Below are 241,694 nucleotides of genomic sequence, written 5' to 3' on the forward strand. Positions count from 1 at the left end.
TAATCTGTTTTAATTATACAAGGTAATAATGCAATACAATATATACATTACCATACAATATAAAATAATATACGTAATGTAAGGAGTACTCCTGCCCTGGTTCACGTGCCACTTAGATCCTTCAGTCTTGGCAGCGCGAAAAGAAAGAGCGAACCTAAGGCCGAACAGGCTTTCATACCAAAACAAACAGGAATTCTCAAAGCCTGCAGGATGCGCATCATTAATTTAAGAAGAATTTAACCATTATATCTGGGGAAAATGTCCCTCGCAATTTGCAAAGCCTATCAATGGTTTAACCAAGAAAAACACTCAAAGGGGTAATCTTTTCACTCAAAACAGAACTCACAAGTAATTCTGCATCTTCCCTCTTCAAAAATAGCCTAAAAACACCATTTTGATAAAAGGGTAAAAGTGAAAGAAAAAGACTATTGCGCTAATCTACTTTTAAGAAAAAGGGAACATTGTTTCAGGAATCTATAAAAAACCTCTCTATATTTAAGAGGAAAAATGTACTTTTTGTTCCTTCAACTATTAACACACAGGAATGTATAAACCCACATATATATTAGGGATAACATGATACAATACACCTCCTATATATGGGTGACATTAAAATGAATATACCAAAAATATGCTGCATCACTTCTTCTGCATAATACCTTACATCAATTTCCACAATTCCCCCTTTTGCACTCTTTTAAAAGAGAGCAACTTACACAAGGCACTTGAAACATAACTATTGTCATTCCTCTCCACTGTGTTCGTCTCTCAACATTATATTTAGAGCCCTTTAAACATTTGGAAACAGCCCATCATAACAATTTCTTATGACAGTGGAGAGGGAGACCAAAACATGTCAAAAAACTGCGTCCTTGTCTGCTGAGTCTCCATACTCGTCCTCTCCCTCCGAGACATAGGCCAACAGCCGCATTTGATACGGAGGGGGAGAAGCAGCTTTTCCCTCAATGGTGGAACTGATTAGTCTGACACATAATGAGCGGATGCACGGCACACAACAACACCCACATGTTATTAAAATGGCCAAAAAAGTAGCTACAGAAATAAAAAGAGACATTATTAAACCCTTCCATTGACCAAACATTTTAGTAAACCACTCTTCAAGGGGATTGTGTATCCCTGATTGCTCATGCATAGTTTTAGATAGGATACGAAGACCTTCTAAGGTTCTCGTCACGGAACCGTCCGGCGCCGTGTTGTTGGGAATAAACGTACAGCACATATCCTTGAACATTGAGCAAACACCCCCTTTCTCCGCCAGAAGCATATCCAGCGCCATCCTATTCTGCACAGCCATAAGGGACGTTGGACCTAATTGTTCAGCCAGGCCTTCTACCGCGTCCCTAGTGAGATTAGCCAATCGGAGTATGTTGTAATGGACATAGTTGATCCTTTCTACATTTTTGACAGGGGTAACGGGGAAGATGGCAGAGATAACTGGAAAACTTTCAAACCCTGCAGCTATTTGGTCAGCTAGTTTGTATTCATTAGGGACCCCTCGTGGAACTCCTATGGAATCGATAAAGGTGGGAGAATTGAGGGATAAATCAAACGTGTCTCTGGTGTCCCTTCTAGCCAGTACATGTAGGGAGGTTTTAGGGTCCGTGGGCACCAGTTTTTTCCCTAGCAACATTAGGGGTGCATGGATACGGACCATAGCACACAATCCTACAGATAATTCGGGGATACGGGTGTACAGGCGGTGGCCCCCACAATAATAGTAGAGACCAGCCCTGGCCCAATGTCCTATACTAGTGCTAGACACGGTGTGGTTACACCAATCCGTAGGGATATTTCCTAGGTCAAAACGTGGAGATTTTTGGACCATGGTGAAACAGGTGTACCCACCGGCGCCTCTGCTAGCCGTGAATAGGCCTGTCCTAGTACCATTATCAATTGGAGGGAAAACCTTGGCCAGGGTGGTGCAGTTAGGAGGACTAGCCATCTTGATCAGCTGTAACATACAGTTGTAACCCCAGGTATCTGTGAGAAACAAGGGCGCAGGGTCAGTGACTAATTGCGGGCGGGCCGTGGCACAGGCTAGGCAATCCCCTGCCATTTGTTCTTGGGCTGTCCGAGCAACCCATTTTAACCATAAATTGTCATCTGTGTATCTTGTGGCCATTTGGATGACGTCTAGAGGTTGAAGTTGGCTATAATCCCCCGTACATTTATCTGTGCATGTGATTTTAGACAGGTATTTAACCTTAGGTCCTGCCTGAGGAAGGTTTTGCTTTACCTTTGGTTTAACTTTAATTTCGAAGAGGCCTTGTGGCGAACCCCTTCCTGCATGTACTGCGAGGACATAAAGTCCAGCGTCGGAGAGCATGACATTCTTTAGCGTTATGAGTACCGGATTACAAAACCTGCCGGAGCACGGAACGCCTGAGTTTCTCCTAACTACTTTCATTCTATATTTGAGGGATCTAACAATTTCCGCCGATCGGTAAGGTGGCATGTATCCCCAGCAGTGTTGGGTGTAACGCGTTACAAAAGTAACGGAGTTACAGTAATATATTACTTTTTGCTGTAACGAAGTAATGTAACGCATTACTAATGAAATGTGGGTAATATATTACCCGTTACAATGCTCAGTAACGCAGTTACAACACATTTTAACCCGAAATTAAATGGTGTTTTGTTTTTTAAGAATGTACTAACATAGCGAGACATTCCGACACCAGACAAATTGTGCGGGTAGATTAGTAAACCTGGTGTTTACTCTTCAGGCTCGCGCCGGGATCTTCGGGCAGTTGAATGATATGCAGTGCACCCTCTATTCAAAAAATAGAACGGAGCGAAAAATACTAACAACAAATTGTGTCAGGTGCGCGTGACCTGCTCCGCTGCGCGTGCATCATTTCCAAAGCGCTTCCACAGCAGTGACACACATCTGTGGATAATCATTTATACGAAAATGGTTAAAGCAACCATCACTAAACGCCAGCAACACTGCATCTACTGCAGACCGTAGCAACAGGTCAGATGGGGACATCACGTTACCTTCCGTTGTGGACACTAGCTTACTCCCGCCTGACTCGCCACCCTCAACCCCGGAGCAGCACTCTTCGTTACCCGAAACTACGCCGCCCCTCTGCGGCCCGCAGGTGCCAGCCGGGATACCACGGCAAAACAGAGCCTGCCCAGGTATATCTAAACAAGTACCCGCCTGTACAGTGGGGTTAGGTGGTCATTTTGCAGCTCGTGGTATACAAATAGACAAGGGCAAGAATATGTGAAAATAGTGCCATATTCTGCCATGCCTGTAGAAATGTTAGGTCAAAAATAATGCATACAATAGCACAGATGCCTTCACCACGAATGGCTACAAAACTATCTCATATCCCAAGCTTATCAACAAGCTAATGTTGCAGCTGAAATGTTCTCCAGGTCACAAAGTCAACCTCACATGATGATGTGATACCAGTTTTCAAGGACAGTAAATGTTCTCTTCCCAGAGTATATGATGGGACCAAGGTGATGTTTAGTAGGCTACATGGTTTTAATAATACTTTTGCTTTTCAATGTTTGCCATTTCAAACCATGAGCTGGTTCAAATAATATTTGCCTTGATTTACAATATGTTCTCATTTGTTTTATCAGTACAGTTTTGAAGCTTTTGTGCTTTTCTTTGCCATAGTCCACTTTGGACTCTATGAAATATTTCAGGATTGCACTAAAAGTGCACTCACTTGAAATGTTCTCACTTGCTTGGTTTCAAAACATAACAAATGCCATAATCTGTTCATTGGGGACCATCAATGCTATTTTTCATTGCTGTTGCCGGTCACTATTGCTCATGTAAACCTACTACTGCTGTAATCTCAGATTCACCCGGACTCATTTTGTTCTGGAACCGGGCCTGTATGGCCATATGCTAAACACACTACAGAGCCCATTCCGTGTCCTGTTAGTGTTTACTTCCTCTCCGCCTTCTTCTGGTGATTTACCTGACGTCCAGCGCTCCGTCTTTTAACCTCTTTTCCTTTCTCTTTCTTGATCCTCCTTAGCAACCTTCATTATAGTCCTTGACACTGGTCTGTACTGCTGGATTAACAACGTGTCACATGTTAAGAATTTACAATCAGAATCGAGTATTCAACTAAGCCGTGTAATACAAGTTGTTAGTCGCCTTAAGGGCCTACCCAGTTGTTATGCTATACCACATCGCCCTTCACTGGATGTATAATGAGCTGCACTAAACTACATTTTAGCATTTAAAATACCTAGCCATTCTTTTGCGGTTATTTTGGTGAAAGTAACTAGAAAAGTAACTAAAGTAGTGTAACTCATTACATTTCAGAGACAGTAATTTTGTAATGTAACTTATTACTTTCAAAAGAGAGTAATAAGTAATATGTAATATATTACATTTTGGAAGTAACTTGCCCAACACTGATCCCCAGTCATCAAGACCCGAATTTACTATGACACCGGCCCAGGACTCGCAGGAGCAACCGTAGGTGTATTTAACGAACACATGAGGATTGCCTTTGATTCTAACTGTACGGCCTTGGTAAACGTAAGGACTGCCTTTGACCTTATCTTGGATGCTTCTATTACATACCGCTGGGGCTAAGCAGATGTATTTGGCTAGGTTGGAATAGGTCCTGGCGAGGTTTCCGCAGGGGGCAATTTTGCACAGGTCGATTTGTATTATTCCATCACTACCTTCTTGTAAAGAGAAGATTTGTTTAGGAGACATGGTGGTAACTACTACCTCATATTTGGCCCGTTTGACTCTAGTTACGGACTCATCTGGCGGGGGAGTGGAGTCTGGGTGGTCAATGGAATCACATAAGATTAAAATAATGACAACAGTCACAGTAGAAAACAGGACTAAACCTGTGAAACATTTCCAGTTCTCATACATGGTTATGCTGTTAGCTCCAACTCTTCTAGTGTCAGTAAAAAACGTCTATGCTAACGTATGGTATCAAAACCCAAGTTATCAAGAGTGCTGTGGACCAAGGGGTCATTCAACCGTGACTTTTTTTAAGGGTTACAATGTACATACAGTAGGGCGGACAAATAGACTACTATTCCCAATAGTAGGTTTCCTGATAACAGGTTATCAGGAAATTCAGGGCTCTTTCAGACCTTTTTTATTAATCTCTGAAATGTTCTGGTCTCTGTGTCAGCCTTACATGACGTCATCAAAACGTAAAAAAATCCCTTAAATATGGGTTAATAAAAGGTCCCTCAAAAAATTGGTTAATAAAAGGTTCCTCAAAAAATGGGATATTGAAACAAAAGTTCCTCAAAAAATGGGATATAAGAACAAACTCCACACCGGCTATATCCACCTGTTTCAGCGGAGAGTGGAGTGCCGTCCTGGCTTGCCGTGTCTTTGTCCCCCCGATCCGCTGACGGCGGCTTCTGGGCTGCCTGCTAGAGAGATGTCTTCCTCCTCCTCCGGCTCGCTGATGGCGGCTTCCGGGTCGATGCTGGATAGATGTCTTCCCGATCCTCCTTCTCCGGCCCGATGATGATGCCTACCGGGTCGACTGCTGGATAGATGTCCTCCCGATCCTCCTTCTCCGGCCCGCTGATGATGCCCTACCGGGTCGACTGCCTTGACGAGGGCCAGGTCTGTCCTGATGTCGTCTAGGGTCCTCGCAGGTGTTTTCCCCGACCGCACACTGGCTCCAGTGGTACCAGTTGTCCCCCTTTCCTTCTAGGCGGACGGCATGGGATGTCCTCTGGGTCACTCGGTCGGGGCTGGAAAACCTGGGGTTGAGCCACTTAGGCCTGATGACTTTCAGCCAGACGAACTCTGCTGTGTTGGCCTCGTGCTTCTCGGGTCCCCCTTTGGCGTCCGTAACCTGTGTGGAGAAACCTGATACCAAGCCCCTAAGTTGCCGGTAGTATGGTTTTGAACACATGACCTCTACTTCCTTTCCTACGCTCAAGGCTCCTGGGCCCGGGAATTGGTGGCCATGTGTCAGCTCAAATGGGGAGAAACCTGTCCCTCTGCTCATGGAGCTTCTGATTGACATGAGGGCTAGAGGCAAGGCCTCCAGCCAGTTCATGCCTGTCTCCTCACATGCTTTGCTGAGTTTCTGTTTGATGTTCTGGTTCATTCTTTCTACCTTTCCCTGTGACTGTGGATGGTAGACTGCTCCAAAACTGTGTCTTAGTCCTAAGGACTGTTCTACTGTGCGTAAGTCATGGTTCTTGAAATGGCTGCCATTGTCTGACCTCACTTTCCTAGGAAACCCATGTAGTGGAATGTAATGTGTGACTAGGAATTTGATCACTGAGTCTGCATCCTCTCTCCTGCATGGCACAGCTTCTGGCCAACCTGTGTATGCATCTACCACAACTAGTAAGTACCTGAACCCTCTTACTTTGTCAATCATGTCAGTGTAGTCAATGATGATTTCTTCTCCTGCCATCTTAGGTAAAGGGCACTTTCCCTGGTGTGGTTTTACTGTGGCTCTGATGTTATGGGTTAGGCAAATTACACATTCTTCTAGGTAATTAGCTATCCTGTCAGGTAGGTATGGGTGCCACCAGTGAGTCAGGTGTCTGCTCATCTGAGTTTTACTGCAATGTGTTGGGCCGTGTGCTTCTTTAAGCATTGATCTTATCCATCCTGGGGGTATCACTGGTCTCCCATCTGGGGAGTACCATGTCCCATCTTTGTTGGTAGCTCCTCTGTCTAACCATACTGTTTTATCCTGAGGAGACCCTGCTGCTTGAGCTTCTTTGAGAGTATCATCTGTTACTGCAGGCAGTAAGTCAGCAGATTTTGAGACCAGCATTTGAAACTGGGGTATATACCCTGCTTTGGCTTTAGCTGCTTTGTCTGCTGCATTGTTACCCCAAGACAAATAGTTGTCTGCCGTGCTGTGACCTTTACACTTGAGTAAAGCTAGCTTGTTTGGCAACATTACTGCTTCTGCAAGCCTCCTGATGTCTTTCTCGTGTTTGATGGGGGTATTAGTGGATGTTACAAATCCTGTTCTCATCCACTGGCGCCACTGGCGCATTTCCACATGTATGACACCATGAACATATGCTGAGTCAGTATAGATGTTTACATCTTTTCCTTTTGATAGCTCTAATGCTGCAATGACTCCCACCACTTCTGCCAACTGTGCTGAGACTTTCCCTGTTACTTTTCCTGCTGCTCTTTCCTCAAACTGTCCCTCTGCTGTTTGACCCACCACTGCGTAGGCCGCTTGGAGCCCGTCGGTGGGGTGTCTGAAACAACAGCCGCCTGTGAACAGGTTTTCTGCATGTGGCATAGGCTCGTCTCTGAGATCTATTCTTAGCTTCACATCCTGGATGATTCTTTCCTCACACCTATGGGGTTCTCCGCTGCCAATGGTGTCTGCGCTGTTAACTCCTTCATGTGTGTAGGTGATGTGTGCTTGTGTCAGAGTTTTCTCTAACCTGGTCTGTCTTGTGGAAGTTATTGTGAATGCACTTGAGTTCACAAAAGAGACAATGCTATGTGTTGTCAGTACTGTCAATGGGTGTCTCATCACAATGTGTGAAATCTTGTTTAAGATACGTGCTGTACCTGCTGCATGTCTCGTGCATGGAGGTTCTCTGTTCTCCACTCTGTCCAGGGTGATACTAATGTACATCAGTATTGACCTACATCCCCCCTTTTTCTGAAATAGAATCCCATTTACTGTGTTTTCACTTTCAGAAACATCAAGGAAAAAGGGTAATGCATAGGATGCAGAGGCGAGAGAGGTGACCTGGGACATGGATTGTTTGAGAGAAATGAACGCAGCTTCTGCAGCTTGTGTCCAGTTCAGTGTGGCAGTGAGATTGCGCATGCCTTTCTCATTGATCAGTTTTCTGAGTTCAGCTGTTCTTGGGTTATACTCTGGGATGTAGTGTCTGCTGTAGCCTGTGAGACGCAGAAAAGATAGCATGTTTTTGACTGTCTTGGGTTTGGGGTGATGTAATATGCTTTCTTGATGTGCTGCTGACATGCCTGTACCTGCTGGAGAGATAACTCTGCCCAAAAATGTCACCTCTTTACGGGTGCATTGTAGCTTTTTCTTTGAGACCTTGAACCCTGTTGCGTGGAGGCGAACCAGTAGGTTCCTGGTGGCCTCTAGACAGGAGACTGCGGAGGGTGCAGCAATGAGAAGGTCATCTACATACTGGATCAACACCACCCCCTCTGGCAATGGAACGCCATCTAGCTGTTGCCTGAGTATTTTGTTAAATATTCCTGGAGACAAACTGAAGCCTTGGGGTAGTCTAGTGCAGTGGTTCCCAAATGTAATGTAACGTAATCTGCGCGACTACATCTCCACCTGCAGTGCTGCATAAACATGGCTGAGTCAGCGATAACTCTCGAGGGGTGGACGTATGCCCATTATTTTGAGTTCATCCGAAGAATAGACAGGAATGTGACGGTGCGGTGCAAACTGTGTCCAGGCCAGCAGCTGTTATCCACTGCTGTAAACACCACGTCAAACCTCAACAAGCACCTGCAAAGAACACATGCTAAGGTGGAGCTACCGCACACGCTATGTGTTTGTTTATATCACAGTCTGTTCTTCTTCTCTGTCTTCCGGTTGTTGCCTGTTTTGAATGACGAATACACACTACCGCCGCCTGCTGGTAAGGAGAGTTATTGCCACTCACGCATGCGCAGTTCGTACGTGCTCGGCTGAAGTCTTTGCGGTGTCTGGTTCCAGTGCAACACATGGCCAACACGCAGGAGAACACGCCGACGCAACAGAGTGAGCAGAGATAGACTGCGCAAAATATACAGATAGCAGGAGACAGAGAACAGCCATGGTCAGATAGGAAAACATTCAGGATGGAAACTGAACTAAAGAGAACATTTGAAACGTTAGCAGTCTGCGTGATCTGCCTGCAGGGAGGGGCGGGCCGGCCCTGCGAGTAAAGTAACGAGTTACTTTATGTAAAGAGTAACGAAGTAGTGTAATACTTAAGTAATATGTAATATATTACTTTTTTTTAGTAACGACTCTGCTGAAATGTTACATTTATAATTTGTAGTTCAGGACCATGGACAATGCAGCTTCCTTGCATTGACAGTTATCTGTGCTGAATTTCCTTTGTCTCATTTTTAATGTTGTGACCTGTCTGGTTTAAATGAGTGTGTTGCTGCTTTGATGAAGCCTAATTTGATAACGTTTCAAATTCATTTCTGAAATATTTCGTTACTAAATATTTCATGAGTAATATAGTTGTCTTTGTTACATTTTATTTGGCATTTGTAAATAATTATGCACATTTACAGATATTTTACATATGAGTGATAACACGTGTTATCAGGGCTATTTTGCACAATAGGTGTGCCTTGAGATTTTGACTTGTCCTTTGGTGTGCCTTGGGCACAAAAAGTTTGGGAACCACTGGTCTAGTGTACTGTAGTTCCCCCCCCCCCCCCCCCATTGTAAATAAAAAAATAGGTCTCATACTCTCTGCTAGAGATATGCAGAAGAAAGCATTGGCCAGGTCAATACAAGTGAACCATGTATGTTCAGGTGAGATATTACAGATAGCTGTGTATGGGTTAGGCACTGGTACCAGCGCTGTAGTGGTGATAGCATTAATGGTCCTCAAATCATGAGCCATTCTGTACTCCCCGCTTGGTTTTGCTACCGGAAGTATTGGAGTGTTCCACTCGCTTTTTGAGGATTCCAACACCCCCGCTCTCTTTAGTCCCTCAACTGCCTTGCTGATACCCCCTTTGGCCTGTGGTTTAACAGGGTACTGTGATAGATTTATATGTATAGAGCTGCTCACCCCAAATGTTATTGGTGCAGCCTTTGAGCAGAAACCTACGTCATGAGAGTCAGATGACCACAGGTCAGGCGGGAGGTCACGCAACATGTCATCAGTGAATGAATGGTCAGTCTTCTCTCTACCATGATGTCTATCCACTTCGTGTCTCTCCATGAAGATGCATTCTTGAGTGCACATTTTTAGAGCATAACATGATGCAATACACATCATGGAACATTGTTTCAGGAATCTATAAAAAACCTCTCTATATTTAAGAGGAAAAATGTACTGTTTGTTCCTTCAACTATTAACACACAGGAATGTATAAACCCACACATATATTAGGGATAACATGATGCAATACACCTCCTATATATGGGTGACATTAAAATGAATATACCAAAAATATGCTGCATCACTTCTTCTGCATAATACCTTACATCAGTCCGGACATACCAAACTGACACCAAAGAACCAAGCCCGCCTTAACCTGCCATCAGGCCCTGGGATTTGTAGTCCCCCTATTTAAACAACAAATCAAAGTAATTTATAGCCTCGGCAGGCTCCCCACCCACACACACACACACACACACACACACACACACACACACACACACACACACACACACACACACACACACACACACACACACACACACACACACACACACACTAAAGTAAGTTGTTGTGTTTGAGTACCAATACAGCACACACACAATGCAGTCAATGAAGGCAGCAGAGAAATATGCAAGTTTCTGTTCTGTACCTCCGTCTTCAAGTTCAGCTTTGCCTCCACTGTGCCAGTTTGCCCTCTGGCTATTGTATTACTGGATGTGGTTGCAAAAGATTTGGAGCCAATGAATGGCAAATTGTCAGAATGCTGACAGAAGTTTCTTGTGCCACAATCAAGGCCTGCAGAAGAAGCAATAATGCTGCGTGTGATCTGCAGCTCTGCATTCTGGACGTTTGTTTTGAAATAAAACGATGAAGTTTTATTGTGTTTGCCTTGGTTCCGCTATCTTTCCTTGTGATGCTGTATAACAGATCTACTGTACTGCATGCATTTTCCCTTTTAGCTGTTTCTTGTTTTGTTGCGATCATTACAGCTCTTCAGGAAACGTATGTTAGTGAACCTCACACTGAATCTTCCCTATTCATCTGAAGGTGTGGCGGGCATCATAATCATCCCTTTCTATTGTGGAGAACTACCCTCTGGCTTAATGGCGTCAGTTCACCAACACTCCCTTATAGTAGCTTTGGTAGAACAAGGTAATTTTGTCTGCACAGTATGTGAATAGGGAGTAGTAGAAATGCAGATATAGTCAGCACCACACCTTGAATATAAGAATTTAATGTAGGACTCACTATCGAGAAGCCAGCCTTAACTTGAAGAACATGGTTTTACCAGTTTAACTAAAGCAAGATCCACATACAGTAGATGACATATTACAAGGAAAAATATTATATTATTGCTCAAAAGCCATTTGAGAACATGAATGGATCATTTTACTGTATTTACCTCAGTTTAACCAATACAAAATAACTTTTTGTTTTAAGTTTTGATTGATTTGTTTTTTACACAAATGTACAGCAACGATATTATTTCACATCTTACAAACAAAATAAAAAAGATCACATTTTAGGGTTAGGATATGTTTGAGAAGATACTTCTCCATGGATTGGCAAAGAAAGGCCTCACCATATTTTTGAAGTTCCTGGAAGAGCCTTTCAATGTATATTGGATTTTTTCGAGCTGTAAATTACTGGAAATGTATTTTATCCCCAAAAAAGGCACTTTTGGTGTCTACCATCTCGAAAGTGTTGGACGGCTAGCCAGTAGAGTTACAAAAGCTATCAGATCTGCTTGGAGCCTAGGTAAAAGTAACTGAGGGAGGCCAGCATTAATGGCATTAGGCTTGAGAAGTTTCCCTGTTTTAAAAATTGCAGTCAAGTAGTGGTGCAGAGATGTACATGACCAAAACATATTTGTATTTCTTGCAGGTTATTCAAAAAATAGAGGATTTAAGCTGGTTTAACCTTGTATATGTTGCATGTTACAACATGTCGTACTCTTTTGTAGATGCTGTCAGCTATGTTAAATGGTTCAACCTTTAGTGCATTGCTAGGAGACTTATGCAGATAAGAAAACTGACATTTAGAAGCTAACCCCTACCTACAGAAAGGAAATGTCAAGAACCACCACAAATCAATGGTACTCTACAATGAATAATTGGGAGAATGACAGCTCCTCTCTTGAGTGTTTTGTGAGTGTTTTGCTTGGTTTATTTTAGCAAATGTCATCGGTACTCAGATGACACCAAATGAATGCACCAAGACCACTCAAAACAACTACACTTGCATCATGCTCAGACCGTCAATGCAAAACAGTGCAAACGTTCATTTTGAATTGTAGTTACGTCTATTGGTTCAAACTTACAAGAAATGAAGAAAAAAAAGAGTTTGCCTTTTGCCTAACTTGCCCCGTCTCTCTAGGCAGACGATTGGTCAACAACATCCAATAAACATGCATCGTGTGTATCATGTGAACCTTTTCACGTCATTGTTTTCTACAATAAAATTCCTTATAACGACCCAAAGCAGTTCTTAATTAAAGACAGTACCCGGGCTAACTTTGGATAGAAAGACCGACAGAACAACTATTAGTCACACAGCTAATCCATATTCAGTGCCAATGGAATTGACTTAAACAAACTCTCAACTATTAACTGTCAGCAACAATTTAAATCAAGATTTGGAAGTATTTTATTAGAATTACTTCAACTAACCAAAAATGGATGTACCTAGAATAATAGAAAGAAAGAAAAGGATTCCTTTTGCTTACTTGTTGTTTCAGTTTTTAGTCATTTTTTTTGCTTTACCTTTAAAAAAAGATATATATTTAAATATATTTAATTATAATTAGGATATATAATTATCCTAATTGATTTCAAAATAGTATGAGAAATTAAACTGTGTGTAGGTAAATATATGTATATGTATATCTATAATTGTTTTATTTTTGTGTGTACTGTTTTTTTCTTGTTTCATCCTGAAACTGGATTACTAACGGGAGGGCATGCTTTCTGCCTCTTTTACAAATTGTGTTTGTTTTTCGGTCTCATACATTTTCTATACTGATGTTGAATTAGTAGAATACATTTAAAAAATGAGAGCCCAGTGTGCTCTGATTGGTTAGCTGGCTGGCTTTGTTGTGATTGGTCAACCTCAGACATTGGACATGTCTGGAAAATGTATCACCCTAACATCTCACAATGTGTTGGAGTGCAGACCAATAGAGGCACAAGTGTTACAAAGTGATGTCATTGTTTTACGGAAGTAATCAAATGAGTCCAATCCAGGTGTTTCAGGCAGGGGGGGTTGATTAGACTTTACAGACCATTCACAAAAAGCTATATAACACAATACAGGAAAGGGAAAACGCCACAAAGCAAAATAGGGCCTTCTTAATTATTCTCTGTACTCTTTTTAACTATGACATCAGCGTTTATTTTGTTGAAAAGTGTAACTGGGGTCGCAAATTAGCCTTGGACAGAAACCCTAAATGCAGCACACCTGTGTCAATAAATCGCAACATGCTACAATGTATTTTGTATTGTCCGGGACAAATAAATTAACTGTTTTACAAATATCTGTGTATTGGAAGGATCGGATGAGATGAAGATGAAAAGTGAAAATATCGGTTTTTTGTTTTTCTAATCTCGATTTCCCTTCTCTCCAGAAGCCAACATTGCACCACACAATGCATACACTAGGGCGACACTCACCGACAGCCAGACATTGGTCGATGGCAGACTGTCGGGTTGGTGTGTCAGCGCTTCTAGTGCTCTAGTTGGCCCCAAAAGATAAAGCACGAGTAGTAGTTCGGTAATGTGTTGAGTTTGGTACCTGTTATAGTTACAAATTGAGCAATTTACAAGGTACTGGATGTGAATAAAGCTATTTAAACAGACAAGTTTGCTAAACAATTTGTCAGTTTCTGACATCTCACTCAATATATATATATATATACATTATGTTTGGTCACCCACTAACATTAGCTGATCTGTCATCTGTGAGTTAAATCTGGTCACACCCACATTATAACATCATATATGCACATCAAAGAAACCTTTACACACTGCACTGTTGGTTGTCACGTTTCTCCTCACAGGTGGCTTTATTGTGGATGGCCCTTCATTAATGCACCTCCCATGCCTCTGTTTTGGAAATAGGGAGTTGCTCGAAGCTATTAAACTGTAAAATGATAAGTGTGGAGTACATCTAAAGAAAGCATATACAGCAAAACATGATAAACTTTAATAACAATATATGAGCAATTTTACCAAGAGGTTGTTCGTCTTAAAAACACTTTAAAAGTAAATCTGGTCATGACTTTAGGAGATGACATTGTTTTTCTCCAATGTACCTCAATGGGCTTGACACCCCTTACTTGACCACATGTATACAGTAGGTGTGGCATAATAGATTGACTAAATAGATTATTGTCCTGGCAACAAAATACTCTTTTTTACATGTTTACCACAGCACAATACTGGAGGTTGCTGTCAAGTACGATTCCAGATACAGTGAAGTATCAAATTACCTCATCATAAAATACAATGTATAATGCGCTGTCCTTGTTAGCATTTGAAAATGGCAATAATTGCTCCTCCGAAAATTGTATTCTCATTTAATTATTGTTCTCAGCAGCTCCTTGCCAAGTTTCAGCCGAGTATACTCCCATACCAAGGTTGGTTCTCACAGAGAAAATAAGCTTGTGAACATTCCACAACGTGCGCCGACTCGAACGCCGAAATGTCATTTCATGTGAGATCAAATGCAATCCTGTACCAGATGTGTGGGTGCCACTGCCTTTAAGAAAAGGTTTGAAGGTTAAACTAATAAGCAAAGGTCTCCGGGTAAAAAATAATGATAGGTGAAGACTTTGAGTTTCCTTAAAAAGGTTAAAAATGTCATAGGGTGAGGCCCTCATTATCTGTTATTGTTTTTGCAGAAGGGATTGTTTCCTACTGTATATAATGACCATAGATGTTCCATAGCTGTAACCACAGTTTTTTCATTTATTTATTTATCACATATTATTATTCACTTTTACACCGTATACTTAGTGTTACAGTACATAAGTCATGTAGAACTGTGTTAACATGACAGTTGTACGGAAACTATGGAATAGTTAGCTATGAAAAAGTGATTTCCCTGTAAGCAAAAATGTTCAATTGTATACCAACCTGTAGGTCCTACTTTTTGATTAATTAATCAATTTCATATGTTTGTGCCTTTTTAGCTTCCTGAGGCAATTTAAAACAAATAATTTGACATAACTTATTCGACTAACTAAAGGCCCGGACACACCAAGCCGATTTCAGCCGTCCATAGATGCCTGTCCGCCGATGAGCGTCCTGTCGCCCTACTCAGATTGGTGTGTCCCGCACCGTTGTGTCTTTTCGGCCGTGCCGTCACCTTCCGCTCCCGATTGAACATGTTGAATCGGGAGCGGAGGCTGTCGGCAAAAGGCATCACTCTGATTGGCTGTTCAGTTTAGCGAATCAGTGCATGAGAAGCGAAACGGAAGTGAGGTACGCAAACAAACGATTAAGAAGGCACACACGGCTATTATTTTTCATTTTGTGAAATAGTCTGTGAAACAGTCTGTGATGGACGAGAGTGAAAATGGAACGCACACGCTATTTGCTGTTTGTATATATCACGCAGTCTGTTCTTCTTCTCTTGGTGTATCACGCAGTCTGTCTTCCGGTTACCTCTTTTGAATGACGAATACACACTACCGCCGCCTGCTGGTAAGGAGAGTTATTGCCACTTGGCCGTCGGCTGAAGTCTTTGCGGTGTGTTCCAGTGTGATTTTTTGGCCAAGACGCTGGAGAAGTGAGGCGACACAACAGTCGGGTCTGACGGGACGTGTTCTTTCAGGGCCGCCTTAATGCACGGGCTGACCTGGGCTGAAGCCCAGGGGCCTACAGAGATCGGGGGCCTATCATGAGCTAATAAAATAAATAAATAATTAAAATCTTTTTTTTTCTTTTTTCGGGTGTTTTATTTTAATTTTAAATAAACAAAGTCTTGGCTTGAATATGAAACTTTTATTTCCAAAATCATACAATAAATACATTTTTGAAGCTTGTAAAGGGAAGAAGACAGCTCTCCCTCGCCACTCTGCTGTTCCACAGCGCTGCCCCCTTCCCTCCGCTGAAATTATGAATGTAAGGCGTATAGTAAGGCAAGGCAAGTTTATTTATATAGCACTTTTCAACACAAGGCAATTCAAAGTGCTTTTCAAAAAATGAAAGACATTAAGAAAATGGCATTTAAAATCAGTCATTAAAAAGAAAAGCTAATAAAAGAAACATTAAAAGAAAAAATACATGGATAAAAGTTACAGTGCAGTCTAAGATGTGAATAGTTCAATTAAAAGCAGCGACAAAAAGAAAAGTCTTCAGCCTGGATTTAAAAGTAGTCAGAGTTGCAGCGGACCTGCAGGTTTCTGGGAGTTTGTTCCAGATATTTGGAGCATAATAACTGAACGCTGCTTTACCATGTTTAGTTCTGACTCTGGGGACAGAAAGCTGACCAGTCCCTGAAGACCTGAGAGATCTGGATGGTTCATAATTTAGCAGTAGGTCAGAAATGTATTTTGGGCCTAAACAATTCAAAGCTTTATAAACCAGCAGCAGTATTTTGAAATCTATTCTTTGACACACAGGAAGCCAGTGTAAAGACTTCAGAACAGGAGTGATGTGATCCACTTTCTTAGTGTTAGTGAGGACTCGAGCAGCAGCTCGACCAAAAACCATTACCTCAGTTTTATCTTTGTTTAATTGGAGAAAGTTCTGATACATCCAGTCATTGATTTGTTCATTGCACTTACTCAGTGTTTGAATTGGAGCATAGTCTCCTGGTGAAATTGTTACGTAAATGTGTGTGTCATCTGCATAGCTATGGTAACTTATTTTGTTGTTCTTCATTATCTGAGCCAGTGGGAGCATGTAGACGTTAAAGAGAAGAGGCCCCAAGATGGAGCCTTGAGGTACCCCACATGTCATATTTGTCAACTCAGATGTGTATTTACCTATAGACACAAAGTTGTTTCTGTCCTTTAAGTAGGATTCAAACCAATTAAGAACTGTTTCCGAAAGTCCCACCCAGTTTTCCAGTCGGTCTAGTAATATGTTGTGGTCAACAGTGTCAAACGCAGCACTGAGATCTAATAATACTAACACTGAAGTTCTGCCACTGTCTGTGTTTAAGTGAATGTCATTGAAGACCTTTACAAAAGCAGTCTCAGTGCTGTGGTTTGGACGAAAGCCTGACTGGAACACATCAAAACAGTTATTTAAATGCAAGAAATTACTCAACTGTTGAAAAACAACTTTTTCAATGATTTTACCTAGAAATGGGAGGTTTGATATGGGCCTGTAATTGTTTATTACTGAAGCATCTAGATTATTCTTTTTTAAGAGCGGTTAAATGACTGCAGTTTTCAGGGCCTGTGTAAAAATACCTGAGTGAAGAGATTTGTTTACTATATGAAGTAGATCTGAGGCCATGCAAGGCAAAACATCTTTGAAAAATCCTGTTGGAATAATATCAAGGCAGCAGGAGGAGGATTTCATAAATTGTATAATGTCCTCTAGGTTTTTATCATTAATCTGATGTAATTGTGTCATGGTGTTTGAATTGATTTTAAGTGGACACAGAGACAACACATTTGCTGTACCTGATGCAGAGGCACTGACTGCTTGTCTGATTTTCTGAATTTTGTCAGTGAAAAAGGAGGCAAAATCATTGCATGCCCTGGTTGATAGAAATTCAGAGGCTACTCACACTGGGGGGTTAGTTAGTCTGTCGACGGTAGCAAACAAGGCACGTGCGTTGTTTTTGGTAATGATGTCAGAGAAGAACGATTGTCGTGCGTTTTTCAATTCCAAATTATAAAGGCCAAATCTCTCTTTGTAGATTTCAAAGTGAACCTGGAGATTTGTTTTTCGCCACCTGCGTTCAGCTTATCGACATTCTCTTTTTTCTGTTTTCACGGTCATAGCCTTTCTCCATGGAGATATTTTCTTGCCAGACAGACACTTCCTTTACTTTAGTTGGAGCAATGGCATCTATAATATTTTTTTACAACGTTGAAGCTTGTGACGACATAATTACAAGCGGAGAACGGAGTAACTTGACGTCACAGCAGGTATAACAACAGCCGGTGTTTCTCGTGAGTGTTTTCCCCGGGAAACAAACACAATACACACAAATGCAAAAATACACAAACACACACACATATACACACACACACTCGCGAGTGACCAGTAATCCAAACGAAAATATCTTCCCTCCATTTTGATAATTTGCTCCGCTAATCAATCAGATCGATGGATTCCAGAGATTTTTCTCAAAAATTATGACTCCGTAACAGTCAGTGGGCACCACTTAACAGCCAATCAGAATGAGAATATGTTTCACTTGTGACTTATTCAAATTGCAAGTGATTGAGTGACAGATGAAGGTTGTTTAGGAGAAAATGTCGGAGAAGAAAAATGTTGAGAGTGGCGCTCGGAAAAGGAAACCTAACACTGATGTCAATTGAGCATGACATTCTTCGTGAGATGGATTTTAAGAACATCATAAAGAATTTTTCGGAAGCACTGATAAAGAGGTAAGGCAATGCTGCACTATTCATTGATTCCCAGTAGCCTGCTGGTTTAAGTGTGTTGTGCATCGTTTTACATAACTAGGTGTGTGTTAATCCACCAGAGATAATGATCATTCTCATCTACTGATACCTGGCATTGAGGCCATAATATGTTGCTGTTCATGGTGTTCAATTAGGTGTGTGTGTGTGTGTGTGTGTGTGTGTGTGTGTGTGTGTGTGTGTGTGTGTGTGTGTGTGTGTGTGTGTGTGTGTGTGTGTGTGTGTGTGTGTGTGTGTGTGTGTGTGTGTGTGTGTGTGTGTGTGTGTGTGTGTGTGTGTGTGTGTGTGTGTGTGTGTGTGTGTGTGTGTGTGTGTGTGTGTGTGTGTGTGTGGAGCCTGCCGAGGCTATAAATTACTTTGATCTGTTGTTTAAATAGGGGGCCTACAAATCCCAGGGCCTGATGGCAGGTTAAGGCGGGCTTGGTTCTTTGGTGTCAGTTTGGTGTGTCCGGACCTTAACATTCATTATGCCAAAAAACATAAGATAACTTATTTTTCCAAACCACTGTAAATACAGAACTAAATCCCAGACCAAATGCACACTAAAGGGTCTTTGAACTTGTTTCTCTAAATTATTGTGATGTTATGTTAAATGTTTGTATTTCTTGTATTGTCTTAATATTTGTCCTTGTTAATGTTGCAAATGGAAGCAAGTCCAATTTCAGACTTGATCTGACCATTAAAGTAATATCGTATCTTAAATCGTATAACTTTGTACCTAACTAATGCAAATTACAGCGAAAAACGTATCAAGCTTACTTATTTTCAACCCACACCCTTAAACAAAGCCATTTGAAATACAGTTATTTTACCATTATTTTGTTATAACTTACGTTCTTAACTAACACTAATTATGCCAATACAATTAAAAAGCTTACTTGTGTTTAGGGTTAACCCCAAACACCAATATGTTTGATATACTTGCTGCATACACTTAAACCTATTGGATGTTGTTTCAAAAGACACAAGGTACACAACCTGCATTTACTGCAAGTTTCCTGTTTATTTTGAAAAGACACTGCATGTAACAATTAGAAGCTGATGTGCCATCCATGATGTGCACAAAAGCACATGTTGGAGCAACACGTTCTCACTCCCAACCTGTCACATATTGACGGACGGTCAGGGCCCCTCCCAGTTATTACGGACAGGGTACCCCTTGGAATTCAGTTTTCAACGGGCAGGGCGTCCCATTGACTTGCATAGAGCTCCCTGAACGTTGGTAATAGACAACCCAGTCTCATGGCATTTCGTGTTCACCAACACGATTTTTAATCTATTGATTCGTGTTCACCAACACGATTTTCCCCTTTTTTTCGTGTTGCACAGCACGATTTTAAAAGCAATGTATTTCTACTGGTAATATGTTTCGTGACTGCAGCACGTCTTTTTCTCCGGTCGGGTCGTGGAAGACCGGAAGCTGTGTGGTTCATAAAAACATGTTCTTACTCAATATCAAGCCACAATTATTGTTTTTACTTCTTTATTTTAATTGAATAATGTAGGACTTTTGTTGCCGTCAGTTATGGGGAGAATAGGGGCTCAGAATACTGAAATCTGTATTGTTTCATTGTTTTTTCCTTCTAATTTTGTATTCTTTTCTAAACCACACACTGTTATTTACTCAACAATAACACAGGCGTGTGGCGCTGTGGATAGAGCGTTGGTGTTGGGGTCACAGGTTCAAACCCCACTGCAGTCAGCATGTCGTTGTGTCCCTGGGCAAAACACTTCACCCCAAATTGCTCCTGTGGGGATTGCCCACAGTATTGAGTATGTAAGTCGCTTTGCATAAAAGCGTCTAACAAAGAACATGTAACATAATTATCCTTGTGTTTATTTATTTGTTTGATTCATAAACACAAGTTGGAGTCCGTCAGGACCGAGGGTCGGAGCAGCTCATAGTAGTTGCTTTAGAGAATTGTTCGTAATTGTAAGTATTCTCTCCGCTTCGCTTGACAAACCCTGTGATAGTCCTCAAGCTCTGTGATTGGATGTTTGAGTGTGCGCAGAGGGTTACGCCGAGCGTCGAACAACACTTTGAAATGGGATGGAACCACGGCAGACTGTCCAAAAATGGATTTGAACGGGTCCACCGCGTCCCCCCTCCCCCACCCCGTCCCCAGAACTACACATGCTGGCTATTGTGTGTTTTGCAACATGCTCTATGGCACGTCTCTAGTGGGAATTGTAGTTTTAAAAGACGTTTTTGTATTTCCCATAATAAGAAGTTGCCAGTATTAAACTGTGTACATCCCTGGAGATTTAGGGGATAGGAAACACTCACATTTAAAACATATAATTCATAAATGGGTGAAAATTGCTTGTGCCCATAATGGGCAGCATTAATATATACCCACATGCCAGCTAAGGTCAGAAGAGCTTTATTTAACAGCTGGTCTGTGACCCCTCCTGTTGTTAATTGATAAGCCTGAAACATGCACTTGTCAAGGTTCAGAGGCAAATATGGCATAGCCATCGATCATCTTACATTACATTACATTGCATTTAGCTGACGCTTTTATCCAAATAAGTGCGTTCGACCAACAAGATACAAACTTGAAGAAAACAGAATATATAAGTACATCAGGTTTCATAGAGCTAAAACATTTCAAGTGCTACTCAACTGGCATTAGATAAGCCAGTCTTTTATTAGTATATAAGTGCTTTGTTAGTAATTATATCGCTCGAAGTGGAGTCGAAAGAGATAAGATATACTTTATGGATCCTAAGTTGGAAACCTTTGCGTTACATCAGCATGTGTAACAGTTGTAAATATGCAGTGGTGTTTATTTGTAAATCATTTAGTATAATCACACAAATTCTGTGTTTTATATTTAATAATTCTGTGTTCTTTATTTATTGATTGTTCAATACAGTACCTGACAAGGTCGGAGATGAAAAACCTGGGTCGCAGGTTCCTCAAAAGTGCATCACAAGACATCTATCAATATGTGTGTATACCTCCACCATTAAACTCGCATTCTGCATATTTCTTATACTATCTACATACATCTTATAAGAGTATAATACGTAATATTGTAATGTAATGTAATATTTAATAAAGCCAAACCGTGTATTACAATGCTATTATGTGATGACCTTCAAAGACAAAAGCAAGCAAACTCAGAATAAAGTATTATTTAATTTTTTTTAAATGTTTTCGGATTTCACATCAACAGGAAGTCCGGTTAACTATAATGTCCGTGCGCAACAATACCCCAACCCATAGATCCGTGGGTGAATAATAATCACCACATTACACACATCCCTTCACATTTAAATTTAAATTGACATTAAAGTATTTCGTGAGGCCTTCTAAAATGTTTTTAAATATAATTAGGGTTGTAGTTGAAGAGTTTGTAAATTATTGCGTTGCGCAATCGCACAACGGCACGTCCATTAATTCCACAACCACACACATGGATTAACATCGATTTAATACATTAATGTAGCCTTTGTTTCTGCTAAAAGAGGTGTCGACCAGCTGGAGCAACAAGAACATCGGCGAAATCGAGTGTGACTATTAAAAAATAAATTATTATTATATTAATATTGACAATAACAACCGACCGTCGGGGTAGCATTTGCCGGGGAGCGTTCTCATGGCGTCTATTATCAACGCTATGGGAGGTCTATGAAGGTCTATGGGACGCTCTGCCCGTTGAAAACTGACTTCCAAGGGGTACCCTGTCCGTAATAGAGTGACGGGGAGGGGCCCTGACCGTCCGTCAATACCTCATTCACACCAGCAACACACCAACAGCTTTTCAGGTTCAGAACCGGTTCTTCGGTTTAGCTCCGGCTCTTTTCACACTGCCCAGAGTCCGACTGCTGCGTCATCGTTTGCGTCATGACGTAACCGTTTGCGTGCCTGCTTCATAAAGCCAAACTGCGCGGAAACCCCTCACAGCTCACACTGACAACAACAACCGATTGTGCTCCAGCTTCCTCTGTATCTCTTCGGAAGACCAGATTCCCAGCAGGTCGCTGGTCTCTTCAGTGGACCACTGCTGCTTGTTAAGTTTCTCCATCGTTGTGTACAAACTGGATAAAATGCGGGCTTTTTGTTGTTGTTCAGGAGTGTTGTGCATTTCATGGACAAAACGTAGAAGCCTATGTTGCACAATCAATTCATGCTTTAGATGGATTTGTGTCAAGGCAATACATTAACAGTTGGAAACTCACCTCCCAATTAACTGAAACAAACCAGGCCTGCTTACACTCACTGACACATGCAGCATGGCACGTAGTTGTTGCTCATCACTGTGACTGTTGAAAGTGATGGCTACTAATCGTGTTGGGCAGTGCCTTTACTTTGTAATAACCACTTAGCTATGGCCTGAGACCAAATGTGTCCTCACCAGGTTGGTCTCACTTATCATTGAGGCCTATCAGGTCTGAATCATTGCAGTAGACAATCCTTTCCGCCCATAATCAAGTAGATTTAGTGGCACAGTCTTACCATGCATAAAACCATGCATAACTTACAGAATTTAACCTATTTTATGGCATGCATTTCCCCCATATTTAGCTAATGCAAAGATGCAGATAAATTGAGTTTGTATGTAGTTCTTGGATGGAAGAATGTTGGAAGTGAGAGTGAAGTACTGACTTTGGGGGTGTGACTCAGTTTTGCCCTACAGCTTATTTGTTAAAATGCTAGTACAGTGCAGTCACTGGGAAGCCAACACCTACATCAGAGTTGTTGAGATGGGTTTCAACAGGTATCAACAATCCACATCTCTCAAAAAAAAGAAAAAAGAAAGGCTTGTCTCCCTGAACTCTCTAACTTTATTTTAGCTGCAAGCTGAGAATAATGCAAAGATCCAATTTGAAAATGACATTTTTTAAAGATGAAATGACTACAAAGGTGTAATATAAGTTCATAATAAGTAGTGACTTCAACTAAACCTAGGTTATCAGTGCTATTGAAGATACAGTAGGCCATTGCCCCCAAGCACCTTCAAACTGCAGGCACGAATGCATAGAGTACAAATAACTCTAGGATTCAAAATGTGGGATAGTTCTTTAACCATTTATCGTTAAATCACTTTATGACTCCCCTGATTAGTGCATTTGTGAGTAAAAGAGCATTCTGTTTTAGACATTTTTCCTACAGTAGCGTAATGTGTAGCCATCGAGTTCTGTGCAGATGGTAAGTACCTTGCAGCCTGCAGGGAAGCTCCTGCAAAACCAGTTTCCTCTTCAGGGTAATGAAGACCTTTACTCTACTGAATGCTACTAATTCATCTAAAACCTTTACCATGGTATAAGAAGGTGAATGATAACCCCAAACCAACGAACAAAATCCTGACCCCATTATTTATCTTGACTTGAGTTTAGCTTTTCTTTCTTTGAAGTTGAGTTTGACTTTTTACTGTATCCAAGATTACCTGCTTTTATGTCCTATGTTCTGTTCTCTGCTGAAGATATTCCATCTCCATCTTTAACATTTGGAGTTATCCTGCTTGATATGTATGTGAAAGAATATGACATAAAGCAACTATTTTTGAGTATTGAAAGATGTGTCTACTTGTATGAACTAGTACCTCTATTATCTCACCGATTGTTTGTAATTTGGGTGAACTGACCCTTTAATCGTGCAGTAAGGCTAAGACATTCCGTCACTCAGCCCATAGCTTTGAGTTTTATTTTTCCCGGTTTATCTGATATTTCTGCACTCCCAATTTCAAGCAGTGTGTAAGTAAACCTTTCATATCTTTAGGAATCTATGAATAAATGTACATTTACATGTATTTGTATTTAAATGCATGCATTCACACATATGCACAGCAACCAAATATTCACATGTTATATATCTTGCAAGATGAAGAAAATGGTGGATAAGTGAGTGTAGGCCCCATCTGCTGACTCCTTCAACTCTCACCACGCTCCAGGCCAATCAAATAAACAGTCTTTGCAAAACATGTCTGTTCTTCCCTCTCACCCCTGCCTCTGATGCCATTCCTCTGCGAACACCTGGGTGTGTCCTGCCACGATCGTTTCACAGGGGTGGCGCTGTTACCTGTCTGACCTGCCTCCCTGCCCGAAAGTGCACCTTTCAGGATCCATGTAATTGGAGGAGGTTTGAGGGGGAGGTGCAGAGGAGGTGGAGCTCACTGGAACCTCCTCCAGAGTCAAAGGAAGATATAAACCCACCACGGACAGAGAGAAGACACTTCGAGGTACTTGACTCTCCTCTTAGTGCTCCACTGCTCTGTCAAACCTAACTTTCTGCTCCTTTTCTCTGTGAACCCTTTCCTCTCAGAGAACACAATGTCGACCAGAGTTGTCAAAACCCAGAGAACCAGCAGCGTGAGAACTGCTGGAGGTGGAGGAAGCTTTGGAAGTGGAGGAAGCTTTGGGGTTGCAAGTGGAGGAAGCAGCTATGGAGGTGGAAGGAGCTTTGGTGGAGGAGGAGGCCAAAGAAGCTTTTCCTCAAAATCTGTCTCATATCCTTCTCGAGGACAAATCTCTAGCTCATATCAATCATCCCTGTTTGGTAGTGGTGGTGGTGGTGGTAGTGGTGGTGGATATGGTGGTGGTGCTGGTGCTGGATTTGGTGGTGGCGGTGGATTTGGTGGTGGAGGTTATGGTGCTGGCGGCGGTGGTGGTGGTGGTGGTGGTGGTGCATACGGCATCTTATTCGGTCAAGGCGGTGGTGGTGGTTTCCCTGGTGCAGGTTGTGCGAGCATCACAGCCGTCACATGCAACACGCAACTGCTGGCACCCGTTAACATTGCCATTGACCCCAACATCAGCACCGTCCGCACCCACGAGAAAGAGCAGATCAAGACCCTGAACAACCGCTTCGCCAACTTCATTGACAAGGTGAGCCCTCTTCTACTTTAAGTTTATGTCCTACAACAGTGTTTTTGATATGTTTGAAGCCCTACGTTGGCTGAATAATAGATATTTATGTAGTTTAAGAAAGGTACATGAAATAATGGGAAAAGATGTGGGATGCACTGCATAGTTCATGTTCAGTTTGTGCAAGCGTAAATGGCTCTGCACACTTTCTCTAAGGGGCCACCTGGGCTCATTGAATATTACACAGCAAGTCATGCAAAACTGCTGTGTGGGCACCTTTCATTTCAAACAGAATGCAATACTGTGCATCAGCTGACCTTTGCACTTACACTGAAAGCAGATCATTGCTCCTTTCATTTGCTTTACACAATAATTGGCCCTTTGCCACCTGTCGCTGTGTGGACTGCGTCACAGGAAACACCAGGGAGTTCATATCCAATGACTGGTGTCTCTACGCATGAGGGAAAGAAGGGATCAGGTTATCACCTATTCCCATGGCAGCAAGGACTCTCAAACTCTGAGTGGTGCTGCAGAAATGGGACCCCATCTTAAGTAATTGAAATGCATTGCATACAAATGTCTTTGCATTTCCAAAAGACAAGGGGTGAGACTATTGTTGAGTGTTTTACTTCACCAACTTTCATGCATCATTGAAAGACTTGCATAGAAGACGAGAATGTTTCTGTTAGAGATCATACATAACAAGGGAGCCACACCCAGCAGGAGAAAATGCTCCAACCACACCCCATTTGTCTTTACTATTTATCGATTCAGAAAAATACTGTTCAGTTAAAAACTCAATCTACTAATAAGTAATACATTATTGTGTTTTGGATTAGATATTTTGTATAAAATGAAATATCTAAAGCACTCAATGGATGTGACAGTTAATAGCCTTCGTGCATGATGGATTTATTACTTAGGGCTGTGGCAGACAAGTTCACTCAGAGAAAGTATGCATCCTGGAGGCGAGGGTGTGGGCGTTTGAGGGGAGGGGCTGGTTTGAGGTGTGGCACGGTACACCTCACCTGATCTTCAAAAAAAAATGAAGCCCTACAGGCACACGTACACTCCCAAAACTGTAGAGATGGGCTCCACCTACTGAAGGCTTTTTAAAACCGGATTGCAGAGAACTGTACTCTGTGCCTCGCATGCATTGTTCTGCCTAATAGGGACAGGCTTTTAAACATGTTTTCCAAGGTCATGACAGATTTTCTAAATCTATGACCTCATTTGTGCAGTTCTACTACACTGCACGTCTCAAACTTCCCTGCCCTGGTTGGGCATTATAGTAAGGGAGCTGCTAGCATGGGTACATACAAGGTTTTTTGTTTGGGGAAAGTCACACACAGGTGTGGCCCGAGGGATCACCTGAGGGAAGTAAAACAAAGAAGAAAAACACATTTATTATCTTGGAGAGGGCATGCCAAATCATGCAGAGAAGCAACAGTAAATGAAGTCTACTACTTCTATGTAGTTAAATTAATATATGTGCATTATCCCCAGGGTTTCCTGTAATATTGTTGTATTAACTACATAATCGTACTACCATGTTTCTTGCAGAGTGGATCTAACCTAAAAATTATTTTATCTTTTAGGTCCGCTTCTTGGAGCAGCAGAACAAAGTTCTGGAGACCAAATGGAGCCTGCTGCAGGATCAGACCACCACCCGCTCAAACATCGACGCCATGTTCGAGGCCTACATCGCCAACCTGCGCAGACAGCTCGACGGGCTCGGCAACGAGAAGATGAAGCTGGAGGGAGAGCTGAGGAACATGCAGGGCCTGGTTGAGGACTTCAAGAACAAGTGAGAAAAAGCCCAGCACAACAAACCATCCCTGAATGTGACAGTTAACCTACAGTTGTTGAAGTCCACAAGTCTTTTTACCATCACCAAATTCTTTCCCACTTTCTTTGTCAGATATGAAGATGAAATCAACAAGCGTGCAGGTGTGGAGAATGAGTTTGTGCTCCTGAAGAAGGTGAGGGTCGATTAAGTTCCATCATATCTTGGAATGCATTTCATTTCTTATCTACTGATCTAAACTCATCTGTGATGCATCATCAGTAATATTCAACATTTAAAGCCAACAATGCAATCAGCTTTACATTATCCAGCACTCTTTTTCAGAAATCGCCTAATCTAGTTGAAATGAATTGTTGCTCTCAACTTGAAATGACCAATAGAGACGATCTTCTTCTCCTCTAACAGGATGTAGATGGCGCCTACATGAACAAGGTTGAGCTGGAGGCCAAGGTTGACTCCCTTCAGGATGAGATCAACTTCCTCAGAGCTGTCTTTGAGGCGGTAAGCAAAATGAACCACAGCATAGCCCCGTCATGTTGGCTTATATCTGTCATTAATATTATGAAAAACTCGCTAATGTACTTAACATTAATGGTAAAGATGCAGAATACAAACCAACATTGTACCCTTTTAACTCTCCTACTTTTTATATATGACAAATATATCTTGTGCAGGAACTCAATGAGCTCCAGGGGCAGATCAAGGACACTTCAGTCATTGTGGAGATGAACAACTCCCGCAGCCTAGACATGGATTCCATTGTGGCTGAAGTCAAGGCTCAGTATGAGGAAATCGCCAACAAAAGCAAGCAGGATGCTGAATGCTGGTACCAGCAGAAGGTACGTAGAGAGAGAATGGCATTTCAACAACATCTCCAGTTAGAGAAAATGTTGAATACTTCATAACAATATATTTGTTTGTCCTATGCCTTCAGTACGAGGAGATCCAGAGCAGTGCAGGCAATGCCGGAGAAGACCTTCGCAACACCAAGAGTGAGATTGCTGAGCTCAACCGCATGATTAGCCGCCTCCAGAACGAGATTGAGTCAGTCAAGGGACAGGTAAGCTCTCAAATAAATATATTAAAGTTTGGTAAAAGCATTTTGAATGGAGACATAAATGTCTGAGGCTTCTACTAACTTTCCAACTTCTCAGCGTTCCAACCTGGAGGCCCAGATCACCGAGGCTGAGGAGCGCGGTGAGATGGCAGTGAAGGACGCCAAGGCCCGCATCAGGGACCTTGAGGATGCCCTGCAGAGAGCCAAACAGGACATGGCCCGCCAGGTCCGCGAGTACCAGGAGCTCATGAACGTCAAACTGGCCCTGGATATTGAGATCGCCACCTACAGGAAGCTTCTGGAAGGAGAGGAAAGCAGGTAAAAACTTAGCTATTTAGGATTCACACAATGTTTCATCTTCTGAAAATGTTCGACTATATGCTGGGAGCAGCTCAAGTTGCTAATTTGTGTTCTTCTTTGCAGAGTTGCGAGTGGGGGCGCATCTGCAACTATCCACATCCAATCTACATCATCAGGTATGCATCAACACATGTTTCAATACAAGTAATTTCCTAAACAGTTCATGAAAATATAAGAGGTAGAATTGAGAAGATATTTGGTAAAGCTATCATAGCCACTTAGTTTGGATGATAAGTTTGTATGGCAATTCAAATTCCAACCATCTCATCTGAAAACATCTTCTTATTATCATTTTCAGGAGGTGGAGGAGGCGGCGGCAGCTTTGTCGGCTATAGCGGCGGTGGCGGCGGTGGCGGTGGCGGCGGTGGCGGCGGTGGCGGCGGCGGCTTTGGTGCCGGCGGCGGCGGCAGCAGCTATGGCATAAGCAGCTATGGCGGCGGCCTAAGCAGCAGCTATGGCGTTGGCGGCGGCGGCGGCGGCGGCGGCGGCGGCGGCGGCGGCCGCAGCAGCTATGGCGGCGGCAGCAGCGGCGGCAGCATGACTATGAAATCGTCAAGCAGCAGCACCAGACAGAGTTACCGTTAAAAACAGCAGATGTCATTCCCTCCATACTTCTTTCTCATTTATTTCTCCTCCTCTTGTGCCTTCTCTCTGACACTCAGTCATAAAACGTACTTAACCCCATTCAACTCTCTTTCTCACAAACATTTGACCATTCTAATTTCCCAGATCCGTGTAGTGGTTCAGCTCTCTCTGACTTTAGTTATTGTGTCCCTGCTCTCTCTTTGGCACCTACTACCTACAGAGATTACTTCAGGATACAAGTCGAGATAGAGAAATGATTAGAGCAAATACTGAGAGCAGCAGAAATGTGAGTCAGTCCTCTCTTCCTTTGATCAGTCAGCCCGGCTGGCTTTTGGTTGCTAGATTTGCTGTCAGGCAGACAAGAGGATACTTGTAGTGTCATGACACAGTTTCCTTACAAGGCAACAATCATTGCACACAAAATGCAAAGAGCAGCTTTGAGACTTGTACAGAAGGGAGGTGCGGATGTCCATGCACACATGAACCTCTACTCTCTAACGTCTTCTCTGTTGTCTCACATCCTTCATTTTGATGTGCATTTTAAAATCATCAAAAGCAGCCACATATAACACTCTCATAATTTCCTTTTATGATTCTCTGGTGTTTGGATCCTGTGTCACTTTCTTGTGAAAACAAGAATTATTGTGAATCTGTACCACCGAACATCTGCAATAAATCTGATTTCATACCCATCATGGCAGTTTTTATTCCTTTTTATTGATGTTTACATTTTCTGTGTAACATTTACGGTATGCAAATAATTTGGGATTGTATTATTCACACCTTTATCAGATTCAGCTTTGTTGGTTAACATATACAAGGAATTGTATTCATTTATTGTTGCAGAAACAGTAATAAACCCATACAAAGGGAAAGAAGAAAAAATATAATATTAAACAATAATACATAAATAAAATATAAAAACACACACATATATATATATACTATTAAATAAAGAAGAAATATTAGTTTAGAGTGCAAATATGCTTGAATGAATATTAAATGACTAATATAATCGGTTGCTTCATACGCAAACTTTAGAGTCCCAAAAGTGGTGATAACAAAAACCATAAAATAGACACAGTTGAAACACAGAGAGATCAAATCGAATAAGGTTTTGTTACCTGTCAAATCCGATAAAAGGCAAAATACACCCCACCGCCCCAGAAAAAGTCAGCACACATTTTCCTATTTCACAGATTGTTTTTACCTTGGTCTACCAACATGCTGTACAATAAAATAACATGGAAGCTCGCAATACAATTGTTGTAAAACAGGATTATTTTCTTAAAAAAAGAAATACTTTAACACTTAAGTATTCAGTCATGAGGTTAGAGTCAGTGGTTGTGGCAGCGGGGTGTGGTTAGAGCGGGGTGTGGTTATAGCTGATCTCTCACTAAATAAAAGCATGCTGGTTCTGTTCTCTCTTCTTCACATGTAGTCATTTATACTAGTTAAGGAGGCTCTGTTATGATTGTTGGGGTTTAGTGTGTCATATAGATTGTTGTGCATGTAAATGGTGTGTACACTGAACAGTTTCTTCCGCTCTGCTACCGGTCTCATTAACAAGGCCTGGGACCCCCACTGACACTTGCCTTTAGCCACTCTATAGACTGCACAACCCAGTCTCACGGCATTTAATGTAATAGTCACAAAATTAATTGAATCTATTGATTCCTGTTCACCAACACGATTTTCCCATTTTTTTCGTGTCACACAACGATTTATTTAGTTTAATTTTTTTTATTTAACCAGATAAAAGCATTGAGATAAAATCTAATTGTCAATGCTGACCTGGTCAAGAAGGCAGCAACGTTACACATAACACATTAAACATAAAATACAGAGAACACAACTAAGAAAACAAAAGACGAAAAAGCAGATTTGGGACAGTAAGGTATACACTACTTATTACTGCAAGAGCAGCTAGTGGTAAGGACTTCAGACAAATTCAATTTAAAACAGGCTATCGAGACAAGTGCCCTCAGTTTGAGGCGTGATTGAAGGTCATTCCAAGACCAAGGACCATCATAAAAAAGACTCCTTTTTCCAGCCTCAGTCCACGCAGCAGGAACCTGGACCCGTATCCAGGCACTGGATTTGAGGTTGTAAGAGTCACAAACTGGAGCAAATCTGGCACATATGTACAGTGGAAGCTTACCTAAAATGGCTTTATACATTAATAATAAACAATGCTGCATCCTACGCATACTAAGTGAGGACCATCCATTTAGGCTATACAGTTTGCAATGATGAGTCCGATAGGGTGCATTTGATATATAACGCAATGCAGCATGGTGGGTCCCTGCTTTTAAAAGCAATGTATTTCTATTGGTAGTATGTTTCGTGCCTGCAACACGTCTTTTTGTCCCGTTGGGTCTTTGAAGACCAGAAGCTGTGTGGTTCATAAAAACGTGTTCTTACTCAATATCAAGCCACGATTATTGTTTTTATTTTAAATTGTATATTGTCTGACTTTTTTTGCCATCTGCGAGGAAAATAAATGGGGCTCCGACCCTCAGAATACTGAAATCTGTATTTTTTAAATCTTTTTTTCCTTTTAATTTGTTATTATTTGGTGCAGGCAGGCACGAAACATACTACAGATACAAATACATTGCTTCTAAAATGGTTCTGTGTCAGAATACTGAAATCTGTATTTTTTGTAATATTTTTTTCCTTCTAATTTGTTATTATTTACATTCCTTTTAAAATCGTTCTGTGTGAACACGAATCAATAGATTAATTTCGTGACTATATAACACGAAATGCCGTGAGACTGGGTTGGACTATGCGTTACACTAATGCAAATTAAACAATATCTTGTTTTTATTTATTTCATTTAAGTATCGCCTGTTCTGCACAACCCTCCAAATATTTAGCACATTTGTACACAAGCAAATATTTTATTTTATTATTCCAAGACAGTACTTTGTAATATTATACTGTAACTGCACATAATTGTTTGGTGCAGATTTCATGTAATACATTTTCCGTACCTTAAAATTATGATAGTTTCAATTGTTTTTAATAAAAAATTGTTGTTTTATTTCTTACTTTTTATATTCTTTAACTGAGTTTAAGTATGCACCATATACACCAAGAGTGTAACAGTGTGTAGACCTAGACCGTTTTGACATTTTTAAATAATATGAATTAATACAAGCATGCTAAAAGAACGTATCTGTTTGCACAGTTTTATTAACAAAGTGATGAGGTCACTCATCAAAGTCAGTTACTGCATGGGGGAGTGTGTGTGCAGGGTGGGGGGGGGGGCATCTGTCATCGTTCAGAGTTCAACCAGGGGTGGATTTCAAGTTACTTATTTTTCATTTCCTCGCTCCTCGGTCCTAGGTATCACCCGGAAATAGATTTTTCTGTGCCATCTTGAAGGTTTCCCATTTCTCTAATTCCCCTCCTCGACTCTTGTCCTCGTGTCTTAGTCCCGCCCACAAGAGATGCGAGCGGAGGAGTCGAGGAGGGGAACCGAGGAGAGAGGAGTGGAAGCAGCAGGCGTTTAGAGAAATGAGAAATCCTCTCCTCTGAGCGGTCATTTTAAAGAGACTTCAGAGGAAAGGACATCCCATTGCTCTTAAAACTCATTTCCCTGCTTCTTATCCCTTCTCGTGGTTTCCCACGCAAGTGTGGGACGCAGGGATGGAAGTTAAGAGAAGTGAGAAGCCGCTCAGGGCAGATGGGAAGAAGCTCTTCCTCAACCTGCTCAAAGATTGTTGGTCAACCCTGGCTCATCCTAATAACCTAGTGAGGCTGTCCAACAACATCATCTCTGACCAAATCCATGTTCTGAACAGTGAATATGAACTTCTACCATCTAATCGGAGATACAGGGTCCCACGATTCAATGAGGTCAGACTGAAACACTCCTTTGTGCATCAGTCAATCCTCACAGTAAACACAGAGCTAAATCCCAGATCAAATGCACGCCAAAGGCTCATGAAAATGTTTTCTCTCAGTGATTGTGATGTTATGTTAAATGTTCGTTGTTTGTGTTTCATGTATTGTGTCTGGATATGTGTCTATGTTGGTGTTGGACATGGAGCTGCTGTGATGCAAGTCAAATTTCAGACTTGATCATATCGTAACCTGCTGGTCCTGGAGCGCAGGCTCCTGTGGCGCCTCCCAGAGGGCAGGAAAGCACACTGTGGGGGGGGTGAGAAGTGTCCCTGCTGATGCAGCACGCCTTTCGGCAGACTTTTTCTGTGTGATGGATTGTGTTGATAGCAGGCAGAGGAGGACCAGTGATGTGCTGGGCTGTTTTCACAAGCCTCTGCAGAGATTTCCGGTCTGCGGCAGTGCAGTTGCCGTACCAGACCGTGATGCAGATAGTGAGGAAGACAGGCACCTCTCACTCGCACTCTGCTCTTCCGCAGCGCCGCTCCCTCTCGCTGAAATTATGAATGTATGTAAGGCGTATAGTAATCGTAGGTAACACGGCAGGGTCTGGGACTGTTACTTTGATTTGCAATATTTATACAACAAATCGATATGTGTATGTATTTACATCAATATGTTTTAAAAAATAAAATCGAATTTGCTAATATTAAGTGATAATATTAGGATTAGTGTGAACAACTAGTTTACATGTTACTAACAGTGCCTTGTTAAAGAGCCTGTTGCTGTTTATTTATAGCTTTGAATTCTTTCAAACCAATATTATCTTCTTAAACTTGTATGGTAGTCAGGAGCATCACTTTCTAATGTTTATTGATACATTTAGAGGGAGGGGATCTAAAGTAATGCTTTAAAATTCAGATTGGATTCATTTCTACCATTTTCTTAAATTCATGGTAGTTTCAGTAATCCCATGGTAATTGAGGACACAAGTTATCTACATGACTAATGTCATCTTTATGGCTTTCAGAAAGGACAGGAGACCGACAGGTGACTATCAAAGGACTAGCAGCAGCAGCAGCAGCACTAGCAGCATATGATGATAATGATGATGTTAAATGTGTTGTTTTAGGAACATCCATTGCAAATACATGGAATTCAATAAACATTGAATAGCATATCATGCAGTTTGTCGGTGCCTTTTCCTCCGTGTTTTCCTGGTTTGCTGTGCTGCCTCCTAGTAGCCACCATGGTTTGCTGTGCTGCCTGGGGATGCTCAAATCGCTCAGAGAAAGGAGTACGAATGTACGGCTTCCCCACTGACACAGAGCGGAGGAAAAAATGGCTGGCTCAAGTCAGCAGGAGCAATTTCACGACCAACAGCAACAAAATATGTGATGTAATTATATACAAACACTGCATTTGCACTTTTTCACAAAACGAAAACCACACCATTGGGAAAGCTTAATGTTTTGTTTAATACAAAAAAACAGGGAAAGGCTTGAAAAACACTGAGAGTTGAGACTCAGGGTGCAGGGTGAGGGTCTCAGTGCAGGCATTCAGGCTCCATTGAATCCCCCTCTGGTTCTTGTGCTGAAAGAGGGAGTAACAGACAGGAGAAAGGGTTATACACACACAGCACACCTATTGGATGGGAAATGCCTTGGGGAGATAAGGTGTTTACTTATATAAAACAGTAGTATTAAACTTACCTTGTGTTTTCACTCTCACTTAAAGAGCCTGTGACACGGTTTTCCCCCATCATCCAAACCCATCAATTTGAGTACATATTGTCCCATTGAAAACCATTACTGAACTGATTTTGGATATTTGTACTTTGATAACCATTAATCTGCCTTCAATGTTGACAATTTTCTGGATCTTCTCGCCGATTCTTCAAGTCCCGCCAAATGATGGGTGATGTCATTGCGGGCACAGCGCTCCAGCTGCACCGTCCAGGATCCCAGCATCTGCATGTAAACCTTTATATATATACAGTCAGATGTAAACGCACGACGGCGCACACAGCAGCAAGCTCAGACAGCGATGACAGGTTAATGTTGAACGTGTCTGAGAGCTCATATGAGGCTGAAGGATCGGTTTATGTTGTATCTGTTAGAAGTTTAGGAATGAGGTGCGTCAATATGGGCGATCATACGGTCATGTAGCCAGTGGTGGACTGGGACTAAAAATCATCCCGGGACTCTCGACCGGCCCACTTCGGTACCGCTAGTAAATTGTCAACGGGGGGAGTGGGGGATGTCAGGGTGCTGTAGATAGTAAATGTAAATATGTAAATATTTGTGTCACTGCATCCTGGTAAAATACAAATATAATGTATAATGTCTGTGTCTTTGACATTAGCGCTGCTCGCCACCTGTGCCCTGTACTACGAAGCCAGTTCAACAGACCCTGGATATGTTTGAGTAACAAACAAACTAACAACAACAAACTAACAAACGAGATATCGCTAAGCGGTCCTACGACGCTGGTTATCAACTCGGTAAATCAAGCCAGGGTTTCTCTCTCCAGCTGAGAGCGCGTTCACGTCTAAGACACGAGTGGATCTGACTTTAATTACATTTGTCTCGAGTGTTTCGTCAACATAATGTGTTAAATAATACTTCTGCATCCAGTCTGTGACACTGTGAGTGTTGCACGGCCAGATGAGGCTGGAGAAGCTGACTCAGATAAGGAAAAATGATATATTATGATATTATATGATCGATGATCTGATTGATGATGTAATATGAATGATAAGTGCGACACGTCGGTGTCTTCTCTGCATGGCAGTTTAAACTGTATTTTCTTTATCCTGTAATATGACTTGAGAGATTTAAACTCCGCACACTGAGTTGATCTATTTTCTATAGACGCCGGAGGCGTCAGGTAAAATAAGTTATTTAGCCTTCTCAAACCTGAGCCTCACGCGCCGCCTATGGGGGATGTGCTAGTTACTTATCCGACCGGCCCACTTCGGTACCGGCCCATCGGGATTCGTCCCGATGGCCAGTCCGCCACTGCACCCAGCCCACGTAAATTGTCAACGGGGGGAGCCTCGCTGCGGGGAAACGGTGGACCTAGTGTCCCGATCGGAGTGGGAATAATAATAATAATCCGTGCATTTTATCCATTAATTTCCCCAACATTGTGGTAAAAAAAACACACGTTTAATCCATGTTGTTGGTGTACTACAACTACAAAAAGCATCGGTTTGTTTTCTCATCAGGAAATGCAGACCGGCTCAAACAAACGATTTTTAATCATCATCCTCACTCATCATTTAATGTATCATATGTTCGCCGAATTGACATGAAAGCACTAATAAATGTAGTTTCATCCACTTGAGTTTACAACCACAAAAATAATCGATTTGTTTTTATATCACATCCGACGGGAGGAAATTCAGTAGCTCTCACTCCCGATTTTTAATCCTAATGTAATCATCATCTTCACCACGATCATTTATGTTTATGTCGCCGAATTGACATGAAAGCACTGACAAATATGAATATACTGTAGTCAACTTCATTAAAACGTTATTAACGTGCCTAATCTCAGTAATTCACCATTTCTACGCATGACAACACACTTTGTCCGTGTTTGGCTCTCGAAGCGTTCCCGCATTGACGTCACTTCCGGCTTCCCCCAAAACTTCAAAATGAGTCAAGGAATTTCCCCGCGATGTTCGAAATTATTGATATTTAACGGAACGGTATCGCTTTTTCTTTTTTAAACTGACGGTTCGAGATTACTAGTAGCCCAATATTTCATTGCACAACAGTTGTTGGGATGGTGTCACAGGCTCTTTAAGTCCCTCTCCCTTTGCCATCAATCCAGAATCAGCTGAGCTGCAACATTATACAGACAGGTAATAATCAAGAGAATCACAAGGACACAATATGGCTCTGCTAAAAACACTCACTCTTACACGCACCAAAGTTATATTTATCTAATATTTAACTCCCTCCACCCCCCCGCATACAATCCCGTTTAGAAGCCCCTCTTCTCTAATTCAACATGTTGGACGAAATGACATTAAGAGAACGGAATTTACAATTAAAAGGCTGTTCAACGTGTGTTGCTAACTTGCTTCGGTATGCTAGCTTAATCTGTTATCTGTAAACGTTCCCTAAATCTACTAATTTAGGGATAATCCACTGACATCCTTTAATACACATGTTCATTTGAATCAGATGTACTGATAATATCCGCAATATAAATCTTTAAACTTCTTCTTACCTTTAAAAGTCCGTCACGAACGGTCTATTATGCTGCAACTCCACAGCTCTGCCAGCCTTGGCGCTAACTTCCGGGGAACGATTGAGAGGCTCCACGATCCGCCATTGCTGTAAAAAAGTGGTCCATTGGAGTGAACGGAGATGTCGTAACTCTTCTATTAAATGGCTCTGACAACAGCCAGTGTTTCTTGTGAGTGTTTTCCCCGAGAAACAAACACAATACACACAAATGCAAAAATACACAAACACACACACACGTATACACACACAGACACTTGGGAGCTTCCCCCAGACCAGTAATCCAAACGAAAATATTTTTGGATCAATCAATCAATCAGATTGATGGATTCCAGAGAGGAGGAAACTTTGAAGGCCTTTTTCTCAAAATGATGACTCGATGACAGTCATTATATGATGTGACATATTTTGCTTAATATTTGGAGTACAAAAACAATCCTGATATCATTAGAAATCTAGGAATCTCCTCTTGTATACAACTCAAAATGTGCCTTCGGGTCAATGCGACTGATTTCGATAGAGCAAGTCACAAATGTAGTTGGTCGCACAACACAGCCCTGCAGCAATTGTAGTTTTGTTTTAGCTCTGAGCCTAGGATTAGCCGAAAAGAGTCCGGGAAGCCTATTTACAAGTTAACAGCGTTTAATAAAACAATGATACGATCAGATCTCTCTCTCTCTCTCTCTCTCTCTCTCTCTCTCTCTCTCTCTCTCTCTCTCTCTCTCTCTCTCTCTCTCTCTCTCTCTCTCTCTCTCTCTCTCTGTAATAATATTACTTTTTGATTGTCTCCAGTAAGTGATTAATAATATTGATTTTATTTCTTACACTTTCCAATAGAGTTTAAATGCACCTTTGACAAATTGTTGCCTATTCTTTGAGTAGCTATTTCCGAATAATATCCTGTAGTATAGGGGTGGCCAACCAGTCAGAAGTTAAGAGCCAATCATTTGACAGTGTTACTGCAAAGTGCCACATCATACACACAGTTACAAATGCCTGTCCTCCCCCACCTCTCTCTCTCTCTCTCTCTCTCTCTCTCTCTCTCTCTCTCTCTCTCTCTCTCTCTCTCTCTCTCTCTCTCTCTCTCTCCTTCACTCTTTTGCTCTCAGCCTTTCTGTGTGCACCCTCACTCTCTTCCCATGTGAGCCTCTCTATCTCTCAAACATACACAATAAAAAAAAGAAATGTACAATAATTAAGACACACTCAAATACAGACCCTCCCATAGAAACACAGAGACCCTCCCAGAGAGACAAACAAACCTCTGCTCAGCCAGATGTCTTGTACATTTCACACTCCATGATATTGACAGAAATTGACTTAAAGGTCACCTATTATGCAAAATCCACTTGTCATGCGTCTTCTACATCAACATGTGTCCCCTCTTCTTCATGTCTCTTCATCAACATGTATGTCCCCTCTGTGTAAAGAGATTCTGAAAGTTTCAGGAACCAAGATTCTCTCTCTTTTTGTCCTGATCCATTTCTATAAAAACCTGTCTGAAAATGAGCCGATCAGATTTTGGCCACTTTATGATGTCATAACGATGTTTTATATATATATATATATTTGTACTCACATTTATATACAATTTACTTTTCATCAACACATACATGTATTTTCACTCTGACTTATATGTACACCTCCACACATATAGGTATTCTTCACTCTCACAAAAATAAGTCACATGCCAATTTCAATGGGAGAAAAATATATTTATGAAAACAATAAGTCAAATCTGTATTCCTATTTGTTGCGGTTATTGAATACAATTACATATTCATTATGTTGCTTCCCAACCCTGCCACTGTGCTCCACGTCCCGCCCCGCCCCGTCTGACAATACAGAAAGCGGCGAGATGCATTTCCTTAGGAATCAATTTAGAACATAAACTAACATTTCTAAACAATACCGATAGAATCGTCATTTTGGAACCGGTACCGAACCAGAACCGGACTTCGGTACCCGACCCGAGCTGTGAGTAACGTTATTAGTAACGTGCTGTGAGCCTGTCCTCTGCCGCTCAAGGGACGATGACAGGGATGTGACAGTTTCAGGGGATGACAACATCTTCCATAAAACCCCATTGCTTGTTGCAGTACACGCGACTCGTCTCCCTCTATTGATCTGGATCCGAAGTTCTGAACATGAGCCCGCTCGACCTTCTGACTCTGAAGTTCTGAACCAATCACAGCGAGATAATGACCTGGCTTCCGTTTCTACCATACTCCTTCCGTTTCCACTATACTTTCTCTCACACATTCTCTTGCATACATATATGGTCTTCAGACATGCATAGGCCTATGTTATTTAAATTATTAAATGTAAACATTAAAGGAATGGTATGCTCATGACACTCATTTTTAAATAATTATCATCCGATAAAACAGACCAGTCTCTGCCAGTCTTTTTTTTTTTTTTTTTAATCCGATGACATTATCAGTGATTTTAAACTGATTATATACCGAAATAACATCAACACTGTGGGCGCCGCCATTTTCCGGACGTGACGTAAACCATGCGTTTGGTTTTCGAAGACACGTTGATCTCCATGTTATTTACTATAGTTTCTCTCTTCAAATATGCCTCACTGTATCGCGAAATATTGCCACAATTCTGATAGGAACAATCCACGGAATGCTCGGTTCCATCTGTTGCCAAAAGGTAAGCGGAAGAAGTATGTTCGGAGGCAGTGGCTAGCGAAATGTGGCCGGCCCGAACCGAAAGATTCACAGGCTCATGTATGCAGCGAACATTTCAAATTTCCGGACGACTACTCTGAGAGTATGATAAAACATAACATGGGATTTATGGAACAACCATTACTTAATGGAGATGCAGTACCATCGGTCTTTCTGGTGTCATCACCGACCAGGACACCAGTTCGGCCAGTTGAGAAATCGCCCTCTGCAAGTGTGAAGTGACGGAGGAGCAGAAGTAGTGCTCGGAGTAAGGTATGTTATAGCGCATTTCCATTGCAGCGGCTAGCCCCGTTTTAAGGTCCTTTAGCGTCCAGGCCAGGACAGTTTTTGGTGGCCTTTCCATATAGCGTAGTACCGGCTAGTGTGTATTTTCCCCCAGTTTTTTCCGGCCCCATAAAATCGTGATTCTATGGCCAGGGACAACGAAGCTGAGTATGCTAAACTAGAGAGGGAATCGCTAGCAAGGGTGGTACTACATGCATACATATAGTATCTTATATCATCTTCCTATTATACACACATGCATTTCCAAACATCTGGACTACCTATGTTGCAAATGTATTATCTTTTCAATGTACACACGGCATCTATTGCACGTCTGTCCGTCCTGGGAGAGGGATCCCTCCTCTGTTGCTCTCCCTGAGGTTTCTCCCATGTTCCCTTTAAACTGTGGGTTTTCTTCGGAAGTTTTTCCTTGTACGATGTGAGGGTCTAAGGACAGAGGGTGTCGTATTTTCATACTGATATGTATGGCTGAATTCCCCCATTCAATCTCTTCACATTGGTCAAAACTTCTTCCTCTGCTGACGAGTCCGAACTCAAATATCCCGCCATGTTTCCGTGTGTTGACAAAGTGAACGCATGGATGACGTCACGACCATCACGTGACTACTGAAAATGGCAAAAATGGCGGCGGCCAGACGGAATATACAGGTTTTGATAAAAAAGAGCTATAAAATCATTATTTACCGGGGAATATCGCTGATTTCTTCAGGGTATGGTTTAAACATAATGTTTCACTAAATACTGAAGTTTTGATTAATTATCTAATGAGTGGACCATTCCTTTAAATGAATGTGCATGAGAGCAAAATGTATAAATATGTGCGTTAAAATATATAAATATGTTCCAGGGAACTCACCAAGTGTCAGAAAACACAACCCTCTCTATTTTCCTCCTTCGCCAAATCTCTAAAAAAGGGGCTGCAACGGATCTTTCATTTCATTTCATTTCAAACCTTTATTTATTCAGATTGGTCCCATTGAGATCATAGATCTCTTTTTCAAGGGAGACCTGCAGCATATAGATTCCACATGAAACATAAAACAATAAAGGACATTATACATTATATTTACAGGATACATAGTTATAGACATTTACAAGTGCCCATTGTATCAGCAAGCATTTCATTTACCCTAGCTTTAAAAACATGCAGAGGAATGAGATTGCTCAGTTTCAATTCTTGCTGAAGATTGTTCCAAGCAAGTGGAGCTGCGCACATAAAAGCTGTCTTACCGAAGACAGTCCTTGCTCTTGGCACATCTAACAAGACTACATCATGTGACCTCAGACAATAGCTGCTTGCAACTCTCTGTGTTATCAGAGAGCAGATATAATACGGGAGTTTACCCAACAAAGCTTTATAGATAAACGTGTACCAATGACTGAGCCTCCGTAAAGAGAGTGATGGTAAACCTGCCTTGGCATACAGGGTACAGTGATGTGTAAGCGCTTTACAATTTGTGACAAATCTCAGAGCACTGTGATACGCAGCATCCAATTTGCTCAGGTAATTGGCAGGTGCATTCATATACAACAAATCCCCATAGTCCAGCACAGGTAAAAAGGTCACAGTGACTAGCCTTTTCCTGGCCTCAAGCGAGAAACAGGACTTGTTTCTGAAAAAGAAACCTAGCCTAACCCTCAGTTTTTTAAGCAGGTTATTGACATGAAGTTTAAAAGAGAGACAATCATCAAGCCAGATACCAAGGTATTTGTAACAGGCAACAACTTCAAGTTGTGTTCCTTGCGTAGTTACAATATCTAAAACAGGCTCTGGTGTCTTTTTAGCTTTTGAAAAGAGCATTACCTTGGTTTTATCCACATTTAAAAGAAGCTTTAGTTCAGAGAGCTGAGTCTGAATAGTGTTAAAAACAGCCTGTAATTTAACACCAGCCTCCTGAATGGAGGGACCTGCACAATACATCACAGTATCATCCGCATACAAATGTAAAGTAGCTTCATCCACATTATCACCTACACTATTAATATATATGGAGAATAAAAGTGGTCCTAAAACAGAACCTTGTGGTACACCATTAGAAATGTTTAACCATTCAGAAGACAGTCCATCAAAATGAACACATTGGGACCTTTCAGAGAGGTAGTTCACAAACCACCCCACTGCAAGGCTGTATAGGCCAATACTGAGTAGCCTCTGCTTTAAAATGCGATGTCAACGGTGTCAAACGCTTTGGAAAGGTCAATAAACAGAGCTGCACAACTCTGCTTATTATCTAAAATAGTAGTAATGTCATTTACCACTTTCATCGTGGCAGTGATGGTGCTGTGTTTCTTTCTGAATCCTGACTGATGTTTAGACAGGATATTATTTATACATAAAAACTCCTTTACTTGTTCACTCACTAAGCGTTCAAGAACCTTAGCCAGAACTGACAATTTAGAGATTGGCCTATAGTTATTTAAAATAGTTGCCTCCCCTCCTTTCAGTAAAGGCAAGACATAAGCAGACTTCCATACTTTTTGAATTGTGTTCGTGCTGAGGGAGAGGTTAAAAAGAGAAGTAAGAGGTGGAGCAATAAAATCTGCAGCTATCTTTAAAAAGAAAGGTTCTACGTTGTCCGGGCCAGCCGGTTTCCTAGGATCTAACTTGGATAATGCTTCATGAACAATACCAACAGTTAAAGGAGTAAAACTGAAAGGGTTTTCCAGACCACATTGTTCAGAGTCAAGGATTGGAGCGTTCACAGGAGCCACACAGCCAAACAGAGAGCCACAAGACACAAAATGCTCATTAAAGCAATTTAGCATAGTAGCCCTGTCTGATATAATGCCAGATGCTGTGGTAAGGCACGGAGGTAGCTCATTTGGGATATCACCAGTGGAAATCGATTTTATGGCTTTCCAAAATTTCCTAGGGTTATTCATGTTTTCTGTGGTAACTGACAAATAGTACTTTGATTTAGCACTTTTTATTTAAGATGTGAAGCTATTTCTTAGCTGCCTAAAACGTAGCCATTCTACCTCTGAGCCTGATTTCCTAGCCTTAGCCCAAGCATTATTTCTCTCATGAAGGAGACTGGACAGCTCAGCAGAAAACCAGGGATTGTTTCGTCCCTTCACTCTAAATTTACGCAGAGGTGCATGTCTATCTATAATTTTCATAAAACCAAGATAAAAATAAGACCATGCAGTTTCTACATCAGCACACACATTGATTCTACCCCAATCAAAATCCAACAGATCATGCACAAAACCCTGCTCCACAAAGTGTTTTTTGTCTCTCTTTGTGATTACACGTGGTTTAACCTTTTGGACCTTATGGCGCATTTCCACTGCAACGGGGTAGCCCCGTTTAAGCGTCCCTAAGCGTCCTCGCTCAGGCCTCGGGCTGCCTCGCTGGCCGGCCGAGGCCGTGGCGCATTTCCATTACAGTTTAGGACCTGGGGTAGCAACGCAGTGTAGGCGGGGCGATCAGCTTTTTGGTCGGAGCGACGCTGGGTAAAACTGCAGTGGCGTCATCTTCAATGCGACACAACTCACACACAACAATGGAGGATGTGGAAGCGATCGTTTACTTGTTTCTTGGTGTGTGGCTTGTTATCACAGCAAGAAGGAAAGTGATCACAGCAAGCATTGTATTGTATTCATTGTATTGAACATAAATAAATCCTTTTTTTTCATATACATGTGTTTGTCAAATGTTTTAAACAAATATTATCTGAATTGAATATTTGAAATTCAAGCACCAGTAAGTACTGCCCCATAATAACATTTGAGGAAATATCAGATCATGAAAAGAAAATCTTTCTAATCAATTAAGCAAATATCAAAGCTAACTATAAACATAAATACTAAAGTGTAAAACACGGCAACACTATATTCATAAATGCAAGTGTAAAATAGTGTGGACAATTGTAAACATGGATGGAGGCTAAAGTATCCACAACATAAAATAATATATTAAATATAACCTCAATCTTTCTTCTAGACATGTTAAAAGCAACAAGAGATAAGATAAGTCAAAGAAGTACTTTATTGATGGGAGTATAAAAATACAAATGTTGTATCAAAAAGGCATGCCATTAAACAATACAAATAAAAAATGTAAAACTGTATTGCAGCCAGCATAAATATACATGGAATTGTAAATATAAAATGAACATTTTAAAGAAAATAAATTAACATGGAAGTACAAATGTTGCATTTAAAAATTAACTAGATACAAAATATATAATATGTACAATAACTATTAAGGTTTTTTGAAGTATCAGGGAAGAGACGGGCCACGTCGGCTGCCCAGTCATGGTGCCGTTCCTGCTGGGCCCGATCCTCTCCTCCTCGTTTCCTCTTGCCTGGGTGACAATAAGATAATAATTAGCAATAAGGAAAAAACACAGGACAGGTACAGGTCACACAAGGATATAAGAATAACATGTATAAACAGAACAACAGTAAGGTGAACTAAAGAAAGTTCTGGCCCTAGATGTGACAATGATTGTGAAAGTGAATTACATTATGTCCAGCCTGTTGATAATGAATATATGTATATGATAGGATGTCACACACAACTGTACTAGCTGCTTACTAGCTAAGACTTTACTTGTAACAGAGCATTTCCACACAGTGGTATAGCTTATTTTAATTACTGACGATGGATGATCCAAGGTTTAAAAAAACAAAACACAATTCCAGTCGCTTTGCCATTTCTATTTCTTACCTAGAACCACACGCTGCGGTGTCGTGATGGCACTCGGTGTTGGTGGTTGAGTTGGTGTCGATTCTTCGGCTGGGGTCCGTTCTGGATTCAATGACGATGTGGACGGAACACTGCCATCACCCATTGTTCGGGAATGTTCCTCCTCACGAGTCCCAATGTAATCATCTAGAACAGCAAAATGATTTGCAGTACCTTGCAGGGACTCCAGTAAAGCCGTTGCCGTTTTCCCTACATCGCAGGAAAGTTCTCGAAAATCCGCGTTCGGACATCTGTGCAGAGACATCCTGGAACACTTTCACATTTCGCGTTGTTCCGTCGAGCTCCCGCTGGATTTTATCATCCCCAATGAGATTTAGGAACGTCGTCACCTCCTCGGTCGACCACGGTGTGCTTTTCTTCGACGTTGCCATTTTTGTAGCTCCTCCGTTTACAAAATGCTGCAAGCTTGCTTCTTGATATATATGTGACGCGAGGGATGATCTCGCGCGCGATCTTGTGACGATTCTCTCTGACCAATCAGCAGTCGAGTGTTGACGTCACAGCCCTGGCCTGGTCTGATAGAACCACGATGGGGCCGGAAAAAGAGGGAAAAAGTACCCGCTAGCCGGTACTAGGCTATATGGAAATGCCACCAAAAACTGGCCTGGCCGCTTGAGGACGGTTCAGGACGCTTAAACGGGGCTACCCGCTGCAGTGGAAATGCGCCATTAGTGTCCCTAATTGTGGCTACAACACAGTGGTCACTCACATCATTAGCAAATACTCCCACAGATGAGTATTTATGTGGAACATTTGTTAAAATTAGATCAATTAAGGAGGATTTATTTGGGGACTTAATATTTGGGCGAGTAGGACTGTCTATAATCTGGGTAAAATTCAATGAGGTACACAGGTTTTTAAAATCCTCTGACACAGAAGTTAACCAGTCCCAATTAAAATCACCAAGCAGCACTATTTCCTTGTAGGAAAGTTGCGATAACAGTTTTGCCAAAGACGATAAAGAGTCCTTGACAGCCGAAGGAGCCCTGTAGCAGCCCACCACCATGAGCTGTTGACCATTTGTTACCTCAATATTCACGGCTAAAAATTCTAGTTGTTTACTAACAGATTTGGAAACCATATTAGTTACACAAAACTTATTTTTCACATAATTGGCAACGCCACCACCTTTTTTAGGCCGGTCAGTACGATATACACTGTAACCATTTATGTAAATGTCAGAGGCCAAAATGGATTTATCTAGCCACGTTTCTGATAAGACAATGACATCAGCATCAGTCGAACTCGCCCAAATACGGACAAAATCTAATTTAGGTAACAGACTACGCACATTTAAATGAATTAAACCTAGCCCAGATCTAGATATAAAATCAGCAGGAGTAGCTATTTGACTAATACTGCTCGGTGGACCTGGATTTGGCTGTACATTTCCTGATAGTAACAACAATAAAAATACCAAGCACCTTTTCCTCTTAATCAACACACATACATTGTCAGCTGATCTAGAGTCACCAGCAAACTTCGCGAAAGTGAGATTAGAGTTTACAAAACAATTCTGAAGGACCATCGTGGCAGGCATGTGAGAAAGACAAACATTTTCCGAAATGAATGTCCGCGACAGTGTAACCAGCAATTGTTTGTGCAACACCTCCGAAACTGTACAGGGGATGTCCACTGCGGGCGGCAGAACATACCCGAATCCATTAGATTGTTCAGGACGACTAGCGATCTTCTCCTTGTCCAGCACAGCCAAGAAAAGGCACAGCAGAAACACGACACCCGCCATTCTCCCAGTCCAGCACAACAGTAACCACGCTTTTCCCGGAGCAAGGTGGAACCAGGCCTCAGCTATAGTAGCACAGCAGAGTAGAGAAGGTAATCCCACCGCGTTACACCGGCTATTTAATCCACTTTACATCTCCGCCGGTAGCACAGGCGCGGAGAGGAGCAGCGATACGCGGTGTGAGGAGCGGCGAGAAGGGCGGCGAGAGGAGAGCCGGGACCACACTTCCGACTCTTTATCTCTGCAAGAGTTGCTCCCTCTCGTGCTAAATCCACTCGGCGGGCAAAAGTAGGATCCCAGAAGTGATTCGCCCAGTGTGGAGTGGCTCCTGAAACCCTTCCCGATGAGCCTTTAGTGGAACTCGGGTCCGCTGTGGTGGATGAGGTTGAACGTGGCTCACATCCGGAACTCAGCAAAGGTGGATCACGTCTCAGCGCTGACGGCGTGTAACCTGTTCCTCAGGTGAGCAGCGAGCAGCTGTGAACGAGCAGAGAGCAGCTGTGAACGAGCAGCGAGCAGATCTGAAAAAAACGGATCCAGATTCCAATACTTTTCTACGTCACAAAGAAGTGCTCCGCTTATTGGTCAACTCTCCACCTATCAGGGGAATGAGCCACGGCCACGTGCATTGCCAAACCTCTCATTCGCATATGGGCTATCGGCAGGCTAAATAATCAACACCCCAGTCACATCTGTGTTTTTGCCTGCTCTTGCCAGGATGTCTAAGCCAGTTAAACGTTGTGCTGTTGTTGGCTGCAAGACTCGGGACAGGGGACTGCATGCAATGCCATCAGTGGAAAAATAAATGAATCTGTGGCTAGACTTCATTTACAAGGGACATGTGCCAGAAGACCACGGAAGATTTCTGTTTGTGTGTTCCAAACATTTTACCACGGACATGTTTATTAACTTCTCTCAAGTCCAACACGGATATGCCTCCAAACTAATGCTAAACCCGGGATCAATACCAACCATCCGGGACCAGGCCAGTGAGGACACATCCAATTTTGAAGCTGTAAGTTTTTATTTAGCGGTGTTTTTCCTGATAAAGCTATCTCTAGCTTGTAGCATGTAGCATGTAGCTTCGCCGTATCAATGTCGCCTCAAACCCAAATAGTAATCGGTTAGGTGTTTATATATTTTTGTAGCATTTTATTTTGTACGCTCCGCAGTCTTTGCTTTGTCATTTGAATTATCAGGCATTTGCTAACATGTTCAGACATACTGCCGTAATGGCGATCTGTGTGAAGGCTGTAAAGCCACGCCCTAGGCGATAACACAAGTATTTATTCTCCTATTTATTAGTATTTTGTATCCTCTACAATCATATTGAGTAAGTTATAATAACAAACGTAATCTTCTGTAGGCAAGTGCCGTTTTTTCCAGCGTTATATGTAAACGCTTTTGTGATTGTAGTCTGTAAGAACGATCAGATATCATCGATCTGTAAGCTAAGCTACACTACGCTACGCTAATGAGACATGCCGTGTTTTGCAGCGTTATATGTAAAAGCTTTTGTGTGTTTACTTGTTTGCGCACATGAATATAAATGGGGGTGTGTTAGGATACAACACTGTGTATGTATGCGAGGGGGGGGACACACCACGAGTAAAACTGAGCTAAAGCCCCGTCGGTCTGTTGTTGTTGACAAGGCCTTACCTCTAGCAACAGGCTAATTAGTGGCTAGCACTCATTACAGTCAGTCTACTGAGCTCGGCCCCTCTCCAACACATCACCTGCATTGAGTCAGAAACACAGCATGCACGTTACGGTTCAAAACTAACTCAGATTGGGAAAGGCTAAGCAAAGAGCTTTGCTAAATAGAGAGCTTTGCTAAATAGAGAGTTTTGCTAAATAGAGAGTTTTAGCCCCATCTTTTGGGATTTCAGACTATATTTATCCAAATAGTATTTTCTCATCCTGAATACTAAGTTGAGATGATTTTGTTCTAACTATGTGTTCTTCTTTACAGGCCAGCACCTCACATACTTACTAATTAGTGACAATTTGTACATCCTTTGCTATTATTTACTTTTTTTTTTATCATGGCGGAAATGAAAGACTGTACCTGGCAGCCCTGCACTACAATGAAAACGCTGAGCGTGGACAAGCCACTACATCCACTGGAAACCCTCTGTATAAACTGCAGTTCCCAAAGGCCAGGAAGGGAGAATGCAGAGCAAAACCAGTAAAGACTGACCCCACATTACTAATCTAAACCACATTTTTTGTTGTGCTTTTTTTACCATTGCACAGCCCAACGTGGCCAACTTGATGGACCTCATCTTCGACCAAGTCTTTGTGGACCCTGCACCATTATGAGCGACCTGACAGGGAGGAGGTCATCGCCGGGTATGCTACACGGTTCAATTTGGCTGCTGTCTGAACCCAACATCGACATTTCACAGATCAGGAAACTCCCTGCGTATCCTGAGGACAACGCAGGCCGGAATCACCACTCTGATCCTGCGTCCAAGGAAGCCCCAGCACCAGCTCACAAAGCTTCTGTAAAAATATTTAGTGTCATTTATACAAAATACAAGTAGGCTACATTTAGTTTTTTTGTATGGGTTTTTTTAACCGTTGATTTTGACAATAAAGTTCCGAGGTGATATCAAAATGTGTCGTGATTATTCATGTTTGGATGGGTAAAGAATATTCTGATTTCAAAAGCATAAGGTTGTGTGTGTGTGGACCTTTTTGTCATACACATGGGTGTGTTATGCCATTGCTGTGTAGTATATAATAGTACAATGACAGAATGAAAGATTGCATAAAGCCATATACACCAGTATTTATTTCCATGAACAATATTAGCATTCGTTTTACAATTTCAGTCAAAACAAACAAACCGCTCACTGCTCTATTTGTCTCAACTGTAGTCCACCATGTTCAGCTCTGTAAATATGCAACGCATTCTGCAGGGAGAACACATTTAGGCACACAGGCTCCAATCCAGGATGGTCCACCATACAGGTTACAGAGTCCTCAAGTTACTGCATCCGTCTTGACACATTGTGATAAACATATATTGAATGACATGTGAAAAATGTATTTAAACAGACAACTTAGTAAAGCTGTCAAAAATGTTACCTGTGGTATCTCCATGCAGCACACATTCTCCGTTCAGAAGGCATCGTGGCGCAATTTGCACAAAGAAGTCAATAACTGAGCTTTTAAAAACACATGAAACTACACACATTGCTGACAACTGAGGTGTTGTTGGAGTTATACTTTTTATCATCCTAAGTTATTCAACTTTCCAACGGTTGTTGCAGGATGTTGGAAGAAAAGGACTGTAAACTATTAAACGCAATGAGGCCATTGTATATATGCTGAAAATATGAATGTCTCCCTTTATAAATATATATATATATATATCGCTGTTTTTGCGTTACAAACTGTACACATTGCATTCTTGCTAATTAGCCAAAATATGAACGGAATAAGGAGCAAGCATCGTAACAGAGTAAAATAAATAGGGACAACAGCTTGTCAGCTAACCATTCAGAAACGTCCTGCTGCAACCGAGATTTTTGCACCTCAACCAAAATCTCCGCTGCTTCAGGGTCAGTTTCTGGATCAAATTGATAGTATGCTTGAACACATGCATTGCTCTGAGATGACATGTTTATTCCACACTCGTAATCACAGCAAGCATGGTAACGTGACTCTCGCTGGCTCATGCCTGCTCTTCTGCAGGGGGGCGTGGTCAGCTGCTGCTCAGAATTTTCAAAGTTTTTAAAGCTTGGAATAAAGCGAAAATGAGCGAAACGAGGCATGTCTAAAAAATGATCTGTTTGGTATTTTGAAAAATAAAATGTATAAATATACCTTATATAGGTATGGTCATACACTATATCATTTAAATATAGCATGATAGGTCTCCTTTAACTTCATCCTCTTAAAATGAGTTTTACTATGATATGATGCTGCCCTCTAGTGATGGAGGATTGTATGACACTGTTTGCCTTTTTTTGTTTAGTTTTTACCAGTATCCATCTTTGATTTATTGAAATCGATCCAATTAGTCATTTGAACATAATTGAATAACAACAACAACGTGTGTCATGTTATACCATGTTTTATTTGCAAAAAAAATTGTGAACTCCAACAATAAACAAACAGCATCTTTTTAAAGAAATTGCACTATTATACCCTTTAGTATGGAGCACGAGAACGTACAGAAGGAGACATGGATAATAACTGTCCTTGTGAAGCCAGATACAATGCAACCAAGGGTATTTTTTTATTATAAGACAGGGTTATCTTTCTATCATAAAATAGTAGATTTTCCGCATAGACTTTCTGTTTATTATTGTCTTGTACAGGTCACCATACCATCAGGGCCATTGCAGGTGAAAATAAAACAAGATGGAGGTTTTACCCAAGAAAAAACGAGAAGTTTATAATACAGGCCCGATTCACAGTTCTGTCCTGTCAACGTTCAGATGCTTATGGTAATATGTTCATTTGAGGCCAAAACAACCAGTATCTCAGTGTTGCAACCCTGATTGCATGAGGAGGGCTCACGTTTTTTCACTGGAGGCCTATATATGTGATTTTCTTCTCAAAATCTACAACTTTAATTGTCATAAAATAAAAAGGTGTTTTTTCTTTGAAACAAACCATTTAATAATAATAATAATGCATTACATTTTTTATTAGAGCGCTTTTACAGGTGCTCAAAGCGCTTTACAAGTACACATTACACATATTAGACATGTAAGAGTCATTACTGCGGACATTACCCACAGGAGCAAATGCGGACACAACGGCCTGACGCAGTGGCGGCCGAGGCGGGTTAGTCTCAGAAGTCCTCCATGGCTCAGTAAGGTATTTATTCTTGACCTACAATTACTATTTTGCACTGTTGTACCACCATACCAAGTAAAGCTGCCCTTCAATTAAACACATTTAAATGTGTAATGCCTATCAGATGTTTCAGACAATATCTGAATATTCTTTTATATTTGTTTCTCAGTGTTTGACAATGTTGTTGACCATTCAGTTTGTGTCTGTATTAAAATCAACACTTGATGGCGCCAGCACATCGAAGCTTCCTACATGGCCGTCTTACTGGGGTTTTCAGGGTCAAATGTCATGATCTCCATGTGGATAAGACCTGATTGAATACAAAAATAAAACAGAATTAGACATTTCCCATGAAAGCACTTAAGGTTATTTGTATTGTAAGTGAATATAGTAGAGCAGGACGGACTCCTAAAACATTGAAATAAGTTAGAATGAAAGCACATCCGGTTCCTTTATCTTAAAGTCAATTATCTTTTGATTGTTTTTTGGTAAGGCTTCTGAAATAAGGTTTGTGGTTAACACAAGCTTAAGAGATTTAAAATGTTTGATCTATGACATAAATGACATCAGCTAATACCCTATGATTGTATGAGGCTATCATGTGGTACAAATGATGGTTGCTAACAAGTGGCTACATTTCATCACCCTAAACATTAGATGCCTTTAGCTTAGCGGTGGGGATACACAGCCATGATGCTGTGATGTAGTTAGTTCATAGTTTTAGTAGTTCAAATGCTGTCAAAGTGGTGTTCATATGTGGAGATTACCCTGCTGAACAAACCCTGTTAGTATCATAAATGAATATTTGCCTCAAAGCTTATTTTCTGCAATATTTCAAATCCAATGAACAAATCCCATTGGCTTTTTTGTCAAGGGCCCTTGCAATGCTAACTTCCAGGTCTGCTTATAAAAAACGTAATTACTGCACCACTTTATTGGCAATAAATTAATGATTGCACTTTTACAACACATAATGCCCATTTTCAGAATAGGCATTGTGTGTATTCAGAACTTACTCTTCCACTCCCCAACGGCGAGCTCCAGGCTCTCAAAGGAGTCGTCATAGGGGTCAGAGTCCGGCTCGCTCTCTGGCTCATGGTATTCAGCCAGGAAAGGGTGCCCAAGGCCCTGCTTGGCTGTCAGCCTGGTCTCTGGGTCCAGTATGAACATGCCCTCCAGAATGTCTACAGCTGGAAGCATCAACAAATAAAAACACATCAATACTCCATGACATTCTTTTCATTTACTTAAACGTTACAGTAACTAACATTTCTGTCATTTTTACTCTAACATATTTGTAACTTGATTATTTTCATATTCTATTTGTTATAAACATAAAGCAAATCCTGCTATATAGGCTACAATATTTTTTCAGACACGATGGTCGAGAACAGGTTCCAAAGACCGGCATAGCGGTATTGTGTATTTCAAGATGAGAAAAATGCAATGAATCTCAGTTTAAAGTCAATGAGCAGAAGCGCTTTAGCACACCATTTCCCTCCATTGATGGAAACACTTCCTTGAAGATTTTCTTCTTCTGCGGAGGTAGACCCTGCACATACGACTGCGCCTGGAAAACAGTTAAGAGCGATTACATTTTATTCCCAAGCATGAGCTAACAACAGAGACAAGAAATGGACACAAAATGACACGTGTAATTTCCACTGTGAAATGCCTCTATGCCTGCATTCTATATATGGAAGCTACCATGTGCTTATGTGCATTGGATAACGTACATCTTCACTCTGCATCTTCTGGACCAGGGAGGAGTCCGGTGTCCCTGTCAGCCGGAGGATCTTCTTCAGCTGATCAATACCTGAACAGGCTGCTTCAGGAAGAATGTACAACATAAAATGCATTTCTGCAAGTCTTTCAATCTGAAAACGTGATATAGCGAACTGAATTACAAAATAAAGAAGCAGCTATATTTTATAATATTTGATTGGGTATTATTTGTGTATACTTTTCATGCAGTTAGGATTGATAGGCTCATTTTTAATAAGATATATCATTAAAGGGGTGCTTCAGTGACTTAGTTCTGCACTTTAACAAAGTTGGGTGGAAAATAGTCCGAATTTAAGTTATCCTGTCTTTTACTCAATAGTATGGGACGAGCTCCAAGAGCAGTGCCTTTGCATAGATCAACCAAAAGCCTTGTTTTATTTGAACCTGTGTTATATCCTTGTTTTTGAAACTTCACACCTCCAGATTGTGATGAAGCAAAGTAACTTTGCCTGAGGTGAGATAGCCCTGTTGCTAAAATAAGCAACAGTACTTTTTCAAGTAGGCTACTGGCCAATTTTGAGATTGTGTGTATTATTTTTATTCCATAACATGTTTTCTTTCAGGCTTTTGGAAGGAAAACGTACAAAATACACATTTAAGTGTTTATTTTACTATAGTTTGTCTATTTGTGTCTGTAGATTTCTCCTAAATTCACCAAAAGTTAGCATTCTAACGTAACATAAAGTACCGCGACCGCTGTGTGCACCATGTCAATAGAGATATCGCTGGAAAGCTACGTCTCTCCTGCACAATCTCATCGGATCCAAATATGGTCATTTCCTTTGTATCAGCAACCAATCGTGAAAGCACAAAGGGGTCTTCTGACCAAGAAACGAAATCTCATTGGCTGGTGTCAATTTCTGACAACGTGATTCGTTCAGATGCGTCACGTGATGTGCTAAAACACTTCCTGGTTAGCTTTCCGCTAGAAATCTCAAAATGGCAAAAGAACGGCAAAAAAAAACGTTCACAGAGAAGACGACAACAATTGTCACTTGCACGAAGCAAGGTTATACAAAAAACAAATGACCCCGAACATGAAATACCTTCACGGAGTGCGTCGAGGAAAGAACAGGAGGGTTCAGCTAGCGCCTCACTGCAATCTTTAAAGGTCGTTTTCTCAAAATGAGTTTTTTCTCCTCCTCTGAGTTCGAAATGTCAACTTCAGTAGCACATAGAGACACCAAACCTTCCAGTTATATTCCTATCAATACTATGAAGGCTTTTACTGAAGGGTTTGTTCATATATCATTCATAGCCTGAATTATACAACATTGTATACCTAAAAAGATGGTGAAAATTGATATTTTAGGGCTGTTGACAGTATTTTCTGATTTATGGAGTGATAAAAAGAGATATCCAATATCCCTTCTGTAAAAGCCTTATATATTAATATGACTACAAAATGAAACAAGAATTTTGAACCTGGCTTTATCCAAAGTTCAGATTTCGATTCCTGAAATGTGTTAAAATATGTGCATATTTTATGAGATAATGGTTATTTTGCATATTTAAACATGCTATTTCAGAAAACTTGTAATACAAAAAACAATTGCCTTATTGTAAGTAATTAACTGGAGAAATGTCTAGCTGATACTTTTAAGTTAAAACAATTACCCTATTCACCTGGGGTGTCTCGCCTTAAATTAGGAAACTGCCTAAACGCAGCAGAAATAGTTATAGTCACATGCTGGCCCTGTGTCTTTGCTTCTCTGTGATTGCCGCTCTGATCAGGGTCACCTGTCCCTAATCACCCTATGTTTATTTAGTCTGTGCTGCCTCCTTTGTCTCTGCCAGTTGTTATGTCTGTTCACTGTTAGCAGCACAGGTGTTCCAGTGGTATTTTCTAGTGTTTTCTATGAGTTTGCCCCTTAATAGCCAAGTTTTTCTGTTGTTACTTTCTTCTGTCTCCTTTTTTGATAGTTAACAGAAAACATTTTGTTCTTTATTTAGGTAGAGCTTATTTAAACCTCTTTTGTCTGTGGTTGCACATTTGAGTCCATTCCCACCTGGTGCCAGAGTGATACTGTAATAACAGTACTTGTTACAATAAACCGAAGTGTGTAAATGATATGGAACACTCCAAAATCTCACAATGCTGCATCGGTTTATTGAAGTGTTTGAGGGCTATTGCAGGCTGGAGAGGGAGGGAACATTCATAGTAAAAATACACTTGTTTCTGGATTAAAGTTATGAAATTATGATTTTAAAAAAGTGGATATTCTCAGAGATCAAAGTGCTAAACATCAAAAGTTATCGGAGATTAGAATAGCCATAAATTAGCTTAACAAATTCCCTAACAAGTCTTCTTTGTACATTTTTGAGTTTCTTGTCAAAATATGTCTCCAGTTCCTACAGTGTATATATATTATATATATATATATATATATATATATATATTATATTATATATATATATATATATATTGGCCACCACATGCTGTCTTCAGTTGTTCAAAATATTCTATTAAAAATGCCAGTTGCAGTGTGGGTTTCTGACTGCTATTACTGAACATACACAGCCTTATTGCAACACAGTGATCTGAGTGTGTGAGGATACTGTCGTGTCCGGGGAAAAGCACCTGGCCAGTGATCATCTCCGCCAGGATACAGGCGGCCGACCACACGTCCACTGTGGGAGAGAGCATTTCAATAATGAAAATGTAATCATTTGCATTAGCGTACTGCAATATTCAGTTCTATTTTTTTACAAACTGAAAGGTAATGTTGTTACCTGTTTGACTGTAGTGCATCCAGTTGAATATGACCTCGGGTGCTCTGTACCAACGTGTCACTACATAACCAGTCATTTCACTCTCTGCCTGTCTTGCAAGTCCAAAGTCCAGGATCTGAGGATAGTGACACTTGGATTAACCATTGAATCTATTTCCTCTTCACTTTTTCGCAAGTACAAAAATAAAAGTTACAAATCCTGAAGATCTGATTTAAGGCCGCAACTCATCATCATCTTACATTCTGATATGCAACTTTTTTTTGCTTACCTTTAATTCACAGTTCTCATTCACAGCAAGGTTACCAGGCTTCAGATCCTAAAATCCAACACATGAGATTTCTTATTTGCATAAAGTCTATTGTGAAATAGTAAACACACTTTGTAATAGGTCACAATATACTCAATTGCTGTTTTCATTTGATAAAAAAGACTGATACCAATCTTCTGTATGATAGTTATCAAGCAACAGTCGGCCTAGCTTAGCCTTTAAAGTAAAAAGAAGGGGAAATGGTTTAGTCCCTGTGTTAAAGGAACCTATAAAACAAACCATATATGTAATCCATTGCACTACGCCTGAATAAGGCTACATTGAGTAAGTAGTGGGTCATTCTGGGAAATATCTTTGAATATGAATCTTAATTTATCCATCTAATATCTTTTGTAAAGGAACACACACAATTCAGACCTCGAACTGGACCAACACAAAAACCAGAACTTTGACATTTAAATGTATGAACTATTTCATTAGATGTATAACTTAATTAAACACTAATGTTGTAATGAGTGGGACACAATCTCTACAATAAGTGTTGTATACAAAAAAAGAATAAAAACCAACCCGGTGGACGATGCCTGCAGAATGAATATACTGTAAAGAAAGAGAACACAGATGTTAGAATAAACAACACAAATGGACATTCTTCACTCTGACAAAGTGTAGCAAGCAGGCTCGCTAAATGCCATGGTATTGACTTTAAAAATACACATAGTCTCCACCCGCAGCCCACTGTGACGGCTCTGTTTTGTGTACTTTACAGCCCTTGGAGTAAATCTAGGCTCTTCAGCACACTTAAAGCACACAGATAAGAAAGGGAAACAATCTCAGAACGAGAGACGTCTGCAGCTTAATTCAAAGACAAAGAGGCATTTGGGAGAAGTTAGTCTTGGTTTCCAGTTCAAAGCGTGCTTTCCTTTCCTTTTCCATCGAGCACTCTTGGTTACACATTGACAAGTGGTGAGTGGAGAAGCATAAATAAGGGTGAAGCAGACTGTGAGTAAAGTGAACACATTGTACTTAAAATGCCAGCAAGACATGCGACCTTCATTTATCCAAACTCATATTTGCCCTATAAATCTACTCCAACATGGCATAATGATTATGGGAATTTCTGTAGTGACTTTTTATTATACTTTACTTATATACTCCCCCTCCCGTAATGAACATTAGTATAAAGAAACATTTTTCACACCGTCTTTGTGGAGTAGTGAGCATAAGACTGAACACAAATTAGGCTAGGATTTTAATGCACATGTACATTACACTGATTTCCCCTGCATAACACGCTGCGAATTACATTGACATAATACATATACTATACTGGGTTTTCTTCTGAAGTTTTTCCTTGTACGATGTGAGGGTCTAAGGACAGAGGGTGTCGTATTGTCATACTGATATTCTGTACACACTGTGAAGACCACTGAGACAAATGTAACATTTGTGATATTGGGCTATATAAATAAACATTGATTGATTGATTGATACATACAGTAGCATATTTACAAATCAAGCAGGTGCTGAGCAACATTGCATTATATACGAGTTTGCCCACGTATAGTTTGTGGAAAGCCAATATTAACTCTTCTTTTATCTCTGCTTTGGTCTCCACCAACTCTTGAGGGAAATAGCTACATATATAGCTGCTAAATGCTCCACTATGTTCCAACGCTAGTTTGTTACTGGTTCTGGTCGCTGATTGGTGCTGAGCAGGGAGTGTATGGTACGTTTTCAGAGGTTTCTGTTGAAAATATCTGACTGTGAAGACCTTGAAACAGTGAGGTTTTGGGACGTAAAATGAAAAAGATGATCGGAAAGACGCAAAAATGCTCTCTAGAGCTGGGGAAGTGCGGAGAGTGTTATTCACTGCGAATGAATAATTTCAGATTACACACATGATCCACTGTTAATACAAAACGTTGGATTAGCTCAGGACTAAGTAATATTATCTCATTTAATTTGTTGACCTTTTTGTTGTACATATTTGTAAATTGCTTAATCGTGTCCTACATCCACTGATATTGCACTTCGCTTCATTTATTAAAAGGAGTGAATGCCTTATTTACAAAAAGTTCCAGTTTTTTTAATCAAAAGTTTCTCAACATGTGGAGGAGAAGGGGTTTAGTAGTGTCACCAAGAGTTAGCATTTCTGCTTTCTGAAGCTGCCGCTGACCTCGTGTTGACCTCCAGCACACACTGGGCTTGTTTGCAGTGACATGTGAAGTTTGAGACCCTGCTCTGACCTAAAGAATTACACTAAGAATTGTTGTGATTTCATTAGTTTGAAATTCATTTCAACTTCATTTCTACATTGAGAGCAGGTCATTTCCAAGGGTTCTGCCATAGTTCACTGCTATGTTTCTACAGTATCCCAGAACAGACACAACAAATATAATATAAATCACTGATCCTATATTTCCACTGTATTTTTTTATACATATTTGTCTCACTTTTATGTGATTAACAGGAAAAATGTGCCTGCCAAGTACATTTAAGAAGGCAACAGCAACATTAATGAACAAAACATATCACTTTTAACAAAATCTCCAAAGAAATGCAAATACTTTATTTCTAAACATTTAAAGGTGGGGTATGTAATTTATTTCAGATACACTTTTTGTTATATTCCATGGAATGCTCTTAACATCCCGACAATGAATATCTTAAGTGCTTTGACAATAAATACATAAACAAATGTCATCTGTGGAAGCCGTGGTACTGTAAAAAGCACGACCAATCATCTGAGCCGGCCCGGCTAAAATAACTGGATGGCCTACCTGCCGGTCAGCCTTACATCTGTGCACAAACTGATCTCGTGCCCTCATTGGTCATGTGCGCGTTCGTGTGTGTTGGAGGAGGGGCTCTGTAAGGAAGTCTGAAGGAAGAGGCAGATCTTTTTCGGCTGCGTAATTTCAAATTCTAGCGCACTCGAGCTGGTTTCTCCAAAATTACATACCCCACCTTTAAGAATACAGCTTGGAAAAATGGTTAAGCATGTTAAGAAAATGACTTATTCTTAAGATAGCCCCATATGACATTATTTAAAGCGATTCTTAATGTTGAATAAACGTAAAAATAAATAAAAAATGGGCCTGTTGAGAATGCGTGTACGTCATTGACCCATATGTGTAACATTCAAGTGAGAAAAGTAATAATCACTTACCTTGAGTCCTCTGAGCAGCTGGTAGAACAGGTATGTGATGATGCGATCAGTTAATCTCCGCTTCTTCATTATGTGGCCCAGATCCTGGGCTACTAACGGCATGACCATATAACTACAGAGAGAAGAAGAAAAGTTAAAGGTCCTTACACACCAAACTGACACCAAAGAACACCAAAGAACACCAAAGAACACCAAAGAACACGTCCCGACGGAACGTCACCTCACGTCTCCTGCGTCTTGGCCATGTTTCGCACTGGAACACACCACAAATACCTCATTCACACCAACGCAACTCCGGTTCAAGCTCCGTGCTAGAGCTTTTCAGGTTCAGAACCGGTTCTTCGGTTTAGCTCTGGCTCTTTTCACACCGCCCAGAGTCCGACTGGTGCTGCGTCATTGCGTCACCGTTTGCGTGCCTGCTTCATAAAGCCAAACCGCGCGGATGAAATCAGTTGCATTAATTTCTTATGGCTCTATCTGCAGCTTTTCCGGAGTCATTTCTGTGGTTTAGTTATATTCTTATAAAAAAGTGTACTCGTGTCAATAAAGGTTTTTTTAAAACACAACTGCTTCCGAGGTCGGTCTTATTTCTTAAGGTGGACTGAACCATGAGTGTGGAGTAACATTGTATCTTTCTTTTAAATGAACTGTAACATTCACCCAGGTATGTAACAGCTGTTCTCAAATGAACAAGTGAAGTAAAGTTTAATATTTATAGTTTTATAGATTTATAATGAGAGGTGATCAACGTGAATGCTCAGGTTCCACCTTAACACGCAGACACGTTGCTTCACCATGAGCAGAAACCTTTATATATACAGTCTATGGCAGAAACACTGAAACTCTGAAACTCTTGTTAAGTTTCTCCATCGTTGTGTACAAACTGGATAAAACGTGGGCTTCTTGTTGTTGTTCAGGAGTTGATCCCGTCCCTGCCCCTGCCTCCGCCTCGACGTAAGCGTGACGTATGCGGTGCTTTTGCTCTGGCCAGACAATTTTTTGGTGCTTGAAACGAACCGGATTCTGGAGCTAAGAGGCTGCTCCGCTGCGGTGTGAAGAGGAAAACCCGGTGCTTTTCAAGCTCCAGCTCCGAACCGGCCCTGAAACACCATTGGTGTGAATGAGGTAAAAGACTTCAGCCAACGGCCAAGTTGCACGTACGAACTGCGCATGGGGTAGTGTGTATTCGTCATTCAAAAGACGCAACAACCGGAAGACAGACTGCGTGATACACCGAGAGAAGAAGAACAGACTACGTGATACAGTATAAACAAACAACAAATTGCGTGTGCGTTCCATTTTCACTCTACAGCGAGAAGCTCATGGGGCTTTCCCGAACCTGTGTGGAGAGCTGGAGTTAAAGCAAATCTCAGATTTGCCTTCTTATTAGTTTGTTTGGGTCCCTCACTTCCGTTTCGCTTCTCATGCACTGATTCACTAAGCTGAACAGCCAATCAGAGTGATTTCTTTGGCTGACGGCCTTTAGGCGACAGCCTCCTGATTCAACATGTTGAATCGGCGGCGGAAGGTGTCGGCAAGGCTGAACAGACACAACGGTGCGGGACACACCAAGACACACCAATCTGAGTAGGGCGACACGACGTTCATCGATGGCCAGACATCTATCGACGATAGATGTCGGGCTGTCGATGAGCGTCGTGTCAGGACTTAAGAGAAACGGAAGGCATAGAAAGATAAAATCAACAAATATAGGTACAAGAGGGCAGCTGTCTTACACAGACACAGTTCAATTATAATTTCTGAATAATTGTTTTAAAACAAATTGAAGCGATGTTAAGCATTCTTTTGAACAGACAAAATCCTTTCCCTTATTATAATTGGTGAATGTGTCACTGATACAGATCTGACGGAATTCAACAAAGCATGACTGACAGTTAACTGACTCAGTCAGTCATGCATGTCTGTTACACTATGTAAGAGCACTCACACATATCGTACTTTTACATCTTCAATTGAAGTGTAGGAGCCATGAAACGTGTATAGTAAGGCGTTTTGTTTTAATATAAGATATTTGATTGATCACTATTGATTGGTTGGCTTGGGTCAAATGGATATGAGCGGCACTCATTATAATCCTGTTCACCTGAGTGAGGTGTGTGTGTGTGTGTGTGTGTGTGTGTGTGTGTGTGTGTGTGTGTGTGTGTGTGTGTGTGTGTGTGTGTGTGTGTGTGTGTGTGTGTGTGTGTGTGTGTGTGTGTGTGTGTGTGTGTGTGTGTGTGTGTGTGTGTGTGTGTGTGTGTGTGTGTGTGTGTGTGTGTGTGTGTGTGTGTGTGTGTGTGTGTGTGTGTGAGAGAGGGTGACACAGGGCCGTTGTACTTTTTGTTGACCGCAAGATTTATGATTGCTTTGATCATTATTATTACAATGTCTGATCACTGCGCTTTTTTCAATTACAATTCAACAGAGTTTTGATCTCAGCAAGTACTCTTTTTTAACGTGTCATACAATAACAAACAGGCCCGGCCTCAGCCTCTCAGCGACTTTGTTTGTTTCCTGCTGTCGCTATATGAAGCATAGGACATTTATAACAAGCTTTGACAGAACCAATGGATTTAAAAAACGTCTAATGGCTTCTTGTGGTGTCATTTTTATGACTCTTGACACACTTTTCTCACAATGTTGTAAATTATTTCAGACCGTGATCATTTCTCATCTGAGGTTATACCAAGCAGTTTTGTCTCATGTTCTTGCGATCATTGGAGGGAGGGGGGGGTTCAATTCAACGTGACCGAGCATGGACCCTGCCTGTGGTCCCCCTCCAAAAGAATAAATCTATGACAATGCTATTTATTTATTTTATGTAAGTGTTGCAGCAAACACTGTGCTGTAACCTTGTCACAATCTGTCTGTGTTTTGTTTTGGCTTGTCTTTTTCTGTCTTTGGTTTCCTGTTTTATTTTTGAAAAGTGTTCACCCCCTGTCTTGCCTGTTGCTTTCTGTCTGTGTTCCCTCCTGTCTGATTACCCGATTGTGTTCACCTTGTGCCCCTGTGTTTTCTCCTCCCTCCTCACCTGTCTCTTGTTTCTTTGATTAGTCTTGTGTGTATTTAAGTTCTGGTTTGTCTGTCTGTCATTGTTAGTTCCTTGTTTGTCTTGACTGTGTTCACGGGGAAGAGTTATGTTTGTTTTCTAGTTTACCTTGAAATAAAGGAAGATTCTGTGAAATCTGCTTTTGGGTCCTGTCTGCTTCGCTCTACCCTGACAAACCTGGGTCAAAGTCAACAGGGATGTTTTTTTTCTCAGTAATGTAGTTTAATAAATTGAAACTAAGTTACTGAAACAAGTTTTGTGACAAAAACAAATACCAACAAACAGAAGGAAATAAAAAAAACAATGTTGGCTGTATAAATAATTACTACCCCAAACTGCTTTAATGTTTTGTATCTTGGGCCTAAGTAACTACATAAAGGTAATTACATTAAAATTGTAACTAAGTCATTGACACAAACTCAGTTAGTAAATCAAACACCAATAATGGTATTTTATGTTGTTTTTATGCACTACGACTTTATACTGAACTAAAAAAGTTATGAACACTGGCCCCTCTTATTATACAACTGGCCCCATCACGGCCCCCCCCAAGTAAAATGAGTCTAGAACCACCACTGCTCATTGCTATGGTGAGGAAATACAGCCGCACAAACCAACCACAGCAAACATGAACAAGCTTGCTATCACACATCCTCACTTGAACTCTTCACACTTGCACCCACTTGCACACAGGGTCTCGACAAGCTGCGACAACGAGTAAAAGTATGCCGTTCCTGAATCCAGACTCACAAGGTTTGGAACTTTTCTGGTGTGGAGTCGGGTGTGAAGACGTTGAGGAGGCAGATCACCTTTAAGAGAAAAACAGTTAGGACGTTAATATACACGTCCAGTTATACACATGTAGGAAACGCTTACACACTTTTGCGAAGAGGTCAATGCAATGAAGTGTTTTCATAATGGTTTAAGTGTCATGTTTACAGCACTGACGTTGCTGTGGCTCCTTCAACTCTCTTTCTAAGTATCACAGTCTTTTCTGTCCAATGTCACATCATTTTCTATGTAAGATGTATGGGCCAATTTTTAAATGGCAGTCCTTCTATTGATTTTAAATCCAACACAGAAACTAACAACACAGGATATAAAATGCATTGAAAGTCTTAACTTGTCTTTCTATGACAAAGTAAACACACACTGTAAAATATTACCATGATTTCACAATATTTAGCTGTAATATTTTACAATAAATTACTGTTTTACCACTGTACAGTCTTTGCCTGTGATGTTCACAATATAATACTGTAATTTGAATTTCACAGTGAAATCAATGAAGGCACAGTTAATTACTGTGAATGTACAGGATACATGATTACCAGGATTTCCCAACATGTTACTGTATTATTTCACAGTACAATACTGTATTCAGACCATCCTCTGTGATAACACAACCAATGAAGTGATTTTCTTGCTTTTATCGCTCTTGCTTGGCTTTAAATACTAATTAATTAATTTGGTGCAGGTTTTACTTAAATTGAAAGGGGCACCGCTGCATGTGCCTTAAAATAAACTATGCAACATATAAATCTATGTAAAATTGAAATTGTTGTCTTGGCTTATTGTTTTCAGGTGCTTCCTGGGCATTAATCCTGAGACGGGCTCGAAAGTCAAAAAGAGGCATGGCAATTTAAACCCCCATGTCAGCACATTCTTCAGAATATTGTTGACTTCAAGTGGATGTCTGTGTAGACATGTGTTAAGTACTCCCCTCCTTGTTTTCTTTTCTGTCCCCCTGCTGCGCAGGTGCACCTGGTCTGCCCCTGGCTCCGCCTCTGCCCAGGTGTTCCAAATTCCACTCAGCCGTGTATATATAAAGAGAAGCTGGAGGAGAAGGATGTCTCGCCTATCCTAACGCCGGGAGACACTCTCCTTACCTCTTTGCCATTTTGAGCTGTAGGCCATATTTTTGCAGATGTGTTTATGTTTAGCCTGGAGGACTTGGTAGTCCAGTTTTCGCAGCTTTACTTTGTTTCCCATAGGGTTTATAATTGATGTCTGGTTAGGGGGGGAAGCTCTGGATCCTACGGCCCGTGGTGTGGCTGGCTCGGGTTCCCTCCTTCTGTTTGTTCCTTTTGGCCAGTCCTCCAGACCTCTTTTTGTTTCCCGTTTCGCTTGTGTGAGCAAACTGCTGATTATCAATAAATGCTCGTTACCAAGTACCGGTTATTGCGTGTATTCTTTCATGTTGCGGGTCTCAGCACGAGCCACTACCGCGGAGTAGAGGTTGGGGCCGTAACATGTCCAAGACACTGTGAAATGTACTTTGCACTTCAATGGAGTAATACAAAGTTAAAATGGGCATTTTCTTTGTTTTTCTTTGTTGATTGAGCTGATTGAATTGTGTAGTAAAATTCAATTCAATTCAAAACCTTTATTTATCCAGGTAAAATCCCATTGAGATCAATGATCTCTTTTTCAAGGGAGACCTGCAGCAGTAGGTTCCACAAGAAGACATACAAACATAAACAACAGAACAATAAAAGGACATCATACAGCAAAATGTACAGGGATTACAATTTACATATTTAACCACATGTACAGGTACCAACAGCATCTGATTTTGTAGCATCCAACCGAGCTTTAAAAACATGTAGTGGTACTAGCTTGGTAATTTTCCATTCTTTTTGCAGACTGTTCCATGTTAGTGGAGCTGCACATCTAAAAGCTTTCTTCCCTAAGACAGTCCTAGCACTTGGCGCATTTAATAAAACCACAGCATGCGATCTCAGGCAATAAGTACTTTCAATTCGCAGAGAGATCAGGGAGCAGATATAAGATGGTAGTTTATCCAACATGGCTTTGTAAATGAAAAAGTACCAGTGACTGAGCCTCCGTACAGTTAGTGAAGGCAGACCTGCCTTGGTATACAGGGTACAGTGATGCGTAAGTGCTTTACAATTTGTCAAAAATCTCAGTGCACTGTGATACGCAGCATCTAACTTGCTCAGGTAATGGGCAGGTGCATTCATATATAACAAATCACCATAGTCCAGCACAGGTAAAAAGGTCACAGTGACTAGCCTTTTCCTGGCCTCAAGCGAGAAACAGGACTTGTTTCTGTAAAAGAAACCTAGCCTAACCCTCAGCTTTTTAAGCAGGTTATTTACATGAAATTTAAAAGTGAGACAATCATCAAGCCAGATACCCAGGTATTTGTAACAGGTAACCAGTTCAAGTTGTATTCCTTGCGTAGTTACAATATCCAAAACAGTCTCCCGTGTATTTTTAGCTTTAGCTTTAGAAAAGAGCATTACCTTGGTTTTCTCAACATTTAAAAGAAGCTTAAGCTCAGGGAGCTGAGCCTGAATAATGTTAAAAACAGCCTGTACTTTAACAACAGCCTCGTTAATCGAGGGACCTGCACAGTACATAACGGTATCGTCTGCATAAAAATGTAAGGTTGCTCCTTCGACATTTTCACCTAAACTATTAATATAGATAGAGAATAATAGCGGACCTAAAACTGAACCTCGTGGTACACCATTAGTGATGTTTAACCACTCAGAAGACAGCCCATCAAACTGAACACATTGGGACCTTTCAGAGAGGTAGTTCACAAACCACCCCACTGCATGGCTGGATATGCCAATACTGACCAGCCTCTGCTTCAAAATGCGATGATCGACGGTATCAAAAGCTTTGGATAGGTCAACAAATAGAGCTGCACAACTCTGCTTATTATCTAAAATACTCGTAATATCATTTACCACTTTTATTGTAGCAGTGATGGTGCTATGTTGCTGATAAAAGTGTGAAAATACAAGTAATTACTGTAATGTATGTACAGCAAGGTACCATAATACCACAGCTCTGTACTGCTATATCACAGTAATTCCAGGGGCATGGCAATGGTAAACTCACAGTATTTAGTTGTACTTTTATTCTAATTTACTGTAAAATATCTACAGTACATTACTGTGAAATATTTACAGTCAATTACTGTGAAATATTTACAGTCAATTACTGTGAAATCCATGCAACTAGTAGCCAGTAATTTACTGTAATTTTACAGCCAAACATTTTACAGTGCAACTTTTACTAGAAGGGGACTCTGAAAGGGTGATATTTTGCCATTTCCAAATGTGTCCAAATATTAATGGGTTCCCCCTTGGTACACCAATCGCGCCAGTCGTTTTTCCACAACCCTGCTGACATACAGATAAAGAAACCAAAACCAATAGCATATCCTCTTTGGCGGAGGTAAAACTCATGAACTCTTATACTATAAAGGCACTAGGATGAAGGCAGAACTGATGGTGGTATGATAGAGCAGAAATAATGGTCTTTCCCCATTAATTGAGTTCCATACAGATTTGTAATGGGTTCCTTCTTAGCCAATTTTGTAAATATACCAAGTTCCGAAAAAATCTGGCAAGTAGTTTGTTCTTGATCCTGTTGACAAACATATAAAGAAATCAAATCAATTACATAACCTCTTTGGTGGTGGTAAAAGAGTTGAAACTCATTTAATTTGTTGACTTCCAAAAACCTGCCGAGTAAAGTAAGGTTTTCAGCAAAAACACTGAATCATGAGGGTTCCAATGAAACACAACACTACCAGCTGTTCAGGGAGGACTGGTGAGATCTGTATGGGCTCTTCTTGTTGAGTGGTCAAGAAAGTTTGCTTATCCTCAAAATCAACTAATCTCATTAAGGTTGACCTTTTCTGAGTGAGTAGAACTAAACAAACACGCTTAGATAACAAGTCATGGTATGACAGTGAGTCTCTTGCCATTGGCCGGCTGTTATACCAGATTGTATCCTATATGAATTAAGAGACACTTACAGTAAGACAAAAACCATGTACTGGTCAATGAGAGCGCAAAAAACAGAAAAACATTATCTTAATTTATTTTTACAAACATTGTCTATTTTCATTTGTAGTTTTTTATTAAATACACCAAAAATGTGATTAAATATAACCTTATTTGTATATAAGCAATAATAATAATAATACAAAAAATCTCTTAATGTATGTTTTTCAACTGGCTCAGTTTTATGGTGAGATCAATCAGTTGTTTATTTTTACCCATTATGTGTTTTTTACCTGCACTATGATCAGAAACATACACCAAAACTTACGCCATTCCTACTTAAATTCTAAATGTTTTTACAGAGGTTGAGATAAGAACAATATTCATTAAAAGTTCATCCAAAAAGAAGATACAGTACAGTATGCAAATTCCCTTGGTAACAACTTTTGACTCTAAAAAAAGTCAATGCAATTTAGAACATTATTATTTAAAGAATGCCTCATTTGCATATTTAATCATAGACTTTTATAAACAAATCAAATAAATTGTCTTAAAGGTCCCCTAGTATACTGTTTTTTTATCAATATATTATACTGTAGGTCTCAGATATATACAAAACATGTCTCTGAAGTGTTTGGCTCCAAACACTTCAGAGACACGCCCCTCTGAGAGATATTTGGTTACAAAGAACACAATTCGTTCACACTTCGGTACTTTTCCCACAAAGGTTCATGCGAACTTAGTTCATGCGAACTCTTTAGTTCGCATGAACTAAATACAGATCGCGTTCACACCAGAAAAAGTCCCTGGGGGTGGATTCATAGACATATAAAGAGTAGACGCCGCATTGGCTGCTGGAGCGCAAGAAATACGGCCGCCATCTTGGACCGGTCATCCTACAGACATTCTACCCATAGACAGCAGAGGTTTCAAGATGCCAGAGCACTGTGCAGCATATTGCTGTGCAAATCGGCGGACGATTGCGAACAGGGGTCGGGGGATTACTTTTCACAAGTAAGATTCAACATTATAATTGGTTGTATTTTGTAAATAGAATATTATTGTACTGTATTGATGTCCGCCAGCGAAATCGTAGCCAGCAAACATTATGTTCATGGCCAACTGAGACTTTATAAATCGCTGCTGTAACAAGTGAATTTCCCCGTTGTGGGATGAATACAGTAAAATCTAATCTAATCTATCTAGGAAGAAGAAGGAAGAAAATAAGCTTGACCTCCTTCTTAAAATGTTTTTGTGTTGACTCTCAAATCTCCCGTTTTTATTTTGAAGGTTTCCCAAAGACAAAGATATGAGAAAGAAGTGGGAAGTTGCTTTGAGGAGGGAAGGGTTCACTGCAAGCGAGTCATCCGTGATTTGCAGTGAGCATTGTAAGCAGGACGAGTTTGACAGGACAGGACAGATTGTCCGACTCAGAGATGGTGTTATTCCCTCCATCTTCAGCTTCCCGGTTCACCTCCAAAGAGTAGGTGTATCATCATACGGTTATTAGCATTCATAAATGTAAATATTCTATTATCAATAACAGGGCTGTGTGTGTGTGTGTGTGTGTGTGTGTGTGTGTGTGTGTGTGTGTGTGTGTGTGTGTGTGTGTGTGTGTGTGTGTGTGTGTGTGTGTGTGTGTGTGTGTGTGTGTGTGTGTGTGTGTGTGTGTGTGTGTGTGTGTGTGTGTGTGTGTGTGTGTGTGTGTGTGTGGCAGGACTACGTCTCCTTCCAGAAAAGCTGAAGAGAGCCTGTCTGTGGCCCCTCAGGACGACCCAGAAGCCTCACACTCACAACCTCAGCCTAATGCAACCTGATCTCACCAGAATGCGTGACTCCACCACGACTCCTTAACACCACAATGCGTGGTGGAGTCACGAACTTTGTTACATTTGCGTGTCGGCACCACGCAAACAACCCCAATGTAAAGTGAATGAGGCTCCTTTGTCGTGGTGCACACACGCATTTCTACAACGTGCATTGTGTGTAATGCAACTGTTAATTTTATTAAATTAGTTTGTTTTTAAGGAAGGCCAGAGCTTCAGCTGTGTGTAGATTGTTCCCTTTAGTTAACGTTATTTAAAAGATAATGATCATGTCTTGTATTACGAGCGTCCATTCCCATTGGATAACGGAGAATTTTACACCCGGAAGTAAGTAGCCTATTCTCCTTACTGTCGATTGATTTTACAGTGATATCTGCACTACTCATCGACTAAAAAACACCAAATTGTCCTTGTTAATTACACAACATTGATTGGTTTGAATTGTGTGCAATGCTTTTGTATTTTCCCCCTTCGATTCGGAGAAACAAAGATTTTTTCGGAGTTTTTGGACGGCAGAAGACACTACACTACCCAGAATCCTCAGCTATCGTTTGGGACTACAGCATGAACCCCGTGATCAGTCCTCAAGTTCTTTGATTGGTTGACCTCCAACTGCATTCCAAATGAAAAAAAACGTTTCGTAAAAGAGAAATCATACTTTATTCAGCAGTGCTTGCTTTACTCTTTGATAGTCATCACATGAATGCATTGTAATAAATGGTTTGGCTGCATTAAATATTACACATCTGTCTTAGTTATTTATTTATCTACAGAGATCGGGCATCAGAATACACCGGAAACTATTCTTTTACTGTTCTGTTTTAATTTCACAATAAAGTTAGTAGTAATATTTTGTTTTGATATTATTGTTTTTTATTAACTACTAGACGACTGGGTCATGTTAAGACCATCTTTTTTTGGTTGCTATGGGTTTTTTCCATCGCTTTTGTGTTACAAATATCAAAACAATAACAAAATAATATTCGTCGTAAACTAAACCGGAAACAGCAGTATATTTTATTTTGTTAACACTGTAAACTTGACAGCCTTTTAACCCAAACCACCTACTGGTTAAAGCACGTTATTACACGTTTAGAGTAATTGCAATGCAGGAAGATTGTGTTGCTTTTAAAATGCCTTTTTCTTAATGTCTTTCATTTTTGTAACGCACTTTTGAATGTGTTATATTTTATGAAAACATTCAAATATTAAGAGTACATACAAAATAGTGGGAAAGTAGAAGGTCAATTATATAAATATAGAATAGAAAATATCAAGAAGATACTCAAATGATATCTAGAGTAAAACAGTTTAGTGCCTGATAGGAGGATGTGCTAACTAATAAGGCTTTAATTAAAGAAATGTGCAGAATACGACAGTGTAAGGGTGGAAGTATACACACATTGATAGATGTCTTGTAATGCACTGTTGATGAACCTGTGACCCAAGTTGTTCATTCATTGCATAACTACACTGTTGTGTATATGATATGTCAATAAACCTTAGAAAATCTTGACATCTTGAAAGGGATGTGCAAAATAGCAATTATATACAGTCTTTAATGAACTATTAGAGATTAACGAGTAATGAATATGCTTTAAACGGATCTGCAGATAAATATTTAGTCTTCTCAAGCAACCAACTATCAAATATCTCGCCTGATTGTTGGCACTTGACAATCACCTTCACTGAATTTCATTCAGGTGTAACTAAAGTCTGATTTAAGGGTTGTTTATATTTCACATCATTAATCCAAATCTGTAAAGTAACTAAAATAAATGTAGTGGATTAAAAATACCAGGTTAACCTTAAAGAAAGCCCTCAGGATTATAAAAGACCACCATCACCCCAGCCACAAACGGTTCTGTCTGCTGCAGTCTGGCAGGCGGTACCACATCATCCGGACTAAAACCACCAGACACAGAGACAGCTTCATCCCACAGGCCAGAAGACTATTAAACACCTGAACTTAGAAATAACATTCATCTGGCTGCTACTTAGAAATTATTTATCTAATATATCATATTCCAATCACTTGTATATAGACTCTTATTGCACTATTTCACTATTTTTTCTGTGCATCTGTTTTATTGCGTAGCACTGTTGGAGGAGCCTGTGACCTAAGGGGGGGAGGGGGGTAGGACACGTTCGATTCCTGTTTTGAATAGTGTGCCGTCGATGGGTTTCATTCCATTTCAAAGTCCTTTTGGACGCTCTGTGTAAACGTCGCGCATCTAATCACAGAGGTTGAGGACTGATCACGGGGTTTGTCAAGCTAAGCACATGGTGTAGTCCCAAACGATAGCTGAGGATTCTGGGTAGTGTAGTGTCTTCTGCCGTCCAAAAACTCCGAAAATATATTTGTTTCTCCGAATCGAAGGGGGAAAATACAAAAGCATTGTACACAATTCAAACCAATCAATGTTGTGTAATTAACAAGGACAATTTGGTGTTTTTTAGTCGATGAGTAGTGCAGATATCACTGTAAAATCAATCGACAGTAAGGAGAATAGGCTACTTACTTCCGGGTGTAAAATTCTCCGTTATCCAATGGGAATGGACGCTCGTAATACAATACAGGGGACATGATCATTATCTTTTAAATAACGTTAACTGAAGGGAACTTCAGTCAATCTATTTGACACAGCTGAAGCTCTGGCCTTCCTTAAAAACGAACTAATTTAATAAAAATAACAGTTGCATTACACACAATGCACGTTGTAGAAATGCGTGTGTGCACCACGACAAAGGAGCCTCATTCACTTTACATTGGGGTTGTTTGCGTGGTGCCGACACGCAAATGTAACAAAGTTCGTGACTCCACCACGCATTGTGGTGTTAAGGAGTCGTGGTGGAGTCACGCATTCTGGTGAGATCAGGTTGGCCTAATGATGTGAGTATTTCTATTTTCAACATCATTCATAATGGTCCTAGACAAAGTCAAATCTCTCTTGTTTGCTGCCACTCATATTAAACACACTCACAAATAAACACATACACACACAATTGAAGACATGTTGAACATGCATTCCTGACACACACACGCATGATGCTGGCAGTGGCTTTGACAGGTGATGACTATAAGAAAGAATGTGGGCCATACTCTAGTTGTGTCAAAGTGTTGTGTGTGAAGTGAAACATCACTCAAACCATGTTCATCCCTCTTTCTACTGGGATCATAGCTATGTCTCGCCTGCTTCTCCGACTGCTCTTAAGGCCAGACTCAATGAAGCTTTAGCAAGAGTGGAGAGTCTCGAGCGAGAGAGGAAGAATGCCATGGCTAGAGAAAAGAGGGCAGAGACCACAGTGAGGACTCTTTTGGGGGATTTGAGGGAAAAGAACCTCATTAATGAAGAACTCAAAGAGGCTTGATTTCTACTCAGGTAAAATGAAATTAGCACTTTGAAATTCATGTACATCTTACTCTTACACTCTTTATTAAACTCCTTTGTTATTATATGAAGGGGACTTATTAATTTTTTCTCATACAATTTCAGATCTTCAAATAGACTTGAAGGCAAAGCAGGGCCATGAGTACTCCAAGGACCACAGAGAATGTGCCCTCACACTCCATCTACATGGTCCAAAGGCATACAAATACCTCAGAGACTACAACAAAAAGGTAGTCTTAATGTTGTTCAATTTCATTTTTGGAAATTACGGTTGCAAGTACGTTAAATAGCTACTTCTCAATTTTTTTACAGGTGGCTGTGTTCGGTGGATGGCAAGCCTGGCCTGAACAAGATTATGCTGGAGAGAAGATGCCAGGACGACCAGGCTAAATATGGATGTGTTTCACTCATGTTGGATGACATGGCCATCAGAAAACATGTGCAATATAATCCACATAACCAGTCAATGTCTGCTTTTGTAGACATGGGTGATGGAAACAATGAGACCGATGCTGCTACTGAGGCTCTTGTGTTCATGGTGGTTGGCCTACACGGACATTGGAAGGCTCCCATTGCATATTACCTGAAGTCTTTGTCACCTGAAACACAAAGGGTCCTAATCTAAATCTAAAATCTAATCTAATCTATCTAGGAAGAAGAAGGAAGAAAATAAGCTTGACCTCCTTCTTAAAATGTTTTTGTGTTGACTCTCAAATCTCCCGTTTTTATTTTGATGGTTTCCCAAAGACAAAGATATGAGAAAGAGGTTCTCAGTCATGCTTTGGAGGAGCCGCATGCACGGGGCATTCGGGTGTCATGAGCAACTTTGTGTAAATATGGTTTGGGCGGGGTGGTGTCATGTTCTTGTGTTTAACTTGAACATTTACATTTTTTATATAGATGTAGAAGTACATTTTCATTTTTTATGACATAGATATTCATTTTTACTGATATATAACTTCTGTCTATGTATAATGTATTATTGTTTCTTCATTTTTCAACTTATTAAAATAGCTGAGTATAGGCCTACACAATATGCTTCTCTATCATATATAGACCATTAGTGTTTTTTTATGTGTGTGTGTGTGTATATATTATATATCGTGTGTCTTTTGCAAAATACCTATCATACATAACATAGGCTATCAAATACCAGAATATTCTATTGCTGTTAAGCCTACTATGAATATTAAAATACGCCGAATCATGTGTCCGGTATCATGCCTACATATATGACGTTTGCAGAAAACCCCCCCCCCGTGAAAATCAGTTTTGTATTCAGCGAGTTATGATTGATAAAATGCGCTGACACTTCATTGCGCCTGCCAGACAGATTACACTGAGTGGAGCGGGTGACCGGTCCAAGATGGCGGCCCCACGGCTCGTCAGCGCCAATAGGCAGTAGCGGTCGATGCGGCGTCTACTCTTTATATGTCTATGGGTGGATTAGGCAAATGAAGCCGCTGACGTCACTTCTTCTTCTTCTGCTTTGGGTTTACTGGCAGGCCGCAACCCACTTCACGGCGTATACTGCCGCCCAAGTCCCCGGCCGGAAGTCCCCGGAGTTGGGGACTGGCTTCAGTAGAAGCTGCTGGGAGTCCCAGCAGCTTCTACTGAAGCCTTCCGAGTAAATCGCCAGAACGCCGACACCTCCTCATCTCCACCGCTCCCATGTTTTATTTTGTGTTGCCATAAGTTAGTCTCTCTGCGTTTCTGCGCTGGGCTAATGCTAATAATGCTAATGCGAGGATAATAAAATGGCGGCTTCACAAAACTTTTTGGGAGTTTTACGGGGCGTGGTTTGCAATCCGCCCAGCCAATCAGGAATATAGCTCTTTTCTCAAAAAAGAGCCGCTCAAGGGGTAAAAAGGTTCGCATGAACTACTTTTAGTACCGGCTCTTTTTGGTGTGAACGCGATCATGAACTAAGTTAGCATGAACCTTTGTGGGAAAAGTACCGCAGTGTGAACGCGGCTCCTGGTGCTCTAGGAGGAGATTCAGGTGATAAGGTGTGGGGGGGGGGGTACCTTGGTTGGTGATTGGCTAATGGTTACACAAGCCAAACAATCGTTTTGACATCACAAAGTGGCCAAAATCTGATCAGCTCATTTTCAGACAGGTTTTTATATAAATGGATCAGGACAAAAAGAGAGAGAATCTTTTTTCCTGAAACTTTCAGAATCTCTTTACACAGAGAGGACATACATGTTTAAAATACATGAAAAAGTGGATTCTGCATAATAGGTGACCATTTAACTAATTGACTGGGAAAAGCTGCATGGTGATATTCTTATTCTAAGCCTATTCACGTGTAGGTCCTTCTTCAGTTGTTGATGTTACTGTGACCACCCTCTTAAAAGATCCCACATCCCTGTTTTTGTGAAGTTCCTACATTTTCGTGCTGAATGTGTCGCAGCAGCCTGAGCTCCCTGTAGGCTCGCTGGGCGTGGATCAGGGACTGGAACGGTCGGTACAGCTTCTTGATGGCCACCTTCTCCTTGGTCTTCTGGTCAAGGGCAGAACTGATGTGGAATTAAATACAGAGTAAGAATACACAGTGTGAGAAACATAATCTAGGGCTGCATATATCCACTATTGGAATTGTATATTCTTTGATTGATTGCAATTCATCGATTGTTTCGTCTTCAAATGACATAAAACATTGCTGAATGCCCCTCATGGTCTGACATAATCCAAAATGACCTTACCCTACGTTTGCCCTACGTTTGGAAACATATAAACAGAAAAGGATCAGGAAGTATTTCACATTTTTCTTATTGCTAAATGCAAAGGTCAAACAAGTACTTTTACTTAAGTAAAAGTAAAAGTATAAAAGTGTAGGAATACTCTGTTACAAGTACAATTCCTGCAATCAAAATGTTACTCAAATAAAAGTACAAAAGTATTCTCAGTGTTCTCAAAGCTGGTAAAGGTGCAGCTAGTTTGAATGACTTTGTATACTGCAGGGTAGCTTGAGAATTTACTCCAGGTGGAACTAAAGTCTGATTTAACACTTGATTAGATTTCATCATTCATCCACATCTGTGAAGTAACTAAAGGGATTAATGTAGTGGAGAGAAAGTTCAGAACTTGGGTAAATGTACTTAGTTACTCTACACCACTGGCGTTGAAGGATCACCACTGGCTTTGAAGGATCACCACTGGCTTTGAAGGATAGGAATGATCATTTCAGTAACAGTGTCATACTGTTAAAGTAATTTTTTTTTTAAACAGCAAACCATTTTTTTCCTCATTTGAAATAGTCTAATTGTATTGGAACATTGCAGGTACCCTGTAAACGAGGTTGTGTGTTATTTATTTAAGTAATAAATACGTAGATACAATTCGATTTGTGTTGAGAAACAGTTATTTTTGTAATGAGATAAAAACATTATGTTTATTTCCTTAAAAGAGAAAAATATTGTTTTGATTTAACGTGAAGAACTGAAATCAATACAAATACTTCAACAAGAAAAATATAATTTGTGCCAAGTCTTATACATTTCCATGTGCACAATATTTATTGTTTGATGCAGGGTATTTGTTTCCAGGCTCAACAAGCAATACAATATAGATGTTAAACATTCAACTTAACTAATTTTTTTAATTGGTTGAACAACAGTTTAAAACACTAAGAATGATTTGTTATGGGGTTTTTGAAGTTTATATTTATCCTGGAGATGCTATCAGACATGTTATTGGAACTTTTAAAACAATGTTTGTAGTTCTTATAGAAAAATAAACTAAGTAATATCTCCAACTTGAAAATTGGGCCCCATATAATATATTTGGTATATAATTGCCAAACAAGATACTATCAGTAATCACGTCTTGTCTGTCAGTGGCTTATCATTAGATAGTCCTGTGTCTGTGGTATCTTGGATTCCTTCAGGAGATTCCATGTCGTATCGGACGACCTGCATTGACTTGCTGCCTCGCCTCAGGCGGACAATAGTGCTTCTGTTAGCAGATGTCAGAGAAATGTCTCGGCCTCTTGCAGCTCAGTCTGTGATCGGAATGCAGACTTAGGATTTACACGAAGAAAATCACTTGCAATGGCAAACATTTAAATACTGATAGTGCCAGCAACCACGCACCGTTCACCATTTACTAATACACTTTCAACCCACTTCTTCAGGCTTTGCTTTTTTCAGTTCAATTCTCCGCCCATGACATCTGCCTAACATTCTTACTGTTTTCTGTTTTACAGTTTTTGTATTTTCTCCCCAAAAAAAATGAATTGCATCTAGTGTTTTTGTATATTCTTGCTGTAATGAGTACTTACATAAACGCTTAATTAAGTGTATTATTATTATTATTATTATTATAATAATTATTATTATTATATATATATGTATTTGTAATGCCTTAGGCATTAATGGGACCTTTAAGAACATACGACATGATAAGCATGTAGTATTATTGGAGTAAAATATACAAATATATATATCAACTGACATTTACTGTGCGGCACCTTCCTCGTCAATGCAGCCGAGGTGGCGCACCCATCCCGGGGTAAACTCACCACACTGTCCCGTAAGCTCCGGAGCCGATCGACCGCAGCGAGGTGTATTTGTCCGGGACGTCCCACGTGGTTTTCTGGACCTCCAGTCTGTGATAGCCGGTTCTGACGGGGGAGTCCTTCCCTGGAGACTCCATGGTGCTTGTTCCTTTTGACAGTCAGTCGGGATTTAAATCACAAGACGTTTGTACAGATCTGGAGTTTCAACCCCACAGGTGAGCCTTGCAGGAAAGGTAAGAGCAGAACAGGGAAACGCCCCCATTCCTGCACAACAACCTGTCACGTGGTTAGCTGTCATTCCCAACAGTGTGTGTCAAAAACATGTTGAAACACTGAGAATTACAACATTATTAGGAATCAGAAGGCAACCGAAACCAGATTTGTATTATATTGTATTTTTTAACATGACCTTTTATTTTATTTATTACTATTATTTTCTTTCTTTTTCTCTTTCTTTCTTTCTTTCTTTCACTATTTCTTTCTTTTTGCATTTTGTAATATTTATTTAGCTTTTTGTTTAAACGTTGTATGTGTAGCTCTGTTCCCATGGTGTCGACTTTGTATGTGTATATAATTAATAATGTTCATACACTTTATATTTTCTTGAATACAAAAAAAGGGCCTGCTAAAGGATTTGAGATCCACTATGTGTTAAATATGTGTGTGGGAATTACAGCCTAAAAAAATCAAGCAATATTTAAAATATTATATTTTTTCTCTGATTTTATCAAAACCTTCTTTGTAGAAAAGTATTTAATGGTGACTCTTTCTTTTTATCAAAAACTGGGCAGGCATTTGATAATGGTGACCACAAATCAGAGGTGGTAAAAGTACGAAGAATATGACTTATACATTATGTAAATATTAGTAAAAGTTGTGCATTCAAAACTGTACTGTAGAAGTGAAAAAGTATTAGCATCAACATATATGTTGAGGAATAAACGTAAGAAAGTACTCACTATGCAGAATAGCCCATTTAAGCACCAACTATTTAAAAATTACCTATTATAACTATTAATGCATTTATGTGTTCATCATTTGAATTTTGCATTTGGTAAAGGTGGGGTTTCATTTAACCCTCCTATTGTCTTCGTGTGATCCATGTGGGGTGATGGGCACATAAGAGCGGGAAATGTGTCAAATTGTTCTGTGTGTGTGTGTGTGCAGGTGTGATTAACAAGGGGGGGATGGGCACGTGTGTGTGTGTGTGTGTGTGTGTGTGTGTGTGTGTGTGTGTGTGTGTGTGTGTGCGTGTGTGTGTGTGTGTGTGTGTGTGTGTGTGTGTGTGTGTGTGTGTGTGTGTGTGTGTGTGTGTGTGTGTGTGTGTGTGTGTGTGTGTGTGTGTGTGTGTGTAGGTGGGTGTTTGTGTGTTTTATCTGATCCGGATGGTTACTAATTCCTTTTCTTTATGGGACCGGGAACACCATCGCTGTTACAAAGTTGACTAAATCATCCAAAATTCAATGAAAGTGGTGATCTGCAATTTTTTCTATGTTCAAATGTCTAATGTGAAGGATATTATAAAGCCTTAATGCAATCGAATGTAAAACAAAAAAGTTATTATTGATGAAAGTAGTAAATCGGTCAGATTTGACCCGACGACAGGAGGGTGAAGTACAGTACTTGAGTAAATGTTGATTACAATGTTGCATTTCACTCTAATGGGTCCGACTAGAATGACGAATAACGTTAGTTCCGCTTATTCCGTCATTCAATAAATCGTGTAATAAATCATACATTTTTCATTTTTAGGGGGCCACAGGTGGGTCAGAGGTCAGTGTTAGGGGGCACTGCCCCCTCCTAGAACCGCCCCTGCTCCCATACAATGTTATATCTACATATCAGACTGTGGGATTGTCCACCCCTGACTGGCATGAGGATATACCCATTAGCACAAAAACAGAGGTCAGAATGAAGCTAACTAATACAGAACTGAAATACTGAAATACAGAACCCTGCATATTATGGGAATAATATAGTAGACTGGCATTTATATTGAGTTACACTAAACTATACTGGTGTACCTAATAAAGTAGCTAGTGGGTGTGTAGTAAAGGTAGGTATAAATGAATACCCGGGCTGTTTTCACGTTTTTTTGTTGTTTAATTAATTTGTAAAATATATGTTTTTTATCCTTGTCTCTTTAAACTGTAAACATATATGTACTTGCATTGACCAGCAGAGGGCAGCCTCAAGTCATTCTGCTAAACTAGACAAGGAGGAGAGTCCCCAGTCTGAAGTCATTGTTCATTTTCATCTCCAAGGATTTCAAAGCTGAAGTAAGTCAGTGAAATACAACAAAAATAACATATATTTGTATCTGTTTGCCACATAAGTAAACAATGACTATCAATGGGACATGGCTTCAGTTAAAACAGCATGTAGTGTGCTGTATGGAATTAAATTAGTATGTTCTCTGATTTGGTTGTTAAAAAAACATCATGATCATCAGAATTTGACATCTGGTCAATCATACACACCCATCCACACTGGGAGGGGAACACAGACTTATCAGAAATACTATCAAACGGTATCCATTGTTTATTATGTGTATAGTTGAAGAACACTTTACACTGTGACCACCATAACAGAGTTATGTATTATAATGAGTTGTAATAGCGTCAACGTCTCCACAATGAATCCCGAGTAGACCTACCACCTAGAAACTGGAGCAGCACACTGTCTGAACCGGTCACACAGAGGACAGTCAAGCCAGCAGATGTAACGGAACACGTCTGAGCAGCATTTTCAAAAATAAAAGTTGGGTTACATGTTTGAGTCATAAAGGTGCAGTGATAATAATAACACTTAATTATCCAGTGGTGGATAGCAACAAAGTGCATGCATTTAAGTACTGTACATAAGTACATTTTTGAAGTACTTGGGTATTACATTAGTATGGTTAGGCTATACATGCAATACAACAAAAGGGGAACCAAAAATAAGGAACAAAGACACAAAATAAACCTGATACTGTGCCAACAGTGCCATGATCTGCTTCTTGAAAAAGATAGGAGAAAAAAAGGTGCTATCATGGTCTTCTTTCGGAGGGGGGCCAGTGCCACAGGGGGGGATGTGGACACCACTTACAAATACACAGCCTAATTGTTTACCGTTTCAGGTGCGACATTGTTTGTTGTTTTATTTTGAAGCCAGCACCCTCGCACTTCCTGTCCCACCCTGTCTGACTCTGTGTGTCTTGGCGCGGCTGTCCACTGCTCTCTGTTGTTGAAGCTTCTCAGAAGGAAATAATTTTCTGTCCTGAGCGAGAGTGAAAGGTACTGAGGGGAGAGCACAGCACACTTTCTGGACCCGGAGTTTGTTTGTACTTTTAGAGAAGTTACTCCCCCCGTACATTTCCGCCGGGTTTTAAGGGAAAACCAACAAAATCGTGAGGTAAGGAGCTGGAACCCATCATATACTTGTAAGCGTGGATGCTAGGCTCTGTTTGAATCAACATCATGGACGGCTGATTCGCACACTTCATTGACCTTACAGGTAAGTTCGAGTCAGTACATTTATTAAGAGGATAAGGTCAAACAGAAATAAGCGTGAATAAAAGTTGTTACTTGTTGGGTAAAATACTTTTCTTAAGTTAAACAAGACCCTTAAATTGCCTACCCTACTTAGGCTTTCTACCACCAGCGAAAATGGTATTCGACTAACTTTTCATTCATTAAAACGTCGAATATTAGACAAACGTAGTTCTGTAAACGTGAGTTTTCCACAAAGAATCCTGCAAAAGTAACATTTTAAATCTTGCTTTTACTTTAGTGCTCATTTATTTTTTTGGAATAGGTAATTTAACACATTGAAAATGACTAATAAATCAATGAAATATCGACTAAAACAGATTATTCGTTTTAATATACTATGAAGTCGCCCCCTTGTGTGATGCATGTTGTTACATTCAATATCAAATTGTATTTCATATCACAAAGTGTTAATTGATTTTTTGAAGGTCTGAAATGGCAGATCTTTTTTTTTTATTATAATTGTGTAGGTGGGTGCAGGACATTTGCATACACTTGCTTTGTTTTTACAGCCAAACATCAGACACACTCAGACTCGACTGCTCCCGACAATGGGCATACAGTAGCAACTGACTACAGAGAGCACTGGTCTCACACACACCATGCACACACGCTTTTGTCAGCTGATGTCGGAATGTGTGTGTGAGCCAAATGTCAAATGCCTTGTTCACCTGCTAGCATTCTGCTGGACACACACAGCTGACTGTTTATCGCTTGATGTTGGAAACAAGTGATCTGCTTTGACATTGTTTATTGAACTTGGCATTAGAGTTCAGTCAGTGGCTTTTAGATATGTGATTGTTCTCAGGGATCTCTGTCATTGATGGCTGGTGATGATGGACAAGGATGAATTTGTCCCTCTTTTGTCTTGCTTTTAATGATACACTCCGAGCCTTTCCAGTTACACCTCACCCCTAGACTTTGCGGTGATGTGCCTTTGTGACGTGCAACAACATTAACATTAACCTTTCTGTTGGTCGCTTGTTAGCAGATCCTTCACGCGATGGCAGAGCGAACAGGTACAGGCAGGGCCAATAGTGATAGCCCTAGAGTTTAAATCTACTACCCACAAATAAACATATGGACATGGGTTGCTATTTTAAAAAAAAAATGGTAAATGTATTTAGGAACCTATTCATGTGATTTTAAGTGGGGGTGGGCCTCAAATCCTCTAGGGGGGTCCGGGAGCATGCTCCCCGGTAAGATTTTTTTAAGTTAAATGCATCAATGTGGTGCACTCTGAGGGGAAAATAAAGAGACTAGATCTATGGGAATTAGTGGTGCACGATAATTATCGGTCCGATATTAGGAATTATGACGTCATTCCGATAAACCCGATAAAAGTATTAATAGCCCCGATAATATACAATATATTTTTTGGGTAAAAAAAAAGAAAAAAATATTGCGGTGTGGGTGGATTAGGATGAGGGGCGCTTGTTTTTCACTCTGCTACTCCCGTTTTGCCAGTACTGTGGTATTAGTGGTTTAGGAAGAGGGGAGTTTTTCACAAATCCAGCGCTCCCTAACTCATGCCTGGCTGTGACGTAAATGGTGTGCGGCCGTGAAGCCACGACAGTAAACAAACATGTCGTCGGTAGTATGGGACTATTTCAAAGTTCCAGAGTTAGATAGTTCGCTTGCTATTTGTATTAACAAATGCAATGCAGAAGTTCCACGAGGAGGGAAAAAGGCAACGAGCTATAATACTTCCAACCTGATTAGTCACCTGAAACATCGCTATCGCTACGATGGTGTGTTAAAAGCGTACGAAGACGCCTGCGCTGCTAAACTAGCGGCGAATCCAAAGCCAGCTGCAAAGGCACCGGGGCTTTTACCTATCGACGAGGCTTTTGAAAAAGGCAAGAAGTTGGCCAGAGACGACCCCAGGGCTAAAACGATCTCTAACTTCATCATAGAAATGATGGCGCTTGACGACCAGCCCTTCTCCCTCGTCGAAGATAAAGGATTCAGTCGGCTAGTTCATCATTTAACCAGGTGTGCAAAAACTACAGGTACATTTAATATATATATTTATATTATTATCGGTATCGTTCTTGAGAAGCAGGAAGTTATCGGTATCGGTATCGGTTTCAAAAAACCAATATCGTGCATCCCTAATGGGAACACCTATGAAACAGATATATACATTTCAATAATCATAATTACATGGCCATAACCAATAACATCCCATTTCCAATATGAAAAAAACACTGACACTTGTTTATTTATTTATTTTTGTTTCATTTATAGTTGTGAGTGTGTCTGTGCTCCTGAATCAGCCTCTCCCCCTGCTCCTCTTTGAGGCAGCAGCAAACACTAGTTTTAGCTCTCAACAAGTTTTAAAAGTGTATCTTACCTTTTTTCACCTAGTTAACTTTTTATTTTGTATTCATGCATATTTTACTAATCACTACCCTCTCAAATGGAAATATGTGTTTACATAAATGGTGACCAAACTGTTTGAGACCCACTGAGAACTTAGACTAAGTTAACTATCTAAACACTCAGAGTCCTTTACCTCATCTGAGCTGAGGTTATCCCGAGCTTGAATGACACACAGAGACCAATCAAGGGCTTTGATTTATGATCTGTATGACAGTGGCCATGTCGGCAGGCCACATCATGTAGACAGCCAGTCACCCTGTGTGAGGCAGACCACATCATGTAGACAGCCAGTCACCCTGTGGGAGGCAGTGTTGTAGTCAAGTCACCAATTCACGAGTCCATGTCACTCTCGAGTCACCACTCTTCGAGTCCGAGTCACCAAGGGAGAGTCGTAGTCGAGTCCAAGTCTGAGTCACCCAAGGAGTGTCCGAGTCGAGTCAGTCATCATTACCTGTGTTCGAGTCCAAGTCCGAGTCACCTAAGGAGTGTCCAAGTCAAGTCAGAGTCACAAGTCTTCATGTATTAACCTTTGTGGATATATGTGTTGCAATGTAGCTGCTCCTCTACATTGCTTTTATCCTGTCATGTTATACTAATCTGTCTATTGTACTACTGTGAAGCGAGTTTGGCTACAATTCTTGTAATAGGTGCTATACAAATATAAAGCTTATTACTAATATTAATATTATTATTGTAAATTACCTTTTAATATGTCCAACTATATTTAAAATGAGTTAACTGTTGAAGTGATTATATGTGTATGTCAATATTTTCCTATGGTAAAGTTTTCGTTTTGCACTTTTATTTTGATAGTAATAAGATCGGGACTCTTATTTTGAAGGAACTTTTACCGGTTAAATCAGTTTACTGATAAACATTAAGCCCCAGAAAGCACATGGCTACTTAAGCATGCAAAATGATGTCATTCTGCATGTTTAGTAGCCATGTGCTTTCGTGTTATGGCTGAATCTTTATTTATTGATTAGATCACGTTACTCTGATGATAGTGTTCAACACAGCCTATATGTCTGAACTCGATCCTTAGAGTAATGTGTTACGGAGCCTTCTCTTCAATCTTGTTTCCACATAACATAACAAGCATTTTGCGCTACTCTTTTCCAATGTGGAAGCAGAATGTGTGAAAGCATACAGCATGATGCGGTGTGTGTCCTAGACATGTTTAGACTGGAACAGCGGGGGCCAGTACGTGAACTCGCCTCACAGGTGCACAAGCCAGGATAGAGGACATCAGACTCCAGAGAAAACTTGCTCGAGTCCAAGTCGGAGCGTCAATGTACAAGTCGAGTCCAAGTCATCGTGGGGGGGAAATATTCACGAGTCCGAGTCGCGTCAATCAGTGCGCGAGTCCGAGTCGAGTCCCGAAAATCGGCACGCGAGTCCGAGTCGAGTCCCGAAAATCGGCACTCGAGTCCGACTCAAGTATGAGTCCAGGACTCGAATACTCCATCTCTGGTGTGAGGCATGCCACTTAAAGGAATGGTATGCTCATGACACTCATTTTTAAAAAATTATCATCCGATAAAACAGACCAGTCTCTGCCAGTCTCTCTCTTTTTTTTTTTAATCCGATGACATTATCAGTGATTTTAAACTGATTATATACCGAAATAACATCAACACTGTGGGCGCCGCCATTTCCCGGACGTGACGTAATCCATGCGTTTGGTTTTCGAAGACACGTTGATCTCCATGTTATTTACTGTAGTTTCTCTCTTCAAATATGCCTCACTGTATCGCGAAATATTGCCACAATTCTGATAGGAACAATCCACGGAATGCTCGGTTCCATCTGTTGCCAAAAGGTAAGCATAAGAAGTACATTCGGAGGCAGTGGCTAGCGAAATGTGGCCGGCCCGAACCGAGAGATTTACAGGCTCATGTATGCAGCGAACATTTCACATTTCCGGACGACTACTCTGAGAGTATGATCAAACATAACATGGGATTTAAAGAACAACTATTACTCAATGGAGATGCAGTACCATCGGTCTTTCTGGTGTCATCACCGACCAGGACACCAGTTCGGCCAGTTGAGAAATCGCCCTCTGCAAGTGTGAAGCGACGGTATGTTATAAGGTATGTTATAGCGCATTTCCATTGCAGCGGCTAGCCCCGTTTTAACGTCCAGGCCAGGACAGTTTTTGGTGGCCTTTCCATATAGCGTAGTACCGGCTAGTGTGTATTTCCCCCCAGTTTTTCCGGCCCCATAAAATCGTGATTCTATGGCCAGGGACAACGAAGCTGAGTATGCTAAACTAGAGAGGGAATCGCTAGCAAGGGTGGTACTACATGCATACATATAGTATCTTATATCATCTTCCTATTATACACACATGCATTTCCAAACATTTGGACTACCTATTTGCGAATGTATTATCTTTTCAATTTACACACGGCATCTATTGCACGTCTGTCCGTCCTGGGAGAGGGATCCCTCCTCTGTTGCTCTCCCTGAGGTTTCTCCCATGTTCCCTTTAAACTGTGGGTTTTCTTCGGAAGTTGTTCCTTGTACGATGTGAGGGTCTTAGGACAGAGGGTGTCGTATTGTCATACTGATATGTATGGCTGAATTCCCCCATCCAATCTCTTCACATTGGTCAAAACTTGTTCCTCTGCTGTCGAGTCCGAACTGAAATATTCCACCATGTTTCCGTGTGTTGACAAAGTGAACGCATGGATGACGTCACGACCATCACGTGACTACTGAAAATGGCAAACATGGCGGCGGCCAGACGGAATATACAGGTCTTGATAAAAAAGAGCTATAAAATCATTATTTACCGGGGAATATCGCTGATTTCTTCAGGGTATGGTTTAAACATAACGTTTCACTAAATACTGAAGTTTTGATTAATTATCTAATGAGTGGACCATTCCTTTAACAGTCCAGGCCATCGGGAAACCCCCCGGTCCTACCGATGGCCAGTCCGGGACTGGGTATAGGAGGCGTAGAGCGAGGGATCATTGTCCACAAGTAAATCGATCGCAGATGGCGTCGTGGTCACGGATGAAAAAAATAAATAATTATTAAACAAATTATTAAAAAAAAAAAACCTAAATGGGTCGCGAAATATGCTTGGGCGGCCGTTAATATACCTGGGCGGCCCGCCCAAGTATAGTCTATGAGTGGGAAACCCTGGTAGGTGTGTGATTTTCTTTCGCCTTTTTTTTAAGAATGTCAAAAAAACTAAGCAAAGACATTTTCAGTACTTGGCTAGCTACCTTTCTTTTTAGCATGTGTTGCCAGCTAAAATAATTTTGCTTTACTGATACAGTGACGTTACATAGCACACCCCTATGAACAATAACTGACCCGGTAATGAAAGGTACAAGAATAAGTATTTAATTTAATTGTTTTTTAAATGTATTAAACTTGTTTTGTTATATTTACCCACTGACTGGGGCTTAAAGGAGAAGTATAAAGTGTTGTTTTAACATCATGCATATGTTAAACTACTATCATAAGGTGATGTTTTTGGTTCATTTTCTTAGTTCATTGCGTTGTTTGTCAGCAGGAGGACAGAAAAACTGCTTGCCTGATTTTCATGAAACTTGGTGGAAGTGTATACTGTAGTACTGGCTAGGGATGCTCCAATCGCAATTTTGGGGCCGATCGCCGGAATCAGTAGCGGCAGATACCGATCGTCGATCCGATCGAGTGGGCGGGGGCTATGGGGATCTTCCATTTAAAGTGATGTTTAAAACTCAGTTAATGGGGCTCATTCACTGGAGCTTCCACAAACAACAATCAACTTAATTATTACATTCAAATAAAGTACATTATTCAAGTTTACATTCACTTTGGATAATAACACGGGAGAAATGAGCGGAAGCGCTCTCTTTTCCTCTCTCCCCCTCTCTCCCTCTCCTGACAGCCTGTCAGTATCGTCTCATGCAGCTCACTGATCCAGTAATGAGTAGGGCTGTGCATCTTCACTGGTCTCACGATTCGATTCGATTACGATTATCCTGTCTTCGATTCGGTTCGATATCCCGGTGCATCACGGTGCATCACGATTCATACCAATGCGTTGCATCCTCAATTTTCTATATTACTGCACATGGCTTATTTTTCATCAATGCATACTGCATGTATGTAAATACATATGAACTCTCTTTTTATTATTTAGAAAGTGCTTCAGAAATCAATTACATAAATGTCTTGACATTAATTTATAAACCAAAATAAATGAATTGTATAGGTCTAGCCTCCGTGTGTGAAGTTGTTCCATTCTCAATGTCCTGAATGTGGCATCACACACAGGACTTGAGTCTGAACACAGCAGACAACAGGAGTATTTACAACAGCATATACAAACAAAAATACTGCATGTGGGTGCACACTTACATTCTCTGTCTTACTGTTACATAAATCCCATGAATGTATGAGATTAAATTAGCTTCATTATATCTCAGTGATTAAGTGAATAACAACGTTTCTATCGGGTCACTATCAGCCTGTCACTCATTATTTTCAGGGAGGGGGCGGGGCTTGGAGTAACGGAGAGGAGACGGTGATCGCGGAAGCTTTTTTCCTCCTGCCTTCACAAACTTTACACACGTATATATCGTCTGCAAATTGCTAGAGGACATTCATACTTTGCAATCCAAGACTTAATTAAATCCACCAAAAACCTGACATGATTGTAACGCGATTATTTTTGAAAAACATAAATCCCTCCCTGTGTCTCTGAGCCGCAGCGACATGCACGGAGTGATTCAGAGCGGGTCCTGCTGTTGTCGGTTCTGGACTGGTGTTCTTGTGTTGGTGGATAAAGCAGACTGCTCCGTGTTGCTGTGCCGCTGTCACGTATGTTCCCTGATCTCTGAGTCACCGACCGATTTGATATTAAAGTGACAGAAAAAACGTTATAGTAAAGCCGCGGCCGGAAAATCAGGAAGCAACGTTACTACTCTATAACCGATTATCTTCCGTCACTGCATCGAGACCGAATCGTCCACGTCCGCATCGCAATGCATCGTAGAAACGATTATTTTCAACACCCCTAGTAATGAGTGACCCGACAGTGAAGAATACATATATTTATATAATAACTAGTTTAGCTAGTTCCAGAGGTAGATAAAATAGCTAAGTGTGTAAGGTCTAACTCTTAGTGTGTGTTTTCCGCTCACCGGTCCGTCACAGCGGGCAGAGCTGCAGGATTTCTGCTTCACAGTTCACACACGTTGCATACCGCTATTTTGTCATTTTCGGACACCTTAAAATACTGCCAGACTGGTGAAGCCATTTTGGCGAGCTTGTTTTGCCGCGCACAGAGAAAAGTGTCATGTATTTTACGTCATCATTTTACATCATGCGATCGGCATTTTTAGAGAGCACCGACCGATCGGCAGAGAGTGAGTATCGGCGGAGATCTATCGGCGGCCGATCGATCGGAGTATCCCTACTGGCCAAGATAGAACCCATTAATGTTTGGAGCGTATCGAATTACATTCTGTATACAAGCATTATTTCTATACTTATGGAAAAGGCCATGCAAGCCTTTGTTGTCCGTTGATGTCTTCAGTAATATGTTTGACTTGTCTGGTAACCTTTTACAACATCAGTCAGTTTTGGGGTTCCATGTGAGCCAAAGATAATCTGCTTGTAAAGCCAAAACAACATTGCAGGGCCGTTGCCATCACTGCGTGCAGCGCTATTGAAATCAAACTATGGGCTGATTATTCTCATTAAGGGGCACGCAGGAAGTGGTTAGGTCTACTATCCGGACCTCGATCCTCTCAAACATACGCAGAGGGTGAATGGGTCGAAGGCCACTTCAGCTGCAGCTGGTCATTGAAAAGCGATGCTCTGCAGCTGAAACCACTATTTTCCAGCACTGTCTGTGAATCATAAAAAGTGAGACTGCTGGGCAAGTATGCGGCGAGGACAGGGTGATGTGATTTACGGGCGCCAAGTGTCGGTACACCGTAGGTTTAGTAGTTTGCTTCTCCACAGCGTGAGAAATGGAAATGAGTGGGAACATTAAAGGTAAAGGGAGTGTTTATGCTTTTGAAATCAGACGCCAAGTGAACCCTCCTCAGCATTCTTTCTAATCTCTTCGTCTCAGGTGTCACGTAGGTTGTTAGATATATTTTTTTGTATTTTGTCAAACTAAAATTTCGTCACCTGGGTGATGCATTGTCAGGATGATGGGATACGATGAGTGTCCAATACACTTGTCAAATTATGCAGATTGGTCCATTTCAGAATAATATATATGATATGTTTTATGATGATTGATCATTAAAGTGTTCTCAAAGCTGGTAAAGGTGCAGCTAGTTTGAATGACTTTGTATACTGCAAGGTAGCTTGACTGTAGCTGTGATTAAAGTCTTATTTAAGTGTTTATTATATTTCACATTATTATTCCAAATCTGTAAAGTAAAGGTACAAAATAAATGTAGTGGAGTATCAGTACACGATTTATCACTGAATTGTAGTGGAGTAGAAGTACAACGTAGCAAAACATGGAAATACTCAAGTTAAGTACAAGTATCTCAAAATTGTACAGTACTTGAGTAAATGTATTTAGTGATGTACCACCTCTGGATTTTATAAGCTTACGATAAGGCATCTTGAACAGAATAATGGAGTGTATAATAAGCCATGTGGATCTTAAGTCTGTTGTGCATGCCAACATTTTGATGATAGAAGTATTTTGGGCGTTCCCCATATCGGCTACTGCAACAGCTGGTGGACCCTCATGGTACATTCTTCTGCGTGTGTGTGTTTGAGTTTAAATGGGGTGTGGGAGTGGAGATTGTGCAGAGAACACTTGCTGGGGCACCACTGAAGCCACAGGCATCCTTGGGAAGATAAGGGAAAATGAACGGCATTGTGCAAGCCCTAAACCCATATTTCCCTCTGCTCAGCACACAACTTTCTTTTTTTCATACACAGACATACTAGAAAATACTTCACAAAAGGTTGACCCTAGTTAAGATATGCAGGCTATCTGCTTGGTAGATTGGATCCGAGGCCTACAAAAGCCCTCGAGGGAGTTTGGCTGATGGGTAAATTGGCAGCTTAATAAATACTTCTTTTCATTAGCAACAAGCGTCTATCCAATGTACTTAAAAGGAAATCCCCTGATTCCTCTCATCCTTCTTACCATACACACTCTTAGACAGAGGTGAGGAGGAAGGAGACTGTTTTATCAAGAAAAGCAGATTTATCATGACACATATGTCCTCATAAGAGCAGATGCTTGCCCGGGTGAAGACCTTTTGAATCCACTCACTCGTAAAAGTTTACTTTCTCGTTGGGCAAAGTCACTTGGAAAACATTGTTGTCAAGCTGTAATCAAGTTGTGGTCTTTTTTCGGGATATGTATAATTCGTGAATTGGATATGATCCGCTTAATTTACACACAATCACCAGACCCTTGTTTAAAACCTGGCAAATCAAGTGTGTTGGAATGAATGAATGTTGATTAGAAATGACCTTTTCAGGGTTGACTGATTTGGAGTTAATTTGTATATTTTGACTGATATTGGATAAGGGAACTTTTATTAACATTTTCATTGAAATGAATATTAATTAGGGATAATTGTTAAGATTCAAAATTGATATGTTTGTTCTTGGGATTTGTTTGGGAAAATAGAATCTCTCGTCCCTCACACATTTGGTGAGATCAGAAATGAGTGACTCCTGATTGGTCTATGTATTTTTTTTTGGAGTTGACTTACCAGTAACAAGGACACATTTAGGATCTGTTCTATAATTGGGAATTTGCCTTTCTTAGCCCATTTCTGAACACTGAGACATTGATAATGCTAAACAGTTATGCATGACAACTTCACTTGAGAAAAGACACATTTCAAATACAAACACGCAGTTACATAATAAAGTGTTTAAACTCAAACAGAATGATTTGAAAATGAGCAACATCCCAAATGTCAATGAAACCATTTACTGTAATTCAGCAAAATTAGCCAATTATGATAAGTAAGCATCTATTACTGTATTTCAGTAATGACATCCTTCTTTGGAAAGTACTCACGCCATATTAAATCCAGAGGGTGTGGTTCTTTATTGTTGCGAGGCAGCTCTCAGCCAGGGACAGTTGTGTACCACCAGCCCCTTTCCCCTTACCCAGCTCCCAGGAGGGCCCAGCCTGGAGACACAACCTTACACCCCAGCTGCTTTTACTTCACTGCCTCAGGCCATGTTAACTAAAGCATCAGAATATATATGTTCCTTTTGTGTATTCAGTAAGGTAAGTCTTTGCAACATCTAAATAACTGGAATACAATCTCGAGCTTGGTTATTTGGATAATGCAATGTTTAATTTGAGTTGTTTCACACAATGATTGACCATTTTATCAGATGTTATTTTTCAACACAAGTTCAATTAATTTATCCCTGTATGGGGACCTTAACGCTTGTGTGCACTATATTACTTAGCTGGTTATTTACATCAACTAGTTGTGTGCAATTCAGTTTTTTAGGACAAATTCCGACTGCAGAATGGAGCTTTGTCTCTTATCTGGATTCAACTACTCGGGGTAATTCCACAAATGCTTCACAAAAACAATATCACTGATAACCCTGCATTCACTGCTGGTGACTATGGGCTGATTCAGACAACCCTCGCCCCTAAAAATGGCCCTAAAAAGTGGCTAATTATGACCCATATTTATGTTTAGTGTCAGGATCCGACCTCTGGTGGACGTAAAAAAGATGATGGACAGAATGTAGGACATTTGATGACGAAATATAAAAAGGGACAAATGACGCATAAGGAGGATGGATGGATGAGTAAAACGTATATTAGCCAAAAACTAGATCTCTTCGTACATCCAACCAAGTAGTTTGGGTTTATTTACAAGGTTAACCAATAACCACGTTTTACAAACTGCAGTTTCACAACCGTTTCCGGAGTCCTTTGCAAACAACCTATACTGCCCTCAAAGTATGAAGACACGTTGGGCTCATTGATTGATACACTTACACCAAATTAACAAACATTTATTAATTGGAATGAGGGGTTCCCGTTCTGTCTGTTCCCCTTCTGTCTACATTTGAGCCCCTGACTGCCAGACAGTTCCATATGTGGGCCCAGTTGCCTGTAGCCAGAAACATAAACCCACTTCACCCTAAGCTGTTGCCCCTGACTCCCAGCAGCAGGCCTCTGGACAGTTGCCTTTTGACCCAGTACAGCTATGCTACCGATCTGCCCGACTCACAGGTGGAGCATTCCCTTTCTTGAAGAAATGCCTCTGCATTTGTCTGAGGGTTTTTTCTGGTGTGAGTTGCGGCTTTGGTGGTACTGGCAACTGTCACTTAAAGGAATGGTATGCTCATGACACTCATTTTAAAAAAATTATCATCCGATAAAACAGACCAGTCTCTGCCAGTCTCTCTCTCTTTTTTTTTTTAATCCGATGACATTATCAGTGATTTTAAACTGATTATATACCGAAATAACATCAACACTGTGGGCGCCGCCATTTCCCGGACGTGACGTAATCCATGCGTTTGGTTTTCGAAGACACGTTGATCTCCATGTTATTTACTGTAGTTTCTCTCTTCAAATATGCCTCACTGTATCGCGAAATATTGCCATAATTCGGATAGGAACAATCCACGGAATGCTCGGTTCCATCTGTTGCCAAAAGGTAAGCGTAAGAAGTACATTCGGAGGCAGTGGCTAGCGAAATGTGGCCGGCCCGAACCGAGAGATTTACAGGCTCATGTATGCAGCGAACATTTCACATTTCCGGACGACTACTCTGAGAGTATGATCAAACATAACATGGGATTTAAAGAACAACCATTACTCAATTGAGATGCAGTACCATCGGTCTTTCTGGTGTCATCACCGACCAGGACACCAGTTCGGCCAGTAGAGAAATCGCCCTATGCAAGTGTGAAGCGACGGAGGAGCAGAAGTAGTGCTCGGAGTAAGAATAAGGTATGTTATAGCGCATTTCCATTGCAGCGGCTAGCCCCGTTTTAACGTCCAGGCCAGGACAGTTTTTGGTGGCCTTTCCATATAGCGTAGTACCGACTAGTGTGTATTTCCCCCCAAATTTTTCCGGCCCCATAAAATCGTGATTCTATGGCCAGGGACAACGAAGCTGAGTATGCTAAACTAGAGAGGGAATCGCTAGCAAGGGTGGTACTACATGCATACATATAGTATCTTATATCATCTTCCCATTATACACACATGCATTTTCAAACATTTGGACTACCTATGTTGCAAATGTATTATCTTTTCAATTTATACACGGCATCTATTGCACGTCTGTCCGTCCTGGGAGAGGGATCCCTCCTCTGTTGCTCTCCCTGAGGTTTCTCCCATGTTCCCTTTAAACTGTGGGTTTTCTTCGGAAGTTTTTCCTTGTACGATGTGAGGGTCTTAGGACAGAGGGTGTCGTATTGTCATACTGATATGTATGGCTGAATTCCCCCATCCAATCTCTTCACATTGGTCAAAACTTGTTCCTCTGCTGACGAGTCCGAACTGAAATACTCCACCATGTTTCCGTGTGTTGACAAAGTGAACGCATGGATGACGTCACGACCATCACGTGACTACTGAAAATGGCAAACATGGCGGCGGCCAGACGGAATATACAGGTCTTGATAAAAAAGAGCTATAAAATCATTATTTACCGGGGAATATCGCTGATTTCTTCAGGGTATGGTTTAAACATAACGTTTCACTAAATACTGAAGTTTTGATTCATTATCTAATGAGTGGACCATTCCTTTAAAGGGATAGTGGAAATTGAACCCCAAATAGTTTCGTTTTAACTTATATACAAGCATAATTACGTACCAAAACAATCACACCTGATTAAAAAAATATAATTGCCTTACGCATGTTAGAAGCACTTTATTGCAGCTTCCCCGAACTTTTTTAGAAACGAAATGATCGATTCAGCCAAACCGGAAGTGAGGAAAACTCAGGAAGACGAAACAATAACAAACCATGGCGTCTATGCAGAATGAACGTGGAAGGGCAAATATACCAGACAAAGAAGAAGGATTGTACGAGGTATCCAGTGATGATGGCGAGTCAGAAACATCCTCTCGGCTTTCCTGCGAAAATGTAGTTTTAGGAACTGAATCTGAATCCGGTTCAGTAAGCGACGATGGTGAGAATATTGAGCCAGACGATGGACCATTACGTCCTTATTTGTTCGAGCCCGAGGTGATGGAGTTAGTTCACGGCATGGGCAATGGCGAGGATGACCAGGACCAGGCGCCAGATGATGCACCCCTACGCACAAATAATCTTGACTGGTAGGTCCCTAAGCATAGCTCACGCTAGGCGCTATATTATATATTGCAAAAGTTGGCATGCATGCACTGTAGGCCTATGGCTATGCCCGAGGATGACTGCATGTAGGGTACATTTCATAACATACCAGGGTCAGGTTCACATAAATTATCTTGTCACATTTATTATTGTATATGTAACAGCCTTATGGGCATTAATTACATGAATACATTTAAATGAATTGTATACTAGCATGATATACAGCTAGAGCCAATCGGTCTTTTGACGTAGTATGGTCCTAATCCTAGGCTAGCCAGGCTGCCTGTCAAGTGTAGGCTGTACTCACAGTATTGTTAGTCTATCATGTCTATATGATGACTGTAGTGTACACATTCGACACTGTGTACCGGATTATCGGATGACGAGGCCTCCGGTCGCCTAATCGACAGGCAATAAATGGCGTTGTACACAATGGTACAGGCTAATGATGCATTAAATCAGCCAGAAAACATAATAGAATACTCGTGCCTCGTCCAATGTTTGTGCCCGTCTTCCTTTGTTTTCGTCATCACCCGAAGATTCCCGAAGTATTTCGTTTCATTGAGAGGGCGTGGTCGGGAGCAGTAAAATTGAAAATAAAATGAAATTAGGCGCATGAAATAAAAAAAAATTGTTTATTATGCTTATTTTTTAATAAAAATACATAAGTTAAACCCAAAATTCGCGGATTTCCGCTATCCCTTTAATGCCCTGAAATGTAATCCTGAAAGTTACACCCCCACTGGCTTTTGATAGGTTGCATTGTTAGTTTTCAAGATGGGCTTGAATTAACTGCTTCTGTTAGCAAGGAATCACCAGTAGTCAATGAATTGATCAATATAATTTGCACTTGTCAAGATAACATTGTGGGAATTGATTGATCAAACAAACCTGATTCAACTGCTGCACCATGCTGTCAATCGAGCTAATGGATTTTGGGATTTACCTGTTTGTAGACGAGGTCTAGAGGCTACCGCTAAGTCAGCTTTCTCCTTCTATTGTCTGTAGGGGCTTACTATTGTATGGGGGGGCTCATCCTCAGGTTTATCAGCAGTGAAGCGGAGTGTCAGATTAGATCTTGGTAGACAGTGGATGGGTTATATATCGCCCTAGGGCCTAGCCTATTCAAGAAAAAGGGATATTTTCCTGGAGAGCCACATCTTTCTGCGACTCTTGAGAAGCCCATTGATTAGCTGCATACCATGTGGTTTACTTGTCTGTTTTAAACAATCACTAATATAAATAAGGGTTTTCCATGACTATTTGAATTTTACAGCTGAATTAAATATTTACTGAGCCCTAATTTTTTACAGTTTTGTTGAATTATTCCTGTGAATTCAACATTCAATACCTGTTGTTATATATTTGTATATATTTCTCATGGAGAACCCAAAAAGATATTAAGGTTTACTCTTTTACCTCCGGTGTAGGATGCTTTCATATCCTACACTTATGGAATCAATCTGCTATGCTTCTTTCCCGCCTCTTTTTGGTTTCTTGTAATTTAAGCAGATTCGCAAAGTATTCACACTTGGGAATCAGCTCACTCTGTAGTTCCGACTTTTATGTTCTGATGTAAGTGAAAGTAAAATCCTCTTAAGTCTCCCACTGTTTAATAAAAGGCTAAGGCAATGTAATAAGGTTGAAGATTAAACCATAATGCCACAAGAGCCAGTCTGCCTGCCACCCAGTATGAAGTCGGCAGATAAAGCTGGCCACTGGTGTACTTAAAAGCCTTGTGAGTAAACCCATGTGTGGGTATTGTTTTCCTCTTAATTAATCGGCATGCTGTTATCTGCATATCAGACTGTATGCAAGAACTGGTACTTAATATCTCAAGGAAAAAACATATTTGGTCTGTTAATAGGTGATACAACCTAAGAAGAGAATACTGATATTGCCCTAATGCATTGACATCACTTTAAATGTCTCCACTTGTAGTCATTTTGGACTGTCAAAGTCTGATATTCAACGGCCTAACTTCACAGATCAAAGTTCACCACTTTGCCTGGATTTATGTGGCAACTGAAAACAAATCTACCACGCCAATTTCATTGATATGATTGATTTTGAAGCAATGCTGATTTCAAGGCCTTTAACATTGTTTCGGATACAATTACGACCCAGAATACATTTTACGTATCCTACAATGCAAACTGAAAACCCACCGGTGTCCTTTTTTACCTTGGCCATTAAATAAAAAAAATAAAATAGTGCCTACATAGTTTAGCCCATTTTAATCTGATGCACCAGCACCTACAATAGCTTGGCTTATTTGTAGGCAATATATATCTGCACTTTTTTCTTGTGTTTTTGAATTTGGTTTAATTTATGGTAATTGCACAAAAATGTCAACTAAATAAAATGTAATGTTAAATGATTGCTCGACGGGAAAAGCTGATCTTATTCTCTGTGACATTTTTACAGAAAGTTGGTATTGAACCTAAAAAGTGGCTTTAAATGACCTTTTCCTTCAAACTGACAGATACATGCTTTTCTGCTGAATTATTCCAAGCCTTTGTGTGGCTGCTCACTTACTGTTTTATTAGATCGGGAGAGGAGATGGCTACTGTTCTGAACAAACTCTATAATTTAGTAAAGGACCTTGGCCCTTAGGCAGAGAAAAACCATGATTCTATGCGTTTGCTCCAAATTCAGCAGCTGCAGCAGCATGAGGAGGAAATCATTTAGATGGTTTGTTTGACCGGTTTGAACATGGCAGTCAGTAAGTCTGCCTCATTTCTTTGATCCAGTTGGCAGTGAACCACAATGAAAACATGCAGGCTTATTAACGTGAAGCCACGATTATTGACATGAGTAACCTAGAATCCCTGGGGAAATTGTTCTCGTGCTGGGTTTTCAGTATACACTCCTTTTTGACTTGGCTGTTTCTGGAATTGTTTAGCGTCCAATGCCAGTTCACCAGGTTTATTTTAAGAAACACTAAACAACAATTGTGTGTCTCACTTAGGGGTGGGCGATATTGAAAAATATATTATCACGATAGACAATATATATCACGATACAGGTCATACTGGTCAATATCACCTTGCTATTGGTGATACGTTTTTCATTCAATGCAGAACTACACCATAGTTGTGTAGGCCTATATGATATGTCAATAAACCTTAGAAAATCTTGAAATCTTGAAAGGGATGTGCAAAATAGTCATTATATACAGTCTTTAATTAACTATTAGTAGAGCATAACGAGTAATGAATATACTTTATAGGGATCCTATTAAAGGTGGGGTAGGTAAGTTTGAGAAACCGGCTCGAGATACACTTTTTGTTATATTCCATGGAATGCTCTTAACATCCCGATACCAATGAATATCTTAAGTGCTTTGACAAAAAATCCATAAAAAAATGTCATCTGTGGAACCCGTAATACTGTAAAAAGTACAAGCCTGGCTAAACGGATTGGATTGCCGCCCTGTCTGTCAGCCTTCCATCTCGTGCCCTCATTGGGCGTGCCGTCATTGGGCGGCAGCCACTTTCACCAGTCTGCTGACATCATGTGCGCGTTCATGTGTGTTGGAGGAGGTGCTCTGTAAGGAAGTCTGAAGGAAGGGGCGGATTATTTTCGGCTGTGTACTTTCCAATTGTAGTGCACTCGAGCTGGTTTCTGAAACTTACCTACCCCACCTTTAATATCTAATAATAAAAATAATGAAATTCAATAACATGCTTTAACCACAAGGTGTCCCTTTTTATATCAGCTGTTCACCTTTTATGGTGTAAATACAGCCTATCTACCAATTGGATCAAATATAAAAGTCAGCCGAATTAGTGTTGATACTGCAAGGAGACGTATTGTGTGAAAAGAAATGTAAGGTGTTGTTTAATGGCTGATATATTTATGATCCACGTCACGTTTTCAGTTCCTCATGTTTGTCTAGAAGTCTTCTCATCAGGGCTCTATAAATACAGAACTACGGCAGATATGTAATATTTAATGCAGCCGAACCGTGTATTACAATGCCGTTATGTGATGACTTTCAAAGAGAAAAGTAAGCACACTCGGAATAAAGTATTATTATTTTTTTTTTTAAATGTTTTCGGTCTGTTTCCGGTATTTGTTAATGACGATGTGCTGTGAGATGTGAGACTGGAATTGCACAGGGGAAATTAACGTAGGCTATCTTTAGATGCGGATTTTGTTAAACTAATATGTTTGCGCTGTGGACCAACACTATACATTGACGGGGAAGGGGGTAGCAATAAAGATAACGCCATTAAACAGTTACACAACATAACAGAAATAATATCGATAGCAGCGTCTCTAGCAACCACCTTGGTAACAATGAAAATGTTCTATGGACGCAATTTCCTGATGTAATCTTCGTAATAACTAGCAAACTAAAGATCATGTACATCCACTGCACACATAATCTGAAATAACAACTCATATTTCTCGCATCAAATGACATCAAAACGCATTTTAATGGCCAAACTAACTTTAAAATAGGCATTTTCCACGGAGAATAAAACGAAGTTCGGCCATGTTTTTTTTTTCTGCAGGGAGAAATTTGAAGATCACGTGACATAGACGCCAGCCATTGGAATGAATGGTGAAAAAAAACGGGGTTTGTCAAACAGAGCACATGGTGTAGTCCAAATGATAGCTGGGGATTCTCGGTAGTGTAGTGTCTTCTGCCATCCTTTACTCCGAAAAAATATTTGTTTCTCCGAATCGAAGGGGAAAAATACAAAAGCATTGCACACAATTTAAACCAATCAATGTTGTGTAATTAACAAGGATAATCTGGTGTTTTTTAGTCGATGAGTAGTGCAGATATCACTGTAAAATCAATCGACAGTAAGGGGAATACTTACTTCCGGGTGTACAATTCTCCGTTATCCAATGGGAATGGACGCTCACATTGCCTTTTAAGGGCAGCCGACACAAACGAATGCCGTGCTTCCATGAGCGTCACATCCCGCCGCAGATGGAATACGTTGCAATCAGTTGAAAGCTATTTGCGTCCCTTTATGAAGCTGAAGGAGCCTAGGAGCGTCACAACTGCACGCCATGGGACCCTGACCAAACGTCGCTCCTGGACGATTATGGAGTGAGAGTGTGTTGGCTAACCCTAACCCTAGCCGGACAGGGGATCGTGTCCGTCTCTGTGGCTTCAGGCTTGATCGCCGTTCAAATGACGGTACGTCCACACAGCAGCTTTTCAAAAATCTTGGAGCTGGGCGTGTCTGACAGCTTGGGGATTTTTTGCGAGCAATGCGACCAACAACCAATCACATGAATCTCCCGCCCCCGACATACAAAGCAAAAAACCCCGGGGATTTTATGTGAGCAATATATATATATATATATATATAAACTCCCCAAACAGGCGAAAATCTACCAGTTTCACCCACTGTCTCCGCCACCTCCCTCCATGCCTGGTTCCTCTGGTTTGTATCCCGTTAATAGTTCTGGTCGTAAAGAACCGGGTGATTTGCTACTAGTGCTGCGTACCTGGACTCACATTCAGGTTCAGGTCCGGACTCAAGTCCAGAGGTTCAGGTTCAGGTCCGGACTTATAAGTCCGGACCTGAACCCATGGCTTGTGTCAAGTTGTGTGAGTAACTAAAGTGAACTTATTGTGAGCTAATTATCAATTGAAAATTAACTCATAATCAACTCAAATTCAAACTCATCAGGTTTATTGTGCTCCCTTGCAACTTGTGTCTACATTTCTCTACAAAGTACAAATGTGCCACTTAGTCTACAAATGACTTATGACAGCAACTACAGTGAACTACTACAAAGTTCAAACATTTATTTCATTTACCAAACTAAAGTAACCAAACAGTCCCTGAGCTGACTGAGCCTAAATCCCTAAAACGTTGCTGAAAGGTAGAGTGTAGAGTAGACTATACGCATCACACTGTTACACACCTAATATACAGTATAGGCTACACTCTAGTGACTGTACAGTCAGAGTGTACTGTACTGTCTGTGCACCATGTATTTTCTACAACTCTACAATACATACTGTTAGAAATTAAAATCAATGTTGATATGGCGTAATTTTGAATTAAAAACACTAATTTAAATCACTTTTATTCTGAAAAAACCGAAAGTTCACACTATTAACTTAAAACTTTTATTCTGAAAATTCTTCACTTCCGGTTAGCATTAGCATGTGGCGAAATTCTACGTTTTCAAACCGTAAATCGAAGGTGAAATGACATGTGATGTTGTACACTGAGCACACTGGGATTAGCACTCATTTATTGACGCTGAATAACGTTTATCAGGGAATGTTTAAATAACCACAGACACCAGAATATACGTAAGTGCTAGTTTTTTTGCGAGTCCAAGTACCGGTTCCTGACGTTCCGGTTTTAACCGGACTTGAACCGAAACTTTTTACAAGTCCAGTACCGGTTCGGCGTACCGGTACGCAGCACTATTTGCTACCGTAATTTCTCGTTTGGAATATGAGGAAATGAACTGCGGTCTGGTTCTCCCTGCTTACACGCGGTTTGATTGGCTAGCGCTTCTACTGTCAGATTTGCATAAACGTGTTTGATTGGTTGGCGCTTCCAGCTCAGCTTCAAAAGTTGAACATTGCTCAACTTTTGAATCCTGGAGATCCTGGACATCCTGGAAATCTTCGCTTCGCTCCCCCACAATGCAGTTCGGGGAAAAGCGAGGCAAAGTGACGTCATCCCCATTCAAAGTCAATGGGCAGAGAAGCGTTGGAAGCGGTGGAAGTTTCTTCTGAAGCTGCTGTGTGGACGTACCGTGACAGTTTTAATGATCTCAATGGGAATGGTTAGCGTTTCATATGCACGCAAATAAAATAAAAATATAAGCCAACAGAATCAACCAAGACAATACATGAAGTGCAATACTGTCTGAATCCTGACTAGACAGCTTTAGAGCATGTCTTTCACATCATTTTTTTTTTTTATAGTTTTTTTTTCAATTTTTTTTTTTTATCACGATGGATACGATGTATCTAAAAAATCATATCGTGGAGACCTAATATCTTCACGACGATATATATCGTCATATTGCCCACCCCTAGTCTCACTCTACGAAGAATCATTCGTTATAAAGAAATGAAGCGAAAACAAGTTTAAAGTTGGGTACTTGGAGAGCACAGACCTTCCCCAAGGATGTTTGCATTAGCATTAGTCTAACCGGTCCAACATTTAATGAGTTCTTCCGTCGCCCAACCCACCCTTCCACCGAGTTTAATGAAAATTGGACCAGTTATTTTTTCGTTATCCTGCTGATAAATGGACACACCAAACAACAAACAGTCATCTGATTTTAGATACATAACCGTTTGCAGTCATCAGTGATACAACAATTGTTTTCCATTAATAGTTTTTAAAAGCCCCGAAAATCACCAGTGGTTTACACTTTGAGAACCTGTTAATGCATTGGTACTAAGCTCATTCAACTTTCAATAACATATGCATTAGGTCTGGGAGGAATTTCCCGTTAAGAGAAATTAAGATATTAATGCTCAGTGCTTTGTTTAGATTTTACGGATGTAACAGAAGGAGTGGTCCAGCAGTCGTTGGGGGTGTTAACCAAACACAGTACAGTGTGTCTGGGTGCAGAAGGGGAGTATAGATTTTCACGGTGGTTACAGCACAGCTGACCACACAGTGAGAGAACAGAAGGGAACGACAAACACAGTAACCAGATATGTACAGTCCTGAATGTGTGACAGCTTGGCATTTTTCTTGTCTTTTTGGTAACACTTTTACACAAATTAATCATCAACTAGTTGTTAATTAACATGCATATTAGCAGTATATTGGCTCTTTATTAGTCATTATAAAACACTAATTAATGCCTTATTCTGCATGACCATATTCTACAAGTAATAAGCCATTAGTTGAGAGTTTCTCCTCAACTAATGGCCAACTAATTAACCCTCTAATTAGTGCTTATTTATTGCAAGTAAGGAAGTAGTTGTACATGAGTTTTGGTCTTAATATGAGCTCAATATGCTCAATATATGCCTAATAAGGCAGTAGTACCACAAGAATAGTAATTCTACCATAATAACACTTATTAACAAGACATTAAATTATAAGTCTTAATTGTGTCTAAATAATTCAAAATGAGGTATTTATATCTAAGAATATGTGTTGGAGTATTGACAGTTCAGCTACCAATAGCAAGGTGATATTGACCTGTATGTTTCACATTTATATATGTAAAATTTGTACTGAAGGTTAGTAGGGGTGCAACAACTAATCGACTTAATCTATTAAAATCAATTACCAAATTAGTTGCCAACTAATTCAGTCGTCGATTCGTTGGTGACGTCATCACATGTGTTTTACGCGCCGTTAAGCTCCAACGTTATTGGTCTTTTTATCGGTACTGGAGACATTTAAAAAATATATGTCATGTATTATTGCTACAAAAACATTATATCGCAGTCTTAGTGTCGCCAACTCGTTTCTAACATGCAAAAAGACAAACAAATGCGTGTAGTCCAAACGATAGCTGGGGATTCTGGGTAGTGTAGTGTCTTCTGCCAACCTTTACAAATAAAAATATTTGTTTCTCCGAATCGAAGGGGAAAAATATAAAAGCATTGCACACAATTTAAACCAATCAATGTTGTGTAATTAACAAGGATAATCTGGTGTTTTTTAGTCGATGAGTAGTGCAGATATCACTGTAAAATCAATCGACAGTAAGAGGAATACTTACTTCCGGGTGTACAATTCTCCGTTATCCAATGGGAATGGACGCTCACATTGCCTTTAAGGGCAGCCGACACAGCCGAATGCCGAATGATCAGGTTAATCCCGCCCCCCGCCTCCGACGTAAGCCTGAAGTTCTTGGTTCTTGTCGGGAAGCCGAGTGGGGTCAGCTAAGCACCGGTTTTCGGTGCTTAGAGCCAGCTCCTATGCGGTGGAAACTCTAAGAACCAGAGCTAAATCAGGCTGTAGTCCGGAACTGGCCCTGGAACCGGTTTGGTGGAAAAGGGGCATCACTCTACCATCGGGGTGCAACAACTAATCGACTTAATCGATTAAAATCAATTACCAAATTAGTTGCCAACTAATTCAGTCGTTGATTCGTTGGCGACGTCATCACATGTGTTTTACGCGCCGTTAAGCTCCAACGTTATTGGTCTTTTTATCGGTACTGGAGACATTTAAAAAATATATGTCATGTATTATTGCTACAAAAACATTATATCGCAGTCTTAGTGTCGCCAACTCGTTTCTAACATGCAAAAAGACAAACAAATGCGTCTATGATGTATTTTCGATCAGACGAGATCTCTCTCCCCCGTCTGTGTGCGAGGGGGCCGGCAGTTTACACACACGCAGCTGCTACATGCAGCAACACACAATGCGGAGATGGCAGAGAGAACGCGCTCCGAGTTGTGGTTAAACTTTACCCGTCTTGATGTGGTCAATGCTCGTTGCCAAAAGTGCAATAAGAGTTTAGCATGTAAGGGCGGTAACATGAGCAATTTGTCTAAACATTTAGCAAAAGTGCACCACATTCAGACGGAGGAATGCACCGGGTTTGACTGTCTTTCTAGTAGCTCTGTAGTCCACCATCCACGAGTAACGTTTCCACGTCAGGTATTATGTATGCTTGCAGCAACACACAGAGTTAACTACATTATACAAACATGGGTTAATGAATAGAGGCAACTGAGTTATTTATTTTGTTAAAGTTTCAGCTATTATGTTTATAGTTCTGTCATCAGATTATTTAATACGATTTGTTAAAACACTGTTGTTTCTTTTGATGTGAAATATTATTTATTTAATTTAAATAAAAAGCAATGTTAATTTTGTTCAAAATGTGTTTAGTTAATTTAATAATATATGTATTTTTGAATCAAGTATTCATCTTTATTGTCTTCATTGTTAGTTTCCACATGCCTAAAACAACCTCAAGCTAAATCTAAAAGTTGATGGCTAAACGAGAGCATTTGAGAAATTGTGCAAGGCATACAGTAATAGTCCGAATAGTCGATTAATAGTTTCATTAATCGATAGATTTATCAATTATCAAATTAGTCGTTTGTTGCAGCCCTAAAGGTTAGACAGGAAACCGGGTACAGGAAGTAGGAGAAAGTGAACTGAACTAGCATGGCAGTAGACATCAATGAGTAGACTGCTACTAATTTTCCCTTTGCAACCTGAAGAGTAAAAGGGTAAATTCCGTCCGAAAGCAATGACTGTAAGTGTAATCCTCACACTTACACTGTAAGGATTAGTAACATGTATTGTGTGTATGTGATGACATTTGGGGATGTTTAAACCAGGGCTGCCTACACTCACGCATTGAGCGTGAGAGTCACGCAATTAACCCATATCTCACGCACTCAGTCACGCCACACTTGCCTTTCCTCACGCTAAGTTTTCGTCCAAAATAAATGTATATAAAAATAAAGTGAAGGAACAGGAAACCGAGCGGTCTACGAAATGAGACGGTCTTCTCGCTTAGTTCAGTAAAGTTGGAACGATATTGGGAGATTCTGATTTCACGGATCAATAACTCATGAACAAAACGTTATTCAGACACAACTGACGTCTCCTAAGTACCGTGGTAAGGTTGACAACGAACTACAATCACATTTTGATCAAAAAAAGCCAATACGTGCCGTCCTCCGAGCTGGACACATTACATTGGTCTCTATCTGCAGCCGGAGAAGAAACGAGTGCTCAGGGAGGGACCGTCTGCAAAGTGCAACTCCGAAAAAAAGAGAATACAATAATATGAAATCACTATTATACAGCTTATTACTACCAAACTCACTACACACATCAATAGTCTCCTGTGTGTCATACTACAGCAAGGAGTTTGGAAGAATATGCTTTTGAATAATTTTGAGGAATATTTATAATGTAACATCTTCAATAAATATGGCATCATCTTAAATAATTGTACTATTATACAGTATATTTCTACCAAACTCACTATTTGCATTGTTGTTGTTAGCATCTGGTTAGCTTAACGGATATTACAAGCTGTTTCTAAAACAAGGAAAGGGAGAGCTCTGTCCTATCAAACTGATAACTACAGCTCAGTGAGGTAAGAGATTCTCTGTTTAGATAGTTCACTTTAGTCTAGTTATCTCAGTGGGTCTCAAACGTTTTGGTCACCATTTATGAGAATAAATGAAAAACAGTTATGAAATACTATATGACAGTAAAACAAGAATACAGTTTAAAAGGTGAGTGATTTGTAAAATATCCATAAAGAAAAAGAAAATCTGTTTACCATAAATTCATTTTGCTCTCAAAGTGCACAAGGTTGATGCATTTAACTTCAACATTTAAAAAAAAAGAAATCTTCCCGGGGTGCATGCCCCCAGACCCCGCTAGAGGAGATGAGGACCCCCCCCCACTTATAAAATAGCACTTTACCTCTGCTTACACCTATATGCCATTTTATATGCTGTGAGCTGATTATCGAGCCTTCATTGTAAGAGTCTCGGGTACACTGTATGTGCGTATTCCACTGTAGCGCCCAGTACATTAATGGGAAACCCTAGTTTGTACGTGTTCAATAAATTTGTAACACTGTACACATGAATGTTTCTTTTTTCGGTTCACCAAAAAAAAAATCTCACTCCAAGCTGAACTCAAATGTTGGCAGCCCTGTTTAAACGGTTTAAACACAATGAGAAAATGCGTCAGCATTCGCGTTAGCATTCGTGCTAGCGTTCGCGCTAGCATACACGGTAGCGTTAGCATACATGCTAGCGTTAGCCATACTAGCCTGTACCGTTCTTATTATACATCCATGGCCTGTACACATGCTTATTGCACAGCTAGCATTAGCTATATTTACCTTGTTTACACTTAGTGGTCCTATGTGTTAATATGTGTATGTTACACTTGCATGTATGAGATCATTAAGTGCCTTGTAACTTCTTTTTGTATAGTTTAACAATTTTTGAATGTCAGTGGACTGCAAATAATTCAATAAAGGAGCATGGCTGCTCATTCCCTGGCTCTCAAAAGAGTTTGGATGGCTGTTTAATCTATGTTCACACTGAGACAGTACAACACACAGAGAGAACAGTACATCTATTGTGTAAGAACATACAAGCAGGTCACACAGTATGATCACAAATCAATTAAATCTGTTAAAAAAAAATCTGTTATTAAAACGTACATGTGTTCTCAGCCTTGGAGAAACTTGACATGTTTTGGTATGTGTCTGAACCTCTCTTTAGTGGTTCATTAATAACGTGTGCCTACTTTGTTCATGTACTGTTGAGGTTAATTTCAGTAGTTGTGTGCTATAATGTATTTACAAAGTGTGAAAAGGAGGCAACTTTAGAATAGGGAACATGTTCAGCTCAATTAGAGTCAAACTACTAGCTTATTGGTTATGAGCAAGACTGCACTTTAAAATAGAGAACATATTCTTAGATATAAATACATATATAGAAATGTTATTCATTGGGATAAACCCCTTGAGATGCACCATCTCGTTTTCAAGGGGGTCCCGACAATAGCAACAACTTACAGACATACATAAACAAAAAGACAAAATGCAAAACATGACACACAAGACAAACCACATACAGTCTGTTAAGTGAAATTCAAGCAATGCACACAATCATTACAATTTGAGACAGTCAAGCAAATCAGTTTCATCAATATCACTTAATAACAAGTACAGACCAGTTGAAAGTGAGATAACAATGCATGTTTAAATATACCCAATGATGCAAGAGATCTAATAGCAAGCAGCAGGTAAAGTATTCCAGTCAGTTGGGGCTTTAAACATGATACCTAACAACTTCCTTACTTGCAATAAATAAGCACTAATTAGAGGGTTATTGAGGAAAAACTCTCAACTAATGGCTTATTACTTGTAGAATATGGTCATGTAAAACAAGGCATTAATAAGTGTTTTATAATGACTAATAAAGAGCCAATATAGTGCTAATATGCAATAGTTGATGGTTAATTTGTGTACCTTTTTTAATATAAAGTGTTACCGTCTTTTTATGTCACTTGTATCACATTCAGTCAACAACTTCATAATGAATGGTTTTACCAAGCTTCATGTGTTTCATCAAAATGCTGCAGCAGAAAAATACAGAACCAATTTCAGGAACCCTCTGGAACACAAAACAAGCAAGGAAATCCCTTTAGTCAGATAGTTTTCACTGAAATCACATTTCTGCAATCTTAGCCTTTCAAGACACAATACCTATCCAGGTACATCTTTCCTTAAATAGAAACCGGCAATTATTTATTTAGTTAAATTATACTTAAACAAAATATATTTTTGCCCTCTACTTGCTAAGGTTCTGATTCTTAAAACCGTGGTGAATGCAAAAACTTAATGCTCAGTTCTTGGTTGGTTTGACATAAAGTTAGATGATAAATAATACTAATGAGAAGCTGTCCATGACTTACTATAGATGCAATCAGTCTTAGAGAGATGTCAGAGAGAATGAGGATTGAAAGAATGTTATAAATTGAGTGACATTGGGTACAAAAGATCTTTAGGGTACTGGTAGAGTAGGGCTGCAACAAACGACTACCGTAATTTTCGGACCATAAGGCGCACCTGAATATAAGCCACAGCAGCTAAATTGAATGATGTGTACATATATAAGCCACACTGGACTATAAGCCACAGGTGTTTTAATGTTTAATTACCATATGTAAGGGTTTGTGGCGCACAGAGGGGATTGTCGGGAAAGAGATGGCTGTTTGAGGAAGCTCCCATTTATTAACATTTCAACAAACAAGTTGCATATTTGCATAACGTAACGGAGCCCGCCGCTTAAAGGTGGGGGGTGCGGACCGGCCATAGAGCCCATAGAATTAAAGGTGATGGACTGTAACCTGTTAAATCCATAGATTTAGGAGTTCCCCTAGTGGCCGTTAGCTGTAAAAATCCATAGATTAGCTGCACCGTTATATAAGCCGCAGGGTCGAAAAATGGGAAAAAAGGCGCGGCTTATAGTCCGAAAATTACAGAAATTGATAATCGATTAATCTATCGATTAATGAAACGATTAATCGACTATTCGGACTATTACTGTATGCCTTGCACAATTTCTCAAATGCTCTTGCCATCAACTTTTCGATTTAGCTTGAGGTTGTTTTAGGCATGTGGAAACTAACAATGAAGACAATAAAGATGAATACTTGATTCAAAAATACATATATTATTAAATTAATTAAACACATTTTGAACAAAATTAACATTGCTTTTTATTTAAATTAAATAAATAATATTTCACATCAAAAGAAACAACAGTGTTTTAACAAATCGTATTAAATAATCTGATGACAGAAATGTAAACAGAATAGCTGAAACTTTAACAAAATAAATAACTCGGTTACCTCTAATCATTAACCCATGTTTGTATAATGTAGTTAACTCCGTGTGTTGCTGCTAACATGCATAACACCTGACGTGGAAATGTTACTCGTGGATGGGGCTACAGAGCTACTAGAAAGACAGTCGAACCCGGTGCATTCCTCCGTCTGAATGTGGTGCACTTTTGGTAAATGATTAGACAAATTACATGCTAAACTCTTATTGCACTTTTGGCAACGAGCATTGACCACATCAAGACGGGTAAAGTTTAACCACACCTCGGAGCGCGTTCTCTCTGCCATCTCCGCAGTGTGTGTTGCTGCATGTAGCAGCTGCGTGTGTAAACTGCCCCGCCCCCTCGCACACAGACGGGGGAGAGAGATCTCGTCTGATCAAAAATACATCAGACGCATTTGTTTGTCTTTTTGCATATTAGAAACGAGTTGGCGACAATAAGAGTACGATATAATGTTTTTGTAGCAATAATACATGACATATATTTTTTAAATGTCTCCAGTACCGATAAAAAGACCAATAACGTTGGAGCTTAACGGCGCGTAAAACACATGTGATGACGTCACCAACGAATCAACGACTGAATTAGTTGGCAACTAATTTGGTAATTGATTTTAATCGATTAAGTCGATTAGTTGTTGCACCCTGATGGTAGAGTGATGCCCCTTTTCCACCAAACCGGTTCCAGGGCCAGTTCCGGACTACAGCCTGATTTAGCTCTGGTTCTTCCAGTTTCCACCGCGGCGGAGCTGGCTCTAAGCACCGAAAACCGGTGCTTAGCTGACCCCACTCAGCTTCCCGACAAGAACCAAGAACTTCAGGCTTACGTCGGAGGCGGGGGGCGGGATTAACCTGATCATTCGGCATTCGGCTGTGTCGGCTGCCCTTAAAGGCAATGTGAGCGTCCATTCCCATTGGATAACGCAGAATTGTACACCCGGAAGTAAGTATTCCTCTTACTGTCGATTGATTTTACAGTGATATCTGCACTACTCATCGACTAAAAAACACCAGATTATCCTTGTTAATTACACAACATTGATTGGTTTAAATTGTGTGCAATGCTTTTGAATGTTTCCCCTTCGATTCGGAGAAACAAATATTTTTATTTGTAAAGGATGGCAGAAGACACTACACTACCCAGAATCCCCAGCTATCGTTTGGACTACACCATGTGCTCTGTTTGACAAACCCGTTTTTTTTCATCATTCAGTCCAATGGCTAGCCTCAGAAAAAGAAAACATGGCCGAACTTCGTTTTATTCTCGGTGAAAAATGCCTATTTTAAAGTCAGTTTGGCCATTAAAATGCGTTTTGATGTCATTTGATGCGAGAAATATGAGTTGTTATTTCAGATTATGTGTGCAGTGGATGTACATGATCTTTAGTTTGCTAGTTATTACGAAGATTACTTCAGGAAATCGCGACGTTTTCATTGTTACAAAGGTGGTTGCTAGGGACGCTGCTATCGATATTATTTCTGTTATGTTGTGTAACTGTTAGGGGTGTAACGGTACACGTACCCGTACCGAAATTATTCGGTACGGGCCCTTCGGTTCGGTACACGTGTGTACCGAAGTGTACCGAACGCATATAACTTTAAACGTAAAAAATTGAGAACGTGAAGAACTTTTTGGAAGTAATCTCAGGTGCTGCGTCGCAGCATTCAGAGTAATTAATTCCGCGTCATAGAGCGAGCAAGTCATTTCATTGGACGAGCTGGTCAGAGGGATGCGTTCAAATGTAATCAGTAATTTGAGGAACTGTCGAAATGGCGAACGCAGATAAAGTTGAGCTCGAAAATCCTCCAGCATCATTGAAGTCTCCGGTTTGGGAACATTTTGGTTTCGCAGTTACGTACAAGGATGACGGACAAAGACCGGTGGACCGAACCAAAGCTGTTTGTCGGCATTGTTCAACTAACATTGGTTACCCGGCTGGCAATACATCAAACTTGCACACTCATTTGAAAAGGCATCACCCGAACGTGAATATCACCGGTACCAAAAGACTGAAGTGCAAACCCAACTCCCACTAGCATTTAAGCCTCCACCACTCGCAGAGAGTTCAGACCGAGCCAAAGCTATTACAAACGGCAAATATCCTTATGTTGCCATGTTAGCAAAGCGCTACCTGGCTGTATCTGCTACCTCTGTCCCTAGCGAGAGGGTGTTCTCCACGGCAGGAGACATTGCTAGTGCCAGCAGATCTGCCCTTTCGGCAAGCAATGTGGACAAGTACATTTTTCTTTAAAAAAACATGAAAATACAATGACAAGCAAGTCATAATGTCAAACTGGCTGCTTAGGTACTAGTACAGTACAGTTCAAATACAGATTATTTCAGTTCATCGAAAAGCTGCACCTTAATGTTTTATTATATTTTATATTTATTTGAGTGAATATTCATAGTTTAATAATAATTAAAAACCCTAAACTAATAGTTTATGTTTTGTGAGTACTAGTACAGTAAAGTTCAAATACAGATTATTTCAGTTTATCGAAATGCTGCACCTTCATGTTTATTTTATTATATTTTGTATTTATTTGAGTGAATACATTATTCACAGTTTAATAATAATTAAAAAAAAATATGTTATGTTTTGTGATAATTTTTTCTGCTGTACCGAAAACGTACCGAACCGAACCGTGACCTAAAAACCGAGGTACGTACCGAACCGAAATGTTTGTGAACCGTTACACCCCTAGTAACTGTTTAATGGTGTTATCTTTATTGCTACCCCCTTCCCCGTCAATGTATAGTGTTGGTCCACAGCGCAAACATATTAGTTTAACAAAATCTGCATCTAAAGATAGCCTACGTTATTTTCCCCTGTGCAATTCCAGTCTCACATCTCACAGCACATCGTCATTAACAAATACCGGAAACAGACCGAAAACATTTTTTAAAAATAAAATAATACTTTATTCCGAGTGTGCTTGCTTTTCTCTTTGAAAGTCATCACATAACGGCATTGTAATACACGGTTTGGCTGCATTACATATTACTTATCTGCCGTAGTTCTGTATTTATAGAGCCCTGATGAGAAGACTTCTAGACAACCATGAGGAACTGAAAACGTGACGTGGATCATAAATATATCAGCCATTAAACAACATCTTACATTTCTTTTCACACAATACGTCTCCTTGCAGTATCAACACTAATTCGGCTGACTTTTATATTTGATCCAATTGGTAGATAGGCTGTATTTACACCATAAAGGTGCACAGCTGATATAAAGGGACACCTGGTGGTTAAAGCATGTTATTGAATTTAATTATTTTTATTATTAGATATTAATACGATCCCTATAAAGTATATTCATTACTCGTTATTCTCTACTAATAGTTCATTAAAGACTGTATATAATGACTATTTTCACATCCCTTTCAAGATTTTCTAAGGTTTATTGACATATCATATAGGCCTACACAACTGTGGTGTAGTTCTGCATTGAATGAAAAACTTGGGTCGCAGGTTCCTCAATAGTGCATTACAAGACATCTATCAATATTTGTGCATACCTCCAGCAATGTTAACTATGTTGAAGCACTTATTTTAACTGATATTATACATATGTATTATACTCTTATAAGATGTATGTAGATATTTCATCTCCGGCCTTGTCAGGTATTGAACAATCAATAAATAAAGAACACAGAATTGTTAAATATAAAACACAGAATTTGTGTGATTATACTAAATACGCGGTGGACCCGTTTAAATCCAGTTTTGGACAGTCTGCCGTGGTTCCATCCCATTTCAAGTGCTGTTCGAGAATCGGCGTAACCCTCGGAGCACACTCTCCAATCACAGAGCTTGAGGACTATCACGGGGTTTGTCAAACAGAGCACATGGTGTAGTCCAAACGATAGCTGGGGATTCTGGGTAGTGTAGTGTCTTCTGCCATCCTTTACTCAGAAAAAAATATTTGTTTCTCCGAATCGAAGGGGAAAAATACAAAAAAAGCATTGCACACAATTTAAACCAATCAATGTTGTGTAATTAACAAGGATAATCTGGTGTTTTTTAGTCGATGTGTAGTGCAGATATCACTGTAAAATCAATCGACAGTAAGAGGAATACTTACTTCCGGGTGTACAATTCTCCGTTATCCAATGGGAATGGACGCTCACATTGCCTTTAAGGGCAGCCGACTCAAACGAATGCCGTGCTTCCATGAGCGTCAAATCCCGCCGCAGATGGGAATACATTGCAATCAGTTGAAAGCTATTTGCGTCCCTTTTTGACGCTGAAGGAGCCTAGGAGCGTCACAACTGGACGCCACGGACACTGACCAAACGTCGCTCCTGGACGCTTAGGGAGTGAGAGTGTGTTAGGCATTAAGACTGGAAACATGGTAAACTGAAGAGAACGCCAACCTCGAAAATGTAATATGTTCTTCTTTGGGCAATGATACACTCTTCTGCTAAGTTTCATGAAAATTGGCTCAGACGTTTTTTCCGGAATCCTTCTGACAATCAGGATACATACAAAATAAACGAAAAAAACAACAACTTATTCGCAGAGCCGAGCCTGGCTCCATGAATCAATTAAGATGTTTTTCTTCGAAGTTGTCGTAGAGTAACATATTTGACTGAACTTGACTACACAGTGGCCATGCAGATGGTAGCTGCTCACTGCACGTCCATCCCTAGGTACCCCCCCCGCCCACCCGTTCCTTGTTGTCTTAGGTTTACACGAATGATACCTCCCACCAGGTTCGGCCCACAAGCCATGCACCATGCTTATTATTGTAATATCATGATTTCACATGAAAGTGGGTGACTGTAATATGAGAAACAGTCCAGAAGTTGGTGTGTGTGTGTGTCGTCAGTGGGCTCCATTAGTTGAACAGTAGTCGGATCAACTCTGCTTGTCCAGCTGCTGAATCACCCCCCACCAGGCTCTCTCACACACACTTTTTGCACTCAGGCTTTCATTCCTAATCCTAAACAAACGTTAACCCTAGACTAACCCAAATGAAATCTGAGTCGTAATCTTTTTTTTGTTTTTTTTTCAGGATTGAGTCACTTTAGAAAAATGCCCTTACTTTAAATGTCTAACTGGTTTTCCCAAAGCCAGTTACCCTCTCCTCACATACACATACACAGTGGCTTTCAGGCTTTGTGTCCCATCTAAATGGATCTTCTCTCCCCCTCTTCTTACAGAGGCATGTCTACATAGGCTATGTCCGTCTGCCTCCCTCCCCTCCCTCCGTCCCTCCCTCCTGCCCTCTTTTCTTTTTCCGGGGTCCACAGTTTGACCCCAGTTGCCCTTGACACATGCATTTCTATAGCTCTGGCCAATCAATACAGACTCATGTGGCCCCTTGTCAGATGTTTGGTCCGCTAATTGAAACCAACAACAGTGAGTGAGATTGAGCATTTTCTTGCATGCGTGTGCGTGTTGGATTGATGAATGAGGAGAATGGAGGATCTGATACATTCACATGGTGATCACCAAGTCATTCAGCTATTGTTGAACGCGTTTTTTGCAAGATTAGCGAGAAAAATTGTTCCTCAATCATCAGTCTGGGAGCAAGATGAATGTGGGTTTAGAATTTTGGATATAAATAAGTGAGTGGCCAGCCGTTTCTACCCAGGACGTTAATATTTAAAATCAGGGTACAAACCTATTGAGTTAATATAAGTAAAGCTTCATAATTGAGTTAAAACATGAGTGCTCTGTAGTTTGTTTTTCAAAACACATTTTTGAATGGGAGAGGTTTTGCCGTTTTGAGGTAGCTCTGTTTATGAATTGTTCTTCCTTTTTTGTCTGCTCATGGCTCAGTTTCAGCTGCAAACCATAGAAACAGTTTTGTAACATACATTTTTTATAAAATGTACCTCAAATAACTATAAAGCTGTATAAATCCCAAATAAATATAGGAATTCATGAGTTATTTAGTTAGATTTGACAGTTTATTGCCTTAAATGCCCTCGTAAACTTTTATTATTCATGAATACAAGGTGCACTTGACTGAATGATATAAGAGATCTCTTACACTAAAAGGACTTTAGCTCATGTTGGTTGTGCTGCATTAGGCAGCTGCACTTGTAAGCGAGTCTATTGACAAAAGAGGATGTAAATGGGCGATAAATAAAGAAGCTCTTAGCCTTTTTTTTTAGCTTTTCTCTGTGTGACCAAGCAGGTGACAAGAGCATAGTGCATCTGTTGCTCAGGCGAAAAGCGCAACGCACGCTTTATACAATGTGGTGTATCAATTATTTCCCCAGACAGTATAGTAGGTTAGCGTGTCTTCAGAATTTAGACTTATGCAAAAATCTTCAACATTTTATTTCTTATCTTGAAAATATATCCTTGGTTGCGTTGAGCTAAGAAAAGGAGGTGAGGGTCTTCTTTCTAAGCTACTGTAATTAATCCCAAGCATCAGTCAGACTACTCTCATTAATAATGCATTTCTAAGCTGCAGTCCTGACACAGGGAGTGGATTCAAGTCTTTATTCAAAGATTCAGCAACAATGCCAGGCAACCCCTCGGAGCAAATCTGCTTCACCCGCAACCCTGGAACCAAAAACCAAGACATGTTTCAGCCTGGTTTAGGGTCTGAAACAATACGGGTAGCATGGCAATTAAAATACTGTTAGAAGTAAATATATACCAGTCCATAATCCGTCTTTATAGCAAAGAATAAACAAATCAAAGGGAAATAAAATAAGGACCATTGTAGATTACAAAAAAGGGGGAGACAATATTTTGAAAAAAAACGTAGTATTTCAGAAATTAAAGAAATACGTCAACAGGAAAAAAAGCATAGGGATTAAATTGGTACATTTAAAACTAAGTTATAAGAAAAAAAACTTGAATATTATTTTCAATAATAAAGTCAAAAAATGAAAGTCACAAAATACATATGGGTTTCATCACTTCAAAGGGTTAGATCAAACTTTTAACTCTACAAAGGACTGAAACAAATATTAGCCCTAGGTATAAATTCTGTGGGAAATGTTCCAATGCGACTGATATATCATTATATATTACATAATTAGAATGTACATTATGCATATAAGCTGCATTTTATTGTTGTCAGGTTGATTCTGGTCGGAGCTTGTTATAACTTGTGTTAAGGTTATACTGTATTATTTTGGTTCCGTTTGTAGGTTTCTAAACAGGATAATAGGAAAACTACTGGCCAAAATTGTGTGGTGAACAGAGTTTGTTCAGACACAATTTTGCGTAAAATGTACTATTTTGGGCCCCGCACATTTAATTGAATGAAACTATCTGAGAAGTTTACATCGGGAATAATAGTAAGAACAATAACAACTATTAGACATTGGAAAACCAAAGGGGCCCAAAATAGTAGTGGTAATTCACTCCAAAGTGTGTGTGTTTGTGTGTCTTGATTCGCTGGGTCCACACTCTGTACAAAGAAGCTATAGCTTTAACCAAAAGCACCTAGAAAAGGCGATTGAAATAATTAGATTTCTCTTTAAAGATGGCAGCATATGTCACTAGTGTTTGAGGGCACTGCTGTGGGCTGTGTGTGTACCTACGAATTACCCTCCAGTCCATGTGGATCGGTTTGAGATCCTGTTTGTCTTTCGCCGGTCTGAGCACCGCCAAAACCATCTGGGCAGGCAGCGGGGTCTCCGTAGGGCGGCAGCGGTTTAGCTTTGATGGGATGTTTGCTTCCACAGCGGCCTCTCTCAGGTTTAGATACAGTCAACTGGATCTGGCTTCTTATGCAGCCTTTTGTCCGCAGCGGTTTTTGTTTCTCTTCAGGGCAAGTTTGATGTTTCTTTTCTGTCCATTTTTCTGTTTTTGAATTCCCTTTCCCTCTCACTCCTTTTTTTCTCATACACACACACACACACACACACACACACACACACACACACACACACACACACACCACACACACACACACACACACACACACACACACACACACACACACACACACACCACACACACACACACACACACCACACACACACACACACACACACACACACACACACACACACACACACACACACACACACACACACACACACACACACACACACACACTCCTTTGTATATCTTGCCCCCTTTAGTCCCCACTTTTTTACCCACCTCTCCCTTGGTTAAACCCTCCAGTTTGATCAATCATTGATGATCCCAGGTGTCCAAGACCTCAGGGGAAATTCTCGTTGGCCGCATCCCCCCACACACACACACACACACACACACACACACACACACACACACACACACACACACACACACACACACACACACACACACACACACACACACACACCACACACACACACACACAGAAAAACACACACCTTCTGCACCCCTCTCACACCACCCCCCTCCTTTGCTTTTCAAGATCAGAGTAACTCGTTGGCCTTTCCCCAATCTCTTTCTCTCTCTTGCTGTTTCTTATCGCTCCCCACCCACTGGACATTGGAGAGCCGGCTTCAATTAAAGACCCAGTGGGGTTCCCTAAGCCATTAGCCGTATTAGTGTTGGGTCCATGCCCGTGCCCCTTCTCTCCAAACAAAGACCTCTCAAGGATTCGTAAAGCTCTTTGGTTGGCGTTTCCTGATTCATAGCCGCATCGGCGTTGGCACATAGTTTATGGTTGATTTGATTCAACTTGACTTCCATGTTGATATGACTGCAGCTGACCAATGACAATGTCGGTTATTGGTAGTATTTTTTTTACAACTGACTGACAAGGGCAACTTGATGTGATTAATGACATCCAGAAGGCTCTCTGTGCCTTCCCGTGCCTTTTATCGCATGCTTAACCTTTGGCAATGATTCCTTTGTCCCTAGATCACAATCACACACCTCATGCCTTCAACACAGCCGGGCTCCACTCATCAGTCATCTTTGATTTTCTGCCAGAGATTCAGGTGCTGTTTACACGGGAACGAAACGGGTTGTATCCGCTACTTTTCTCTTTCGTATAGCCCATAACAGAACCGCGGAAACGGAACCGTGGAAACTACCACTAAAACGATAACGGGTCCCAAGGTGTATAGATCTGCCGACGGAACGCTCTGGGAGGCCTAACGGCTCCGTATGTATGTCCTATACGATAATTTCCTGATAACGTTGAAGCCATAGCCCCGCCTCTCCCCACTTCTGCTGCTCACTGTGTAGCATGGTCAATAGCTACTGTCAGTAGCTACTGCTACTGCTACTGACCATGCTACAGATGTTAGTGCAAAATCTACAGTTCCTCTACCACAGGGGTGGGGAACCTTTTTCCTCTCAAGGGCCATTTCAATTTTTACAATATCCTCAGAGGGCCGTACAAGTTATTGACCTCTGCTTAAAAAAACTAAAATCACAGCCCATTCATTGCATTCTGTGCAAAGAAAAAGCAACCTCTTAATCCAGATATCTCACCATGACTCGCGTATGCATGCACGTGCAGGGTGTGGCGTGCTCCCCTGGGAAGATTTTTTTTAAATGTTGAAGTTAAAAGCATCAACCTGGTGCACTTTGAGAGCAACATTAGGAGATCTATGGACACATCTCTCAACACCCAAACACAACTGTAAGCAGATTTTCTTTTAATTTATGGGGATATTTGACAAATCACTCCCCTTTCAAACTGTATTCTTCTTTATTAATAACTGTCATATAGTATTTTATACCTGTTTACTTTATTCTCTTATTTTTTTTATAACTATAATGATCATATAAAGATGTGCCTTTACCTCACTGGTTGTAGAAAAAGCTTCTTATATTCGTTAGCATAGCTAGCTAACCAGATGCTAATGATAACAACACAGTTATTGACTGTCTGATCAGTATGACAGATGAGCAGATCGCCACTGGGCTTTCAACTAAAGACACAGACACGCAGAAACTGCGGCATGTGTATGGACTTATCGGTACTGCAATTTCTGAAGTGCTGGAGTGGCGTTCTGGTGCTCTCCGTCAGAACTGCACCCCTGTCAGTCGAGACATATACCACGTGATGACACGTTAGGCTCGTGTTGTGTTCAAGGACCCTGACCTTGGCCAGGAAAAACAGGCACTCGCTTGTTTAATTTGTTTGCGGTCTAGATTTCTTTCATTTTTTTATTTTTTGCGTGTGTTTATAAATGACATCGAGGGCCGTACCAAATTGTCTCGCGGGCCGTATACGGCCCGGAGGCCGGAGGTTCCCCACCCCTGCTCTACCACAACCATCAGCAACAAGTTGACATGGAGAACTACATGAACTACATGTTGCTAAATCCACCACGGAGAATAAATAGAAGGGCAATCGGGCAACCATGCTCGGGGGGTCTTCTTCGCTGCTTTTGGTGTATTTTGTGGCTGAAGTACAGCGCCACTTACAGGCCCGGCATATGTACTACAGCGTCTCCAGCGGGTCGAGCGGTCTCGTGTAAATGGGGCCTCAGATACTGGTGTAGTGTCTGGAAGCGGGGATTGTGTGTGTGTGTGTGTGTGTTCATTGCGTCCGACTCGTGTGTTCCTGAGCAAGATGGAGAGAGCACAGTCTATTAAGCATTTGACAATTGAAGACCTCCCACTCTAAAAGACCTGCTCAGATTGTCCTCTCTCCCAATCCCAGGAAGCCAAGAGCCGAGGGGGGGACAATGGCGTGTCCCCGGGGGCCGTCCATTTTCTTTATAATGAAGCTGTCCGTCACACGGCTTGTTGACAGAAGGCCAGGATATCACTCCCACCTGCCTACACGCCATAACCCCCAGCGTGGGAGCTAAATGAGCCGCTGTCATTTTGAACCTAGAAAAAGAAAGAGGAAATTAATCAAAATATTGTGATTGGAGAATTTTGTAGTCTTCATTTTGCCTTGCAGTACACATTAGTGTTTCACTGGTCATTCAGAAGGGACGTTCCACTGAGGTATACAATCCTGCTTCAAACTGAATGGACTCGTTAGTGTGTTACTATTAATATGTCACATAATAAAGATTCATGTGACTATAGGACTTGCATTAATGCTTTTCCACAGTTTCCTATATGTTTGGCTAAATATGTGGTTTCTTTACTTTTTGATCTTATTTCAGCCTGATTTTTCATGAAACTTTTTGGAAGGGAGTAGCATTGACCAAACGTATAACTAATTATTTTAAACTTAAGTGCTCTGGAGAGCACAAATGGCTCAGAAAAATCCTGAAAGAAATAACATATGTTCTTAATCTGTTAAACCCCAAGGACCCCCTCGGCGGGTCCTTTTTTTTTTTTTCAAGACACTGTGTCTTCTTAATATTTAAGAACCTATTAATGTGTTATACGATACAAACCACTTTTACCAAAACAAAACACAAGTCTCATAAGAAGCATCTAAATGACCCCTGAGCGAAAAATGCTAACGCACTTTGGCACAGAACTCAAGATAAAAGATACCCTTATTACTTATCGTAGCTGCACATACAAGATATCCGATTAAAGCTGAGGTTCCACGGATTATTTAGGTATATCATCACTGAGTGATGCGAACTCGCGACAGGGGAAGCAAACACAGACATCACAACACGTACCTTTACGTAGCTTTTACGGGAGATCGTCTCACCGTAGCTGTCAATCTGATCAAAATACTTGTTCAATGGCATTAAAACGAGAAAAAATGCGGCTGAATCGGTTAATCCATAGGTTGATAATGTTTCTGTGGAATAATCTTTTTTTATTTATAATCCATAATTCCATTTTTATGCAAACATCTGAGAGTAAAGTTAGCTGCTAATGGTAGCCACCAGAGTTATCGCAGCTTCCGGTTTTGGCTATGCGTCAGTCTCACACACACACATTACCAAATAAGGAGTATGTGGGAGGTCCCCTCGATTCCATTGGCTCTGACGGTTAGAAAGAGATGTCAATCAGCAAAATCGAGCAAGGGGGGCCAGAGATAGGTCAAATCCACCCAAATGGGCCCAGAAGTGTTTTTTTATGCTAAATCTCTCTAAAAAGGTCAAATTTCACTTGTTTTGCATCAATCTTGATACAGGGTACTTATATGTTGTAGTTTGGATTCCTAAAGATTTTAGTCTACCATCCCATCATTCAAGGGTGGTTTTCACCAAGTAATTTATTTTTTTGGACGGACACAATCATTTACATTTTTTGTACTGTGTTCAATCTGAATTTACTTTAAAATAAAAACATCTATGTTGATTCTGACACTTCTACATCCAACTCACAGGTGTAACCTTGCTTTGAGAAACAATATGTGACTTGCTCCATCGAAATCAGTCGCATTGACCCGAAGACACATTTTGAGTTGTATACACTGTTGGAAAGAGGATATTCCTAGCTTTCTAATGATATCAGGATTGTTTTTGTACTCCAAATATTAAGCGAAATATGTCACATTATATAATGACTGTCACCGAGTCCTTATTTTGAGAAAAAGGCCTTTAAAGTTTCCTCTTCTCTGGAATCCATCGATCTGATTGATTATTAGTGGAGCAAATGATCAAAATACTACGGAGGGAAGATATTTTCGTTTGGAGGGGAAGCTCGCGAGTGTGTGTGTATAGGTGTGTGCGTGTGTGTTTTTGCGTTTGTGTGTATTGTGTTTGTTTCCCGGGGGAAATCCTCTCGAGAAACACCGGCTGTTGTTGTGCCTGCTGTGGCGTTAAATTACTCCGTTCCCTGCTTGTAATTATGCCGTTACAAGCTTCAAAGTTATATTTATCATCTGAATTTGCCGAAACAAGTTTAATATTCTGAAAGCCAAGACTCTGTTTAATTTAAATCAGATGAAAACAAACTGTAACGGATCCTGCCGTGTTATCTATGATTACTATACTCTTACGTTCATAATGTCAGCCGGAGGGAGGGGGGCGGCGCTGCTGGAAGAGCAGAGTGCGAGTGAGAGGTGCCTGTCTTCGTCCCGTCACAAGCTTCAAAAATGTACTTATCGTGTGATTTTGGAAATAAAAGTTTCATATTCTGAAAGCCAAGACATGGTTTGTTTAAAATCAAACAAAACACCCGAACCCTGAAAAAATTGTTTTTTACGTAAATCCACGTTTATTCTGAAATGAGCCGTTGCGACTTCCGACTGATTTCGATAGAGCGGGTCACATATTATTAATTTAACGCTTTTAGAAGGGAAGATATGGTCATTTGTTCTGGGAATGCCATTTTCAAGCCTGAGACCTGAAAAACAGGCTCGGGGCTTAACATTTTGTTTTTGCAGTTCTGAAAATTAAAAATGTGTAAGTCATGGGAAGTAATATATGTTTGACCCTGTGTAGTATTGCTTGATAGGGTCTGCGCTGAATTCTGGATCAATGTTGTTTTAGTTTTTAGAATTTGTGTCTTGTCACAATAATACAAATCTAATCTAATTTGCATCGTTATCTTTGTTGGTTTGCCCACCAATTTCACTCGGAGTGAAATGTCCCAAATCTTTTAGATGTATTGGTTTATTTGGATAGCTTAATCGTTTAGGTTAGCATATAATTTGCAGACTATTTCTCTGTCGATTATCAATTAATTACCTAATCAATTCAGCCAACATGGTAAAACTGATAACATCAACATATTGACATTGTGACTTTGAGCATGTTGGTATGCTAACATTAGCATTCAGCTCAAAGCACTCCTGTGACTAGTTAAGCTTCATATATTCGTCTTACTCGACATTGTTTGACAGTGTGATCTGATTTCTATTCATTGCTCGCGACAATAACAACATCACTTTCTCCATTTTGTGAAAATGTATATTTCTTTTGAGAAGTTGTACCTTCTAAATCAGGTTATTTTTCTTTTAGATGTCAGTGAATCCGCTCAGTGTTACATGATATCATTGTTTTCCGATGGCGTTATACCACTCCACTTGTGACACGTTCCTAGATCAACAAATCTAAATCAATTATATAAATGTCCTTATACTTAGATAGCTGCTTCCAGCTGGCCTGAGTTTACATCCATGACAGCATTATAATTTAAAGTTGTTTAACCAGCCATTTCTAGCTTATGGATTATAGAGCACACTGGGATCAGGAAGTACCCTCCAGTAGCTATCCAATGAGCAAAAAGCCTGTAGGACTGTAGAGAGCGACCTGGAATTAAATGTGAATTAAGAACGCCTGTCACTGGTCTCTTTTAAGGGATTCAGTGGGATTATGTCTGCATTGGTGCCCTGGCTGCAGATGAAACACGTTTGGGATGAAATTAGGCAGTCTTTGCATGCATGCAAACTGAGTTGACCTGCCACACCAGTGAGGTATGAAAGCCAAGTGTTGTTGTATTGTTTTCTTGTGGTCAGGTAGCCATCAACAACCAACGAGTAGAAACAAATGCTGACACAGCGGAGAAGATGGTTTTCAAATATACCCACACCACAGAGACATTTAAAAAGAGTCACCATTATATTTTCCATTCATCTTAATACATCCCATTAGAACATGTTATCAGAGTTTTTTCTGGGTTGACCCACATAAAGAAAGACCTTAAAGGTTGTATTCGCCCATCTACTACTTGCGTTTTCCTTGAACATACATAACAGTCAGTGTGTTAGTAGAACAGACCCTAGCAACTGACTGCAAGCACAAATGGACACTACTTCAAAATACATAACGCTTATAAGGACACGTGAACAAGTATTTCAATAAAAAAAAAAATCTAAATTTCATTATGTTCTGAACGTATTGGCTACATTAATCGTTTCCCCTAGGTCAATGTTAATCTTGAACCGTGAGAACTTCAGCTAATATTAGCTTAATCACGTCCTTTCTAGCCATTTTCCTTCATCTTGAACCGTGAAAAAGACGGCTAATGCTAGCTAGACCACCATGTTTCAGGTGACTAATCAGGTTGGAAGTATTATAGCTCGTTGCCTTTTTCCCTCCTCGTGGAACTTCTGCATTGCATTTGTTAATACAAATAGCAAGCGAACTATCTAACTCTGAAACTTTGAAATAGTCCCATACTACCGACGACATGTTTGTTTACTGTGCTGGCTTCACGGCCGCAAAAAAAACTCCCCTCTTCCTAAACCACTAATACCACAGTACTGGCTAAACGGGAGGAGCCGAGTGAAAAACAAGCGCCCCTCATCCCAATCCACCCACACGGCAGTATATTTTTCTTTTTTTTACCCAAAAAATATATTGTATATTATCGGGGCTATTAATACTTTTATCAGGTTTATCGGGATGACGTCATAATTCCTAATATCGGACCGATAATTATCGGGCCGATAATTATCGTGCACCACTAGTTTTGGATAAAGAGAACATAGAATGAATAGATTACAGGAGTAGAGTATGAGAAGTAGAGAGAGAATAGATTTAGAAGAATGAGAAGTAGTAATAACCTTAGTTTTAAATATAAGATTCAAGCTTTTAGGATTTAAGTGAAAGAGCAATAACCAAAATGTAGGTGAAGAGGCACAGCGTGTCATTGCCCTCTTAGTAGATTATTCTATCAACTGTAAGCTTTATCAAAAGAAGGGATCCTGGCAGATTGGTCCATTTGTTGTTGATTTGGGTATTCACACGTCACAGAACCCAGGAATAAAACAATGGAAAATTAAAACTTTTACGTTTTCGTAAATGTCCTAAACATTTTGCAGTATCACCATAGTTTTTATTAGCTTACTCGTAAAATGAAGTCTAACCACATTTCAGTTTGACTTTAATCAGATGCATGGTTTGGTCTAACCACAAGAGTTTATTTTTCTTAATGGCGAAATGATGTAATGATATAATGCTTCAGCGGTTATCACTACAGTCGTGCAGGGACAACAGCCGCAAAGAATCCCTGACCAAACATTTCAAAAATGCGTGGCATCTGAGACACCAGGCCTGGTGGACAGAGGGGAGGGGGAGAACGAAGCAGAGACAGGCGAGAGGATTTGTTGAGACCGAAGGAAACGCAGGACTGCCTCCACTTACCATGTTATGAGTCAAAGGTTCGCCAGGGGTCATGAGCTGCAAACTCATTCATGAATAAAACAAATCATGTTCTCAGCTTCTTGTTCCAAACTCAAAACCGCTAGCAATGCATGTTTTTTTTTAGGCTTATCCTGGGACTTTGAGAAGGCATACTGCATGTTTCATAACCACAGCACTTATTACACTGGAGGGTAGGCAGAAAGCAGACCAGATTTTCTAGCCTTAGCCAAGTGATATTAACAATAATACTCTGGTTCACGATCTGGTCTTCTGCCTGGAAGCGCCACTTTTTTTCGACTGTCTAATCCAATAACAGAGCAGAAAATCAGGCTTGATGCTCTCTCTGAATCATAAAATGTGCTTGCCCAAAAAAAAAAAAAAAAATGCTAAGAAGCATCTTTGGCCGTCACAAGGGACAGAGGGCTTGCACAAGCGTTGTTAGACCACAGACAGTGTGACAAGCTGATTAAAATGCCCGCAGACTGGGAGAGCTAGACCTCCGCTCTCTATTCACTCAACCCAGGCATGTCGCCACGACAACGAAGGACGACAAAGGGCTTTCTTAGGCTATTGAGTACTGTGAAAGAAGAGGCGGCCGTGTGTGTGTGTGACTTGGACTGGAGATGTGGCTGTACAAGCCGTAGGTGGTAATGTATGCAGACCATCCGCAAACAAATGAATACGCATGCACGTCCCACTGCCACCTCCTTAGCATTCTGCCACACAATGACCATACCAGCGTCCTCCATGACGTGATGCTTCACCCGAGCATATGGCCCGGGGCAAATTCAAACCCCAAACTGGCCACAGACAAGCTTTTTAAGCCTTCTTTGTCTTTTTTTTTTTAAATACTAATGCCTTTGTCTGTTAACTTTTCCAGTTTTTTGTGAAAACGAACAATCCCTTTTTTAAAAGGCCAAAATCACAGAGCGAAGCATCAACAGGCCATGTGTTTTCTACATGTAAAAATGTATGTCATTCCAAAGGAGTCTGATGGATTGAAAAGTCTACCACACAAGATAAAACAGTGAATATAGTCTTGTTGTAACTCTCACTTACTTCTGATACAGATTCTTTGTGTGGCTAAAATATTTGAATGCTTACCCCCCCATCCACTAGTACTTTGCTTTGTGCTAGTAGTCCTGTCTGTTTCTATACATTTGCGGAACGTCAACTCCCATTTACTTTAGGGAATACAGTAATTTATTAAAACAATCCCCTTCGAAAAGTCCGAACTATCCCTTTAAGACAGGGGTGGGGTGCTTTTTCCTCTCAAGGGCCATTTCAATGTGTTCTACATCCTCCGAGGGCCGTACAAATTATTGACCTCTGCTTAAAAATACTAAAATCACAGCCCACCCATTTCACCTTTCTTTCATGCTGTGCAAAGAAAAAGCAACCTCTTAATCCAGATATCTTGCCATGACTCACGCATGCACGTGCACAGTGTGGCATGACCACCAAAACAGAAATATATGGACACAAGATGTGTGCAAATGTATTTAGACTATCCATGTGAACATGATTTAAGTGGGGGGTAGGACTTAACCTCCTCTAGGGGGGTCCGGGGGTATGCTCTCCCGGGAAGATTTGTTTTTTTAAATGTTGAAGTTAAAAGCATCAATCTGGTGCACTTTGAGAGCAACATTAGGAGATCTATGGATACATCTCTCAACACCCATATGAAACAGACCTGTAAGCAGATTTTCTTTTTCTTTATGGGTATTTTACAAATCCCTCCCCTTTTAAACTTTATTCTTGTTTATTAATAACAACTTTTTTTTACTGTCATATAGTATTTTATACCTGTTTACTTTATTCTCTTATTTGTTTTATAACTATAATGATCATATAAAGATGTGCCTTTACCTCACTGGTTGTAGAAAAAGCTTCTTATATTTGTTAGCATAGCTAGCTAACCAGATGCTAATAACAACACGGTTATTGACTGTATGATCAGTATGACAGATCGCCACTGGGCTTACAACTAAGACACAGCCACGCAAAAACTGCAGCATGTGTACGGCTCCTTATGGGTACTGCAATTTTTGGAAGTGCCGGAGCGGAGCGGCGTTCCGGTGCTCTCCGTCAGAACTACACCCCTGTAAGACGAGACATATACCACGTGATGACACGTTTGTGTTGTGTTCAAGGACCCTGACCTTGGCCAGGAAAAACAGGCACTCACTTGTTTACTTATTTTGCAGTCTAGATTTCTTTAATTTTTTTCTTTTTTGCATGTGTTTATAAATTACCTCGAGGGCCACACCAAATGGTCTCGCGGGCCGTATACGGCCCGGGGGCCGGTGGTTCCCCACCCCTGCTTTAAGACAATACTACTAGCCTTTGTTTTGGCCATTTTTGGATTTCTTGATTTTCTTTTCAGGTTTGTGGGAAGTTTTTTCTTAATTGTTAGCTTTCCTGGCCATAATTGGATGAGAGCATTAAATATGAAGCAACAGTTAGCATCAATTTTGAAAAACAGGGGAGAAGGCTAACATGACTTTGTCAAAATGTAAGAAGATCAGTCTAGCATCTCTCAAGCTCACTGAGAATATAAATGCTGATATTTTTTCTATCTTGTGTTTATATGATTTTCGTATTCCTTTCATGCACCACTTTGTCTATTGCACTCTCTTAATGCACTATGTTGTGACTTTTTTATTTTCCATTAGGTAGATAGGTTGTATTGTACGAGAGTCAGTGGACCTACGATTTGTATTGCCTAAATATGTCTGTAGACAAATGCAGCCTCTGAATCATTCTCGGGTGCAGTGAAGTCAAGGAAGTCATTGCGCTTGAAGCACAGGCACTGTACTCTTATTTCTTTTAAAAACGTTGTCTACGGGAGTCCAGAGAGCTGAGGTCTGTAATTGTGGCAGGATTTGTTGGCTGCTGCTGTGTGCGCTCCATCCCTGTCAGCAGAGGCCTCTCTAAGGATCTGACCACCGGCACTGTACACTCTCTGTTAGGGGTGTAACGGTATCCGTATTCGTCCCGTACCGTCACGGTTCGGACGTCACGGTTAGGCACACGCAGTCACACGACGAATACGTCTTTTTTTTATGAGTGGGAAAAAAGTGTCATTTAGGGCAGTATCCACTACACTATATATAATCCAGGGGGCGGTATTGTGCCTAAAAGCTGTTTGCCAGCCGCCCTTAAACAACAAATGAAGAAGAAAACACTACAAAACTAACAAAATACAAGAAGAAGAAAAGTTAGTATGGCGATTTCAGATAACACACAGGAGCTAGAACCCACCTGCTTCTTTTAAATCAGCTGTGTGGGAACATTTCGGGTTCCCCGTGGACTACAATAACGATGGAGTGTACGAGTGGTGGATCGGACGAGGACGGTGTGTCGCCGTTGTTCTACAGTGGTGCGGTATGCTACGGTATGCGGTATGTAACACACGCCAAACATGCTAAATCATATCAGAAGGCATCACCCAGATTTGCCAATGACTGGAGCCCGGCAAAAGACAACAGCAGTTCAACAGCTGATCCCCGCAGTTTTTAAGAAGCCAAGAGACATGAAAGCCGTGAAACCAAAATAAATAACGGAAGCTTTTGGCATATGTTTTTCAACGACTTTGCGCTCTTGAAACACTTTCTTATTATTTATGATGTCATATTTTCAAGACATTCTTTTTAGCTTTACAGCTTGATGAAACCTTTTTGTTTGACATCAGCCAGTATAGATAATATGGCCATCTCAGTGTACTGTGTATGGTTTGTTTTTAACTGTTTAATACAGTTAATTATTCAAAAAAAGAGTTCTTTATTTTTAAACTGAAACTTGCATGACTGTTCAAACATAAATAACAACAAACCTGGAATTATGCATTTGGGACTTTTTTTTTGCTTTTTCTTGTTGTACCGAACCGTACCGAACCGTGACCTCTAAACCGAGGTACGAACCGAACCGTGACTTCTGTGAACCGTTACACCCCTACTCTCTGTACACCCACTCTCTGCATTTTTTGATTTTTAACACACATGCTTATTAAGTTGCCATATTTTACTGCACTCCAGGGTAGGGTTGGGTACCGAGAACCGGTTCCGGTTCGGAACCGGTTCCAACATTTCGATTCCAACGGCATCATTTAGAAATGTGAATTTCGGTTCCGCTTTTCGATTCCTGAGGAAATGTTTCTCGCCGCTCTCCGTAGCCTACTGCATGACTGCAGCGGGGCGGGAAATGTAGCGTTGTATCTACATTTCCTACAGTGTAACCTGAGACCAGGGCCGGCCCGTCGCACTGGCATTATAAATCTTCGCCTAGGGCGCCAGATCTGTGGAGGTGTTGCGCTGACAGCTCTGGGAGAAAAAATAAATGTTTTGACCGTTGGTGCTCATCCTAATTTTCGGTCTTGATATAACAACATTCATAATTAAGTAAATGTAACACCCTTTTCATCCCGGTTACACTTTTCATTTGCCCTGTACGATGGGCGCTGCAAGTGATGAAAATGAGGGATGTTGGCTTATCTGGCAACCGCAGCTCACAGCCAAAGTGCGCGTGAGCGAGGGAGAAAGGGAGGGTGCACTGGAACCGTCGCTGTTGTTATTAGCATCTGGTGCTAGCTGCTCTAACGGAAGAAGATGTTTCTACAATGATGTGGAGGGAGAGTCCTCTCCAGTCAGACTGAGAGGCTAATAACTTCAGCTCAGTGAGGTAAAGGACTCTGAGTGTTTAGATAGTTCACTTTAGTCTAAGTTATCTCAGTGGGTCTCAAACGTTTTGATCACAATTTATGTAAACACATATTTCCAAGGCACTCTTTTATAATTATTGGGATAAAACAGGTTTGAAATCATTCCAATGTATACTATAGGACAGTAAACCAGACATATCGTTTTAAACTGGAGATAAAAAAATATGCATAAATAAAATAGTAAAATAAGATATGAATGAACAACAAAAATAAAATGCGTTACATGTAGGCTATTTGTTATTTAATTATTAAAATGTAAACCGATCTTTTTCATATGGGTGTTTAGAGTTGTACCCCCTAGATCTAGTCTCTAGTAATTCTGCTTAAAGTGCACCAGATTGAAGCATTTTACTTCAAAATGTTCAAACATTTCTTCCCGGTATGCCTGAGAAGGCAGATATGCTTGTTTTTCTCAACAAGAACTGTTTTTAAAAGTTGGACTGTTGCACTGTTGTAGCTTCAGTGGTTCTCAGGTTAAAGTTACATAGCAGTGAATATAAACAGACTGATTAATGTGAATATTACTTTAAACTAACCTGTGTAAAAGTTTCTCGAATAAATGTAATTTTTTTGGTGGAAGAAGCATGTATCATTTTTTTACCCTGCCCCTCAAAGAATCGGAATCGAGAACCGTTAAGAACCGGAATCGAAAAGTAGAATCGGAATCGGAATCGTGGAAATTCAAACGATATCCAACCCTACTCCAGGGCCAGATGGGTCCCACAGCCGTTTGCCTGACCCCGGTTAAGAAGTTAAATTAGGCATCAGCTGCTTTGGTCAGTCCATCCCCTGGCTGTTCTTTGATCCTTGAGCCTGTTGAGTGTTGAGCTGAAGCATTACAGCACACTTGTCTTCTCCCTCCCTCTCAGTCAAGGTCAAAGGGCCTTGGAGCCAGATACTCAGAGAAACAAGTTCAACCTTTTTGAAAATACACTTCAAAAAGTGTCTTAGATAACCACAAAAAAAGTCTTAAATAACGACAAAAAAAAGTTAATATAAAAAGCCCCAACGGGTTAAACATTTATTAAAAATAATATAAAAAAAGAATAAATATGATTTAAGAAAAAGGAAATAATTATTTGAATTAAATAAAACCCTTTGTTCTTTGTTCCTTCTGCCCTATTTCATTATTTAATTTTGAATGATTTCATAAAAAAAAATAATGAAGTTGCAGTATCATGCCATTTTTATTTATTCATAAATATGCCATTATCAAATAAATATGATACATTTATGAATAACATACAAAAAAACAATACATTGTTTAATAATTGTTTAAAAAAAATACCCATCGGCCTATTTGACGTTTTTGCATATCATGGCATTTTACTCTTTCTGCATCTTACTAGATATAGCATTATGGAATACATCTGATATCATATATGTATGAATAAAATAAACAAAAAAACAATACATTGTGAAATGAGTTAATACAATTAATTGAAATCATTGTAATAAAATGTTTTATTATTCTGGTTACTTTTTCCCGAGGTCACAGCATTTAAAAGGTTACTTCTGATAACCTTTCACAATGGCTTTTTATTAAGAATATTACATTTTGAAGAGTTTCGTAAATAATAATAAATAACAATTTAAAAACAAATGGCATATTTATGAAGTTGTTTCAGTATCATGGGCTTTTTTATTCATAAATATTACATTATAAAACCAATATGATAAAAACAATACAGTGAAAAACAATATAATAAATAAATCAAACTCATAGTTATGGAAACAATAGTTTTAAGTAATAACAAATATTTTGTTTGTTTTTGAGGTCATTGAATTTCAAACTTTCTATTTCATAATTATTATAAAAGAACAAAACAACCTGGCATATTATGAATAATCATCAATAACAGATTACAGCACATGAAGCTCAAATAGTTTTACAGTTGATCTGAGGTCATGTGTGTCGTGCTGCGCTAAGCAGCTCAGCTCAACACCTGCTTTTCCCAGGGAGAGTTAACTGTCTCCAGAGTAAAAAGATCCTGTTATAAAACCGTCCGACCGAGTCTGGGTTTGTGCACATGAAAAAGTGTGTTGTAGATGTTTGTGTGTGTGTGGATTCTCTTTCCAAGGGAAGTGGCTTTTATCCTGTGTCCGTTCAGCACAGCCTCTTGGTGGAGGAGCTGTGAAAGGGACACTATTCCCTCTAGCAGCAGACAGAGAGCCCCTTCAGCACACCGGAGGGGCCCGGAGAGAGAGAGACCCTCTGTGTCTGCATGTGAACTGAGGGGAGAGAGATGGCCATTGACCCCAGAGAAGGCGACGGAAGTGGAAAGGGGCCAAGCATGTGTATATCTGCCTCTGATAATATTAGCACTTTCACTGATCTAACTGTCTAAGTAGGGACACACAAGCAGTGGCTACACTGTATGTCGATGTACATTTGGATTTGAAATGATGCAAAGGGCGTGATCACGGCTCCAGATTGAATTTGATGTCAATCTGGGTGGGAAAGCAGGCATTTTTTTGTGTTTTAGTTTAACTTGATCTCACGGGAACGTATACAGTATAGCATGCCAATTTTTGGGATCCTTGAATTTTAACCTTTCTTTTTCATTCACTACTACTCCAATAAGGAAGCAGAATTGAACACATGGTTAGCATTGGGAATGCAAAAAAAACTATTTGGTTAGACTGAGGAATAGTTAATGCTATGTGACCCGCTCTATCGAAATCAGTCGGAAGTCGCAACGGCTCATTTCAAAATAAACGTGGATTTATGTAAAAAACAATTTTTTCGGGGTTCGCGTGTTTTGTTTGATTTTAAACAAAGTCTTGGCTTTCAGAATATGAAACTTTTATTTCCAAAATCACACGATAAATACATTTTTGAAGCTTGTAAAGGGACGAAGACAGGCACCTCTCACTCGCCACTCTGCTCTTCCTCAGCGCCGCCCCCCCTCCCTCCGGCTGAAATTATGAATGTAAGCATATAGTAATCATAGATAACACGGCAGGGTCCGTTAGTGTTTTCATCTGATTTCAATTAAACAAAGTCTTGGCTTTCAGAATATTACAAATATTTCGGCAAATTCAGATGATAAATATAACTTTGAAGCTTGTAACGGCATAATTACAAGCGGAGAACGGAGTAACTTAACGTCACAGCAGGCATAACAACAGCCGGTGTTTCTCGTGAGTGTTTTCCCCGGGAAACAAACACAATACACACAAACGCAAAATTACACAAACACACACACATACGCGAGCTTCCCCTCCAAACGAAAATATCTTCCCTCCGTAGTATTTTGATAATTTGCTCCGCTAATAATCAATCAGATCAATGGATTCCAGAGAAGAGAAAACTTTGAAGGCCTTTTTCTCAAAATGATGACTCGATGGCAGTCATTATATAATGTGACATATTTTGCTTAATATTTGGAGTACAACAACAATCCTGATATCATTAGAAAGGTAGGAATATCCTCTTTCCAACAGTGTATACAACTCAAAATGTGTCTTCGGGTCAATGCGACTGATTTTGATAGAGCAGGTCACATATATATGAATAGTAATGTAAGTAGTCGGTGTGAAATCAGAAGGCAACAGCCGTCTCAAACACATACCCAACCCCTTTCAAGTGTACTTTATTTCTCACTTTAGTTGAGAAACACATCTGACTGCTCTGAGTGTCTAATATTGCTGTGGCATGAAGTTACAGAAAATTCTATTGTGAATCACTAAAGCTGCATTCACATGTAACGCGGTATAACTGCTCTGGTTGACTTTTCCGTCGTGTTTCTAAGGAGAAAGTGGTCCTGCCTAACTTGGCATAAGTGCTACCCTTGGTGTGTATCACTCAACATTGGTGAATAACGCCCTTGCAACTTTGTCCAATGCATGACATCACGCTAAAGCTGGATTTATAGTTGGTGCAAATGGTTGACAGGATTCCAGCTATAGATATCTATGGCAAATTAAGGTTTAGCTTTAGACCTCCCCTGTTGATGTCACTGATATATTTACCAGATAGATGCAATTTTCTCGATTAGCGATAATTTATTGCCACAGAAAGCCAGACACGACTGGTTCGATTATTTTTTTCAATTTGGCTTTATTTTGTCTTCACAATAAACAGAATCCTTCAGCATAAAACAGCAAAGGTTCCAAGAAGGGCGTTTCCGTCTTTCTTAAAAATGTGTCGTCAACTAAACTCCTATCAGTTTCATGAACGTCACCCAAACATATGCCAACTCTTTCCATTCCGTACTTTAAATTAAATCTAGTTGTTTACTGGCAAACGTTTGTGTCTGTTCTGTATCTCCTTGCCTCCCAGGGGCAGTTATTGCTGATCTCAAACAGACAGACTCTGCTAGTCTTTCTACTGTATTCTCGATAGGATCCACAGATGCCAGTGCTGCAGAGTCGGAGCCCGGGGCAAGACCCAGTCAACCCAGCAGAACATAACAATGGAGAGCAATGCTCGATGGCTCTGGGCCCAATGTTCCCCACTGTCCCTGAGCTGCTGACCCCACATATTTTATGGGGTCTTCGGCGTTCAGTGGGCTGTCACGGCTCATTAAGTGCTATAGAAATGAACTTGCACAGCAGACTCTCTGTGATTAATAAATGTGGACAGAGAGAGAAAGCGGGACGGATAGAAATGGTTAGGGCAAAAGTTCACTGAGGAGAACACATTCTGAGGAGTTAATAGTAGTAGTACTAGTATCAATTTATCTACTGCTGTTGATTGGGATGGGTAGGTCACCCTGCCATCAGCAGCTAAAAGAACGTAAATATTCTAGGTTTAAGTGGGGCGTTCTAGTCAAGGTCCAGTTTCAGAGACCAGCAAGTTCTAAGTTGCTAAGACTCTCCAGACTCCAGAATAATATTGTCAGGACCTCGACACAACCTGAAGAACCCAAATGCACGACCCAGAGGCAAAGTCTTGAATGTAATAAAAAGTGTATTTATTTGAACAGATCAGGTAATCCCTCTTAACAGAGTAGGTAGTGTAAATAACAAAAAGCGCTCACAAGGAGGAAAAAACTAGCGTCACAAAAAACTTAAGCCTAACCAAATAAACAAACATAACAAAACCTGAGTGAGTGAGTGAAAAGCAGTCCTTTCAGAGTTGAGGCTTGGCACGACCATTCGGGGAAACAAGCAAGACGCACTGACACAGGACAGGGGAGAGACAGGACTATTTAAACATGAGGTGAGTGGGAACAGGTGGAAACAATCAGGGGCGGGGCAGACACAAAAGGGGAGGAAGAAAACAGGGCCGGAAATGAAAGACAAGAGGTGAGTACAACATACAACAGGAAATGACAGACAAAAGACATAAACATAACTAACACATTTGACGAGACACAACAAATATGGTACCATCTTCCAGTTGATATAAGAACATTTTTTTTGGGATGCAGTACCATTTCTACCTTCTACTTTTTTTACAAGATTAATTTTAGTTGCTGCAAATAAACCGTTTTGGCAGCAACTAAAATGTATACTAAAGGACCCGGAGTAATCTGCGGCCGCGAGCTGTTATGTGCCATCATGACACGCATGGTGTTCTTTTTTTTATATATTATAATGAAGCGCGAGCTGTGTGCTCGAGTCTTCCTGCCTGTCGGCTCTGCTGCTCCGCGAGGAGGGTCTAGCTTCAGCAGCTACATTACCTACGGTGCGTTCGTTAACAGTAAACAGTAAACAATTAACTGTGTGGTCCGGAGTCACTGGCACAGACCGGACTGCTGGTGAACAGCTGTTAGAACGGGCCGTTCAGGTGTTCAAAGCAGAGCTCCCTGTCGGCAGAGCGTGATGCATTGTGAACTGAAAAGTTTTTCTGTCGCAATATTATTTAAGGAATCGTTGAGCTAGCTAGCTAGCATACAGTGTCACTATCTGCTAACGTTAGCTTTAGCCTTCGTTTTCCAATAGGCTATAAACAGAGGTGGTATAAGTATAGATCTAGAGTAAAAGTAGAAGTACTCAAGTCTTGTACCTGAGTAAAAGTAGAAGTACTCAGATCTTGTAGTAGAAGTAGAACAGGGTTGCCAACTCTCACGCATCTGGCGTGTGACACACGCTTTCACTCTCAATCTCACGCTCTCACGCTGCCCAAACTATTCTCACGCCAAAAACAAGAATACCAAAGACTATAAACGGTTTTGAAAACTTGTGTCACGTGTAGTGATCGTCTTCTCAATAGAACATCTTTGATAATGTCTCCTGGCCAATCAGAATCAAGATAACAGCGTGGTGTTGTTGCAGGAAGTCCCGACGGAGAATACTTTTGCTGTAGTACATCTCTATATACATCGATACAACATTACGTGTTGATAGAAATCAACACGTAATGAAATAAGACCCCACGGTTTGATGATTGATAGGTGTGTGGGCTGTCTTTCATTTTGACACACAGAACAATGGGGGCTATCCACCCTTATCCACAATGTAAAGTAATTTAAACAGCCTCTTCCCTCTTCTCTCTGTGAGGAGCAGCAGGTTCAGCTTTCAGAACAAAGTAACACAAAACTAAAATGGCATTCATTTTTTTTTTAAATATGTCGTGTAGTAATAGATTTCTTTTTTTTCTTCTCAAGAGAGTACCAGAATGTGTATTTTATGTTAGTATTTCAAAAAATCTCCTGGGGGAGAATCCCCCCAGACCCCCCTGCAGGGGTTGGGTTTTCAGCATGTCAGCTCTTTCACTTGTGGAGAAATTGCAGGATTGGACAAATGTGCCTTTTTATTTCATACAGTTCAATTTGGATTGAGACAGGGAAATAATCTAACCCTCACGCGTGGCGTTTCACTGTCAAGGGGAGCGTGTAATTACATTGCAAATACTGATTTGAGCCCCACCACTGTATGGGTTAGCCCTACCATAGATTACCCAACACAAATACTCTGGAGCCGCAACTGCCGACCCGTATTGCGCATGCGCAGATATAACATCCAGTAGAAATGATAAAAAAGTTAAAAGTCTGCTGCTTATTGTTCTAGGCCAAAATAGAGTCAAAGAGTATATTAGAGTGAGAGTGTGTTAATTAATATGTTTGGCAGTTTGGAGTAAGTCTGTAGATTTGTTTGTGTGTGTGTTTCATGTTGCCTCTCACAATAATTATTTTTGATTATTTTGATTGATTTTTGATACATTTTCCCGGAAATTATTGTCGGCACCGTTGTATGACCATTTAGACCACTGACATAATGATAATATATAATAATATAGTTTGAAGTTTGAAGTACATCCTTTCAAACTGCTAGTCACATCCTCATGTAAATGGAAATTTATCGAGTTCATTTTTATTTATCGTACGATAAGTCAATTAATTGCTTATCCCGACAGGCACACAATAAAACAGTGGAAACAAACATGTGTTTGACTTTCATTAGTGAATGAAACGTTGTGCCCTTTATAGTCTGTGTCCAATATTGTGTATTTGTATACATTGTATATATATCCTATATATATGCTAAGGTCTCGCTGCTGACACGATAGCAGTCATTTTGTGCGCATATGTGTAATTAAACCCATATCAAAATCTCACTCCAGCCAGGTACCCAAAGTTGGCAACCCTGAAGTAGAAGTACTCAGATCTTGTACTTGATTAAAAGTAGAAGTACTCAGATATTGTACTTGAGTAAAAGTAAAAGTACTCAGATATTCTACTTGAGTAAAAGTAGAAGTACTCAGGTCTTGTACTTGAGTAAAAGTAGAAGTACTCAGATCTTGTACTTGAGTAAAAGTAGAAGTACTCAGATCTTGTACTTGAGTAAAAGTAGAAGTACTCAGATCTTGAGTAAAAGTAGAAGTACTCAGATCTTGTACTTTAGTAAAAGTAGAAGTACTCGGGTATTGTACTTGAGTAAAAGTAGAAGTACTCAGATATTGTACTTGAGTAAAGTAGAAATACTCAGGTCTGGTACTTGAGTAATAGTAGAAGTACTCAGATCTTGTACTTGAGTAAAAGTAGAAGTACTCAGGTCTTGTACTTGAGTAAAAGTAGAAGTACTCAGATCTTGTACTTGAGTAAAAGTAGAAGTAGGAATACTCTGTTACAGTAAAAGTCCTACATTCAAAATGTTCCTCAAGTGAAAGTAGAAAAGTATTCTCATCAAAATATAGTGAAAGCAGCGACAGTAAAAGTAGTCGTTGTGCAGATTGGTCCATTTCAGAATAATATTTATGATATGTTTTATAATGATTTATCATGAAAGTGTTCTCAAAGCTGGTGAAGGTGCAGCTAGTCTGAATGACTTTGTAGACTGCAGGGTAGCTTGTGGATGTACTCCTCTGGAACTAAAGTCTGATTCAACACTTGATTAGATTTCACATCATTCATCCACATCTGTGAAGTAACTAAAGGGATTAATACATGTAGTGGAGTAAAAGTTCACCATGTACCTCTGAACTGTAGTGGATTAGAAGTACAAAGTAGCAAAAGAAACATTGAACTACTTAAATAAAGTACAAGTATCTCAAAATTGTACCCAAGTAGTACTTGAGTTTATGAACTTAGTTACTTTACACCAGTGGCTATAAAGATAGAAAGACTAAGCCTTGCACAGAGGCATGAAAATACATTTTCAAAATGCTCAACAGTGCTGCCAAAATGTTAAACTCACTGCTACACAATTAAAATAAATGCTTTTATATATTTCTATTAGATGTGACTCTTTGGCGTTTCTGTTCTTAGTAACTGCTGCTTTAGTTGTTCTGACTGCTAAAATCATCTGTTATTCCTCATTTTAAAGCCGATATTCCGTGGGGTCGGGGGGCTCGGATCCTTGTCACCTTTTTCATACCTGATGAGTTTGCATCCCTGGGTATGTTTCTGCTAGTGTCCATGGGAATATGGCTCCATAGTTTCTTTGAGACCACCCGGTCCCCTCCCCATTTCAGTTGACAGTCTAATGGTCTACTAGAGGTTATGTATAGCTTGTTGGACTGTGCCCCATGGTCGAACTTGCTGCATTCCAGACACAACTGAGGAACTCTGCGATTGTTGGTGAACAGCATGAGAGGAGACCCCTCTGCCTCTCTGAAGGGTGGTGGTGGTGGTATTTGTATTACTACCTAACACTTCCACAGTAAGAGTACAAGTAGATTAACTTTAAACATTAGGATACAGGCATTTGCAAAGCCCGGATGCAGTGAATAAAGATTGCAGATTTGTGCTCATTGTTGGCTGAAAGGCACAAAAAGATGCCTTGTGTATTTACGCCAATGGGAATCCATAAATGTCCTCCACTCACAGTTAAATAGATGAAAGAGCTATCTAAGTGTAAGAGGGGTAATTTAGTTGATAAATGAAGTGGAAATGCTTAATAGGTCTCGGTTATGGAAAAGAAATATCTTATTTTGGCTTTTTCATTACCACAGTTACAATTATTATGCTTCTGTTCCTCCCCTCCATCTCCCACCACAGTCATGAAGTCTGTTCTCATGTTAGCTCATAGGAAACCATCATTGCTGTTTGGTAAGAGGAAGTTCCCATGGTCATGGGGTCGTCACGCGCTATAAATATGTCTGCTGTGGCATGTTGGCTGGTCAAAGAGCAGGTGAGGACGCTGCTCAGAGGGGCAGTGAGAATTTGTCTTGAATTGTTCCCAGGCTCTGTGTTACAGAGGCTTGACGAGGCAGAAAAGATCCAGCTTAACAAAAGTTAGAGTTAGGGTTAGGTACCTGACAAACAAATTGTTTTGGAGTTGTGATTGAAGGACATTCCTGAATTAAATATGATGAGCTTGATGTGTAAAATGATTTCTTTCTATTCGGCTGTGAAACAAAAAAAAACACCAATTACATTTAATTGATCTAACGCTGCTGTCAAAGTGTCTTAGGCTGAAGCCACTCGGAGACGATACGGCTCCTATCCGCTACAGTTCTCTATCATATAGACCAGTGGTTCCCAAACTTTTTGTGCCCAAGGCACACCAAAGGACAAGTCAAAATCTCAAGGCACACCTATTGTGCAAAATAGCCCTGATAACACGTGTTATCACTCATATCATGTAAAATATCTGTAAATGTGCATAATTATTTACAAATGCCAAATAAAATGTAACAAAGACAACTATATTACTCATGAAATATTTAGTAACGAAATATTTCAGAAATGAATTTGAAACGTTATCAAATTAGGCTTCATCAAAGCAGCAACACACTCATTTAAACCAGACAGGTCACAACATTAAAAATGAGACAAAGGAAATTCAGCACAGAGAACTGTCAATGCAAGGAAGCTGCATTGTCCATGGTCCTGAACTACAAATTATAAATGTAACATTTCAGCAGAGTCGTTACTAAAAAAAAGTAATATATTACTTAAGTATTACACTACTTCGTTACTCTCTACATAAAGTAACTCGTTACTTTACTTGCAGGGCCGGCCCGCCCCTCCCTGCAGGCAGATCACGCAGACTGCTAAAGTTTCAAATGTTCTCTTTAGTTCAGTTTCCATCCTGAATGTTTTCCTATCTGACCGTGGCTGTCCTCTGTCTCCTGCTATCTGTATATTTTGTGCAGTCTATCTCTGCTCACGCTGTTGCGTCGGCGTGTTCTCCTGCGTGTTGGCCATGTGTTGCACTGGAACCAGACACCGCAAAGACTTCAGCCGAGCACGTACGAACTGCGCATGCGTGAGTGACAATAACTCTCCTTACCAGCAGGCGGCGGTAGTGTGTATTCGTCATTCAAAACAGGCAACAACCGGAAGACAGAGAAGAAGAAGAACAGACTGTGATATAAACAAACAACAAATAGCGTGTGCGGTAGCTCCACCTTAGCATGTTCTTTGCAGGTGCTTGTTGAGGTTTGACGTGGTGTTTACAGCAGTGGATAACAGCTTCTGGCCTGGACACAGTTTGCACCTCACCGTCACATTCCTGTCTATTCTTCGGATGAACTCAAAATAATGGGCATACGTCCACCCCTCGAGAGTTATCGCTGACTCAGCCATGTTTATGCAGCACTGCAGGTGGAGATGTAGTCGCGCAGATTACGTACATATACAAACCTACAAAGTACTGATATAGTAAATAAAAAAATAATTATTTTTATGTAGTTGTATATTGCAAATTTGCAATAATAACGTATGGTTGTCACAAAATCCCACGGCACACCCGGACTTGCCTCACGGCACACCAGTGTGCCGCGGCACACCGTTTGGGAACCACTGATATAGACGGTTCGGCCACACGAGGCCGACAGGGAAACGCAGAAACGATAGCGATAGCGGGTCCCAAGGTGGGTAGATCTGCAGACGCAATGCTCTGGGGCGCCAAACGGTTCTGTGGGTACGGCCCTATACGATCATTTCCTGATAACGATGACGCAATAGCCCTGCCTCTCCCCACCTCTACTGCTCCCTCCCGCGTCATTGCTGATGTGTTTCGCCAACAACAGTGTTCGGAGTGTTTCGAGCCAGGTCCCGGTATCTCGCAGGACAGGACAGGACCCAGCAGGAGCCTCCAGCAGACCCCCCCGCACGGTTCCCTCGTCCCTTGGAAGAGGCGGAGAGATGGATGTTTTTCCATCTGCTGGTAGACTACCGGGGAGAACGTCCTGCTTGGGAGCCAGGCTCAGGGTTAGTGGCAGTGGGTGCCTTTTACAGCAGGAGCACACGCTCGCCTCGGGGAGGGAGAAAAAGAGAAACAGCGGGCGCCGAAATAGCCAGAGCCCTGCCTCTCCCCACCTCTGCTGTTGTGTTTCGCCAACAACAACAATGGCAGATCACAGAGTTGCGTTCGTGCTCCAGATGCTACTGACCATGCTACAGATGTTAGTGCAAAAATCTACAGCTCCCCTACCACAACCATGAGTAACAAGTGGAGATGGAGAACTACATGTTGCTAAATCCACCGCGGAGAATAAACAGAAGGGCAACCATGGCAACCATGCTCGGGGGTCTTATGCTTTTGGTGTATTTTGAGGCGAAAGTACAGCGCCACTTAAAGGCCCGGCATATGTACTACAGCGGGTCGAGCAGTCTCGTGTGGACGGACACGTTTCTGGTGCCGATTTGCGTATGGACGGAAGACTTTTTTGATATCAATTCGGTTTGTTTTCGTTATCGTCTCCGTGTGGTTGAGTTGTGATAGACCAACGTCTTTTCGCAGAGCTTGCATTTAACTTCCTTTGGACTTGTATGTTCGAAGTAGTTCCACAAGGAGGAACTCTTTTTACCTGCCGGCTGCCGCTTTGTTCATCTTTAGTCGCACGTGTGAGGGAGAGGGTGGGGGTGGGGTCGGTGTGTAGCGTGCTGCAGCAGCAGTCTGCTCTGCACGCAGGCTTCCTCCAAGTTTACAGTAAAACAAACTGGTGGTGTGACCAATGGCCATTTACAATTATTAATACTATTACTATTATTAGCATATATATATATATATTTTGGTTGAAACTGAGCAAGAAAAAAAAAAAAAACATAAATAATAAAAAAAAAAAAAAATCGATTTTTAAAAATAATATTCGATTATGGAGACTGTAACGAATATTCGAATAATCGAATAATCGCTGGCATCCCTAATCTTAACCATCTTTGTTTAGCATGCTAACGTGCTAACATTTGCAAACGAGCACTAAAAGCAAAGTACAGTGGAAGCTGATGTAAGTCTCCTTCGACTTGCTGGTATTTGGTAGAATTTGACACATTTGAAGTTGAATATAGTGCCACAGATCAAAGGAATTGTCAACGATGCAACAGTTCATCCAGAGGTGAACATTCAAAGTGGTGAAGCTACTCAGTAAAAGCCACACCAATAATGTGGCGGAAGACAAAGTGTATCGAAGAGCTCTAGAGATTTGCCTCAATAAAACATGAGGCACACTGAATTGGTTTGTTTTGCATATATATTTCATGAGGACTATCCCTCCCCTGTCACAAACAACTATGGATTTTCAAGCCCTGTTTAACAGACTGTACTGGCCACTCCTCTTGACATCCACACACAAACACACCACGTTCAAATCCTCTGACAGTGGGCGTGGGGGTTATTAGTTATTATATGTCTTATTCTGCTCATGAATAAGTCAAACGGAGGCCTGAGACACACTCATCCACTTGCCAGACATACTAAGACACATGCACCTGCTCCTGGATAACCACTGGTTATGAACACACACACACACATACACACACATTCACACCCACACACACAGCTTCTTCCTTTTTTATTCTCCACCCCTCATCTTTGTCCTGATTGCAGCCCCAGGGGGTCGACAGTTAGGTGAGATAGCACTGCATTTGTAATATCTGAGCAATCTATTCAAACGGCAAGGTAATGGTGCAGAAACGGCATGTCCCTTTTTAATATCATACGCTGCACTTATACGCAATTGTTGGATCAAGTCTGAGATGTACTTGCATCACAGCAGCAAGGACAAATACTTAATGCAAGAAACAAGCAAAAACAGACATTTCGATTGACATTTCAACCAATGTTTTTAAGACCAATTAACATATAATTGACCTGTAATTTAACGTAACTGGTCAGCCACATAGTGATTCAGTCTAACATTAATGAATCCTATCTCCTATTCACTGTTTTGCAAATGGTTAGGGCCAAAGACAATGTTGTCCCTATATGATTATGGTAGTTTGATGCCTAGAGTTTCTCAAATGGATGCCATACAATCTTTGAGTAGAATTGTGACATTAAAGAGTCTCCCTCGTGGTTTTTGGGTTTTCCCTTTCCTGTAGTCTGTTTATGTTTGTGTGCATGTAAATGGTCTGCAAAGGCTAAAATCCTAAATAATCCTAATAATATATCCTTTTTTAAAGCTGTGGAAAAACCTTTGTTCCTTGTATTATTACAATACTGTTAAACACTTCAAATGGAACAGATGGAACAAACAACTACATAATAATTTGTCTACTGGCCCCATAAAGACCGAAGGCAGACGTCTGTGTTTTTTACAGTCCAATAGCTTTGTTCTAAACATTGTACTTCTCGTTTTACAAGTGCTGGGGCATTTATAATACTTGGGGGAGGTTGTTGCGAGAGCTCAATTTAATTGTTTCATTATAATCTGTATGTCGCATTGTGTATATCTTACAAATCCCCAGTTTAAAGCGTGCTCCATACATTATGGTTTACAGTAGTTATTCTACTTCTCAGTGAGGTCAGTGAAAGGTCTGAGTAATCTGTTTAATAATGAAAGGCATTTTTAACTGGCTCTCAGTGTCCACACACCACTCTGCCCCGACATGTTGAGTGATAGCTGTGGAAATGGGAAATGAGAGTTGTTGTTTCAGACGCTCCGTCCGGCTGTAAGGGATACTGCGGCTGCTGCTGTTTGGATAGCAATGAAAACACTCTACAGTACATACTAGCGTTATGAGCACTAATCATATTAGAGTAGATGTTGTGACATTATGGAGAATAATGGGACAATCATCTTGAGTATTGCTTCCGTCTGTCTCTGAATTATGACTCAATTGTTTCTTTCTTTTTACTTTGCAATCAGATGAGTCATTTTGAGTGTTGCTAACGTTCATAGACACAGAGAAAATAATGGGATTCCACATTCCAGGCTTAACAAAGAACATGGATAATGAGATCAGAATTGTAAACGTTGAGAACTGTATTAGATAACAATAATGGCAGCAATATTGTACTTTTTGTTGTCTATAAATCTAAAGAGAAAACCGAACAGGGATAGTGTGTATGTTATGCTTGTGCCGTTTGTATCATATATTGATGATCAATTCCCTTTGTTGCTAGTAAGGCAATATTTTTAGAAATGTTTTGAAAATCAAATTGCCTTGCAAGGTAGCCACGCCCTAAAGCATACCCTGCAGTATTGTGTATTTATATGTGTATTATATTGTAAGAAAAAGTTCACTGAGTTTATCAATAAATTACAAAAACAAGATGGAAAAGTCACCCTGTGCTGGCCATTTGAAATAATTGTTTTCCTTTTCCCGCTAGTAAGGCAATTTTAACTTGTTTACTATCGGGAATAAGATGTTCAAGATGTTTAGAAATGTTTTTCAACTGTTTTTTTAATCCATAATTACAAAACATATTGCCTTTTTCATGGATCTGACAGCCTGCACACTGTTTTCCATATTTCTGCTCATCAAACTTTGCTCTTTGCCCCACAAGGAAAGTCAGCCTTATAGATATTTTCTGGGTTTGATAACAATAATACAATAATACTTTTTAACAGATTTGAAACTTTGCAATGTACACAAATACTTTCAACTGTGCGCTGTTGTTTGAATAGAGAATACACAACTATACTTCAAATATTTGAACAATAAATATGTTTTAACCTTTGTCTTTGACAGTAACACAAAGTGGACATGCTGACACATTTGCGTGCTGTGATATAACCAGGCTTGAATTTTCGTCATTTTAGGGGCAAGCCAATTTGGCCTTTGGTGTCACACATTTTTTCAGGGCGGAAAGGCCACATTTTTTCAGGGCACAAAGGCCATGGCATATTTGTAAGCTCAAAATGAGGGGAAAATTAGGATTTCGAGCTTACAAATAAATAACTTCACTTTCTAATGACAAAAAAACAAATCATTTTTTAATATCAATAATCGTATCATCATATAGGCCTATGCCTCCTTAGTATTACCGTATATAAAATGAAATACTTTATTTTGAATAATAATTTGTGTATGTGTGTGTTCAACTCCTCACAGCTCCTCATATCTGTTCAGAAACTAGACAAACGTTAAAGATGTACAAACCGTCTGTCATGACGAATACAGTCGCTGCTTTAATTCTGTCTTTAGGACGTTGTTGTGAGTTTGGACGGAGCAGCTACAACGTTAGTTTATCCTGATCGATCCAATCTCCATTCACAAAACACGCATTTTAAAAGGTTTTCGCCTGTCGTCTTGTCTGCACACTTGTCAAAGCATGGTTTTTACTAACCGTTACCAGTATTTAGTTGCTTCGGCATCATTTTGAAACGTGTATTACAATGAAATCACGGTAAAATAGGTCAATTTGGTCGTAGTTGGTTTCCACCACAGTATTTGCATGGATATAAGCCCCGCCCCCTCCAGCGCGTCCTGTTTGAATGACAGGAGTAAACACAGCTGACAGCCGCAGTGAAACTCCAGGGTTAGAGCAATGCGAGTATTCGCATCGCGTCCGTTTTGAACGCAGCATAATGCAGTTCAGAAACCACTGTTCTGACGCTTTCAAAGCAACTTTTAACATTGTGAGGGGCCCAAAGGCCATGGTGGCCGTAGGACGTACACTTATTTGTGGGGCATAACGGCCAGAACGAGGGGCTACGACGGCCATGGCCACCGTTAAAATCCCACCCTGGATATAACTCCTCCACCATCTCCTATTTCTTGCAATCTTACGTTCTTACGAAGTTCCTCTCACCACATCTTAACATTTATCTTGGCCTAAACCTAAGCCATCTAAAACTCTTAAACTTACGCGATACTCAACTATATGGTAAGCAGCTTTTAGCCTTAGTGAATGATGTAAAACCTCTAGCTCAGACCTCTGACCCTGCTCTGTTTCCTTCCTCAGAATATTTGCCATGCTACATGGGAAGACTCTGAACTCCACCTTGCTCTTCCTCCTCATCCTCATCTTCTTTGCCACAGCCCATGGTCGCTCCTACCCTCGTTTCTCCCGTAATGACACTGAGTTCCAGCACCTGGTGCTCCACCCGGACCCCACTGTGGGGACGGTGTACGTGGGGGCCAGGGACCACCTCTTCCAGCTGGACGGATTGGACGGACTCCGGTTGGAACAAGAGGAGGCGACTGGCCCAGTAAGCGACAGCAAAGAGTGCCTTCCCCCAGTCAACGAGTTCAACTGTCCCCAGGCCAGGAGAACCAGTAACCACAACAAACTACTCCTGGTGGATCCCACGGCGTTGCAATTGATCACCTGCGGCAGCATCCACCAGGGAACCTGCCAGAAACGCAACCTCAAGTCGATCAAAGAGGTTGTCTTTTCCACCGAGAGGCCCGTGGATACGCAGTATGTCGCCGCCAATGACCCATTGGTTTCAACCGTGGGGCTGGTGGTGGGGCTTCGTGGCGGGGAAAGGACAGTGATGTATGTGGGGAGGGGCTATACCGCCAGCCACCCGCCCATCTCCACCCGCCACCTTTCATCAGAACCCATCTTTTCCTACGAGGAGACGGCTAAGCTGGCAGTCGCTGGACGTCTGTCGGAATATGACCACCATTTTGTGATGTCTTTCACACGGCGCTCTTATGTTTACTTTTTGTTTTACCGTCGTGACATCAAGTCAGCATCGAGGGAGTACCGGACGTATGCTGCCAGAGTGTGCCTGGACGACACCTCCTATTATTCCTATGTGGAAGTTCCTCTTGTCTGCCGATCCCCCTCCTTCTCCAGGACTTACAACTTTCTCCAGGCTGCTCAGGTACGTTCGGACTAAATGTTATCATCAAATAAGCAGGCTTGGGGAGGAACGGAATAAATGGAACGTTGTTGATTTAATAAGGAATCCGTATTGCGTCCAAAGTACAGAAAAAAAGAGGAATAACATTCCCCATTTAGTAAAGATGAGGGAAGGGTTCCAATTTTAAAATACAGAAAAATATACTACCACATACACATTAAAGCACTTCACAGAACTAGTTTCACACAATGGTTTTTATCTATATAATATATATATATTTACATTCAATGGGTGGAAATGTAGCCGTTATTGTTACTTCTGCTATACATGGTAGAGAAAAAGGCTACATTTGAGCATTTTTTTTTATTTTCTCTCGTGCATATTTGGACGTAACCAAGTGACTTTAATATTGTCATACTTACTGAGGTTACTGATTAAACTTTTGTAATGGGTATTAAGAAATTGGAATCGGAATACATTTGTCTAGTTATTTTGTCTAGTCATTTGTCTCCAAACGATGCCAAGAATCCTTGAATAAATTGTGGGGAGCGGCAATTTAAGTATGGTTCAATTCCTTGATTATAGAGTGTGAAATGTTGCTTTTAAATCAACATTACTCTGATGCTGGCTCTGTTTAACTTTCTCATGTTTCTCCCATGCCTTTGTTGCAACAGGTGGGACAAGGTGGAGACCAGGAAGGCGAGGATCTGCTGGGAGTCTTCTCCACCCACGCCGGCTCCACAAACAACAATCCCCTGGATGCCTCGGCTCTGTGCGTTTACCCACTGGAGGAGCTGGACAGACACATCAACTCCACCCGCGACCTCTGCTACACCCAGGACGGCCGGGTGGAGGGGGAAGGAGAGGTGGCGTACATAGAGTACGAGGTCAAGTCCAGCTGTGCCAACCTGCCCATGGTAAGAATCCAGAAAAATAAGAAAGAAGGTTAATGTTCTCATATCGACATCATCAGCCCAAATGGGTATTTTAAAACACAGATTGTGCCAATCACACGCTCATATGAAAGCTTCTCTTTGTCAGAAGGACATTCTATAGTTAGATTGTCAAGTTGGTGATGGCCCAGGTCGTAGCCATCATGTTGTCCAGTTGTGTGCCTTGAACATGATATCTCAGGAATGCCATGAAGGAATTTCTTCACATATGGTGCAAACATCCGCATGAACTGAGAAGACTTTGATGGTCAAAGGTCAAAGGTGGAGGTCACTATGTCCTTAAATCTTCCCTATTCTTGTAAACACGATATCACTTGCTTTGATGCTTTGAGGGATTTGCTTCAAGTTTGGGACAAAGGTCCACCTAGAGCCAAGGATATATTATCAGACCTCACACAACATGTTTTTGGCCATTACTCAACCATTCATATGCTAATTATGACAATTTCACACAAAGGTTTAATGGGATAAAATGATGACGTAATGCCATTTTGAAAAAACATGGCTGTGAACTGCATTTTGAATGTTTTTTGGCGGTGTAGCGGCCAAAATCATATAGAACTAAAACAGATAACTTAACAGCCGCTGAGGCACTAGTTGGCGGATATTACGCAGGGCAATGATCCAGGTCCAGACAAGATTCTCCGTTGTGCATTTATTATGATCCAATATCATTGACAATGAACAGGTTTCCTATGGTTGGTTCCTTTAAGCCTTTCCTATGGCTTTCCTTTCTGGTGAAAAACCCTGGTAAAAAACCGTTTGCCTACTAGTGCTCTGGCTCCCACAACCCACCTGTCTCCAATATATACAATTACACCAGGTGCTCGAATCACCGAGTGCCCAAAACATGCCTTCAAAATAAAAGCATAGAAACTACTTTAACTTATGTCGCTAATTAAGAATACATATAAATGATAATAATAAACACTATAAACAGCAAGAAAATAAATGTTTAAACTATTAAATAATATAAAGAGATATATAGCTCCAACAGGCGGCATACAACCATCAGGCGGTTTTGTATGCATTGAGTGCTTGTTAGGGTTAGTACATACATGCTATACATGAGGATACATTATGTCCTGCCGTCTTTATATACCTTGAGTGTATAGACTCAATTGGTTTCAAGGGCACACAAAGACAAAACAGAAAGTATACCTTGGTAACAAAGGAGAATTGGATTGCCCAGATTAAGCTTAGTAACAGGAAGAATTAAGGCATTGTAATGAGGACCTCATTTAAAAAAAATCCCAAGAATCCCAGATGCGCTAGGAGTAGTTTTTCCCAGCTGCAGCCCTCCAGTGCCCCCCCCCCCCCCCCCCCCCCGCAGCCACTCAGGTCCTGCAGCATTCAGAACCATTTAATGGGATCGTTAGCGATCAATAAACAAAGCTAACCCTGAATCAGCTGTGATGCTGCTTAATGAGCTCTGACAAGGAAGGATAGGTACGGAGACCTGGAGGGTTCATAGAGACAAATAAATAAAACGTGGCCACGTTTTACTTTCTCGTTCGCACGAGATACCTTCTCGTTCGAACGCTTTAGTAACTCGTGCGCCCGAGTTACTAAAGCGTGCGCACGAGTTACTAAAGCGTGCGCACGAGTTAATAAAGCGTGCGCACGAGTTACTAAAGCGTGTGCACGAGTTAATAAAGCGTGGCCTCGTTTTGCGTGTGTGTGTGTGTGCGTGTGTGTGGGCATTTGTTTATGATAGTATCGTTCGTTCCGGTGCACTCCGGCAGGACTATAGCACATCGAGATTAAGATTAAACACATTTCTTTCATTTGGGAATACACATAACTATGGAGAACCAGATTTGTGTAAATTACTGTTCGTGGTAATTTCAAAACAAATGCCGGTGGACACACACAAACACACCGAACACGCACACACAGAGCGGAGCTGAGCACACACACACACACACACACACACACACACACACACACACACACACACACACACACACACACACACACACACACACACACACACACACACACACACACACACACACACACACACACACACACACACACACATCATGCGCCCCGGTGACAGGACATATCCTTCATAAAACAAGGGGGAATACTCTGGTAGTTGGATGTGTGTAGAGGTGTGTGTGGTTGAACGTAGCAGCCTCGACCTCTATCCAGCGGTTCTAATGAAGGGCAACGCAGTGAAGTAAACAGTCAAAGGCACCGCTCTTTGCAGCTGGTGCTGCTCTTCTCAGATTCTGCTGAGCTACACGTTACTGCCTCCAGTGCCCTGTACGACGAAGCCAGTTCAACAGACCCTGGATATGTTTGAGTTACCCGGCTTAACTAACCCTAACAAACGCGATGTCGCTAAGCGGTCCTACGAAGCTGGTTATTAACTCAGCAAATCAACCAGGGTTTCTCTGTCCGGCTGAGAGTGCGTTCACGTGAAAGGGACGGGGTTACCAACATTTGACCAATCACAAACATGGAGACGCATGCTGACAGCGCAGCGTCATACTTCATGAATGAATAGTGTAAATAGCAAATCCTGCTTCGTAGTACAGGCCACTGGTGCCACAGAGATTTCATAAAGTGAAGGATGTTTTCCTTCTATAAAACAGCTGCGGGCAGCAGCAGATTCTGTGAGTCACGGACAGGAATCCCTCAATTTAAATAAAACGAGGCCATGCTTTATTAACTCGTGCGCACGCTTTATTAACTCGTGCCCACGCTTTATTAACTCGTGCCCACGCTTTATTAACTCGTGCGCACGCTTTATTAACTCGTGCCCACGCTTTATTAACTCGTGCGCACGCTTTATTAACTCGTGCCCACGCTTTATTAACTCGTGCGCACGCTTTATTAACTCGTGCGAACGAGAAAGTAAAACGTGGCCACGTTTCATGTATTCTTCTCTCCATGAACCCTCCAGGGCTCCGTAGATAGGAGTTACAAAAAAAAAGAAAAAAACGTATACTAATGACATAAGAAGGTAGAGAGAGAAGGGGGGACAGAAGACTAGCAAACATTGGAATAAAATAACAGAGGATGAAAAAAAAGCGATGCTGAAAGAAACAGACATGATTAAATATAGAGAGGATGTTTTCATGATAAGACATCTTATTTATTTAATTAACAAACTCTTTAGTAGACTAAAACATATATATTTCCTATTCTACTTCCTGCATCAGGGGCAATGATGTGGAGCCAGACCTCGGGCGCTTACCAGAACACAGGCTTTAGGGTGGTTGTTTTGCACAACCAAAGAGCAAGATGGCTGTGTCCGTATGAGTCTGCTTTAATCTATGGTGCAATCCTCTTACTGTGATAAGAGGATTCAAAGGCTCTGAGGCAATGGGAGGAAGAATGGAAAACTAATTGAAAGACGTGACTATGAAGTTGTTCGTCTGAACCGTACGTGTTTAATGTGTTAAGATCAGTGAAACACAGGTCATTCGGATGCATTCTGTTAACATGCTACACTTAGGAAAGAAGCGGATGTAGCAACCATGAAGTTACTTTCGTTTTGTGGACATTTTAAATAATTTTTATTTTAAAACCTCTAGTTTGGTATTTTGGCCGTCACAATCGTGTTTCTTTAATAGCCAGCCATGACCATATATGGACAGAAGGATGGAGAAGAGAGCAGCCCAAAAGAGCCTTGTACCATTAGCATATATGAAATGCATTAGTTAGCTTAGTTTTAAAGGTGCATACATACTCACCTTAACTGTGATTTCAATTGAATTGCTAATTTTGGCTTGCATGTTTATAACCAGATGTAATGGCTAAACAAAGGATTAGTTTATTTTAAGAACAACCAACCGCTAATCAATGCAGTGGCACTGATTACTGTATATCACAAATTAAAATGTTTACTGAGGTAACACCTCAATTGAGAAGGATACTTTTTTTCATAGACTTCTAGACAATCTATCTTCTTATTAAATTCTTGCAGGCACTGACTGCATTGGCTTCACTCTTTCAGACAAGTGCCCCTTGATATGAGTACATCAACTCAATAATTAACCCTACATAAAGGAAATAAAACCTTCTTTCTTATCTTTCTAGAATACTCTTAAGGCATATGCCTGTGGCTCCGACCACACCCCCAGTCCAATGGCGAGCCGGGCACCGCTGGAAGCTGAAGTGGTGTGGCACACCTCGGCCGCCCGTCTCACTGCGGTGGCTGTGAGCGTCAGAGAGGGACACAGCATCGCCTTCCTCGGAGACTCCAAAGGAACTATGCACAAGGTATCTCATCCCATGACATCATTTGATTTTTGTGCCAGTTTCATTTGGACTACAAGCCTGCCCCAGCATGCACTAGGTGGGAGACGCCCTGCACACATCATTGGGATAACAAATATCTGTGTCATTGAGAAATTAAGACTTCTTAGCCAATTTCATTTAATTTAACGCCATTTCCTAATTTCTCATGCGCACCAATAGAGCTTGCCTAATACTGTGATACTGACACACCCTGCCCTTGCAGTTGTTTCTGCATGATCCTTCAAAGGATGTCCATGGATCAATTCCCAGCAATTTGTTTTATGTCTGTGCCAATTCCCATACCCTTCTTCTACATCACAATGCAACCGCACCTGAAAGATTCTAGTCATTCCAACAGTTTTCCAAGATACACAAACCAGCATACCGCCATAATCCCATGCCTAATACTTTGGTTCAGTAAAGTTCAGAGTGTGATTGAGCTGAAGGTTTTGAGCAGTGACACTTTTTTAGGGCTGGGATGTATTTTCAATTTTGATTTAGCTTCTCCTCGTTTGTCCAGGTCCGAGTAATGCTTTGGAAAGAATATTGTCCCACAAATTCCACGAATCATTACCTTTCGAGCGACATCTGCATACATCTGATTGTACCGATTGTACACATAACTTTGCTGTGAGGTATTCAAGGGGTTTGTTGTAGGTCTGTTTTGCTGTGTTTGTGTGTGTTTGATGTGTGATAAAGAGAGGTGGGGACATAGTCAGACATAAGGCACTTTCACACCGGAGTACTTTTCCCTATATAGTTCCGAAGATGTGCGTTCATACCTGAGAAAAAAGTCAGAATTCTGACTTTCATCTCAGAATTCTGACTTTTTCCTCAGAACAAATTATTATTTTTTTAAATCCTCCCAAAAAAACAATTCACGTGGCCCTAATCCTCTTCCGTAATGCAAACCACGCTCCGTAAAACTCCCAAAAAGTTTTGTAAAGCCGCCATTTTATTTCCCTTGCATTAGCATTATTAGCATTAGCCCAGTGCACAAATGGAGAGAGACTAACTTATGATAACACAAAAGAAAACATGGGAGCCGTGGAGATGAGGAGGTGTCGGCGTTTCTGGCGATTTACTCAGAAGGCCGGGGACTCCAGGTGCTAGGGACTTATTCTGGTGTGAACGCGATCTGCTCTTTAGTTCATCAGAACTAAAGAGTTCTGATGAACTAAGTTCTGATTAACTAAGTACGGCAAAGTACTTGGTGTGAAAGCGCCTATAGTGCTTTTAGGTAGCAGATCAAAGCAGCACTCCGTGTAGCCAACTGTAGTCAGTTTAGCACAAACGCAGGTTGAAACCTGACTTGGCTCAGTCAAACAAAAAAAAACTCCTACCTAATATAGTATAGTTCCTGGTCCAAGGTGTCTTCAAGGATATTGTAGGTATGACTCATGTTCCATAAAATGATGAACCTTTTGTGAAGATTGCCCGCATCGTAACATAGTTAAACTCTTGGGCATGTACACTTAAGAAAATGCTCGATAATGCTCGATCTCGAAAAACAGAAAAAAAAAAAAAAGCCTTAACATATTCCATTAATATCAATGTGTACAAAACTAAACAAAAACAGTGGTATTATTTCAAATGTTATTCAAAGAATATGTTATGCTATCATGCCAACATAAACATTTTGTTAGACACTAATTTGTGCTTAAGTGACTCTTACACTCGTTCTGTTTAATATGAAGCCACAGCTATAAACAGTTTGAAACTTGGCTTGGCTCTGTCTTTGCAGGACCTTTTTAATTAGCCTGATTTAAAAGTAAAAAATTGTCGGTTTAATTTTTACTGGGGTTTAGGTGCTGTATAGAAATCCTAAGAGGAGTTAACTAATAGATAAGCGGTTTTCTTTGGCCCGACAACACAAGACCATTAAAGACATTACCTTTGGCTGGGATCGCCGGTGTTCACTAAACATATGGAAAATGATGGTGAGATGAATAGGTAATGAACATGTTTGGTATTTGCAGACTTAGCGCTGCACATGTTGGTGGCCTGGTCACAGGGATTAATATCATCACTGTGTGGCAAAAAGAGACTTGGTGACTTAGTGTGCCTGCTGTCTAATGACTTAGTAATTTATAGAATCGTACAAATAGATTTTAAAAACAAGATTCAATGTAAGCGCTGTCCAGTATCCAACGTATCAGGGAGGCTGTAGCTCAGTGGATAGTGTGCTGGACTTCGAATCCGGGGATAGCAAGTTCGAGTCCCACTGCAGTCAGCATGTCGTTGTGTCCCTGGGCAAGACACTTCATCCTGTGGGGATTGTCCACAGTTTGAATAAAAGCATCTAACAAATGAGATTTATTGTAATGTATCATCTACCTTAGCAACCCCAATGGTAGGCATTTGGAAATAGTGTAAATCCTTGCAATTTAAAGTGGCCCTATTTTTTCAGGTTAATATTTGTAGCCCAGTCTGCTCTGATTTGTTACCTGACCATTTGATCAGCTACTTGTCCTCTGAGCCTATCAGAAACAATGTGTCCGAGTGTTTAGCTTTTGCAGAACATTTACATGCACACACAACTTGTATAACTAACAGCACTAAAGGAAAGGGAAAACCCCAAAAAGCATAATGGGGCCTTTTTAAAAGTTCTTAAAGCTACCAATGTGTTCTTGTTTGTCTACCTATCTTAATCTCCTATAGAAGTGTCGCTCAGCTTTACAAAACCATGCGACATGACGAACTACATACATGTTTCCAAGTAGCAAGCAATACAGGGCTACTTCCCATGCCAGTATGTGTTGAGTGCATCCTCCTAATGGGCCGACTGCTTCTCCACCCTGTTCACAGTGATCAAGTGGGAGCCTTCTGGAAAGAGGCTTGAAAACCTCTGCTAATCTCATTAGCATGAGGTAACATGAGCGTTTGAAGGCCTGGGAATCACTTAAGCCAGAGGTGTCTCCCTGTGACTCATATTAGATTTGACTGTGTCATAATTACATTCATGGCCACTTCTCCTGCGATCCTGCGCAATGGTGATTTGATTTGCCATGGAGCTGTAAACTGAACAAGATATTCCTTTTCGCATTATTTTCTTGTCTGTCTGTTCTTTATTTTAGTCTTGCAGTGTGAGGAATAAACCACGTTTCTTGTAAATCATATGCATGATATATATTATATATAGATAGATTTCTAAGTGTCTGTTGTTTTTTTGTGTACTTTTACAGGTATATCTGGGCCAAGATGGCCGGGTGGAGGTATATGCAAACACGACGATCCAGCCCAACTCCCCCATTAAAAGTGACCTTTTATTAGACCAGAATGGAGCATACATCTACATCATGACCAAAACTACTGTAAGTATTCAAATGAACTAACACTGTGTTGAACAGTTGCTTATTAGGGTCGTTTTAGGTGAATGAGGTTGATCCAACCTTGCAAGAATACTTGAGTTCTTTATGGTTTTATTTGTGAGTTAATTCCTAATTTACCTTTTAACCTTTAGGAATATCCACGTTTTTTCCACATAAATAAACAATTTTCACATTAGAAATTACAAACCTAGACTGGCCCTAAAACGCTGTTGTTGTTTTGGACAGGTAAATGTTATATTTGTTTTAAAAAAAAGTATGAAGTCCAGCAGATTATTTATTTCCACATTTTTCGTATGTTTTTTCTTTGAACTACTCGACAGATGTCGCTTCCAAACAGCAATACCCTTCTTGGTGCGTCTATCCATTCAAAGACTCACCACAGATGTCTCCTTACACGAGACTGAACATTGCTTGTCTTTCATAGTCAGACAATTTATCGTTTGTCAGAGTTTTGTCAGGCTTTGATACTTCCTCAAGCTGTGTCCCTTTCATCCGAAACATAGGATAAAAGAATAAGAGGCAAAGAGCATAAGAGGAAATTAAGAGGCCAGCTGGCTGTTTGAGGTCAAAGGTGACTAACCCCAGTGTGTTGGGCACAACAGTCAGCTGGAGGTATAAAGTCTGACATGACAATGGTATTGATCGGAGAAAGTGGCGTCTATTGTATTGGCACACTCCCAACAGAGTGCCTGTGTGGGGAGCCATACATGCTGATGGATGAATGTGGGAAAGTGCCAGTCTATACATTGAATGGCTTGTGTCACAAACGGAACATCTTGATTTGAGTGTAGAGCAGTTATATTTAACATGCATTCAAGTAAAACCAAATCATTAGGATTATAAGCACTCCATTGTCATACAGCTACTAATAAAGTGTCTTTAACCAATTTAAATGTCATTTCTTTGAGTCAAAATTATTTTAAGGAATGTCAGCAAAGATAATGAACCATAATAATGCAATAAGCATAACTAGGCAAAAGTTAATACTATGTAATACTATGCAATCAACTGTTTCAGAACATATTAACGCCAGCTCCTATTTTTTTTGTTCAACTTTTATTTGTCAAGATGACTACAAAACTCAACTATGTTTATGATGTGAAGCTAGCTAGATAGCTGTGAGTTAGCTAGTAATGTTACGGCTACTTTGAAGTAAGTTAGCATTATAAGCTATTTTCGCAAATGATAGATAACTAGCATGATTCAACTTTAACATAAGGTGACCAGATTTTCAACAGCATACATTTTAAATTGTGCTTCAGAAAGTAATGTTATTTTAGGAGTGTTGTGAGATGGTGTCAACATCAATTGAAATTAGTCACCCAGTGGAAATGTGAGATATGTCTTTATAACTGTGTACTGTACTTACATTTTACATTCACTCAGTTATAATGTGGTAGTTATATGTAGTTTGTTTTACATAATTATTGATCAAATTACATAGTGCGTATTTCTTAATTTAAGCTCCAGTATATATTTCATTTAATTAAATTTGTATTCGTCCCGCTCATGGTACGCAAAACCAAATGTACAATAATTGCCACAAAACATGACTCTACCAAAACACCATTGAGCGAAAAGGAGCAGGGAGAAGAATACAATGTTATGTGACCTGCCCCTTTCTAAAAAAAGCAAAATAAATACAAATAGATGGTCTGCCCTTCATAATAATATATATTTTTTTTTTCTTTCACAGCCAAACATAACAGTATCTTAGGATACTAAGAGAAACACACAAATAATACTTATTTCCCACTTGACGGTTAACGGAAAGAAACAAAACGACACCAAAACATCACATGTATAAGGAAAAGAAAAGTGCAACAACCTCATCTGAGTCCTACTGGAGAAGAAGGTGGAAAGCGACGCATGATGATAATAATAACAACAATAACAACAATAACAATGGCAATGGGACCCGCAAATACAGAAGAGACATCACATCAAAGACATCAAAAACATGAAGGACCAGAGTCCTTCATGTTTGTCCATGATTCCCCTAAATATGTTTGGTGTGTTTTTTAGGTATATTTGTTATTGACCGAGTAAACGCTTATTTTGAAGGCAGTTTTTACAGGCCTCTACCGTAATGCATATTCGCGCACCGCAATACACGTGCGGGCTGGCTTGAGTGTGTTTTCCGAAGTGGGGGCTGGCTCGACCGCAGTCTGTTTCCCAAGTGTTTCCTGACATGAAACGTTTTATTTCACCTTGCTATGTGTTTTTAACGTATATTAAAAAACGGGGACATTTCCGGGGACAGTTTCAACCGGGGACAGGCCAATACAAACGGGGACTGTCCCCGGAAAACGGGGACGTCTGGTCACCCTACTTTAACATCCGAGCACTAAGTTAAGCTTACACATCGAAAGAAGAAGCAAAAAGTCAAATGAATAACATCAAAAGGTAGGACGTTCACACGGTCATTAGTAGCTGCAAATTCATTGCTAATTTAGACTAGCGTCCTAGAAGACAACTACCTAGCATGGATGGGCTAATTCAGCAGGTTTGCATTTTGATGCTCAGAAAGGCTATTGCTAACGTTAGCTAGTTGTTCTGCTTTTCAGTCAGTCCACAATTAGTACGGTGTTGACTTCCATTCTATCAATGGCCCGAAGTGAAAGAATTTTAAAACATTTAAAAAAATTAAAAACTTTAACATGACTTGACTTGACTTTCCTGTAGCTTTTAATGTAACTCATTGGCTTCCATGAAGGCGATTTCATGAATTAAAGAAGTTATTAGGTATTTAATGCCATTAATTATGTTATTTTATACAAACCAATTGACACAGATAGACATGTAAAACCACATTATGCATCATTTCTTTCTCCACGTACTAACCCTAACTTATGTTTTGTATATTTTAGGTAGAGAAGCATCCAGTGGCAGAATGTGGAGCCCACCTTGACTGTCAGTCGTGTCTGTCTGCCAAAGACCCCTATTGTGGCTGGTGTGTCCTGGAGGGACGGTGAGTCAGTGGAGCTGCTGCAAATGTTCTCATGCATCCCGTCTACTTTGTGTCTTCGTCCTTCTGACCTCCTTGTGTTTCTTCAGGTGTGGCCAGCGCTGGGAGTGCCAGCGAGGCTCCACGCAGGGCCAGTGGCTGTGGAGCTTCAACCAGATGCAGCAGTGCCTCAATATCCAGCACCTCAGCCAGTACAACATCAGCCGCGGGGAGGAAACACATGTAATGCAGGGGGGGAGAGGGGGGAACAGATGGGAGTAATGCACAATAGACTACTATGTGACACTCTTTCTTTGCTCTCTCCATCTGATCCATTAGAGTTTTAGTTCTATAAAACACGGTCAATTGAAGCCAAGAAACTACAGGCAAACTATTATCTTGTCATGGACTGGTCAATTTGAAGGGCTCTACTATATCCTTAAATGTCTTCTTTCAGACAAATGTACCAATAGTTCACAATAGATAATGCCACATGTGCACATTCAAACCCTTATATGAGTGATAGAAACAATGTAATATCCAATATTTTTTCTTTAGGAGTCCTTTGACTGTATGTCAACAAAACAAGCGATAATGTTTTACCTGGCTCTACCATATTCTGGATGTGTAAACTTGTAATACAATAATAATACCCTTATGTACATTATTAACTGGAGAAGTGTCATCACTAGTTTAGATGAATTGAATCGGAGGGATGAAACCCTCTTTATTGGTCACATGCAGAGCACACAGCACTCACAGTGGCCTCTGCTTTTAACCCATCCTAGTACTAGGAGTCTCCTGTCCTGCTCACTTCCTTTCCTTTCTTCTCTTTACGTCCTTTCTCCCTCCCTCAGATCGCAGTATCAGTCGAGGGCCTCCCCAGCCTGGGAAAAGGAGAGGCCTACTCTTGCTTCTTCCAGGACACAGAAGTTCCTGCCTCAGTCACTGACACTGGTGTCACATGCCCCACCCCCGATGCCAGCCGACTGCCCCCCATTGGCCATGGAGATGGTGAGTGTCTTGTATTTGGCCAGCAATTGTACCCACAACTAAATATGTTTAGAAAATACCAAACAATCAAAATAGTTTGAAAGGAGACACAAACTATAATGCTTATGAGAAGGTGGTGAGATAATTGGAAGTTGACGCATGTTTTGTATTCCCATACAGAGTTTGTGATGGTGGCCCTGTCGCTGCGCTTTACCAATGTGACGGTGGCAGAAACCGAATTCACTTTCTACAACTGCAGCTTGGTCCAACAGCTCTCCGGACGCAGACCGTGAGTACTCGACACATATTACTCAAACCTAATCTATCAATCGGTTATTCAAAAATACCCTTAACCTCTTCTGGAAACCATACAAATCAAGTTGATCAAATTGAAGAAGCTCATTGTAATATTGCACAACATAAAATACATTCTCATTACATTGTACCAAAGTCTTCTTCTTTGTGAGTGTTTGGGGAAATACATACACAACAATCACAAATACAATTTGGATGCCACATAAAGCTATAAGAATTGTAAACTCAGAGTAGATGTCATGTACCATACCAACATACGTTTGGTTATCTCTAAAAACTGCATATTTGTATGTATAAAGTAAAGTTGCATGTCGTTCCAAATGAGTGTAAACCACTATAACAATAAACACGTATATTTGTAATAACTTTATAAAATATCTAGAATGTGATTCAAAATAAATAATTATTAAATAACATGGTTTGACAACAATTTATACATGTTTTGAGAACCTTACGACATTATTAAAACATGAACGGGTTTGTGAAAAAAGACGAGGCTGCTTTGGTTTGTCCCTACTTCAAAAGCATTGACTTATTATTGTTTATTTACTATTATTTTATCTGTATTTTAGTTGTATATGTTCACCAACTAAACTGAACTTAGTTATACAAATCTAGAAAATACTTTCTGTGTCTACATAGGTGTACTGTATACAGCTTGTGACCTCTGAAAACATTATTTAAAATAGTAAACATTTCCAAAAGTGTGTGGTTGGTAGAGGTCGTGTTGTTTCTGCTGTAAGAAAAGCAAATCAGGAGCAAGTGTTCTAAAATGTGTATTGCCACTAATTTCCATGTTCTGTTGTTCTGCCTGTTTATTCTTCTAGATGCCAAGGGTGTGTGAGCAGCCGCTGGGGGTGTACCTGGTGCATCCACCAGCACATCTGCACACACACACACACCTGCAGCCGAGGAGTCACCATCTACAACCAGAATGTGAGTGTGCATTTAAAGGAAGGCTTTCCATATTGATACATATTTTTAAAGCGGTGCTACTTCTATTATAGGATGTTAATGGGGTTTTTGGTACTGTTAAATATTATTCCATCATATTCTCCACCCCATTTACACTCATGAGGGTGCTAATCATTTGAATGAAATCCAATTAGGGTTGTGTATCGTTTCGGCATCAACATTGTGCTGCGTCTATGCACAACATTCACATCGCAGAACATGTGCTCTCTAGTAAGACATGCGTCATGCTACAACGTGTATCATGACTGTCTATGACTAATCTACAAGAGAGGTGTTTTCATAGGAAACCATTCACTCTGAGTAAAGGGTTCTTGGATGCATGGAGTTGTTGCTATTTCGCACAACCTGAAAATCATCCAGGGACAAATGAAAAAAAACAGAAAATTAAAACTTCATTGCGACAGAAAACAGAACTTAATTTGGCTACATTACGGGTGGAATTCCTCGGCATCAAACGATGAAAATGTCTCGCTTTCCTGTAAAATATAAGAATATCACGCAGCCCTAAAACCAATAGAGTCAAATCACCAACACTTGCTCCAAACTAACATTGCATCATTCATAAAGTTAAGATGTTTATTGACAGCTGTATTAGACACCATTAATCTGAGGTGTACATAACTGAGTATATATGAGGGTAGACAGTGTGGAAATGGGGTTTTAGAGATGTGGAGGAGCATGTATCATACTGTATACATGAGTCCCTGCATGTGTGTTTGTTGTACTTTTGTCTTTTTAAGTACTGTTTTTACCATGATTTTCTTTTTTGTATTCATAAGTTGCTTCCTTATGTTACCCTTATGTGTTATCCTAATGTTTTCCTCCCCCTGCTTTTTTCTTTCTTGTCTTCCCCTTTTCTTGCATGTTCCTTTGTTCTTCTCCCATCGTCAAGTTCAAACCGCCCACACCCACCATCCCACCACCCACCACTTTACCTCCCACCGTCCCGGCCACAACAACAACAACAACCGCACAAACAACAACAACAGAGCCACCACCTGCAGAGACACCCACTCCCACCACGGCAGCTGTCCTTACAACTTCCACTACAGTGACACCACCCACCACCCTTCAAGCTGAACCCACCTCCCCCCTTACGCTGGCAACAACCTCCCCCTTTGTCAGGGTCTTCAGCCAGGCCACCACCACACACAGCTCCTCCTCAGGAGGCTGGGGGGCGACGGATGGAAACACTGCAGGAGCTCTTTCAAAGGATGCAGAGACTGAAACCTTGAATATCACTGAGAAAACTCCCCAAACTACATTACCCAGCAGCACTAGTGGTTATATAGACTCTAATGTGAGGTATTTAGAGCCGACTGAGGAAGCGGTGTACTCTGAAGTGAGCTCCACCAGCTCCAGTGATGTGGTCCCTCTCACAGAGCTGCATCTCAGGGACCATACGGAGCGTGCAGAGAGTCGGACAGCTCCATGGGAGAAGGAGCAGGAAGTGTCTGAGGCGGATTCTGCTACAGGTTCCTCCATTGCAGAGTCGAGCCCCAGAGAAATGCCGCTCATCGCCACACCCGACATATTTACTGAGCCCTACTCTGAATCTGAAGATAACTACCAATCAGATTCCTCCTCTGATTCTTACTTCAGGGTGAGTGCTGACGCCAAGGGTGAAGATGGTCTAGATATCCTGCAGTTACCATTAGACACATATTTAAGGATTTATTTAGTTATTCTCGTAGTAAAAGTGCTAAATAGTTTTATTAAATAAATCAATAAATTGAATAGAAATATATATATATGAAGTTGAAAGACCGTGCAATAAAAAGATACAATAAAACAAAAAGGTATATTATATAAACATAAAAAGTTAAGGAAACATTTCCAATAAAATGTATATATATATAAACATGAGAAGTTTAAGTTAAAGGACCAATAACATTTCAAATAAAACTATTTACATAAACATAAGACATTTAACTATTAAAGGTGGGGTAGGTCATTTTGGAGAAACCAGCTCGAGTGCGCTAGAATTTGAAAATACACAGCCGGAAAAAAATCTGCCACTTCCTCACAGAGCCCCTCCTCCAACACACACGAACGCGCACATGACCAATGAGGGCACGAGATAAGTTTGTGCCCAGATGGAAGGCTGACAGGCAGGTAGGCCATCCAATTACTTTAGCCGGGCCATCTAAAATGATTGGTCGTGCTTTTTACAGCGCTTCCACAGATGAAATGTTTGTATGGATTTTTTGTCAAAGCACTTCAGATATTCATTGCTATCGGGATGTTAAGAGCATTCCATGGAATATAACAAGCCGGTTTCTCAAACTTACCTACCCCACCTTTAAACAACATTTAAAGCATTAAAACTGTGAACAAAAAAACAAATATATAATACAATAAAATAAGTGATGATAAAAGAACATAAAATGAAAAAATTACAATTGGATAATTGATTGATAAGATAATGAATACAATAACAAACACTGTCGACACTGGAGCCGCGAGCATTTTCAGTCATTTCAAAGTGTTTATTAATGTCTCTCTCGATTTCTCACATACTATCGAACATGTCTTTGTAAGTATCTACAGTAAATATAAGCAGTACATCTTCTTAGGACTTATTTGACATCAATACAAAATACTGCATACCAAACGTGTATTGCTACTGTCTTTATTAGCTCTCTTGTAGATGAGAAGGAGGGCGACTGCTCGAGGACAGAACCGATCAATCCGAGGCACTGACCTGACAGAATGATTGAATATTCCACACGCTCCATATCATTTATCTTCATGTCACCCAAAGACAGCTTTATGTTCTCCTGCAGGCCCGGTGTTTTACTTGCACGTCATTCATGGCTGTTGTTGTGTCTTTGTGGTTATGACCTCTTAGTTGTTGTTTCCTTTTAGTTTCATGTTGTGTTTGCTGTTCTTGCATCTTCATAGTGCCTGAGCTAGGTATCTGTATCCGTTGGGTAGCTTTTCCCCATGTTGGATTTTCTGTAAATCATTAGAAAATGCACTTTTTTATTACAGTATACAAATCAAAGATGAGTTGAGGTGCATCAGATATTTACCTTGAATGTTTTGTTGGGGGGGGGGGGAATGATTTTATGCAGCTGATGGCAACATTTCAGGGAAACGCTGTTCATGTTAAAAAAACTCTTTAATTTACAATATTATTTTCGACATTGTGACATGCCAACTCTTTTATAACTCCTGTGGTTGTGGAACATACAAGTTCCATGATTGTATTATTTGTTTTATCTGAGAAACAAGTTTGGGAAAAAAAAGTATTCAAACATCTAGTTTAAGTCAATCACATAATGCATGTCAATGATTATATAATGGACACAGCGCACAGGGATCCTTTTAAGCAGATATAGGTTCATGGCTACATTTCCTTGTCCCTGTGTATATATTTATTTCTCACTGTGTCATCAGGACTGTCCGTGTGTGGAGGAGGTTCAGGATTCCTCTCTGCTCCCGGTCAACGTGGAGAGGAAGGTCACTCTGCTGGGACTACACCTCCACCTCTTCCAGGTAACGGAGCCCAACAAAGCTCAGCACCCCCTTGACTTAAAGGGAGCATTAAAGCAGTATTCAGTTAGGGCAGTGTTTCTCAAACTTTTTCATACCAAGGACCACTTAACCAATAAAAAAACACTCACGGACCACCTAACTCCAAAAATATCCAAAAACACATCGTTTTTCTAGAACAGATTACAAATCGCCTGCAAATGGAAACGTGTGATGAAGGTGTTGCGCAATTTTAGCAACTTAAACTCGCTCCATTGTGGAGATATTCCCGCGAGAGTGCGGAAAACTTTTATTTATTTATTTATTTCAAATGTGAAATGTTACCAATATACTCACGGACCACCAGTGGTCCGCGGACCACACTTTGAGAAGCACTGAGTTAGGGACTGGTTAACATGGTATTGATGAGGAAGTATGTCACGTTTTTTTACCAGCATTAATTACCAACTTTGCAAACATTCTGGAAAGTATATTTATTGTCTAAGGACATAAAGGTGCATATTGTTTATTTATATTTCATATATATGTTTAAATATGCCGCTGGGGGAGGGGACAATGTTATAGGAAAAAAAAAGTGTGAATTCCTTAGATTAATAAGATCATATTTCAGTTTTTTCCCCTTGTAATTGTGTGTGTTTTCTCTCTTACATTTACTCTTTAAATCTCAGGAAATGTTTTCCCTTTAAACTTTAGACTTTTATCTCATAGATCAGGAGTTTTTCTTCAGAATATACCCCCTTTCCCCCAATGTCATTTTTTTTTTTCTAATCTAAAATAGCCCCAATGTGCCATTATAGGTTTTGTTGTGAACTGTTGTTAAGGAGGGATAATTACTGCCTAATTAAAAGGGCATTATCATGTTGGGTGTCTTGTTTTTTTTAATGAAATCTGAAAAATCAGCTTTGCAGTGTGGTAGCCGAGAGTCCTGGACTCGAGTACTGGACTCGGACTCGAGTGCCGATTTTCGGGACTCGACTCGGACTCGCGCACTGATTGACGCGACTCAGACTCGTGAATTCTCGCGTACGCTGACTTGGACTCGGACTCGTGAATCTTTCCCCCCACGATGACTCGGACTCGACTTGTACATTGACGCTCTGACTTGGACTCGAGCAAGTTTTCTCTGGAGTCTGATGTCCTCTATTCTGGCGTGTGCACCTGCGAGGCGAGTTCACGGACTGGGCCCCGCTGTTCCAGTCTAGAGATGTCTAGAGACACACCCCGCATCGTGCTGTATGCTTTCACACATTCTGCTTCCACATTGGAAAAGAGCAGCGCAAAATGCTCGTTATGTGGAAACAATATAGAAGAGAAGGCTCCGTAACACATTACTCTAAGGATCGAGTTCAGACATATAGGCTGTCTTGAACACTATCATCAAAGTAACGTGATCTAATCAATACATACAGATTCAGCCGATAACACGAAAGCACATGGCTTTTCTGGGGCTAAATCTTTATCAGTAAACCGATTTAACCGGTAAAAGTTCCTTCAAAATAAGAGTCCCGATCTTATTACTATCAAAATAAAAGTGCAAATTGAAAACTTTACCATAGGAAAATATTGGCATACAAATATAATCACATCTCTAAAAGGTAACTCATTTTAAATATAGTTAGACATATTAAAAAAATTAAATAATTATTATTATTGTAAATTTACAATAATAATATTAATATTAGTAATAAACTTTATATTTGTATAGCACCTATTACAAGAAATGTAGCCAAACTCGCTTCACAGCAGTTCAATAGACAGATTAGTATAACATGACAGGATAACAGCAATGTAGAGGAGCAGCTACATTTGAACACATATATCCACGAAGGTTAATACACGAAGACTTGTGACTCGGACTTGACTTGGACTCTTCTTAGGTGACTTGGACTCGGACTCGAACATAGGTAATGATGACTCGGACTTGACTCGGACACTCCTTGGGTGACTCAGACTTGGACTCGACTACGACTCTCCCTTGGTGACTCGGACTCGAAGAGTGGTGACTCGAGAGTGACTTGGACTCGTGAATTGGTGACTTGACTACAACACTGCTGTACGGTGACAGGCAGAAACAAATCCCAATGTTCACACCTAACTGTACTGACAAAGAACAACATGATGTTGTCTGTGTTTGTATACAAATATGTGTGTGTCTGTGTACTTTAGGATGAGAATCTGGACTACGAGTGTGTGTTGGACATTGAGAACCAGTCGGTGGTGGTGGAGGCCTCCGTGGAGCCGGATGCTACAAAACCATCAGTGTTCTCCATCACCTGCCAACCCCACCAGGTCAGAACACATCTCATTACAGTCATTTCTGTGTTATTGTGTTTTCTCTACACTCTTCAAATCTGAACATAATGCATTCTTGACTTTCTTTAAAGCTATTGAAAAAGTATTTTCAGATACTTGGAGATATTTCCTCAAAAATGTAACATTCATGACTAAATCATACTGTACAGTGAGAAATTGATCTGCAATTTGAAATTACACTGACTTTTCAACTGATTGAAAACATATGATTCTAGGCCTCTTTCACAAAGTACACCAACATGTAGTATACAGGTGAATTTATAACATATTGTATGCATTTTTAATATCATTTTTTCTTAGTGAATTTATACACTGTGTATATTTAGCAACGCAAGTAATCTTTGTCCGATACGAATACATGAATTATTGCAAATTAATTACTTAATCATTTTAGAGATGTATGGTACATTGGCACCGTTTTTTCTCCTAAATGTACCCCTTTTTAAAACAAATTATATTAATAATCATTATTATTATTTTTGCTTTTATATAAACTACAATCATTTTGATCCACATTTTTTTTATTTGATATAAAGCAGCAATACAAACATTTTCTAAGCAACTATTAAACTGCAACAGTAACTATTAACAACTTCTTTGCCTGTGTATATCTGATGGAGTAAAATCCACCCGCCTGGTAGCATTCATAAAAGATGTAAATTAAAACAAAGGTCATAATCAACACCCATTAACTGCTCTCTTAATCACACATGTCTGTTTCCAGCAGCGTGGTTCATTATCTCTCATAGCCAGATCTGAATTGTTAATGGATACATCACATGATTTTCCATATCTCAACATGTGCTGTGTTGACTGTTATTTGCTTTCCTTGTTTTAGTATGCCTATTCTGCCTTATTGGAGGAATACCCCGCCGTGATCAACGTGAGGAGAAAAAACAACTTCCTCATCGACAGCACTGAGGATCTGTACGGTGTGTAACCTCATCTGAGTATCAGAATATACAAGTGATGTATTCTTATTACTTCCTTTTAAATGACCTTAATGTTTCAATGTGACCTTAGAAAAAAAACAAGATATTGAGTATCAAAAAGGATTTGATTCATAGGAAAAGCTGCCTTTCATCAAGCATATTCAGGCAGTAGCCTCAACAAAACACATAAGCAGAAACTAAAGTTTAAAATCTGAGCTGAGCTGAATGCTCTGTTTTAGTTGAATACACACAGTTAAGCTCACACACACTATTGTATGCACATACAGGTAAATACTGCATTTATGTAAAAATGACATCCTGTCTAAACATCAGTCAGGCTTCAGAAAGCAACACAGCACCATCACTGCCACAATGAAAGTGGTGAATGACATTACGAGTTTTTTAGATAATAAGCAGAGTGGTGCAGCTCTATTTGTTGACCTTTCCAAAGCGTTTGACACCGTCGATCATCGCGTTTTGAAGCAGAGGCTAGCCAGTATTGGCCTATCCAGCCATGCAGTGGGGTGGTTTGTGAACTACCTCTCTGTAGAACTGTCTTCTGAATGGTTGAACATTGCTAATGGTGTTCCTCAAGGTTCTGTTTTAGGTCCACTTTTATTCTCCATATATATCAACAGTTTAGGTGAAAATGTGGATGAAGCTACTTTACATTTGTATGCGGACGATACCGTGATGTATTGTGCAGGTCCCTGCATTAAGGAGGCTGGTGTTAAATTACAGGCTGTTTTTAACACTATTCAGACTCAGCTCGCTGAACTTAAGCTTCTTTTAAATGTTGATAAAACCAAGGTAATGCTCTTTTCTAAAGCTAAAAAGACTACAGACACTGCTTTGGATATTGTTACTATACAAGGACAAGTACTCAAAGTGGTTACCTATTATAAATACCTAGGTATCTGGCTTGATGATTGTCTTACTTTTAAACGTCATGTAAATAACCTGCTTAAAAAGGAACAAGTCCTGTTTCTCGCTTGAGGCCAGGAAAAGGCTAGTCACTGTGACCTTTTTACTTGTGCTGGACTATGGGGATCTGGTCTATATGAATGCACCTGCCAATTGCCTGGAAAAGTTAGATGCTGCGTATCACAGTGCTCTGAGATGTGTTACTAACTGTAAAGCACTTACTCATCACTGTACCCTGTATGCCAGGGCAGGTCTGCCTTCACTAACTGTACGGAGGCTCAGTCACTGGTACATGTTCATTTATAAAGCCATGTTGGGTAAACTACCTTTTTATATCTGATCTCTGGACGAATTGAAAGTACGTATTGCCTGAGATCTCATGATGTTGTTTTATTAAATGTGCCAAGTGCTAGGACTGTCTTAGGGAAGAAAGCTTTTAGTTGTGCAGCGCCACTAAAGTGGAACAGTCTGCAAACCTGTTTAAAACTGAGCACTTTGGTTCCCCTGCATCATTTTAAAACTCGGCTGGGTGACATGCTGTTTGATACTCATGGTACCTGTCACTGTAAACTGTACCCTGTACATTATGTTGTATGTCATCCTTATTGTTGTTTTTATGTTACATGTGTAACTAATGTCCTGCAGGTCACCCTTGAAAAAGACATCTTTTGATCTCAAGGGGCTTCACCTAGTTAAATAAAGGCTACAAACAAACAAAAGAAAGAGTGAAAACCATAAAGCAGATGCAGGCAGTAGGCGTATAGATTCACACTTAAAGTATTAGCCTACAGAACAGCACAGCTTACAGAGAAGAGATAACATCAGATCCTTTTTTTTTAGTGATCCACAATGTTTAAAATGTAAAAGTGTTCAGATTACGTCTTTTTTGATGTAACTGTAAGGGATTACCTTGTATTGTATCCTGATAGTAATCCAGTTATGTAACCCTTAAAAGTATTACGTATCTTTTTTTGACATCTATTCATGTATTTCTCTCCCTTGTTTCAGTGACCCTGTTTAATTGTTCTGTGGGGCGGTCCGACTGCAGCCGGTGTAGAACAGCCGACCCGAAGTACGGCTGTGTGTGGTGCGGGGGGGCCGCCGGCTCTCACTGCGTGTTCCAGGACTCCTGTAGCGACGACATCAAACACTCCTGCCCTGCACCCGTCATTCACTTCGTAAGCACTTTTTTGGAGAGCGAAAGTAGGAACAATGAGTGAAGGGGGGAAATAAATGAATTCTGTAAGATTTTATTTATTTATTGTCACTGTCGTGGAAAAAAGCAAGCACAATGCCGTCTCATCCTGACTGTGGGATGTGGGCGTTGTGTTGCCATGCCAACTGCCATGCAAATGAGCAAAAAACTGACAATAACCAGCAGAACAAGAAAAGCAATGCACTGCTGCTGACGGGGGGCAAGACAGCAGCAAGTTAACAAATGCTGTTTTAGTTTAATATATTAATTAAAATCAAACACTATTTGGTTTACATATGAAGGTGTCCACCTGCTGCATTTAAAACAAAGACATTAAAAAAGAATGAAGAATGAAAGAAGCCTAGATGAAAATCAAGGCAGTTCCTCTACCTATGATATATAGTGCTTTGTTTTGAAATGCGTTGTCACATTGTTATCCTGCTAGCAATCACACAGCTCCAAAGCATGTATTGAACCATGTGCTAAATAGTACATCCCTACTAGATGTCATGCTACCATGTGATGTGAAAACAAGACGACATAGACAGGATATGAATTCCCTTTGTTTGCTCCCGTGGTGTTCCAGTTGGACCCGGTGTCCGGTCCCGTAGAGGGGGGCACGGTTGTGACAATTACAGGCTCTAACCTGGGCCAGAGGGCTGAAGACATCCAGAACTCGGTCACCGTGGCGGGGGTCCCCTGCAGCGTCATCAGCAGCAGATATGAAGTCTCCTCCAGGCAAGTGGAGACTTAACCCGATCATAATCTGAAGCTAAAGCTTCTCCAGCTCTTTCTAACCATGTCCTCACCTTGTAGGATAGTGTGTGAGACCACCAGCAGTGGAGGGGAGAAGAGCGGCCTGGCCTCGGTCAAAGTGAGGGGGGGGGGACTCGGACTCTCTGCTCAGATCTTCAGATTCCAGGTAAAGAAAGATTGAAGAAAAAAAGTGTGCATGCAAATGTGTATCATTTCCGTATGTTTGGATTCACACTTAATTTAGCGAAGCTTGTCCTCACAGCGCAAATCAAATCAAACTTTATTTATATAGAGCTTTTCATACACAAAAGGTGACATGAAGCATTTCACAAACCAAAGAAATACAAATAAATAAAAACAGTACTACCTCCAGGTAAATATAACACTCAACTTTGTGATTGATGAAAAACACTTAAATCCAAAAAGTCAACAAACAAAGGACTGAATAAAAAAAATAGAAGGACATACTAAAATAAGATAATACAATAAAACAATTGTTTTAATTACATTTAAATTCAAATACAATACAATTAAAAATTAAATCATCATACAGTAAATACAATTCAATTAAAAGCCAAAATCAAAAGGTTGGTCACATCATTCATTTTAGGAATATTTCAAAGGCCATTATCAGAAGAACTGAGGGTTCTACGGTTCATAAGCTAAGAGCAGAGAGGTTTTACTATTATTCATCTTGGGGGTTTAGGTTTCATGACGGTAGCACCACACCACTGCAAATTATGTATTTGTATGAACAGATACAACTGTAACTGAACTAAATGAAGCATGTGCTAAGAGTCCACCATTGTAGCTGTTACATGTTTGTTTCCATGACAAATAAAGATTATTTCTGATGAATTAAGTAAAGGACAGCTCTCGCATATCTCTTGGTAATAATGCTTCACTTGAAATGCGGCGTTGTAAATGTAAGTGGCCCTGTGATGTAATAAAGTGCCTTATTTACATTGCAGTAAAAGGACTACCGGTGTTAATTAATTAGCCCGAGTGACAGGCTAATTAATTATACAATCTGGCTGTGAGGCAGCCCTCCAGTGTTTCCCAGAATGCCCCTGTGTCCATTTTATCTCCCCAATGAATCACCCGCTCATTATTGATTACACCTTTTTATATTGTCTTCCCTTTTATCTTTCTCATTCATCTCCTCACCATCACCAGGATCCTGTTCTGAGCAGCATCTCCCCCCAGAGAGGGCCCAAAGCGGGGGGCTCCTCCTTCACCATCAGGGGCCGGAGACTGAGGACGGGACACACCAGGGATGTCAAAGTCTTCATCGGAGGAGTTCTATGTGTGGAGTAAGTGTTGCTAATAGTTCAGGAGTCCTACACCTGGAAATGAGTCCGCATGTTAGCACTTTATCAATGCTGTTAAAGTCTTATTTATTTTTGTATGAGTTATGAAAACATATCTATGGGTAGACACTTTCTTTTCTTGGTTTTACCACATAACGTATAACGTCAGTAAACACATTGATGCGTCATAAAAACGGCGGTGGCTAAATACAAATATTTTTTTAATTATAATTTTATCCACACAGGTACACATACAGAGTCAAAGAACACAACAATATTTAAAAAAAAAAAAAATATATATATATATATATATATATACATAAAGAAAGACATCAAGTATTTATCAAATACAAATTTGGTTTCTATTGCTTTTTTATTTCTAATATTTGTTGAAGTTGTGCCATATTGTTGTAATTCTAAGTTAAAATGGGAACAATTTGGTTAAGAGTGAGTCAATGTCTTCTTGTGAATGTGAAATGTTAGTTTATTAGTAGACTTTAGCTTAGCAGTGTTGACGGGAAGTCATGTGACTGTTTATAGCCAAACATTAGCTTTAATTCTGACAATTGCGTTTCGCTTCAACCAATTATAAAAGTGGTGTTAATATGTGGAGATTATCCTGCTGAACAACATGTGTAGGTATAATAAACATGTTTGCCACAGATCTTATTTTCTGCAATATTCCAAAAACTCAATCGAATAGTCCGATTGAGTCGTTGCAAAATAGCCGTTGCAAAATAGTGCACCTGTGCACTGTGATAACTATTAAAAACATACTTTGTGTAAATGACTGGAAAGTGGGTCATAATGTGTGTTTCTGTTCAGGCCGAACATCCAGGAGGATCACATCAGCTGTCTGACCAAAGGCAGCAACAGAACCGGGGGACATGGCATCATCGTGTGGTTCGGAGGCACGGAGCGCCACCTGCAGGGTCTGGTGTATCACTACACCCCCAACCCCAACATCTCCATGGCTTCACCCTCGAAAAGCTTTCTCAGGTGCTCATCAGTGTAAACAGAGCAATCTGAAATGAATATATCTTCTGCTCATGATATGGCAGAACTACTACATATTCAATGTTGGGGTTTTTAAAACGTTTTTTTATATAATTTAGATTATATATATTACAAGAGAAATATTGTTCAATAAAAATGCTTATGCTCCAAAAATGTAAGTAGGGAACTGTCATTATTGTTATTTACTTTAGATCTTAACTTGAATGTAATGAAGAAACGATTCTAATGTTATTTTGTTCTTTCCCTCTGCAGTGGAGGGCGTATCATCAGAGTCTCCGGGCAGAACCTGGATGTGGTCCAGGAGCCCAAGATGAGGGTGACCCTCAGTCCTCCTGACACCCTCCCCCCCAGGAGGAGAAGGAGCGTCAGAGGGAGGGGTGGAAGGAGTCTGAGCAGAGGACGGGACCACCGGGGGAGCATGAAGAGATGGAGGAGGATCGTCCCAGAGGCAGAGTGCCCCGAGGGAACGCTCTGTCACGTCAAACAGGTACGCTCCACACAGAGAGAGAAATGAACTTCTAAATATGTGCATTTTGTGTTCTTTTATTGTCTCTCTTAAGAGTCCAACAGGTCGCTGCTCCACATGCTGCCTTTCAGAGGATGTAGTCGGCTCATTTGATACAAAACACCTCAGGAATCCATGCACCAATAATGTCATGCTTCTTTGTCTGCAACAAGGCCACCAAAAAGAAATAGACGGACAGCTCGAAGAAAAAACTAGCATGGCCATCTTCACAGGGCTCCTTGACTTTTCGTGGCACGATATGTGAAGGAACATTTGTTATTCAATACCAATAAGAATTCCCTACAAACACGCCATATGTATGCTCACCCGATGCATCCTGGGGCAGACATCCTGCATGTTCGCAAACAGCAACAATATGTCCTCTTTCAGTTCTTTATCAAATGTGTTCAGAATGTTGTCTTTGAACAGTCTTGGAAATGCATTATGACTGGTACATCTGGGCTCTATTGATCTATTGAGACTAATCGTTATCATGTGTGATGATGTCAGTCCCCATAGTAGCCATTTCACAATAGTGAGATCATTGTTTGAATCTGCCTGTATGAGGGAGGGCATTTCAGGAGATACAAGTGATCAACATATTTGTTTCTTTTCCTCCAGTATGAGTCTGGCTGCACGGTGAACGGCTCCGCCCTCATCCTGTGTCCAACTCCTGCCGTGGGCCCAGAGGCCCGGAGGGCCAGGGTCAAAGTCCAATTCCTGTTGGACAGCCTCCATTTTGACTTCAGCGCCGTCGGGGGCGAGGCCTTCAGCTACGAGCCCAACCCGAGGCTCTACCTGCTGAGCCAGAACGACCCCAGCAAGCCGTACCACCACAAACCGGGCAGCATCATCTCCGTGGAGGTGGGGGGCCAATGAAAGACTGAGATTCCCTACACACATAATCATGGTGGTCAAACTCTGTCATGAATCCTGGATTCTGTGTCTTTTTCCCATCAAGGGAGAGAACCTGGATCTGGCCATCTACAAGCACGAGGTGGAGGCTCGGATCGGGGAAGGGGTGTGTTCCGTGAAGACCTTGACCCACAACCACCTGTACTGTGAACCGCCGACTCAGCAGCCCTCACTCACTGCCGGGAAGAAGCAGGACAGCATGGAGAGTCTGCCCGAGTTCACAGTGAGAACATTTGACCACACATTTGGAATGGAAAGTGTTCCTTTACGTTCAGAATGACCCAGACATTCTGTGCCTGTGTTTTCCAGGTGAGAATGGGGAACCTGAACTTCTCTCTGGGCAGAGTGCAGTACGACAGCCAGGCCCAGTCCACGTTTCCTCTGGAGGCCCAGGTGGGGGTCGGGGTGGGGGCCTCCATCGTGGCCCTCATCGTTCTCATTATAGTCCTCATATACAGGTGAACACAGACCACACTTCACTTACACTGATTTACCTCAAAGTCTTTTAATATACTTTTCTTATTCTTTTTTACGAAAGCCTAATGACACAACTTCGGGGACAACAGCCATTCATTCTTATAAATAGTATTCCCACTAGAGAACATTTGTTTTTGTTTTTATCACAACAGAATTACTCAAATAATAGATACACATTTGTTGGCCATCTTTCAAAGTGTTTTGTCTACATGTTTCAGGGAGGTGTTATTTTAAATTAACTTTCTCACCTGTTCTGAAGTCATGCCTCTCAGGGCTTCCGTACGTCTTCTGCTAACACAGTGCTGCTTTATTTCTCTACCTAAATGTTATCGGCCTTGTTTGTGTTCATCAGGAGGAAGAGCAAGCAGGCCATGAGGGACTATAAGAAGGTTCAGATCCAGCTGGAGAACCTGGAGACCAGTGTGAGGGACCGCTGTAAGAAGGAGTTCACAGGTACCAACCAGAACATCTTACTTTAGAAAATGACATCAGTTCAGGTTTTTTTTGTTGCATAATCATTGCTGTGAATGCTCCATAGTTAGCCGTCTGTAGTCACTCGACAGATGTTTCGGTGTCACCGTTAAAGAGAATTATACATTTCAAAATGTTATAAAAAACATTTAAAACATGCAATATAGAGGCCTTCAATGCAGGAAATGGTAATAAAGTGCACATAGCAACAGTATGTTAGTGTGCAACTTTACCCCCTCATATTATTATTATTATTACCATTATTATTATTATTATTATTATGAATAGCCTACTTTGCCCACTTTAGGATAAATATTCAATGTTTACAGTTTATTTTTTAGAAGTAGTTTTTTCCTTTTTATTTTAAAATATATTGATGTAACAGATATTATATATTTTTTTAAATACATATTATCAATTCTTGATTTTATATATATATATATATATATATATGAACTTGGTTTCATACCTATTGGGGCTGTTATTATTTATTTATTTTATGCTTTATGTTTTTTTCTGTCTTTCACTCACATTAAAAACACTGCTCTCAAATGTTAGGCTTACGATATGGCATGTTTCTACATTTGGTTTTACATATACTGCCCTTACATATTGATTTTTACAGTAATGTTGGATAAAACAAGTCAGTGTTTCATAAGAACAGAGCCTGGTTTTGTAGTTTCATTCCTTCCATTAATTGTAAACATAGCGACAAGATAAAAAAAAAAAATAAGGTCATAAGGTACACAAACTTTTCTTCCCCTCCCCTCCTCCAGACCTGATGACGGAGATGATGGACATGTCCAGTGATCTGGTGGGCTCGGGGATTCCCTTCCTGGACTACCGGGCGTACGCAGAGCGCATCTTCTTCCCCGGCCACCAGGAGTCACCCCTGAGACGAGATCTGGACGTCCCGGAGAGTCGGAGGCAGACGGTGGAGCAGGGGCTGGTGCAGCTGTCCAACCTGCTAAACAGCAAACTCTTCCTCACCAAGGTCTCACAGCAGGGCTATGTTTTCATATTCAGAGCAGGTTTTTGGACAAACAGTTGTCTTAAGGGTGGGCACCACATTACAGGAATCCTTTGTTATTGGGGAAGATGCTCACATCAATATTCCCATGCTTTTTTTCATAAATAAGGAAAAATGATCGTCTTCCCCCGTAAAGTTGAATGGGATTGTGTTTGTTTCTAAACTTGTTTTCCAAAACATTACTTTTCCCAATAACATAAAAAAAAGTCTGGTATGAAAAATAAAGAACCTCCCAAAACGTTTTTTTTATCCACTTGTGCTCACATATAAAAAAGTTACTTATACTGGACACCTGGTAAAACTTTTTTCAGCCTTTAAAATATAGACCACGCATTTCTTTCAGAATCTGGATAGGGTTCATTGCCAAGTAGGTTCACATATACAAGGATTTGTTTGTGCAAACATAAACACAGTAAGAGGACAAATAAATCAAAAATATGAATAGTAAAATATGTGAATTTAACTTTGTTTGTTTTTACTCTCTCCAGTTTATTCACACTCTGGAGGTCCAGCGGACGTTCTCCCCCAGGGACCGGGCCTACGTGGCCTCTCTGCTGACGGTGGCCCTGCACGGGAAACTGGAGTACTTCACCGACATCCTGAAGACGCTGCTCAATGATCTGGTGGAACAGTATGTGGCCAAGAACCCCAAACTGATGCTCAGGAGGTAAGGCTGGAGTAGGTTTCTTTATAAATGTATCTTTATAACTTTTGACTTATTTCATCTATAAATGATTTGCTCACTTTTTCTATTCCAGAACGGAATCTGTGGTGGAGAAGCTTTTGACAAACTGGATGTCCATCTGCCTCTTTACCTTTCTGAGGGTATGTTGTCAGGATGCACACTGAATCACTCAAAGTTCAATTCTGAGTAATAATTTGTTGACCGTTATGCTTGGCCAGGAATCAGCAGGGGAGTCCTTCTACATGCTGTTCAGAGCCATAAAGCACCAGGTGGACAAGGGCCCTGTGGACGCTGTGACGGGGAAAGCAAAGTACACACTGAACGACAACAGGCTGCTGCGAGAGGACGTGGAGTACAAAACGCTGGTAAGAAAAACACAAATGGATACAAAACATAAACACTGGCCTTCTTAATATGTTAACAATGTCAGAGGCATGACAATCGAGTGGTGCAGTGTACTGTAGGGCTGCAACAACTAATCGATTGCTAAAAATGTTGGCAACAAAGTCAGTTATCGATTTCTTTGGTCTATGTTGTTACTCTCTGTTTACGGAGCTGGCTACGTCACTCAAAAAAAACTGACATTTGAAAAATGGCGGAGGCTTAGAGAAGCGCGGTCCGACTCAAATCTTCAACAGCGTGGGAGCACTTTAAACAACAGTAAAAAGTGTGTTACCTGCAAACTCTGTGAAATCGAACTTGCATGGCTCGGGAGCACAGTAACGTGTAGCTCAGCAGAATCTGAGAAGAGCAGCACCAGCTGCAAAGAGCGGTGCCTTTTACTGTTTACTTCACTGCGTTGCCCTTCATTAGAACCGCTGGATAGAGATCGAGGCTGCTACGTTCAACCACACACACCTCTACACACATCCAACTACCAGAGTATTCCCCTCGTTTTATGAAGGAGATGTCCTGTCACCGGGGCGCATGATGATGATGATGATGGTGTGTGTGTGTGTGTGTGTGTGTGTGTGTGTGTGTGTGTGTGTGTGTGTGTGTGTGTGTGTGTGTGTGTGTGTGTGTGTGTGTGTGTGTGTGTGTGTGTGTGTGTGTGTGTGTGTGTGTGTGTGTGTGTGTGTGTGCAGACAATCTACCTATTTGTTGTAGCAAAGCCTGTTAACACTTTGTTTGTGATTCACAATTTTATTTTTATTTTTTTATAATTTGTTTAGGGCTGTCAAACGATTAACATTTTTAATCAGATTAATCACAGCTAAAAATTAATTAATCATGATTAATCACCATTCGAACTATGTCCAAAATATGCCATTTCTTTATGTATATTGTTGTTGGAATGGACAGATAAATGAAAGAAAGCGGATATATCCATTTAACATACAGTATGTAGCCTTTGTATGTTTATTATAACATTGTTTTGTGTGTCCAAATGAAAGACAGCCCACACACATATCAATCATCAAACCGTGGGGTCTTATTTCATTACGTGTTGATTTCTATCAACACGTAATGTTGTATCGATGTATATAGAGATGTACTACAGCAAATTCTCCATCGGGACTTCCTGCAACAACACCACGCCGTTATCGTGATTCTGATTGGCCAGAAGACATTATCAAAGATGTTCTATTGAGAAGACGATCACTACGTGACAAAAGTTTTCAAAACCGTTTTCTAGTCTTCATTTTCCATTCTGCACATGCGTTAAATATTTTAACACAATTAATTCAAAAAATGTATTACCGCCGTTAACGCGATAATTTTGAGAGCATTACATTTTTTATAATGTATTATTATTTATAATGGCTCAGGTCCATTAAACCTTAATGGACCTGAGCCGTGATAAATATTAATACATTATTAAAAAATTATTTATATTATTATTATTATTAAATTATTAAAAATTAACAATGATAACTAACCAAGCTGTTTTGTTATTTTAAAGGTCCAGACAAACTTCCTCCTCATTTTCTTAAATTTGCTGCAGACATTTAAAAAATGATGTGTTGTAGCGAAGGTCCTTGAAAAGCTTCTTAGTGAACAACTTAAATTATTCTTGGACAAATTATATCGTGTCAGAGCACCAATCCGGTTTTAGAAAACAACACAGCACAACAACTGCTGCTGTTAAAGTGATGACAACATCATTGAGGCATTGGACTGTAAAAAGTATTGTGCAGCTCTATTTATTGATTTGTCCAAGGCGTTTGACACAGTTGATTATATCATCCTGGCGGAAAGACTTCACAGTATCGGTTTTTAAATTATTTATCAGCGAGAACCCGATGCGTCCAATTTTCTGCGTCCTCTTCTTCCTTCCTCCCGATAGCAAAGGGTGTGCCACAAGGTTCCATATTAGGACCCATTATTTTTACCATATATGTAAATAATCTGTCATAATTTAGCAAATGCTTCTTACCATTTTTATGCAGATGATACTGTTATTCATTGTTCCTCTGCTTCAAGAGAGCAAAGTCTAGATTTCCTCCAGTCTGCCTTTTGATACAAACCCATTTATATCAACTAAAGTTAGTATTAAATGCAGAAAAATCCAAAGTGATGATATTTTCGATTGGCAAAAAGTTACCATCTAATCTACCCAAGATGTGTACTGCTCAAGGTGCTGACATTGAGAGGGTCACTACTTACAAATATCTGGGATTTCTTATTGAACAGAACTTGTCTTTCAAGTTACACACGGAAAATGTTGTTTCAAAGCTAAAAATAAAAAGAGGTTTCTTTTACAGAAATAAATAAGGAAACATTTGATATCTGCAACGTTTTTACCTATATTATATTATGGTGACCTGCTATACATGAATGCCTCTGACCAGTGCCTAAAGAGCTTGGATACTGTGTACCATTGTGCCTTACGATTTATTACTGGGTGTGGATATCGAGTACACCATTGCACTTTATATGCTGCTGCTAATTGGCCATGAGACGTTCCCATTGGTTGGGTTTTATTTATAAATCTCTGCTTGGGTTGGTTCCCTCCTACATTTGCACATATATGTGTCAAAGAGAAAGTCTATATGGCCTGCGCTCCCCAGATGTTATTCAGATGCTGGTCCCTACAGTGAGAACACAACTGGGTGAAACAGCTTTTAAATATGCTGCCCCCACAGCTTGGAACAATGTACAGAAGGAGCTGAAACTCTCAGATGTAATCACTATGGGGGAGTTCAGGTCCATCTTAAAGGACAGAGAACACGAACACCATTGGTAGATGTGAGTGCTCGTATATCCTAAAATCGTTTTAAAATGTGCCAGTTTTTAATGATTTTTAATAGTTTGTTATTGACTGGCTAATGTGCCATTATATTTGTGTTTTACAGCTGTATTTGTCTGCCTGTCTTGTCTGTGTTTCATCTGTTGTAACATCGTTCATGCTGCCCTTCTTGGCCAGGTCACTCTTGGAAAAGAGATTTTAATCTCAATGAGTCTTTTACCTGGTTAAATAAAGGATATAGATATAGATATATAGATATATATATATATATATATATAGATATATATATGCTAAAGGTGGCTAATGCATGATGCTTTTGGTGTTCTTATAACCAGATGTGTTAAAATGCTGACTCATTACCTTGTTTAAGGATTCATTCCAGCACCACTTTACAAGAGAATCTGTTTGGTAAAAACCTTTTAAAATCTGACTTTTTCCATTGTTTTTAATTCTTCTTCTTATCATTTTTATTACAATTAATGCAAACTGAAAATATTATTGGAAATGTAAAATAACTTTGTGCTAGAACAGCATTTACATTTGATAACTATTGTATTAAATAAAGTGTTATTTTCTGATCCTCTGTGCAGACCCTGAATGTTGTGATGCCTGCTGCAGCCTCCACCGGGGGGGCTACCACTCAGACGGTACCTGCCAAAGTCTTAGACTGTGACACCATCACGCAAGTGAAGGAGAAACTTCTGGAACAAGCCTGGAAGGGAACCTCCTTTTCCCAGAGGCCACACATCGACTCATTACACCTGGGTACATACACGTTGTTGCATGTAGGAACATCAGGCTTCAATTTGGCATTGATAAGTGGGCTGTGGGTCAGATGGCTCAGTTGTATGAAATATAATATTGTATTTAACATTTCAGATTTCCCTTAAAGGTCACTTTTTATCCATCAACATGTGTAAAGAGATTCTGATCCATTTTATCCTGATCCATTTATATAAAACCTGCAACTTTATGATGTCATAATGTTTTTTTGGCTTGTGTAACCATTAGCCAATCACCAACCAAGGTAAACAAACCGTTAAATCCTTTGATCAAAGTATTATCAAGCCTTTACAATGTGCACCGGGATTACACAAATAAATGAAATTGTCCTCTTTTTGGAACAACACGTGTCATATATGAACATGTTATAATATCTTACTATATATAACAAACATGTTTATTCCTGCAGAGTGGCGTTCAGGTGTTGCAGGTCACCTGATCCTCTCAGACGAGGACCTGACGTCAGTAGTACAAGGCTTATGGAAGCGCCTGAATACACTGCAGCACTATAAGGTCAGTCACACACACAACAACATACACTCTCACTAAACATGCATGCTGATTGTTTAAGGCTGGAAGTCTTACAGTTGGTATCACTTTTTGACGCAGGTTCCTGACGGAGCAACGGTGGCCCTCGTCCCCAGGAACACCAAAAACCATGTCCATGACAGCCATGATTACATGCCTGGAGAAAGTGAGTGTACACACATACTCTGTATTGACACTTGTAAAAAGTCTACATATACACACAAATGTATTTTAGACATTATTTGTATGTTTTTTTTATAATATATTTTTGATATTAAAGAGACCCACCTTTTTAATATGGCTTTTAATGGAATTGTATTTATTAAAGAAATGTCTGTTATTATTTCTTTATTTTATTCTTATTTAATTGTATTTATTTCTTAATTGTATTCCATACATTGACTTCTGCTGGCTTGTGTTACTTGGCATTTATTACCTAGGATGGTGGGGGGGATTGTTTGTTGTTTTTGTTTCTGGTGTGTGTTACCTTTTGTGTATGAAAAGTGCTATTTAAATAATGTTTGATTCGATTTGGGAAAGTAATTTCTATTAGTTGAACCGAGTGTAAATGACCAGCAGAGGGCGCTGTTTGACTATGTATGCATGTGTTACATATGGGATACGTGGAAGTAGGAACTCAAAGTCAGCATTAAAGGTAGTGGTAAAATCGCAGAAAGATAGGCAATATTATTGAATATAGCTGTTTTCTTTATTCCATCATCTGTTAATAATATTAATATTAATTAATAATATTAACATTGATTAATGACTAAATAAACATTGTTTCACATTATTCAAAACACTGAAATGACGGATAAATATGCTTTGTCCTTGGTTGGGATTTTCATACTGAACCACTCTAAAATCTTGTCCTGATGCTGTGTCCTCCTTCCAGAGACCCCCATGCTGGATGACATGGAGGAGGGGGGGGTGAGGCTGTGGCACCTGGTGAAAGCCAGTGAGGAGTCTGAGCTGCCCAAACACAGGAGAGGCAGTGAGAGGGGGGGGGAGAGGGCCAAGGCCATCCCCGAGATCTACCTCACCCGCCTGCTCTCCATGAAGGTAACACACACACACACAGTCTCATATTTAAACATGTGTGCCTCACTTTGAAACATAAGCTTTTAGAGATAAAAAGATAACTAGAAATATGTTCAGAATAGTTTTCACTTTCAGTTTAAACCCTCAGTCGTGATTGTCATACATGATGGAAATTAGAACACTATAACATGACAGATAACGAGTGTGTGGATACATGTGTGCAGATTTGCGTGCAGAGATCTTGTTTATTCATCTGTTTGTCTTTGATCCGCTCCGTCTCAGGGCACGCTCCAGAAGTTTGTGGACGATCTGTTCACGGCGATCCTCAGCACCAGCCGCCCCGTTCCTCTGGCGGTCAAATACTTCTTCGACCTGCTGGATGATCAGGCTCTGAAGCACGGCATCACCGACCCCGAGACCATCCATATCTGGAAAACCAACAGGTAACCTCGGAAAGACCTGGGCGTTGAAGCCAGAACGAAAGCAACTTGTGCCGGGCGGACTTTGAGAAATGTTATACCCACACATCAGGAGAAACGTCGGCCAAAGGTTTAGGAACTTCGTGTTTCAGTGAAGCCTGCGCACATACAGCATACATGTGTACCACAGCTGGATGCATAGTTTCACCAAGACCTGATATCAACAATGCACTAATGTTACCACAGATCACGGTGTTATTTAGACATGTTCACACACCCACTTTGGTTCAAGGGGTAAAGCCGTAAGTAGAAGAGTTATTATTATGAAGTATCTGCCATACAAACGACTGTCACTTTTTCTCTGGTCAGTTTACCGCTGCGGTTCTGGATCAACATCCTGAAGAACCCGCAGTTCATCTTCGACGTGCAGACCTCGGACCACGTGGACGCCGTGCTGTCCGTCATCGCTCAGACCTTCATGGACTCCTGCACCATCGCCGACCACAAGCTGGGACGGGTGAGATCAGCGGCACTGTAACGCAGCGTTATCACACTGTACCGCTGTGTAGTAGTAAATATGATTTAAACGTGATATCCATTTGTCTTCCTCTCGCAGGACTCGCCCATCAACAAGTTGCTGTACGCCAGAGACATCCCGCGCTACAAGCAGATGGTGGAGAGGTAAGAATATGGCAGCAGGTTCCCAACTGACCCCAGGCATAAGAACACAGGGAGGGAGTGAAAGAGAGAAAGAGAGAAAGAGAGAGCGAGGCCTGGGACAATCTGTGGAGGCAGACAGGGCAGACTGCCAGGCTCCATGCATGGCTGGTCTGAGAGCAGCTGCTATGTCTGCTGCTCCTCCTCACACTGCTGACAGAGCTGCTGACAGACTCCTGAGGAACATATCGGCCTGTTCAGGGCGGCAGGGATGACTGTTCAAATGTTACATTAACTAGTTACCTGTACTTTTGGATCATATTAAATCCAAAGCAAATAAGCGCAAGAGAAAAAATATATACATTTGCAGTTTTTACAAGGAATTTGCTTTAGAACTTATACAAATTATTTTGACACTATTTTAAAATTAAGAAAATTGCAAGACATATACATATGCTAATTATTAATAATACATTACATTTGGCTTTTAATTACGTTGTATTTATTCTTATTTTACAATTGTTTTAGTCAATCCTGTGGTTATTGATTTCAGTCGGTCTTACTTGTTATGCTGCTCCTTTAATCAATCACACACTTGTCTGATTCTATTCATCACAAGGGAAGGACGGGTATTATTTTTAATGTTGGTTTGTGAAACACTGAAGTGTTAAATGTTGTCCTATATAAATACAGTTTGATTTAAACAGAGGTGTGAACAATATACAGAGGAAGTTCCACGGTTCAGTGTGCACAGCTCGTGAGGCTTTCTAAACATATATAATACACCTCGTCCAAATTGCATCAACACTATATTTCCAAACACACGACTGGGAGTAAGCATCCTTTCACATGAGACCACTGAGCACTGCGTTTTTGTTTGTTTTTTAAATATTGAGATAGTGCCTTTATTTGAGTGACAGTGGTGAGACAGGGAGAGTAAGGGGATGACACGTGGTCCTCCACAGGGGGACCCAGCCCCAGAACATCGGCTGCCCCCCCCCCTCTACCAACTGAGCTGTATGGGTCCAACGCTGCATTTATTTCTTTTTTGGTACAAACTCTGAATTCCAATTGCATAACAAAAGCAACTTTGTCTTTTGGATTCATCCTCGATGAGCTGAAGGTCATGGAGAAGATGTCTTTCTTTCCAAGTGACTGAAGAACACATCCTTGGGTCTAAACAGATGAATAGTTTCTTTTCAGATTGCATGTGGCCACTTCAGATCAATGCGTGTGTGTCTCCTGAACTCCATGCAGACCGCAGTCAGCATGAGGTGAAAGTCCTGTCCAATAGAATTGAAGACACTTAGGAGCATGATAGTCCATTTCAAATTCAAGAAGCAGGGTATTTATTCTCAAACGATACAAAAGTAGAAAGATGAATATATTTGTATGTAAACCTTAATTCAATGCCGTTCTTTCCTTAACTTCTAACCCAACTCCTTTCTCTCCAGGTACTACGCAGACATCCGTCAGACCATCTCGGCCAGCGACCAGGAGATGAACTCCGCTCTGGCTGAACTCTCTCGCGTACGCTCCCCTCTCTTGTTCGCTCCCCTCTCTTGTTCTTCCACTTCTGCAACAATAGCTTCTTCATGTTCGCCGAGGTTGAACACATAACTCGTCTTGAGGTTCTGGAAGTCACCGTGTGCCTGACGAGCGAGATGTGGAGTTTGAAATCAAATATGAACGGCAAGCGATGCAATTCTGAACAGCCCCTGCCCCCCCTCACCTCTCTCTCTCTCTTCTCTCTCCTCACATCACAGAACTACACAGCAGAGGTCAACTGCCTCGTGGCTTTACATGAGCTGTACAAGTACATCAACAAATACTACGATCAAGTGAGTACACCGGGGCGTGTTGTGTTGTTGTTCAGATGCTTCTCTACTACATGCACAAATAATTGAGTCTATGTAAGTGCTGGAATACAGCAGGGGATGGTATCTGCTGCGTCTCACAGCTCCCAGAGCACATGTGCATCCCGAGGATTTCCAGAGGATTGGGATTCACAAGGTCCCAATAACGATATACGTTTAAAGAGACCCTATTCTGCTCCTCTTCAGGATCATATCTGTGTTCTGTGTCTCGACATGTCTCCATGCTTTAATGTTCAAAAAGCTCTTGATTGAAACCAGAGCCCAGTGTGCTCTGATTGGTTAGCTGGCCGGCTCTGTTGTGATTGGTCAAATGCTTAGAAATGTCCCGCCCCATGCAATTAAGACAGGAAAAAAGTTCTCAGCAGTAGGGCATCCAACGGAAGAAGCAAATATTAAAGAAGAATATCAGAGTTTTATGAATCCATATCAGATAATTCAAATACAAATCCATTATTGAATCAGAGAATCCATTTTAAAACCTACCCCTTTATTACATTACATTACATTGCATTTAGCTGACGCTTTTATCCAAAGCGACTTACAATAAGTGCGTTCGACCAACAAAATACAAACTTGAAGAAAACAGAATCATAAAGTACATCAGGTTTCATAGAGCCAAAACATTTCAAGTGCTACTCAACTGGCTTTAGGTAAGCCAGCCCTTTGTTAGTATATAAGTGCTCTATTAGTAATTCTATCGCTCGAAGTGGAGTCGAAAGAGATGAGTTTTCAGTCTGCGCCGGAAGGTGTGTAAGCTATCTGCTGTCCTGATGTCAATGGGAGATCATTCCACCATTTTGGAGCCAGGATAGCAAACCCACGTGTTTTTGCTGATGGGAACTTGGGTCCCCTTCGCAGCGAGGGTGCAGCGAGTCGTTTGGTTGATGCAGAGCGGAGTGCACGTGCTGGGGTGTACGATTAACCATGTCCTGGATGTAGGAAGGGCCAGATCCATTCGCAGCATGGTACGCAAGTACCAGTGTCTTGAAGTGGATTCTAGCAGTTACCGGAAGCCACACAGTGGCCTCTATCACAGAGAGATATTCTCCTGGTGTGTGACTGAACAATATCGTACAGGAAACGGGAGCATTCCAATCCAACTTCATTTATATAGCACTTTAAAACCTCCAGACCAACGTACAGAGAGATACATAACATATAAAATCACACAGCTCAGCTCACAAAACATTAAATAAATGGTAATACATTTAAAATAAAAGATACAAACACAAAACAAACCAGAATAAATGTAACAATTACAAAATAAAATGTGCAGAGCAGGAAAAGGGACAGACTACTTGGAATACTAAGCGATATTCTTACGCCTGAGCTCATAATGATGACCTATTGTCTGTCTTTATGTTGCAACATGTCTCTTGGTCTTGCCTGAAACTATTTAATATCAGAGAACAAGAGGTGCTTGAATATATAAGTACTGACTTTTAAAACGAATATGTCATACTTTATTTGTATTTGTACCAGAGCCTCACCACGAGTAGAAAGTCTAGCATGAACATCTAAGTTTGGACATGCTCTTTGACAACTTAGTGGCACTATAGTGGCATGTTTCCATCTCTGTTTGTAAACGATGGGACACAGCTGTTCATTGCTTTCAGACACAACACAGGAAGCTACTCTAAAGCCATATCATGGTCCTGTTTCCCCTCTCCCTGCAGATCATCACAGCCCTGGAGGAGGACTGCACCGCCCAGAAGATGCAGCTGGGTTACCGGCTGCAACAGATCGCTGCCGCCGTGGAGAACAAGGTCACTGACCTATGACCCAACGGACTGGATACGTTTCTCCTCTAAAATAAAAGACAATAATGGGAGCCGCTTCTGTCTCCTGGAGAAAAGAATCATCTTTTATAATGCGAAAGGTATGGCACATTCTGTCCTTTTGACTTTTAGTGAAGGGAGGGATGATCTTAAGAGGATCGCTGACTCGAGAACTCCCATGAGCTGAACACTGGGAGTTAACGGGGAAGAAGAGAAGAAGCTTTGAAATGAAGCACATTAAAACAAAGGAATTGACTTCTCTCGTAAGGATTTCCAAACTAAAGGGAGACCTTAGATGAAACGTTTTCCTCCGTGGCTCGCTGGACGTCTTGACGAACTGCACTGAACATTCCTTATAGTCCTACGATGAGGAATGGAAGCTGTCGGTGTGCTGGACGAAGGAACACGTTTTCAAACATGATATGTTCAAGTCTTACGTAAAGGACGGATAGACAAAGAGCTGTTGAGGCCTGTCCGTATTCGAAGGATGTTTCATTCTGCTCTTAGCTTCCTTAAATCATTCGACCAAGTCTTACTCTGTGGTGTTTAAAGAGCTGTCGTTGGACACTTTGGGTTCCACGGACAGGCTTTCTTTCTTACATGTCTTTAAGCGTTACATTGCCAGTTGTGCTTTTTACCGCAATTTATAGTTGCTGCCTGTAGTTTGAAGAACTGAAAATCAGTGTTTTGTAAAAAGTGTTTTATTTCTACTCATAATGACTTCCTGTTATTCTGAATGTTCCTTTTCTTAGGTCTTTTTTTCTCTGTTTCTATACTACAGACAGTTTGGAAGAGGTGCGTTTAGCCAACTCATTAACTGATCCGTCCTTTAAGAAAACCATTACAATAAGATATGTAACAACGTGCAGACAAATCCATAACAATCTCTACTAATGTGTTTTTGTGTATGGAAGACCAAGCATTGACTTAATGGAAATAAATGCACAACTATATCAATAATGTTCATAGCAGCTAATGAATATTTCACTACTACCGGGTGTTTTTAACGAGTCAGTTTTTATTCCCTAAAATTATTTTTTTAAGACAGACTTGGGTAACTGTTGAATATATATAAAACTTTGTATTAAGGCCATTGTATTTTTTTTATTACGGAACATGTATAAGAGAAAATTCTGATAATCTCTAAAAATTGCAAATTTACAAGAAAGAAACTTAAATATTGTTCCATGAAATATGCCAGATGCATGTGTTGGTGAGGAGCTCTAGCAGTATGGACCATGCTGATGTCCAGCCTGTAGATCCTAATATGCAAAAGCTATGACCTCATCCAAATCAGTTTATTGTTTTTATCTGAATAATGTCAGTCGGGTTATTCTGGACTAAAACCCTAAATCTGTCCTAATTGCTAAATCCCATTGCAAAGTGTAATTTGATTAGGTCAACCACATTGGATAATAATAAGAATAATTCCTTACATTTATTATAGCGCTTTTTCAATGACTCAAAGCGCTTTTACATATACACACATTACACATATATCATACATGCAATGGTCAGATACTGTGGGCAATACCCACAGGAGCAAGTGCAGGTGAAGCTATGTGGTTAATGTAAAGTTCAGCCTCCCAGAGCTCGAGCATTCTTTTCTTTAACTAAAATGTCCCCTAATACACCGTCATAAATCACGACGTAATAATACAGTCACCTCATATACAGTATGTGCATTTCATCAGTTTATTTAAATTGCCTTGGCCAATTGTATGTATTTATTATTTAGTTTTTATTAAGTCAAGCTTGATCTTCCATATCTAAGAGGTTTTTTGTATTTTTTTTACGCAGCCAATACCGCAAGTTATTTTGATCTTCCTCACATATGTTAGGCTGTTTCGTGCTGAAGGTAAATTGCCTGTGCCATGATTTGTTTTGCTTTATTTTTATAACATTTTTGCCAGACGTGTTGCCACGGAGCAAAGCTGCACTTCATCTTTTAGTAATTCTTTCCATTTTCTCGAGATTTAATATGATTAATAAACAGACGTGCCTATTTTCCCTGTTGCTCAATGATGCCACATGTAAAAAATGTTTTTTTCAATTTAATTTATTTTTCCTATTTATTCTATTGCATTTGTTGTTGCTTTTATTTTTTCAGACATATAAAATGATAGTGGGTATGCCCCTTCCAATCAGATTTTAATCATGTTTTTGTTTTGTTTTTTTAGAGCAACAGATTTTTTTTTTACATTATGGGAAATCGTGTTGATCTCAAGATAGTAGCAACTGTCTTGAAATCTAAATTAAATATCTTCTTTTGCATCATTTTTAGAAGCAGTAGAGAAACATGATTTGTACAGATGCTATTATGTTGTACATTCGAAAAAACATTCTTTGCACATGAGTTGCACTTGTGTATGCAAAGCTCGGTTCCAATGTGTTACCATGTTCGTGTAGATGCTCTTAAGTAACCTCCACTAGTGTTCTCTTACTAATTGTTAGGATGAACCTAACGACAACTTAATGTGATGCAATAAAGTGGTCCCAAAGTTAATGAGTGTCTCAAGTTATTCGGGTAAGTGCTGATTGTAATTAGACATCTTCAGTCTCAGAAACATGATTGAGAAAGCGTATAATGAAGCCAACACAGATAACACACTAAGCATCCTAACTTTCCAGCCTTAATGTCAAGCCAGGGGTTGTGGTCTTTCCATTCGCCCACCTGCTTCGTTCTCCAACCAGCCGGCGGAAAGTCACTAGCAGTAGTAGCTACCTCCGCAACTGCTGCGTCTTCTGAGCGCTCTGCCTCAACTTCACCTCCTTCTGGGGAGTGACTGGGCGGGACAGGAGCCCCCGACTCGCTAACGGTTCTGGTAGCGAGTGCTGTGCTAGCTGCTGCATCATCGGCATCATCTCTGGGTGTCTCTTGGTCATCTCGTGGTGTCACTGTTTTGGATGTGAACCCAAAGTGCGCGAGTGAAACACTTTGGTTTAGCTTTCTCTTAGACATTGTAGTCCGTCTTTCTCTCCTCTTTGCCGCACGTGGCTAATTTGCATAATTTGTGTCCGCGTCACGCAGCGTACCCGCGTCACGGCGGCTGGCTCTGCTTTTGACAGCCAAAATAGAAGATATTTGTGAATAAATGTTTTGAATTATGGATACTGGACATAGTAAACTTAAAAACATTTTAGTGACCATTGCAAGCTCCCCCGGACCCCCCGTATTTCGCACACTGGGTGTAGCCTACCCCCTGGCGCTGCCACTGGTGGGATGTATGGGGCGGGCCATTCTGCACATGCGTTAAATATTTTAACGCAATTAATTAAAAAAATGAATTACCGCCGTTTACGCGATATTTACGCTCGAGGTTATCTAGAGTCACCAAAGCGGCCGGGGCGCCCCGGAGAGCACCCCGCATGGGTTTTGGGTCTGATAAATGCACGCATCCCCGAAGGTCAGCGTTCGTTGGCATGTATTAGCTCTAGAATTGCCACAGTTATCCAAGTAACGTTAGAGCGATCAAAGGAACCATAACTGATTTAATGAGCCATTCGCAGTTTCACTGTACCGGCCGTGTGTACTTAGACTTGCATGGCTTAATCTTTGAGACAAGCATATGCTACTGGCAGGATCAACCAGGTAGCCTGTGATGAAGTAGGGTCGACCCTATATCATGTGGAGCCACCGAACACTGGTCCCCGGGGGAACCGGTGCCCGGAGCAAGGCCAATTGCTGAATGCCGCAGCCGACGAAGGCCGCTATGCAACAGTGGAGGGTTCGAGAAACAACAGTGTTTGCCGGGTGCACCGCGGCGGAGGTGGGTTCCAGCCCGGAACCTCCGTCCCGCCGCGGGACCCGTGGTGGGACACCTGAGTCAGACGGGTCGTCTCGGTCACGCTTCATATCGGGCGGCCCGGGAGGGAAGAGACACGCGGGGTTACCCCCGCGCAGCACACCCTCCCGGCCATCAGAGTCGAACCCGCAGTTCGGAGGAACCGACCGCCAGAGCACCGGCACGAGGCCGGGCCGCCGGAGGCCCTCCGATGGCGAGTCGCGTTTGCCATTCGATCAGTGAGAAATCAGGAAAAAAGTCTGACTTGACTTTTTGGAGAACCAGAGAAAAAGGGTGAAAATGGGAAAAAAGTACCCCAAAATAGTGTTCCATAAGGCGGGTAGAGTCCCCTGACAACTCCCCCTACCTTCCTCCAGAGTCGGAAAAAGTCTAAGTTAACTTTTTGGAAGAACCATAAAAAGGGGTGAAAATGGATTAAATGTATCCCAAAATAGTGCCTCTTGAGGCGGGTAGAGTCCCCTGACAACTCCCCTTGCATTCCTCCAGAGACCAGTTTGAAAACTTAAAGTTTTCTGAGAACCATGATTGGGGGTCCTCCAGGCAACAATTTCATCCGATCCAAAGTGCTCATGAGGCGGATACATTCCTCCATGATTTCCCCATCATGTGAAAATAGCTCGTTTTTTTCTAAGTGCTCTCAAAAACCGGGTTTCCGATTTCGTGCAGATGTAGCTTGGAAAAGATGAATGAATTTTTTGGACGGAGGAGGGGAGGTCTCGTTTCCCCTCTCCGTTGTAAATTGCAACGGGGGAGTGCAAAAGTCTCCGGGGCTTCGTCCCGAAGACTTGACCCCCTCCCCCGTTGGCACAATTTTCAAAAACTTCATTTTTGATTATTTTAACATATAATTGACCATTTTCTTTACTTTTTTTTGCTTTCCACGGGTGGGGGCGCATGGCAGGCCGCCTATGAGCTTCCAAATTCGGCCTGGAACCTCCGGGAATTATGGGTTAAGCTCCATATACTGACGACTCCCATTAAAAATGCATGAAATGTACAGGAATCTGTCCATTTCATCCACATTCGACGACCCCATTAAAAGTGCATGAAATGTACAGGAATCTGTCCATTTCATCCACATTCGACGACCCCATTAAAAGTGCATGAAATGTACAGGAATCTGTCCATTTCATCCACATTCGACGACCCAGTCACGGTGACTTTCTTACCCAGGAATTAGTGTCTGAAAGCTGGGTAAGATTACTTTAAATACAGTGTGCACATGGCTTTATTACCCAGGAATTAGTGTGTGAAAGCTTGGTGAGTTTGCTGTGAATGTAGGGAAGGTATGGCCATTTCATCCACACCTGAATACTCCCATTAAAAGTGCATGAAATGTACAGGAATCTGTCCATTTCATCCACATTTGACGACGCATGCAGGGTGACTTTCTTACCCAGGAATTAGTGTCTGAAAGCTGGGTAAGATTACTTTAAATACAGTGTGCACATGGCTTTATTACCCAGGAATTAGTGTGTGAAAGCTGGGTGAGTTTGCTGTGAATTTAGGGAAGGTATGGCCATTTCATCCACACCTGAATACTCCCATTAAAAGTGCATGAAATGTACAGGAATCTGTCCATTTCATCCACATTTGACGACGCATGCAGGGTGACTTTCTTACCCAGGAATTAGTGTCTGACAGCTGGGTAAGATTACTTTAAATACAGTGTGCACATGGCTTTATTACCCAGGAATTAGTGTGTGAAAGCTGGGTGAGTTTGCTGTGAATTTAGGGAAGGTATGGCCATTTCATCCACACCTGAATACTCCCATTAAAAGTGCATGAAATGTACAGGAATCTGTCCATTTCATCCACATTTGACGACGCATGCAGGGTGACTTTCTTACCCAGGAATTAGTGTCTGAAAGCTGGGTAAGATTACTTTAAATACAGTATGCACATGGCTTTATTACCCAGGAATTAGTGTGTGAAAGCTGGGTGAGTTTGCTGTGAATTTAGGGAAGGTATGGCCATTTCATCCACACCTGAATACTCCCATTAAAAGTGCATGAAATGTACAGGAATCTGTCCATTTCATCCACATTTGACGACGCATGCAGGGTGACTTTCTTACCCAGGAATTAGTGTCTGAAAGCTGGGTAAGATTACTTTAAATACAGTGTGCACATGGCTTTATTACCCAGGAATTAGTGTGTGAAAGCTGGATGAGTTTACTGTGAATTTAGGGAAGGTATGGCCATTTCATCCACACCTGAATACTCCCATTAAAAGTGCATGAAATGTACAGGAATCTGTCCATTTCATCCACATTTGACGACGCATGCAGGGTGACTTTCTTACCCAGGAATTAGTGTCTGAAAGCTGGGTAAGATTACTTTAAATACAGTGTGCACATGGCTTTATTACCCAGGAATTAGTGTGTGAAAGCTGGGTGAGTTTGCTGTGAATATATATATATATATATATACACGATATATTTATATATATATGCTGTCAAAATAACGCGATAATTTTGACAGCACTAATATATATATATATATATATATATATGCTGTCAAAATTATCGCTTTAACGGCGGTAATTAATTTCTTGAATTAATTGCGTTAAAATATTTAACGCATTTAACGCATGTGCAGAATGGCCCGCCCCATACGTACCATAAGTGGCAGCACCAGGGTATGCCTGGGGTAGGCTACACCCATACCAAGAAATGGCTTAGCCCCACCATGAAAAATGATGTTAAAGTAAGCAAAATAAAGTCTGCCAACTCGCACGGAGTAAATTGCACAGACAGCAGTTAGTAAGATTGATTTCAGTAGCCACAGTTTTGAAAACTTTTGTCACGTAGTGATCGACTTCTTAATAGAACGTCTTTGATAATGTCTTCTGGCCAATCAGAATCAAGATAACGGCGTCGTGTTGTTGCAGGAAGTCCCGACGGAGAATACTTTTGCTGTAGTACAGGGGTGCACATAACTGGTACGCAGGTTATGTGCGTAATCTGAAATGCGTACCGTCACTTGTGTCACAAAGCGCATTTGCGTACCGACGTACTTGTGAAGCTTTTGCAGAAGGCGGTTAGATCACCGGACGACAGAGTCGGTCTCCGTGTGCACAGACAGGGCTGCTGTTAACGTCGGTCTGTACAACGGAATTGTGCCAAAACTAGCCAACCGGCCGCGGAGGGAGACTCCCCCCCCCTTCACTGGAGAACTGCGCTAAAACAGCTGATCACAACGTTCACACTCTGTGGTCACGAAGTACTCCACTAGCCCCCCCCCCCCCCCCCCCTCTGTCGACTTTCCTGAAGTACTCCCCCGTTGATAGAAATAAACACGTAATGAATCAAGACCCCACGGTTTGATGATTGATAGGTGTGTGGGTTGTCTTTCATTTTGACACACAGAAAAATGTTATAATAAACATAGATACTGTATGTTAAATGGATATATCCGCCTTCTTTCATTTATCTTTCCATTCCAACAACAATATACATAAATAAATGGCATATTTTGGACATAGTTCGAATGGTGATTAATCATGATTAATTAATTTTTAAGCTGTGATTAATCTGATTAAAAATGTTAATCGTTTGACAGCCCTAACATATATATATTACATTTTCACAATTATAGTCTGCCCTGTGTCTACAACACACCTCCGCCGATCTTCTTCCCATGAGGTGATATTTGTTGGGGGACGGGAATCCCATTCTCAAGCCAGGTTTAGCATTAGTGATCCATGCGGCCAAAAGGTCAATCTCCCCTTAAGACGGGGGAAAGAATCAGCAGCTGTCTCTCTCTCTCTCTCTCTCTCTCTCTCTCCTCTCTCTCTCTCATCTCTCTCTCTCTCTCCTCTCTATCTCTCTCTCTCTCTCTCTCTCTCTCTCTCTCTCTCTCTCTCTCTCTCTCTCTCTCTCTCTCTCTCTCTCTCCTCCCTTGTGAATGTGTCTGGTCGTAAGCCCCTCTGATCTCTGTTTTGTCTTTCCCAAAGGAATACAGATACAGTGAGGAAGACCAGGAGTGAAGGATTTAAATGTGAGAAAGGGTTAGTTAATTAAAAGGCTGCTGGGGATTTCCATGTTTAGACCGTGCTGACTACTGCTCCAGGCTCTGCAGAACCCCTGATCCCCCCCTTCTACTGTTTTTAAGTAGTCCAACCGTTTCTATCGCTATTGTTCTGTCTCTCTTCTTGCTTTGTGCAAAAAGTTTGAACTCTGCTTGCTTTGGATATCCACCAAGGTACCAGGTCATTACTCAGCTAGCTGCTGCACCTGCTGAACTACACCATGCAGAGAACTCCACGCTCCGATAATATAGCATCTGAGCAGAATCATACGTAAGTACGGAAACTTTTTAGATCTGTGAGAAAAACGATAGATGTCATCACAATACAACCAACTCTTTACCTGCAGACGGCTTGTGTTTTTAAACCTGAAAGGACAAAAATAATCAATAATTCTCCTAGCTGAAAATACATTGTGCGTTTTACTTAATTTTCATTTTTATGAAACTCAATATGCAGTTTGGCTAATACATTTATTTTTTTCCATGACAACAGCAATGTTGTTAAGTTTAGCACTGCACAAAAAAAGCATGTTATTTTAGACATCACAGAGGTGACCTAAAAACGGTATTGTAAAACAGCCCTCATACCATCAGTCATCAAACCTTTATAACATTTTGAATTCCTGAACTTTTTATGATCAGTAAATCCCAGAACTAGGCTGCCACATCATACATCTACTGTATCCCCATCCAGCCATACAGAAAACTAACCTGTGTTGAGTATTCTCAGACATGACGTGACCAAATCCACCGTTACAGTAGATATCTAAATCAGCTGGGATGATATCAGGTTGCGTGAACAAACTGCAAAATGATTTACTGTTGAGTCAGAAATAGTGCCACTTCCGATGCTGCTCGTCCAATCTTAGTCTGGGACAAGTTTCCATGCAAGAGCCTTTGCAAAACTCTAAAAGTAGTTCAACTCTCTCGGCTTCCGCCAGCAACTCGACACTGACACAACAGATGCACAGGCCGTAATGCTGGAGACTATAGAATCAAGATATGACGTTTGTTTTTCTGCTTCTAGGTCATCTCATAAATTGGAGGCCCTTGGATGCCATGAGCAGCTGGATCCAAAGGACAGCCAGGACTCCGAGGACCCTGGAGAATACTGCTATGGTACAGCAGGGTCTCTTAACTACATTCATCATCTGCAGATGTCAACGCTGCCAATGTCACACTTGCCTTTTCATGCCCTCAGTACAGCCTGTATTGCGCTAAATCATGCGTTCATCGACAGTATAGACTGGTGTATAAGCAAGCTAAGGAAGGACACTGTTTAAAATCTCTACAGTCAGTAATACATCAATAGAAAACAGGATGCCGTTATATTTCTCCTCCGCCAATTTTTGGAAGGTTGTAGCTACCATATTTTCCGGACTACAAGTCGCACCTGAGCAGAGGTCGTGTTAACCGAATAGCCGTGACTTTTTTCTTCTTCGGTGGTACAGCAGTCTTTAGTTGTCACGATTGTATACAGTGCCATCTATTGGCCGGAGTATAAGGTATGTATTTTGCTTAAAAAAGGAATAGCCCCTTCAAGAAATGTTTAAGAATTTATAGATTCCGATTGGTTTGAAGTCATTGAAGGCCACCATTGTCAGCAACAACAATTGCAATCCATTCACATTTGTAGAGAAATGTATTACTTGACCAATGTCCCTTCAATCTCGGAAATTTATCCGCTAGCACTTTAAAGGCATTTACATGTTACAGATATTGGGGCCAGAGTATTTATTTTCTTTGAGGTAGTAATTTTTTGCAGTGCTACTGGAAACTCGAGACAGAAGAATGGAGTTTGAGTTGACAGACAACGTATAAGGCTAATCTCTGTACACAGAGGTCAACAGATGAAGACAAATAAAATAATAAGCTATTTAAAGCCTACATTGTCAACAGTTAGCTTATGGGTTTTTTACCTGTAAGAACCCAAGATCGCTCAAACGTGATTGGTCAAGGCTACTCGGATAACAAACAAGAATGCTTCTAATATCAACATCTTTATGTAGAGATTCTGCATTCACGCAGATATCTTTTTATAGAGATTATTGTGCTCTTGAGTGACAGCAAGGCTAATAAAACCCATCCCAAGTAAACTAATGGTAATCTTTACCATATGGGGTTATAAAATACAACTGAGATAAGTTTTGATCGTGACATCTTACAGTGTGAAATACCTTCCAAGCTTTTTTGGTTTGTGACCTTTGAATGGTCCTCAACCTCGGTCCCTCCCTTATTTTATTACAATTAAAGTTGCAGAATCTTTTTGCCAATGTGGCATCCTGACCTCGATCCCTCTTCCTCTTTATATCACTGCCAGCTGTGCAGTTCTCTGCTTATACCTCCAAATAACCTGCTGAGTATGGGAAACCACATATACCTGACTCGGCAAAAAAAATATATCATGCTCACTTTTAGTAGATATAGAGGTGCGATTTCTAGATCTCTGACGATGTCCGAAACCTTTGTGTCATGCTGGCTGACAGAACTGATCTGGGCTCATGCATCATGTCTCGCTGGGAGATTTGAATGTATCACTCACCACAGACATGTTATAGCTTAGAGGAAGTTGCAATGCCAGAAATAGCTTTAGTGCCACATTTAGTCATCTCTCTCTAAGCTTTCTATACACCAGTTGAACAATGTGTTCTGTAAGATTTAAAGGTTTCACATTTCTGTCATTGAATAATATAAGCATTCTCTTTTGTTTTTAACTTTCAGGTGGATACCACCCTGTCTATATAGGTGACACATTCAACAGACGATACCAGGTGGTGTCTAAGTTAGGATGGGGCTATTTCTCCACCGTCTGGCTATGTCAGGACCTCAGGTAGGTTTAATTAGCACCTATACAACAATTAGGGTTACATTTATTTTCTATTTATATGGACCCTACTCTTGACTCGGAACCCATCGGCTATCGGTATTACGATTTAGCCAACGCAGATATTTCCATGGTTCTGGTGTAGCCTTTGGATATCTGGGCCAAGACTTCATTTTCTTTGCAATGGTCATGTTTACATCTGATCGCAACTTCAAACACCCCAATGGAGTGGGAGTTGAGAGAAAATGTCTACGCCCAGTCAATCAACAATTAATCATTAATAGTTAATTGTATCACCATTAAAAAGTGTATTCTTTGTCCTACGTTCAATGGGTTCAGCGATTGCTTTCTGGCCAATGTGTTCCAACTCTTTTTACCTGCATGCAACCAAAGCTCGCTCCGATGCAATTGTTCGATACTACTTGACATTTTAAAAGAGACAAAAATGCATCAGTTACCACAATTGAGTTCTGTTTTATACAATTTTTCATAGCAAAGTTGCACACATTTATAAATAATTTAGAAAAATCTCTATTTTTAATATTAAATAATGACCTTGAACTACCCTTTTGTGGATCTTGTTTTTGCCTAAACTGAAGCTATCAGTCTTGGCTCCTATCTGTTGACTACTTTCAATTTCAAAGCTGGGAACTTACTGTTACGGCCTAGAGATATTGGACCCCAAAGCAAAAGACTTAGAGATGGTCAAAATCAAAAAGTTTATTTTAAGCAGAGGCACAGTAAACGGCAGTGGAGGCAGGAAGCTGGCTGGCACGGAGACGTCAGGGACAGGAGGCAGAAATCCAGGCGAAGAGATCACAGGAACGAGGAGAGCAGCGAGACACACCGGTGGGTCAAACACAAAGGAATTATCTGGCAGGGAAGTGGCATGAGGACCGGGCTGTTATGTCAACAGGTGAAGAGGTGAGTGGAAACAGGTGTGCCTCGTCTGCTGCTGGGAGGAGCCATGCCAACTCCCTGTCACACACCAGCCCTGCAGTGAAAAACAGAGAAGGGAGGGGGGAGACAGAAGAAAACATAAAAAAAGCACACAACAAAACCAAAACTAAACAGAATCATCACACTTACAACAACATTAATAAGGCTTTATGACCTGATAATACCACATTTACTTAACAAATCATTTACAAAAAGGGAAGCTTTGGGTGCAAAGTTACCTCCCAAGTTAAATAGCTTACTGTGTGCAATATGCTAGTTTTGCTTTTATTAAAATAAAATGTATACCTAATGTAATATATGCAATATATCATTATTTGTTAAAATTGGAAATGATTTCAATGACCCACAATAACTACAAAAGTAATTAAAAGTTGGACCGTGGGTCTTCAACGATACTCTGAAGGGATGGAGAAATATTGTTATAAGCAGATCTAAGAACACAAACACCTGCACGTTCCTATCATTAATCATGAGAATGATTAATGGTTATAACTGAGGAATGAGCACAATAAGATATAATTCAAGTTAGAACAACATCGAAATAACCAACTATACAACAAATTGTACATAAATATATTTTACCACATTTAGTTTTTAACCACCCAGCCACCACTAATAGTTTTTGTACATTCCCTTTTCTTTCACTTGGTTCTTATGATGATTACAAATACATTCTTCTGTGGATTCAGCAGCTCTCCTGTCCCAGGGCAGATCTGATGTAATGACTGTGTTAGCAGGCTGGGTCGGAGCGTTGCTGTGAAGGTCCTGAAGAGCGGAGCTGGTTTCACCCAGGCAGGACAGGATGAACTGGCTCTCCTACGATGCGTCAGTGACCGCTGTTCCTACTGTCTAACATGTCCTACCCTTTCTGTCAAATGCTATTTATCTTACTATTTATCCAAGCACTTGGCTTTACAATTCTTGTATACCCTTGTCAACTATATCCCTTTCAACCCTACAATAACCTCACCAATGCTAAATTGCAATGTACAACATTCGTAATGCCCTTTCATCGTTTTCTTTTGTATGTCTTATTTATTGTCTGCTTTTTTAGTCTTACTTGTAAAGCTCCTTCCCTTCTCTCTTTAATCAGGCAACCGGTCCTACGAGCCGTCATCCCTCTAGTCAAAGGATCGTTCAGTTGCTCGATGAGTTCAAGCTGGCCGGGGTCAACGGGGTCCGTATCCTTTTTACAGACTGGACATAAGCCAGATCGGAAGAGTTTTCATGTGTGAGGGTTTGTGCTGGTCAGACTTTATTTTATATATTGAACACATCTCTGCAATCTCTACCAGAGCATTGTTTTCAGAGATGTTAGAACCAGACAGTTTTGCATTGTGTCATACTCATACACTTAATGCCTAGTGAATAGTCTGCAGACCTGTACAACGGACCTTAATGTCTGGTGGTTAGACATGTGTCTGGTGCTGGAGCTGTTGGGGCCCGACCTGAGGAGCTGGCAGCTCTGTTTTGGGAATCCTGGACTGGCGCAGCGTTCTGTCAAACAAATACTGACCCAGGTAAAGAAAACCTCAGAAAACTAAGATTACAACTTTGGTTCTCTCTACATGCCGTTTGTACTTAGCCTCTTAAGCCCCTCGGACCCTTCGGCGGGTCCGAAACCACAACATCTGCAAGCAACAGTGTCTGAGGGCTTCTTAAGATTTAATAAACTATGAATGTTTCATGTCCATGTAACGGGAAGAAACTCAGCTAACTGATGATTTTTTTTTTTTTACCAAAAAAAAACACAAGGCTAACGCTGAGCCTCTGAATTAGCCCTGAGCGAAAAAATGCTAATGCTGTTAGCACAGAACTCACGGTATAACACCCTTATTACTTATCGTAACTACACATCCAACATATCGATTAGCATCGTGAGAATACACAGAATCGATAGGTATCTATATCATCACTCCATGATCAGAACTCGTGACATTAGAAACAAAAACAGACATCACAACACGTGGCATTAGGTAGAAAACACGGCAATATGTCTTACCTAGTGCTGCTTACCTAAGTAAATGTAACACCCTTTTCATCCCGGTTACACTTTTCATTTTCCCTGTACGATGGGCGCTGTAAGTGATGACAATGGGGGATGTTGGCTTATCTGGCACCCGCAGCTCACAGCCAAAGTGCGAGTGAGCGTGGGAGCGAGCGAGGGAGAAAGGGAGGGTGCACCGGTACGCACTGTTGTTATTAGCATCTGGTGCTTGCTGCTCTAACGGAAGAAGAAGATGTTTCAACAATGATGTGGAGGGAGAGTCCTCTCCAGTCAGACTGAGAGGCTCAGTGAGGTAAAGGACTCTGAGTGTTTAGATAGTTAACTTTAGTCTAAGTTATCTCAGTGGGTCTCAAACGTTTTGATCAATATTTATTTTAAGGCACTCCTTTATAATTATTGGGATAAAACAGGTTTGAAATCATTCCAATGTATACTATTGGACAGTAAACCAGACATATCGTTTTAAACTGGAGAGATACAAACATATGCATAAATAAAATAGTAAAATAAGATATGAATGAACAACAAAAATAAAATACGTTACATGTATTTGTTATTGGCTATGATAGGTAACTTATTGGTTATGTTCACATACTTATTTAATTATTAAAATGTAAACCGATCTTTTTCATATGGGTGTTTAGAGTTGTACCCCCTAGATCTAGTCTCTAGTAATTCTGCTTAAAGTACACCAGATTGAAGAATTTTACTTTAAAATGTTAAAACATTTCTTCCAGGTATGCCTGAGAAGGCAGATATGCTTGTTTTTCTCAACAAGAACTGTTCTTTAAAAGTTGGACTGTTGCACTGTTGTAGCTTCAGTGGTTCTCAGGTTACAGTTACATAGCAGTGAATATAAACAGACTGATTAATGTGAATATTACTGTAAACTAACCTGTGTAAAAGTTTCTCGAATAAATGTAATTTTCTTGGTGGAAGAAGCATGTATAATTTTTTTACCCTGCCCCTCAAAGAATCGGAATTGAGAACCTTTAAGAACCGGAATCGAAAAGTGGAATCGGAATCGGAATCAGAATCGTGGAAATTCAAACGATACCCAACCCTACTTATGACAGCAACTACAGTGAACTACTACAAAGTTCAAACATTTATTTCATTTACCAAACTAAAGTAACCCAACAGTCCCTGAGCTGACTGAGCCTAAATCCCTAAAACTTTGCTGAAAGGTAGAGTGTAGAGTAGACTATACGCATTACACTGTTACATACCTACTATACAGTACATGTAGTGACTACTACTCGACCACACTGTCCACTATGTCTAAGCCAATCACATCGCTAGCTTCCCTTGACGTCACACAGATCTCGCGAGCAGTTGCGATATTTTGCGAGACTTCGTGAGTTCAGTAATGGCCGCCATATCAGAAACCGACACGATGTTTTTTCGTCTTTTCTCAGCGCACATTTCTAGATCTATGGAAGGTTTTAGATGGTTTAGAACAGAAAGGAGAATATACGTAAATGCAATTTTTTTGCGAGTCCAAGTACCGGTTCCCGACGTTCCGGTTTTAACCGGACTTGAACCGAAGCTTTTTACAAGTCCAGTACCGGTTTGGCGTACCTGTACGCAGCACTAACCTCTGTTGTTGTCAAAAGTTGTCTTCAATGGCATTTAAACGATAAAAACGCTGCTGAAGGTTAATCCATAGGTTAATCCAATGTGTCTGTGTCACTTTGAAATTATTTCTGATAATCCATCAGCAATAAACTTAGTTTTCAGATTTCAGAGCATAAAATAGGTTTCACTTTTGGCAAACTGCGTGCGCATAGCCCCCACTTCTCAATGGTAATGTTGGTGTGTATGTGGAAATGTCCCTTCAATTCTATTGACTCTAACGGTTCAAAAGAGATGTCAATCATCAAAAAGACCAATGGGTTCCAGAGAAACGGCAACAACGCCCATTTCCACCCAAATGACCCCAGAGGTGGAGTTTTTTTTGCTAAACCTCTCTAAAAAGGTCAAATGTCACTTGTTTTGCATCGATCTTGATACAGGGTACTTATTATATGTTGTACTTTGGATTCCTAAAGCTTTTAGTCTACCTTACCATCATCCAAGGGTAATTTTGGACGGACACTATAATTTACAGTTTTTTACTATGTTCAATCTGACTTTTCTTTAAAATAAAAAACATCTATATTGATTCTGACTTTTCTACATCCAACTCACATGTTTATCATTACTTTGAGAAAAAAGACTATTAATTTTCCCCTTTTAGAAGTGTAGTTCTATTTCGACCCTACTGACTGCCAGAGGCGGTGCTTTTAGCACTGGATATGCCCATCGCACGCATACGCAGTTCGAGTACCTAATAACAACAAAGTCACCTGTGACCCACGTGACTACGGCTACATAGGCCGGCGTCACTAGTGGATCGGTTCCTTTTCATCTTCTCGCTTCGCGAGAGTACCGCGGCTACATTCTTGTAGCCTACAGCGTTCAGGTTTGAACGTTTGATCTGAGGGATTTCTCCGCAAGCAGCTGGCCGCGTGCAGCTTCGCGACTGACAATCGGAGCTACGGGTTGTTAACGCGTCCTCCAGGAGCTGTAGCCGGCTGTGCGCTGTGCAGAGCCTCGACGGACAGGTTTGTGTCAACTTGTTGCTGGTGATGGCTGTGTCCCCGCACCCTCTCCCAGCTAAGTTGTCCTGATTGCTGTCTTATTTATTGTTTGGCTTAGACTTTCTGGTGACGACAGTGTTCCGGCTTCCTCTCCTATAAAGTTGCCCTTATTATGCTCTTTTGAAAGTTCTGCTTGTGGCGTTGTGCCCGAGCTATCATTAGCATTTGAGTCCCAGCTTTAGCTGCGTCTCTCATTCAATTTAGTATGGAAAGTAGTGTTGCACGGAGTACCGATACTTGAAAGGTACCGCGATACCCTGCCGTTAAAAACGGTACGATTCCTCCGTTTCATTAGTATCGGTACTTTAAGAATGACGGGGAAAAGTACTCCCGTGAAAAAGCGCCGTTTTAAGAGCCGTGTGTGTTCAGCGCTCTGCTTCCACTCCCTGCACTGCAGCCGTGCCTGCAGTCCCGCTCCTCTCAAGCACGTTCTAAGTCCCTCCCCTCTCTCGTGCACGCGGCCACGCGCTAGCTGCCAGAGCATGTGAGAAAACGAGAAGCATGGCTGCAAGTGGGAGTGCAACTGCCGCTGCGCCTCGGCTTGTTGACAAAAAAGACGCCAGAAGTCTGTGAACGGGCCGTTCAGGTGTTCAGAGCAGAGCTCCCTGTCGGAGTGGCAGAGCGTGATGTGATGTGATGTGTCGCAATATTATCGTTGAGCAAACTTAACTAGCAAACTAGCATCACTATCTGCTAACGTTATCTTCAGCCTTCGTTTTCTATTAGTTTTTTTCATAGGCTATAAACGGAGGTGGTATAAGTATATATCTTGTACTTGAGTAAAAGTAGAAGTACCCAGGTCTTGTACTTGAGTTAATGTAGAAGTACCAGAATGTAGGAACAATCCTGCAATCAAAATGTTCCTCAAATAAAAGTACAAAAGTATTATCATCAAAATATAGTTAAAGTAGCGACAGTAAAAGTAAAAGTACTCAGGTCTTGTACTAGAAGCACCAGAGTGTAGGAATACTCTGTTACAGTAAAAGTACTGCATTCAAAATGTTCCTCAAGTAAAAGTATTAAAGTAGCGACAGTAAAAGTAGTCATTGTGCAGATTGGTCCATTTCAGAATAATATATATGATATGTTTTATAATGATTGATCATGAAAGTGTTCTCAAAGCTGGTGAAGGTGCAGCTAGTCTGAATGACTTTGTAGACTGCAGGATAGCTGGTGGATTTACTCCAGGTGGAACTAAAGTCTGATTTAACACTTGATTACATTTACCATCATTCATCCACATCTGTAGAGTAACTAAAGGTATTAAATACATGTAGTGGAGTAAAAGTACACCATGTACCTCTGAACTGTAGTGGATTAGAAGTACAAAGTAGCAAAAGAAACATTGAAATACTTAAATAAAGTACATGTATCTCAAAATTGTACCCAAGTAGTACTTGAGTTTATGAACTTAGTTACTTTACACCAGTGGCTATAAAGATAGAAAGACTAAGCCTTGCACAGAGGCATGAAAATACATTTTCAAAATGCTCAACAGTGCTGCCAAAATGTTAAACTCACTGCTACACAATTAAAATAAATGCTTTTATATATATTTATATTAGATGTGACTCTTTAGCGTTTCTGTTCTTAGTAACACTGCTGCTTTAGTTGTTCTGACTGCTAAAATCATCTGTTATTCCTAATTTTAAAGCCGATATTCCGTGGGGTCGGGGGCTAATTATCTGGTCTTAACATTGTGTTTTGACTTGGTTGCTTGATTGTTAGCAGCAGCCGCTTGGCTAACACCTTGCATGTACTGTTAAGCTTCATTATTTAACTCAGCCGGTGAGGGCAGTGCTCTCGCTCCCACTCCCGATAACGTATGGTTTTGATTGCAGTAGCGCTACTGTATATCGTGGTATTTACTGCTCCTACCAGACTCTAGTCTACTACTACTGTACTAGGATGATATGCAGAGAACAATCTTCACTGTGTGTGCTGTGTGCTCTGCATGTGTGGCCATTAAAGAGGATTTCATCCTCCCAATATTATATTATCTAGGGTGCAGCCGTTGGCTGACACTTTTAGGCACCGGCCACAGTTACTACTGTAACTACGGTTCTAAGCCGTGTAAGTAAAGCCATGTTGGATACATTACCATCTTATATCTGCTCCCTGATCTCTCTGCAAATTGAAAGTACTTATTGCCTGAGATCGCATGCTGTAGTTTTATTAAATGTGCCAAGTGCTAGGACTGTCTTAGGGAAGAAAGCTTTTAGATGTGCAGCTCCACTAACATGGAACAGTCTGCAAAAAGAATGGAAAATTGCCAAGCTAGTACCACTACATTTTTTTAAAGCTCGGTTGGATGCTACAAAATCAGATGCTGTTGGTACCTGTACATGTGGTTACATATGTAAATTGTAATCCCTGTACATTTTGCTGTATGATGTCCTTCTGTTGTTCTGTTGTTTATGTTTTTATGTCTTCTTGTGGAACCTACTGCTGCAGGTCTCCCTTGAAAAAGAGATCATTGATCTCAATGGGATTTTACCTGGATAAATAAAGGTTTTGAATTGAATTGAATTGAAGTACTGGCCATAGTTACTACTGTAACTACGGTTTCAAGCCGTGTATGTACTGGCCACAGTTACTACTGTAACTACGGCTCTGAGCCGCGTAAGTACTGGCCATAGTTACTACTGTAACTATGGTTCTATGCTGTGTAAGTACTGGTCAGAGTTACTACTGTAACTACGGTTCTAAGCCGTGTAAGTACTGGCCATAGTTACTACTGTAACTACGGGTCTAAACTGTGTGAATACTGGCCATAGTTACAACTGTAACTACGGTTCTATGCTGTGTAAGCACTGGCCATGGTTACTGCTGTAACTACGGTCTGTGCTGTTCTCTTCTTTAGTCTGGTCTTAAACATTTGTGTTTGACCTGATCTCGCTTGATTGTTAGCAGCAGCCGCTTGGCTAACGTCTTGCCTGTACTGTTAAGCTTCATTATTAACTCAGCTGGTGAAGGCAGTGCTCTCGCTCCCGGTATCGTATTGTTTTGATTGTTAGCAGCAGCCGCTTGGCTAACATCTTGCATGTTTTATTAAAGCTTCTTTATTTAAACTCAGCTGGTGAAGGCAGTGCTCTCGCTCCCGCTCCCGGTAAATGTATTGTTTTGATTGTTAGCAGCAGCCGCTTGGCTAACATCTTGCATGTTTTATTAAAGCTTCTTTATTTAAACTCAGCTGGTGAAGGCAGTGCTCTCGCTCCCGCTCCCTGTAACGTATTGCTCTGATTGTTAGCAGCGGCCGCTTGGCTAACATCTGGCGTGTTCTGTTGAGCTTCGTTGTTTAACTCATCAGTGAAGGCAGTGTTTTTCGCCCCCGCTCCTGGTAGACGTGCTGCTTGATAGCTTGGTAGCCGGTAAAGGCTGTGTTCTCGCACCCGCTCCCGGGTACGCTGCACCTGGCATTCGTTATGAACTCAACCAGTGAAGGCAGTGTTCTTGCCCCCGCTCCTGGTAGACGTGTTGCTTGATTCTAGCAGCAGCCGCCCGGCTAAGCTGTCCTGTTAAACGTCTTTATTTAATCCAGCGAGGTGAAGGCAGTGCTCTCGCTCCCGCTCCCTCTGCCGGTAACGTGGGTGTAGTTACATCCCTCTTTGTTTTCGGCGAGTAGGAGCATTGCTCTACTCTTTCCGTTCAGCAGGTAGCTGGGGAAGGCTGTGTTCTCACGCCCACTCCCGGCTACGCTGCATCCGGCTACCTATAGACTGGCTCATTCATGTAGCGCCTGTATGGCTTCTCTTGAGCCCAAGGACGGCCATGACCGCTGCCCCCCTCTGCCTTGGCCTCGAGCATTTGAGGGAGGATCTCACGCAAAGCGCCTGCATGAGCTGTAGATTCATGCCTCAGGCGCTCAGAGTTGCTAGAGTCGCAGAGGTGGCACCTCTCCTCGTCACAACTTCCTCCAGCTCAGTCTGACCGTTCCCGGCGACTTGATGGAGGGATGGCTATGGGTTCACCCCCCAGGTAGAGTGCTAGAAACAGGCTGTCCTCTAAGGTGGGTCGGTTAGCTGCCGTCATGGAGCAGACGAAGTCGCTCCTGTTGGCCCTTCAGCCAGGGGCCGGTGCGGGGGCTACTAGCTTGCCGCCTGGCCCTCCTTCGGTTGCCACACCTCTACTTGAGGATGCCATGTCGCTAGCGGCTCCGGACAAACCTCTTCTATGAAGGGGGGGGCGGGGCCCCGCTCACCCCGAGGAGGCTTCCCACTCCTCTGCTCAGAGCTCTCTGCAGGGCACGGAGTACGCCTTCATGGCGGCCATTATTCGTGCAGCCCTGGTACGCTTGCAGCTTCAGGTTCCGCAGGCCGACTCGGCTCAGGCTAGCGCCTTTTTCAGGCATAACCCTGCCCATTTTCACTCCCACTGTTCCTCCTTCAGAGGAGTACAGGGAGCTTCATGCAGGCTGTAGAGACACCAGGGCCCTCTCCCACTCTGCTGCCAGGCAGGATCCGGCGAGGGTGGGGCTGGGTCGCTTGCTATCCATTGAGCCTGCCATCACCTCCCCGATTCGGGCTCCTAATGCCAGGTGCCCTCGGCCTCAGTGCAGGGTCACAAACGAGCTGCTCTGTAGGGCCTACGACACAGCGGCACGCAAACTCCCCCTCCCATCTGATACTGGCTTTCTCTACCTCTCTGCAGCAGGCGCCGGCTGAGCCTTCTTTGCTGGGCCTCAGTGATGCATCACTGTAAGCTTTTGCCCTAATGTCTAGGGAATGGGGACGAGTTATGTCCTTATTGGTGCAGACTCGTCGCCAGGTCCGGCTGCTTTTCCAGCAGCAGCTCAGTTACTGGGCTGTCTGTACTTCCGACCCTTGGGTGGTTTTCACCTTAACCCAGGGGTACGAACCGCAGTTCCGGCCCCTAGCCTTCGGCCGGGCCAAAATGGCAGTCGTCAGCAATCCGGCAAAGGCCCTAGCTCTGGCCCAAGAGTTGTCCGTCCTTCTATCCAAGGAGGCAATCGAGCCAGTAGACCCTCTGCTTAGCCCAGGGGGTTCCACTCGGCGTACTTTCTCGTGAGCAAGAAAGTCGGCGGATTTCGCCTGATCTTGGACCTCAGAGGAATCAACAGATTCCTGAAGGTGCTGCCACTCTATATGCTGACCACAGCACATGCACAGCCGTGGAATTGAGGGATGCCTACTTCCACGTGGGCCGGGCAACATGCTGCCTTATATTCAGTTCCTTCGGCCCTTGGGCAAGCTGCCTCGGTCATTGGGCCCTTGGGCCCGCTGGCGTTGCGCCCCATGCAGATGTGGCTGAACAGCCTTCACTTGGACGCCAAGTGGCACAGGCGCAGGGAAGTCAGGGTGTCGCAGCGCTGCCTCCACTCTCGGTCACACTGGAGGGGCAGGGCCTATCTCCTGATGGGCGTGCCCATGGGCGCCATCCCATCCCGCCAGGAGACCGTCACCATAGGTGCAGGTCTCTCAGGGTGGGGTGCAGTACGGCAGGGCAGGACCGTTCAGGGTCAGTAGTCTGCCCAGGAGGGTGCACGCCATGCCAACGTGCTAGAGCTTCAGGCTGTGCAGCTTGCACTCACGCACTTTCTACCCCTACTGCGGGGCAAGAATGTGCATGTTCCTTGGGACAGCAGGTACGCTGTTGCCCAGACAGCAGTCCCTTCTAGACAGTGGGCGTTCTAACTCCACTCCACTGAATTTATGTGGCTGCTATTTCTGCCCGACATATTCGGGTCGACGGTGCCACGGCGGGGTGCCACAGGTCGGTGTCCCTCTTCCTGAGAGGGGCTTTACGGCAGCATCCCCCTAGCACCCCGAGGGCTCCGGCTTGGGACCTGCCCCTGCTGCCGGATGCCCCATCATCTCCTCCCTTCGAGCCCCTGGCCCAGGTGGAGCTTAAGTGGCTGTCCTTAAAGGCAGCATTTCTGCTTTCCACGACCTCAGGGAAACGAGTTGGAGAGCTACATGCCCTCTCCGTGAGCGATACATGCCTGAGGTGGAACTCCGATGGCTCGGGTGTTGCCCTCTGGCCGAACGTGGCGTTCCTGCCCAAGGTGCTTCCAATAGCCCACTCCAATCGGTCTATCCAGCTGGTGCGCTTTAACGTCCCACAGGAGAACGGCACGCCTGAGTTGCTGTGCCCTGTGCGTGCCCTAGAGGCGTATATTGGTGCTACGGCCCATATACGACAGTCAGAGCAGCTCTTCATTTGCCATGGCGGCACGAGAAGGGGCTGTGCTCTCTCCAAGCAGCGGCTGTCCCACTGGGTTGTGGATACAATCTCACATGCCTGCAGGGGCCAGTGGCCGCCCCCCGCCATCAGGGGTGAGATGTCACTCTACAAGGAGCATCTCAACGTCTTGGGCTGCCCTGAGAGGGGTGTCCCTGGAGACCATCTGCGCTGTGGCGTCGTGGGCATCGTCTGGCACATTCTCCAGGTTCTACCGGGTCAAAGTCGCCACTCCCCATCCTTTGGGCATGGTCCTGTGTTCGGATTCTTCATGATATGGTTGGTATAGTCATCCAGTGCTAAAAGCACCGCCTCTGGCGGTCAGTAGGGACGAAATAGAACGATAGTTACGGCTGTAACTACGGTTCTATGAGTCCCGGATTACCGCCAGAGTTTCCGGTCACTCAGAAGTCTTGTGTGCTCGCGAGAAGATTCTGGGAACCGATCCACTAGTGACGCCGGCCTATGTAGCCGTAGTCACGTGGGTCACAGGTGACTTTGTTGTTATTAGGTACTCGAACTGCGCATGCGTGTGATGGACATATCCAGTGCTAAAAGCACCGCATCTGGCGGTCATCCGGGACTCATAGGCCGTAGTTACAGCCGTAGCTATTGTTATGGTCATTTGTTCTGGAAATGTCATTTTCGAGCCTGAGACCTGAAAAACAGGCTTGGGGCTTAACAGGATAGTAGCTAGACCCATCTTATCAACAATTGCCTCTACTGAAGTAAAGTATATTGATAATGTCAACCTTTTGAGATTTTTTGTGTATACCGTTTACATTTCAACACACTGTGGGTTTGCACAATTGAAGGCAGAGGATAAATATGTGTTTACATTACCCAATGTCTCTGTTTTGCTGTTTCTTTCTCTCTAGATTCTGCAGGGCCTGGAACATCTTCACACGCAGTGTAAAATCATCCACACAGACATCAAGCCTGAGAACATCCTGCTGTGTATGGAGGAGCAGTCCCACAAAGCACCAACAGGGGAGAGCAGCTCCTCCTCTGTGCTCAATGGGAAAGAGGCCAAGTCCACAGGCACTTTTTTTCTTATTGCTACAGATGCTGGAGATTGTTTGAGTGAAGTCTTGAATCTGGACGGATACCAGCTGAGCTGTCTGAGCTGCTATGCAGGGTTCATCACATTTGAGTATAAAGCAGATGAACTCTTAGCCTATTACTGTGCAAATGTCTAGTTTCAAATGTATCTTCTGCTCTTTAAACGCATATTGTAAATATTAGTGTGTTGTACTGATATCTAAACTAATACAGGAAGAAAACAAATTATTCTTTATAACTTAAGATGCAAAATGCATACAATCTCAAATATCAGACATGGAGAAACTGTCTTATGACATCAGATATTTTTACTAAGATGCTAATACATTATTTCTTCTTTCTTTCAGAGAAAGGGCAGATTAACTCCTACAGTTTAAAGGACTTTACAGTGAAGATTGCAGACCTAGGAAGCTCCTGCTGGGTGGTCAGTAGTTCAAATCAAATCAAGTTGTATTGACATTTTTAAAACGATTTTTGGTCAAGCCAAAGGGCTGTACATACAGTAAAACTACTTTGCAATAAGGACACTTTACAACAAATACAACAGCACAGTTTGTGCAGAATATCAGTATGAGAAAACAACACCCTCTGTCCTTAGACCCTCACATCGTACAAGGAAAAACTTCCAGAGACACCCCACAGTTTAAAGGGAAAAATGGGAGAAACCTCAGGGAGAGCAACAGAGGAGGGATCCCTCTCCCAGGACGGACAGACGTGCAATAGATGCCGTGTGTAAATCGAAGAGATAATACATTTACAACATAGGTAGACCAAATGTTTGGAAATTCATGTGTCTATAATAAGAAGATAGTTGCTTGATTAACTTTACATACAGCCATTTTAAAGCAAAGTCTGACATATCAATACCTGGGGGATGCTACATTTGTTTGCTAAGGAAACTCCAAAACTGCTTGATGGGAAACTAAGATAGGCAAACAACCCTGTGACTGTCATCACATTTTCATATGCACTCAAGTTAATTCTGATTGGTGCACAAATAATGCTCACATCTTATCATTGAAAGATTTGCATACTAAGATTTGCATTGTAGCATTGACTTAATATCAATGATGGCCTTGTTTATTCCAATTAAGCTAGATTTTTTTTTATTAAGAATAATTTATAGTACATGAGGGTGTACAATATAATTGTGATCTTTATGTCTGTCCCTCTCTTTCTTGGTGAAGTACAAACATTTCTGTGAGGAGATTCAGACCCGTCAGTACCGCGCACTGGAGGTTTTACTGGGATCTGAGTACGGCCCGTCCGCTGACATCTGGAGTGTTGCCTGCATGGTGAGTGAAAAGCACACTGTATGATGTTTACACTGTGTAAAATACAGTTTGAGATCATTTAATCAAATGGAAATAATGGTGGGAATCATTGTATATGGATTTCTCCTGAAATATAACCAAACTGTATCTTTGACTACAGTTATAATAAAGTTCTGTGAGTTTCAACAAAGCTTTTACCAACTGTCCCACCAGTTACACCAGTTGTTACCACCTTAAATGGCATTCACTGTAGCAATTTGCGCCACAATAAGAATCAAAGGAAAAGGCTTAATGTCTTAAAGATGTGTAATTTAAAAATGCTATCAAATAAATGTTTCACATTCTGAAAAGAAAAACAAATGAAAAAACAATAAACTTTAATGTTTCGGGGAAACATCAAGTCAAATTTCTTTACAAAGTAAAATAATAGTGGGCCTAATACCAGGCCTTGAGGAATCCTACAAGTGCATTTTACAATTGTAAATTACACTAAACTGTTAACAATTTTCTCAAAGTTATACTTGGTCAGAGGGAGTGTCAGAAATGTTGTTTTAAATAACAATAATAATAATAATAGTGCAAGCTCAGACTGTATGTAGTCTTATGGCCTGCGGGATGAAACTGTCAGTGAGTCTTGGGTTTGTTGTCCGGATACTGCGGTACCACCTGCAGACAGAACAGTTTGTGGCTGGGGTGATGGGGGTCTTTTATAATCCGGAGGGCTTTCTTCCTGAGCCGCTGGGAGTAGAGGTCCTCCATGGATGGCAGCTCCGTCCTGGTGATGTTCTGTGCAGTTTTCACCACCCTCTGTAAAGCCTTACGATTGAGGGCGGTGCAGCTGCCGTATCAGGCCGCGATGCAGCCACTCAGGATACTCTCTATGATGCACCTGTCGAAGGTCAGGATGCTCTCTATGGTGCACCTGTAGAAGGTCAGGATGCTCTCTATGGTGCACCTGTAGAAGGTCAGGATCCTCTCTATGGTGCACCTGTAGAAGTTGTAGAGTATCCTGGAGTCCATGTTGAACCTCCTCAGCCTGCGGAGGAAGAAGAGCCGCTGTTTTGGTGATGGTGTTTGTGTGATGAGTCCATGTTAGGTCCTTTATAGACGCTAACTCATGCATTTTACCCTTTATGTTTTCTCTTGCATTCTCTCAGGCCTTTGAGTTGGTCACTGGAGATTCCCTGTTTGAGCCCAAAGCTGGCGAGTCCATTTCTCTGGAGGAAGGTACATTTCGTACAGTTTGCTGACACTGACAGAGGCGTGACAAACACTGACACAGGATTACATAGGATTACACTGTTGCTGCCTTGTAACTGTTGATGCAGTGTATGCGTATGTGTACTGTACACTTGTGTGTCTCATGCTTGCATGTCTGTTCTCTCCCCTCAGACCATATAGCCCAGATCATGGAGCTGCTTGGTCAAATTCCGCCAGTTGTTGCCTTGTCGGGTAAATACTCTGCAGAGTACTTCAGCCCCAGAGGTAAGTCTGCAGTTGTTATGCATGTTGTGTGCTAGCACGTCTTCACATTAAATAATATCATCAAGATTTGTAATGACCATCTTGCAAACCAGGGCCTCCTGTTAGGTTGCCCTATTGGTGGGCAGGTGGATCGTCAACAAATCTGTAACGTTTTCACCGGTCATCTGGCACTGTCTCTTTATGACGCTTTCTTGGTCATTACAACCAAGAAACATCCTACTGAGGGTCACAGTTGTAAACTTGTGCTTAACAGTTTTAGTTAAAATACAACAAAATAAGTAAGTAAAGATCATGGTTCGGCTTAGAATATGGTGTTAGGGGTTTGTTCAATTACAGACTTTAGAATTACAGAAAACTTGTTGTCTTTTGGTTTTACGTGGGACCCAAACAGAAGTCAGAAACATATTTGTGATGTGCCAAAACAAGAGTATCAAGGGAAAAATGTGTTTCCCTCAAAAAGATATTGACAATGCAGTTTCTTTGAAAAAATGGTGAGACCCTCAACTAAAAGGACACCTCTAATTCCGGATTGGAGTTGTGATGTTTTATACGCAATGACAGTCTCCCAATCCCAAACCGTAACTGCCTGTCATATATACTGTATAAACCCCCTTCCCCTAGTTTCTCTACCAGTACACCCCTGATATTGCCCTACTGATTCATTTTAAAATTGCAGAGATGCCCTATTATGGTTGCATTTCCTCTAGGTAATCTTCGTCGTGTGGGCCCACTGAAGCTCTGGAGACTCTACGACGTTCTGGTGGAGAAATACAACTTCCTGTTGGAGGATGCCGCTGGTTTTTCAAACTTCCTTCTTCGCATGTTGGACTTCCATCCAGAGAGGAGGGCCACCGCTGCACAGTGTCTCCAACACCCTTGGCTGACATCCTGTTAGAAGTCCTCACAGCGAGATTCTGGCAGCAGAACCATTTTGAAGCAACAAGTCCTCCAACTCATACAACCAAATAGGTCGATTGTTCAAGCCCTTATTACGACCAAATAAGTCGATTGTTCAAGCGCTTATTACGACCTATAATCACGTTTTAGAGTTTTCGACCTCTAGTGCTCCTGTTGACTGCAAACGCTCTGGTGGGTCGTATATTCACAAATAACCCTCTCTGGAAAATCCTAAATTGTAGTATAGTTTGGCCATTAAAACGCTTAGATTTCTAGCGAGAAGTGTATATTGTACTTTCAGAATCCACGTCCAGTGGATGTGTAGGATCTATAGTTTGATAGATATTACGAAGATGATTTGAGGTCTCGCCAGGATAACGTGTATATGCGGTAGCTTCCATGTAAAGTTAGTGTCAACACTCACAGGGTGAAAACAGTATTCCCGGTCTCGAAGTTTTCATAATAAAACCAATGATCAAATGATTTAACAGTGATATCTGCAGTACTCATCCACTAAAAAACATCAGTTTATCCTTTACACGACATTAATTGGTTTAAATGGTGTACAATGCTTTTGTGTTTTTCCCATAGGTTTTTCCCTTCCGATTCTGAGAGACACATTTTTCAGAGGTTTTGATAGGCTAAAACATCGTACTTGAAGCTCGGCGATTGGATGTTTTAGCCGCAATGCACGTTGGGATATGGTGTTTGTGTGATATGAAATCTGAAAACATTTTAAAAAAATAAAATAATACTTTATTCCGAGTGTGCTTGCTTTTCTCTTTGGAAGTCATCACATAACGGCATTGTAATACATGGTTTGGCTGCATTAAATATTACACATTTGCCGTAGTTCTCTATTTATAGAGCCCTGATGAGAAGACCTTTGGACAAACTGGAAGAAATGCCGCCAAAACTGAATACGTGACGTGGATCATAAATATATCAGCACAACATCTTCCATTTCTTTTCACACAATACGTCTCCTTGCAATATCAACACTAATTCGGCTGACTTTTATATTTCATCCAATTGGTAAATAGGCTGTATTTACAGCACAGCTGATAGAAAGGGACTTGTATTTTTAAAGATATTACTGATTTTATTTGAATATAAGAATGTAAATACTGAGTTGAGAGAATAGTCAGGGGTTTTGGGCGATGGGAGACACATCTATGGAATCACAATTTCAATAGCTTACCATTAAATGATGAATATACCTTTCTGTTTGTGATGTTTTCCATGTGTATACACATTAATATCTGATATATGACATTATATATATAATATATATATATATATACATTATCAGCTATAATATTGTAATTATATAGAACTACAATATGTGAAATATTATAGCAATATCCTGTACAATTATGTGAAAACATGAATAAAACTACACATCTTCAGATGTTATACATACATAAGTGTCCTACACTAATAATACAAAGTTATTATGGCATTGTATGATGTGTGTTATTTGTAACATCTTCAGAAACTACCTTTCCAACTCCTCATGCAGTTGACTGTTACAGGTCTATACAGGTTCATGGTACAATGCATAAACTTCAAATTGAGAGACTGAAACTGTATTTTCCTTTACCGTTCTGTTTTAATTTCACAATAAAGTTAATAGTAATATTATGTTTGATATTATGTTTTATTAACTAGACCACTTTTTTTAACCTGCGTCGCCTAGTGGTTAAAGCAAGTTATTGAATTTAGTTGTTGAATACGTTTTATTTGATGAAAACATTTAAATATTAAGAGTAGCCTACATACAAACTAGGGGGAAAGTAGAAGGCATGATAGAAATATAGAATAGAAAATATCAAGAAGATACTGTAAGTGATCTCTACAATAAAACAGCTAGTGGAGGACGTCCAAAGGTATTAACAGGAGGATGTGCAAAACAGACAAACTAATAAGGCTTTATTTAAACATTAAAGAATATTTTAAGTTAAGGTCTTCTTTTGAATAAGAAAACAACTTTGGGGGTATCAACAGATAAATATTAAGTCTGACAAAGTACTTAACGTATTAAACACAGTTTAATACTGTCAACTTCTAATTATGGGAAATACGAAAACGTCTTTTAAAACTACAATTCCAAGTAGAGACGTGCCATAGAACATGTTGCGAAACACAATAGCCAGCATGTGTAGTTCTGGGGGGGAGGGGTGGGTCTGGGCTGGATCTGTTCGAGTCCAGTTTTGGATAGTCTGCCGTGGTTACATTCCATTTCAAAGAGCTGTTTGACGCTCGGCGTAACCTTGTCGCACTGCTACTCCAACATCCAATCACAGAGCTTGAGGACTAATCACGGGGTTTGTAAAGCAAAGCGGATGTTGTAGTCCCAAACGATAGCTGAGGATTCTGGGTAGTGTAGTGTCTTCGGAAACTCTGTAATTTCTAAACTCCGAAAAAACTATTTGTTTCTCCGAATCGAAGGTTAAAAACACAAAAGCACTGTAAACAATTTAAACCAATCAATGTTGTGTAATTAACAAGGATAAAATAATATTTTTTGTGGATGAGTAATGCAGATATCACTGTGTAATCATTTGACAGTGAGGGGAATACTTCCGGTTTTATTATGAAAACTTCGAGACCGGAAATACTGTTTTCACCCCGTGAGGGTTGATGCCAACTTTACATGGACGCTGCCATCAATAGAAATGAATAGGGGAAAACGTAGTATATACACGTTCTCCTGGCGATCTCAGGAGGCGATCATCTTCGTAATATCTATAAAACTATAGATCCTACACATCCACTGGACGTAGATTCTAAAAGTACAATATACACTTCTCGCTAGAAATCGAATCAAAACGCGTTTTAATGGCCAAACTATCCCACAATTTAGGATTGACAGAGAGGGTTATTTGTGAATAAAGGACCCACCGGAGCGTTTTCAATCAACGGGAGCATGTTGTTTCTTACACGACCACTAGAGGTGCTACACTTTAAAACGTGACTATGGGTCGTAATAAGCTGCTGAACAATCGACCTATTTGGTCGTTTTTTGTAGAAGGACAGGCTGTTTTGAAGACTGTATTTCACTGAGTTGATTTGTGAATTGTTGGTCAATGTGATGCTGTCCAGCACCAGATAGAGAATAGGATGCTCTACTCACCTGAAGCCCCACTACGCACTTTATGCTGCTAGGGCGCTTTTATACTTTTTGAATGGAAGTCTTTACCTGGCAGACCTTAGCATCTCTTCAAAGTGTAATTTGATGTTCTCTGGCTTCACTAACACTGCTGATCAGTGAAGAAAGCGATCCAATGTAAACTTGTACATTTAAACAATGTAAATGCAGCTATTATTACGTGCTATTGAATGTTAATTGCAAATGTTTTTGTTTTTTTTAAATGTAAGATTCACACAATATTTCAAATGGTGTGTACTCTAAGGTTGCATTTCTTTTTGTTGAGCTTTTCAAAAGTCAAATAAAGATTCAGATTACATCAGAAACATCAATTACCTTTATTAATAAAGCTCTATCACACATTTGTCAAACAGCGCTATTCCAAATGTACAATATATAACACCAACACAATTTGGATAAGGAAACTCCTTAATCTTAAAATAAACTGATTAGGCACACTTTACCCCACACACTGTTTTAGATTTATTCAAGTGTGACTTTCAATTCCATACATGTCCAAACCTGTTTTTTCATAGAGCCTCCTGCTGGTGTAAAAGGAAAGCTCCTTGTCGAAAAATCAAACCAATTTTATTTAAATCAATGTTCCAAACAGCTTTCAACAGGTGGAAATTAACTATACTTTGTTTCATTTATTATGCTTCACAAATCAATAGTTTTTTCTTTAACAGAAAATCAAATGACTGTGTCATTTGAAAGGGTTTGCACATACATCTCTACAGAACTGTTTTGCCTTTTTGCTAGCAGACCGCATGCCCAGCAGCAAACAACAGACTTCCATTAGCATCTAGCAGATGAAGAAAGTGGTGCTTAAGAAACGTCATGTTGCCAGAATCAGGCTCCGTGTTAATGCTAATTCTGTGCAAACATATTTGCTAATGTGTTTGCAATATACCCTCAAAATGGTGATTATACATCACTTGTGTGTTTCCAGGGAATTCTGCTGCCCCCAATTGGCTAAAAAATCTTGAAAATGCTTGCCCATAAACAGATCAATGGGCAAAAGCTAACCCAAACCCTAGGAGAATCCAACAACAAGTACAAAATAAAACAAATATCCTTAAATTACAAATAAAATACAAAAATAAACTGTCCTGCAACTTCATAAAACATGAACGATTGAATATTTGCTATTTGATTTAATACAAATGTAAATGCTATGTGACTACGTTTACTTTCATGGTCACATGTGTTTATAAAAAATTACGTTCATTGCTTTCTCTAAATACTTCTCATTACAGTAACTTTCTCAGTACCTTAGTCAATATTTAAAAAAATACTCTTACATGAACTCTAAAAATAATACAGTTAATGTCCATTTCTCATTCATGCACCATATTGTAAGTTCGATGTTTTGATTATTTTCCTATCAGATCAAATTGATCATCATTAGACGGAATTTACTTTGAATCTGTGACCAATGTTTGTTAGGCTATGCTGTACTGTAACAATTTACTGATTTGATTTACTACCAAAAACACCATCATAAAACATGCATTAAACACAGCAACAGACAAGATGTAAAGGAAACAATGGCGACAGATAATTGGCGATATTGGCTGTGACTTGTGTCCAATAAGCCCTTAAGCATCAAACTCTGATTTGACTTCTCATTAAAAAGTATTACAAGAATATCGTCAAGGTTATGCTGTCCAGGATCTAGACTAAATACACACAGTATATGAACTTTGTACAACACACATCTTTACATATTTAAAATAGATAATTAAAGTCAAGCATGTCATCCTATCCAGCTGTAAGCTTGGCACTCCACCAGTGGGTTTTCTTTATAAACCACCGTGTAGCCACACTCAGTCCTGAGCCGACGACACTCCTTGGGCCATGAGGTGGGCTTCATTGGCCTGGAATGGTAAAGGAGAGACGAGTTAGGAGACGAGAGATTATGTGCGTTTTAAATTAACTAATTGCCTTTGACTTCTGGTGTGGTTAGTTTTAGCAGTTGTGAACACACAGTATTGGAACTTTGGTGAAAAAAAAGACTTGTGTGGACCAAAACAACCGCTTGTGAGATGTTTTCACATTTGTTTCCAAGCAAACTTTAGTAGGTTGGATTACAGTGAGAACATAATCTGACCCGATTGCCCGAAGTGAAGCTAAATGCAGGCAATTATGGCTGCAAACACAGGTATTTGTTGCAATGGACACAGGTTAACATGACTTCTGTGGTATTCCATTACTTGCTTGACACCTTGGTGGAAGATAGAATATGCGTTTTTAAATAATGTAGCAATTTTGACTTAATGGAGAAGGGATCTGTGTGCAAAGTAAATCAGTGCCGAGTCAATGTGAAAACAGTTCGACAGCAATACTTCTAAATGCCCGATCTGCAGCACAAGTGGCATCTCTCGAGACAACAGCTTCTTCCTACATGCCCATCAGCAAATCATTATTTTAATTAAACCAATTATATTTTTTCACAGCACAGCCAATGCAAACTTAATAGAAAACTAACTAAAAGTTTTATTTCAATCTGATTCAGCCTAGCCAAATGGACTACAACATATTTTAAATAAATTATTATGACCTTAGTGGAATGATCTACTCACGCGAAGCAGTAGGAGCCAAAGTCATGGCAGAAACATTTGTCACAGCCTCTCCGGAAAGTCTCTCCTGGTTTGTAGTGCTTGTCCTTATAAGAACAGATGCCTGTGGAAGAAATAACATGTCAATCGGTTTTGTGTCTGCATGTCATACTTTTGTAGTTCTAGGCATACATTTACAGGAGGTTAAATCAAAACCAGATTCTATACTTCTTAATAAATAAAGCCCTTTTGTTGAAGGACAGTCACATTAATGTCTAAATTTAGCGTCCACAGTGATTTATTCTCGTATTTCTGCAGGCTGTTGGGGCAATCCCATGGGGTATGTCAGTCACCTACAGGAGGGGGTCAATATGATCACTGATCTGGTCTGAAGAGCCCCACAGGGATTTTTGCAATGTCAGGGTATCGAGGACAAAGCTTCCGGTCGGCCAGTTTGGGTTGGTTTAAAAAACAAAAAGGGCGATTTGTACTCCCTAGGCAGACCGTATCAAGCTCCCGGACTGGGCCGGGACATACGGACACATTATTTGATCAATAATTCTACAGCGAAGCAGAAGCCATTCTTACCTTTCATGTTGTACATGGAGGCTTCTGAGTATCCGTTGCTCAACAGAACGATGAGGGCCAAGCAGAAAGCAAACACCAGTGATAGAGAGCATCCATGAATGTTACCCATTGAATGGAGCATTTCTTCAAGAAAATTGATTTAAAAAATCAGTTTTATTATCTCTTTAAACTAACTACACCTTTAGTTGATTCACCAGTTCAGATCTGACAGTTTGTGAATGTCCTGTATTATCCACTGAAGTCCTTGTGATGGCCCAGTACTCACTAGCTAATATTTATAGTCTCCCGTCACTGCTGGGAAGAGAGAAAAAAAAAAAATAACCACATGTTTAGTTCCCTGGTTTCTTCCCAGGTTCCAACTTTTGTTTCGGAGCGAGGTGTGTTTGGAGTGAAGCTATGAACCCATGCGTCCCTAAATATTACCTTAGCCCTCGCTTGCTGTGTGGGTGAGTTGGCCGGATCCAACTAGGGGTGGATTATGACACAATGGGCTTCTGGGAACAGACATACAAATGTCCCCATCACCTCTTCTACTAGTCCTTTTTACCTAGTGGGTTTGTGTCATTTGCAGTCTTTGAAGCTGAATTGTGTTTCTTTGTGTCTTTGTTGTCCCTAAGTGTGTCTTTGTAGTTTCTTTGTGTTGTTTTGCATCTCTTAGTGGTCACTTTTTTAGTCTTTCTTTTTGTATCATGTTTAATTTGTGGATCTTACCGGTCGTTTTGCATTTCTTTTAAGTCTTCGTGTCTCTTTGAAGTTGTTTTATCTTTCTTGGTTGTCATTTAGAATCTTTCTTGACATTTTATAGTTGGAGGCCAGGTCACACTTTGGGGCCACGGGGCCTGTGCAGTTTAGGCCAATTTAGTAATCCACCCATGATTTCAAGGGTTCAGTGGTTACCATATGTTTGGCAAGCCTGTTTATCATCTACACTAATTTTATCTTTAACATACACATCATGTTGTATCACCCCTTCACCAACCCGAAACACACAGATGCTGACTATATCATAATAATAATATAATAATAGCTTGGATTTATATAGCGCCTTTCATGAGATCCAAGGTTGCTTTACAAAGAAGAACAGGGGCAAAACAAACATAACAAAACAACAAATAGGTTAGGGGCCAAAGGCCTTGGTGAACAGATGGGTCTTGAGGGCCCTTTTGAAGGAGTCAAGCGTGGGGATGTTGCGAATCTCCGCAGGGAGAGCGTTCCAGAGGGTGGGGGCTGCCACACTGAAGGCTCTGTCCACGAAGGTTCACAGTTTGGTGCGGGGGGTGGTAAGCAGGCCAAAGTCTGAAGACCGCAGGTTCTGGGGTGGGGCATGTGGGTGGAGGATGTCCGATAGGTACTGGGGGGCATGGGCATGGAGGGATTTGTAGGTAAGGAGGAGGATTTTGTATGTTATGCGGGACTTGACCGGCAACCAGTGGAGGTGGATGAGGGTGAGAGTGATGTTCTGCCCACGGCTTTGTAGTGAGTACCCTAGCAGCACAGTTTTGGACATACTGAAGCCTGTCCAGGGTTTTGTTGGGAACCCCAAACAGGACACCATTGCAGTAGTCCAAGCGGGAGGTGACGAAAGCATGGACTAGGGTTTCTGCAACCGACTCCGAGAGTGACGGTCGGAGTCTGGCAATGTTCCTTAGATGGAAAAAGGCCGATTTGGTCACAGACTTGACGTGGGAGTGGAAGGAAAGGGTGGAGTCGAGGATGAGACCCAGGTTGCCGGCTTCAGGAGATGGGGAGATGGAGCAGCCGTCAACCTCGAGGATGAAGTCACCAACCTTCCGGATATATAAGATAAACCTATTTATATAAGATAAACCTATTTGTATGACTGCTGATGATGTCAAAAACCTCTTTGTGCTGATATTGTCCCTTGTGTGAAGGATCTTGGTTCAAGCCGAATTATCACACACTGCATTCTAAAACATTGCAAACTTTGAAATGTATTTTCCTCTTAGTCCAAGCAAAAATGCTTTGGAGAGAAAGTATTGTTCTACATAGTCAGTTTTCTTTGCAATTTGAAAAGCTTACATACTAACCAACATCTGACATGGTAAATAAATGACGGCAGTGTCATGGTTTGCACGGGACCTTTTCTGCTGTAAACTGTTTACATATGCTGCAGTACATATAGTATGATGTAAAGACCACAATATGACCAAGAAAGTATGTCAAATATATTTACCCGGTTTGTAGGTAGTTTGACATCTGGAAAATGGCAAAGATATTTGAGATCAAGGTCAGGAAGTTCCAGGAGTAAAAATGATGTCAAAGATACAGACCTATAGAAGAAATCTCTGTGGGTCTCTGTCGCACAAACACATTCTGATTTTGCTGCCTGTGTGACTACCGCCGGACGGCTTGTGGTCAGTCTCTTCCTTCCTGACAGCCTCTGGCCAGTAACCAGTCGTCCCACCATGCTCTGACAAAAGGGAAAACAAACAGGACATCAAGGGACTGGAAGGAACTTGTGGTGGCCAAGGGGATCTTGATAGAAACCACCACTGACTCCACGTCAACCCTTTTAGTCAAACAGGAACACTTTCACAGAGATGGTTGGCTTGGTGGTTATTGGTGATCACCCTGTTGATGTGTTTTTAGTATTACCAGAACTGGACACTTCCATGTTGGTCCTGTGTCTGAATTGGTTTTCAAGGTGGTCCTAGTTTCCATAAAGGCGAAAAACTATTAGGTGGGATTGGGATTCCAAGACTTGACTGTAGATCAGTATTGTGAGAAATACGTCTATATTGGAAGTTATTTCATGATTTATGCCAAATGCTGACATACCACAATTGTTTGGCATGGTTGACTTGAACGGAGGAAGACTGGAGTTTGCATCCTATAACAGACAGTAATTACATTAAATTGCTTTTCATTAACCTTTACCACAGTTTTTCCCCAGCCTAAAATAGGTGTTTAAGTTCCTAACTCCTACCATTGCCTGACCACCTTTATTTGCCTTAAGCACAAGCTTTCTATAACTGTTATCATTCTGTAGCTGCTGTTTCAAGATATCATAAAAACTAACAATTAATTAGTATTTATTAATTATTGATTAAGACTGTCGAATATCCATGTTATTTTCTGGCTATACTGCAGGCATAGTGCTCCGTAGCACCCGGAATGCATGGTTATAGACAGTGGCGGCTGGTCAATAGAGGATGCTAGGACGCCGCCCCCCCCCTTCCTCCCTGGTGGAAAAATAACCACATCAAGGATTATTTCTGAAACAGTATGGAGGTCAAAGGCTTTTTCTCTTGACGGTTTACGACAAGGTGAGTTCTTTTTTATATTCTGCTTTTTTACACATGCTCTCTCCAGTAGCCTACAGGTTAGCTCTGAGTGTTAGCGATGCTTGCTAATGTAAACACAAACCATATCACGTCCAAAACACGTCGCGCATTGTTTCTGATAGCAATGTTTCTGATAGGGCCGTGGGTGTAAAGCATGGTGTAAAGCCAGCCCACATTTCAGATATGACGTCATATCGGACACATATCTGGATCAGCTCCGTTGTAGCCCCGTTTTTAGAGATTTGGGTAAGGAGGAAAAGAGAGAGGGTTTTATTTTCTGACACTTTGTGAGTCCCCTGACACACCGGGGACACATATTTATGTATACAATACATAACAAAGTGCATTTTGCATGATAGGAGACCTTCAAATGGCTGACACACAGTGTGGTAGGTCAAAGTCAACACATTCCAACTGAGTGAGGCTGACTGTGGTAGGTTGGCTCTGAACAAATGAAAGATGTTTTGCCTCTTGAGGGAAACAACCGGGTAGGTCGAGTAGAACTGAAAGCAGCAGAAGAGGACCACACAGACTCCCAAAGCACTGATGCTTGCAATGCTATGACATAAGTCTAATGTTTTTCATTAGTTCCATTTTACACCTACTCTCACCTAAAGAAACATGCTATGGTAGATCTACACCTGCCTCTGTGACTCTCTTAGTTGTTGAACTGCCTATCCTCCACTTTCTTTAGATAATCAGGAATTCATTGTACAGAATGAGATAAATGGCATACAATTGTTTTAAGATTCTTATGCTGGGATTCCCAAAAAGTTAAAATGTTCATTATGCCCATATGCATTATTTACTTGGATGCATAGTGCCGTACCCTGAATTAAAGTTGCTTCTTATCCAATGCTTTAGTTTATAACACCTGCAAAACTAATAACATAAGCCTCCGTTGCATGTACGCATGTTAGCATTGCCATTGTGAACATATTAGCATGCTTAAATTAGCATTCAGCCTAAGGACAGCCTCAAGTATGGAAAACACATTCATTCATTATGTATACTGACTAGTGAGTTTAACATTTTGTCATTGCATATACCGCACAGGCAATATGTGCATGATGTGAAATCACTTTTGTACTTTAACAGTTATCATTGACCATTTTTCACAACATGTGTTTGGCGCTCTCCAAAGGGCATATAGATGTCGTTTTGGGAACAAATGGCAAACCACCTATTCTGCCATTTTGGTCTGCAAACAAGGGCTAAAACAGTTGCCTAGTAGATATTAAATTCCATACCATGGTGGGCCAAATATCCTTTGCAAAGAATATGTAGGCCTACTGGATGTTAAAATGAAATACTGTATCATTTGGATTTGGCTGCAGTATGCTGTGCTTTGATGCTAACTGGTCTGGGTTCCGGTTGAAGAAGTAACTTACCTTAATGTCAGTTCCAAACCCTAATGGCAGTGAGGTTTCTGAAAGTAGAACTTTATACTTTAGTGGTGCCGGCCTTGTGGTATCTCGTCACAACACCGGATTTAATAAATAACACTGCTTGGTGAGCAATGTGGTGGTTGCTAGAAGCAGACCACACAGAGGATGAAGCAGCTGATGAATTACAGGTACTTACTGACATGCTGCAGATTCTCGAGTCAGGCGGTCTCAGGCGGTCTCAGGCTATGCCACCCTCTCAGTGTGCATCTGTGTGCAGTGGCCCTGTGTGGTATTTTTGGTTGTGTGACTCACCCTCAACATTACAGCAGAACTGGATGCCCTGGCTCAGTGGTTATTACGTAAATAGTCCTGTTTCAACAACACTGCGCAATAATGGATACAGGCATACCTTCTTATGGTAGAAAATAATGTGAATAAAGAGCAGTTCTTTATGCATCTCTTTAAATGTATGAGTCATTGATTCAGTCGTCTTTTGACTGTAAAATATCTTTATTCGACCTTCTCAAAGTTTCAATAACATCATGGTGACTTGGAATGCTATTCACAAATTGGAATTAGACTTTATATTTTATTAATCAAAATCAGCATGTCATCATAATCCATGAAAAGCAACAAGCCTCTTTCAGAATGTCCACTTGTTGATGATCAAGCAACTTTTATAAATATACTTTTTATACATTTTTGGGGTATTGACATTTTCAACAAGCAGTCATCCATTAGTGAGTCAAGAATGTTATCGGAGATGTTGAGTCTGATGTGACAGAATAGCAATCATCATACCAACATACACAGAAACTTTAAGTAAACCATAAGAGAAAGGAACAATTCTGTAGTTAAGACATAAAACAAAGATCTCATCAGAAGAACTTGACAATATATCATTCTTTTGTAATACAAAACCAAAACTGAATATTTCTTTTTTTTCATGTTAACACGTGATCGTTGATGGTATTTTGGCAACATTTGCTTTTCAGAAGTTAACAGAAATTCAACTATTATCATAACATAAGTCACTGGACAGTGTTCATCTTTCTCCCCGGCCCAGCCCACCCCCAACAATTCCTTAATACATGATATTGCATGATAAAAACCTTAATGAAAATCATTGATATATGAATGACATTTACATAGTTAACAAACTCTTTGTTTGCTGCTAGAGATTCAAAATGACTTCTCATCAACTCAGTGTCCTTTTTATTAACTTTTCATTGTTTTTCATAAATGATTCTGTAATTTGAGATTGAGGTGAATTCAGCTTTGGAGTCCAATCTAACTGAAAATAAAGGAAAATCAAATGTTTTTAACTCTACATATCAAAAAGTCTCCCCGATCAAGTTAAATAACAAGGGAGAAAACGATATTCTAAATGTTTTCTTCTAAATTGCACGACTTGAAACTGAATTGACCTCAAATCTGCTTGACAACCATCTATCTTTAGAGCTCAGTCTGAGTGTGTAGTCTTTAGTAGAAAATAACTACAGTTTCACTACTTGTTTTGCTGGTTCTGCACCACTTCTGAATTAAATCAAGAGTTCTTAGAGGCACCTGGAGTAGTACAAATATGTGCTCATCAGGGTTAAGGTTAATTTTCAGTTCATCCTCAAGTCCTCGGGAACAGAGTACCCGGAGAGGACACCAGACCAATGATCACACAGGTAATGATGCTTGGCAGCCTGATGCGACCGCTCAGTCCTCAGGGCATTTTTCTTTGTGATTTCCGTTTTCTTAGATTTCTCTAGGTCCAGGGCCCATTAAGGAATTCCCATATAAGGGATGCACACTATAGTAGATGTCTAAAATCACATTATATACTATGACAGACATTACCACCATGTATGCCATTAGATAGTAAAAAAAAACACCATGCTGATTTTCAGCAGGTGCACAGATTTCTCAAATAATCATGTACATATCAAAACATATACTTCTCACAATACCAACTGGATGAAGTCTATAGATACCATTTCAGATGTTGCTCTAATGCTTGTGAAATAAACGTTGTGAATGAGGGCCCACCACTCCTACTCTAAGATGATTGGTAGATGTATGCTAAGGTCTGTGCAGCCTGCATGGACAGCATCATTAGAATCAGCATGAGGCCAGCTTGGAAAATAGCCATAGCCTACAGAGGCATCATCAACTGTGCTCATAGTTGACATGTTGACTTACAGACCTCATAGCGGCAGCGGCAAACAGAGTAAAGTATCTATCTATTTTTTTGTATATGAAGTAGCGTAACTTCCTGGTTATTACAGTAGTTCTCCCATTAGCTGTGCCAAGCCAATCACTTCTGTGTTGTCTTGTTTGTCTGTAGCAGGGACAAATATTTCAGCGCATTATTCAACTCATATGTTTTGATCACGAGCACTGATAGGGGTGGTGTTGATTGTGGTGCTACATCATTGTACATTGTAATTCTTTGAGCAAATATAATCTTGGTATTATTGTTGGGATGTCACAATGCTACATAAATAATACTTTTTTGATATGTCTATGACTTTATTTTCTGTTATGGTATTAGTACTGTAAAACATGTTGGCTATTTTATAGACTAATTCCATTATTATTGGACTTAACGGGCCTCATGCAAGAACAAAAGAAGATTAATTTAATATTAAAAATTAATTCATGAATTCTATGTCAGGTACAGTCACAAACAGATACTATGCATCCTGCACAGGGAGAAGAAAAACTCTTATGAATTTGTTCAAGACATTTTGCTGAGAGGATGCCATAAACCTATTTTGTTGAGAAAGTTGAGTGTTAAATGCACTGTACAACTTGGTTTAATTTCATCTTTTTAGTTTATCCCATTGTCTTTAGTTGTATTTTTGTTATCTTACAGAATCCTGTACACTTGGTGTCTGTATTAAGATTGGGTGATATCCTGATCATTGGGGATAAGAGAAGAAAAGGGCAGAAGAAAAGAGAGGGAAAGAAACAGATGGAGTAAAGAGAAGAGAATAGGAATGAAGTTGTCCAGAGCCATTGTTGCCCTCAGTGAAGACGTTGTACTCCATACCTCGGCTCTCTTCTGTCCCGCACTTCAATCTGAAGAAAACAAAAACAAGACAAATAGTGAGTCAGAGCCCAAACAAATGTAACTTTAAAGGGGCGCTATTTTGGGGGAGTTTTCCCTTTTTGTAGTGTTTGTGTGCATATAAATGGCCTGCAGAGGCTAAAATCCCAAAGCTCTCTCCACACATCCCCTTCTGCAAGGAGCACCTCCAATGGAGTCCTTTGTTGACGCTGTGACATTATGACATCACTATATAACACTCACACTTTTATTGGCTACCTTCCAATATATAGTATGTGATATTTCCCACACATCTCTTGGTTAAATAATCACAACAGAGCCGGCAAGCTAACTAATCAGAGCAGACTGGGCTCTGGTTTCAGACAGAGGGTGAAAAGAGGTGCTGCAGCACAGGCAGTATGAGAAAAATAAAGAGCTTTTCGAACATCATAAATCAGGTAAACATTTCAAAGTAGGAGCACAGATGGCATTATAGGGACCCTTTTGAACCTATTTTTAAATAACCAATGACAATATCCCTGTTGGGTGCCTTAAGGATCTTGCAGATAAAAGGTGACACTATGCACTACTGTGCTCTGAAATCCATTCCCAATGGCTTGTGCCACGCAACAACTATTTTTGCTCAGCAAAGCGCTGTGACTAATACCCATGAGGCCATTACAAACAAGTCACCAGACAAACAAATTATGAAGAAATTCACTTATGTGTTCTATTCCTGAACTGTACAACACAAGGTTTGCCCTGTATTGAGACATCGAGGAAAGCCCTGTCTTGGAAACACATTTCTGACTGAGTAGGCATACAGGGTTAGGTACTCTATCAGGTGTGTTTTAACAGATAGCTTGTTGCTGGCAACAACAAAATGACATTGATCGCTAGAAGTTTTGTAAACTCTGCCTTTTTCTTCTCTTCCCCAACTTCTCCGTATACCTATTCAGATGAGCGCTGAACTAACTGAAAAGCTAGCACAAGTCACGTTGTGTCTGAAAGGGGCTTTATAGATGGTAAAGCTGCTGTTCCATTTATTTCTATGTAGGCTACAGATAGGGATGGGTATTGTTAAGGTTTTAACGGTACTACTACTTTTATCGATACCGCTTATCGATCCGGTCTTTTAACGGTACTTTTATCGGTTCTTTTGGAGAAGAAAAATGAGGTAAACTAACTAAACAAATTGTGAACAAAATGAACATTACTTTGTATTTAAATTAAATAAATAATATTTCACATCAAAAGAAAAAACAGTGTTTTAACAAATCGTATTAAATAATTTAATGACAGAACTGTAAACAGAATAGCTGAAACTTTAACAAACTAAATAACTCAGTTACCTCTAATCATTAACCCATGTTTGTATAATGTAGTTAACTCCGTGTGTTGCTGCTAGCATACATAACACCTGATGTGGAAACGTTACTCGTGGATGGGGCTACAGAGCTACTAGAAAGACAGTCGAAAATGGTGCATTCCTCCGTCTGAATGTGGTGCACTTTTGCAAGATGTTTAGAAAAATTGCTCGTGTTACTGCCCTTACATGCTAAACTCTTATTGCACTTTTGGTAACGAGCATCGAGACGGGTAAAGTTTAACCACACATCAGATCGCGTTCTCTCCGCCATCTCCTCCATATGTGTGTTGCTACATGTAGCAGCCGCGTGTGTGTAAACTGCCCCACCCCCTCGCACACAGGCGGATCGAAAATACTCAAAATAATCATAGACGCATTTTGCAGTCTTTTTGCATATTAGAAACGGAGTTGGTGACACTAAAACTGCAATATAATGTTTGTGTAGCAATAATACATAGGCTAAGACATATTTTTTTGATTTTTTAGACCGATAACGTTGGAGCTTAACGGTACCACGGTCTTTAATAATTTAGCCCCGGGACCCGTTTAATACCGGGGCTCGGTACCCATCCCTAGCTACAGAAAAGGTGACATACTGTATACTGTACATTAACAACACATTTGCAAACTTTAAAAAAGGTAAGGAATAAGTCAGATCACAATAATAGTATTGAAAACGATTAACCTGTTAAGCCCGAGAGCCCCCGGTATTGGGGGCTGTGGTTTTTTTCGTCACAAAACTGTATCTCAGGGCTTCTTAACATTTAACCTGTTAAGCACTGAGCCTGTTTTTCAGGTCTCAGGCTAGAAAATGACATTCCCAGAACAAATGACCATATCTTCCCTTCTAAAAGGGGAAAATTAATAATCTTTTTTCTCAAAGTAATGATAAACCTGTGAGTTGGATGTAGAAAAGTCAGAATCAATATAGATTTTTTTTATTTTAAAGAAAATTCAGATTGAACATAGTAAAAAAACTGTAAATGATAGTGTCCGTCCAACAATTATTTTCTACTTATAGTGAAAACTCATGGGCGCGGGAAGGAGGGTGCTGAGGGCGCGGCAGCACCCCCTAGCGGCAGGCAGGGGGTGCGGAGCTCCCCTGTCTGAATTATTATTTGACGGTTATTGCTGCTCCCGCTGTGCATAATCTGTGTAATATGTAGCCAATAAATTCCACATTGTTGGTAAAATAATATTTTGTCTGTAGCCCCGGACAATTCTACCTCAATAATATAATACATGAACCGTGCTTTACGTGAACCTCATCAAGACACTAGAGAGGACGGCAGGACTGTAATTTCCCGTGTTCAGTGAATGCAACAGAGGCAAGACACCAGACCAATCAGAGAGTTGCATGGAAATAAAAGTGTGCTTGTGTGCTTGTGTCATTCAAGCTCGGCTCTGTGTGTGTGTGTGTGTGTGTGTGTGTGTGTGTGTGTGTGCGTGCGTGCGTGCGTGCGTGCGCGTGCGGAAATAGCGCATTTAGTGTGTGTGAGAGAGAGAGAGGGACCGGTGCCAGCAGCAGGGACCGTGTTGCACTAACGGAAATACAGAGCTGTTTGTTCCACAACAAGCTGGAGGAGAGCTCTCCTCTCAGACTGAGAGTGTTTAGATAGTTAACTTTAGTCTAAGTTATCTCAGTGGGTCTCAAACGGTTTGGTCACAAATTATTCAAAAGATTATTTCCGCGGCTCACCTTCATATGATCATTATAGTTATAAAAAAAATAAGAGAATATAGGAAAAACAGTTATGAAATACTATATGGCAGTAAAACAAGAATACAGTTTGAAAGGGGAGTGATTTGTAATCCATAAAGAAAAAGAACATCTGCTTACAGTTGTGTTTCATCTGGGTGTTGAGAGATGTATCCATAGATCTCTTAATGTTGCTCTCAAAGTGCACCAGATTGATGCTTTTAATTTCAATATTTAAAAAAAATCTTCCAGGGGGAGCATCCCCCCGGACCCCCCTAGAGGAGGTGAGGTCCGCTCCCCACTCGTAAAAAATAGCACTTTACCCCTGCCTATATGCAATGATCTGATTATCGAGCCTTCATTGTAACAGTCGCGGGTGTACTGTGTGTTTGCGTGTGGGGAGTGCTTTTGTGCGTGCTCTATAGTGCCCGTAATAGTGTTCTCTGGAGTCCAGCACCTCAGCACCCCCACTCAAAATACCTTCCCGCGCCTCTGTGAAAACTAACCTTGGATGATGGTAAGGTAGACTTAAAGCTTTAGGAATATAACAACATATAATAAGTACCCTGTATCAAGATTGATGCAAAACAAGTGACATTTGAACTTTTTAGAGAGGTTTAGCAAAAAAAACTCTGGGTGGAAATGGCCGTTTTTACCGTTTCTCTGGAACCCATTGGTCGATTTTGGTGATTGACATCTCTTTTTGACCATTAGAGCCAATATAATTGAAGGGAAATTTCCACATACACCTTACCATTGAGAAATGAGAGCTATGCGCATGCAGTTTTGCATGAGAGCGAACCTATCTTTCGCTCTGACATCTGGAAACGGAAAAGCAGTTTTATTGCTTATGGATTATCAGAAATAATTTCAAAGGGACACAGACACATTGGATTAACCTATGGATTAACTTCAGCAGCGTTTTTATCGTTTTAATGCCATTAAGGACCACTTTTGACCAGACAACGACAAAGGTGAGCCATGTTGTGGTTTTTAGCTACCTAGCGCCACATGTTTTGATGTCTGTTCTTGTTAATATATTCGCGAGTTCTTATCATGGAGTGATGATGTATGTACCGATCGATTCTGTGTCATCTCACAATGCGAATCGATGGGTTGGGCGTGCAGCTACGATAAGTAATAAGGGTGTTATGAGTGAGTTTCTGTGCAGTAATGCATTAGCATGTTTTCGCTCGTCGTTAATTCATAGGCTCAGCGCTAGCTTTGTGGGTTTAAAAAAAGAAGCGGTGCTTAACAGGTTAAAACCCTATTAATGTGTCATACCCGATTAACGGGAAGAAACTCAGCTAACTGACAACATGAACCGTTTTTACCGAAACAAAACACAAGTCTCACAAGAAGCGTCAAAATGAGCCCTGAGTGAAAGAATTATACGCACTTAGCACAGAACTCACGGTAAACATACCCTTATTACTTATTGTAACTGCGCATACAATAAATCAATTAGCAAACTGAGATTCCACAGATTCCAGAAATAATTATCATCACTGAGCGATCAGAACTCGCGACAGGGGAAGCGAAAACAGACATAACAACACTTAGCATTACGGAGCTTTCACGGGACATCGTCTTACCTTAGCTGTTATTCTGATCAAAACTCGTGTTTAATGGCATTAAAACGATAAAAACGCTGCTGAAGGTTAATCCACAGGTTAATCCAATGTGTCTGTGTCACTTTGAAATGATTACTGATAATCCATCCTTCCATTTTTATGTCAATAACGGAGTTTTCTTATTAGCTGCTATGATAGCCACCAGAGTGTATCGCAGCTTCCGGTTCCGGGGCATTCTGGCAACGCATCACTCTATTCACCAATGAGTAATATTTAGATGGATTTTAGGAACTTCCCCTCGATTCTATTGGCTTTAATGGTTTAAAAGAGATGTCAATCATCAAAATCGAACCAGGGGGCCAGAGATATGGAAAATGCACCCAAATCACCCCAGAAGTGGGTTTCTTTTTCTAAATCTCTCTAGAAAGGTCAAATGTCACTTGTTTTGCATCAATCTTGATACAGGGTACTTATTATATGTTGTAGTTTGGATTCCTAAAGCTTTTAGTCTACTATCCCATCATTCAAGGGTGGTTTTCACTATAAGTAATGTTTTTTTTTTGGACGGACACTATCATTTACAGTTTTTTACTGTGTTCAATCTGAATTTACTTTAAAATAAAAAAAACTATATTGATTCTGACTTTTCCACATCCAACTCACAGGTTTATCATTGCTTTGAGAAAATAATGTGTTCTGGGAATGTCATTTTCGAGCCTGATTCCTGAAAAACAGGCTCAGGGCTTAACAGGTTAAATGTGCAATTATGTCATAGTTAGGATGTGATGACAACAGCTCAAGGATACTGGTTGTCATAGTAACAGAGCAGTCTTTCCTGCTCAAGCTTTCAAGGTGCACATAAGTCAGAAAGAGCAGGAAAATGTACGAAGTAAAAGCAGAATAAAGCATAATGTCCTCTGAGGTGTTTTGTCCCCAAAACAAAAATGTGCGCTGTGAAAACGCTCCAAAGCTAATGAGGCTCAACAAAAGCATATTCCTCCAACATGAAAAATGTATTAAGCAAAAGTCAACTTACCCTTGACACAGCAAAATCTGCAACGACAAAAGAGAAGAAATGTTTTGGCATAAACACAGTGAGGCAAGAGCAGAAAAAGTGCAAATGTGTGTAAAACATGAATCTGCTTGTGTAAGTATGAGTAAAGTCATCACTAAAACACTCATTTTCAACTTCTCTAGCTTTAGTCCATAGTTTTAATCTCTTTCATGTGTTTTACGTGGTTGGTTCATTTGATATTTTTACAGTATATTTGAAGAAATCCACACATGTGTTCCAATTATTTACCTAATTCAGCTTTCATGGTCTGTCCACAGGTTTTCCCATAGTTTTGTTGATATAGAAACATTTACTTCTATCTTAAGAAATGTGAGCGAAACACAAGATCTTTAGCTGTGTCAAATCACTGAGGACTGTCAATGAGGTTAATCAGATAAAAACAGAAAAGACACGCCCACGCTCTGGAATATCTCCAGTTACCATGGAAACCATTAGGGAGATAGACCGTCGGAGAACCGAGACATCTTATGTCACTTTTCTCCATCTCACTCCCCCTCGCCTTTACTCTATCCGTCTGTACATCTCTCAGTCTACTTTGTCTTATGTCAAATATCTCTTTCACCCTCTTTGCTGTTGCTCGTTGGGTTTATTGAGTCAAATCAAACACATAATCCTTATGTAAGAAGACCTTTTGTTTTTTGCCATTGTATCTGTTACTCTTGCCCGTCCACTACCTTCTTTTAGCATTCCTTTCTTCCTCCTTCTCTTCTTCTCTTTTCATATAGCTGAAACAATGCAATTGAAGGGCCCTGATCATGCAAACTGTCAGAAACCCTCTGGAGGACGTCCTCCCGCTCTTGAAAACAGCACCGAAAGCAATTTGGTTGGAGTTACTGAGGTCAGGTTGGAGTGCAGTCATTGCAACTGGTGTTCCTTTTAATGGGCTCACAGTGACCTACAAATAACATGAAGATTGACCGGGCATTGCGTTTTTTTTCCTGTGATCTTTTTTTCCCTTTCTGATTTAATAATCAGGTTTATGCATCGCATTGTCAATCTCACCTGAACAAATACGGCGGCTTGGTCTGAACCATTATTCTCCATGTACCAATATAGCGTCAGTTTTGCATTTGGATAGCTGCATCTAGTTGCCTATTATAAATTAAAGGAGACAGTCATTGGATGTATTATAAAGAACAGCAAAGTCAACGAAGGGATGACGTCAGGGTGGATTGATGTCCTTCACTTAAACTATTTATTTGCCTAGGTAATGCGGTTTTGCAGGATTAAATAACGTCATCTCAAAACCCTTGAAATTGCCTCTTTTTTTACATAATGGACCTCTGTGTTGCTATGTTTTTTATAGCAAGTATCGCAACAAAGTTCTAACCTACAATACAAGAAAAATGCTGCCCACATTTTCACGTCACCTGGATTGTTAATTTGTAAGATTGCAGATTTTTCGCCACTAACCTTTGTTGTCTATCTGAAAATCATCAAGATAGAAATCTGTCTGCCGGTTGCCAAGGACGAAGGCCAAGAAGGAGAGGATGAGGGCGTCCAGGATGCCCATGATGGCCAGCATATAGGCCCAGCGTACGAGCAATCGCCCAGTGAGTATTTCCCGGCATGCTCCCCGCACATGTCCCGGATCACCTCGGCGTCCCATCCGTTGGGGAAGATCATGCAACCCAGCACCAGGCACACTCCTGCAGCGGGTCACAGAGAGGAGAGAAGCAGGGTTATAGTGTTTGGATATGTAGAGTAGAAGAGATTTTTTAAAGTGTCAAACACCAGAGAAGATGGGAAGTTCAGTTGGTTAAAGGGAATAGGTGGATTTGGTGGCTGGATTTTCATAAACCAACAGCTTTAAAATGTTGCTTTCATTAAGTATTCTGATGCCATTACATTCCAGAGGTCATGAGTATTCAACTTCAACATGCCTAGGTTCTGTAAGCTGACACAGTAGTGTGCAACCAATTGTTAACATATTTGGGCAGTGTGCGTTATTCAAGCAGCAGACTTCAGTCAAGTTTTCTCTCATGTCTTTTGACACTAAAGGAATGAAAAGAATGAAACAGAATGAAGGAAACAGCTCTCTGTCAGGTGTATATGGGGGAAACAGTGAGACAGTAGAGAGATGGAATGTAAGTACTGTATAGATTCTCCCCCTGTAGACATCTAGTATGTGTCAGAATTTTAAAACAACATACACACAAAAAAGCACATAGCCACGCTGGAGAAGCTGTAGTACAAAGCCTCTCTAGGGAAATGCTTACATGCCATTTCGATACTACAACAACAAATGGTAATCTATACTTTACACCTCTGCTCATTCATCAAAGTGAGCATCACTGTGGAGCTGATGGGGCCATTTGTACTTGCTCAACCAGCACTGTTTAAACAGCATTCAGCCTGTGCCTGAAGGGCTGTAAGTAAAGCACTGGCCTCCACTGGGAGATGGGGAACACACATGGCAGGCGTCACACCTGAATCTCCATTCCAAATCAGACATGTCTTTTCCACGGGCAAACATCACATAAAAAGGTCAGACAGAGTTGGCTGAATTGGTTGATTATCCCGCTTTCAGTCCAATAAACGTTCAAAGGATTTAACGTCCTGATCTTCATTGGTGTGCAATTGTGAATGTTTAAGTGGCCATAATGTGTGTCTGTTTATGTTGGGCAGCATTCAGACACAGTTGTTCCTTTGTGGATCGAGGCTTACAGTAACACAGAGAGATCACTGGCTAGAATGTACTCAGAGGATTCTGCTAATCTCCATGCGAATTATGAAGCTGAATCTTTCTGGTGGCAAACCAAGCCTAAAATCTTAACAACAAGTTTGGACACACAACCGATCCATTCTGTTTAGGTGAAAAAAACATTTCCCAAACTTAATGCAAAATTGCAAAGAAATGGCTGATTCACAAACAATGGATCGTACCTCATAGGGGAAGGCGATTCCAAATTACTCACATATAGTTTCTCCAATATTCATCTATTTTTGTACACATTATGGGATTTCACAACGCAAACATGTTAAATTGGCTTTTACTAATTTGCCCTATTTGGAAAAATGTCAATTAGGGTTAGGGTTGGAGATTTGCTGTATTTTTAGCTGACTTTTTAAACTCCTCCTCGAGACTACATTTCCGTTTAAACCCGCAATGTTTAACTGCACTGTATGCGCACAAAATATATAAATTCAAGCACTTCAAAGGCTTATGTATTTTTTCGTTTATTTTCCAAAACTTCAGAGCCTGTGATTTATTTTTTACCCAAATTCCCAAACTATCAAGGGGTTCAAGTTCAATTGGAACCATAGAGCCCTTTTGAACTTTGTCATTGTTTTTCAGCATTAAAATGTGAATAGTACAGTACATACAATATTACACACAAGGTACATTAATGCGATGTGCTACTATTCAGGAGAAATACAGTTGTGTTTCATTGTCCTTTCAGTATAGATATTTGTGGGACTACACAATGTCATTAGTGAGCACAGTAAGCCCTAGGGGTAAACATGTATAAGCCAGCACTGGCAGGACAACAAATATGTCAAGGTTTTACATAAGGGGACATTAGGCTTGAGAGGGGTTGAAGGGGTTTATTGTTTTTGAGATTGTGTGGGTTATTGAACTACCAACAGTATACAATATAGTATAGTAAATAAATCCTATACCTGGAAATTACAACTTCTCCTTTTTTTGTGTTGTGGTTTGATGCCTGAAATATCTGTGATGAACAAAAGCTTAAGAGATTCTCATGTAGTTCTACTACATAATATATGTCAGTAAACAATGATCCCACTCGTGAATGTCCGAATCTTCTATGTGTCAAACTGGTTTTGTTGTAAGTGACCTAATGAACTACTGAACATCTTCACACTAAACATTAGCGGGCCTTTAGCTTAGCAGCCATGCGACCGTGAAGTGGTTAATTTCTAGCCTAACGTTAGCTTTTTTTTACTTCAAGAATTATAAAGTGGTGTTAATGTGTGGAGATTATCACGCCGACAAAATATGGTACATATATCATTAATGAGTGTTTGCTACAGGTCTTATTTTATGCAATATTTAACAGGGGGAGAGTATGACAAAGAACTCTGACAGAAGTGAACAGGGGACGTTGGTTGAAGGTAACCCTATCCATTAAGCCACTTGATTCCCTTAATTATTTTATCTGAAAGGGGAAGACTGTTAAAGTAGATGATGTGATGGATAGTTTGATCTAAACATTACATGCATTTTAAGAAAAGGCAGAATGGCTTGATGTTATGGAAAATGTGTTAGTCGTGTCTGCAAGTGATGGCTCTGATTGTATTACACTGTCACATTAGTGATTCCTCTGAAGGCCCTGTGTTTCACACCCACCAGCCATCCATCATGAGAAAAATGGTGGGTGGTGAACTCATGGCAACAGATAAAGGAGGATATCAGATTAGCCACCACCTCTCTGTGTAAAGCAGAACACCATGCAAATATGAGGAGTCTAATTTCAGACAGAGACCGTTTGGAAATGGGAATTCTCCTCTGACAAAATGATAGCAGGCGTAATGAGAGAAGGTAATGAGAAACAGTATAATGACAATAATACAATAAGTAATGAGAGAATCGAAGAGCAATGGAACTAATCGTCGAGGGAAATCATCATGTTATTAGCTTTCTTTATGACCTTTATACAAGATGTTAACATAATGAGATATGATAAATAATTAACTGAGTAATGAGCTGCAGGTAACATGTTTTATGGGTTTTCGATTAATGTTTCCCCATCTGATGTGAAACTCATTCAAAGTTATTGAGTATGGGCTTTGAAAATGTGGCTGTGGAACCCTGATAGGCAAAATACTTCAGCCGATCATTAGCCAATCATTTTACTCTGTTTGTAATGTTATTAACTTGTTTTGTACAGTTTAAGTGGTGGAGAAACATCATTATTTTCCACCAGTTTAAAACATATATTTAAAACCCTGAAGTCTTTGCTCTTTCAATGCCCTTCTAGTTCCTTAGTTAGAATGTGTGATAGTCTGTCATTTTGAGCCTACTATTTTTATTTGGTTCTTCCTTGGCCATACACTCTTCCATCAAGTTTCCTGAACATTGGGCCATTAGTTTTCCATAACTATTACCCTCCTGAGAGGAGTCAATTATTTTGTTGGAGCATTTCAAATCACATTTTCTATATTAGATTATGTTTGAGCATGGAAATGTAATCTTAGTTAGTGGTGTAATTTCATGTTGTGGAAAATACTAGGGTGTTTATGAGTTGCTCTGGTCATTGGTTGGTCAGTATTTGCAAATCGTACTCATGACAATGACTTGCAGAAATCTCGCAAATAGGCTACATTGCTTAAAATAGGTCTGCCGCTTTGAACTCTTCTGGGCTAATGAAGTCACAAAGGTTTGAATTGGGTAATATTTGTTCGACTAATTTTTGCATTTACAAATCACATGGAATTTGTGTTGAAACAGGGATGAATTAAATGACATCTTCTTCACTGTACATTTTACATTTGGTTCTGATTAATTATAAGCGAAACCGATTTCGAACCGAAGTCGATTTAAAAAAAGTCTTCCGTCCACACGAATCGGCTCAAAGAATGTGTCCGTCCAACGACACTGCTCGAGACCGCTGGAGAAGCTGTAGTACATAATGCTGACCCCCGTAACACAGATAAGGTGAAGACTTGGCCAGTTCCACGGTCCGCTACAGAGGTGCGTGCTTTTCTGGGTCTCTGCTCATATTATAGGAGGTTTGTGAGGAGTTTTGACCAGCGTGCTGACCCCCTCAACCATCTGACGGGAAAGGATGTCCCTTTTCTGTGGACGGCGGATTGCCAGAGGGCATTTGGAATTTGTGCGGCATGTTAGGTGTGAAGAAACGCACACCACGCCTTACAATCTGAAGTCTGATGGCATGGTAGAGAGGTTTTACTATATGCTTTTCATTCATAATTTCAGCGGGAGGGAGGGGGAGCAGCGCTGAGGAACAGCAGAGTGCGGGTTGACAGGTGTCTGTGTTGACATTCCCCTTATTGTGCGTCAGCAGAGGCTACAAGTGTCTTAGCTAGGTTCAAGTTAGACAACTAATGTCTGGGTTACGGCCCGTCCACACTACGCGTCGACAGCGTCGGAAGCGTCGACAAACTCCAATCTGCCCATTCACTTTGAATGGGGTGACGTTCACGTTGCCTCGCTTTTTTCACCGAACTGAATTGTGGGTAGCAGAGCGGTCCGTCTCCGGTGTCAGAAGTTGAACAATGTTCAACTTCTGACGCCGGAGACGCCGGAGTAGCCAGCGCCAGCCAATCAAATCCCGTTTCGGAAATCCTGACAGCTCAAGCCGTAGCCAATCAAACCGCGTCTAAGCTGGAGAGAGATATCCCGCCGTTCATTTCTATATTTCAAAAAAGTTGGAGGAGAAACTAATTATCGCTGTAGCAAATCACCCGGTTTTGTATGACCAGACCCTCTTCACCTACCGGGATACAAACCGGAGGAACCAGGCATGGAGGGAGGTGGCAGAGACAGTGGGTGAAACTGGTAGGTTTTCGCCTGTTTGGAGAGTTTATATATATATATATTGCTCCCATAAAATCCCCGGGGGTTTTTGCTTTGTATTCGGGGGCGGAGATTCATGTGATTGGTTGTTGGTCGCATTGCTTGAATAAAATCCCCAAGCTACAGACACGCCCAGCTCCAAGCTTTTTTTGAAGCTGTAGTGTGGACGCTCCGTTAGTGTTCATGACTTCATGTTTATGTCATCTTAATGGTTAATCTTAATGCACACACATGTTCCGTGCTTTCCAATAGTTTAAACATAGTTGTATTCCACTGTTAAATAACCTGTTCAATACGAACATGCCACTTTAAAAATTAAATGAAATGTCTGTGAACTGATATTTGCTTAGTGAGCTTATTAGAGGATGTTCCCTGAAAGATTGTAAAATGTCAATGAATATGTCAGACTTAGTATATTTGTTAATAATTACATACAATACATGGAATTTGTGTGTTCCAAGTGAATCTGCGCCCCCTGGTGGCCAGTACATAAATTACACTGAACACAAATAGAAATGCAACACTTTTGTTTTTGCCGAGATATCCATCCCACCTCACAGGTGTGGCATATCAAGATGCTGATTAGACAGCATGATTATTGCACAGGTGTGCCTTAGGCTGGCCACAATAAAAGGCCACTCTGAAACGTGCAGTTTTGCTTTATTGGGGGGGTCTGGGGGGGTCCGAAAACCAGTCAGTATCTGGTGTGACCACCATTTGCCTCACGCAGTGCAACACATCTCCTTCGCATAGAGTTGATCAGGTTGTTGATTGTGGCCTGTGGAATGTTGGTCCACTCCTCTTCAATGGCTGTGCGAAGTTGCTGGATATTGGCAGGAACTGGAACACGCTGTCGTATTCGCCGATCAGAGCATCCCAACATGCTCAATGGGTGACATGTCCGGTAAGTATGCTGGCCATGCAGGAACTGGGTTGTTTTCAGCCTCCAGGAATTGTGTACAGATCCTTGCAACATGGGGCCGTGCATTATCATGCTGCAACATGAGGTGATGGTCGTGGATGAATGGCACAACAATGGGCCTCAGGATCTCGTCACGGCATCTCTGTGCATTCACAATGCCATCAATAAAATGCACCTGTGTTCGTCGTCCATACACCTGCCCATACCATACGCCTGCCCATACCATAACCCCACCACCACCATGGGCCACTCGATTCACAACATCGACATCAGAAAATCGCTCTCCCCACACGATGCCACACACGCTGTCTGCCATCTGCCCTGAACAGTGAAAACCGGGATTCATCCGTGAGGAGAACACCTCTCCAACGTGCCAGACACCATCGAATGTGAGCATTTGCCCACTCAAGTCGGTTACAACGACGAACAGGTCAGGTCGAGACCCCGATGAGGAGCGACGAGCACTGCAGATGAGCTTCCCTGAGACGGTTTCTGAACAGTTTGTGCAGAAATTCTTTGGTTATGCAAACCGATTGTTGCAGCAGCTGTCCGAGTGGCTGGTATCAGACGATCTTGGAGGTGAACATGCTGGATGTGGAGGTCCTGGGCTGGTGTGGTTACACGTGGTCTGCGGTTGTGAGGCCGGTTGGATGTACTGCCAAATTCTCTGAAATGCCTTTGGAGATGGCTTATGGTAGAGAAATGAACATTCAATTCACGGGCAACAGCTCTGGTGGACATTCCTGCTGTCAGCATGCCAATTGCACGCTCCCTCAAAACTTGCGACATCTGTGGCATTGTGCTGTGTGATAAAACTGAACATTTTAGAGAGGCCTTTTATT

At 40.8% G+C, this 241,694-nt stretch overlaps 4 protein-coding genes and 2 long non-coding RNA genes across 8 annotated transcripts; 4 read left to right on the forward strand and 2 right to left on the reverse strand.

Moving 5' to 3' along the window:
* The first annotated feature begins 24,672 nt into the window (after positions 1–24,672).
* LOC117448955 (keratin, type II cytoskeletal cochleal-like) lies at positions 24,673–29,789 on the forward strand. The gene is made up of 9 exons (XM_034086246.2): positions 24,673–25,309; positions 26,887–27,095; positions 27,210–27,270; positions 27,501–27,596; positions 27,770–27,934; positions 28,030–28,155; positions 28,250–28,470; positions 28,576–28,628; positions 28,811–29,789. The coding sequence occupies exons 1-9, from the start codon at positions 24,755–24,757 to the stop codon at positions 29,095–29,097; spliced, it is 1,773 nt and encodes a 590-aa protein (XP_033942137.1). The 5' UTR covers positions 24,673–24,754; the 3' UTR covers positions 29,098–29,789.
* A 20,930-nt stretch (positions 29,790–50,719) lies between these two features.
* LOC117449928 (mitogen-activated protein kinase 12) lies at positions 50,720–77,221 on the reverse strand. Its single transcript, XM_034087859.2, has 12 exons — positions 76,985–77,221; positions 74,852–74,981; positions 63,223–63,281; positions 59,424–59,535; positions 56,825–56,854; positions 56,255–56,302; positions 55,987–56,101; positions 55,813–55,884; positions 53,205–53,284; positions 52,960–53,038; positions 52,485–52,658; positions 50,720–51,778 (listed from the first exon to the last, which is right to left on the reverse strand). Exons 1-12 carry the CDS (start codon positions 77,116–77,118, stop codon positions 51,717–51,719), a joined length of 1,095 nt encoding a protein of 364 aa, XP_033943750.1. The 5' UTR covers positions 77,119–77,221; the 3' UTR covers positions 50,720–51,716.
* On the forward strand, positions 68,130–69,880 carry LOC139434194 (uncharacterized). Its single transcript, XR_011643606.1, has 3 exons — positions 68,130–68,255; positions 68,532–68,724; positions 68,959–69,880. It is a non-coding gene; the product is annotated as an uncharacterized lncRNA (long non-coding RNA).
* Positions 77,222–80,228: 3,007 nt separating the features above from the next.
* Positions 80,229–188,991, forward strand: plxnb1a (plexin b1a). 2 transcript variants are annotated; one of them, XM_034087770.1, is made up of 38 exons: positions 80,229–80,479; positions 145,566–146,436; positions 147,090–147,332; positions 151,422–151,604; positions 154,808–154,936; positions 157,825–157,925; positions 158,012–158,144; positions 158,759–158,915; positions 159,075–159,183; positions 160,037–160,145; positions 161,077–161,787; positions 163,587–163,685; positions 165,849–165,971; positions 166,834–166,927; positions 168,860–169,029; positions 169,633–169,784; positions 169,863–169,968; positions 170,979–171,115; positions 171,938–172,111; positions 172,382–172,616; positions 173,256–173,498; positions 173,596–173,772; positions 173,859–174,007; positions 174,379–174,479; positions 175,274–175,491; positions 176,016–176,194; positions 176,286–176,352; positions 176,431–176,577; positions 179,993–180,167; positions 180,595–180,698; positions 180,795–180,879; positions 181,609–181,775; positions 182,037–182,197; positions 182,543–182,690; positions 182,790–182,854; positions 184,285–184,360; positions 184,597–184,671; positions 186,384–188,991. In XM_034087770.1, the coding sequence occupies exons 2-38, from the start codon at positions 145,576–145,578 to the stop codon at positions 186,486–186,488; spliced, it is 6,468 nt and encodes a 2,155-aa protein (XP_033943661.1). In that variant the 5' UTR covers positions 80,229–80,479; positions 145,566–145,575; the 3' UTR covers positions 186,489–188,991. The 2 variants fall into 2 exon arrangements, with proteins under 2 accessions (XP_033943661.1, XP_033943662.1); XM_034087771.1 differs by lacking the exon at positions 161,077–161,787.
* A 5,214-nt stretch (positions 188,992–194,205) lies between these two features.
* Positions 194,206–214,370, forward strand: LOC117449942 (SRSF protein kinase 3). Of its 2 annotated transcripts, XM_034087882.2 has the most exons (13): positions 194,206–194,292; positions 194,497–194,593; positions 195,350–195,441; positions 197,044–197,152; positions 198,841–198,931; positions 199,200–199,287; positions 199,520–199,626; positions 209,836–209,998; positions 210,367–210,443; positions 211,207–211,314; positions 212,451–212,520; positions 212,686–212,778; positions 213,486–214,370. In XM_034087882.2, exons 2-13 carry the CDS (start codon positions 194,544–194,546, stop codon positions 213,671–213,673), a joined length of 1,236 nt encoding a protein of 411 aa, XP_033943773.1. In that variant the 5' UTR covers positions 194,206–194,292; positions 194,497–194,543; the 3' UTR covers positions 213,674–214,370. The 2 variants fall into 2 exon arrangements, with proteins under 2 accessions (XP_033943773.1, XP_033943774.1); XM_034087883.2 differs by having other exon boundaries at positions 194,213–194,593; positions 198,844–198,931.
* A 10,809-nt stretch (positions 214,371–225,179) lies between these two features.
* On the reverse strand, positions 225,180–235,046 carry LOC117448917 (uncharacterized). The gene is made up of 3 exons (XR_011643558.1): positions 234,839–235,046; positions 233,387–233,403; positions 225,180–227,740 (listed from the first exon to the last, which is right to left on the reverse strand). It is a non-coding gene; the product is annotated as an uncharacterized lncRNA (long non-coding RNA).
* Between the last annotated feature and the right edge of the window lie 6,648 nt (positions 235,047–241,694).

The sequence above is a fragment of the Pseudochaenichthys georgianus genome, chromosome 7 (genome assembly GCF_902827115.2).
Source record: "Pseudochaenichthys georgianus chromosome 7, fPseGeo1.2, whole genome shotgun sequence".
NCBI lineage: Eukaryota > Metazoa > Chordata > Actinopteri > Perciformes > Channichthyidae > Pseudochaenichthys > Pseudochaenichthys georgianus.

Excerpts from the sequence above, each read along its gene's own strand:
- LOC117448955 (XM_034086246.2), top strand. The coding sequence starts at position 24,755 with ATGTCGACCAGAGTTGTCAAAACCCAGAGAACCAGCAGCGTGAGAACT. Across the intron at positions 27,597-27,769 it reads TCAGAGCTGTCTTTGAGGCG|GAACTCAATGAGCTCCAGGG; the intron begins GTAAGCAAAATG and ends TATCTTGTGCAG. Across the intron at positions 28,629-28,810 it reads CATCCAATCTACATCATCAG|GAGGTGGAGGAGGCGGCGGC; the intron begins GTATGCATCAAC and ends TATCATTTTCAG.
- LOC117449928 (XM_034087859.2), bottom strand. The coding sequence starts at position 77,118 with ATGGAGTCTCCAGGGAAGGACTCCCCCGTCAGAACCGGCTATCACAGA. Across the intron at positions 74,982-76,984 it reads GGAGCTTACGGGACAGTGTG|TTCTGCCCTTGACCAGAAGA; the intron begins GTGAGTTTACCC and ends ATTCCACATCAG. Across the intron at positions 53,285-55,812 it reads GCTTTTCCCCGGACACGACA|GTATTGATCAGCTGAAGAAG; the intron begins GTATCCTCACAC and ends CAGCCTGTTCAG.
- plxnb1a (XM_034087770.1), top strand. The coding sequence starts at position 145,576 with ATGCTACATGGGAAGACTCTGAACTCCACCTTGCTCTTCCTCCTCATC. Across the intron at positions 169,969-170,978 it reads CTCAGATCTTCAGATTCCAG|GATCCTGTTCTGAGCAGCAT; the intron begins GTAAAGAAAGAT and ends CACCATCACCAG. Across the intron at positions 182,198-182,542 it reads CATATCTGGAAAACCAACAG|TTTACCGCTGCGGTTCTGGA; the intron begins GTAACCTCGGAA and ends TTCTCTGGTCAG.
- LOC117449942 (XM_034087882.2), top strand. The coding sequence starts at position 194,544 with ATGCAGAGAACTCCACGCTCCGATAATATAGCATCTGAGCAGAATCAT. Across the intron at positions 197,153-198,840 it reads TGGCTATGTCAGGACCTCAG|CAGGCTGGGTCGGAGCGTTG; the intron begins GTAGGTTTAATT and ends TGACTGTGTTAG. Across the intron at positions 198,932-199,199 it reads AACTGGCTCTCCTACGATGC|GCAACCGGTCCTACGAGCCG; the intron begins GTCAGTGACCGC and ends CTCTTTAATCAG.